Here is a 245,888-nt window from a genome sequence, read left to right on the forward strand (position 1 = left end):
CGGCCCTGAAGCCCCGACCTTGTCGTGCGAGTTGATCCTCTGCATTTGCCAAGATGAGTCGGAACAGAGACATTCAAGTGACGGCACGCTTTATAGGGGGCTTTTTTAATGCAGTTTAGGTAGGCGAGAAGGGTATTTTGACAGCAAGAGAAAACTGAGGTGTAAGCAGGGAAGCATCTGAGTGTCATCTAATCATTTTTATTTTGTCAGAAGGACAAAGTAAAAAGCTGAGATGCCAGACATCCAGGTGTGAACCGCAGACTGAGTTTCAGTGGCTAACATCACGTTTCTCAATTGAAATGCTTCTCTGCAGTGCCTGTCCCCCTTCACAAACGGAGGCGTAAGCAGGGGTCCCAACTCTTGACAGCAAAGCACTAGCCAAGGGCAGGCTGCTCTCAGTTTTCCTTTGTTTTTAACATTTAATAAGGTGATGATGGTGATGATAATTTGGAAGTTTGAACAAGGAAAAACAAAAAAAAGCCCTAACTTTTTCAAGACTTGCCTCAGCCTCTAGCAGAGCGTTGTTGCCAGCTCGTCAGGCTGGTGTCACTGGTGGTGTGTCCATTCAGACCAGTCAGCTGCTTCCAGCCTGTCTCACGTAACACGTTTGTTTGGCGTGATGTAAGCTCACAGCCCGCCTGATGCCCGAGTACTCAGTTCTTCCTCCATCTGTAACTGCTACTTGTATGAACTGCTAAACCCACTGCTCTTACCTGCGGTGAACACTTTCATCCTTTCATTAGAGAATTACTATAGTGGCTTTGCTGAACTAAAAAGTGACATTTGGGCCTTGAGAGATGCAGTTAAATTAAAATGACCACGTATCCTTTGTGTAGAGGAAAGAAGCCCTCCCAGTCCTCCAGCAGTGCTAGCTCTTTTGCCTGGCTCTTTACGATGGTCTGGTTCTTTGGGAGGCTTTTAGGCAATTCTGTTTCTTTCATCTTTTCCATCCATTGTTATTCCTGTTACGTACATCTTTGGTTGAGGCATGCAAATTCCGAAGCACGATGCTGTCAGCAAAAGGCCATCTCTATCCTAAAGAAGGTCAGTTAAAAATGCTCATGTTTTCACCCGTGTTTTGCTACTGTTAGGCAAATTACTTTTAAGTGGGCTGGTACTGGTACCTAAATCTAAGCTCACTATTGTAAAGCATGGCCCTAAAGAGCTGCAGGTTACAGCAGAGTTTCTTGCAGCTTTCACATCTTTTCCTCGGGATTAGAGTTGCTCCGCAAAAACTTTAACCGACGAGCTTTGCAGTCTGTAAACATCTGAGTGCCAAGCTCGCTGTAACGTTAGCACGTTGGGTTTGCTTGTTTTAACTTACTTTGTTCCACAGCGTGCCAGGGAGCCATCATTCTGCGGAGGCAGTGGTTCAGAGTGCACAGTGCTCGTGGGCACGTTGAGACGTCAGGTTACAGAGCGCAGCTCAGCTGAAAGTTCTTTAAGTGCAGCTCGCTTTGTTTTGCAGCACACTCGATGTCTAAATGGAAGTTGCGTGCCATAACGTTTAGAGCCTGGGGGGAGAGGGGAATGGATTGGCTCTGTAGTGTTATTTGCTCGGTACGTGTGCATTGTTAGGGGGTCATTTAATAAGATATATAGCATTTAGATAGTGGCTGCCACACCTGGAAGTGCAAATTCTTGGCGTGACAGTGTCTTAGAGGACATTTATATTCAGGGGGTTTTTTTGTTCTAGCTCATGGGTTGCATTGATTTTAACAGGTCCTCTTGCCACCCCTAGCCCTTTCCTGCATACAAGGGCTTCAAAGCAAAATGTGTTTAACTTAGGACTTTTTTTTTTTTTCCTCTTCTCACTTTGTCTTCTATGAGATGTGCCTCCTGAGGAGTAACAGAGGGACCTGCTTATTTGGCTAATATGCTCAAGGACCTTTTGAGAGGGCAAGACTCTTTGCTATCTGGTACCGTACAGCTGTTGTTGCTACCATGTGTATTAAGGATTAGAAATGCTTAGTGTTGTAAGACCGATTATTTTGGCTCAGATTTTCCCCTTGGCTGTAAGGAGGTCCTAAAACTCACAGGAGGCAGGAGCAGAGCCCCTCTCCGGCAGCTGTGCTGCGCAGCCCGTCCCCGTAGGAACCCCCAGATACCAGCACAGAATTCCCCGTCTACCTTAATGACGATCAGAACAGCAAGGAGTGATGATCTGTAGCTCGTCTCTTCTTCCAAACAGATAGGGCACGGCAGTGTTCCCGTAATGGCACAGCTTCTGGATGAGCTATGGTGTCACAGGATACGGCAGGAGCAGATCTGTGAGGGTGGGATCGAGCTGCCTCAAGGATCTTTGGTTGCCATGTAGCTTCATGCCATGATAATAATTTGCTGAAGTTGTTGCAGTTGAAAACTCTTGAGTCATTTTTCCTGAAGTCCCTTAATACGTCTTTTTGTGTGACAGAGAATGGTTTGGACTTTGGGCTCCTAGAACTGTGATTAAACAGCTCTGTGGAAGAGAGCATTTCTTAAATCAGCTCTTTGCCGGCAGCTTGCTTACCCCAGGCTTTCTCCCTGGAGCTGGCTAAAAACTCCAGAGCCTGTTATGGGAGAACTTAGAAGGTTTTTTAAATGATGGAATGGAGACCTTGATCCTTTTTAATAGCTGCTTATTATAGTGGTAGTCATTGGGTTTTGGAGAACTGTTCCATGTTCCACCAAAACACAGCAGGAACTCAAAAGTTAATTTTCTCTTTATTCATAATCATTAATTCATAGGATTTATTGATGACTGAGCTAGTTAAGAGGTTGCTTCTGTATTACCTAGGTATCCTGTACTTTTCTCAAACTCTCGAAGGTGACAGACTATGGAATAAAAACCATCCATGGGAGTTTCTTTAGACGTTCTGCCATAGTGAGATTTTTGCAGCTGTTTTTAAACCCTTAGTAATATATATGAGACATTGCAGGTCACTTTGGCAGTTTAAAAAGTCAGGTTTTTTATTTTCTAGGACTTAAATTTCCTTGCAGAAATTCTGCAGAATGAGTAAGTGGTTTGAGAAGCAGGATAATTTAATGAGAAAATGTCAGGCTGCCTGACTTTTTGTTTGTTTGTTTCTGGGTTTTGGGGATTGTTTTTGTTAAATTATGTTATTGGTCTTTTAATGGCGTTGGTTCTGGGATTATTTTTTTAATGGGAAAATTAGCGAGAAGCATTGTGTGATTAGGATACACGCCTGCCAGGACCTTTATTTTTTAACATGTGGTAACTTATAGTGAAATCTGATCCAGCTACAAATAAGACACGCTCATTTAAGCAACAGTCCTAATCGTAGCAGCATCTCCCACCATGTTAAGACTCCTGCTTCTGGTCCAAAGATGAGGCTAGCCTAGTTGTTAATGTAGTTCATCCTGCAACGCAGCCAGCAATAAAGGCAGTCTGCTGTTATTTGAGAGCTGAGAGTAATTTAATATTCTACCACTCAACTTAGTTTGTCTCCAACTCACCGAAATGTTACGTGGAAAGCACTGAGCAGTGCAGATGAATCCCTATTGGAAAGGACATGCATCGCTTGCTGTGCATGCAGTCTTTCCAGAAACACTCCAACATGAAGGAGAATGGCGTCTGCTGGAAGCAGGAGCCATTGCCTGGCTTGGAAGACATCCTAGATGTGGCCCTGTGTTTCACAGTCATGCAGCCAAAAAATTTGCAATGCAATCTACTCAGCAATGGGATCACGCTTCAAAAGCACTAGGTGCATTAAAAAAAAAAATAAAAATTTGTCATCAGAATCTGTTCCAGATGCTAATTTAGAAATACAAACAGGAGAGCCCCAGAATAGTACCATTAATGTTGTTGGCCCCAGAAATGGTGTATTTTAGAAATGCAGGCCACTCGATTTCACTTAGTGGGTTCACTCTGAAACCTAAAGATTGCAAGTGAAATCGGTATGCATTTTTACCTTTCTGCTGCTTTCATGCCTCCCATGATTATTTATTTTTAGCTGAAAAAAAAAAAAAAAGAAAAAGGCTTAACTATTCCCTGCTCAGTCTCCAAACCTCCAGCAACCTCTCAGACAAACCTGCATGGTCCAGTTAAGTGTTCCCTTTGCTGATGTCTGCAAAAGTCACTCAATAAATCAACTTCCACTTCCAGGCAGAGATTATGAGAACCTTAGCCTTGATTATAATTACGCATTTTCATTTTAATGCATTAGAAAATGCTCAGTTTAAAAGGTAATTGAGGGCGCTCTAGATTTTCAGTTTGGTGAGCAGCGGGTTACTGGGTTCTGCGACTTTGCAGCAAAATATGGGGTTAGGTTTTCAAGAACATCAGAGCTTTGAGCACAGCATATTTTTGCATTCCTTGCAGTCAGTTGAGAGGTGGCATTGTTTTCATGATTCTTCCAACCTGTAGTTACTTATTTCCCTGTTACCTTGATGTCAAAATGTATTATGTAGGAAATTGCCGTTTAGTTACTTCCTCAGGTATATGTATTCCAGATACAGTATTTCTAAAACCTTCTAACAATGTCGTTTTTCCTGATTGCTAGTCAGATCAGCATTCCGTAAAACACCTAGGTGATCGCAGCTTGTGTATGAAAATCCCAAAAGGCCAAATGTGACAGCTCTGTGTTTTGTGGCACGTCACCTTCCCATCCTTTCGGTCCCGTGGTTTTTGGCTTTCAGAATATCTGCCGTGCATCCAGAGAAGGTTGGGCAGACAAAACTTGCACTGTGGACTGCATCCAGCAGGCAGTCCTCCTGACTTAAGCAACTCCTTTAAATTTTCCTTAAGCTCTCCAGGGCTATTTTGTTTGACCTTTATTTAGTTAGAGTATCCCTTCTAGGAAAGCAATTATTGCCAGCCCCTTGGGTGGTTGCTGTAAACCGGGTTTCACTGTACTGGAGCAGTTGTGGTCAAAAGCTCTGTAGTTAAGCATCAGCTCTAGTTTCTAACCCTTTCTTCTTCATAACCTGAAATAAATGAATTTTACTTGCGAAGTTTCCATAGCTTGTCTCAGTGTAATAGTGACTTAGGTGCTTGTTGTTTGGGCTTTTTTTTTTTTTTTTAAACTATATTGAATTAGGGAGAAAAAATAACTCTATTTTTGTCCATCAATTTTAGTTAAAATATTGTATTATTCCAGTTACATTTGGATCTTGAGGAGTGAAGACTTTCAGGAGCAAATCCTCTTCTTACAAATAGGAGGCAGCATTGAAAAACCTGCCTGTTTTGATGACTCTGGCAGAAATGTAAAAGGAAAATTAATTAGTTGTACTCATGAATCCTTACTCTGATAGCTTCATGAGTAAGTAGTGAGAAGCTTTCCATGAGTTTCTTGAGCATTTCGTTTAAGTGCCCCCACAGAGATACTCGGTCTCACAAGACTGCAGTTTAATCTAGCTCAAGGACTTTACAAACTCCACAAATCAAAGACCTCCTTTTTTTTTTTCTTCTTTTTAAATTTGTACTCTAGAAACATTTAGCAGCATCAGTTAACGCTGGTGTAGTGTTAATACTGAGCTGTGAAGCATTTCAGTGTCAATAAATTTTCAAATTTTCCCATGGAAAAAAATAGCTTGTACTTAATACGTGTATCCTATGTCGCTGTTTCTGTTCCCTTCTTTTTTTACCTGGTTAAATATATGCCTCCATTCAGTTCTATGGCATAGCCTTAAAAAATTGCAGGATGTTCAGCTTGATCAAATAGCACGATGAAGACCACTGTCTCTGGAGTGCTGAATTTCTTAACCTTATGCATCAGTGCCGCATTTTGCTATTTCTGTAAATGAAGAAAACTCCAAAGGCTCAGAATGAAACCAGGCTTTATTTTTTCTTCAGGAATTTCTCTTTAGATTCTCAGGTATTGATTTAAGTGTATGAACAGCCATATTTAACCCTGAAAATTTCCAGGGCGTTGAAGATTTCTGTGCAAGAAAGGCTGGTATTAGGATATAGACATGTGCATGCGCATGTGTTCACAAATTCACTATAATTTGTCCTGTGAATAAGTTGTTTTAGGGTGTACTTTTATTGAGACAGAAAGTGTGACCTTACTAGTGTATGAGATTCAGAGACTTATATAGGAACAAGGTAAAACCACAGGTAGGAATTGCTGAATAATTACCTTTAGACCAACCTGAGCAAGAACCTTCCCAAGAGGGCAAGCTCATTTAATGGTTCCTAAAACTCAATCTTGTGGATGTCAATGGTCATGCTTGATTATTTGCAGCAGTGTTTTATGAAAAAGCAATAAAAATGCATTGGGAGTGTACAGAGGAAAAAGGGAACAACAAATGGGTTTAGTTTTTCAATTGAGTCCCTTCGGTGTGCACAGGTAGAGGCTACGTTTCATGCTGCTGTGCCTTAGCTATTTGAAATGTGCGTATGTGTGTGTATCTACCCAAAACACTGCTGTGCTCTGCTAGCTTATGATCGACAAGAGACCAGCAATGAGAGGAAAAAATTCTTATGTTTGTTTTAGAGGAAAAGCAATTACAGTTACGGTTAAAGGATTAACCTGTTTTCCCAGCTACCTGTATGCTTATCTGCAAGGCGCTTTGGAGAGCCGCACTAACAAGTACAAAGCTTGGCAAGAGGTAGAAAATGTCGTGTCGTACGCTCTAGATTATTCCTGATGTTAATTACACTCTTCCGCTGCTTTCCTTCCCTCTTCTGGGCTCTGAAAAATACCCCACAGCAGCAAATGCTGCAGAAGTGACAACCGAATGGCCCCAAGTATCCGCTGACTGACTTAACCAGAAACATCTGCATGCGTTCGGTACGGGTGTAGGTAACGCAGACGTGCTGTTTTCAAGAACTTGGGGAGTGGGTAGCGCTGCAGAGAGAATAGCTGGCTCTCACGTGATTTGAGGTGTTAAAGGTAGGCTGAGTGTTTTGGTGGATAAAACACTGGCCTTTCGACCTTGGTTCCCGTCCAGCTAGAGATCTGGAAATAAATGAGTTTACTGCTGACACTCCAATCCCAGCAGACAAAACTTCACACCAAAATACCCTCACGTATAATTTGTCACATTTGGCATCTGCTAAGAAAAGAGCAAGAAGCGACCTGGCGCAGAGATGTAATCATCTTTCACCTTCCTGCTGGGGGTGGGAGCATAGCAGGGACAATCCAGAAATGCTTTCAAGTCTGGGCCTCTGAGCCACCTCCAGCCATTGCTTGTCTTCTGCAAACTTGTTACTTGTAGGAAATCGTCTGCCATTAGGTTTGTGCAAGGCTTTTGAAGTAGATTGGCTAGAAAGTCAGAAATGGATTTTTTTTTTTATTTTATTTGGGTTTTTTAGGAACGCTGTGAAAGTAACTTGCCCTTGTAGGACTAAATCTGAACATGTACAATGTTGTAATTTGCTGGTCTCCTTGAAACAGCTCGGTAACCGCAGCACATTTATTCCATGTAATTGCACCTGGCAGCATTTCTGGTGCATCTAAAAACTCAAGTTTGTCTGCAGGAGAAAAAAAAATTTAAAAATCACTATTTGGCCACAAAGTAGAATGCAGCTACTGTATGAAAATATGTGTATTCTTTGAAAGCTTTAGTAAAAGAGAAGCTGGAGTGCATAAAAATTCTTTAATCCTAGAGATTTTTTAGGCTGAAGTGATAGCCAGAAAAGCTTTGTAAAGCACGCACATTATTTATTAGATACTGCCATTTCAGCATCAATGGACAAGTTGCAGAATAGGATTATCTGCCCAGAGGAGATGATCATTTCAAAGACAGGGTGTGCTGGGGAAACCCAGAGGAGAGAGGAACTGAAGTTTGGTTTGCTGGGTTCTGCTAACTTCCCTCTTGTGGCCATAGAGCCATAGGACCATGGCATTTCCTTCTGCACAGGCGTTCACACTGAGGAGAGAGTACTGCAAAATAGCAGTAGCTGTGGGGAATGGGAAAATTTAACCCTTCACAGGGCAGGAGTTAGCAGATGAGAAGAGGGAGTAAAACCTATTTGCACACTTGTGGGGATCCGCTGGGAATACCAGCTTTGTTGCCCACAAAGTGCAGCTGAGCTCGTCTTGGAGCCTGCATGGCTGTGCAGCCTGGCTCTCTTCTGGGGACGTGTCGATGACAGGCTGCCAGCGTTCTGCACCGCGGCGGGCCATCAGGCTGGCCCCTGAAGGAGGAGGTAGGAGGAACACAGGTTTGATCTTAACACATAGCTGGGGGCTTTGCCATTGCCACCTTGAAGGTTTTATGTAGAAAGCTGCATTTGTTGGTTTTCCTGTTGTAGGGAGATAGTGAGATTTCCCTCTCTTCAGAAAGGATGTGATAAAGCTCAGGCTTTCACTTGCTTTGGGAACATATTTCACTCCCAAGAAATTGTTGGGGTAAGACCTCTGAAGGTGTGTAAAGTATGAGGTGCTTTCGGTGTATATTGCCAGTCAAGAACCACTCCCAAATTTCACTGACATAGAGTGTTTCCAAAGAAATAAGCACCTCAGAGCTGTATCTGTTGAATTTGCTTCATGAGTTTGCCCAAGTAAACCTCCAGGCTGGACAGAAAAGGGGGGGAAAGTGACTTGTTCATACTTATTTATGAGTTTGCTGGGCATTATCTGTTTCCTGAGACTCAGTAACATCTCTGCTACTGCTGTGCTTAGTGAGACCAAGCAGATCAGGGGACATTGAGTAACAGGTTTGAGAAGCGTAGGTGAGGATAGTGCTCGGACCTGTAATTCAAGCTCTTATTGCATAGATTGCAAAGGCTTGGTTGACTTCTGGACACGCTGTTAGGTGGTTCACTCTTCCTTTGTTCAGAGGTGTGAAAAAAAAGAAGATACAGCTAGTAATGTTATCACTCCCTTCAAAAGAGGGCTTTTGGAGGGATTGTCTCTGTATTCTCATTCTCAGGTCTTCATTTAGATAATGTGACTTCCCCTAAGTCCATGGAAGTCAATAAGGTTTATACCAGAGCCTTGGCACTCTATAAATTAAATATTAGGAGCCGTGTTTGAAGTTTAAAGCCCTCCCTCCTCCTGCTAGCTCAGATTTTCTGCTGCTGTGCTTTTTTCTTTATGCCTGAGCACCTTGCTGACAAGTGCTAATAACAAAATGCCAAGAGAGGGTCCAGTCGGAGTTACCACACATTAAACATTCTGAACTTGTCCTTTTGCTCATAGATTGTGCATAATTAATAATTAAACGGTTTCAGTTGTAATGGGTTGACCTTCTTGAACTGTTCATTATTCACAAGGCAAAGGCATCACTCAAACTTTTTTCCTATTGCCCTTCTCCATTCTCACTGCGTGTGCACAGCTTGGCTGGTTTTGAGAAATCAGAGGCTGATATTGTCTCCTGCAGCAGATCCCGGTTACGGATATGTTGCTTGGATATTTTGGGAAATAGCCAGGCTTGGGAATAAGCTGCCTGGGGATATAAGAGGCCAATGGTCCACTGACCCTTAAAACCATTCCTGTCCCTACTGCCATGTTAGCAGCATCCCCAATATATAGGTCTTTGTGATATTATAAGATACAACATTTAATGACCATAGAAGAACCATTTCCCAGTTTAAAAGAGTATAATGCTTCCTCACTCCTTTAAAATCCCAGGTTTCTACTTTTTTTGCCTCTGTAGCATGTTTTCATTGTGCGGGTGGGTAAAGTAAGGCAGGTCATCATGATGTGTGGCTGGACTCTGATCCTGATGGTTACATCGGATGTGACTCTATTGCATTATACAGGCAGCGCAGGCTGGGTAGAGACGTGTAGCTTTGCTTTATTTCCCCGTATTCCCATCTCTTTGAGTGTCAGCTGAAGTCTGGGGAACTTGGGGATACAATAGGTGATGTATTTACTTTGTGTAGTTTTGGAAATGTTTGCTGTGTTCCTGATGCAACACCATTGTGATCGCTCAAGTTAGAGAGGCAGCAACAGCAGCACTTTCGCTCTAGAAATAGCTCTGACTACAAAATGCTCTCACTGTTCTACTACTGAAATAGTCTTGCGTAGTATAGTATCAGAAACTGAAATGTTTCAGTCATTGCTTTCCCTGGGCAGACACTGAATGGATGTTTTCTCTTTCGAACCAAGGTAAAATACAGCTTTTGAGGCAGCTCTTTGGTATTCACCTTCAGAAGCAGTTGAGGGTCCTGTACTTTCCTGGTTCAGCTAAAACCAAAACCTGCCACCTCCTCCCCTATCTTACCTATGCTGTAAAGTAGCAATTGGCTCGTATGTACAGGAGTGAGATAAAGTTTTTATCTGCACTGATCTTTTTTCCTTCAAACACACTTGCCAGCAAGTACTTCCTTGAGATTGATGCGCTCTCCCAAAAGGCTTTCAGTTTGTCAGGCAAATAGCCAATAAATTTGTGGGTGCCCAGTCTGAAATCCTTGAGAAGACTGTATTAAAGTCTTCATCAAGTTTTCATACTGAGATCCAGTTTGTGTTCATCTTCACCCACCCACAATCTCTTCCTCACTCCTGAGAGCCAACCAGCCAAGGCAAGGCCGTGACTGACCAGTCCACAGCAGAAGAGAGTAGGCCTGGGTGGGCTTTGAAATGCATTGTACAGAAAAATGTGCCCCAAAAAATAGCATTTAACCTTTCCTTTCATCCAGGTGAAATTTTCTTGCACGCTTACGCAGGAGCAGCTGGTGCCCTGGCTGCGCTGCAGCGGGCAAGGCGTTGTACCGACACTGGAGCAGCTTCTTCCCTGACTGTGCAACCCCCATGCCAGCGCAGCTTGGGAGAGCCAAAGTGAAATGCTGGTGGCTTCAGAGCTGTTCATCAGCTTCTCCTGCCCTCTCATCATGCAGTTTCACTCTATTATGGGTCCGTCATCTCTTTGTGATTGCAGAAATTATCACCTACCAAATGAGTGTGAAGTGCCACGTGCCTGTCGTGTTCCCCAGCATGGGCTGCTCCGAGCTGGCAGCCCCGTTAGAGGGACGTTCCTAACAGGCTCCTCACTTGCATTTTTCTTACAATAAACAGCAGGGATAGATTGCTGGGCAGAGCCAGTTCCCCAGGGAACGGGCTCTGATAGCTTCGCCCTGTGGTTTACAAAATGATCTGTGCTGCGTGCCCAGAGTATCTCCTGCTGTTCTGCTTTGAGTCCGTCCCACCTGGGAAAGTGGCTTTTGCTACTCCCAGCCCAGGAAGGCTCTGCCGGACGAGAAAAAATGGTGGGGAGAGGCAAAGCCTGCTGGGCTCCGCGCCGGTGTAAGCAAGCCTGACATTTTGTTCTGCGTTTTCTGTATTAATATGAATAATTTTCATGCGCGGTTCTTTGAAGTGGAGAAAGTTTAATTGCGCTGCTTATTTCCTTGTCTCCCTTCCGCTCTCAGGTGGAAACCTTCCTATATTGATGTCATTTATAAGTTTAGAAACAATAACCTCTCCCTCACCCGGTCTAAGTTCAAAGAGAATTTGGGCATGTTATATCAAACACTCCTTGTTTTTAATAGAAGTCTTTGAAAATTGTAAAGCAATTTTGGCTTCTCCTTTTACTCTTCAGTTACTTTTGATTTAATTGTATTTTCCAGCAGTTTCCAATTGTTTGAATTGGAAACAAAGCCTTAATAAGAGTTCTAGTTAATTTTCTGTCTTGTAATTACCGATCTCATTTTTCTGATAATTGGCCACAGCAATTATATGTATATTTACTAATCACATAGGAGGCTCTGCAGTTGTGTCTATCTGCCACCATTGATAATGGCACACACATTGCAGAGGTGCTTTTATCATCTTCTTTTTTCCACTACATCAAAGCTATTTCCTCGCATTCTCAATAATGAATACATGCATGCATTTGACACAGTTGTGTGCTAGAGAAATTGTTTGGCTCCCACCAAATGCTGCACGCTCTGAGTTTCTTGCCTGCAGCGCTGGAAGGTTGTATGTAATGATATATTGCTCATCCAAATGGCCAAAGCACTCCAAAGCACAGTGAGATTAAAATAAGTCATTCCTTTGTTAATTTAAATAGGTGCATGTATCATACTTTGCAGGGTACTTTGTGTAGGGATGTCAGGGAGGAAAAAAGATGCCGAAAGGTATTTTTAATAGCAAATGAGAATAGCTGAGAATGGAGTCATTTGCAGCTGCCTGTTTTATGTGGCTCTCTTGTTCCAACTGTAGGTCTAATGAGATGACACTGTTAAAGTACTCTGCAGTGTAATTTCATTACATCCTGAGCTGTTACACTATAAACACAGTGGAGCTCTCTGTCATTCTTGGAAAAACTCCTAAATTCGTAAAGCCCTTCTTTGCAAATGGTGGTGTTGTTTGTTCCCTGTTTGTATTTTTTTTTTTTCTCGTGCTTTAGATTTTTTTTTTTTTCTTCCATAAATACTGGGTGGTTATTTTCTACCACTGGACTGGTAAATCCTGCATTTTTTTCCTCTTAAAAATTCTTTCGCCTTTTAAATCTAGAACAGACAGCATATGAGGACAGCCTCTAAAATGAATAAGTGTAAATAAACATGAGTGTAAATAAATAGCAAATACAGTGAAAGAACAAAGGTCAACGCAAGAATAATTTCACAGCTCTTTGTTAATTACAAGACCATTTGTGTGTTACTTAAATAATCATTAATTTCTCATTTACACTTTCCCTACCTTCCTTTTTACCCTGTGGCTATCATTGTCCTTTTTTCACCTCCCCTCAGTGTCTTTCCACATGTTTTTACCCATTGTGTAATACTCATTAGTTGAAATTCAGTGTTTTATAACACATTCTCAGAAGAATTTGTACCTTTCTCCCTCAAATTCTCTGTGTGAAAAGGGGCCTTTATCACTTCCTTCGTTTTTTCTTTTTTTGGTTTTGTTTTGTTGTCGCTGTTATATTACTATCCTCAAAAAAAAAAAAATTATCTTCTTTCCTTCTGACTCTGCTTCTTCTTTCAATCCAATCCCAGGAATCGCCCGTCCTTCCAGCCGGGGAGTTCTCTGAGCCATTTGTACACTTCATCACTCAATGGTAAGCTCAGTTTGCAAACATGCCATGCCCTCAATGTAAATGATACATGCCATTAACTCTGCAGCTCTGCGAGACCTTATGGCTTTCCTTGCATCCTTTCTGAGAGAAGAGGGACTTGGGGGCCTTGGGCAGATGGGGCAGCAAAGCTAAGCAAACTGTTTAAATTATGTAAACGTTATTTACACAAAGGGTCGTAAAAGTACTTACAAGGGTTTCTCCTGTTTTAATAAACCTGCCCTGAATGTGGGTGCAGTCTTGTGCGCTGAGACTCCTAAGAACTCATCTGGGGATAAAGAGGCTACAAAGACTCATGTGTATAATATTATTCAGGGTTTTTTTAAAATATTACTTATAAAATTGCCTCAATATTTAGAAAGGCAAGCAGCCTTGATTAATTCATTGGCTTTTCAGTAAGTAATTTTTACTGGGAGTCGTATTTTAAAACACACCACTGGGTATATTTTCTTTCCTTAAAACTGAATAGTTCATTGAAAACCTTTTAAATGAAAGGAGAATTGGGGAGAGGAGGAATTTGTAGGATAAAGAATACAGTTCTTGAGTGACTAGAGAATAAAAATCTTGAGGGTAAGCTCTCTTAAAGAAACAAAGTGAAGGGAATTATTTTTTTTTTAACTGTCGCATCTCCCCCATTCCAACCCACCCCCCCAAAAAATGAAAAGGCGAGGGGGCAGCTATTTATGTACAGCAGGAGAAACAAGCTTGAATTCTGTAAAAATACGATGTGTTTGATGGAGAAGCCATTGCTTCTGCAAACACGCGCTTCCAGGGCTGGATGCTCAGCTGTGCTAAATCGGATGGAGCCATCTCAGTGTGTGCCACTGCAAGCTGCAGCCGTGGGGCTGAGAGGGAATCCTGCTCCAGGGATGCGCCCTCCTTGACGCCCTCGGCCCCCCGCAGGTCTATAGGTTGGGCTTCACGGCGTTTTCAGATTCTCTGCTATATGCAAAAAAACAGCACTGCAGCAAGAGTCGCCTGATAAAACTGGATTTTGAATATGCAACACAGGAGAAAGTACCTCTCAGGACTGACATAGCATGTAACAAATAATACAGGCACAAAAAGCGGTCTGATTATCGGTTAATTAAAGTAACTAAATAATTAAAGTTTGTGTAACACAGGCCTCCATTTTCAATAGTTTCAGTTTACAAAGCGCAGTGCTGCTTGGAGGATTCTGCAGCGCAACGAACTGATGTGTGTGGAGGTCTACGCGCTTTATCCTTGCAAAAAAATTGACGACAGACTGTTTTTTAAAAAAAAAAATTCTCATTGAGGCAGAGAGAGGGATAACCTGTGTTAAAATTTCCACAGATGTCAAACTGAAGCATAACTGATGGTGGCTAATAGCCTTGTTTTCCCTCGGGACACAGCTACTTTGGACTGTCAGATTAGAACTGCTACCAACCCACTCGTCAGCCAGCTTGCGTTACTGGCTGATGCCTGCATTATTTGAGGGGCTTGTTGTTATTTGTAGGGAGGGTAAATCGTATTGTTAATACCTCTGATTTACAGCACAGATCATCTAGTATTTTAGAAATAGTGTCAGATTGGCCGTACTTTTTAGTGGGAAGCATTACCATTTAAAAAAAGCAAATGAGAAGAAGCTCTATACTATTTAAGCAATCAATTCCTGATAAGTATTAGAGATGTCAAGTGAACAGCGTATCAGACTTTATGACTTTATGCCAATTACGCCATAAACACTGGCTGTTTGGATGTAATCCAATTAGTAGGCAGCTCCTGATGGTCACCTCTGTGCCATGTTATTGTGTTCCTTCATGCAGCTAAGCACAGCCTTCAATAGCTAATTGCACCTGTTGCACAGAAAACTAGGACTATTTGGATGAGAAACATGATCTTATAAACAGGTTAATGCTGTGTAATGAACTATCACCCTGCAGTGTAATGGAAATAAATGTGAAAAAATTAAGGTGGAAACCCCAGGGTATTGTGCGTTCTCCTGAAGCTGTTTAGTGTTAGAGTTAAATTTCCCACCTGTTTGTATAATACTTTGCGTCGAGCTATGTAATAATCCCTAGCAAAATGAGAATCAACTTACTGTGCCTTCTGAGCTGTCTGGTTTGCAGTCATCTCTGTGTTTTATACACGTTCATGGTTACAAACGGCATAGACCACCGCATCCTGTAAGGGAGGGGTGGAAGGGAAGGAAGAAATCCATTAACGTTTTGGCCACTGTCAGGAACCCTGTCTTCCACTGGCACGTGATAAAGTTAAGAAATACGTTGAAATTCTTCATTCTATGTTAAAAGAGGGTATCTTCAATATTTAAGCAAGTAGAATAAATAAGCAATTGTTTATATATGAACGTTTTTGTTTTATGACACATAGCATGAAAAAACAACCAAAGGAAAGGCCAGCACCTGAAGATTTAATGGTAAGTGAAACTTCAGAGCCCCTCGGTGTGTATTTGTCTATGAATATTTTTTAATTCATGTATATAGAAGTGTATCCATTCTCTTCTGTATTTTTTATTATTTCATGTAATTACATACTGATTTAAATGTAAGCTCTTTCTGGCTTGTGCAGCAGTTACATATTTACAGAGAGCACGCAAACCAAAGGTGGAATTATGACTCCACTGAGGTTGATGGGCATTTTGCTGTTACCTTCACCGTGGCCCAGGCTTCACTGGTGATTTGGGGAGTTAATACAGAACTTTCACAGCCAGTATGAAGTTTCAGTCAAAGCCATTTTGATGCTTAATACACAGTTTTTTTCAGTTCGTATGTCCAGGGATTACAGCTTAATGTAGGTCACTCTTTGTCATCATTTGCCAGTCTTAACCGAGGATATGGTCAAAGTAGTGTATTTTTGATGAAATGCAGGAGCCACTGTTTTCGCTTATGTTCATGTAAAATGAAATTAGATTAGCTACAGAAGATTGAGTTAATACGTAGCTTTGGTCTGTCCGCAGAAGCACGCTCAGTGTTGGAATCTGAGCTCAGAGACCACTTCTTCTGCTTGCAATTGCCATTTTTTCAGGAAGGCAGTAATGGGGTACCTGCTCTCAGGCTGGTCCCCCGTGGCTGTGCATTTAGTGCAGAGTGCCGTTTTGACTGGTTTTAAGCAACTAGAAAAAATTCTATACCAAACAATTACCACAGATATTTACAGTAACTTATATTGTAGATAAGAGTTGTAGGCCCCTCTGACTCACCTCAAATATATTTGCTTTTTAAAGGTTTATTGCTTTTCTTTATATGTTGTGTTTCCTGTAACTCAAGAGGTTTCTGTAGAATCAGAATTTATTTTCTGTGCATTAAATATTTGGGAATAATTTTAACACATTTTAACAAGATCAGGACACATTTGCATCGTTTCATTTCTTGCTTACATGCTGCGAACTGCGAGTAGAATACACAAGTGTTTCTGTTGCAGCTATTCTCTAGTTAAAGGCTAATCTCTGAAGATGCCTTGGGGCAGGTATCTCACAATCCAGACTAGTCTCAATTTAGATCCTGGTTAATAAAGTATTTAACTGTGAATCTAATTTTAAGGATATTAACTTCAATAGATCTACATTTGAAGTTAGGCACCTGCTTAAATACCTTGGTAAAATGAGGCCTTAAAGTTTATCAGAGCCCCTCCACTTTGTGGTGGTGTGTGTCTCGTATGAAAGGCTTACACTGCCTTATTTTGTCTTTTTTATTAACTTTTGATGGTTGGAAAATTCTTGCAGTTAGTCACATCTGAGAAAACTTGGAACAGGTTCTAGAGATGTAGACACATTTACCTTGTGCACTATTATGCTATGGCTGGATAGCTTAGCTATTAAAACAACGGAATAGGGTTTCATAAAACCTGTATCTGTTTGTAAATGTATGTTTCAGTGATGCAATAGGCCTGCCACTTATAAATAAAACATCTGCAGATCGCACATACCCCCATAAGTATATATGTATGTTTGTAAGCAATAACACCACTCCAGGGTGTAGAGTCATAAAAATGAGGCCAAAGGGTGAGTGCCTGCAGTACCAGGGAAGTGCACAGATTTATCTTTACAACTACATGCCCTGGAGTGTGCTAGTCCCCCTTTAAGGATGTATTTTGTAAAATAATTTTAAAATTATAGCGGCTCAGGAAAAAAAAAAAAAGCCTTCCTACTTTTTAAACAAAATCTTTTGTTTAATCCATTTTTCTCCTCATTCTGCTTTCTATTCAATTATAAATGAACTTGCAACAACAAGTACTAAAGCATGAGGTAGACTGCTGCTGAAATAAAGAAGTGACCCAGTCCTTGCCTGCAATGTGGCTGACCCTCATAAGATGCCCTAAATTCCCTCCTCCAGCCTTGATGGGCTCAGAGCACCCTGTGCTTTTCTGTAACAGACTCACTGTTAGCTCAGTAGTTGCTCACCGTCAAGCCCTTTGCATTCTTGCACTTACCCAGTCTTGTCAAGGAGCACTTTATTTATAAAACCCATATGCATATATACATTAGCATCATATGTTGGTATGCACACAGCGTATCTGCACATATATATACATACGTGTCTGGAAATTACCATACTTTGTTGGAAATTGGGGCCAGAACAAAAGCTGTTAAATACCCTCTTTTTTTCTAGATTCTAGTTTTTCTAAATTATAGAATTGCTTACCACAATACCTTTCTAGTTCCACGTCATCCCTTTCTGAAACCTCTGTTGTAATTCTGATGGGTATCTCCCTGTTAACTACCAGAGTGGGTAGAGTGATGCAGGCACTATCGGTGAAATCCTGGACTTGTCAAGGTCAGCTTACCATTGATTGAAATGAGAGCAGGATTTCACCTTGTTCATTGGGTTTTGGGGGTTTGTGTTTTTTTATTTAGAAGCGTACTAGCTAGGATGAAAGGTACAACACACAATCATTGTTACCTTCAGACAAAACCATGGAGTGCAGGCTTTCTCCCCTATGAACATTAACTGTACTGGAAGTCACTATTTTGTAACCAATTAGTATAATTAAAGACTGAAAGCAAAATGAAGGGAGCAGAACATCAATCTTTTTCTGCTCTCCTGATAATCAGTGAATTGTTAAATGCGTTTGAAGAGCCGACTAACAATACCTGGCAACTCCAGTGAAGTCACAGGGCTACATCAGGGATGGATTTACCCCGTCTATCATGTTAGGAAGCCCTTTTTTTATAAAAGTCACTGCACATTTTGTCGGAAAATAGGGCCAGAGCCAAGGCTGTATGCAATTCCCGTGTAAAGTCAGGCATTCTATTACCATAGATATTCTTGCGCAAGTGAATACCAGATTTTCGTAACGGCTGGCATAAATTAGGCGCACGTATTCACGCACGGTCGCTATGCCCTTCCTTCTACATACCCATCCACAAAACAGGATAGAACATCAGTTTCTCTGTGTGTATTTAATCAATAATTTAATTGTTTCAAAATATTTCAAATTAACAGACTTGTTCCACAGAAGTGGGGGGAAAAAAAAAGTAATTTCACCAAAGAGTGAGAAAATTGTCCATTCAGGGAAAGACATAATCTTTATAATTCACCAGTGGTGATTCTGAACCTCGCGCTTACAGTGTCTGCTCTTTTGTCTCCAGTTTGTTCCCTCGTAAGAAGAGAAAGGCAAACAGTCAATTAAATTGAATATACTCCTGTTTCAGCACCAGGGAAGGCCGCACAACATCTTAGCGTATTCCTCTGTCTCTCTTCTCTTCCCTTCCAACAAGGAAAGAAAAATCTCAACAATTCTTCTGTATAAAGATTTATTTTATTCCCCTCCCCCTGCTGTGAGCTTCCGGTTTTCATCTGGAACGTGGAGTTCCCTGGCATGGCAAGCCTGGCTCCCAGGGAAACGCAGGCACGCCTGTGTATTTAGCAGTTGTGATGTGGCGGTGCGGGTAAGCTTTGAACTCCTGCTTGTGCCGAGTGTATGGGTAGGTGTCTGCAGGCTGGTTTGCCTCGGGAAGCTGTAGTTCTGACTGTATTTACGGTATTTTTCAGCAGCTTTCCATTCTAAGCTCTATTTAATGGAATCTATGCATAGTAAGTAATCAGGTCAGAGAGAAGCAGCATCCCCTGTTTGAGATCAATCGCTGGCTAATACTTTATCTAGGCCACTTTATTATCTCATGCTGATTCCATTCCCATTCTCCTCCTCCTTTGTAGCATGCACTTCAGCTGTGGTAAAAGTACGTATCGCATACATATTAAAAACATATACCCATTCTATCTGTATGTAAATGTGTGAGACACAGCTGGATATTGCAGGAGTTTGATTTACTAATAGTTATTATCTGTTCTAGCTGTTCAGAGGCAAAGAGAGTTTCAGAAAACAAGCTAGCGCAGAAATTGCCTTTATGATATCACTATCCTGCTTTGGTAATTGTTTAAAATCTCTTCTTTAGCTGGAAGCTTGGCCTTTTATTTTGCAGATTGTATGCACTTTTCAGAAAGCCAGCAGAATTCTTGAAGTCTCTTGTTGAGTTTTTTTGTTAGTACAGCATTGAACTCTACCATGCTACATATGGCTATTTAAACAAAAGCGATTTACTTAAAGAACTTGTGTTTGAGAACCCAAAGTTAAGTGTGTGGCAGTTATTCCATTGTGCCTTGCCACATAAGGTGCATAAAAGTACAGTCTTCGGGATGCTGCTTGGATTTTTTAAGGAGGGTATTGGGCAAGGAGAGGCAATGCTTTTGGCTAAGGAGATCGGTCACCTTCTGCACTTGATTACTTTTGCACAGGTCTGATAATTTTTGTTCAAGTCTCCAAATTTTAAGCACTACTCCTAGCTTTTCTCCTTTTTCAAATTTTAATTTACTGACACTTTTTATGTTGGTGTTCTGTCAGTTTAGAAGACTGTATGATAAATGGTATATTATCTGTGTCAAAACCACGGACTTGCTGGAAAACATGTTCTTTGTTTTTTCTTATTTTAATGCCTAGTGCAATTTTGAAATTTCCCATTCCTATGCATTCAGCAATTCCTCTCTGTGTTTCAGGAGTGGCATTTAGATCAGGCACCCTGATCTTATTTGCTACAATGGGCATTTTTTCAGATGCATCGTTTGTGTATTTAAGTGTGTTAAGATACGTGTCAAGATATTAGAGACTCTCAAAAACGGATTCTGGCTGGCTGTTCCCCCATCTCCAACAAGTATAGGAAATTAAAAAGGTGAAGCTTTTAAGTATATATTAAGTATATGTAGTATTAATAATGTATTTTAAGTAGCTATATTCCAGAGGATCTGGACAGTAGCACTTCTTACCAGGCAGAGCTAAATTTATTTGGAGCTTGTTGTGTTAAACCATTGTTTGTTGCTCTTAGGAAACACTTTTATGCTTTAAACAAAGAAATGGAGGATCAGCATAATCCTATCTGGATGTTCATATAAACCTTCAGAATAAAGACAATAATATACTACCCACTTACGTTTGTCAATAAAAGGGATTTCCCCAGCGGCTGATTGGGCTTCTGCATTAGAGCAGTGGCATCATTGACTTGAGTAGCTGAGATGGCTGTACGGGTTGGGGTTTTTGATGGTGTTAACTTTTAGGAAAGACCAGAGAGCCGTCTGTGCTTTGCTTTGCTTTTCACAAATACATCCCATAAATCTCATGAAGACAGCTTTACAGATAAATATTTTCTCTCTCTACCTATCTGGGTGTTTATGCCTCATTGCTGGATCACAGTGACCCAAGAATTTTCCCTCTTCAGCTACTTAGAAGCATTAGGGTTGGGGATTTTTTCCTGAGCCAGTTCAGGATCTCCTACCAGTGATGATTTGTCCAGCATAAAATTGTCCATGCTTGGAGCTCTGATGGATAGCTTTGTTTGCAAAAATTTAGACTCTCCTCTGTCACAGTGGTCCCAGTTATTCACCTCATGACAAGGAGAAATTCTGACAGACGCCAAAACACATGCCAGATGTGAAGAAAAGGGCGCTCTCCCGATTTCTCATGGAAAGAAGCACAAAGCCAAGTCTTTTGGCAGTTGTAAATATAGAATCATAGAATTGTTTATGTTGGAAAAGACTTTTTAAGATGGAGTCCAACCATTAAATGTATATGATAAATACAAAACGGTATCTTCAATCTATCAATTCAGACATAGAGTGGACGAGGAGTTCTGGATCAAATCCTGGATAGACTGGAGGCCATGTCAAAATTTATATTGACTTCATTGATGCTAGGATTTTACACTAGGGCTCAGGGTGCTCTTGTCACTGTGTGTTCATTATCTTCCTTGCCCAGGGTAGCTCAAGAGTTGGAGAAAAAAATGTCTTCTTTCAGGTGGCAGCATTGCTCAAGCCATTCCCCACTCAACTGAAATGGGGAAAGGTGGGTTATGGATCTTGTATGGATCTTGCCCCCTCTCTCTTTCCCTCTGTCTTTCAAAAAAAAAAAAAAACAAAAAAAAACAAACAAAAAAAACCCCTCAGCCATCTCTGTCCTTAGGGGTATGGTTTGTTGTTCTTTGTCACTTGGAGAAATCGGCTACTGAAATGGAGAAATACATTCTATCAGCGTCACTAAATCCAGCAATTACAGAAGACTGAGATTGTGACAAGGTTAACGTGTGAGCATTAGAGTTTGAAGGTGTTACGTCCATTCACTGCTTTCTGCAGTCGTATTGCTCATACCACCGCTTACTTTTTACAGAAAATGTGAACAGCTGACTTTCTAACGTGCCCTAAAGCTGCACGATATACTGGCACTTTCCAGTGAAATGTGAAGTGACTGGAGTTGGCTGGAAGAAGAGTTGAAAATCTAAGGAAATTGGACAAAAAAAAAAAAATTGGCAACAGCTTAGAGTGATACAGTTAATATTTTTGGTTACTTGACTCTCCTGGGCTTTGCAGTTTAATTTGAGCAAATGTTTCATTTGGCACTTCTGGTTGTTCTGTAGTTCTGCAGGCACAGAGACAAATATTTACATCTCACTCATTTTGGTAGTGGAATTGCAAGTCTTTCGATGATGATACATTGAGAAGCTGTGCATTTGTCTTGTTGATATTTTTATGTCAGCTGTCTTCCCTACATACTTACTTTAAAAAAAAAAAACAAACCTGTTAACAGTTCCTAAATAGGAGCCATAGCCTTAATTCCCAGAGTATTGTCCTCCTTGTTCATTCCAAATTCATCAAGGAATTTGGTCTAACAGGCAACTGTTGAAATCTCCATACGATATTTATTTGTTTAATGAAACTGGATTTTTAAATCTATTCAAACACTCTGTGTGAATTAAAATTGCTGGCATTTGTGCGGTACGAGCTCCTCGTGGCTCTGCATTCTGCTCAGCACCTCCAGCCGCTCCTGCAGTATTAAATAAGAGCAATAATTGCTTCTGAATAAGCGGGGTATAAAGCAGGAGATACAGATACGGCTTCTTAGTGACCTGTGCACATTATGCCTCAAATCCCTTAATCAGATTTGTGCCGCTTGATTCTTGCATCCGCAGAAATTCAGCAGGAGGATCAGGGCCTAAAGTAGTAAAAAATCAATTAATACTACTTTCTAATTTGTGCGGTTGACAAAAACGCATATAAATAGGGGACATTTTTCTACTTAAGAGGGCCGCACTGAAAGATTTTTAATTGGATTTTCATTGTGATTGACAGCAGTTGATTATGACAGTAACTTTATTTGGCTGGACTGTTATAGCCCTCTTGTTCAGGGCTGCTTTTTTTTTTTTTTTTTTTTTCCCCATCAAAGCTCTTTTTTATCCGCAGAATCCCGGCGGAGCAGCCGTGCCTGTGAAAGAGCCTTTTAGCACCTTTGTTGCCGCCATCCCTGGTGATGATTGGGCCCAGCTGGTAGCAGATAGGAAAATGTGCCTCTCACAAAGAGGTTGCATCTCCCCTCTCCCTTGTTTCAATAATTTTAAGAGCCCCAGAAACCTGTTGAGGATTAGAAGTAGCTTTAGATGTGAAATGAGTGTTAAGTATTAGTAATCGGGAGATTAGGGCCCCGGGGACAATGGGAGATAAACAACTGCAATTAAGGCAAATCTGCCAGAGTAAACAAAATTTAGCAGAAACAGATGCCCTAACCATTTTGGGGGATTGATTGGAGGGCACCGAGGAATCGATTTTTGTCTTGTTTACACTTCCAAACCCCTGTGATAAACTGGGAGGCTAAATATTTCATACAGGCTGATTTTAGTTAATTTTTTTCCAGCTCCTCACAGTAGGCCTGCTCTCTTCTAACAGTGACCAGGCCCGAGTTTATTCAGCATTCACAGGGAGCAGCTAATTGTCTATGAAGGGCCCCTGTGTTTAAATGGGCTTGACAGGAATTTAAATTTTGTTTCAATCAACCTCTGTGCTCACAGCCTGCTCCAGTTTCTAATTTTTAAATTAAACATGATTTTTTTTTTTTTGTAATTTTTTTTTTTGAAGCTGTGGCCTCTCCTCCAGAGCCGGCTGCTTGCGCTCCCACCCGAGGCAGCTGCCGCAGCACGGGAATGCGCAGGTTTATTAAGGCCGTAATAGCAAAAGCACGACGAGCTGCAGCCATGGAAAAGTTCATTGTCCCATAAATGTGCATCTGCCTGTTTGGTTTTAATGGGAGATGCTGGGGTAAGCGCTCGGCTGGTGTAAATCAGGATGGCTCAGCCAGCGACTGCCTGCGCGGCTGGGGAGAAACAGGGTTTCCACTGGGGAAAGGCTCCCGGTAGGGAATGGTGGCATTAAAATACAAGTCTGAGAATGGAAATGGTTTTCTTGGCCTTGGACATCTGTTCAGTGACCTTGTGAGAGATTCAAAGGAATTTATGTTTTTTTCTCCAAGCCAACTAGTGGTGATATATTTTGCGTTCTGTGTTTTCAGCAGGGCTCCGTGCATTTGTTTGGGCGTCATTTCATACCTGAACTTTCTCTGCTCTGGAGACGGGCTGATTTGCCAGTATATTCATGTTCAGTCCTCTAATACTTGCTTTATTTAGTCTCTTTACCAAACCTGGCAAAAATGAGGATGCTGTTTTGCACTGGATGCAGGCGATGTGTAGGCATGTAATGTGATATGATTGTACACTGTACTTTTAAAAACAACTTGTTCATTTGCAGAAACTTCATCACAGAAATGCTAGCGAAGTATGGGCTGTTTCATTCTCCCTTTTTGTTTCCAGCCAGATCATTTTCTGGGGTTTTTTGTTCATCGTTGTTATTAGAGTGTGTGTGTGTGCAGACGTGTGTATGCACGCAGCATTTTTTACTCCAAGGTTTGGTTGAAAAACATTTAGAAGATTGTTTCAGTTTACTCCAGTTTAGTGATTTCCTTTTTTTTTTTTATCTTCCCCGCCATCCCCACCCCCCCGCCCCCCCCCCCCCCACACACACAAACACCCCACCCCCATCAGTAGAAACCAGTTTCTCCAAACTTGGAGAACACAACCAGGTTTTCCACCCTTCTTTGCCGGTGTAGGGGATCACTGAGCCCCTGTTTGAAGGAAATACTGTATCAGCTCTTAATGTCTGACTAGCTGTTTAGTGTCAGCAAGACTGTTCCCGTGCTTGCAGTGAGGCATGAGCTGAAGACGCTTCTGCAGGTGCATCTACATTAACATTAGAGTTCAGGTCAGGTGTGCCTTTTTGGTGTGAATGTCTTGCTCTCTCAGAGCTACCACTCTTTGATTCTCATCACAGTCAGGTCTTGAAGTTCATGAATTGAATCGATTTCAAATGAAACCAAACCAGAAGATGTGCTCCAGGCACACACCTAATGAGCTTCAGCTACTAATGGGTGCTGCATCCACAGACCAGACCCGAGCTGGTCAAAAGTAAAAACTCCTCCATCCCTGAAACACTGCACCAACCGTTTCACTCTGCAGATCTGCTTCTGTTGTCGACAGCTTGCTAATGTTGACATACTCTATCAGCCTTGGGCCACTATCTCTGTTCCTCTTCTACAGCTCTTCTTAACCTGAGCAGCACTTGCAAAAGCACGCTCCGATTATATTTCGGTTGCCTTAGTTTTTTTTAAGAGTCATCACAAAAAAGATACCTTTGCTGGGAGTTCGCTCGTTTTGTTAGCTAAGCACCAAGAGGCATGCCAAGCACAGTTATCGGTTTAACAGCAAATATCAAAAGCAAAACTGCTGTGGAAAGAATGATCTGCAGATGGGCAAATAGACTCCTCTGTGCCACAGCCAAAACCAAAACTCTAGTAAATTTAAGACTAGTATCTGCCACAGAAGGAGAGCAGGAAAAATCAGACCCATGCACACCCTGAGGTCCTGCAGTAGGAGGGGGCTGAGCTGTCTGAAGTCAAGTCCATGCTACAGAAGTCAAAGGAGATGCACTAGTTCCTGCTAATCTGACCTAAAAATAATTCCCTCTCGACCCTGAGCCTGGTGATGAGTTGGCAGCCTGGACACGTGAAGTACACAAGGGGTCTCTGAGGGCTGTTTTTAGGGCCACCAGCACATCATATGGCTATGGCCAATGTCCAAAGCTTCAGAATAAGGTTGAGGAAAGGATTTCCGTCATAATGGAAGGATCTGCGTTGCTGTTTGAAAATGGAAATTCAGGTCTGATGTGTGGACAAGTTCCTCTTCAGGTTAGGGTTTTCAGGCTTAGGTTGTACTGTTCTTCCTCTTGGTCCATCCGTTATGCTTGGGGACCGCTGTTATTTAAAGACAGATTCTGTAAATTGCAGCAGAATTTTGGTGCCTCAACAAAACTACTAAACCAGCCAAATATCACTTGCAATTAAAGTGCTTTGGTAAAAGTTAATCTACAAATAGATAAATAATGCAGGGGGGAATGCAACACAAAAGGAATCCTTCTCAAAAAAAAAAAAAGATAAACAAGTACAGCTTCAAGAGTTCACCGCTTACTAGTGTTATCCATTTATCTTTGTTTGATACATTTTGTATCATCTTTTCACTGTCTTAAATATCATCAGAGGGATAAAATCATTAGTGTGCTAATCTAGATAGCCATAGTTCTAACACTGACCTAGGCTAATCTGCCTTTGCAATTTCAAGAACTACGTTTGACTCCTCTGAAAGTAACCTTAAATTGTAGTCTTGTAAGAATTCCAGAGCTGTATCCTTCACTCCTTCTCCTAATGAGGTTATGACCAAATGCTCATTATAATTGCTTTAGACTCCTTTTAATTTTCAAGCTTATTAATCATAAGAAGAGTTATTTAAAATTGCATAAATTAATCTTAGATTAAAAGCCCATCAAAGCCTCGAAACAATTAAGAATAAGTAGGATTTCCCTGGGGCAGCAAGTTTTATTTTAATAGTGTAGTCAGGTGGATATCAGAACATTGAAGTATGGTAGTGATTAATGTATGCAAAATTTAAATGAGAGTTTTTAAATGGCAAATCTAAATCACATATTGACCTAACTGTAGGCTTTAACTGCATTGTCTGTCATATATTTAAACTGTTTAGTAATCAACATTTTAATTACAGTGTATGTTAGGGAGGCCTTGCAACAAACAAAACTCACCACTTCCCGACACTCTGCGTGGAACTGTTTAGCAGGCTGGGGCTGTGCTGCTAGCTGCGCAGAATAAGGAATGAGGAAAGAGAGCAGAAACTTCAAGGAGACTAATTATACTTGATTTTGCTTATGGATGTGTTCTTGTCCCCGCTTCTTCTCCACCCAGAAAACACCACCAATCGATCCGGCTTTCATTCCCTCTTTGCTACCCTCACTGTTCTCTAGACAAATCGGTCCTTTTCTGCTCCCCGAGCTGGCAGAAGCTACAGGTGATGCCCTCATGAGGGTGGGAAATTCTGTGAAAATGTGACCTTGTGGGTCCTTCTGACTCTAGGAGTCCCTGTGCCACTCGCAGCTTTGCGGGCTCCTGCAGACCTACTGAAGCCCTTTTTCTTTGGCCCCTGCTATGGGTGATTTCGCTCTAGCAGCCAGCTGAGAACAGGCTGTCAGGGATGCTGAATTCCTTACCAAGCACAGCGAGCAGCAGTCCTTGCCCTGAATAGTCTCTGTTCTGAGGACAGGAACTGGGAGAGAGAACTGGGCCAGTAAACACTTGGTCCCAGATCAAACACAGCCATGCAAGCACATAAGAAAAGCTGGTACTTTATGTTTAAACATGCTCTGATTTGACATACACCGTCCTGTCGCTGCAGGTGCCACCGCATGGAGGAGACGACGAGGCTTCGTTTCTGGAGGAGAGTGTCTCTCAAAGCAAGGGTTGACCTTGCCGCAGCTCTGGGACACTGGGGCCATGCTTGCTAGACATGCATGCTCAGCCTCCCAGTCGCTGCTGTTTCAAGCACTTCAGGCACTCGCCCTTTTCTTTAAAGGGTTACCTCCCATGGTCAAAATGCATCCTAAAATTGCAAAAGTAAAACAAGAGATGCAACAGCCACGTAAATAGCATCTTGCAGGGTCTTTTTGCCCATGCGTATGTTCTCTGTCTCCATCTGTCAATGCGAGCATTTGAAGCCTTCACATTTTTTACCCCTCTCAAGCCTTAGAAGAGAGCGATGGAGGGAAGCCTGCTGCATGGAGCAGCCCCTGAGGAGGACTCTGACACCTTCTGTGCCTGTGAATTAACAATGTTTTGGGAGTCGGCAATGGAGTATTGGCCTGAGGATTCCTCGCTGCTATTCCTGGCTGTGGGAGCAGAAATGGGCCTTGTGGATAGCTAGCACAGATAATTAGAACAGCATTTAGTTTGGCTTGTCCTTGGAGGCAGGAGCTCTAGATGTAAAATCCTCCGCTACAGGAGGCAGTGGTGGAGTGATGAAATCTTACACGTGTTGAGGTCACTAGAGGGGGACACAGGCTCAGGCCAGGGCAATTTGGGTTACTCAGCACTTTGTGTTTTCAGGCATCCTGGGAAGATAGCACAGCTCCAGAGCTGAGATCTGTACTTGTCCTTTTGGAGGTCCAACTTGTGTTCCCATTAAACACGTGAATGGGCAAGAATTTCCCCTCGAGTATGTGCCCTCAGTTAATTACAAGAGCTGTAAATAGCATAGACGCATCAGTAGCAATGGGAGAACTAGCTGGGATAACTGCGGTGCACTGTTTTACAGCCAAGTTCTTATTTTCCAGAATTGCAGGGCTTGCGCTCCCTCAGCCAGCTAGGGATGAGTTGTGAGCCAGGCTTTTCTGATTTAACATTTGCATGGTGGCCATCTGATCAAGCTTGCCTTCGAACAAAGAGAGCCCTTGCATTGGAGGAAGGCATGGGACATCCCAGCTGATTCAGGAGCGTAAGTGTCATGATTTGGTCACGTTTTACGCTGACTTACTGCAGACACAGGCTGGAGTTCTGCCAGGTGGCTCTCAGATGTGATGGGGTGGGGTGGAAGTGGGTGCAGATGCAAACAAGCAGGTGGCAGGTGTCCTTCGGGCAGCGATGGAGCTGTGCAGAGCTGGGTCAGAGGATGCTCTTCCTAGGTCTCAACTCCTGCTGCCAGGAAAGCCTTACCAGTGTTGTCAGGGATTAGGGAATGGCAGGGAAGGGGAGCAGGTTTCCAGTTTTCATTTTATTCTTAAAAGGTGCCCCAGTGCTCAGAGGTGCCATGCTTTGTGCAGGCAGAGCTCTGTGCTGATGCATCTGATGCACCACGGAGACATTCGGTGCTGCAAAGCAGTGACGTGCTGTTTCTAATATTGCCTAATAAACTGCTGCATTGTCTTTTCCCTCCCCCCTTTAAAAAATGGCATCAAAATTGCATGTTAAGCAGAGAGTGAGCTTCCTTTAAAGCAGCCTGTAGCCATCAGTAATATTTATTTTCTCTGTTTGTTTTAAGCCTGTGAAGACTGTGGTTTCCTCCATAGTGTCCTGATGGAGCCCTGACCAGCAAGCGTGCAATGCCCCTAGCCCTAATGTGCCATTAATGATAGGTTAATGTACAGTATAATGTTTTTTGGACTATGGGTTCATTACACTTCTGAGTGCAAGGTCCTTCTGCAGAGCACCCAAGGTCCCATTGCATTATATCATGCAATAAAAATACCCTTTTCATATCACACGCTAATAAACTGTATTTGAAATGCTGTCTAAGGGCACTGCCATTGTCTTGATAGTCTGTGCCTGCAACAGTTGGGATCTTTTTATTATGGTTTTTGTTATGCTGAATTCAGATTTTGAAATGAAATGCATAATTTGTCTGTGTTTCTTTGTAATAAATGGAGCAGTCCTTTAACTGCACAGTCTGGGAGGATTCCTGTGAACGAGAACATTAAAAGGATGGCACTGTTGCAACCAGCAGCAACACTGCTTATTTCCTAACATACCTTGTGTAAGCATGAGTTCTCTTGTTGTAATTTCTAATTTGCCAGGTGGTGTGGTTACGTTAGGGTGTCATGTAGTTGTTAACATAAGACCTCGGTCCCTCTAATGGTGTCCCTCCTTCCTCCTCTGTATTCATAGGGTTTACATTAATGCCTGTCTCTGCAGCTTGCTCCTGGCTGCTGGGAAGACAGGCTTTCAGGATGTCGACAGGCAGCCCCCAAGTGTTTGCAGCTGCAGCCATAGCCTGTGCTGGCTCTGCCGGTTCTCCTGCCCGTGGCATCGAGCAGCGGAGGTGCTCCCTCGGACCACGTGAGCAGCGTGGCACGGGGCACCTCGATGGCACAGCTGGTGCTGGCCTTGGCTGTGCTGGACTGAAAGTCAAGTCTCAGCTCTTCTTGCCGTGGAGGAGAAATGAGGGAGGAAGGACAGCACCCCAGGAACTCAGCACTGCTTTTGCTGCCACCAGAGCAGTAGGAGATGCTGTGATGCCATGCGGGTGCCTGGCTGTGAGCCTGGCAGTAAGCGCAGCCCCTCCAGCCTGGCTGCAGCATGGGCAGGAAAGCCACGGCACTGCTCATCTCCCTGTGCAATCTGCTGTTCAGGCCACAGTTACCCCTTAGGTTAAGGGGATGCAGGATGATATACCCAGGTTCCTCCCCTTAACCTTCACATCCTCCTGCAGTGAGCAAGCACTGACCCTGGCATATCCTGCGGGAGAGCTCAGAGCAGGGCGTGCTGCCTTCCCCAACTAACCTCTCACTGCCCTGTGTCAAAAATGTAAGGAGGAGATGGTGTGGGTTAGATCTGGATGCACTGTCAAAAAATTCGGACCATTTGGGATTAAGGTTCCTGTCCATGCCCTCCCCGTTTCCCTCATGTTCTCTGCCCCAGGAAACACCACCCTATTATTTTTGCAGAATTACAAGGAAATTGGTGACTGACCAGTATTTCACATTGGGAATGTACTTTGTGGCCATCCTGGCTAAGGTTGGTAGCTGCCTATTTCACGAACCCTTTAAACCAGTCTCACAATAAATGCCTGCTTGTTTTGTGCCTGGAAAGTCCTGTGAAAATCACAGCAGCATTGCTTAAGGCATGTTTTTTATTGTCTGCCTGTCCTTTGGCAGTGTTCAGGAGCCTCAGCACTGGGGCTAAACCTCCTTGGTGCTATCCAAACACAAGTGTTCTGTAGTCAGTGGCAGAGGAACTTATTTACAGGAGAGACTCTTGTGAAGCTTTGATCTTCCCTGTACTGGTGTGTATGAGAGGCAGTGTAAACTGATACGTTTGCATTAGACTAAATAGCTCAAAGGATTCAGGTAGCCCAGGTTTGGGGCTGTGGGTGGTGCACAGGCTTTGTATTAGGGCTTGTCCCAGGGGAACTTTCATCTTCCCTGGACAGTTCATCCTCGCTCCTACCAGCAGTGCTGGCGAGCAGGTCTGGAGCAGAGCTGCATGTGGGCATTTGGTGCTGGAAAAGGCCCATGGGTCTGCAGTCCTACTGAGAATGTGATGTAAAGGTTGTTGCAGTGAGCTCTGGGTGAGTTATTACCAGAAACAAAGATTTCTCAGGCCGAAGGAGGAGGCTGTGAAAGCAAATTGCTGAATTTTAAGGGTAGGTAAAATTATGGAACTTTTACCCTTGAATAATGGCAATTTAATTGACTGGGCTAAATGATTGATGGTTTGTGAGCAATGAGTTTGAATTACCAGGGCTGTGTGTTCAGGGGGGCACTGCCCTTTTAATTTCATGTCAGATATTTAAATCATTTACATCACCCTCTGCGAGGTGCTCCCCTTTGAAAGAGTTAACCTGTCTGGTGGGACACTGCAACTTGAGAAATGTACCCTTTATCAAGAGAACGAGATGAGACAAGTTCATTTAAAAAGCCTGGTTTGTCATTGTTTATCTAATTTTCGGAGTTGACACAGAAAATTAGGCTGGCTGACACTCACTCTGGAGCTATCCCTGGCCCTGTCCTGCCTGACCTTTTCGACTCCGAGCTGCTGTGTGCTCCCAGCAGCCACTTCCCCCTGGAAATCACTGTGCAGCCGTGCATCCTACCGAGCCAAAGCCCTGGCCAGGGTGGGGCAAGCCAGTACGGGGAAGCTGTTCAGTGGTGGCTTTTCAACCTGTTTTCTGCTGCTTGGGTCTGCTGATACTGATTGCCAGCTATTTTTAAGGCTGAGTATTTAAGAGTTGTCAGGGAGGTGGTTACCTGCTTTGTAATGTACGTGCGTAGAAGTCTGAGCAAATGTGAAATGGGTGGGGATGGGATCAGCTTTGTCATGGAGACATCCCGCGATATCTGCGGGCTGCTCTCATGAGCATCTCTTTCCCTAGGATCATGCTTCTCTCCATGATGGTGCCTGTCAGTGTCGCAGTGAGCTCTTGCACGTTACTGAGACTGAGATGTTGGCTGAACCATCACTGGTAGGGCATGGACAGTCTCCATTGCAGTAATTTTGCTGAGGAAGGTTTAACATCAATCTCTTACTTGCCAATTCACAGTGGATGTAAGTGCCAGTGTAAAAGAGCTGTGCTCTCTGCTGTTAGCGTGCCGGAGAGCCGGGTGCAGCTCAGCACCCCAACTCCGCTGCTGCGCAGGGGGATGTGAGTGCAGGACTGATCTGTGCTGGAAGCCAGCCAACTTCCCACATCAAAAAAAGGTGGATGGATGCTGCAAAAAAAGGTATGCACACCCCACCAAGCAGAATGTAACCCCACCAGGGTGGCGAGAAACTGGCCACTGCAACAGAAAACGCATTTCAAGCTACTGCACATTTAACTTTCTTCAGTGTTACCTTGCAAAGCAAAATAAACTTATAGGGGAATATTGAAGTACAGCAGGTTGCTTGTGTTTGGTTTAGAACATACTGCTCAATGTTGAAGCCAGAGCTGGGACTGCTATTTGTGGCTGAGACACTCAGTGACCAGAGCTTATTAATAGTGTCCAAGCTGTTGTGACTTTCATTTTTTTTTTATTTCTTGAGGTGGCAGTTTATCCCAGCGCCATCCTGCAGCCTGGGCATGCACTAGACCTGGACTTGGTGCAGCTGCATTTCTCCTTCAGCAGTTTTGATTTTTACCTGGGTTTTTTTCCCTTGTTCCTTCCTTCGCTCCCTGTCTAATCTCTCTGCCCCTTCTCTCCACTCTCCCCTCCAAAGATACCTCCAGTGTAAGGTGCTGGTTTCAGAGGTGTGAATGTTTTGGACTGTCGGAGTTAATATTTGCAGTACTCTGGATGCCTGGAAAGGGGGGAATGGGGGACTAGATGCTGAATAGTGGCAAAATGCAGAGAAGTTGAAGGGTACCTTTACAAAGAAGCTGCTAAGAGCAGAAGAGACTGCTGCTGGTGCAACCACGGTAGCTGGAGACTTTGGAGGGAATCTTATGTTTTTCCCTGAGGCATTTCTAGATGGTAAGCCAACCGCAAGTCCCTTTTACGTAGTCTGTACTGCGTTATCACTTCAGGTGTTGCTGTAAACAGAGGCCAAGGGCAAGTTTGATGGACTTTGTTGTGTTCTCCACAATGCTGTATTTGCTCTTTGATAGGTGTTTTTATTGGAGTTGCAGACATGAGTGCAGCAGGCAAGATGCTGCTAAGTGAGATGTGGTCTAGCAAGGTCAGGTATTAGAAGCAGCAAAGTGGTTTTGCTGTAGACTTCAGCACAGGCTGTCTGTGGACATTATACATCCTTGGGCCACTTGTGACCTCCTTGCTTTCGGTGCCTGACCTGAACATGCCACAAGCTGTCCACCAAGGTTTGCAAAGATGGATCCCACTTGACACTGTAGTCTTAGCTTTGGTGGAAATCTCTGTTGTTCTATTCCCAGTTTAAAAACAATCAAACAAAAATCCAAACAAAGGAAAAGAGCCAACCACCAGATTCTGAAAAACAGCTTCTAGTAAAACCATCCCTTCAGCCGGAGAAAAATCCTCACTAGAGCAATATAGTCTAAAAACACAGGAAATGTAAAGTGTAGTTTCAAGTTAAACTTATTCCTAGGGAGAAAAGTGAGTGTGTAAAACCCCAGGCTTCAGTGGAATAACCTCACAAAACAAAGCAAATAGGGTGAACAGCATGGCTAGCTGATGTTTTCAACCTTGCATAGCCTGCAGTTTCCCTTTGCATGTTGTGAGTAGCTTAAATGCAAGGATGTATTGGGTGTGAGATGTCTTCCTCAGCGGGGAGTCTCTCTGTCGTAAAGGAGATTCATGGGAGAAGCGGACTGGCTTTAATAGCTGTTTTTTAATTGCCCCAATGCATCTGCTCTTCCTTGTCTGTGGGCTCTTGATTGTTTTTCCCTAGTTCTCACTAGTGTCCTTGACTGTTGTTTTGTTTAAGAGGCAAAACAGCTACTTCTAGGCTATCTTGCTTATAATAAGCATTTACCTTACTCTTGCACCTTTTGCACCCAAAAATACCAAAGTGCTGGGCAAAATGCGCTTGCAGTGGTTCTCGCAGCACTCTTGTGAGAAAGCAGAATCTTTTATTCCCTTTTTAACCGTGAGGCTGAGGGAAATTAAGAAGCTTTGTGAAGGTCATGCTAGAAAGTATGCAGCAGCTTGGGAGTAAACACCAGGACTCCTGTCTCTGGGTTCCTGATCATGCCCTCTCCTGAATTGTTTTCACAGGTAGGAACCAAGTAAAACCAGGAATATTTCAGATTGCATTTGTTTAGTAAAACAGTGAAACCCAAACGTGAGGGATGTCTGGAGTAGGAGGTTTAAAAACAAGAAGGTGCCGTCTTTCTTTAGTGTTGTTCCTGATGTTAGACATTCAAGACCAAAGCTAAAGATTTTTAGTAGCCAGGTGTTGGAAGGAAAAAGACGTCCATATGCTCAGTGCCGCAAGCATCTGTGTACTTAAATGCATCATTTTAAGATCATCCATCTTCTTTTGGTAGCATTGAACTGTCTGCTGCCATCCTCAAAGCTCTCAAATGGACTCTGGTATCTCTGGATATATTGTTCTTCCTTGGTGGACCATTTTCCAAGCAATGACTGAGTGTGAGCACCCGCACATCTGCCTGGATGGGAAATTCAGAGCTCTCTGACAAATTTAAAGTGGCTGTCTGCAGCTAAGAATGTCTGAAAGGAAGCAATTTGCTTCAAAAAATTGAATATTGGGGGAAAACATCTATTTTTTTAGCAGTTACAAAGAGCAAATTCAGGAAGGTTGATTACAATGGCGGGTACCAGCTGCCCACAATTTCAAAGGCCTGGAGGTAAAACGAAGGGCTTGCAGCTCAAGCCTGGTGGGAAGCACTGGCAAAACTGAGAAGGGGAAAGCAACTTCTTTGAACTGGCTTTGTTTTGGAAACCTGTAATCACACGAGCGTCGTGCTGCGCCCTCCAGTTTGCAGGAGTCGGGTGATCTTGTGTCTGCAGACTTCGGTGTCTCAGTGGTTGTTCTGTGGAATGTGCACATCCGTGCATTTGGATGCAGGAAAAACTCATGAGCTTTCTTCAGACTGCAACAGTGCCGTTTCTGTCATAGCTTCACCCTAGTCACTGTGGTGTCTTTCAGATTCTGTAGACTTTGGCATGGGGTTTTTTTCCCCCCTGTTTCAAATCTGAGTTATTAGACTGAGCAGGCCGAAGCTTTCCCTGGGGGAAAAAGCAGGGCAGCCATGGGGTGAGAGCCTGCAGCACGAATGAAAGGCATTCCCAAAGGCTCTGTATGGTTTGTGCCCAGTAAATAAAGAAATCCAAGAAGGAATGGAGGCCACCAGCCTGACCTGTTTGTGCTGATACTAGAGAGGAAACCCGTGAGTGCAGCTTCTCCCTATCCGGGCTGAAATACCGACTGTTGCTGCGACAGACATCGCAGGGCAATGGCATCTTGCACGCCTGGTACCAGCACGTGCTCTGCCTGTCGTGCAGTTCTTGCACTTCCAGATCGTTACAGTCCTCTGCATCATGGGTTTTGCTCTCATGGTTACGCCATCAGCGGCTGAAATTATTCACATACTCACTGATGATCAGCAGTTTGTTGGGAGGTGACGGGGGTATAGTTGTTGTGAGTTATCTTCTCTCCTCCGACGTCTGGCCATGCTTGTAATGTGGTTCCCAGCATAAACCTGGGCAGTCTTTTACACTCTGATGAATGGACGGGGAAAAGTTTCATTTAAGTAGTTCCAGAGTGAAATCTGTTTCATAGCTGAGAGATTAAGCCACTAAATGTCTTGACTGGTGCAGCTGTGTCTCCTGCCACCTCCCACGGCATTAGCTTACAGGCAAACTTGCTTTTCCTTTTTCCCCACCTCTGGTGTCTCTCCCTCACCTTTTTTTACCCATATCCTTTCCTCTTAATATACCTCTTGTCTCCAGTCTGTGTGCTGTACCACCTCAGATCTCACTAGTTTAATTGTGGGAATTAGTCCTTCCAGCGGAATGGAAATGAGAACCGACTCCCAGGATCTGTCAATGAGTTCATGTTTGCGTGTTTATTAGCTTTGTCTTGCCTCTTACTGTGGTGTTCCTCCATCTACATGGAGAAGGAGCCACATTGGCACATTTTCCCACTGATCAGGGATTGCAATGTGAGAAGAAACAAAGGCCAAGTCACATGCCATCTCTGTGGGCAGCAGGGACCTCTAGCTGCCCGTCCGGGGACCCTGCTGGCATGGAGATTGTGACGTGTTGGTTTTCTTCTCGGAGCTTCAAACACAAGGTGGCAGAGCTCATGGGCACCTCTGCTAATCCAGGCAGCAGAGCAGCAGCATCTTTCCTGCCTCTGGGCCAGGACCCTTTTCAACTGAGGTCTTGGGTGCCAGGAAGCTGCTGAGATGGAGGAAAGATTTGGGCTGAGCTCTGCTCCCTGGGTGGAGGCTCAGGTCACGATGACTCGTGCGTTGCCCCTTCCCTTCCTTGCATTGCCCCTGCCCTGCGCTGCCTTTCCCAAAAGCCTGTTAGAGGTGCAGCCAGTGTCCCACAGATGCACGCACGGAGCGTGAAAGCTGCTGTTGTACCAAGTCCTGGGGTCATGGCAGGTGGGGGGGCCCGTGATGCAAAGAAGCTGAGGCTTTGGCTGTTCAGCAGCTTTCAGGGCACCAAAAGCCAGTGCAGTGAGATAAAAGATTTCTTCTCCTGGTGGACCTCTTGCTCAACTAAGTTGCTCCACCAGAGTATTCCTTCTGTCCTTCCTCAACAAGGTTAACTGGGAAAGCAACTGAGCTGGTCCCAGTAAGGTCTGAAGAAGGTCTGCACATCTCAGACCTTTCTCTGAAAAGTTCTAGCTGAGATTTCCAGCCATCCCAAAGAGTAGAAGCAACAGCATCTCACGCTTCCTCCATAATTCTCATAGATAATGGCATATTTTATTCCTGTGGCTCCTGCGTTTGCTGGCCCTGGCCCGCAGAGTGTTTTATTGCTTGGAGCTGATGCCTTGAGGATTTATTGTGCTCTATTTAGCCCAGTGCTGCTTCATTGCTCTGCTCGGTGCCATCCTAACCCAGCCGACCACCGGGCTTTCCAGGCCCCACGTCAGACCCGTGCTCGCTCTCCCTGCGCCGATTGCTGTCGTTCACCGCTGCGGCTGGCGTCGGGCTGCGCGCGCCGGTAATTCCCACATGTACGTCACCCTCCCCAAAGGCTCCCTGGCACATCTACTCTGATTACTTTCAGGCGTTGTTTGCAAGAGCTATGAAGTTTAGTGTTGCAAAAACTGAGCTGCTTTTGAGTGATTTGGAGTAGAGGTTTTCATCATCTGTGATGGTTTCTCCTGGCGATTGCTTTCTTTCAGTCATTTATGTAATTGCGGTACTTGGTTTCCTGTGGATTTTTATACTTCATTTGAGATTCATCTGAAGATGGCATGTTCCCATCTCTAGGAATGTGGCCAGATTGAGACATGAGCTGCCTAAACTGGCTGCTGAAATTGCAGGCCATATTTTTGTTTCATCCTGAGATGCTGTTCTGATTTTCTGAGGTGTCTAAGACACAGTCTTCCGGTGCCTGCAGTAGCCGTATCATTCATGGCCGAGTATTTTATAGTTATCCCTCTTTCCATCATACTTAATTCCCACAGTAGCTTCTCATGATAACCTGTTACACTTGGGTGATATTTTCATTTCTATATCAACTGATCACTCCAAATGACACGTACTAGCACGTATGTGCGTGAACAAATCCCTCTTCTTACGGAGGCTGCAAGTGCTGCAGAGCCTGGCGCCTGGTCCTGCTGCATCTGCAGGCATGGAGCTCAATGGCCAAGTAACAACAGGAATTTCACACTTGCAGGGATATTGGGGGGGTTTCCAAGGTAATTTGTAGAACCGTACATTTAAAGGATGCCTGTACACAGGGTAAGGCGTAAGGTTTGCACTGATAGAAGTCAAGGACACAGATGTAAGTGAGTGGTGGCATTCGTGCAGCCGCATGTTTCGTTCAGTCTCTGCCCCGCAAATGATGTAGTTCACGTTGCAAACACAGACTGCCCTTAGCTTTCCTTTAGACAAAGGGGAGTGTTATGTCAAAGAGGTGCACAAGGGGGCTATTCAGGAGAGAAACTTTAAAATTAAGAGATCACAGAAAATTAAGAGGTCACTGACCTTTACAAGCAGACTAGCAGATTAGTGTTATTGTCAGGATATCTTTTTTTACCAAAATGTCATTTAGAAGTTCGACAGCCTGGCAGGCCATCCTAGAAAGGAGCTGGTTCACAACAGAATGAGTTAATTGAACATTAAAAAAAAAAATTAAAAATCAGCGTTTTCAAGGAGTGCTAGGCTAAGGCCTCAGTAAAGAGTCTGAGTTCCCCCAGCCCTCCCTTCTCTGTATGAACAGTGTATGTGGATAATATGGATCCAAGAGGAAGGTCACTGGTTTGAATCACTGGTTTATTGCATTTTTATGACTGTAACCACAGAATGTTCCAGTGTATTTTAAAAAAAAAAATTAAAAAAAAAAAAACCAAACAAATCAAAAAACACTTTTTCGGGTTTTCGCAGGAAGGGTTGTGTTTACCTTGGCTAACTCTGCCTATCCCACGTTCCAGGGCCACCCATTCATCGTGCAGTACAACGATGGGAATGCAGAAGTTGTGTCCATGTGGGTGTGCAGGATGCTTGAGGAGCGGCGATCGACCCAGGGACCACAGTGAGCTGGGCTGGCTCACAGTGCAAGACAGCAGCCCATCCTGAACTAGCAGCACCAGCCCTGCGCTTCGGACTCTCAGTCTATCTGGATCATGTTTCACTTAAAATATTTTCTAGAAGCATCAACAGAATCTTTCAGGATATTTGTTGCTGCCTTTCCTTCACCACCACATTAAGGAATTTTCTTCCCACATTTCTTCTGTTGCTGAGCAATTTAATGTCCTCAGATTATCTTCAGTTAAACTGTACACAGCCTTAAAGCAAGTATTTTATATCTATATTTTTTGTTATTGAATGTATTGTACATTTCCTGGCTCCAGACTATTTTTTAACTGTTAAGTCTTTTCCTGTTGTACAAATGACACGCTGAGTGTTCAGAGGATTTCGTAAGGGGTTGTTGGCTGTCTTTGAGTGCAGGCATCCACAAAATGCTGGGTTTAAATGTAAAACAAAAGCAAACAAACTAAAAAAGAAGTATCTGGACTTGGTTATCCTGCAAGGAGGCAAGGGATTGCTCTTCCAGAGTAAAAGGAAGTCAGGTAGATAGATCAGCATCGTACTATCGAGTGACCGGCGGTGCCTCTCTCTGCTCCCAGCGCCTGCTGCTGTGGCTGGGGTTTGCTGGGAGAGCCGAGCAGGGAAGACAACACAGTGCGCCGGTGTGTGCAAAAAGCATCCGTGCACAGGCACTGCAGGCTGATCTGTAAATGCAGAAAGGTTTTGCCGAAGTGGAAAGAGGTGAGTTGAAAGAGGACAGCACTCTCCTGAACAGAGAGTGGGGTTGTAGCTGGGTGAGCACCAGCCCCAGAGCCACGCAGGGCCCAGGTGGGCCGTTGGCTGCAAAGGGAGAGCAGCCCCGGGCACGGGGAGTGTGCGGCCAGCAGCAGCACGAGGGGTGTGAGGTTCTGCCCGTGCCGCACGAGGAGCCTGAGGGCGAGCACGGGCTCGTGCAGCACCCCATGAGCTTGGGGACGGGAACGAGCCTGCACAGGGGGCCCCGGGCTGTGCTGTGCCAGAGAACAGGCTGCGGGGTTTTGCTTATTACCACAGCAGTTCGTGGCTTGCTTGGAAGCATCTTGCCTTTCTCAGCTCTCCCTTGATCGCTTATTTTCTTATATTGGAGTCACTGCACGATGGGTGCAGCTGGGTCAAGCAGAGGCTCCCAGGTTTGCTGTTACTGTAAAGAAAAGAACAATTGCAATGTCTCTGCAGCCTGTTTCTTGCTCCTGCAATTTCTGTGTATGTTTCCACAACAGGCTGACACAGATTTAATAAGTCCTTGTGTTAAGACACTTACTAAAAAAAGCGGGGAAGAGAGGAGGACCATGAAAGGCGGGTTTGGTTTGTGTGACTTGGGTCGGTGAGGAGGTTGGGGCTTTTGTTTGCTTGTCTTTGCATTAGAAATAAACTTTTGCTAAAAAAAAAAAAAAAAAAAAAAGCTCAGGTAGTGTATTATATACCAGCAGCTTAAAAAAAAAAAAAAAAGTGAAAAATTTCTCCTGAACTACTGCAAATCCTAAATGTTAGTGTGGAAGCAGCCTGGAAAAGACTGTTTCCTTCCTTGGAGGGATTGTTTGTCTTCTTTTGAAGTATAGAGGTTGCAGGCATGAACTTATAGACTAAAGTTTGTCTTAATTGCTCTGATGTCACAACCTCCCTGGCAGATAACAGTACAATGAATGAGTCAACAGCCCCCATACCTCCAGGTCCTTTTTCTAAAGTGAGACAAATTTCTTCCCTGTGAGCCAACCAGACTACAGGCAGCTCTTCCATTTATTTATCTCTAACAGTTTGCATTAGCTTTCTCTGGATAAAAACTCTCTCTTCCTAATGCAGTTTAAAAGTTGGTAAAACCAAGGCTTTTCCTCTCGCTTTCCCTGGCAGGGAGGTCGGGAGGGGAAGACGTCACCCTGAAAATCTGTGCAGGATGCCAGCTGATGGAAACGTGAAAAATCTCCTGGCTAACGGGCTGACAGTGTTATAATTCACTGGCATACGTATTAACCTTGCCGTCTTCATCAGTATACTTAATCAATCCAGCAATCACAGAGCAGGTTTGGGGCCTCTCTCATCTTTCCTTCCCCAAGTCCTTGAATTTGATGCAGCTGGGGGGCGGGAGGAGGACAAGCAGCCGGGGCTCTGCTCGGCAGCACCGTTTCTGTGTCGCTGCCAGCGGTGGGTTAACGCCGTCTGGGGGGATTCGGGCTGGATGAGAGAGCTGAGCTGGGAAAACCCAGCTCCTCCTCAGCACGGCCAGCTTTGGTGGTGTCACTCCTGGTGTTGAGCAGCAGCAAGGTCAGGCCCCCCTGAAGTGCCACCTCCTGCCTCAGATACGGTGTCCCTGGGTGGTGGGTCCCCGTGGGAGGTCTGGACCCCACAGCCCAGTCTGTGTTGCTGCACAGGGGCTACTGGGATTGTGTGTGTGTCCCCCCAGCACAGCACCTCGCTCTCCCCTTCCAACCCACGTCCTGGCCCAGCTTTGCACGCGTGTGTGCAAACCCCTGGTGCCCGCAGAGCCCAGTTCAGCTCAATTCTTGCCACCACCCATCCGCACCAAGGGGCACAAGTAAGGGGAAGGCAGGAGGGCAGTAAAACTGGGCAGGATCTGGGCAGGTGTGGCTGCGCCGGGTGCCCCCACCCATGCCGAGCAGCTCCCCAGCACGCCTGCACCCGGCCCGGGCTCCTCTCCCTGCAGCAGCTGGGTGCCAACCCTGCGTCTGTGCCGTGTGGGGCAGCGGGAGCTGGGGTGAGCCTGGAGTGGGGCACGCTGGTGCAGCGTAGGGTCCCCCCCAGACCCAGCTGAAGGGATCCCCTGGGGTGCAGCACTGTGAGCAGCACAACGGAGCGGGGCTGCCGTGCTGCATGCAGGCTAAGGAAATCCTGCCTCGGCGCCGGGGCTGTGTGCGTGCAAAGGTGACTTTGAGATGGCCAGGACATGTGAAACGTGCCCCAGGCTCTGCCACCAGCCTTGCATGTAAGTAACGTCATCCTGGCCCCGAAACCCGCTCCAGGGATGGGGAATGAGCCGGCAGGGAGATGTTCCTGGCTGCCAGACAGGGCTGGAAGGGCCGGGTGCTGCGGGGGGGCTCAGCAGTGCTGCTCTGCAGGCAGGCAGGAGCTGCGCTGGAGCCGGGGCTGCCTGGGGGTGTCGTCCCTCTCCTTCCTGCTGCAACTTTTGGAGTCTGAATCCAAGGCATTCCTTGGCTGACAAGCTTGCAGAAAATGCAGCGATATTGTACCCTACAGCTGAGTCCTGTGCATAGCAAATGTATTAATTCGGCAGCGGATGCTATAGATGCACTGAGTGACCCGCCCCATCCCACCTAGTCCCACCTCTCCTCCCACCAGCTCATTTAGGGACCACCAGCAGCCCCACACAAGTCCCGTGTCTCTGTCGCCGCTCCATGTAACCTCAGCTATAGTGGTACCGATAGACCCAGTCTCCTATGGGAGCACGTATGCAGGAGCTCACAGGCTCTGGGAAAAACTGGGTATGTCCCATCTGTGCCAAAACTTCCAGTGTTTTCCACTTTTCCCTGCCCGTGGTCCTTACCAGGTGAAGCTCACCCTGTGAGATGAGCCTGCGGTAGTTGATAGTTCCGTGCTCTTAAATGCAGCACAGAATTAGAAAATATTTTGTTGCAGCCCATGGCCAAACACATCCTGCTGTCAGCTTTCCAAAGGCAAAGTGTCAGTCTTTGTTTTCCAAGTAACAGCCTGAAAAGCTCTGTGTGTGCGTGTGTGTGTGTGTATCTGGCAAAGAAACCAGAAACATTTTTTTTTGTGGTGGGCTGCAGCTCTGAAGGCTGCGAGGGGTCCCCGACCCGTCCCCCTCCCTGGCCAGCAATATACTGCCGTTAATAACCGAGCAATCACTAGAAATGGCTCTTAGGAGCGTCATTTGATCTTTTTGATATCCGAGAGCGTAAGCAAACTGGAGGATTGGATCTGGGAGCGGTGTATGTGTTTTCCTGCCTCATGGAGCTTTGTGGTCCTGCAGGGAAAGTTTACCTGGATGCATCAACGGAAAAGGGATGGACCACTGGGACCCTCTGCCTACAATGCAGGGAATTTGGGTCTTTGCTGGGGAAAAAATGTCCCTAGTCCTACAGGGAGCAAAATCCACCGGTGGAGAGCAAAGGCTCTGAGAGCCTGTGGCAGAAACCACTGCCTGGTGATGGAGGGACTTCAGCTGCAGGTGGGAGGGGGCGATGCCGCCAGGGCAGGCACATGCTCCACTTGGCTTTCTGGCTCCGGCTGTGCTCCCTGTGCCCAGTGCTGCCTCCGGAGAGGTCAGCCCGGGGGGGCCATCGGCATCCAGCCCCACGGGAGCTGCACCTGAGACCCCCACCCTGGGGAGCCTGCAGCCTTGGCTGGTGAGGAAGAGGAGGGAGGAGGCAGGTCAGGGGGCTGCAAGAGCCAAGACACCCCAAGCTGGGGCTCTGCTCTGAGGGGCTCCCCAGCACAGAGAAGGGAGCTGTCAGTGGCTGCTCTGCTGCTCCCCACAGCGCAGGGATCCAGGGGACACGGAAACTCCCTCGGCCTCTTCGGGCAGTGACTGGGAGCTACAAATCCTCCAGAAAAGCCTTGCAAAGCCTTCGCCAAGGTTTGAAGCCGGCGGCCCCTGCAAAGGACTCAGAGGCTGCTCAGCCTCTCGGGGACAAAGCATCTTTGTGCAGAGGCTCTTCCTCCAGCTCCCATTAAGACGTGCAACCGGCAGAGATAAACACATAAGAGACCTGACAACAGCCCCAAGAGACCCGTTCCTGGCTCAGCTGCTGGGGCCAGCCCACGCAGGCCTTGGCACGCCGACTGGGCTGAGTTAAACACAGCACACGTGAACCCAGCAATTTGAGAGCGGCAGAAGAACCAGCTCTGGCCTCTCAGCTTCTCCAGAGGGTGCTCAGGTGATGCTCTTCAGCCGTGTGAGGTTATCTATGGGTGACTCCTGCCCCGCAGAGCCTAGTCCCTGCCCCACTGCTTTCCTGAGGCTGCTGCCTGCCCTGTGTGGAACGGGACAGGAACCAGCTCGAGCCCCAGATGCTACAGCTCAGTGAGTGGGATGTCCCTGCGGTGGGGGCCAGGGGAGCTGCAGGGTTCTGGGGCAGGAAGGGGGAGCTGGTGCCCATTGCGTGACCGTGGGGTCCTGACCTATAGCAGTTATTTGAAGATAATCCATCTTTAGCCTTCCCTTAGGCTTGGGGGGGGGCTCCAAGGCCCTGTGGGGCAGAAATCTGGAGGGATGGGGGGACCATCTCCTGCTCCCCCAGCTCACCAGGGCTGCCTGGCCTGCTCTGGGAAAGTCTAATAGGGAGAAAAATGATTTAAAATCTCTAACTATATTAAAGTATTTTGGTCACATTGAATAAAAAGAAGGTTGTGCTTTAAGAAGAGAAAAGCTCGGAGGTCTGTGCCTTTCCCAGCGGGAAGCTGCAGCTGGAGCGCTGCGGTGCGGGTGCCGAGGAGCTGCGCTGACCTGGGGCTGCTTTACCTTCAGTAAAGGGTATGGCCATAAACCACAAGTGTGCACTAAGGACAGGATTTATAGATTGAGCCTTACTGGCTGCTGGAGAGGTTGCTGCTTCGCTGGTACCCCACTGCGGCTGCTCCCGCCGCCAAGTCCTGCAGCGAAAGTTCAAGGTTTATAAGTAGCCGGTCAGCTCGGGAGATGTTTAATGGCAAATGGATGTCTGGGGCTTTTACAGGCAGGAGGAGGAAAACTTCTCTGCTGCCGAGACAGAGCTGCCGGCCGGGCCCCACGTGCAGGTGAGTGCAGCGCCGTGCTGAAGGGCTGCGGTGCCCAGCTGTCCCCAGCACCACACGGCCTGGCAGGGCGAAGGCAGAGTTAATTGCTGCCCTCGGCTCATCCCGCTCCATCTCTGCAAAGGATGGTTTAACCTAATCAATAAAGTCGTGTCTATCGATCGTGTTTGTTGCGTTCCTCAGTAGCCCTGCACCCCACAGCCACTGCGGCTGAGGGAAATTAGGCAGATTTAGAGCCAGCAGGGACGGTGCAGACAGGGTTTGGGCAGCCAGAAAGGTGAGGGGCAGCACTGCCATGGGGGGGGCTGGGGGGTCAGGGACAGCACTTCGGGGGGGGTTGGACAGTGGGCAACCTGAAGCGTGTCAAGGGGTGCACATTGGGGAGAGCCAGGGTGTGTGTTGGGGAGACGGAGGGTGCACAGAGCAGGGGCACGGTGGGCATCACACAGCGCACAGAAGGAGCGACATGGTGTGGGAGCCGGGGTGCATGGATAGAGCGGTGCACAGTGGGAGAGCTGGGGTGCGTGGATCCAGGCATGCATGCTGGGAGAGCCGGGGTGCACGGATAGAAGGGTGCACAGTGCGAGAGCCAGGGTGCACGGATCCAGGCATGCGCAGTGGGAGAGTCGGGGTGCTCAGACAAGTGGGAGAGCTGGGGTGCATGGATTGAGGGGTGCACAGTGGGAGAGTCAGGGTGCATGGATCCAGGCATGCATGCTGGGAGAGCCGGGGCGCACAGATGGGGGGCGCACAGAGGGGGTGTCTCAGGGAGAGGGGCATGTGTGCACAGCCAGGGCACTTGGAGGGGGCACCGGGGTGCACCGAGAGGGCCCCACAGGCTCCCCGGGGGTCTCAGGGTGGGATCCCTGGGGGGATCCCGATCCACCCCCACCCCCGGTGGCTGCCTGTCCCTGCCCATCCCTGCCCTCGGCGGGTGCGCAGCAAGCCGGGTCAGGCGGAGTGTGCCCGGCCTGCAGAGAGCCGCCGCCGCTCCCTTTGTCAATGTCCAGTAATTAAAATGTCACCGTTTAATTTTCAGGCCTCTCGGAGCAATCTTTTCCTAATAAAGAGTCTAATCGAAACGCTCCTTCCCCCGCCTCCCCGGGAAGGGCCGCGGAAGAGGCTGTAAAGGCGCAGAGCCGCTGCGGATCGATAGAGAGAAGCCCGGATTGATCGGCCTCTAAAATTAAATTTATTGGGGTCATGGTTTTATATGGTGCTGATACAACTGTTAAATGGGGAACATTCATTTCCAATAGGAGGCGTTTATTAAACTTCCACTGAATTAGACCGCCGTGATTTATGTGGCAATCTCGGCACAGCCCTCCAGGAGAGAGGGGCCCTTCGCGGCCGTCCCCGCGCGATTATTTATTTATACACCCGTGACACGGCTCCCTAAGTTTTAACCTAAATTATCCGCCGGCCTCGCCTGCCAGCGGCACCGGCCCGGGGGCTGGCGGCGGCGGGGGGGTCCCGTCGGGGCGCACGTCCCTGCCCGCCGCCTGCCCGGCCCCGCGCCCCTCCGCGCCCCTCCGCGCCCGCGCACCCCTGGGCGGCAGCGCCCGCGAACGGCCCGGCTCTCGCGTGCGGCGATCGTTGAGCGTTAATTAGAAATTCATTACAATTAAAAGCCGCGCGCACACGCCTTAATTACATCTGATTTTTAATTCCGAATCCGTGTTTACACAGTAAGCGAGACGTACCTCCTGATTATCCCCAATACTCTTTATACTGTACTAATTATGTAAATTAAACCTAATTAACTGACAAAAACTGCAGTCAATTCAACTGTTAAAAGATACGGCGGCTGCGAGGAGCGGGGCGCCGGCGGGGAGCGCGGCCGGGGCGGCGGGGCCGGGGCGGCGGGGCCGGGCGCATCCCCGCCTCGGGGCTCCGCGCTGCCGCTCCACCGTCGGGGCGAGCCCCGGGCCGGCGCCGCCGCTCCGGGCTGCGGAGGCGCTCGCCGGGCAGCGGGGCAGCCGCACGGCCCGGGAAGGGTACGGCGGAGGGGGCCGGGGCGCGGCCGCATCCTCCCGGAGCCCCCCAGCCCCCGACGTGTCGCCGCAGGAGCGGCCCCGGGAACGGGGGTGGGGGGAGGCACCGGCTCGGTCCGCGTCGCCGCCCGCTCGCGGTGCCTCGCAGCCGGTTCCGCAGCCACTGCGGGTATTTAATGCCGTGGGATGACCCTAAACCCGGCCGCGAGAGGGGCAGCGGGGCTTGGGGGCTCGGCCGCGTCTCACCGCGCTTCTGCCTCCGCCTGGCCGGAGGATGCGGGGGGGGGGGGGGGGGGGGGGGGGTGCGATAAATAATTAAAAGGCGAGGAATAATTACCAGCTCGGGTTGCTATCATTGCGGGAAGGCCGCGCCGCAAGGCCCGGCCAGCAGCACCCGGTCCGCGTCCCCCCCGACGGGACGTCCCGGGGGGAGCCGCCGTCGCTTTCCCGCACGGGAGCGCGGCCCGGGGCCGGTCCAGCCGCGGCAGCGCGGGGGAGGCGGGGGGCTCCGCACCTGCGTTCCGCTCCGCGCCGGCTCCGCCGCATCCTCCCGGCGCCGCTGGTGATGGCGGGGAAGGGGGGGGGCACACAAAAGTGATAGCTGGGGGCGATCCGCGCCGTTATTAACTTCTGTTTGATCAGTGTAATTGCGCCGATCGCGGCCGGACGCGATGATTAATTACAGTTTAATTAACGTGGCTGTGACGAGCGCTGCATGCGAGGACCCAACCAGGGCAGGGATGCGGCTATGGGCCCCCGCCACGCCAGCACGGCCGGCGGCCGCCGGAGCGGGGTGTCCCCCCACCCCATGCCGGTAGCCGCGGATCCTGCCGGAGTGGAGCGGGCCCCCGTGGGGAACGAAAAACCACGGGCTCGCCCCCTCCCGCCCTCGCCTCCCCGCGATTTCGTTGCTGCTCCGATGCCCCCCCCCACACACGCCCGGTGCCGCTCCCGCACCCGCGCCCCGCCGGCGAGGCGCGCACCCCGGGGGGGGGCGGGATGCGCGTTAACGGCGCATCCCCGATTTCGATGGGGCCCCTCCGCCACCCCCCCCGGGCCCCTCTTTTCGTTGCCGCCCGCTCCCCACGCAAACTTTCAACGAGCATCGCTCCCCCCGGGGATGCCCGCACAGCCGGGGGCGGAGGGGGAGGGGGCGCGGAGCGGCGCGGAGCCCCGCGCAGGTGCGGCCGGGGGTTGATCCCCGCTCTTACCTCGGGCAGCCCGGGCGGGTCCCCGCTCGGTGGCGGCCCCCCACGCCCCCCCCCCCCCCCCTCCCGTTCCGCCGTGCCTTAAAGCCGCGCTGTGATTGACTGGAGCGCATCGGTGATTGACGGCCGCGGGGTCCCGGAGGCAGTTAATGTAAATATGCTGGTGCTAAGTGGGTGTGTCTTCCCGTTATTTTAGCTGTCACCGGATCAATGTGCAGCGTCTCCAAGTACGGATCCGGATCCTCCCTCGGTGGCGCGGCTGGTCACTCGCTCTTGTTGCATCTCGCCCGGGCGGACGCGGCGGCGGGGCGGGCGGCGGCCCCGAGGCGTCGGTGAAGGGCGCGCCGCTGCCCGCCCGCCCCGCGGCCCGGCGGCTGCCCGCCGTGAAGGGCTCGGTGCGGACGGGGCCCCCCCGGCTGATGGCGGCCCCGGTGCCGGGCTGCGGCCCCTAGCCCCGAGGAGAGCCTGCACGTCCAGCCGCGCTCCGCGCCGCGGTAAGTGGGAGCAGGCGGCGGATGGAGGGGATGGGGGGATGGGGGGGGGTTGGGGCGCGTTTTCGGTGGGCGCTCCCCGTTATTTTGTGTAATTCCCACGGAAGCGGCTTACCCCCGGGAGCCCTCCCCGCTAAGCCAATTTGCCTGGCTCGCTGCTGCCCTTCTGCTGCTACGTGCTGCGGGTCCTGCCCGCCCCGGCCCCTAATCCGCCCGCTCCTAATCGCCTGCCGGAGACACGACAAAGGGGCTCCCGGGCAGCCGCGCCCGCCGCCCCGCTCCGCCCGCCCGCGGGCACCGAGCGGCAAGTTTCGGCCCGGCCGGCCCGGCCCGGGGCTCGGCCCCCCCCGGCCCCGCCGCCCCGGGACGCGCCGCTCGCATCCTCCGGCGCGTTTCGTTGGAGCCCGCCCGGGGCTCGCCGCAACCGGCGGCCCGGCACGGCTCGGCGAGCCGGCACAAAGAGAAGGGACGCGACACCTCCCGGGGACCGGGGCTGGGTCCGGAGGGGGGTTGTTGTCCGTGTTGTCCGTGCCCCCCCCCGGGACGCCCTTGCCCCGGGCGGCCGCTGCCGCTGGGCTCCCCGAGCCGCCTAGCCGCGGGTCTGCGCCCGGCGGCGGCTGCGGCGGGGCTGGGTACCGGGGCTGGGCACCGGCGGGCACGGCGCGGGGGGATGCGCTGCGGTTCCGCCAGCCCTCTCCGGCCGGCCTGTCCGCGGCGGGGGGGCCTGCGGCGGCCAGCGGGGAGCTCCGGGCCGGGGCCGGCGGCGCGGAGCGGAGGGGAGCGGGGAGCAGCTGGGCCGCGGAGCGGGGCTCCGGGAGCGGCGGGCCGGGCGGCGGCGGCGGGGCCCCGGGAGCGCTCCTAACCCGCGCCTTTCCCCGATTTTGTTTTGCAGGGGCGTTTTGGGGGGGAATGGAGGCGATCGCCAGTCAGATGGGAAATGGGAGAGATGCAAGCTCCTCCCCAAATTCAAAGCAAGAGCTGCAGCCGTACCAGGGCTCCAATACCCTCAAGCCCAACCAAGTGGGTGAGACCTCTCTGTACGGCGTGCCCATCGTGTCCCTGGTCATCGACGGGCAGGAGCGGCTGTGCCTGGCGCAGATCTCCAACACGCTGCTCAAGAACTACAGCTACAATGAGATCCACAACCGGCGGGTGGCCCTGGGCATCACCTGCGTGCAGTGCACGCCGGTGCAGCTGGAGATCCTGCGGCGGGCCGGGGCCATGCCCATCTCCTCCCGCCGCTGCGGCATGATCACCAAGCGGGAGGCGGAGCGGCTCTGCAAGTCCTTCCTGGGCGAGCACAAGCCGCCCAAGCTGCCCGAGAACTTCGCCTTCGACGTGGTGCACGAGTGCGCCTGGGGCTCCCGGGGCAGCTTCATCCCGGCCCGCTACAACAGCTCCCGCGCTAAGTGCATCAAGTGCAGCTACTGCAGCATGTACTTCTCCCCCAACAAGTTCATCTTCCACTCCCACCGCACCCCGGACTCCAAGTACACCCAGCCCGACGCCGCCAACTTCAACTCCTGGCGCCGCCACCTCAAGCTCAGCGACAAGACGGCCACGGAGGAGCTGTCGCACGCCTGGGAGGATGTCAAGGCCATGTTCAACGGCGGCACCCGCAAGCGGACCTTCTCCCTGCAAGGGGCGGCAGCCGGCGGGCCCGGTGGCGGCTCCCCGGCCGCCAAGGCCGCTCTGCACCCGCCGCCGCCCGCCGGCCCCGAGCTGGCCCCGGCGCACAAGAGCCTGCGCTGCAGCGGGCAGGAGCCGGCGGGCGAGCGGGCGCTGGGGCTGCCGGCGGCGCACGGCGGGGCGGCGGGCGCGCACGGCGGGGCGGGCGCGGTGCGCAGCTACCCGGTGATCCCGGTGCCCAGCAAGGGCTTCGGCATGCTGCAGAAGCTGCCGCCGCCGCTCTTCCCGCACCCCTACGGCTTCCCCGCCGCCGCCTTCGGACTCTGCCCCAAGAAGCAGGAGGACGCGCTGGGCGGCGCGGGAGGCGGCGAGGCGGGCAAGGGCGGCGCGCTGCCGCCCGGCATGTTCTGGGGACCCCCGCACCCTCACCCGCACCAGCCGGCCCAGCCGCCCCACCAGCCCGGGGCCGCCAAGGACGCCGGTGTCTACCCCTCCTTCCCCGTCTTCTGGCCGGCCGCCGGCAGCCTGCCCGTGCCGCCCTACCCGGCGCAAAGCCAGGCCAAGGCGGCGGCCACGGCCGTGGTGGTGGCGGCCGCGGCGGCCGCGGCGGCGGCGGCGGCCGAGCCGCCGGGCTTGTCGGGCCGGCACGGCGAGCTGGAGGGCTCGGAGCCGTCGGGCAGCGGGCGGAGCAGCGCGACTCCCCAGGAGGGTGCCGGGGCGGAGGGCGAGCGCTGCCCCAGCGCCTTGTCGCGGGCGGCGGGCGAGGAGGAGCGCTCCGGGGACGAGGCGCTGCTCCCCCCGCTGCCCCTGCCCAGGAAGGGCAGCTACCTCTCCGCCTTCCGCCCGGTGGTCAAGGACGCCGAGAGCATCGCCAAGCTCTACGGCACCCGCGAGGCGTACGGCGGCGCGGCCCCCCGCGGCCCCGGCTACCTCTCCCCGGACTTCCTCAGCGAGGGCAGCTCCAGCTACCGCTCGCTCTCCCCGGGGGGCGACACGGCCGAGGAGCCCGAGGTGGACGTGGAGTCCAACCGCTTCCCGGAGGACGAGGAGGAGGACGCCGCCGCCGCCGCCACCGCCGCCCCCCCCGAGGGACGCGAGCCGCCGCCGCCGCGGCTGCTGGCCGGTACCGAGGAGCCGCCGCCCGCCGGGGCCGACGGGCCCGAGGAGAAGGCGGGCGAGCCGGCGGCGCAGGAGGGCGGGCAGCCGCCCGACGGCAGCCCCGAGCGGAGCAGCAGCAGGGGCGGCTACGAGGTGTGGGGCCGGGGGCGGGGGGCGAGCTCTGCCCTCGGGGGGCCCGGCGGGGCCCCCGCCGCCGCCCTGACTCGCTCTTTTGTAGGTGTACGCACCGGACAGGGGGGAGCACCTGCAGCCGCTGAAGACCGCCGCCTCCGTGGGAGCCCCGTACCTCTGCACCCCCGAGGCGAAGGGTAAAGCGGGCCGGGGGGGCGGCCGGGGGTGCGCAGCGAGAGCGCGGCCCCGGGTGTCGCCCCCGCCGGCTGCTCAGCTCCGGGGGGGGCCCTGGGCCGCCGCTTTCGTTTGGGGGCTTTCGGGAGAAAAGCGAACGCAAACGGATTCGGGCGGGGGGCCGGGGCCGGGCCGCCCCGGGGCCGGAGGTGCCGCCGGCGGGGGCGGCCGGTGCGGCGGGGCTGGGCCGGCGGGGCGCACACGGCGCGGCGGGGCCAAGCGCCTGCCAGCAAGCTACTTTCCAATAGCAAAGCGATTAGGATGTCCGCTAAGAAGGTTTTAACGAGGGCTTTGTCCGTAATTATGTAATTAAGGATATATCAGGACCATACTTTCATTGCTTATGGTTGAAAATCGGTTTATTAACTTTAAGAGCAAGATAAAGAAGACAATCACTCCGCGGCAGAGGATTTAGAGACCAGAAAATCCTATCAGGACCAAAGGAATGTCTCGCATCCCAGCCCTGTAAATACCGACAGAGGTAAGCGCCGGCCGCGCTGGGCTCCGGGCCCTCCGCCGGGCCCCCCCGCCGGGCCCCCTCCCCCCCCCCCGGGCCGGGGCTGACGGTGCTGTGCCCCCCGCAGGGGAGGACCTCGCCATGGAGGTGGCCGGGACGCAGCTGGTGGAAAAGGACATCGAGAATTTGGCCCGAGGTGAGCCGGGGGCAGGTCGGGAGGTGGGGGCCTGGGGGGACCCCCCTACCTCTCCCCGCGGCTCGAGGTATTTGTGTTTTCTGCAGGAGTGATTAACTCCTGTGATTAATGTAACGTAATGCGATTAGCGCCGCGCTAAGCCGCCTCCATATGGAAAAGTGCGGGCTCCCCTCAACCCCGCCATGTATTTTTAAATAGATGAGTTGCAAAAATTGGTCCTGGAACAAATGGAGCTGAGGAAAAAGCTGGAGAGGGACTTCCAGAGCCTGAAAGGTACGGGCGACCCCCCCCCCCCCCCCCGCCCTGCCGCGGCTGGGAGCCGTGCTGACCCCCCCTGCCCCCGCAGATAACTTCCAGGACCAGATGAAGCGGGAGCTGGCGTACCGGGAGGAGATGGTGCAGCAGCTGCAGATCGTCCGAGGTAAGGCTGGCCGAGGCCATCCAGCAATTACTACTTTTAAATTTTTATCTCCTATTCCCCCCCTTTCCCCCCTCTTTTTTCCCCTTCCCCCCCCTTTTTTTTTTTCTCCTTTTTTTTTTTTTTTTTTAATCGATAACCACACCGCTTCGTCTCGGGATTTCGAGCCGCCCCGCAAACGGCTGCGAGGCATCGCTACGCGGCAGCGAACGAACCTTCCCTCTTGCAGCAATTTCCACCCCGGGCTAAATTAAAAACCGAGGCGTAAAATGACCTGGGAAGCCATACCCGGCTTCGCGCGTATCGCACCCCCTTGTTCCTCCCCTCCCCACCCGCGCTGCGGACGAGCGCGATGCCCCTGGGCCCGGTGCATCCCCGACGGGGCGGCCGCGCTCTGGTGTCCCCCCGGCGCGCTGTGATGCTCTGCCCCCATCCCAGATACGCTGTGCAACGAGCTGGACCAGGAGAGGAAAGCGCGCTATGCCATCCAGCAGAAGTTGAAAGGTATGGGGGGGAGGGGGGGCACAAGACGTCTAAGGGGGGGCCAACACACCCGTCCGTCCCCCCTGCGTGGGGGGGTCCGGGGGAGCCGGGGCGTGACGGCCCCGTCGCTTTGCAGAGGCCCACGACGCGCTGCATCACTTCTCCTGCAAAATGCTGACCCCGCGGCACTGCACGGGGAACTGCTCCTTCAAACCGCCGCTGCTGCCCCAGTGAGCCCCCCCGGACCCCCCTTCCCCCGAAGCCATGCGGGCAGAGCCCACACAAGCCATTTCCACGAGGAGACACTTGTACATAGAGGACTCGCAGCCCGGCTTTCCTCGGACTGGCAATGCGGCGGGGAGCGGCCCCGGGCCGGCCGGGAGGGGGGGGGAGCCGGGCCCCCCCCCGCGCCCCCCCGCTCCGCCTCTCCCCCTCCCTCCCTGTGTGTCCGCTTCTTCAACCTTTGTCCAGACTGGAAACAAAAGTGGCTATGTGCAATGGATATAAATGTACTGTGATTCTCTTGGTACAGTATTTGTTGGATTTTTATTTATTTATGATGTATATTTATCCCCTCCCCCGGGGCCCCCCTCCTCCCTCCCTCCCTTCCCCCCCCCCTCCCCCCCCCCCCCTTGTAAATTTATGGATGTAACAGCACTTTAACGGGCGGTCCGCGACTCCGGAGGCAGAACAACGCTCGCCCGCTCTGGGGACAGACCCCTCTGTACGTGATTTTGGTTCTTTAATAAAAACCGACTTTAAGAAGCCGCCTCGCGCGTGGGGCTGTCCCGGGGGGCGGGGGTCTCCCCCCGGGCACGCCGCGGGAGGGGCTCGCACGGCCTCGGCGGTCGCCCCGGGGCTCTGCGCTGCCCGACACCGGGTGCCTTAGCCGGGGTTGGGGGGGGAGGGCTGCCCGCTCCCCCTCGAACCTCCCCGTTCCCGTTCCTCCTCCCCCGCGCCGCAGCCGGCAGCTCATTAATGCCCATTTATATGCTCGTTTCACACATGAAAGTATTACATTAATGAGCTCTGAGAGCGGGTGTGGAGGTGCTCGCGCACCTATTAGCCCTAAATAACCTGTTTTCAGCCCAGGATTAACCCTGCGGGGCTAGGACCGGGGTTGCACCGAGGTCCTGGTGCTCTGCGGGGGGCGCACGTCGCACCGGGAGCTGCCGGGGGCGGGGGGGATGCACCTTGCTGCGGGGCCCGGGCCCGGGCAGGAGGGATGCGCAGCGCTGCGAGCCGGAGCGGCGGGTACCGGGAGCATCCCGGGACCGGTGCAGGGAGAGGGGTTGCGCGGTGCCCATCCCAGCGCGGCCCGCGGGGTGGCTGCCGTGTGAAGCGTGCCCGGAGCTCCGCAGCGCGGATCTGTGGTAATTAGTTTCTGGGCCTCCCGTTAGCGGAGCCGCAGCGGTTCCGCGGCCTGGGCTGCCACCGCGTGGGCGCAGCCGGTAGTGCAGCCCCCCCGGCCGCGGGCAGCGATGCGCGATGCTGCGGCCCCGCATACCCCCGGGGCACGGTTAGCGGGCCCGATCCGGCGGCGTCCCGCGGGGCTGCTTTGCAATGGGGACCGGGAGCTTTCGCCGAGGTCTCTTGCAGGGCCGCGTCCTGCCGGCGCAGCGGTGTCCGTGTTGGCCAGCGGCTCTGCTTGCCACCCAGGCAGCCCTGCTCCGAGCTGGGGCCAGGGCGGGGGTCTCCAGAAGTGCCTCCCAGCCTAAATCCCCCTGTAAGGCTCCAAGCAAACCCCGTGGGTTTTGTTAGGCGAGTTCATCGTGACTTTTTCCCTCGGCAGGGACAGGGCTGTGGGTGCCTGACCCCGGGAGCAGCAGCATCAGCATCCCCATCACCTGTGGGTGAGGAAGACCATCGGAGCCAGAGCTGGGGCAGGTGGACATGGTTGGTTGGGCTGAGGGTTATAAAGACCTTGGGGTGGAAATGCAGCTGTTTTCTTTGGGCTCTCCTTGTTACTCAGACCATCGGGCACAACTTCTCGTGGCTTGTTTGAGGACAGGCATCCTTTTGCGCTGTGTGAGCTGCAGAAGGTGTCTACAATACGTGACTCTGTGTGGGATCAGTGTGGCTGGGATTGCTGGTGGCAGCTCTCACACAGGTAAGCCTACAGGAAGGGGGAATCATCTTGCTGGGACATGGAAAGGATGTATAGATCAGGGAGATGATAGCAAAGAGGTGAATAAAAATGTGAGAGTTGAGCTCTGCAAGCTGAGAGGGCGTTGCTTGAGGGAATTAAATAGTTGGGACTCTTCGAGGCTTGCAGGGGAGCAGCTGAGCCTCTTCTTTTGTGAGTTCTCTGGCTGGGTCATCACTGGCACCTCGTGAGCTGGAGGTGGCACAGGGTGACCCTGTGGAGGAACCATGGAGCAGCTTGGCCTGGGTGTCCATCCCTGGCCGCTGGTACTGCTGCGCCTCAGAGGGGCTCTCGCTCCTGACCCAGCCCTGGCCAGGATCCACAGCCGGGCTCTGCTGTGTGACGCCTTTGCAGCTGCCGCTTCCCTCGTGCCGCAACCACTGCCACTCTCCCCGCAGCTCTCCAGCCCCCAAGCTGCTCCGGCCTCCGCCACGCTCACCTGCCTGGGCACACCGTGCGTGGCAGTGCTGCTACCAACGCCGGTGCAAAAATGAACTATTATGTTGTGTTAATATTTTCACACTACTTAGCTCTCATTAAAATGTACTTTGCTGAATTTCATATGCGACTTCAAATGACACAATGTATTAAGTGCTTAATATACTAGAAATTATGAAACTATTATGGTCTAAGTAATATGAAATAATTGGAGTGAATTAAACTTCACCAGTAGAATGACGGAAAGGCTTCAGATTTTTTCTTTTGTTTCTCCCCCACCCGCTCTCTTAAAATAGTTGAATGCAGTAATAGCCCCTGAAAATGAACAACCAGAGTTAGGATTTTTAAATAATTAAAGCAGGAAAAAGCCTGGAGTGTCTGCATTCAAGCCTGTGATGAATTTGGCATTGGGGGAAGCAGAAGGTCTGCTTGCTACTGTAGCTGATGGAGTTGTTCTTTCAGGCCAGTGGCAGGGCAGCTCCAAGGAGCTGATCACCAGACCTGCAGCCTTGCCAAGGCATCTCCCCATATGCTATTTTCCTCTTGTACACAAGGCTGTTTGTTTGGAGGCAAGCAGACACGATGGCTCCCAGTGGCAGAGTGGTGTCTGCTCTGGGTTTCGCTGCCATGCTGCATCTGAGCCGAACGTCCCCTTTGCGGAGCAGCTCCCCTCTTAACAGGGGTGCAAATGCCAGAGACCCCCGTGTTAAAATGGCAGTGGCAGGACGGAGCCTGGCCTCTCGTTCGGAGAAGCGCTCTGAGCAACGGTGCTGAAGTTAGGGCTGAATTGCAAGTGCTGCTCTGGCAGGAAGGCGGTCGCCCTGGGACACGGGTGGGCTCGGGCTGAGGGATGCTCCCCAGAGGGTCCGCAGTAGCGATGCGGAGTGCCCGACCCATCAGCTGCCAGGTTCAGGCAGGATATTTGCACGGGGGTGTGAATGCACGGGACTGCACTGAGCATGGCGGGGACCCGCTCCACCCGCGCCTCGCAGGCCCCAGACCTCGGCTGCCGGCCCTGAGCAGAGCGGGGTCAGCTCGGGTGCGGGTTGCCTCTCCGTTGGCAGCGGGGCCGGGTTCAGAGGAGGCCAGGAGATGGCGTTCCCAGCGCCGCTCTCTGCTGTGCTCCTCGTCTGGTTTTGAATTGAGGTTCTGGGCAACTTCCATGGAAACCACCAAAACTATCTATCCCTGGGGAAAGCAAGGCTGAGCCGGGGGCGGGGGGCGCAGGCAGAGCAGCCCAGCTGGGCAGAGGTGACCATCGCCTCTGGGCGAGATGAAGCTGCCGAGGGGCTCCTGGAGCAGCAGCTTTGGGGCAGGAGAGCCAAGGGAGGAAGAGGCCTTACTGTCCCGCGGGTTTTAGGGCAACGGCTGCTGCTGCCGTGACGTGGGGTGGCGGCCGTCGGTATGTAAAAGCGTGCTGGCACAGAACTCTGCTGGAGGACTTGAGGGGAAGAAAATGAGCAAGGGGTGGATGTCAGTCCCGCCTGCCCAGGGCTGGGGTGCTCTGGTGGCATGGTGCCACGGATAGGGGCGGTCCCGGGAGGCTTGTGTGTCCCTTGCAGGTTCACTGACACCCACAATCCAGGGGAGGGGGGGGGGCGAAAAAGCACCTTTCCCGGGAAATTCTGGAGGAACCCAGGCAGTACAAGGGGTCACGGACCTGATTCTGGGGACTAGACCAGTGGTACTGTTACAGGTCGCTGAGGATGCTTTTCTCTAGTAAATGCATAAGGCTCTTGCCGGATTTATGGAACGGTATCAGAGAAATAGTGCTGTATTCGGATGAACGCTAGGAAGGCTAACACCCAAGTTAAAAGTGAGGAAGATGGTCCTTAATTGGCCTCCTTGAGGATTATTTAGGTTTCACCAACTGTATCATAAAAAGACACGTTTGCTTGGGAAGTCTAATCATTGAATGCAAAGAAATTGCCAGCAAGCATCTAAAAAAAGTGGTTGTGTATGTTTCTGATTTCTTGCTGTTGGTGACAGGGAGGAAAAACAATTGCCTGATCAACCTTTTTGAAAACAAGTTGTCTATCTTGGGCTAGCATGGCATGCTTTATGGAAGATGTGTTTGTAAGATTCACCTGACTTTGAGTGTGGTCTGTAGTGATAAAATAGCAATGAAAGTAAGGATTATCTCAGACTGCGGGCTGGTGAGTACTGTGCAGAGACACAGGGAAAACATGTTCCCTTTTCCAATGGCTGCCCAGGGTGGGTTTGGAAACCAGCAAGTCCCATCCAGGTTGGAAGGGACCTGTGGAAGGCTCCAGTCCAACCCCTGCTCAAAGCAGGGCCACCAACATCAGGTTGCTCAGGGCTTTGTTCAGCTGAGACTTGAATATCTGAAAGGGCTCCAGGATTTCTCTCCACTTCCAGTGCTTGGCCTCCCTCATAATAAAATAAAAAGTTTTTTCCTATCATGTGCTCGGAATGGCTCATGTTGCCCGTTGCCTCTCAGTGTGCTCCTCTGAGATAAGCCTGACTGTCTTCTCTGCACCATCCCACCTGGGACCTGCAGACAGCAGTGAGACCTCCGCTTTGCCTCTGCCTCTCCAGGCCAGACAAATGCCGCTCCCTCCCCATCTCCCTGTACATCGTGTATTCCAGCCCCAAATGTCTTGGCTTATTGGGACCCCCAAGTCCCCTCCTGCAAAGCTGCTCTCCATCTGGTCACCCTTGCTTTGCGCTGGCAGGTGGGCTCATCCCAGCCCAGGGGTAGGACGTGGCATTTGCTTTCACAAGATCCATGTCCTTTCCGCAGCCTGCCCCCACCTCTCTGAACAGCAGATCTGTCCTCCCCAGCACTAGCTGTGCCTCCCAGTTTGGTGCCAACACTCTGTCCCCTCACCCAGGTGGCTAATAAGGACAACATTGATCCTGAGGGGCGGCACTGCTCGCTGGCTGCCAGTTGGACTTTGTACCCTGAACGCAGCATTTGAGCCTGGCGGTCTGGCCAGTTTTCCTGCTAGTCCACTTATCCCGTTTGTATCTCACCAGTTTGGCTATGAGGATGCTACGGGAAGCCATGCCAAAGGCCTTGCTGAAGTCAAGGTACACAACCCCCCTTGCTTTCCCTTCGTCCACAGAGCCAGCCCTTCATCACAGCGGGTGCCCAGGAATGATTTGTGCCTGCGCAACCTCTGCTGGCTGTTCCCAGTTGCCACCATTTAAGCCTCTCTGAAATGCTTTCTAGCAGGATTTGCTCCACCACCTTCCTGGGGTGATGCTGGTGAGGGCAACAGTTCTGCACCACTCCGGATCTTCCTCCTTGCCCAGACCAAAGCTGGGTGTCATATTTGCTTTTTCTCAGCCATCAGCATTGCCATGACCTCTCGGAGATGACCCAGGGTGGCCTCACAGTGATGCTGGCTGCTCCCTTGGGTGCTGCCTACCTGACACCACAAGCGTCTGTTTGTCCAGGTGGCTGAAGTGGACCTGAAAAGTGCAGTTGTGACCAAAATGTGCCATGAGCTGCTGGCTGCCTCGGCCTCACCTCGGCAAACTGAAAAAAGCTCTTTCTTAGGGGAAAAGTCCTGGCTATTTCGGGATCTGGCTGGCTGCAAGGGGCTGGGGACAAGGTGTGTGTCTAGCCCGCGCCTGGCTGGAGGTTCCTCTTGCCTTCATCTTAACTGTTCTGTGTACATCAGTTTAATTTCCACTGTGAAGTGTACGGCTGGTGTCCTTTGGGTTCATTTCAGTATGTTAGGGACAGGTGTGGACAGGACAGCAGGGAGCTGATGTAAATGGGCTGGCATGTCCACATGCAAGGAGGTATGGGTTTAATTAAATCGATGGAGGTTTGGGTGCAAACAAGACTTTCTGCACTGCGTGGATGAGAGAAGGGCGTACGACAGGGTAGCTCTGCCTTGCTTACAAAATCATTTATTTTCATGTAACAAAGTGAACTCTGTGGTTTTCTTGGAAACTTAAAACATTTTTTCCTTTTCTTTTTTTTTTTAAGCTGAAAATTCTTTCCTTTGATCTCCTTTCTGACTCTTAATGAAGTTGTGGGATCTGACTTCCCACATCGCGCCTGTTGTTTTCGCTTTGCTTTGCTGCCTGACCGTGGCGGAGTGGGGTGAGCTCGCCTCTCCCGAGTATTTCACACCTCCTAACACCAGCCCAGCTTCAAAGCACGCTACAAACACGAAAGGCCCATGTCTGCCTGCGTGAAGCCCAGGCTTTCACTGAAGTCCGTAAAAGCTGAGCATGCACATCCAAAGGTATAATTTGACACTAACAAATTAATTCTCACCATTTTCCCATGTAGGAATGAAGCTGCTGTTGCCACAGTGCAGGCGGATTAACTGGGGAGGGGGTGGGTGGGGGAACGGGTGCCTGTGCTGGAGAAAGGACGTTTTCCAGTCCTTCATGTATTGGAGGCAGTGATGGGATGATGGGTCCCTGAGAACCTCACCCTGGCAGTCTGACTGCCCAGAGCCACTTCTCTTGTGTTGCAAGTAAATGGATTGGTAGCCTAGGAAGGGAGCGGTGAGCAGGATGCATTGCCCAGCGCTGGCACGCAGAGCTGCAGGGGTGCTGGTCCCGCTCGGCTCGTTGCCAGTCAAAGCGCCCCAGGGAGGGTCTTGAAGTCCCTGAGGGCCGCTTGCCCCTGTCCTTGGCATGCCTTGCTGGGGGGTTCCTCATCCCAAACCTGTCCCAAACTGCCGCTGGTGAGCTCCAAACGATTGTACCAGCTGGGAGGACACGGGCAGGCAGTGCGGCAGAAGTTCTCACCCCTAAAGCAAAGCCCTTTTGGGAGAGGGTGGGAGCACCTTCTTGGGAAGCCTTTGCTGCTCCTGCTCGTGCTACCCCAGCTCTGGAAGAAAGAGCAGCCTTCAGCTGCTAAGGCAGTTAATGTCACCTTTCACAAGTACTATGCTTGCAAAGGAACCTGCCAAGTATAGCACATTTTAATTTGCTCTTTTCCCATGCATTCCTGGATTTACGGCTAAGTTCAGTCTGGTTACTGCTTGCTGTATAGATGTAAAGCTCTCTCCAGAGGGTCACTCCACGCCATCACCTTTGTGGGCTCCCTCGAGGAAAGTGATGTGCTATTCCCTGAAAAGCATCCACCTAAAGAGGGGGGGGGGGTTGTATTTGAGTTTGCAGAAATCCAAGCTTTGAAAGCTGGCAAGGAGATTTGTCTATCCAGTGATTACATCAAACAGGCTTCTGTCTGAACACAGATATGTTACTCCATTCTCTGCGTGCCTTTAAATGCTTAGTTGTTTTTTAGGTAGTCTGGATTTGGGAACAGATTAATTGTGTAAAAATGAAGGGGGGGGGAGGGGAAGAGGGAGAGGAGGGAAAAAAAGAGCAAGTTGGAGAAAACGCATTTTCAGTGATGCCTGCACCAGGTTGAGAAGTACATTTGCAGTTGCTTGCCATCTGTAGCAACTTGTCCAAAGGAAACATTACCAGTCAGTCCAGGTTTGGCTGCATAATTGCCATAAACCATTGCAAGGGCATCCAGAATAGCACAGCCCTGGAACTACTTCTAGGATTAGGTCCTACTCCCTTGAAAAATAAACCTTGGCAAGAGCTCAGTTCTCCCTAATAAAAATTCCGTTTTCACAGCTCTAATCAAGTTTTCCAGAGCTGTGGTCCAAATTAGAAACTGCATGCAGAATATCTAACCCAGGAGAACATAGATGGAGTTTTTCATTTAAAGCAGTGCCAGGCTGGAAATTTCCAAAGTTCTCAGTGGTTCACCTATGGCAAAACTAATAATGTGTCCTAATAAACCTGTCCCTTCCACAGCAAAGCACTGCCAGACCCCAACGCCCGGTCCCTGCGCACAGGTGGAAGAGTCTCCTTCGGAGGATTCTTCCAGAAATGGCATGTCCCTTTACAGACTTGCAGATATTTCTGGATTGATTTCATGGCCAATAATTTTATTTTTTTTTTTTCTAAACTGGGGAGGGTGCTGGGGAAAAAGGGCGATGGAGCTGAAGCCACCTTGCAGAGTGGGCATCCAGAGTGGTGGTAGGCTCCATGCTGAGCCCTGCCTGCCAGGATGGCACCCCATGCCTGCAAACTTCTTTGAGGTCCTCCAGAATTGTTCCACAAGTGGTCTTTGCAGAAAATGCTGTGGTTCCCCTAGGATCCCTCCTTGTTTGTTATTCACCTGCACTGCTCGCCGGCAGCCAGAGGCGTCAGGACATTGTTGGGGTGTGATCAGAGACCGCCATGCAGGCTTGGTCCCACTTTCCAACCCTGTCCCCCCTAACTATACAGTGTATTCCTGCATTTGCAGGAGGGACACTTCAGAAATACGGGGCTGTCCCCAGGAGGATTTTGAGGAGTGATGGCTGGGTTGGTTTGTACAAGTCACCTGGAGTTCAGCGCTAAGTGTTAGGAGAGCTGCTTGTCAAGTGAACAGCAAAAGCAGCTTTATGTTTAATCACTTAAATCGTTTTCTACCATTGTTTTTCCAGCCTTAGATCCAACTGTCTATCAGTAGCTTTCAGTGCAAATGTATTTTTCTTTTCATGTGATTGAATGCTCATCTTGCAATATTTGGAAAACAATGGACCTATTAGTGTCTTGAAGAGAGATGAGCCAGTTACATGTAACCACAGGATAAATCTCTGCCTGTTCTGTTACACAGTGCACAGGATTCAAGCAATATATGTTTATTTTTAAAATGCAAACGCAGCCGTGAACCATGCAGCATGGATCACAGACAAACTTGGCCATCAGTAAATGACAGCAGAGTCTGTAGGAGAAAGGAGGAAACGGCAGTCACAGGTCATCTTTGTATCTCAGGCTGGCCAGGCTAAAAGATGTACAGAAACAGAAAAACCCTGGGCAAGATCGTTGCTTAAATGCTCACGTGGGCTCCTAATTGTGGAAACATGTTGAATTATGTGATACAATGCGGTTATATAACACCTTTTATGAAACTCTTGGCATGAAAACAATGCATAAAAATAACAGATGTGGCAAATCATAACCATGTTCTGAAATCTTTCTGTAGTTCAGTGTAGTGAAAACAATGGACTTGATTTACATTGGGTTTTTTTTTTACCACCCCCCAAAAAAAATGTCCACAGGCAAAGTAATATTTGAAGAACAGTAAAAGACTAAAAGCACAAACAGGGTTTCTCCTAAAGAGATCTGCAAGCGGCTGTTAACTCCAGGGCAGTGCAGCGAAGGGTGCGGGAGGGGATGGAGGGTCAAGCCCTGCTTGTGCAACTCCCGCTGCCTTCAGCAAGACTTTTCCTGCAAGCCAGGCGAGCAAAACATGGTCCTGACACGTGTCCCAAGGGAATGACGATAAACCAGCATCCCAGTTAACAACAGAGCATGCAATTGTCTTTCTAGGACCATCACTTCAGCAAAAGGGATGCCCGAGATGAACTGTAAATTCACAAGGACCCCTGCAAGGGAATAACTAGCTGGGTGCCTGGCTGTACCCTCCAGCCTTTCACCATTTCCAGAGTTTTCCAGGATATCAGCACAGAGATGGGTTTTCAGCGCTCCACAAGAGGTGTCTGAGGCATCGGGAATGTGGCTTTTCCCATGCTTTCATGAAGCTGCGCTGCTGATAAGAGCCCTTGTTGCTCAGAGCCTGTAATCAGAGCAGAGTCTGCGCACCGGCAAATGCTCTGTAACTCCATTAACTGATAAAGAGGAAGAGGCACCAATTAAACACCAACAATTTACTCCTGTTTGTTGTGGGACACGGTGTCCTGAATACAGGCAATCCGCAGCTCGGAGTGCCTAAAATCAGCCCCAGAGCTTTAAACCGTGCAGCAATGCCGTGCTGCTGCTGTGCATGGGGGAAGAAACTGGGTATTGCTGGGCCTTGTGTGTTTTGTTGCTTGTGGTTGGTTTTGTGTGTTGTTTTATTTTTTTAAACCCTTTCTGGCTATTAGCCTTTTATACAGTTGATTTCCATGTTGGCTCAAGCCCTGGCTGTGGTTGGCATAGGGAACCATCCTTGGTACGGTAGCTCCGTAATAACCATGCTTCCCAGAACTGAATTTGGCCTCAAATCTGCTCCATAATGTCCCATTAATTCATTATTCATTGTTCAAGAGAGCCCAAATGTGAGCACAGGGCTGACTGCTCAGCCATTTCTGAGCAATTTGGCTAAGAGATGCCAATTATTTCTTGGTGGTATTTTAAAGAATTTTTGGTTCCCGGATGGAAGAAAACGGCAGGACATCTTCAATGAAAAAGGGAAAAGTAGTATTAATATCCTATTTATATTAGCTGAGAAAAGAAAGATCTTTCAGTTAAAGGCTTCCAACTTAAAAAAAAAAAAAAAAAAAGGGAAATTTCAGCTGAAAGAGGGAACTTACTGTTTTGAAAGAGTTTGCTGGGTGGAGACGTCAAACTGAAAGGATCTTGTGCAACTCTGCTTTTTAGGTCTAATACTAAATTCACCCATTTATTCCTTTGCTTTACCACGGGAAAATTGCCGAGAAACGTTAAGGAAAAGACTCATTTTTGGACAAGCTGAAGCATGTAGCATCTTCCAGGATCAAACCTGGACATTTCTGTCTAATTTTTCTCCAGAGAGCTGATATTTCTGTAGCTTTTCCCATCCTCCAGGTCCTCTCTAAGTGTTAAGTATTTTTGCATCCAGCAAATGGAACAATAACGGAGGGCTTAGTTTTCCCATCTGTCAACTAGTCCTGAACAACTTGTATGTCTTTCTCTTTGGACAGAAATCTTAGCTAAATTAAAAGCTTTAGTGTTCGTTTTCGTGTAACACAGGTTCTGAAAGAAATTCTGTCATCACATTTCTGGTTGATTTATTGTTGTTGTTTTTTTTTTAACATACTACAAATCATGGAAGACTTGTTTTTGTAACTTGGGAGACGGTGGCTCTATCTTTGGCCCACGCTGCCCCAAAGTAATGCATGTCACAACAACGAAGCCAGAATTTTGGGGGAGCTGATGCTGTACGTTAAAGGCAGTTAGCAGTGTTGGTAAGGGAAAACTGCAACCCAGGGGCTTTGGAGAGATTGCTCTGCTGGTGCAAAGCTTGAGGGCCACGAGTGTGTGGCGATGCTGAGGACGGCTGAGCACAGGCTGGCCTTTGTTGTTTCCCAGCCTGCCAGACAGCGTATGGTATAATGCTGTTTGTCTTGGGCTTGACCCTCCGAGGCTGTAGTTCAGCAAATAGTGCTACTGACTTCGGCTGGTCTCTGTGTGGGGGGGTGCTGACACGTCATTTAAAAACGTGTTGGTGGGCTTTTGCACTTGCAGGACTTGGTGTTGACTCTGCGCAGGCGATGGCAGCTCTAGGCCATGTAGTGCTGCTCTCTACCCCCCCTCAGCCCTGGGTCTAGAGCAGTTTATAACATAAAAGGTGCTTCTGGGTGCAGGTTTCCCCCTTTTCTGCCGTGCATGTAAGCTTTGTGCCTGCTTCCCAGTAAATGTTGCCTGTCCTCCCCCTTGCTGCTGGTGTGACCCAGCTGGCAGGCTCAGATAAGGGCTGAATGGGGAGATAAGAAGCTCTTTTCCTTCTCCTCCCACATCTGAAGCACCAGAAAACGGTGAGGCTCTGCTTTTGAAATCCCACAAGCTCTGTTAAATACGTGGGAAAGTGGCTCCCACATGAAATGGGTCACACCCCCCTCCCTGGTCCTTGGAAGACAGATTCATAAAATATAAATCTTTGGTGAGAGAAGTGAAACGAGAAAAAGAACAACAGTTAGAACCAGGTTGCCCTTCTCCTCAGCACCCCACCACATCTCTTAAGAGGCCACCCTTGAAGCTCCAGGATAGTTTTACCTTGAGCAAACCCATATAATGTGATGTGGCAAAGACACACCCTGAAAGACACAGGTAGGAATTTGGCTCTGGCGCTATTTCTACTGGAAAACAAAAGGGTTTCTGTGATAGTCCAGAACAAGTGCCAGTTAAAGGGTTATGAACTCTTTTCATACCATGTTAATTGCAGACTATGACTACCAAGGTTCACACAAGTCATCAGTCACTTTTTCCACCCTTCTTAATTAGGCAGGCTGAGTGCTACGTGGTGATGTAGTCCAGCAAATTGAGAAAACAGGGCAAATAAATAGCTTTTTCTTGTGGTCTGTTGGCTTCTTCCTCAGCAATGCATTTTTAGAGTGACATCCATGGATGCAGCAACGCGTCTGTAACGGGACCTTAAATAACAGAGCACAAGGCAACTGTGGCAGGGCTCTGCCAGGGTTCCTCTGGGCTTCACGGCCAGTGCGATTTCTGCTGCAACATGTGCTGCCTTAGAAAGGAGGTGTGATAGCTTCATCACACCAGTGATAATGAAGTAGAAAAGGACACAAAGAGGCAGCTATTGACTGGCTCGGGTCTTCCCTGCTCTGAGCCTCGGCGTCAGAAACTGCCACTGCTGCGATTCCAGCGTCGGTATCCATAGCATGAGCTTTAGAGCAGATCAGGTTCAAGTATTTTTGCTGGGTTGTGCTGTCTACTCGCTAGCTCGTGCTGCCAGTGGAGCTGCAGCGGGGATAAATTATGATGTCAAAACAGAGAGATGTTGTCATACAACCATCTCCCCTTCTGGGGTCAAGGTTCTGCTTTATAGCTTGGAAACCCATTAGTCCATTTGAAAGCATATGGCCAAGAACGGACAAAAAAAAAAAAAAAAAAGTCTTGTGTGTTTGGGTCAGAGCTACAGACAAAAGGCTCTTTGTGCTAAGAGCTGACAATGACAAATAAAGAGGAACCTGTTGATCTAGGAGAGAAATGGAGGATTATGAAAAGATCACATGGTAAGAAAAAGACCTTGGCTGTTTGTCTGGATGTCAGTCTCGCCTGTCATTAAAATGCTTTCTGCAGCTATGGCATATTTGTTAATAGAAATACTCTCCCCTGCTCACACGGGTTTTTTTTCCAGCCAACAAAAAGCTACCTGTGCCTAAATGTGCCACCCTCATGAGACCACATCAGAGAGGTGATATGCTTTTAACTGGATCCTCGCCATGTGTTAGGCGTTATGCAGAATAATTAATGTTTGCAAATCTCTCTGATAGCGCTGGGAGCACTAGAAACAGTCAGTGCTAAAAAATAGTGTCTCTCCAACCACGATACATAAATACAGGACACAAAGAATACCCAATGACAAAACCCCTATAATTCAACAAAATTATTGGAAGCAAACCAAAAGCTATGTCTAATGCTAATAATAAGCATATTTCCCAAAGGTAACATTTGATTTCTATCCAAAACCAAACATATTTGAAGCTCTGCCTGAATGTCATTGTATAGCAGATTAACTGGGACAGTTTAATCTGTGAATAACTTTGTAAAGCCTTCAGCCAACTCTGAAGAAACAGCAACAGTCTTGACAAGACTGGGCTACAAAACACTTTGCAGATAATGTGTTTTTTTTTCACAGTAAGTCTGGAGAAAACAGAGAACGGCTTTGGTTTTGTGGTATGCGCATCTGGCAAGTACATATTTCTGATTGGTGCACAGAGAACACGCTGAACAGAAATATTTATATTGAACATTGGGCTGCCTAAAATGACCTCCAGAGCCTATGAAGTGCACCATAGATATTTTAAAAAATCTATTATAGCCCATTATGTTCTGGAATGTATCAAAGTCTGTCATTGTAGAGAGTGCCAGCAGCTCTGCATTTGCTGTAGTGAAGGAGACCCATGGAAACATAAATAAAGGGTGGGGGTGTGCATGTGGGGGGAAATAATAACAGAATGCTTCTTCTCTGGTTTTATTTATCTTTATAGCTGAAGAGACTGGGATGGGGAAGGTGACTAGAAAAAGAAACGTGGAGGGGAAAGGTCCCTTGCTGTTCTTTAAGCACTGGTTTGAAATCAATGCAGATCAAGCACTTGGAAGGAATGTCTCATTTACTGGTTTTCAGTAAATTGCTGGGCTGTGCTTCCTAGAGATAATGCGATAGTCATGCCCATGCCAGTAGGAACATACTTTAACAAAAAGAAAAAAAAAAAAGGTGTGCAATTCTTTGCAAGCAGCGTGCGGGTAGTTTAGTCTGGGATGCCCTGAATTCTATACATTGACCGAGAAATATCTAGGGCTGCTGCATATCTCTCTTGGTTGTACAGTGCATTTCTCAGTTCTCCATAGCTTATTTCAAAGACAACACAAACTGTATTTAAACCCAGTATCCTCATGCAGAGGGAAATGCTGTCTCCTGCTCACTGCAGCCTGGTACAGCCTCTCTGGCAAAGCTGAGGTATTTCCTAACCACTGCTCTTCCTTCTTCCTCTGCCGTCTTGATTCTTCGCCCCTGGTAGTTGGTGATGCACGCTCAGTAACTTCAGTGCTGCTGGATTAGACTTAAGGTCCAATTATCCTCATTAAAACTATAAACTAATAATTCATAGTTCAAAGTAGGTTTGCTATGGACAGCACCACTAGGGATTTAGTGCATGATACTGGAATTGGTACTTAGGTTTTCTTTTAATAATATTTTTTAACTGGAGGCAGATCTATTTATATATGCTTTGGGAGAATAATTTTATGGGTAAATAGAGTCTTTATTAATATTTTCTTTGTTAATTCATTGATGTTAGTAAAGAGCTTTGAAGATGAAAGTGCTGTATGCAATAAATATTAACATTATTCCAACTTATTTTAATGTTGCCAGCATTCCAGCTCCATCATCTTTCATCCAAGAATCTCAAAGTGCTTTCCAAATGTTAATTAATTTCCTCTCAACAGTCCAGGGAAATACCTATTATTATCATCCCCGTTTCACAAAGGAGACATTCTGAGTGCATTTTACCCCATGACTTGGTCAAAATCAGGTAATGTGCCAGGAGTCTATTTGGGACTGATCCAAAAATTCATGACTCCCATTCTCCCGTCCTTGCTGCTAGACAGCATTCCCGTCTTGGGAGTGGGCTGTGACACTCGCCTGTGTGGCGCTGGCCTGCAGTCACCAGCTGCTTTTATTGGTTGCTTTTAAAAAAATAGACAATGATAGCATGCCACACCCAGGACAGGTGAGGAAACAAAACTCTTCAAAACCAGAATTATGGAGGTTATTAATGATACTGAGTGGGCTAGAGTGCATTTTCAGTATCTTTTAACTGGCTGCTGTTGGAGAGTCTTATTGTAGAGTCAGAATCTCATAATCCATACCCCGACAACTATCAAAATAGAAACATTTTCTCCAGTGCAGCAGAGGTGAGGGTATCTTGTGGTGGAGAGTGCAAGCGAGCACAAAAGATCTGAGCTGAGCAGCACATGCTGCAGCTGAAACGTCTTCTAAAGCACTCTCCCCAAACCAGAGGTGAAGTTAATGATGAGTTGAGACCATGCAGAGACAGCATGACTCCAGCAATCCATGAGAACAATGCAAAGTTCAAAAATAGCAGTATTGACTGGCAGAAAAACAACATACATATAATTTTCAGGTAATTACTACAGTATAATTAGCTCTGTTGTTTTCATATGAGCCATCTGAAATTAACTCTACTTGCTACTGGAACTCAGCTTTATTTACAGTGTTCCCATGACTAAAGCGATTCTTTAGAAATAGTGATTAAGAAATAAAGATGCGAGTACTTCATACCAGATACTGCCTCTGTGCCAGTGGCATAGCCTACCCACTGGCATTTTATTCAGCATTTTACTCACCTCTACTCTGAACCACTTTAGGCAAGATGAGAGCTAAAGAACTGGAGGAGACAAGCATAATCTGCTCCTATACTGCCTACGTTACTTCCATGTGTAATAATCTACTCCTACAACATCTACGTTACTTCCACATCTGGTCCATAATGGAAATTGTAGGACAGGGAGGAGGAAAGAGGCTCAGATTGTAGCAGGCCTCTGTCTTTTTCTGTGTCACTGTATGTGGCTGATGCTACATGCAAAATTGTTATAAATTAGGATTGTATAAAAATGTCAGCATTTGACACATGCTTTGTGAGTGGAGGAAGCAGGGGAGTAACATGTAGCATCGTAACAAGGACTTAATCAAAGTTCTGGAAAATTTAGCACCTTGAGGAGTATTTTTTTTTCTGCAGAAATCTCCATTTTGGGAATTATTTAGTATCTGTAGAAAGTAACTTCTTAAGCACTGGGACCTTGCAGTCTTACATAAAATCATTTCTAATTGGAATGAAAGAGTATGTCACAGTTAAAACCTGGTTTTGTTGATACTGTAAGTCTGTACAGCTTAATTAAAAGTCTGCCTCGCCTCTCTGAAGATATTTTGAATATAGGTATAGCTTTCTATAGTTTTCTGTCCTCTTGTTTGAATAGTTCTTGGCCAATTTAAAGCTTTTGAAGCATTGGATGCTCTAGGTATTACTTGGCTTTGATATGGCACTGCATGCTTCACAGCTTGCTATGGATCGGTGATGGCCTGTTGCAGTTTCTTTTTACTTTTTCTTCTTGTACTGCATCCACACATTATGAAAATGGGTGCTAATGACAAAAAATCCCAATTGTGATTCAGCGAAGTGGAATTTTGTTGACAAAAAATCTGGGTTCAACTCAGCCAAAGGAAATGCTTTTACAAGTGCAGATGAATATCTTAGGAATGACCATTTCTTCTCAGAGCAAAACCTATTCTAGATATAATTTAAAAAAACAAACAAACAAACCCCCCAAAACAGAGAAAAGGATAAATAGTCAAATAATAGCCCAGAGAAAAGTGAACAAAGGTACATATAGAAGTAGATCCATTTATCAGCAGCAGTTTTCTTGGGGTATAAGTTGCAGAAGTTAATTTTAGGTAAACTAAATGCTGCAAGGCCAGTGGGATGCTGTTGCCCTCCCAGCTCAGGCTGCCTGTAACCCCTATGCCTGGTTTCAATGCAGAGAGCATTCCCCTACAACATAAAAATCCTCCAGTGTAAATGAGTTTTGCTGTTGAGACGGCCATCGTTACGTATAAAATTAAACAAGGCACTTTGCATGATACCCCCGCGGCTGGTTCGGCAGTAATCCAGGCACTTTTCTTTTCCTGCACCTGCACCCCGTAACAGTGCAGAGCATGGAAGGCGCGGGGCAGAAGGCAAACGACGGCCGTGGTCTGTAGGCTGTGTGCGGTGTGCTCGGGGCAGCCGCTGCAGGCTGACCCCCAGGAGCAACAAGCGGGAAGACCTCGTTCTGTTCGTCCTCACCTGAAAATACGGTCTCCATTTGACACGGCTAACACTTCATTTGATTCAGTCCAAATATAAATAGCTTAATTCTGAAGGGCAGGCCTTAAAGAATGTTAGCGGAGTGCTACGAGCAAGCACATGTCATCCATTGATACTGGAGCGGAAAAGGCTAAGCAAATAGTTTTAAAGAATGGCCTAATTGTTGTGCCTATTACTATTGTCTCGCAGCTGCAAGGCTTTGTATAACAGTAAAGTACACAGGGAGCTCAGCTTGACTTGGAATGTGCAATATACAGGGCATTCAAATATCAAGGAGTGTAATTAAAATTTTTAAATATTTGCAAAAATTGCAATGGGGAAAGAGTTTGTCCATGGCCACGGTAGGCTTTGAGTACCTGGTGTCGCAAACCGCACTTGTATGTGTAGAGCAGTAAGGCAAGTTGGTATTTAAGAACCCAAAAAACAGGAAATACACAAATGAAGCTGGGATGTGTCACGCTGTAACGCTGCATAAGTAATTAAAGATTATAGTAACTCATTTACATATGCTTTCCATATTGCAATACCATTGTTATACCAGGAGATCTAAGGATATAAACCAGGTGACATTAGCAAAATGGTCCAGTATCTTTCCCTAATTTGGGATCTTAGGTGATTGACTCCCCTTCTGTAAATTTTAATAACACAGGCAGCAAAGATGTCACGAATCCTCCTTTTCTAAGTAAGTAGCAGCCCTTGTTTGGGGCCAAATTGGAGAGATGATGGCAACATCATATGGTATAATGTAATTTAATAAAATACTGCACTTGGATGTGAATTTAGGGAGAGATGTGTGTCCCAGCCAAGTCTCAGTCACTCAGCATTGTTGAACTTACTGTACAGCATATTGAGCAATGCCACGTGTATTGCTTATACAGAATGAAATGAACTTATTTTATCTGATATACTGGCTACACCATTTTCTACACATACAGCCAAGTAATTTTCATGAAAATGTACTTCTCTGGCTTTTTTTTCTCCCTAGAAAAGGCTATTTCAGTGACAGATCTGAACGTTTTTTATGCCTCCAACAGTCTTAGGAATAACAGATGTTTTTAGTGGCATGGTCACATTTCTCTATCAAGAAATAGTGTCATTGAGAATCTATCATTAAATAAATTATATTTGGGATCAAAAATGTGCTGCCCCCCCCCCCCCCCCCGCCCCCAGTTTGGAGCAGAAAGTTTGTACTATTAGACAAAGAGGGAAAAGTCTTGGAGGCTTGGACTAATTAAAACAACATGTTAGAAGAAAAAACACATTATCTGTTTTAAAAATGTTATTATGTCTGATCATGATTTTTAGAATGTGATTTGTGTGACTACATTTTTGGGTAGGTTACACAACAGGAAAATAGAAATGGGAGTGGAAGGTAGATTCTGGAAGTAATTTATTTTACTGCAATATAGCAAAAAGGGGGAAACGGACTTTTGAAAGTTGAGAATTGAAAATATAAAAACTTTGAATGGTTGAGGAAAACCCTGCGCGCTCTGTTTTTCTCTCCCTGTGTCCCCACCCCCTGCCAAGGTTAAAAGAAAAAAATTTGTAGTTTTAGCTCAGAAACAGAGGTGACAAGACAACTGGAAGTCTATTTTGGAGGTGTTCTTATCTGCTCCAATTGTACCCCACCTGCACTACTTGATGGGCATATAATTTTGAAATGAAGACAGAATTGTGACAGATCTGAGTGTTGCCATCACTCACAGAGCTGCAGCAGAGCTGGAGCAACTAAGAGCACCTTTGAAAATGACTGTGTGTTGACAAAGTCTTTTCTTGGCAAAGAAACCATCGTCTAAGTCTCAGGAGTAGAGAGGAACAAAATTTCACTACATGTAAATAATTGTCCAAAAATAGAAGCACAGATTGCTTTGCACATTAAGTTCCTTCTTCATACTAAAGCATATACCATTTTAAAAAAGTGACTATCAGAAGTCCAAACTGAAAAATAAAGGGCCTGTATTAGCTTTGTCTGTAAAGCCACATAATTTAGGGTGAACCATTTTGAATGGAGTATTCTGTATCCTCTCTTTTAGTTTGCTTCCTTATTTTAATATATCTGAAGACATTCTCAGCCTGTTTTATTTAAAGCAAGTTTTGAAAGAGGGCACTGTGGTTTATGGCCATGTGTCAGGTTTGATAGTGTTATGCCATGATTTAGCAAAGCACTTAAGCACACGTCCACATCCCACTGAATTTGGTAGGAAGTGAAGAAGCAGAAGAAAAACTGTTTGCTGTGCTGCAAGCCTCTTTCAGGGGGAGGAAAAAGAAAAGAAAGCAATTGAAAAAAAGGATTTGTCTTTACACAATTACAGATCATTTTGCCAAGTTCTTTAAACTAGACACAAACTCACGGATCATATTAGATCATGATTATTAAACATATTCAATCAATCAAAATGAAGTATTCTAAACTGGGCTGGTTCAGACCACTGAAATAGATCAGCTAATTATGGTACACGTGGGTGTACTGGGTAGTCATCTGACTTTTATTTTTTTAGATATCTTGCCTAGCGCCCTGCCCCCTCTCCAAACCAGCATTTTAGACACTATGATGTCTTCATTACATGCAGTATTAAGCTAGCATATCGGAGTATTACTTATCAGCCTTTTTTAATTGCTCCTCATTTTCTGAATGCTTCATTTGATATGCCGATGTTGAGGACTGTAAAAGAAACCCACGAGAGCAGTGGATGCTTTGCTTATCTGCAACAGAAATGGGATGTATGCATGACCTACAGAAGAAAGAGGGGTACCAGTGAGGAGTCACAAAAGATGCACCTTGGTTTTCTGTCAGTCTGGTCTTGAGACCAAGCTGGGGAATGTTTCTGGGTGAAATGCTTTGAAATGAAATGTTTGGGAAGAGATGTGGGTTGTTTTCCTTCATTCAGAGAATCGGGATCTTCATATATATTCTTACCAATAAACAAGATGCTATCAAAAAGCTACTTTTCTAGTAAGATATTTGATACCACTATCACATTCTTCTCTCAATGGAAACTACATAACTTGAAATTGTGGCTAACTAGTCAGGTCATATGGGAGACATAAATTATAATTCAGTAAAATAATCATGAGTGGTAATCTTTTTACTGCTGATTCCCTGTGTGGCCTCAAGCATGCTTTCTTTAATCTCCAGACTGGAGACATTAATGCATTTTTTGTCTTGCAATGCAGATAATGTAAGTGCGTTCTGAATGGACAATGGTGAATTTTATAGCAGTTATGGAAAAATAGCAAATTTTGTATCTCATTTAAAAGTGTACAATATAGGCCATGTTCAGCAATTTTTTTCCATCCTATGCACTAAGGTAACGGCCAAGTGGAAAAAATGTCATGGCAACCCATACATACAGAGCAACACACAGGTAAAGAGGAAGCTGAATCAAGCTCAGGTGTGTGACTGAAATTCTAGAATTTAAGCCGACCAACTTCACAACTGAGGCAGTCGTCTTGCTGGGTAGGATTTCTGGTATGTATCTTTCCCCTCTGCACTATCTGGTCTGCTGTTGAAGAACCCCATTTTATTTGAAAATGGTATGACACAGGCAGGGTCTACAAGCTCTGCTCTGACCCCGCAGGCCCTCCTGGGAACATTTGTATTGCTTTTCCTAAGAAAGAGGAAAACCCGGGCAAGCTTACGTCGATTCCCTGAACTTCTTCTGCAGTAGCTCTGGGAAATAAAACTTATTATATCCCGCTTGGTGCTGCGGTTCGTACCACCGAGGAGCTGGAGGCCGGCTGCTGGCAGGACACGCTCGGGCCGAACTGCCGGAGCCCTGCAGCCCGCCTCGCCCCACCGGCAGAGCCGGGTACGGGACCCCCGCCTAGTCCCGGGCTGCTGCTTCCCTCCTGAACCTGCGGATTAAGCAGCAGGAAGCCGAGTTGCAAATCCCGATTTTAATCAACTAATTACTACAGGAATTGTGTATCCACCTCTTCCCGCTAGTGATCCCAGCCCCGAGGGCCCCCGGCGCCCCGAGGGGCCCCCGGCGCCCCGAGGGCTCTGCCCGGCGCGGCTGAGGAGAGCCGGGCCGCGCTCCCCTCAGCGCCCCGTTGCCCTCACGGCGTGAGCAGCGGGGAAGGCGGAACCCAGGGGAGCCGCGCTGTCACGGGGGGAAACTTTCCAGGCGGGGCAGCGGCGGCGGCAGCCTGCCCGCGGGGCGGTTCGGAGACACCCCGCTGAAGGCCCGGGGCTCCCCGCAGCCCTGGGGAGGGGTCCCGCGAACCGCTACCCGCCGGAGACCCCCTGCCCAGCGCAGCGCAGAGGAGGGACAAAATGGCGCCGCGATTCAAACGCTGCGCGCTGCGTGCCGGCGGGGGGGGCGGCGGGGGGGCGGTGTCCCGGCGGGGTTCACTGCGCCTGCGCCCGGAGTTGCAAGATGGCGGACAGTGCGGAACTAAAGGTAAAGCGCAGCTTCAATTCCCTTCGCGATGCCTCTCGCTGCCGCGCTCGGGGCCGCCGCGGCTGTGCTCCCCCCGGCGCCGGGGACGAGCCGAGCCGCTGCCGGAGCCCCGCGGTGCCCCTCGGTGCTGCCTCGCTGGGGTGGCTGCGGCGGCGCCCCGCCGGCAGCGGGGGCTGAGGGACGGAGCGGGGCGGGGAGCGGAGCTGTCCTCCCCTCGCCTCCCGCCCGACCCAGCTCCGCCGGGCAGCCCCGCCGGGCCGGGGTGTGCGGGCGGGGAGGGCTTCCCTCAGCCCCACGGAGGCGGTGGTTGGGCTCGGGCCGGGCCGTCGCGGAGGGTGAGGGCGGCGGCGACGACGGCCGGGGGAGCCCCCGGGAGTTGCCGGCGCTGGGCAGCGGGGCTCGGCCGTAGCCGAGACGGGGGATGGTTCCCCGGGCTCCCCGCAAAGTTTCCAGGGGACTCCGGCAGCGGCGCCGCGCGGGGAGGGAGCCCCGAGGAGCGGCTCCGCCAGCCGTTGACAGGCGGCCGGCTCCTAGCGAGCGCCCTCGCCGCCGGGGGTGAGGGGGGGGACCGCCGGGGGAGCCCCGCTTGCCTTGCCCCGCTCCTGCCCGCCGGTGAATAAGGGGCCGCACAGGCAGATGTTGAGGAGTTCTGCAGTGTCCAGCTGGCGGCTCTGCCTGTCATCCTGCGAACCGCACGGAATCCCGGTGCTCTAAAGCACCATCGAGCGAAGTTACAGCCCCCCGAGGGGGTGAAGCTGGGCGGGGGGCTCAGGTGGGGCTCAGCCGGGGTGGAGGGGAGGCAACGACTCTGCACAGCGCGTCCCGTCAGGTATTTTGAGGAATAGTAGTGGTGGAATAGTGGGTGGTGAGGTATCACCACTGTGCACCCCCCCCCCCCCAAAAAAAACCCAAAACAACAACACACCAACAAAAAACCAAAAAAAAACCCCCAAAAAACAAACCAACAAGAAACTAACCAAAACCAAGAGACACCGAACTAACAAATAACACCCCAGGAAACTTCCCAGTCGCTTTAGCAGGGTGTGTGTGTGGGTTCACTCTGCCTTGCACACCCGTCAGTGTATTTAAAAGTTTGAGAATCTCATTGCAGTTGTCATAGGGTCGTTATTCATCAGGAGGGCTTCGGTCTCCTACTTTAAAGTTAATACAGTGGAAGACACAAATCAGAAGTATATTAAATGTGTAACATAAACTACAGAATATGTTAAGTATGACTAGGGAAATATTTTGTCTTTCCCAAGAGTTTCAGTAGGTCTCAGTTTTCTGTGTATCAGTAGTTTCTTGTGCTTTCCTTTCTAGATGCTTATAGAGCTGTCAGGATGTAAAGTATAAAGTCTTGTACGTGTTCCAGCTTTTGGGGATTTCTGTTTGCCAGGTCGGGACAAATAGATCCTCCTTTAAATCCCTCTCTGTCCTTTGTTTTTGTGGGTATCTTAAAGAAGATATTGGTTGAGCTGTGTTATCCCTGAGCCTTTTTTTTTTTTTTTTTTTTTCCCCCTTCAAATTGTGGTTCCCACATGATGAGCTAAAGAGTTGAGATGTCATTCCAGTGTTAAGCTTTGGTTAATTTTTGTGTGGCAGATAGTGTGTTTTGGTAACGGACTCTTAAGAGTTTCTGGTGCACAGTAGCCAGCGTGGGTTTATGTGATGCCTTTATAAGCAAGGCTGACTCAAATAGAGTTAAAAGAGACGAGAGCTAGGGAATAAAGTTCGGGGTTTTATGTTTTGGGTTTTTTTTTGATGTTTGTTAAGATGGCAGGATGGTGGTCAAGGGACAGTGCTGGAAGGCATGATTTTGCTATGAGAATTGACAATTTATTGATCTTAGGAGCTTTGAAACCTGAAGCCTCTCCTCTTGTCCATCGCAGAGCCTCCAGGCTGTGCGTACATACACACGTGTTGGAGTGCTGTTGGTCTGTGCGAGTGTAGAGTAGAGGCCTGTCCTTTTCTCTTTCTCTGCAGCTTTACAGGTGGAGCTTTCACAGAAGTGTATTTGTGTCTGCTTGTCATCCTGGACTTCTTTATTGATCCCTTTCTGAAACCTGCTTCTTGAGAACTGGTAGAGGGAAATTATGTTGGTTTTTTTTTTTTAAAGTACTGTTGCTACCTCAGGGATCTGAAGAGTAAATGCCAAACTGAATAGTTTATTTTCAATTTCACTTTGCTGCTCAGGATATGTAGTGGTACTCACAAGCTGCGACTGTAGGATGCGTAGCACTGTATTCTGCAAAAAGTTGTTGTTGGGGTTTCTTTTTTGGTAGCTGTGGGGGCTTGGCAGTTTACATAATATAAAAATAGCTACTTCGTGAATTCATACTTTGAAGACTTCAATAGGTTGGGGTTTGGTTGTTTTTTTTTTTTCTGTAGACAAAGAGGTGTGTGGGTGTGTCCTCCTCTGTCAGGAAGGCAAGTGAAAGACAAGAGGGCATGAAATTTCTGCTTAGGGCTGTAGCTGTCACATACAGGTTTTCCAGAGGTAGTACAGCTCAGTTGTTAGGTACTGGATGAGGTGAGTGCCCCTTGGAAGAATGTGGCTAATGGAAAACTGTTACATCGTAGTTGGGTGCAGTGGGTATTTTTAAGCAGGAGGACATCCCCAGAAAAGATGCCTTTAAATGCTTTCTTTTTTTCAAAGTTGAGAGGTAACTAAGGGAAGCTCTGTGATTAAGACCCTATTTGAAGAATGAACAGCAAATTCCTTTAATTATTTAAATTTTCTTAGGTAAAATCTTTCCATATTACTTCTCTGATCAATTAGCAAATGGCATTGATTTCAAATGCAGTGACCTTTAAAAACTAAAATCAAATGTAATAGTTGCGCATAACTATCGTGCCTTGCCAGCTGAAGTTTGTCAGAAAAACTTTTAAGTCAAGCTCCTAAAACTTTCTTGCCTGCCCGTGTAAAGGACTGTGGGGTTACATGTAGGTAGTGTACACACATGTAAATTGGGGAATGTGATATGCCGGGTGGTCTTGCTAAATGCATAAAGTAAAATTAAAGTTCTTGCTTCCTCCAGTAAAACAGTGGTCATTCTTACTTGCCATAATTTTTCGTAGAGTTCTAAATCATGGAAACAGTGTTTCCTGTAATGTATTTTCTTACCACGATCAAGAGTATTTCAGTTTCTTGCCCCATTTAAGAATGTTTGTCCTATTGGGGGAAAAAAAATAATCAGATAAGATCAAACATACTTTGCAGATCCCAGACTTGTAAAGTTACTGAATTCTTTGGTACTCTCAAAGGTTTGGATAAATTGAACCAGTATGTTTTCATTTCTATCGATGAAACAAGGTAGCTGAAAATTCTGTTCTGTGGATTACCTCCCTAACTCTATAGGCTGAGGCATATGTGAATTTTCCTGATCTTAATTACTATTCCTGTATAATTGCATACAGAATCTAATTTATCTCAAGGTAAGCTATTTAAAGCTCTTTCTAATTGGAAGGAGTATACTTGAGTGATTAAATCTTTCCTTCAATATTTCTTACATCTCTTTAAATTGGTTATTAGATTGTTGTGATCTTTGCCTTCTACTCAAGTCTTTTGGAAATCATTACACAGTTTGCAATAATCAATTCAATTATACATGGATCAAAGAATGAAAAAGAAAAGCTTATGTTCTAGTATTGTCATTCTTGATACTGTCCTAAGAAGCTGGTTTGGAAAGCACATGCTGGGAGGTTTTCTCCTTTGTTCTCTCTCCTTTTAAGAAAGTGCCTTTGGGGATTGAAGGGATCCCTGGTGTGTTTCTTGTTAGACACAATTTATACTTTAAAAAAAAAAAAGTGAGCCAAGAGTTTGAATGAAAATTCATAATAGCATTTCCACACAATGGTGATGAAAACAAACCATTTAAAAATATTCAGTTGGGGAATACCCCTCCCCTAAATACAGGGAAGCAGTTTTTGTGGGGGAGAGGCTAGTAGCACAGCTTTCAGGTGGTGGTGATAATAGTGACAAATGGGTCTCTGGTATGGAAATGCAGTGTGTTAAATTGCATCGTCAATGCCAATAAGTGTAAGCTACCTATTTCAGTGTTCAATTAGAATTATACTCCTCTGTATTATGAGCTATTTTTGCTTAATCCTTTTATAAGTTGCTGGGGTTGCGTGTTTCTGTGATTAAAGTCAATATAATCCACTTTTCTTTGTTATTTGAGTCCACAGATTACGTTATTTTCATGCCTGTAATTTGGTATATGTCAGTTATAATGGTATTCTTAACTGTATTTTAGTCTAGGTACCTTTTTTGAGCTTTTGATCTTCAACACTGGAATTGCAGATAACAGATGAATAAAATTGGCAGCTGTGCATCACTGCTTAACTGTCAAAGCCCCAATCCATAACACTTCTTTATTGCCAATAAAAACCAGATTGCATATTGTGTACATGTAAATATAGTATCAGTACAATTCTAGTATAAACCCCTCCCATGCTTTAGGGGCCATCCTGGAAGTATTTGTAGGCCTGTGCAAGTGAAATTCTTACTCATTGTCACTTGTGTGAAGGAAGGTGTAAGAACCAATAGTCCATAGCAGTTATGTTTAATGGGTTTACAGTTCATTTCTCCTTTAGTTATAAAGGTATTTAGAAATTGCAGTTAAAAGGCTTAGAAATGAAAAAGCGGGTAGTAGATGCATCTTACTTGGCTTTATTCCGTGAGAGTAAGAGAAGAGTGTTACCCTAGGGAGGGGAAGGGCTCGGGGCTGCTTGGCCATTGGTAAGAATGGTTGTGGATGAGACACAAGGCAAATATTTAAAAGCATCCCATGAAAAGCAGGGTGTAGAGAGTTAAGATATCTTCAGATACTGAAGTTATTTATAGGGATGTAGATGACTGGTATGTTTTATACTCTGACCTGCATTCATATAGAGCACAAAGATAAGTGCAGGCTTGTCACTAATGTGTTTGGCACAGTGGATTTTAGTTCCTGTAATCCATTCTTGTAGAAGTCAACATCTGATCATTTTTCTCTTTAGTGCCATTATAGTGAAAAACAAAACAGAACTTCCAAACACTTGAGACTCGAGTGCTCCCTGTAATTGTTCTGAGATACCCCCAGCCCTCTCTGATCCTCTGAGTGCCTAGCTGCTGTGTTTCTCTGAAGCATCTCTTGTAGTCCCTGTTGATTGTAGTAATGTTTATGAGTGAGTTTGGAGCTGAACCCCAGGGTTAGTTGGCTGGTGGATGCCATCAGCCTGGGGTTCACTGGTCTCTGCTGAAACTAGTGGAGTAATAGCACATTTCTGGCTGTGAATCAACATTTTGAAAGGGTTACTTTGTGGGGTCTCGTGATCACCCAGTGGCTAGGAAAGGTGTTGGATCTGTTGCAGCTTTTCTCTTACTTTATGGTATTGGTGTTTGGCCCTTTGGCTCCACAAGGAAAGAATTCTACCTACAAACATTGTCTCAGAAATGTCTGTTTACTTTTGCTGCTGTGCTTCTACTTTAGAAACTTTTGCCTTGAAAGATATTACAGGTGCCCTTCTAATGGAAGACTGCTTTATCGCCCTCCATAAATAGTAGTAAAAACCTTCTGAAAGCCATGATTTCAGTGAAGAATGCAAATGTGGTTTTCATGTTTAAAAAACTGTTGGTATATAGCCTGTGTCTCTTCTGCAGCCCAACTGCCTCAGCTTGTGCTGTCCCCTGTAAGCAGGAGCTTCACCTCTGGTTTGCACACAAATGTGCCTGTGAGAATCACAGAGAAACATTTTGTCCTGTTCTTAAGGGAAGGGGGAGAAAAGGGGAAATATATTCTTTGGGTGACTGCTGTGACACGTGCTTGGGCAGCTGATTTTTGGAATCCTCTTGATCAAGCTCAGGTATTGATTGTCTCATTGCTCTGTTACTATTCCAGCTCTGTGTAGGCCAATAAATGCTAGAAGTGTTGGTTTGTGCTTTTTGAAATGAAGATGATTGGATCTTATGATGCAAAAATTGCATGTAGTACCTTCAATGGTAGTCTGTTCATGAAAATAAATGCCTTTCTTAAAAGTAGATTCTTTTGCTAGTTAAGGGGAAGGGGGTGAGGAGAAGAAAGGAGCTCCAGTAGCTTACAAAAGGGTGCTTATTTCTGTAATTTTACTCCATGCTATCAAAGCCATTTTTAACAACTAGTCACAGCCATAAAATGTGGTTATTTCAGAGTAAATTAGAAACTTTGGGGCTGCAACAAAAAGTAGATGACATTAACCTTTGAAAATAGGAATATGTGCTGTTGAGGATGGGGACGGGAGATGTTACTTATCTAGCCTTGTTCTGATCTTTCAAATTTTCAATAGCAGCCAAAACCAAAAACCAGGTAACATCATATCATTGTTCTCTTCGTGCTGTGGTACAGACCTTTCTATTGTAATTTCTTTTCTTATTGTTTTGTCAAGACTTCTGTGTGTGTTGCAGCTGTATTGATCCAGGAGTTTGTCAGCAATTTGCTTAATCTTATTCTCCTGTTGGGATTAGGGATGGCTATAGAGGTACTGCCACATCTCTGCTGTTGTGTTCTGTCCCTTAGTGTATACTGGAGGGATACCAGAGTGCTCTGTAAGCAAGCATTGTATTCCAAGGGTAGGGGAGTAGAAATTAGCAGAAGGTGGGTATTATGTGGCTTGTCTAGAATATGTGAAACAAAGAAATGAAAAGCTAGTATACAATTAGACCAAAGGTCAACGTAAGATTGACCTTTATGTCTATAGGAGGTGATACACAAGAGATTTATATAGGAAGTGGCATGATAATTGATGGCGAAGGAAAAGGAGCCTTTAAAAGCCATTGCTTGGTAAGGATAGAGTCCTAGGCTCTGCAGCAGAGTAAAAACTCTGGGTATGTTAAGGTTTATTTAGCACAGAGGACAGAAAGATAAGTGTTATTCACTTTATGTGCATCACTGAAGATTGCTCAGTAGTGAACTTGCCTTGTTTTGTTTAGGAAATGGTAATGAGCTTTCTGGATACATGCTAATAAACATGTATGAGTTCTGCCTCCTCTCTGCTTCTGCCAGGACTGCATGGGCTGTAGGTAATGCTTCAGTTGCCAATTTCCATCCTGGAAGTACGTCTAACAGCAGGAGAGAGTAAGAAAGGGAGAATTTCAATCTCTGCCCTGCCTTGGGGCTGGTACACAGCCAACAACTTTTCCAGAATAGTAAGTTGTGAAGTGTCCCTTTATCTCTGTAGGTGTGTTCTTCCCTATTCCTTGCATGTTTATAGCGTGTACCAAGAGTGCTTTTTCCCCAGTTTGCAGCCCAGATACGATTTGTTGTGCTAAATTCCTCAAACCAAGAGTTCAGTAGGACTCTCCTGTTAGCTTTTCTTGGTGTTATTTTCAGTATGACCACCTAGTTGCTCTCTTGATCCTGACCATAGATTATTTGGTGATTTTTGGTTGGAAGGGACCTTGGGAAATCTCCAGTCCAACCTCCTACTTGAAGCAGGGTCAGCTATGAGGTCAGAATAGGTTACTTGGGACTTTATGCAGTCTGGTCTTTCAAACCTCCAAGGATGGAGACTGTACAGCCTCTGTGGGCAGCCTTTTCCACTGCTTGACTGTTGTCATGGTAGAAACATTTTTTTTTAGTATCCATCCTGAACCTCTTATTTCAGCTGTGCCTATTGTCTCTAATCCTTCTGCCGTGTACCCCTGTGAAGATCATGGCTGTTTTATTGATGACCTCCTTTACATGCTGGAAGGTTGTGATTAGGCTCCTCAAAAACCTTCTCTTCACCAGACTGGAAAAAGTCCTTTTCCCCCAGCCGCTTGCCACATCATCTTGCTGTACTTCACATTTTTGACAATATGATACTAGCAGCTTGTTTGGAGGTGGGATTTGGGCAGGTGATTCCATGCCATGGATGTAGTTCTTGAGGAGTTTTTATTTCTGTGGATTTCTGTTAGTGGAGATGTATTACCAAATCCTTAACACCCTCCAAAATGTGCAAAAGTAGCTCCTGAAGCTGTCCACTGGTATCACTGGAAAAGGTGGAGGTTGCTTCAAAAAATTAGATTTCAAAAGTAGTGAGCCTTCTGAGGGGAGATGATGACAGGCAGTAGGTAGGCATCTCTTCACCAGGAGGCTCCACAGGATTCTTGTCCATATTGAAAATGAGTATACCAAGCTCTCCCACTCTTTCCTCCCCTCCCATTAAATACACGACTATAAAGCAGATATAAGACTGAGCTCAGTCCCCTTACTGCTTGGTTGCAGCATTGCCTTCACTTCCTGAAGATACATCTTTTGTGGCCACAGCCATTCGAGTGTGCAAACATACGTGATAGATATTCTCAGAAGTGTATGTTGCGTGGGAGTTAAGTCACAATCTTTGGGCAGAGTGGAGAATAGAGGCCTGTTTTTCTAAGGTAGGTTTATACTAGGAAAAAGCAGTTCTCTTCCAAAGAGATGACGGAAGTATAAAACTACAGAGTGCTTTAGGTGCACTAGAATTTTATGTTGAAGCTGTAGGGGTTTGTATTCACAGTGGTTCTTCCACTGGGCATCTACTCAAGCTGCCAGCCAGAATTGTGGCTTTACCTTTCCGTACTGTACAACTCATTGTTGAACAGCTGTAGTGTCCATCATCTGCAGCATTTTCAGGGGGTGCGGTTTGCAACAAGGTGCCTTAGAAGTCCGTCAGATTTCAGCCTTGGCCTTCTTGACCGTGCATTTGCTTGGTGCTGCTACTCTGTTCTTGAGGCTCACAAAGGGGAGCAGAGTGGCAGCTGAGCCAAAACGCAGAGTTTAGCAGAATAATTTATCCTGTGCTGCTTCTGGGATTAAAATTGGCTCTATGTATCTCTGTAGAGCAACTGGTACTCTTGAGAGTCACTTTACTGGTCTGGTCTAATCTTGGTCCTTCTGCATATTGGTGTAGCAGTGTCTGTGAGGTTCCTCCAGCTTTGTTTCGCCTGTGACGGTGCCAGAGCTTCGCTCCTGAGAAAGTGTGTCATTCTTCTTAAGAAGAGCATCTCAGCTTGTTCGCTGTGTAAGCAGACAGCTTGCTTTGGCTCTCCAGCCACATGAAGAAATTTACTGTCCCTTAAAGTGGGACAGTCAGGTGAGAATCACTCAGAGCTGAAACTTCTTGCTTACCTTCATTTATAGTCTTCTGCAAGATGTGCCTCCCTGCCCTCTTTGTAGAGCAGGGTCCAGACTTAATAAGGCCTCAGTTCAGCTTTTCAACTGAAAACATGATTAGTTAGCATGCAAAATAGAATATAGAATGGAAAGAGCAGTGAACCTAGTTTAACTTGGCAATTTAGCGTGGGTGCAGCTCACATTTATTTTTTTTTTAAATCAGAGGCCAAATACAATAGCGATAATGTGTTTGCTTCAGGTAGAGCCTGTAATATGAGCTGCAGGAGTGTGTTGTAAAAAGTTGTGTGGATGAGAATGTTTTCTGATACATTCATTCCTCATATTGTTTCTTGAGACTCCCTTGACAAAATGATCTCACTTTTGTGCAGATGTTGTATCTTGTTTCCCTGGTGCAACGTAAGAGTCTTTGAAACAGTCCAAGTATTTGTGTAGATTTTCAGCTTATTGAAAAATCTGTTAGAGACAGCTCTGCACAAGCTATCGATGGAGCTGTTAGTGCACCTATAAATGTAGTGCACCAAAACGAAAAATGTAGAAACTTCAGTAGTGGTACAGAAACAAAGCCCTCTTTTTCGTAGGTTCTGTGTTGACTTAGCAGTATCTCGTCAGTGAATCTGCTGAGGCCACTTGATGGCAGGGCTTCAAACTTTTTTAATCAAGTGTCAGGACTGTTGTTGGTTTGAAAAAAGTGTTTTAGATAATATTTTTCTAAAGGGTGTATGCCAGGTTTTGATAAAGTTAATTCCACTTCTACCTCTTTGGTGTTAAAACTTGACTCTTTCAGTTGAGAAGTAACCTTTTTATTAAAGGCTCTTGTGACAAGGTCACTTGGGTTTCTGAGGAAGTGGCTAAACATAAACACGCCTTATAAACTGAACCTTAAGAATGTAAAAGTAGCTGTACTGGTTCAGACCAAGGGTCCATCTGGCCCGGTATTGTCTCTTGCACCTTCCAGAAGTGAGTGTGTAGGGAAAGGTGAAAACTGGACAAAGTATGAGAAATAACTGTCACCTCCCTGCAGTGCTCCCGGTCTTCAGGTATTTTAAGCTCTGTCCTCTGAACCCAATGGGGACTACTAGCTGGACAAACCATAATAAATCTATTTTCCAAGTGTCTGTCCAGATTCTTATTGAAACTATATAAACTACTTTTGTTCACAGTATTTTGGTAGGGATTTCTGTTGTTCTGCCTGCTGTGTGAGGACCCTTCTTCTTTTGTTTTGAGCCTGGTTCCAGCCAGCTTCATCCACCAGTCTCTATATTGTGTAATGAAAGAGACTGAACAGCTGGTCCCTGTCCACTCTCCTTGTGCTGTTTGTAGTTTTCTAGATTGCTGTTGTATCTGTCCCCATGTTCTCTGTTGTTTAGCTTGAAAAGTCTTAGCTTTTGCTGTTTCTTAATTAGGGAAGTCATGCTGGACTTCTGTCATCTTCTGTGAACATTTCCATTTCTAATGTATCTTCTTTTTTTTTAAGATGAGACCACCAAAACCACCTGCACTTTGAGATCTGGGTGAACGAGGGGGTTATATAGTGTATAATGGTTTCTTGTTTGCTCTCTGTTCCTTTTCTAACGATTTCTAACAATGATTTGCATGTTTGACTGCTACTGTGCTGATGGTTTTGTATGTCTGTTTATCTTGGGCCCAGGAGCTTGCTCTAGTGGGGTAGAGGTCATCCCAGAGTCCATCACTTTAGATATAAAGCTAGGCCTCTGTGGTCTGCTTTTCCCCATAGGCATCACTTTACATTTATGTACATTGAATTGCTCTGTCACTGAGGTCTTCCAGTGATTCTTCAGTTTGCCTTCATCCTTACAACCATGTCATATCATCTACAGCTCTGTCACCCCACTGATGACTTAGTTTTCTAGGTCATTAGCGAAAAGGTTAAGCTACTTGTGCCAATGTAGCAGAACGCCACGCATGACCTTCCTCTATTGTTTGGTCTTGGAACAACTCAGGCACATAGGTAATAGAAGAACTTTGAATAGTAAGCTAAGGATCTGTGGCCTGTTTTGTTTTTTTTTAGGGGGGGTTATTAGTGTTTGGATTTTTGTTGTGTTTTTGGTGTTGTTTTTTTTTAATATTATTAATGCTGTAAGAATACCCAGCTTGTGTGTGTGGACTGGATTTTCATAGTTTCCTTTGACCTGTACTGTTCTGTTGTTTTTAAACATGTGTAGAACTCTGAGGTGGTGCCAAGCTGTTTTAAGGGGAAGCAGAGATGTGTTGAAACTTGTTTCCTATGTTCAGTTAACTAGAAAAGTTTTTTAAATATGTGCCTTTGTTTTTCAGAGTACATTCACATAGCTTAGTACAGGGCTTGAGCTAAATATTAATTGATTAAATGCATAGACTCCTTCATTCCTTGGGCCTGAGCATGACTCACATCTTGATGCCTTTTTATGTTTTCCCCAATGCTGGACTGTCCTTTGCTTTTGACGTAAATGTTGAGCAAGGTGATGAAGTAATACAACATTAACAGTATCCTTACCTGGGAGAAACAGCTGTGTGTTACCTAGTGAGTGTATCAGGAGGCAGAAGGGTAAAGTCACTTCATACTAAAACGCTAGGCTGAAACCCAGAAAATGGTTTGTTTTGTCATGAGATTGTAAATAATCTTCCCTTACCACGCCGTGACTTTGGCCCGTGTATGTAAAAAGGGACAGGCAGAATATAAATTCATGAATGTGTGAGAGCCATTCAGATTACATTAATAAGCTTCAAAAAGCTTGTATATATGCAAATTCCTATTCAGAGTGGGATTTGGATGAGTGCAGTTAATGAGGTGGGGCAATAGTTTGGTCAGTAAAGATGAAAAGGAGCAGTGACCGGAGCAGCATCCTCCCTCTGCCCCACGAGCGGGGTGGGAGTTCGGGGGGGGGGAGGCAGGTCACTGCAGGGTAGGAAGAAAGAGTAAGGGAGCATTTGTATCTGCAGTCAGTACTGCAGAAACATTGCACGTTTTCTGTTTTTACTGGGTCAGGATTTCCATGGAAGTTTGAATTTTGATAGCAAAGTTTTCTTAGGCAGCTCTTTCAGTTTTGGTTGTTCTTGTGGCTGAAGCCAAGTTAAATGCAGTATCGTTTTTGGAGTTTACTTGCAATAGTTTTCATGTATTTTAAATCATAGGTGTGGCTGAAACTTGGCTTATAAAAAAACCCCAAAACTTCATTCCATCAAGCAGTTTGTTTCCATGCAGGGCAGGGGTTATTGTGTGAATAGATTAAATGAATTCCGTCTTACTTTGACTATAAGAAAATACAGTGCTTGAAGTATGAAGTGGTGGGGAGGGGGACAGTGTGTCAGATGGATGGCACTGGGAAATGAAATATCCTTCTTCCCTCTGAGCAGGCATCCTTAGTATCTCTCCTTAGCATGCGCCAGTGTGACCGTGAAAAAAATGTTTCTATAGGCCTTGTCTGTGCTATATGTGGGCCAGGAAAATATTGCATAGAGAATGTATTCTTAGCTTTCTGACGCACTGTTGGATGTTTTGTATTGGGATTAATTGTTGTGAGCTAATGGGTTCTTAAGCACACCGTGCTTGTCTTCGAGCCTCTAGGTAACAGGGTGCAGCTAATACGTGTAAAAATTACAATTTTCTGTTGTGGGCAGTGCTGGAAGCCCAAATTTGGAGGGGTGAAGTAGGAATGTGGGGTTAGGATCAGCTTTGTCAGGAGTCTAGGCCTTGCCTAAGATGCATCTTCTCAGTCTGTCTCTGGCTGCATGTTGTTGTTTGGAACTGTTTTCTTTATCCGCTTTTGAATGCTGAAGAAAAGCAGGAAGGTCTGCTTCCTCTTCTATTATTCTGTCATCTTTTTGCATTTTTACATAGTGGGAAGAAACCAGTTGTTGCGGGTGATATGAAAAACTGAGCTTCCTGCTTTCCCTTTCTTTGTCCCCATGCCTCTTTTAGATGTCTTCCCCAGGATATGCATTCAGTGTTTGGCACCGCTGCTGCCCTGTTGCTCTCTTTCCAAGCTGTGCTGGTACTTGGAATGAAATCAGTGTGATTCTTGACAGTCTTACTGATGCTTTAGTGTCGTGAGTAGCAGCCAAAGAAGTCATCCATGTCTCATTAACTTGACTGACCTAGGATCCTGAATCTGCTTTGGTGGGAACTAGGTTGAGTGCTGACATAGTTAAGATCTTTGAAATGGGAGATGAACTTCTGACTGCCAGTATTTTCACCTGGGTTTGGACAAGTGACATAAAAAAAGTTTTTTCATCCAGCTACTGATTTTTTTCTATAGCAATGCATGTATTTTGGCACTTTAAAATTGATCTATTTCAATATGTGATATAAATGTTAATTCTTCATCATATTGTTGCATGCAGTAAATAAATAATTCCATTTTTAAATGCATGTACAGTTAGGAATAAATTAGACTTTAGTGTACATTTAAGTGCTCTATAAATAGTCAGACCTATAATTTGTGTTCCCTATTGTGCCATGACAAACAATAGCTCTTCAGAGTTTTGAAAAACTGACTTTTCTTGAATTACTGGGTGGCCTCATGTGTTCACACGGTTTTCTTGCTAGCAATTTGCTGTTACGTGGCTACTCTCTGTTCTAGATACCTCGTTGAGAAAGTGAGCTAGGATATGTAAGAGTGATTTTACTAGGTGGTGGTCTGATCTGGCTGCATAGCCCTCTGTGTTCCTAGGGTAGTCATGGGTAGTCATATTCCACTGATGAACCATTCCCACTGATGCCCTCTTGTCCTGTCCCCCTCTGCCCATGTTTCTGAGGCTTAGAGTACGTATTCTGAAATTCTTTGCCTTTTTGGAATGACTGTGGGACCAGGTGTGTCGTACACGTCATTTGTAGTTCTTGATTCTCTTCTGTGACTTCTCCTTCAGTTGTGAAAAATACTTCTTATCCACAGAACCTGAGGTTGGAAGGGACCTGCCAAGGCTGTCTAGTCTACTAGTTCCCTGCAAATATGCTTATTGTAGCTGCATGAAGAGCTGTCTGCAGCAGTGCACAAGTTCCTCTCCTGAATCGTCAGCTGTGTAATGAGAAAAACACATGAGATATTTAGATTTTTCTCCAATTTTGACTATTTTATGTTTAATAACTTTGAATTTTGTATGCAGTTGTCTCTTAACTTGATGAAAGTAGTCGTGGACAGGAAGAGGCATGTGAACATGTGAATGCTATTTCTTGGTCTTGGCTTTAGGCTGATGCCTAAAAGCCTGAACCTGTTGATTCACAGGTAGACGCTTCTATGAAATATAAAGGGCTATTAATTCTTTTTAGACCAACTGATACAGTTGAAAAACATTTAAAATGTGCAAATTCTTTCCCTAAATATAATAAAAAGTATTACTTTCCATCAAGCCTTGCCTTTTGTTATACTTTTGTTTACGGCCACTGCAATATTGATAGATAAGATACAGGAAGCAGAGAAGTTGGCTCCCAGATAAATGATGATGCTTAAGTAAGAAAATACTCAATAGCTAAGGAACAGAGAAAGGACTGTTAGTCCTGTTTTGGTCTCCAGCAAACATCTAGGACAATCTTCTTCTAGGAAGGACTAGGGCTAAACAAGCAAAGCGAAAGGAACTTGAAACTCCTCCTCTGCTTTGTAATAGTGGCTTTGTTTCAGAAATAAGTAGAGGAAAGGTAAGAGAATGTGTGTCTCCTCGTGAGGGAGGAGGAAGACTTGAGCAGAGAAAATGCTTCTCTGGCCTGCACTGTATGAAGACTTAGAAAAACTGCACTAAAGGAATGATTTTGAAGAGCTTCACTAGAACGTACTTGGAATCAATACTGACCAAACTAGAGGCCAACTTAGATAATCTGTGCTCTGAGAATGTTGACATATGAAACTTGGGGCTTCCCTTGGTGTCATGCTGTGTTAGGCAGAACTGGTGAGCAGATACTTATTCATGTGGTGCATCTTACCTGATACTCTGAGGAACTGTAATGTAAAAGAAAAATTCCTTAGTATTGTTCAGGCTTTTAATTAATCTTGAAGACTTACTGTTATATGACTGCTTAAAAAGAAGTGTGTGCTTTGGCTTTGTTTATGTAATTTCTACACATGACTTTGAAGACCTTATGAAATAAATCATGTGCAGAATACAGAATAACTTTTTCTCTTTTTACTTTTTTTTTTTTTTGAAGAGAAGACTATACAGATGCAGTATAATTGCTTGATGAAATATTTGTTTTCAGCTTATTGACACAGTGGGAACTTGTGGCTCCATTGCTTATTTCTGCAGTAAAAAATTAAGACTAATTGTTAGTAATAATAAATTCTTATTCTTGGTGGACCAGTATTAGAAGGGAGTAAGGTATTTGGCCAGTGTGTTTCATGGGTATTTGTTGTCAGCAGATTTATTTCATTTGTGTTCTGTTTCTTCCTTTGGAAAGGGAAATCTTTTGATGATAAATTATTAAGTATTTCCCATACCTGATGTTTTATCTCATCACTTTATTTTCCTGTTCTTCTCTCTTCATTCCACCTTTCCTTCCTCCCCAGTTTTTGTTCTAGAAGTTATTAACTATTGTTGCACTCTTTTGTGTATTCTCATGGTTCCAGATAAAAGCACTACCAAACATTCTTGTCCATTCTGTGAGATGGTGTATGAGCAAGGTGATACTGGTATGTGGTACGCAGTGCCGAGGCTGATGGCAGCTCTGCCCTGTCGAAGTTATGGCTGTTGCTGTCCTTAATTATGTGGACACATTTGGCCTGTGTGATGGAGCTTGGTGTCTCAGAATCACTCTTTCTAGTTGTAATTCACAAAGGCTTGAAATAAATTTCTCAGAATATAATTTTGTGAGAAAGGTTGTTTCAACATCTAAAAGAAAACAGCAGTTTTATCACGTGCCATTTAGGCTTTAAACATATTTTTATTAAAGTGAGAATTGTGAATAGATAACTCCAGTTTCCTAGTTTTCCTTCTTCTGGGGCGTTAACATAGCAGTTGTTTACTTTAAGGGAAATGAGATTCAATTATAGACTGGCTTCAGCATGCTGCTTAGTACTTTGCAAGTCAGTATCCAAATTTAATATAATTGTTAACTAAAACTTTTTGAGATACCAGAATAATAGTTAGTGATGATGTAGTCTATCTCCTGTGCTGAATCCTAGAAAATGGGACAGATGGGGGGGGGGGGGGGAGGGGAATTGATGGTTTGTCTGGAAGTGTTTTGGGTATATTTGACTATATAATCTCATATTCTGAAGTGTTATCTCATTGGAAGCTAATTAAATAGCAAACGTTTGTTTATAGTGGACAATTAACTTCAGCACTGGGTGATAACTTACAGCATGTGGAGAGTAGATCACTGCAGTTATGTAAGGTACAGAAATAAAAAGATGTTTTTAAAAAATCTTGGAGGAAAATGTATATCTATTGGGGCAATAATTTATTTTAATCAAGTGATGCTTAAGTTGGCTAACACAAAGAAATAGTGTTTGTTTAAGTTGTTACAAGTGAACGTCAAACATAATGTAAGAATGTAGGTCTTGAAATTGCTGGATGTCTTGCTGTTAAGAGGTTCTGTAAGCTGCTCGTGGAAGCTGCCTCTTTATCCATGTTGCAGTGTGAGTACATTCATTGAATTCCAGGTACATTCTTCTCCAGCTTTCCTTCAAAATTGACTTCCAAAAGCTACATTGTGCTTCGTGCAGGTATTTTAGATATTTAGAGAGCAACTAGAGCTTCATTCTTTAGTGCTCTGCTGAAAAAGAATGGCTGAAAGGCTTCTCATTTAGTAGACTCCCTTCCTGTAAATTCCAAATCAGTCAAGTTGTGTATATCACCATTGCTTTTGTTTTAATTGTATATTTTAAAATGTATGTTTTCCTTTTTAAAGTCACTGAAGGAGGGGAAATCAATTTGTGTGTTTGTGACCTCCTGTGTGGCACCCAGAAGCTGAGGCTTCTTGGTCCTAATTTTTTTGCTTTTTTTATACAAAGAGACAATCTTTCAGACTGTTATTTAATGCTGTATAAGTTGTTATGTTTTGATTGTAAAGATGTAGACCTTTTGTGTTATTTGTTAGACAAATTATAATAGGACATACTGTGTTAGCAAGCTCTTTGGACAGCTGTGTCTGCGGCTGGCTTGGGCTCCACTGAAGCTTATTGCATAGGAATTAGCTCTTCTGTCAGCCAGTTGAAAGGCTTAGTTAAGGATAAGAACGTTCTTAATAAAAAGTAAATTTGTCTGGCAATGACCCTCTCCCAAATAGCTGAAAATAATTGTCTTCGTTATTAGCCTTAGGTATAAGCTGTTTGTCTTTAGAGAGGCACATTGTTTTGTATCCAGAGATTGTCTAAGCTAGTATTTCTGCAATTACTTGTCATGAAAATCATGCTTAGCGCATAGCTCTGTAAAAATAATTCCCATCTGCAAAGATAAATACACTAGGGACAATTAAGTTTGAGTGTCGCTGGAAAAAACCTTGAGTCTCCAAGAACTGAAATGAAGATTATTACTATGTCAGCAACCTTATTTAATACCAAAAGTAATAATATAGTTCACCTAGTGAATAAAATCTCTTGAGAACAGTAAAACTTTTGTTACGGATTAAGATAAAATGTGACTTACTTTAAATCAAGTACAATTCAGACATGACTAAAGCCTTGGCAGACTTTCTCCAACAAATCTAGCTTTTGCAGTTTGAGCAAGTTACTGGCCCAGCTGCCCACCCCACTTCTCTGCTATGGCAGTGTGAACGGGCAGCCAGGGAGGCAGGGCAGGGCAGGACACAATGTGGTTTGCAAGCCATCATATTAAAAAAAAACCAAACAAACAACAAAACAAACACCCCCACCCCTACCCCCCCAATTTAAGTATTCAAGCACAGAAATGGCATTTTGGGTATGTGGGCACACGGTCTGTTCTGTTGAATCACTCATCCAGAGGAAATAGCCTCTAGGAAATGGGGTGGACTGGAGGTCTAGGAGGGCGGTTGCCTACACTGATTTGCTACTTTATGTGTATCAGGGCTTTTAGAAGATATTTCACATATATGATAGCATAGCAAAATACCACAGGCATCTGCAGAAAACATAAGACAGCTTTTAACACATGGGGATTATATTAAAAATTCCAAACTCTGCCTGTGTGTTGTTACTAGCAGCCAGTTCAGTGGAGCTAGAGCTGTCTTACTGTTTTCTTTTGCAATATCCTTTCACTCTTGAGCAAATTTTGTTACTTTTATCACTGTGGGTTTTCTTGTCGACAAGACAGACATCTCTAAGGACCTTGGTAGTGTTGCTGGTGCAGGATTAGATGGAGGCCTCTGAACTGTGGGCTGGAAGGAGAGTTTAGATTTATTAGTGTTAATGTATGAAGCAGCATTGCTCTGACCTTGCTAAAACTTATGAAATTTAAGGGTAGTCAGGTTTTACCAGCGCGACAGATACAAGCAAGCAGTGTTTTTCAAGAGCGGGTAAGAAAAATGTACCTTCTACTAGCTGATACGTGGAATGAAGAGTTAAGTGGTTGTGGTATAACTTGGGTAAGTTGTGAAATGAACTGAATGCAGAAGGATGGCAGTAGGAAATTGCAGGGCTACCTGTCTAGAAGCCCTTTAGACTGACTGCTACAGTATTTAGATAATCTCTTCACTGCCAGAGGTTCCTAGTGTTAGGCACCTGAATCGAAGCTTCATCATTCGGGTGGGTTGGTTCAAGGGTTGTAACATTTATACTAACAGATATGCAACCATATCATTCGCAAGGAAATATATCGTTTGTGAGTGTGCTAAAGTAAGTAACACCTGATAACTTGAGCTTTATAGTGTACTTGTTCTGCTAGCATGGGAAGAAATATGTTACCTGGTGAAGATCATGAACATGGTGTTTGACCTTAAGGAAGCTATCTATGGAGATACCAACGGTAGGTCAGTCCAGGCTATTTTTGACATTTACAATATATGTACATCATTTTGTTGACACATTTTAGATGGCTTAAAATCCATTTTTATTGCTAGCTAGACAGATACGTAGATTTGGTTATACAATTGTGATGTGTTCTTTATGAGCACTGATACACTGTGTAAATACAGGGTTTCTTTCATTAAGAAATGCTCTTATCTCCTTGCATGTGTTACAAAAGGCAAATATTATTTGTACCTGCCATTGGTTTGTACCTGTTCTTTTAGTGCTGCTCTGCTTGCCAAAACATTGTACAAACCACTCTAGGAGACAGATGAATTTTTCATTATGAAAACCAATAGCCTCCTTAAAGGTTGTAGTATGTTGCATATTTATGACTGTTCTTCTGTGCTTGTTGCCTCCCCTTAATTTTGAATTACGGTGACTTCAACCTTTGAGTGTTTTGGTTGCATTAGACAAACGCAGGAAGTTACAGCCTGTCATCGAGGCGCTTGAGCTTCCATGAATTGGTTGTTTCACTCCCTCTTGCAGATTTTCGGTAGACTGATTTCAATTTTTATAGTTTAGCCTTGATAGCTTCCTCGTGTGAGTCTTGCAGATAGAATTTAGGACTAAGGAATGTGCCTTTATAAAAGATGGGAATATTTTTTACTTTTGTGATTTTTCCATTTTCACAAATCTTAAATGTCTAAGAACCAAGAGTTTAGTCTGTGTAATTCAGGTATAGCTTTCTTCTCCAGAAGATTTATATCGGGGCTTAAAGAGGCTGTTCGTAGCATGCAAGAGCTCTCCTGTATTTTTACAGCTGGGTGTTGGAGGTATGGTGAGATGAACTCAAAACCATTTCCATACTAATCTAATGCTTCCTAGGTGCTTTTGTTAGAAAAAAGAACAATTTTGATTAGATTTTTTAAAAAAACTTTTGGAAGTGCATTGTGGAATTCCTTGAATAGTAGTTTTCTTGTTTGTTAAGGGGGAAATTTCCATTTGTGTTGTCCTTGAAGACAGCATTAGAGCTTTGCCAGCGTGAATGTGTCCACACTGTTAATGCGGACTGCAGCTGGAGCTGATCCCTCTGGATACTGGGGCTGAAGGCGCTGTGCGGGGTGTCAACGTGGAGGCTCCTTTAGCAGAGTGTTCAAAAAAGTACAGGGGTGTAGTCAGAAGGGTTTTCTGCCTTACGCCTTGGCTTTGAAGTGAGTTGTTGCAGCGCTTGCCCTCTTCTGTAATAATGATTCTTAATCTCAGAGACTGTTAGTAAACTACTGCTAATCGCTAGGTTTCTAATAACAGAAGAAATTTACTGTCATGGTCTTAAATTGCTGATTATAAATGGGTGACCTCCCATTCAGTATCTGTTTTTTTGTTTTTTTCTCTCTCTTTTTACTTCTCTCTTCTTCCGTTTGTTGACTAGTGTTTGAGGTGATTTTATTTTCTCCCCCCCCCCCCCCTTTAACTTTCATGTTAATGGTTAGAGAATTGTGGAGGACCTGTTATATAGCTTTAGGCACAAAATGTGGTGTGGTACCTAGCCAAATGCTTCTTGTTGTGCTGGCAAATCTTTTTAATGTGTTTTGGAGCTTATTCACAGCTTCCAGTTATCATAAACATCCGGAAATAACTTTTTGAATTCTCCAGCTAGATCCCAGAGCTGATTACTGGAGATGTAGAAATACCCTTTCTAGAAAGCATTCATCACATTCATCATATTGATGCTGCTGCTGATGGATGAGTATGCTGCTTTAAAGACAGTGTCTTGTGGTGCTGGTATTTGCGGTGAAATTATCGGTATTGTCCATCACGCTTTCCTATGGACACTGCTCAATTTATTTTAAAAAAATATTACTGCCTGCTGCCTGCTTTTTACCTCTCAGGCAAGTCCCTCCCTTCAAAAAACGAGAAAAAAAAGGTGAAGGCTCACCATCTGTGGTGTTGGATCTCAGCAGATAACCTGTATCTGATCCTTTCTTGAGCAGCGGGACTTAGAGCTCCTCTTCTTGCATTTCAAAACAGTGTTTTAGCTCCTGTGTATTTTCCAGTCTAAAATGATGTTCTCTGCCTGAATCCACTTGTCATTTTAGTTGCACTTCTCTGAATCATGTGCCAGTGAGACAAGCCACACAGAGCTATCAAAGGAATTTCTTATCCAGAGGCACTAAGACTTAGATTTTATTTATTTTTAAACTTAATTCCCAACCTTCATAGATCAGTGAGATAAGGTCCAGTTCTTCCATTTTCTCTGGCGTGACCTGTTAACCTGTGCTAATGATTTGACTTCTGTAGCCAAGAAGCTGCCTGGGCTGGGCATCTTTCCTTGATTCGTGGAATGACTGGGATTGTGTGGAAGACCATTCTTTAAAAATAAATCCTTATCTCTGCTATTCTCTTTGCAGAGAGAAATCAAAGTTAAGTGACTCTTAACGTTGGCTGCTCTGTTAGAAGTTAAGGTTCCTGGTATTTACTCTGAATGCCTAAACAGCATTCACAAAGCAAAATGGCCCTGTTGTGTGGCATAGACACGTTTCTCCAACCAGACATACTTGTTTATTGAGAGAACTTGGTGAGTCAGGAGCTATGAAACATTCATTGATGTTGCAGCCTGATACTTCTTATTTAATAGTCCTTTTGTGGATGTCTTGGGAGAAAACGTGTGTTCCTCCTCACCTCGTAAGTGTCTACATGCAATTTTTGGTTTGGGACACTTAAGCAATTTTCATATCTGTTAGTTTTAAAAAAGTGTACCAACGTTTTTGAAAGAGACCTGTAGATAGAGCATCCTTTCCTGTTCACAGTCACAGGAGAGAAGTAGGTGAATGACATAGGATGCCACCCATGGATTGCTTTTGCATCCTTAAGCTATTTTCTTCTAAACCTTACTGGTTATCTGAAGTAGTTGTGGAGCAGGATTGTCTCCAGATGAGTTGCTTGAGAATGTTTCCTCAACATGCAGAAATAGGGGGATGCATCTGCTCATGCGACTGCAGCATGAACTGCATCAGATGGTTGGGTTCACACAATCTGGCAGGAGAAAAGTGGCACAGATTTGGTGACAGGCAACAGGGAGGTGGGAAAATAAACTGGCCTCTTTGCTTCCTTGGACCTCCTGCCTGACACATACAATTAGATGACTTGTCTTAAGACAGTGAAATGCCCTGATGGCTTTTTGGGAAGGATGGGCTGTGGTCACAAGCTATGGGTGGGGGGATGTGGGCTGAAGGGGGAGTGTATATAAGGAGCCACGCAGTCCCCGTGACTAATGCAGCTTTTGCGGAGGAACAAATGTTTGTGTTGTCGAGCAGGAAATGTCAGATGTGTGTTTATAGATTAGAGTTACCTTCTAAACTCTGTGAAGGTCTTCACAGTGAGTCAAAATAGAATTACTCTGCTGAGATAAGTCAAGTTTCTGTAAAGCTTGTTCATACTCTTTTACACTTTTCTACTGTTCTTGCCCTCTCTTTGAATTTTAAATATTGTCTGTGTATGACAGGTAACAAAATGCACATCATCAGAACACCACCTCGTGTGTTTGGTACTGGGATTTGTTGTATCTGAAACTGGTTTGCAGTCAGCTTGCTGCATTTCTCATGCAGGAGGCAGGCAGGTGGCAAGTAGCTCAACCTTTTTGTAGCTAAATAGCATCAATTTCTTGTGTACTAGTGCGATGTTTGTCGGAACATGTATTTACTTGTTTATGAACACATAACTAAACACCTAGTTATCTGTAATTGCAGTTTGCAAGCTATCCTTGAAGTTTGCAAGCTATCCTTCAGTCTGTCCTTGGTAGGTAGCTGTGTATTTCCTTTTGGTTTTGTTTGTTTTGGGATCCTTGTTGTTGTTGGGTTTTTGTTAGTTACTTTTGTGTTAGGAAAGAAAAAAACATTTCGCCAATTCTGATAAACAGCCAGAGGTAGGGGCAGTTACTTGCATTGTGGATATTTGCTGTTGTTGGGAGATAGGCTCTTTGTGGTGGGTTTTGTAGCGCTGCAGCTGTACTGCTGTGAGTGATCTTTTTACCACTCTACTTCAGGCAACAGGAAAAAAACCCCAAGATTTCCTGAAGCAAAACGCTTTGTGTCTTTGCCCTTCAGCTTTTCTCATGTAGCTAAGCAAGCAAAGGGTTTGAATTGTGATGAGGTGAGATGTGACAGGAAAAAAAATAATAAGTTGTAGCTTTTTTATGTATTTACTCTGTGTGTTTGACAGCACTTGGTTTGTTTCCCTGCTATAATTATCCTGCGTGTTCTAAGATTAGGGTACCAGTGTGACATGGGCCAAGGGCTTGTAGCCTGGATAGTGCTTGTACAGGCAGTGGCACTTCTGCTGGTGGAGCTGGGTTGTGTCCTCAAATAAAACACAACTGTGTTGGAGGAGGGGAGAGGAATTTTCATGTTCATACTGCAGCAACGTGAGAGACTTTTGCCAGCACGGCTCTCTGTTGAGCTCTGCTTCCCTGTGCCACTGATTGACACGATCCACTGGCAAAACCCCATGGATATGTGTGTGTGTGTGGGTGTTGTTTTAAAGCATTACCTCTTTTTATTTGTGGAACAAAGGTTTACCAATGAAGTATGAAACTGTAATAAAACCACAAGCCTTTATTGCTGTTTTTTTCGTGACTGCATTTTTAATTGATGTATCTGTTCGTGCCTTTAACATTGCAAATAAAATTGTTCTTGTCCTCCTTTGTAAGGAATGTACCAGGGTGGGGAAGATCTGGGGAATGTTATTTGTTTTGGTTTGAGTGGCTACACAATGGGTCCTGCTTTCTGTATACTTATTTCTAACTTGCCTATACCTTAAAAAATGGAAAACATCCAACATGTAGCAGGAACTTCTCTGTTCGCTCAATTATTTCTTGATCCTCTGTGTTTTTTGTAGGCTTGGCCTATGAGTTTTTACAAAACAAGAGTAGAGTGAAGCTCTGAGAGGTTCTGGATGTTCAGGAAGTGACTTTTAATGGTGATGGCAGCAGGCATTAAACGCTTCAGCTGTAACTACTTCTGTTAAAGAAATGTTTGTAAAGCATTAGAAATAGTGTTTTTTCGATGTTTCAAATCTATTTGTTTCACTTTCCTTTCAGCTGTCAACACTTCAGATTGTAACTGAAATGTCTTATTCTTTTAAGACATCTCCATTTCATACAAACTACCTGGTCTGTTCTCATTAGTAACTCCCTGACAGTCCCATAGTTAAAAGTGTGAAGTAGGTTCTCAGGGTATTCAGAGAAAAAAAATACCAGCAAACCCCTGTTATATCCGAAGTGTTTGCGGTAGTCTGTGGCAAGGTTTATCTGAGATTTGCAGCAAGGTTATTCAGTTCTGTTGGTGTGTTTCAACAGAGCAGAAATTTAGTTAAATCTCTCTGGGTGCAGACCTCATTAAATACATGAATCATCTAATTTAGGGCTTTTAAATAACATGACCTATTTCAGTGTAGGAAAATACCTCTTGTGGACACCTGTGCATTGAAGATCTCTTGCAGGTGCTGGAGGTTTGAGGAATTGGTAGAAGTTTCGGGCTGGTTTTGCTACATCTAAGGATAGTGTACTTTCTCATATTAGCACTTTAGGTTTAAGAATTAATGTGAAAATAACTTGAGTAATGCATGTGTCTGAATACTTTGTACAGTTTGAAGAACTGGAGAGGATGGGAGCATTTGTACTCTCTCAAAGATTGCAAATGCAAGTGCTGGTCTGGTTATTCAGCCTTCAGTGGCTGGGAAGTTGCAGAACCCTGATATGCTGAATTAGCTGTTTTAGTCCCAAATATATGCTTCAAGTATTATTTTGAATTTGATCTTTTGGAATTGACTACAAAATATTCAGGGTATTTTAACGGTTTCATACAAAAGATCCACATAGTGAGTTGTGGTGATGGATTCTAGGCATTTAACTTTCTTGTGATTTCTTGGGAATCCAGAATTCTGCAGGAATATTATTTCAGCTGCTGTCACAGGCCTTGTGATGGCCAACAAGCCACTGCCAAGCACTGAGAGAATTTTTAAAATAGAAGCTAAGGCTCATAAGTTGATTTTCTGGCTCCCGCTTGACCAGCGGGGAGGTCCTTAGCATGCACAGACGACTGCTGGTTTCATACTTTGTGTGGTGTTTTTCTTGGTTCCTGAAGAACTGAAACAGTTTACAAGTCTTACCAGTCTGATTCATTAGACTTATTGGGAGGCAGTAAAAGGCTGTGTAAATGAAGATGCTAATTAATAGAAGGTAAAGCCCAACTCCCCCATCCAAACCAGAACATTCAGCTCTGATATGAGAAGTAAGGAAATGGAATCGGAAAAAGTTTCCTGTAATTCGGTAGTTATCATGTGGGGTTGCACACAAATCTGATTATAATTTTTTTCTCTCTCGCTTTTGAACATCAGTGATTTATCTCCTTTCCTTTGAACCTGTGTGGATTAGTTATGCTGCATGGCAGAAAGTGAGGGAGGGACTTGTAAGTGGTGTTTCAGAGCTAAGGACTGGCACAGCTTTTAAGTGCAACTGCTGGGGATTTGGATATTGTCAATGTATGAGGTTTTATTCATCTGGCTGGATGTTAAAAAAATCGTTAACATTAGCGATGCTAGCAGAAGAGTGATTAGAAAATAATTACATTTATTTTATATTGGCAACTTGTCCTTTTCTCATTTTTTTTTCCTTCAGCACTGCTGTCCTCAATTGTGTATGGCAAATAGAAATCCCTTGAAAAATTGCTCATTACAGACTTTCTAAGTAGATACATCTGTCTCTGAACAAGTACTGTTTTGCATTATATTTCAGATAATCGGTGGGGGAAGAGCAGTGGTGGTGTGCCTTTAGAAACTGTATACTTAATGGGATTAAGCCACATTCTGATGTTAGTGTTTAAGATGATGTAACTTGAATACTAATTTTTTTGTTTTGTTTCTTTTAAGCAAATGGTTATGAGCCTTAGAGTTTCTGAACTGCAAGTACTTCTGGGTTACGCGGGGAGGAACAAGCACGGACGAAAACACGAACTTCTCACAAAAGCACTGCATTTGTTAAAGGCTGGCTGCAGTCCTGCTGTACAAATGAAAATCAAAGAACTCTATAGGCGAAGGTTCCCTCAGAAAATCATGACACCTGCAGACTTATCTATCCCCAGTGTGCACTCGAGCTCCATGCCAGCAACTTTGTCTCCGTCTACCATTCCACAGCTCAGTTACGATGGCCACCCTGCCACATCACCATTGCTTCCTGTTTCGCTTCTGGGACCTAAACATGAACTGGAACTCCCCCATCTCACATCTGCGCTCCACCCTGTCCACCCCGACATAAAACTTCAGAAATTACCTTTTTATGACTTGTTGGATGAGCTGATAAAACCTACCAGCCTAGGTAAGGTTGCACATGTTGTAATAACATTTGAAGTATTTTTTTTTCTTCTTGTTTTTTTTTAATAGTAATGGATGAATTCAGCTGCTAATGCAGTAACTGGTTAAATATTGCATCACAACAGTATTTAGAGAATTGCTATTTTTGGTAACTTTTGGAACAGATTGTTCTACATGGAGAGACATCTTACGTAACACTCATTAGTTGCTTTAGCTGAGCCACTAAATATGGTTCAAAGATCCCTTATATTTAAGGGGTGAGTTTGGCAGGAAACAAACCAAACCTGAAAAAAATGAAAAAATCTGACTGCTTTCAGTAGTTCTTCTAAACCATAGAGTTTAATTACTTAAAAAGCAAAACAAAACAAAAATACCCCTGAATCCGTCAAGCCCACAAAATCTTCTCATCTGTGCTGGGAAAGAATGCCAGACTAGATATTTGCTGTGATCCGTTACAGCCTGGACATCTGAGTTGAGGAAGACTTGTGGTTCTTTTGCAGTTGTGGCTACTTTTCTTTAAACTGTCTTTTGTGTTAAGGTATAAATCACCTGTGTAGCTTCTGAGAATAATCTGGTGCTTACAGAGCATTATATAACAATGTAATTTTTCTGGCTCTGACTGCACGTAGCACTTAATGGCACGGTTAACTTTTAGTACTCTTAAATACTGCTTAAATACAATAGTCCGGTTGATTTCTGGAGGGGCTGCTTGCACGTTGGAACCTTCTGCTGCCTTGAAACCCTGGAAAAGATTGACTAAGAATATCTGGTAAGAGGAGGAGATATGTGAAAGTAGATATGGGGAGATGGTGGGTGAGTGGAAAAAAAAAAAAGCATTTGTGGAAGAGATCCCTTGTAAACAGAAATGAGCAGGTACTTTACATTAACAGTCTGAACATCTTCAGGAATGTAGGAGGCCTGATATGTGAGTGGTTATGGTGGTCTGCGGGTTTCTGAAGTATGTTGCACAGTTGTTTGTGTATTTTTTTGTTTTAACTGTTATAACAGGCATTGAGGGGAAAAAGCAGATAGCTTTTTATAATCTGCTTCAGGTATTCTTTGAAGAGGTATACTACATCTGTTTAGCTTTAATCTAAAACCTAATTGATTAATAAGCATTCAAGGCAATGGTGGTGGTACAGGATAATTAGGTACTCAGTATGTGTCTCATCACTTTTACATTATAAATACTTAAAAATAATGATATAATTTCAATAAGACATTCCAGTGCAGGAATTATGGTATGCATTTATTCCCAGATGTGGTAAGAACACTTTGCTGTCAGCTCTGTGTCTGACAAACCGGCCCCAAATGAAGAGATCGTAATTCACGCTCTGTCATGTCTTACTGCTTGAGGAGTTTATATACAATAGTTGTAGACTCTTGAGTGTCAGGGTAAGAAAATGGAAGTGGGTATAATTCCAACCAGGTACCTTTCTAAGCAATCTTTGTCCTTTCAGTTAACTTAGGGTATGTTTGGTATTTTTGTTTTACATGTGAATCCTGTCTGCAGATGTCTTTCTGCTTGTCTGAAGTAATACTATTAAAAAGCTTTTTTTTTCTTGTGCTTTTGGAGGAAGGGAGAGCTTCAATATCCATGCATATCGTAGAATGGTTTGGGTTGGAAAGGATCTTAAAGATCATGTAGTTCCAACCCACCTGCCATGGGCAGGGACACAGTCCACTAGCCCAGGTTGCTCCAAGCCCCGTCCAACCTGGCCTTGGACACCTCCAGGGATGGGGCAGCCACAGCTTCTGTGGGCAATCTGTGCTAGTGCTGTGGCACCCTCACGGTGAAGAATTTCTTCCTTATAGCTAATCTAAGTCTACCCTCTTGCAGTTGAAAGCCATTCGCCCTTGTCCTGTCACTACAGGCCCTTGTAAAAAGCCCCTCTCCAGCTTTCCTGTTGGCTCTGTTAGGTACTAGAAGGTGCTGTAAGGTCTCCCTGGAGCCTTCGCTTCTCTGGGCTGAACAACCCCAACTCTCTCAGCCTGTCCTCACAGCAGAGGTACCCCAGCCCTCTGATCATCTCTGTGGCCTCCTCTGGGCTTGCTCCAACAGGTCCATGTCCTTATGTTGGGGGCCCCCAGAGCTGGATACAGCGCTGCAGGTGGGGTCTCAGGATAGCAGAGTGGAGAGGGAGAATCAGCCTCCCTTGAACTGCTGACCACGCTTCTTGTGATGCAGCCAGGATACAGTTGGCTTTCTGGGCTGCAGGTGCATGTTGCTGGGTCATGTTGAGTTTCTCGTCCGCCAGCACCCCCAAGTCCTTCTCCTCAGAGCTGCTCTCAACCCATTCTTTGCCCAGCCTGTATTTGTGCTGGGAAATGCCCTGACCCATGTGCAGGACCTTGCACTTGGCCTTGTTGAATGATTGGTTGTTTCCTTTTGTAGTGGAAAGTAATGTTGCTACAGATTGTAAAATCGCTGACTATAAATGTCACGAAGGTATTTTAGAGTAATAAATATGTATATGTTAATGAACAAAACCTGTTGGATTAATAACCTGTGATATGCAGCTTTATACACTTTCAAAACAACTTGAGTCAATTGTGCATCGAACTTAGCAGTTTTAAATGCAGGTGTGGAGCAGACTTGTATTAATTTTCTCCATCTATACAGTTGCTGATACTCTAAAAAGTCTTAAATTATTTGTTGAGTTTTTGCCCCAGATGGTTTGAGCATCTTTCTCAAGGCTGCAAACAGTGTGGGTTTCATCAAATGTCAAATTTCTAAGTTCCCTGGGTTTGTTTTCAAATGGCAGGTACTTGTCATAAACACTCAGAACTTCTCCCTGGCATTTGGCCAGCATTTCAACATCTCCTGCTTGGTTTTTCTCATCAGATTCCTCATGGGGTAGGGATAAGAAACTTGAATTCACTCCGTTTCCATCCACCACAGGAAGAATCGATGACCTGATTGGGGGTTTTGAATAATTATCTGCCTGCTTAAAATGGAACTTAACCAGAATAGAGAAAAAGTGTGCGTGAGACACAGAATGAGTGTGATCTCTGCTGATTTGAAGATCTTTAAATTCTTCTGAAATTATAGTTGTTAGGTAAAAGTTGGCCAAAGCACATCTTTGGATGTCTTTCTCCCTTGTCTTTCCCAAGTCAAGGTGGAATTGCTTGGAAGGTTTGCTACAGTAGTTTTCTGTCCTATAAAGTAAGTGATTATTAATTTGAAAAACAACAATTTGACAAAGCCTCAGGGAAGGGAGTTGCACAGCAGGGCACTTGAACATGCATTCTGTACCCAAATATTTTACGTAGGTGGGTAGTACACAAGCTAATGTGAATAACAGATAAGGAAATTAAATTTGCAAACTATTATTTTTAATGTCAAGAACAAAAGCAGGAAATGGATGTTACCTTCTTACACTTGCTTCCTCAAAATGTAGCTCTTGAACTGTGATTAAAATCGACGTGCTTACTGCTTGCTGGGCTGGATTCATGGCAAGGGGAAAATGCTGTACTTCGTCCATCTGTACCCTTCTCAACAACAGCTATTGAGAATCTACTTGTGCATGGCTGGCTGAAGCATATGTGAAAAGCTAAGGTTAGAAGGCTGTTGGCTAACATTTTCTAACCTTCTCTGGCTTGCAGCAGCCCATACAACTTGTAGCAGTGAGTAGGATGCCTGCAGAAGAGCAGACTTGCCTATCTAGTTGAACTCGTAAATTTAGCCTGTGCTACCTCAACTTGTTCTTGTTTGAAGAACTGAAAATAACAGCTAGGCCTCACTAACGGTGGGACTCTTCTCCTGCTGTTACTCTGCTCGGATTGCTCCTCTCTGAGTGTTTCAAGTGCATGACTCCTGTGTAGCTCTTTCAGAGCTGTGTGGCTAATACTGACAGTTATGGTTAATGCTGGCTGTGCTGTCAGGGGATGACACCATTTTCTTTACTCCCAAGAAGACTGTCAGTGGGCTTGTTTATCTGAAACTAAGAGATTATCTGGCCATGTTTAGTGGAGCTGTTGAATTTGAGCCATATTTTACTAGTCATCCTCATTGCAAAACTGAGGAAGCATCTATACTGGATGATTTTGTGTACAAGTCAACTAGGAAAGCTCGATATTCTGAAAATGTATGTTGGTGGATGAGTCTTTTCGCTGAGCTTTTGCAGCACTGGTGAGAAGTCTGAGCCCTCTGCCCCATGGTTAACCACAGTTCGATATAATTGTATGACTTTTTTTTTTTTTTTTTTTTTTGGTGGGGTAGGAGGAAAAGCTATCCAATTTGGGCTCGATGGAATGTATGAAAGTTGCCTTATTATTTTGACTTCTCTGTTTTCATTTGAGTAGGGACTCCTTTAAATAGTAAAAATTTGGTTTTACTTGCTCAAGTGAAGCTGCAGCTTTCATTTAATTTTTACCTATTCTCAGCCCTCAGTGCACAGACACTGTTAATGGGTTGATTTTAAGCATAAGGCAAATTTTCTAAAAGTAATTTTGAACATACAGATAAGATCTCTTTTGTGTGGTGAAATGTGTTTACTATGAGATGAATAATCAGTACCAAAATTTTGCCAGATTACTATGGAAGGGACATTAGATAGTTAACTAACATCTTAAAAATACTTCTTGTTACAGCATATGCCATTCCTAATTGATTTAGCTGTGTAGTTGTTCCAAAAAACATTTTAACCTGTAAGGGGAAATTAAGTTTTTAGTTTCTATTTAAAGAGGCTGTAGTCTATGCTACTCTTTTAAAAGCTGTCTGAATGGCATACAGATGATCGTCCTGCAATTTATTTGCTGTGCTTCAGGTTTAAGTGATATGGAACACAACAATGAAACTCAAATCTGAGCCATGGAAATTGGGATTTTTGCCTACAGGTCTCAGCTTCCTGGAAGGAGGAGAGAAACGTTGGGCTTTTTGGGGAGTCAGAGTATCACTTACAGAAAGGGTGCTGTCAGACTCCAGGTACTGGCTTCATCGGGTGAAAGAAGCTTCCAGTGGCTCTGCTGAGGCTTGTCTTGATTTGGTTAGGTCTTAGTTTAACTTCTTAATCTGTGGTCTCTTAATAACAGGATTTCTCCAATAAGCAGAATTTCACCCCTGGTGCCTGCCCTCAGGAATTATGTACTTACTAACTAGTGTTCATGCTTTCGACTTGGATTTACCTTGAAATTTTCTTTTTGACTGTGATTGATCGTGGTTACTTGGATATGCTGCATTCTTAAAGACAGATCTGCAACTGATCTGACTAAAATCTTCAGGGTGACTGTAGTTCAAGGTACCACTATTAAACAATTAAGTGCTTAGAAATCTAGGGTGGGTACTATAAAAGTTTTGTTTGGCAAGTATTTCTCCCTTCCATATATCAGCAAGCTGATCTGTTGCTCTGTGCAATGGTTTATATGAAAGTCACGCTTTTACTGTCTTCTGTGTTTATTATTTTTTTTAATGTTCTTTGTGGGAGGAAGTTCAACAAAACACTATATTCTCAGCTCGGGCTTCAGCTTTCTGACTTCCGGCTCTACAGCTTTTAATTGTGCAAGAATAAGCTGAAATATTAGCTCTCTTGTTCATGGGCTGTAGCTGAACTAGAATTACAGTGCACTGAAGTTTCTTTTTTTGACTTCAACATGTATTTGCAGGTGGTACGTATAGAGAATCTTTCCATAGTCTAGACTCCGTTTAAGTACGAGACTGCTTTAACCGACCGGGCAGCTCTTGTGCTACAAGAAAAGGACTATAATTTGTAACTGCTCACTTCAGCTGATTGCTCAATCTCCTCATGCGTATAGAGCTGAGATCGCCCAAATTCCAGGACCTCACAGGATATGCGCTGATGTGACTGGATCTAGGAAGCCACTTTGCTTTCCAAGATCAAATTAGGATATCTTTTTGATAATTGATAATTTGATAAGGAGTTGGGTTTGATGATTCTCATGGGTCCCTTCCAACTCAGGATATTCTATGGTTCTAATAAAAGCTTTTAGTAGAAGGAATTACAGCAAACCACGTGGTTGACTCAAAAGCATGTGAGTAATCCGTTAATAATCAGTGAACCAATCTGAGCTTGGAGTGGTCTTTCAAGTGTTTGGAGAGCTTGAGGCCTAGCAGCGGTGCTCACACAGCATGAGAGAGGAAGCTGTGCTATTGCAATATGTACTTTTAAAGATTTCCTTTTGCAACCGAGATGTTGAGATCATTTAGTAGTTATTGGAAATGCTGCCAGGACTTGGAAGTCTTCAGTAACTTGGAGTCTTTTAGAGATACTTTTATCTCCCTTTATGATGGCTGTTAGAAGATGATGGTATGGGTTATGCTAATCCTGGTAGAGAGTTTACTAGGGACTCTTGTTATCGAATTGTGAACTTAATTTTTTGCCTTATAAAACTCGCAACTTTCCTGTTGAGAGTAAAAATATGCTGGAAGCAGGATACCCTGTGTAGGGATTTGGCAGTGCTAGCTTTTTAGTACTGCTCATTTGAAGTGCTTCACTGCTGTCGGTGCTCTTAGGAACAGAGGCTAAAATGTTCCAGCCTGAATGGCAGCAGTTGAGTTCTGGGACATACATTTAGGTGTCTAAAGAAATCAAGTGACTTAACTTGAGTATGGAGGATCCAGTGATGTTCCTTCCCTCTGGCAAAATGATGGCACAGATAAGCAGAGAAGATCTGTGGGCCCACGAAGGGCAGTGGTGAGCGGAGAGCTGGGGTAGCTGTGTATTTACTCCACAGAGGTTGGCTGAGAGGGCGGAGGGTTCTGGCATGGAAGGTTGTCATGAAATTATCCCTTAATACTTAGTGTAGGTCTTTAGAAATCCTCATTGCTCAGAAATGCTCTAATGCATGACTGATTTAAAAAAAAAAATCAAACATAAATATCTGCCCAATTGCACAGAGTTTCCAGCTGATCTATTCTGTTTATACAATGTATCATAGAGAGTTATAAAATACGTAATATTTATGAATTAATTGTAGCCCTTGGAGTACTTCCAGGCTATTTTCATACATACATTTAGGCACTATTTCAAATAAGCTCCTTCGTTGCTCTACTCCCTGCCCTTCCCACCCCCACTGTAGCTCTGCCTGTTCCTTCAGAGTATTAACCGTTGAAAGCTCAGGTTGAACAGAAAATAAAAATCATCTTAAGTGATAAATGCAGCAGACTGACCAGAATCCAAGTTCAGTTTTTCATCTGTTTTAAGCTGAAGAATGTGGCATTGTCACTTTACAGTAATGCAGTGGATTTGCAAGTGTAGGGCAGCTGTAACTCGTGGAAGTGGGTTAAGAGCTAGTCACTGCTGTCAAGGAAAGAATGATTTATATATATATATATATATATATATATATATATATGATTTACATGTTTACTAAAATGCTTCCCTTCGAGTAGTTTTGAAGTGTTTTGAAACGTTAAGATTACACAACATCCATTGTGATAAGTGATTAAAATGGCCAAGATGTCACAGTGAGCGAGTGACAAAACAGAAATGGGGATCTGGAATTTCTCTTGGTTCCTGTTGGTGTGGCCGAGCTCCTGAAGCCCGCAGCCTGCGCAGGGCATGCTGGCTCTGCACAGCCCTCGGCCCTGCTCTGAGATGCTGGTATGCAGCTGGTCCGGCGTAGAGGCCAGCTTTAGCCTGGGCTGGCATGGCTCTAGGCACTAACAAGAGACGTTTCCTGCCTTCCCGGGAAAGGGTGGCTCCCGGGAGGAGTGTAGCTGGGACTGACCCAATACTGCACACTACAAATGCATTTCACCAGGTAACAGGAAATTCAAGGTATGGTGGGCAGCAGCTTAAAAGGTACTGCTGCTTGATTCCAGAAGACGGCAGGAGCTTGGTGCTAAGAGGTTGTGGTTAATAGAGAGGAAGTGTTTATGTATAAACACTTGTGTTACCCAGGAACTTCGTAAATGGTGGTGGTTTTTAAAGGGCTAATGATGCATCCTGAGATGTAGATCCCCCATTAAGGTGTGTCATGGCACTGTTTCTCTCCCATATAGCTGCTTGGTGTCTGCTTATATACAGTTATTACAGTGTACTGTACATAGGCATTTGATCTTGCTTCCAGAAGCAGTTTTATAAATGAACCCTTGTCAGGGCTGATAAAAGAGGTTTTGGACAAACTACATTATGATGAGATAGTGTGTGTGTGTGTATATATATGTATATGTACATATATGTGTATATATGCACACTTATACTATGTATACGCAGTATTGTGTTCTGGATTTCCTGGCTTTTGGTGCGATTAAACATAATTCAAAGCCTGTCTGAATTTTACCTCTTTAAAAGGTATAAGTTTTCTGTGCCTTAATCTAAATGCAGTAATTTTGGTCTAGCTTGGAGGCAGTATACTAAATTTTTAGCAGTGATACTTGAAAGAGAATTGAACATGAATTGATACAATGCCTTCTGTTGTTAAAAAAAATAAGCAAAATGCCTGTGCTGCAACAAAATTAAGTGTCTTGCCTGTCTGGGGAAGGTAAGCAAGAATTACGTACGTGTTGGGTTGGTAGCTTCTACAGTGTTTAGGTTTTTCTCTAATATCTTGACAAATTTAGCTGATCAAAAGTATGTACTGTATTAGGTTAGTGAATAACCAACTAGGCATGTCTTGTTTATCTTACAGCATGTAGCAAAAAATTGCTATAGTCCAGAGACTCTTACTTAACATAACTATTTTTACCTTTGCAAATAAACATGCTATTATTGGAAATCATTGGTAATAGGCCAATTCAATGATAGCTTTTCTCATGGCCTGAACTTAGGTAATTACTACGTTGTAAAGTGCAAGTTTAATTTTAGTCCAAGTATCTTTCTGCATTAGAAGGTAATATGTTCCCTTCACTATTTAATAAGCCGCACTTGGTCACGATAGACGGAAAAGATTAACCTTAGTATATTGGCACAGTGATGGTCAGCTGCAGTTGTGTTAGGACGCATCACCACCTCAACAATGTGATAACATAAGGTTCATTAAAAATTTTAAGGTATCTGTTCTTGAATGGAAATTAGAGACTGGCTTTTTCTCAAGACAGCAAGAGGTATTTTACTGCAGGAGGATTGTGTGGCTATTTTTAGCTGTGGGTACTGGTGAGGTGGAATAGAATATTTTTAGAGCTGTAGAAAATGCAGCCACTCAAGCTGGGTTCTTTTTTTTTTTCACGCTAGTGCTATAGAGTTTTTCCAAAATAAACAATAAAATTGGTAGGATCTGTTTTTTATGTATCATTATTATTACTGATATAAATAAAATACTAATTGTCTCTCTCTCTCTCTCTAGAGAGACATAATGTATCTACACATTCATATAGAATTTTGAGTGGTTTGGTCCTGTGAATGATCCTGTCATGTATTAAAACAGTTTTTGCTCAGATTTTGAAAACTCACTGCTCATACGAAATGCTTTAATGAAATACACAACCAAGGCATCAACGTGTCACTCTCACTTAATGTATACCAATTCCATATGCTGTTTGGATCATTACTTGAATGAGGTAAGCATGAAATAATTCAGGAAACTGTGGTGATAGTGAATTGGTAAAAATAATAGATTTGACAAAGAAACTCTGCTCTGTAATGTTTTTGCAATGTTTTAGGCATTTTAGAGTGTGTTGTACTAATGGTGGGGACCTGCAGAGGCAACGGACCTGAGCTTGCGCTGCTGGTTCTTAATAACAGTATGTATGGTTTACAAGCAAATGTAGGTTTTGTTCGTTGCCTTGCCTGGGTTTAAGCTGGATGAATGAAGTAGTAGTAAATACTCTCCTCCACCCGCCCTGCTTCAGCACCCCCTCAAAAATGGTGAGATTCTGGTAAGATGAGAAATGGATTTTATGCGGCTTGTCTGAAGCTGTTCTTGTTGACACCCGTTTAATTACATAAGTCTGCTTGAAAAGCTTTTTATTATACTTTCAAAACCTGCCCTTTCATATTTCTGAATTATTCAGGAAATTTTTTAGCAGCAAGGTAAAGCGATGCTCGTGATTCATTGTTTTGTGGGTTGTTGTTTGTGGTTTTTTTACATTACTGTGCCTTTGTTTCTCATACGTAAATTAAAAAAAATAAAATAAAGTCCATTAGACATTTGTGCATTGTACCTCCTTTCTGAGATTGCAAAGGAGACATGGCCTATAAACCACTCTTGACTAATCCTCCAAGCTCTGTACCATTTGGAGGGTGCTAAAGAAATGGTTATAAAATTTAATAATTCATAGTTATGAGAAGAAAGCCAAACCCCCAAAAACCATTCCTGGCAAGTTTTTAAAGAATGTTCATATTAACTCTGTTGTCCTGGCTAGATTCCAGCTTTATTAGATTATAAATTCTATTTTAATCCACTCGGTTTTCAATTGGAGATCTATTTTTGCCTTTCTTTGTGAAATAATAATAGTTGTTTGCGGTGCATGGTTGCATGTTTCTAGCCATCAAAATTATTTTCTTGTATAAAACTATATATTTGCATATTTCTGGTTTTAATCATACTCCAGAACTTCAGAAGTAAATGATGTGCTTGACTTGCCAGGATCTGTTTGGTGTTCTTAAACACAGCAGATACACCAGATGAATTAATAGAAATCTGTTAGCTTTTCTGCACTCTTTAAATTCCAGATTTCCAATGTCTCTTCCTTGAGAAATCTGAAGGGTTTAGAAACAGAGGAGTTTGTATAGTCATAGATAAGCTTGGGAACCTAATATTTAATGCTAAAGCTGTTAAATTAGCTCTGTTTAATGTGTTTTGTTGAAATTTTCATGCATCGTTTGTAGGGCAAGTAGATCTAGAAAGAATAGATATGGGTATAAAGAGATTGAGTGAGAACGAATGAGAGAAGATTAGAGAAAACCACAAAGAAAAAACATTTCATTTCCCTTCTAGAGGAATCTTTTGGTTTTGTTTGCTGCATTTGTTCTTCCTCCTAGGCAAGCCCCAGACAGGCAAACAGGGTCCTTCTCCCTAACCTGCCCCTTCTGCGTCCCCCATCTCCCCTAAGACAAGCCTTCTCACAGCCTTGGTTTGCAATAGCTTGTGAGGCAGCAAAATAAACAGGCAGTTGGTTTTCAAGTGTGGTAAACAGTGTCTTTATAAAGCTGTTGACTTTTCCTTGCTGTATTTAACTGACCTCTGCTTGAATGAACTTCCCATGATTTTGCAGCTGGCGGTTGTATTTTGCCCTACCTTCCTTGCTGCAGCCTGGCTGCAAACACTGTTACTGCACGGGGAGGCGTGGGTGGGTGGGGGGTTGGCCGCGTGTGTTGGTGTTAGAGTGGCAATTGCGGGATCTTAACTGAAAGCTAGAAAATGGAAGTAATGCTTTTAACCACCACTGCCCTTGTAAAACTTAACTATGCTTTCAAATGTGATAGTCTAGTTTTCAGTGTTGTTCCTGCCTCTTTTACAAGTTGTTTTGTGTCTCTGTTAAACTGATCATGTTTGTTCTTTGCTTAGTTTGTTCTTGCCATTTCTCAATATTGTGCTGAACGTGAAGATTAACATTTTGTCTTTATAATTGGCTGAAATGTGTCTTCCTAAAAGTTAGATTTACATACGGTAGCACACACTGAACTGGGCAATCGGTGATTAAGTTTGCTCTTTTCCTGGTTGATAGTTACACATCCAAGGAGTGGAGCTGTATCCTATTCCTAGTTGAAGAGCCTGACCGTAACTGTCTTTTAGTGTAGAGTAGCGTAGCTTCTCGTCTGTCTGTAGTGCTCAATTTGTCAAAAGTTTTGAAATCTTTTGATTGGCTTTTGGATCATCTTTGCTTAATTAACAAGTTGTATCTTCCTTCTTTGCAATTTGGCCCTGCTCCCGTGATAATCACAATGATTGCTTGTACACAAAAGCAATGTATTGAAAACATGGCATGTGTATATTAATGCTGTTTTACAGCTAAGAAAACATCAAGCAGCATGTGATGAAGTACTTCTCCAATCACTGGGGACCATTGATCTATCAGCTCATAGACTTTTGCTTACAGTTATTAAGACGAGTGCATATGCATAGCCAGCATAAGAAGAAATGTTGGAGGTCTTTTTGTTCTTAGTCTAAACTGGCAGCGTTAAAACCAACCAACCAAGCAGCCTCCCCCCAACCCCAAAGCCTCCCTCCTTGCCTTTTTCATTTTCGGTGGATTCTGGTTAAGAGTAAATTCATTAACTGCAATGTGCACAACACAGTTATTGGTAATGCTGAACGTTTCTTTGGTATTTTAATGGTTATGAGTTTGAAGTGGCTATTTCTTTTGCAAAAATGTTTGATTCAAGCAGAAGCTATTTACTGTCTCATAAATGTGCTAGAGCTATAGTTCATGAAGAAAATAGAATTATGAAAGCTCCCATGTCAGCACTGAAGACCGTACTTCTTAATTTTCTGCCATTTTAATGTGTAATGCTTTAATTTGGCCAATGCAAGAGCATGATGAAACTGAATATAGAAGTTAGAAACGCACTTCTCAAGATCACATATCAATGTTTAGCAAAAATGTCTTGCATTAATACCAGCCAGTAATGAACATGGAAAAAGGATTGAATTTTGGAACCTTTGGTGTTTTGCTAACAGTTATGTTGCTCCTCCCTTCTTTCTAACGCAAAAATCATAGAATCATTTAGGCTGGAAAAGACCCTGAAGATGATTGAATCCAACCATTAGCCCAGCACTGCCAAGTCCACCACTAAACCATGTCCCGAAGCACCACATCTACACATCTTTCAAATACCCCCAGGGATGGTGACTCCACCCCTTCCCTGGGCAGCCTGTTCCAGCGCTTGACAACCCTGTCAGTGAAGATGTTTTTCCTAATATCCAATCTGAACCTCCCCTGGTGCAACTTGAAGATGTTTCCTCTTGTCCTATCACTTGCTACTTGGGAGAAGAGACCGACCCCCACCTGCCTACAAGCTCCTTTCAGGTAGTTGTAGAGACTAATGTCTGCCCTGAGCCTCCTTTTCTCCAGGCTAAACAACCCTGGTTCCCTCAGCTGCTCCTCATGAGACTTGTGCTCCAGACCCTTCACCAGCTTCATTGCCCTCCTCTGGACACGCTTCAGCACCTCTTGGAGTGAGGAGCTCGAAACCAAACACAGTGTTCCAGGTGTGGCCTCACCAGTGCACAGTACAGGGCGATGATCACCGCCCTGGTCCTGCTGGCCACACCATTTCTGATACAAGCCAGGATGCTGTTGGCCTTTTTGGACCCCTGGGCATACTACTGGCTCATGTTCAGCTGGCGGCTGACCAACACCCCCAGGTCCTCTTCTGCCGGGCAATTTTCCAGCTGCTCTTCCCCAAGCCTGTAATATTGTGTGGGGTTGTTATGACCCCAGTGCAGGACCCGCCACTGAGCCTTGTTGAACCTCATACAGTTGGCCTTGGCCCATCTATCCAGCCTGTCCAGATCCCTCTGCAGAGCCTTCTTGCCTTCAAGTAGATCAACACTACCACCCAGCTTGGTGTTGTCTGCAAACTTCCTGGGGGTGCACTCAATCCCCATGCCCAGATTAGTAATAAAGATAGTAAACAAACCTGACCCCAACACTGAGCACCGGGGAACACCACTTGTGATTAGCTGCCAGCTAGATTTAACTCCATTCACCACCCTTTGGGCTCAGCCATCCAGCCAGTTTACCCAGCAAACAGTGCACCCATCCAAGCCATGAGCAGCCAGGTTCACCAGGAGAATGCTCTGGGAAATGGTGTCAAAGGCATTGCTCAAGTCTAGGTAGACAACATCCTCATCCACTAAGTGGGTCACCTTGTCACAGAAGGAGGTCAGGTTAGTAAAGCAGGACCTGTGTTTCATAAATTTACGCTGACTGGGCCTGATCGCCTGGTTATCCTGTACATGCTGTGTCACATCACTCAAGATGATCTGCTTCATAACCTTCCCTGGCACCAAGGTCAGGCTGACAGGCCTGTAGTTCCTTGGATCCTCTTCCCAGCCCTTCTTGTAGACGAGTATCACATTTGCTAACCACCAGTCAACTGAGGACCCCCCCACAGTTAGCCAGAATGAGTGATAAATGATGAAAAGTGGCGCAGTGAGCACTTCTGCTGGCTCCCTTGGTGCCTGTGGGTGGCTCCCATCCAGCACCATAGACTTGAGTGTGTCTAAGTGATGTAGCAGGTCGCTGACCATTGCCCATCGGATTATATGGGCTTCATTCTGCTCCCTGTCTCCCAGCTCAGGGGGCTGGGTACTCGGAGAACAACTGGGCTTACTGTTGAAGACTGAAGCAAAGGTGGCATTAAGTACCTCAGCCTTTTCCTCCTCCTTTAGCATGGTTTCCCCCTGCATCCACTAAAGGATGGAGATTCTCTTTAGCCCTCCTTTTGTTGCTGATGTGTTTATAGAAACATTTTTTATTGTCTTTTACAGCAGTAGCCAGATTAAGTTCTAGTTGGGCTTTGGCCCTTCTAATTTTCTCCCAGCATAACCTCTCCACATCCTTGTAGTCCTCCTGAGTGCCCTGGCCCTTCTTCCAAAGGTTATAAACTCTCCTTTTTTCCCCCTGAGTTCCAGCCAAAGCTCTCTGTTCAGCCAGGCCAGTTGTCTTCCCCTCCTGCTTGCCTTTCAGCACATGGGGATGGCCTGCTCCTGCGCCTTTAAGGTTTCCTTCTTGAAGAATATCCAGCCTTCCTGGACCCCTTGGCCCTCCAGTACTGCTTACTAAGGGACTCTGCCAGCCAGGCTGCTAAACAGGCCAAAACCTGCCCTCCAGGAGTCCAAGGGAACAGTTTTGCTGACTATCCTTACTTCTCTGGGAGTTGAAAACTCTACCATTTCACAGTTGCTGTGCCCAAGACAGCCTCCAGCCATCTCATCACCCACAAGTCCATCTGTGTTTGCAAGCAACAGGTCCTGCAGGGTGCCTTCCCTCGCTGGGTCCCTCACCAGCTGTGTCAGGAAGGGCTTTTCCACACCCTCCAGGAACGTCCTGCACTGTTTCCTCTCTGCTGGATTGTATTTCTAGCAGACATCTGGTAAGTTCAAGTCCCCCAGGAGACCAAGGGCTAGCGATTGTGAGACTTCTCCTAGCTGCTTATAGAATATTTCGACTGTTTGGGTGGTCTGTAACACTCCCACCACAATGCCTACCTTGCTGGCCTTCCTCCTGATACTTACCCTTAAACACCCAACCTGATGATCACCATCGTCAAGCTCTAGACAGCCAAACCACTCCCAAGCAGACAGGGCTACCACTGCCTCTCCTTCCTTGCCTGTCCCCCCTCAAGAGTTTATAGCCATCGATGGCAGCACTCCAGTTGTGCGATCATCCCACTGGGGTCTGTGATGGCAGCTATGGCACAGTTTTCCTGCTGTGCAGTGACTTCCAGCTCCTTCTGTTTGTTGCCCATTTTACCTGCTTGATTCTTTAAATTGGGGATTCTGCAAAACCCAAACAAGAAGATGAGCTGTTGAAAGGGAAAAAGATTGCTTGGAAAAATTGAGTTTAGGCTTCTTCTTTCGGTAATTGCTCTTTAACTTCTTTGGGTAATTAAGTTTTAAATGAAAGTAGCATTAGCTAAATGTTCAGCAGTTCAGTTAAAGGTGCCGGAGTTCATAACAAAAGTTTGCAAAGACCTTCCAGAACTTTTCTAATAAAGCCAAAGCTGACAATTTCTAGGGTAAAGCAAATAATGCATGGCAGGAAAATAAAACCAACAGATTAAGGCCATATTTAACATGTAAAAATATGAAATAATAACTGGAATTCATTCAGTCCTCTGGTCTGCAGTGCATTAACTTTGCTAAGTCATCTTTTGCTGATTACAATATACAATTCTGATCTTTCCATTTATAACTAAAAATATAGAATTATATTGAAGACCAAATATTATAACAGATTTCCGTTGTTAATTGCATACGTTGTGTTTATATTTCTTGCACATTCTTCCATTGTGATAATATGACTGGCTGTCATCTGAAGCCCTACGTGTTTCTCATTTGAAGAAATATAATTGAAAATGTATTAAAATAAAAATAGTGGGTGGATACTGTAGGCACAAGCATCTAACTAAACAATAACTTGAGGCTACATGCTGCACCTTACCCCAGATGGTGCTTTTGGACATTACAGTAGAACTTGTCATTGGGGGGGGAAAAAACCCCAAACATACATACGCATATAGAAATAGAAAAACTTATTTATATAACAGTGCTTTTAAAAAGTTTTACTATTGCTGGTATTTTCACAAAAGTTGCTTTTTGGTATATTTTACCTGTTCTTGCCCATCTGGCTTTAGAGTAACTGATAAAGAACTGCATGTGGTTGTTTCATATAATGTAATAAAATGTACAGATCCTGTAGCGTTGTCATACAAGAAAGTTATAAATGTAATTTTGTGAGATTGCTGCTGTTAATATTTATACTAAGTCACTGTCTATTCTTTTGTTGGTTCCAACCTACCACATGCTGTTTTTAACAAAATATCTGAGTATCACCCTGAAGTATTCACTCATCTGTCACTCAAGGATGAGTCAGGAAGTATATTATAGTAAAACAAAAAATGGTAAATTTATAGAGTGTTTAATACACAATATAGTTATTCATAACCTTATAAAATCATTTAGAACAATGAAATTGAATGGAAAGCTTCTTGCATCTTTCACTTCGATACATGTGTTGATGAGCATATTGAACAGCTCTCTGAGGAGATGCTTCTCTCTCTCTTTTTTTTTTTTTTTTTTTTTAAATATTTTAAATGCCATTTTGTGTGGTTCTGTACTGCAGTGGTGCCTGTAGCCCTAGTCAAGGGATGTGTTTTAGATATAAGCACTGTTTTGGAGATGCTTAACATTACTTTGTTTTTCAGCAGGTGCGTTAATTTTAAGTCGTGTTTGTTTTGTTATGGAGCACTATGGCACAGAGCTGAAGGACTTCCAAACCAGATTTCGTACTTAACATATCTGATGAGTTGTTTGCACGTTACATATTTGGTGCATTTAACTCCATGAAATATCTTACTGAAATGTGAGAAGTTATATGTGTTGTACTTCTCAGTTGCTCTGTATACTTTCACAGGCTAATCCGTGATCTTGTATGTTACAAAGGAAATAAAAAAGTGACTGATAAATCACTTGAAGATGATTGGAGATTATTTTTTTTAATTTAAAGTCAAAGAACATTTAGTGTTAAGTTACCATGACTGATAGAAAGTCTTAAGCTGATTTGTGCCAGCTTTGCTGTTATCTGTATCACTTTTTTTAATGTATACATTATAAGCATATAAAGTTTGTTTATTGTATTTTTATTTACAGGAGGGTTTAAATGGCAACTTTCTTGTTGGCTCTAAAATTGTTTACAGAAACAGATGTGTGTTGTACTATTGGGCTTGCTATAAAAATGTGTGTATATATATATACACTTTAATGAAAGGAGATTGTTCTGTTAATTATTCTCTATTTGCTGTTTTTAAAGTGATGATCTCTTGTTTTCTTCTAGCATCAGATAATAGTCAGCGATTTCGAGAAACCTGCTTTGCATTTGCACTGACGCCACAACAAGTGCAGCAAATCAGCAGTTCAATGTGAGTTCGATCAGTAATACAGTGTTTAAATAAAAATAAATTAAAAAAAAGGAACTAGCTTACCGTAGCTTTCATTTTGAAATGTGATCTTAAAAAACACAGGTGTGTGTGTTTTGTCTCAGAGGGTACTCTTCTGGGGAATTCTTTTCTCCTTTGTTTGTAAGCTGATGAAGAGCAAAAGGGTGAGGAAAAGAGAATTAAATACCACCACTGTCCAGTGAGTATTGGGCAGGTTTCTCTTGTACTCGGTACCGTACTAATGCGTAACTCTCCTTCCTGCACCGCTGTCTTGCCATTAGTTAGATCCTTTGTCAAGTTCTGTGTTTATTCATTGTAAGGATGGTACTTCATAGTGACCCATCAGAATTTTCTTTATGGTATGGGGGGGGGGAATAAATAAAGGTAAAGATCAGATGAGAATGGCATTGATTTATTTACCTTGAAAAATAAGAAGTGTAACCTTTAGAGTGCCTTGAGAGAGTGGTGGTTTGACTGACTGGAAGAAGGAAGGTGGGGCATACACTATATGTACCAGAAAGTGTGGCAGACATACATTGAACTTACAGCAAACTTGAGAAAATATTGATGAATCTGTTCTGTGAACAGTATGTTTTCACTTGTGTTCTGTTGTTTCTAGGGATATTTCTGGGACCAAATGTGACTTCACAGTACAGGTCCAGCTAAGGTATGTATTTGTATCACCTGTTCTTGATGCTGTTGTTTCTTAAAATGCATTGGATACATGCTACCGAGCAGGCCAGGCTTTCCTTTATGGAGAAGAATCTCATCCTGTTGTTTTCTTGAGAAAAGTTTGCTGTTGACTGCTTTGAAAAGGGCAGACTTAACTGCTTGTCCTTGTTATATGCAGCTTTACTGAAGTTGCCGGTAGCCTGATATCTGGCATGTCAGAATACTGCATGTACTTAGCTATAGCCAGCTGATTTTCTTCAATTAGTTGTTTTAGATTGTGTGTATGCGCCTTCCTTTAACTCCACGTCTGTCAGATCCCAGGTTGCGGGGCCTTCAAAATCTGCATGCAGGGAAGGTTGTTTTTCCTAGCAGGGATGTCAAACACAGTATTTCCTGGGCATGGCAACCCATATCGGCTTTTCTTTAGGCAATGGGAGGCAAGACTTTGGGAATCACCAGACTGGGTCTTAACCTGTTGGTTATTTTAGAGGTTACGATGAATGTATCCTAAGTTCATCAAAGCCTATGTATCCCTGGATTTCTGCAGGCGGCGGTGAGCAGAGCTGACTTCAGAGCTTGCTCCTGTCAGAAATGGCTGTCTTGCGTTTCACCCCCCTGGTCACGTCTGCGTAGTGAGCTGTTCACTCACCAGACAGAAAACAACTGCTTTTAGGTCTTGCTTGTTATCCCCCTTCTGCTGATCAGCAAGTCGAGTTGGCTTTGTGTGGGGTCAGATGGACAAAGGGACGAGGAGGGCATAAGGGAAAACGGGGACAGAAGGTAGCTCCTCTTTTTGAGAGCAGCAGCCCGTTAAGCACATCTGCATTGAACAGCTTACCCTGATGTGATGGTATATCTGTGTGTCCAGGCAGGTCCCCTGGAAGAGATCCAGTGGAGTCGAGAGGCTCTTTTTGGTCCTTTGAATGCCTATTGTGCGCGATCTTGGCCTACACACACTTCATAGGAGAAGGAAGGGTGTGTCTTATTTTGGTTCCAGCAGCAAATAAGCCTGTCTGAACTTAAGTAAATAAATAAAACTGCAATGAAGAAAGAGGCTGGACATAGGTGTGAGGATAGCGTTTGATGCTGTGGCTGAACAGCTGTCTAGTTTACTGAAGTTGGAGGAAGGACAAAGACTGTATTTTTTCCTTTGTGAAACCTTGGTCTTGTACCAAGAGGTCAGGCTGGAGAAATGGTAGGAAAGAAATTTGGATGATCCGTCTTTTGTAACAGGCACGTGTATATCTGAATGAGTCAGAGTCAGTCTGAGGAATTAAGAAATCTGAGGAAGAACGTACAGCCATCTTGATCCAAACCTGTCATCTGGGAGGGCTTTCCTGCTTAATGATCTGTACAGCCAGTTTGAGGACTGTGTTTAGCAATTTTGTCATGTTTTCATAACTCAGTAGGAAAAAAAATCCTCCTAGGAAGAGATGATCTTTAAATGACTTTAGAAGTGAAAGATGATGGAAGCTTTTTGCTTTTAGGTTTTGTTTATCAGAAACCAGTTGTCCACAAGAAGATCACTTCCCACCCAATCTCTGTGTGAAAGTAAATGGGAAACCATGCAGCCTTCCAGTAAGTAAGATGTTACTTTGATATACATATTTGGATAGCATTATTAAGAACTGTCTGTCAGAAATTAGCCTGAGAATTTATCCTAAGCTTTGTCTTCACATTTTGGAGCATTTGAATGAAGATGGATAGATGAATGGAAAAGATAGCTAAGGAAATTGTTTCTCAGGAGACTGACCAGTAGATCCAGAATACTAATTTTCAAAAAATGCGGCAGTAAATTTTTATGTTTGACAAACATCCAGTGAGTCTGGCTGAAATTGGACTGTGTTTTGGAGGTCATTTGTGCAGGGAATAGACCATCACTGAGCAACAGGAGTAAAGAGAAAAACGTCAACTTGCGGTACTGGGGCAGCACACAGGTTTACAGTGGGCGATGTTAGCCAGGCAGGTTGAATAGCAGTACTGAGAAAGGAGAGGTGGCAAATGTGTCTTTTAATGTTTTGTGGGCAGGGTTAGAATTTGGAAACCGTGAGGCTCTCTAAGTAAAACGTGTGATACTTTATTGTCTGATCTCTCTTTCTCTCTCTCTGTTCAAACTGAAGAGGGAGCCTGGTTCAGGCAAGACACAGACTTCATTGGGGCAGGGTTGTGGTGAGACGGGAAGAAAGCAAAAGCAGTATTTTTTAATTATTATTATTATTTTTTGCTGAGGAGAAAAATACTTTGATTTCTAGGGCTATCTTCCACCAACCAAAAATGGTGTTGAACCAAAGCGACCTAGCCGACCAATCAACATTACCTCACTCGTCAGATTATCGACGACGGTACCAAACACAATCGTCGTTTCATGGACTGCAGAAATTGGAAGAGTAAGTACCTTTGGTAGATAATGCTGTCTAAAGCTTACTAGTTTCTGCTCTGGCATCTGTTTGAAAGATTTGAAAGATAAGCAAGTGTAATTGTGCAGAAAATACTTCATGGGTTAGTAGTAGGCTGTTCCTTCTTTTTGATTGTGTTACTTTATGCTAGGCAGATACAACATGCTCTGTTAGATCACTTGCCCTCAACTTTTTTGGTGTGATCTCTCCCTTTTCACACACAGACACGCACCCTGTCATGGTGACTCACTGAAGGCCCAGTTAGTAAGATCAGGACATCCTATAAAACTTTGTTTGTCTTACCTCCTGACTTCAAATTTCCTGATTTTAGGGGCTTGAGAAACCTTATCTTGTCTTCAACTTGTAACTAGCATGTGGCACTCAGTACAGAGTGGTCTTTTGTAACTGTAAATGTGCACACAAAGCATAGCAACTTAGCATGGCCCAGGAGATTTAATTTGCCTTTTCTACATTTCTTTTCTCACAACTGGTGTCCTTATACTTAATATTTAAAAAATAATGGTTTTGTAACTTTTTTGTGGCTGGGGGGGCGGGGAATGTTACAATTGGTATTAAAAAATTGCTGATGTTCCACTGGTCTAATTAAATCTGGAACATGCAGCAAAAAGTTACTTCAATAATTGAGTCCGTTAATTAGTGCACTGCTTTCACTGACGGCAAAAATCCTGCAAGATATGCATTACAGAGTCAAGAGGCACTTGAAAAACAGTGGCTTTGCCATTGTAGCCATCCTGTTTTCAGAAGTCCCGAGAACTGTCCTGAGGTGAAGAATTTGTCAGTGCACAAAGCCCAGGATTCCTGAACCAGTGTGGAAAAATGCTTACAGCCCAATCATGCACAATAGCCAGTTATAAAACATCACGATGGTATTTCATGGTGGATTTCTTGTGGAGCGTAAAACAGTCTCCATTCAGATTATGGAGTAAATGATGGCTGAATGATTTTTTTCCCTTCCTTTTTTTTTTTTTTTTAAAAACAACCTTCTTTTATCTAATGAGAACTGCAGGTATCAGAAATAAGCGTTTAAAAATAAACCTGACGTGGTCTACATTGTAGAAGTGCCTGCACACAAGCTGATGAATCTTGGTTATTGCTCTGAATAGTGCACTGCGCTTTTGCTTGAGGCTATTAATGAGGATTTAGGGAAAAGAGATGTTACTAAACTGTGTGGACTCTAAGCTAGGCTCTTGTGAACTAGCTAGTCTTTTGTGACCTGGCTAGTTTCTCAGGCTTCATAGATATGTCATTTATAAACCCCATATTGGTTGACTTCTAGCTTACAGTACAAAACTGAAGAGAGTGGCAAATTCTTAGTGTGTTTCATGAGAATTAGATGCCAATCAGAACTTCCCCACCGATGAAATGTAATGCTTCCCCAAGTGACTGTTTGAGACCTTGATAGTTAAATGTGAAGAATTATTTTATATTTGGATGTGCCTGCATAGTGCAGAATTTGAATTCCCCTCCTCCTCTTCCCTTAAGAGTCAGTTGCATGTCTCAACTGGTGTACTCTACCTTTCCTGAAGTCATAATTGTGATTTTTATACAATCTGTTTCAAGAGCCTTCTGTACAAGAAGCCTTGGGCAAGTTCCTAGCTTTGTAGATTCAAGCTGTCGGTAAATAATTTCACAATGTTAATTAGCATTTTTCTAACTTCTATACTAATTGAGGCATTAAACAAACAAGTTAGAGCAGTAGTGGTTTTTAACGATGTGAGAAGCATTCATTGTAAGAATAAAATATTTAAAATGTGGTGTTTCTGATGCTATTTCAATTTGTGTAATTTTATGGTAAGATATATTATTGAAATCCTGTCTTCGGATTCTGGTGGTGTCCTAAATAAAGGATGGTAGATGTCACAATTGTTTGGATGTTTTTGTTTTGTTAGTGGAAGCATACGTGGCAGTTGCTGGGGGAAGACTTTCATTTTTCAATTTAAAGTATATGAGTGCAGTTACAGGGTTAGCAGATACTGCTTGTATGAAAAAGTAATTGATGTACCCTAATGTTGAGAACACAATTTTTGTCCTTTCCATTTTGGGGGTGTGGGGAAAGAGAGGGGTGTTGCTGATGAATGCATAGCATAATACCACATTTTTTTAAAAGACAGTTTTTACCAGCTGTTGTTAGTAGCTTACAATAAAAATGAGAGCTCAGACGTCTCAGATTGTGGTTTGAAATCAGTTAGTGATGCCAGGAAGAGCACTCTGCCACTCCTGCTCTTCCCTTCAGGGGAGGTTTACCCTGCTTACAGGGGAGCTGGCAGAGTTGATATTCGGTCTGCATCTGACCTGCTTGTATGCCAAATTATTTTCTGTAGTGGCAGAAGTGAGCATCCACGGCTTTTCGCTGACAACGATAAGGCACATTTGCATGGTCTGTTCTGTTGAGACTTGTGGGGGGGAAATGACCGTAACCTCTTCCATGCAGTTGGGAGTGGTGACTTCTTGCCTGCTCGGGCTAGATTCACTAGGGTATATCTTGGCCCCCCTGTACTCTGGAACTGTTTAACTCCCTTAATTCTGTTAAGCTCTGACAGTGAAGTTAGCATTTCGTAGACAGTAAGCACAGGAAGATAAGAAAAAGAAAGTTGAATAGTGCTTCTAGACTGAGTAGGAAATATTGCGGGTGATAAATCTTTTTCTGTGTTGCTTTTCAAGAGGCATCAAGGCTGATTTTCCTATTTTGAAAACAAAATAAGCTTTTATCCAAAAAAAACCCAAGAAAACAAAACCAAAAAAACCTTTGATAATACCTGGCCTGACAGCTTCCCGTAAATGTATTAACACAATTGCAGTACTTAACATTGTTGATGTAAAATTACCCTTCTTAAATGGACTGCAGACTGCATGTCCCGAGTTAGATGTAAAACTTCCAGAAGTGTCCTAAATGCTGTTTCAGTAGTTTGGTCTGCAGCTAAATCTAATCTCAGTGAAGCATGAAGTCACTTTTGTTGCATCTCTAAAACTCCAGCCCTGTGAACTTTCTGGAGCATGATGGGTTTTCTCTAGTATGAAAACTTTGCCATCTGAAGTCTTGTAACTGCTTTAGAAACACAGTGCCCTGTAATCACATAATAAATTGCATAAGCATTGTGTAAAATACAAGCTGTCTTTTGATTAAAACAGTTTTCACTTTGATCTTTTGTTCTGTTTTCTAGAACTATTCCATGGCAGTCTATCTTGTAAAGCAGCTGTCCTCTACGGTGTTACTGCAGAGGTTGCGAGCAAAAGGAATACGGAACCCTGATCATTCTAGAGCACTAAGTATGTCTGATGTACAACTTGTTTAAAAAGGAGAAATAGCTTTTGTAAAAGGAGATTTGAAATAGGAGTGTACTAACTGAGGTTTGGACTTCCTACAGTTCTCTGGGTTTTGAGAATCTGATAGTGGTGTTCTTTGTATTCAGTTCCAATTCAAAGACTCAGAGGCCTTTGTTTGTACTAGGAGCCAGTCCAGGAACCCTGTTGACACTGTGAAGGGAAAAATGCAAGAGAATCGCTTTCAGTTCAGCCTTACTGGCTTTGTTTCTTCAGAATAGAACAACTGTATCTATATAGTTAACTGGTAATTCAGTACCTCAGGCAAGCTGAACTAAATGCTCATTACTGAACCTTGATGCTGGAGGAAAGTGTCCATCAACACAGTTTTTGTTCCTTTGGCACAGTTTTGTGGAGTGAGCTCCTGGAGAAAGTGTCTAGCACAGTGCTCCTCCTGACCCCCTTCCAAATTTAAGGTTTGCTGCTTTATTGTTTCCTCGGACAAATACACGTTGGTATAAGTGCAATATAAATGCAATCAAAACCCGCTGTATGTTTCTGTTTCAGGGAGAGGGTGAAAATACCAACACCTGACAGCTGTTGGTCATACTCTTTAATGCTCAGATCATGCGCGTTGTACACAGCATAGACCTTCTCCAAAAGCGAAGAAATTAAACCCCCAGTAAATGCTACAAAGCCAGTGGTATATAGTGCTGGGCATTAGCTTGTGTTAATGCAGTGTGATCACTGAAATGCACAAAAATCGATAGAGTTTCCAGGTGGCTGCTGCTCTGTGTATACAAGGTGAGAATGAGGGTGTAGGTCCAGTTCATAGAGCAGGAAGAACATGCAACTGACTTGTTCATTTAACCAACGACTGTTTATAAAACAGTCCTTGTAGGGAAAAATAGAGGATGATTAGAGATGAAATACTTCTGTAGTGCTAATATTTCACTGCAGTTATTTAAAACTCAAATTTTGTCAGGATACTTCTGATGTCCTATTTCTCAATTTCCTTTTCAATTTTAAGTCAGAGGATTCCTTTATGAGTATTTCAGAGGTTTACAGTGATGCTTGTCCATGTGAGTTAGTGACATTTTTTAATGTGCTTGAAGTTAACAGTCAAGTCAATGTGGCTCATCTTGTTGGTAGATTTTAATAACTGTCAAGTACAAAGTTGCATGTATGTGAAAAGAGACATCTCTGTATAAATACATTTTCTAGGGATCTTGCTTTAAGGTGAGCTTTTCTGCTTTTCACTTTTCTTAAATCTTGTTTATGATCTTTCTAGAGAGTAAAGACTGCTTACGTTACCTGTTTACTGTGTGAGTCTGAAACAATAGTCACTGCTGCTTGCTTCCAGTACATACAGCAAACTGAAAGTTTAGCACGTGGTTTCAGACTTGTTTTATTTCTCTATTATCCAGTTTGTGTTTTAAATCAACTGTAAAATAAACTTTTTCTTCTTTCAAATAACAGTTAAAGAGAAACTGACTGCTGATCCAGACAGTGAAATAGCAACAACAAGCTTAAGAGTTTCTCTTCTTTGTCCAGTAAGTTCGGGGTTTTTTTATTCATTCAAAACTGATTCTGATCAAAATGTGGCTGTTCTGGGACACGTATTTGGTAGAGGTTAGCTTGTGTTTACCTGTGTGTTAACTTCGTGGGGATCAGATCCAGTGCTGAAGTTACCTGTCACCATGCTTAAGCATGTGATATACCCCTGAGAAAATGAGTATTCCATTAACTGGAAAACACTATTCAAAATTATATGTAAGCACGCATTTAAATCTGTCACTAGATCATCTGAGTGTGCAGTTTGGGTCCTTGATAAAAGCCATTTCAGTGGTAAGATAGTTGAATGTGCCTGTTAAAACTAGCTCTTCAGTCATTGTCTGCAGTCAGAGAATTGAGCGTCTTTTAACTGAAGTTGATTGTATGCATGTGTACACTCTGAGTATTTAATAATCTTAGATTAAAAATGAAGCAGTGTCCTAGAGGTGGTTCAAAGAAAATTTGTTTTAAATTGGAAGTGGGAGAATACAGGTCCAACGAATGTGGAAGTGGCAGTACTTACTGTATCTTGACCTGCTAATTCTTTTTAACCAAGTAGATGCAGAGATAAGTGGTAGTTTATAGCTGGGTTTATGTTATCATTGCTACGCTGCACAATATTAATATTATGTGCACTTTATTTAATCTTTGGGACTTAATGCTCTTGTTTCAGGTATACATGTGCCTTCAGAATAGTTGCTCTCTGTGTTGATTGACACAGTATCTTTATTGCAGTATAACTTTTTAACCTCTTTTCAAGATTAAGGATACATCTGTTTCCTGATTTGGTTCAATCTGCTCAAGCTTGACACAAAATTTTCAGTTCTGAATTCTAAAGGCCTTTATGCTTGCAAAATTGAAGCTTATTTCTCAAGTTATTTAATATGTTCTTAAACTCTACCAATGTGAAAATAAGCTTTCAGGTATATAAGCTTTGCTTTGTAAAAAGCACAGTTGACATCGTGGTTACTTGTTACATGTGTATTAGGTTACTGTAAACCCTTAAAAGTGGTATTTTTATGATCCATGATCTTAAGACTTTCTCCATACTAACATTGATGCTAGCTAAATAATAACATTTTTAAGGAAGGTAAAACTGATCTGTAAGAAAGCTACAGGGACTGGAATTACGAAATAAAATACTGATCTGTAAACTTAGAACCCCCATAACCTGTAATCATGTAAACGTGGAAATCTGTGTCACATCAAAACTGCTGCAGATTTGAAATGCTGAAGTATTTTGGGTCCACACCTGGCAGCTTATTTTGTTGAGTTCTTACAGTTGAATTTTTGTTGTGTTGTTAGTACTTTGTTATTCTATAAAGCACAATGATAGTCCTGTTGTTTTTTATTTTGTCATTCTTTAGGCACAGTATTCTTACCACTTAGGATTAGTTTCCAATACAGACAAGAATAATAATTCATTAGTAGAAATTAAATGACTGTAAAGAGTTTAGAAGTGCTTACGTATTCATTCATTATCTTAAATTAAACTTCATGCATCTTCTGGAATTATGGTTTTTTACTTCTGTTGTACTTGATTTGTCAGAACTACTACTTCAGGCAGTTATGTTGTGTTATAGATCATTCCATGGGGGTTTTCTGACATGCTTCTGTTTGTCCTGATTGCCTCCATTACTGATAAAAGTTCTGCAGTGTGTTTAGATGCATTTTTTTTCTGGATGACTGCAGTTCAGATGAGTTGGTATTAGAGCAGGAATATCCTCTACAACATTGCTTCTAGGACTGCAAGTTTGCTAATACTAATGAAGATATCAAGTCCTGTTTTGCTTCCTCAGAGTTCTGCCAGGGGTAAAACCAAACCAGCAATCAGACATTGGGATGTAACTCTTCAGAAGTCCTACCTTTATCAGCATTTAATTTCCTCTTCAAAATTTACTACTTTTCTGGTAGACATACAAAACAAAGTCTATAGCAGGTTATTTTGAGCATATTTGTGTCATTTTAATAATGTTTACAAACCACACTTTTTTCCCCAGTATGTTCCTAATTCAGTGCTGTCTGATTTCACTGTAGCTCTTGGAATAATCCATCATTGCACAGGCTCGTTGGGACAGACTGCGCCTTTCAACTTGTCCTATGAATAGAAAGGTTATTAGCATGATTCAGACTGTCCTCGGGTCTGAATGTAATTTTATTATAGCCTCCATGTTTTTAATTGCTAATTTGTAAACATTTGGCTCAGGGAGATTTTTTTTGTAAATATTTTGTGCTTACTTTCTAATGCTTGAATGGACAGTGTATGCTTTGAAACTACACATTGAAAATGCTGATTTGCTCTCCAAGAGCAGAACGAAAAACTAAAGAACGATGCATCTTCAGCTGTGGTAATGTTAGGGTGCTGTTCTCCCATCTCATTTGTTACGGGTGTGATTCTCTTGTGTGTGTACTTCAATAAAATAAATGGAATTTCGTATCTGAATGGGAGTGGCAGGTTTAGACTTTATAACCCTTATTTTGCCCTCAAGAAAGTACAGAGTGAGGCAGCTTCCTCTGAATTTGTTTTGGATTGCTGCTGAGCTTTTTTTAGCACAGGGGCCTGCTCTCCCTCTGAGACTGTGGAGTACAGAGAAAAAGCTGTCCTTAACTGTTGGCTGAATCTATCCAAGGTACAGCAGACAAATGGGCTGAACTGAGCCTGTATTTCAGGAAGACACTTGAATTCATGTTCTTTTTTTCCCTTGAAATAAAAATAAATAAATCCACAGGCTCTGCAACTGGCCCAAATATTTAACTGAACAAAAATTCCAAACCTAGCATTTTACTGTAGGTTTTGCAGCTTTGTTTACAAATCTGTAATTTCTGTTTTGGGTGCATTTTTTAGCATGAAAAGATAGCAGTGTTTTGTACAGTCGTAAAATAAATGAAAGCAGTGTTTGTTTGGCTGCCGACAGGCAGGAATCAAAACTGTAACAGTGTTGGAAAACACAGTTTTTCAAAAGTTGGGATGCATCCCTTCTCTTATGACCTTTTGTTTTGTCAGTTCTGACACAGCTTGGCCAGTATGGCATAGCTGATCCAGGAAGTTCAATGCCAAAAATGGGAAAGAAGACATCAGTGCTCAGTACACTGATTCTATCTGCATGCGTATGGCTTTGGTTAAATCCAACTATGGCTTAGACATTGGAAGCACAGTTTTTATACCAAAAGCTTGTGAAAAGGTGTCTGTTTTAAATCGGCTTTTTTACTCAGGAGACAGGTATTTATGTTCTTCCTGCAGCATTTGTCTTCAGCCTTCCTATTTTTATTTTGCATCATGTAGAAGCATCCAGGTTTTATCTCCGGTATCCTTACTCTTGCTCCTCACTGAGCTAGGAGACTCTTATTGTGCCCAAAAGACAAATGAGCCGTTGACCTACCATCTGGGAGATAAGAATTCCTAACAGACATGGATCAGGGGGCCTTGCTTTGTTGGGAGTTGATTATGTGATAGAAATAATGTGCTTGGTCATGGATTTTGGGGGAGGGGGTGCCAAACACAAGGCACATACAGCACCTCCTGCCGCCTGGGCTCTCCAGCACCATTACTGCAGGCTCCCCAGGGAATTCTTTGCTCCCCTCCCATCTGGTGGTGAGTGAGAGCCGGAGGGAAGAAAAATAAGCAAGATCCTGCAATCTAGCTGAATTTGCTGGGAATGGGGTGGAGGATTTCTGCTTAGGGGGAGATGCAAAAAAAAAAAAAAAAAGCATCATGGAGGAAGTAGTGGACTGTGAGTAGAGCCTTTGTTCTTGATATTGTTTTTAGTTTCCTGATATTCTGAGATTGAGTGCCATCCTGTGGCACCCATCTTGTATTGCTCAGAATCAGTATGCATGACCACGGTGCTTGCTTAAGCCGTACTAAAACCAGTTCCTCCTGCTATCCACTGCTAGAATTGGCTGAAGATTTTAAAATGAAGTAATTCTGTATGTTCTAGTAAAATACATATAACTTCAAAGTATTCAGTATAAATAGTTCTTAATAAATAATCGTTTTGTTGTTTTTTAATGTGGAAAAAGTCTTGTTTAGACATTCTTACTTTTTACCTTTAGTGTGGTCAGTTGAAGCTCCTTCTAAACTGCAGCATAAGCACTTTGCCAGAAAACAACTGCTTGGGTTTTGTTGTTTTTTTTTTTAAGGCGTCTCCTCTCTTTTATTTCAGATTAATATGACATCCCTTTCACTGTCTAATCATTTTTGCATTCAACGTGATCATATGTTAATGTTTTATGGTCTAGGTTAGCGTTGATTTGTCTAATCCAAACTAAGATATTCCTGTTCCACAATTTAGCCTAAACACTTTCTGTGTCTAGTACTCCTATGTTATCTGCTCAGTTTAAGCACTCAGCTGTGCTTTTTGTATTAAACTTGTGGAAGCTTTGTGCTGACCTGCAAAACGTTGCTGTCCTGGCCTTTTCACAACTTGAAGGAAACGATGGTCCCCAACTGAAAGCATACTTTAGAACTCATTTTCTTCTGTTCATCTTCCGTTAACGTTTGCAGACCCTGTGTAGCATTGAAAAGGTATGATGGTATTATAGAGGATAGTGAGCTATTTGTATTTTACATGAGAAAAATTTCAGCAGCGAAATTTCAGATTAGCTCAAAGCTGTATACATAGCAGTGGTGTTTATCACAGCAGGAGGAGTATAAGATTGTTTCTGAATAGTTAACAGGTGTGATTTATTTTGTGAGTAGTCTGTTTCTGACAGTTTTCTGGAGAAAGTAGTGAAAATGCTGGAGCTAGAGAAATACATCAGGAAATGATCCGTAATCCTGCAAATGCATTTTCTATATGCTTGCTTCTGTGACTGTAAAGTTAAACAAGTAGTTCTGATAGTGCCCTGATGACTGAGATGTGGACAGCAGCTTGGATACACACTTGAACTGTGAGTAAGTAGGAGAGGACTGACCCATATTCATCAGCTTTCAAATTTCTAATGAAGGAGAATTCTTGTTTTGTGGTTGTACAGGACACTGCTATGTTGCAGGTGCTCAGTGGACTCTGTATTTTGTTACAAGAACATATCAGGATGTAGTCTTCAGTTTCCTTGATCAAATGCAGTTTAAAATGTGATTTTTAGTAACTTGTGTGTGATAATCAAACCTCTCAGAAGGAGGGAATGGTGTATGTGGCATGTATGTAATTAAAACTCAGATTCGTGAGAGTTCTTTCTGGAGTAAAACTCAGCCTGTCTCTGGTCTCATACAGAAGAGCCTTGTTTGTTAGTGTAATACCAAGATGATGTAATCTTGTTGTTTGGTTTGTTTTTTTTTTTCTCTTAAAGCTTGGTAAAATGCGGCTAACTATACCATGTAGGGCCCTGACTTGTTCACACCTGCAGTGTTTTGATGCCACTCTGTATATTCAAATGAATGAGAAGAAGCCAACCTGGGTTTGCCCTGTCTGTGACAAGAAGGCTCCCTATGAACATCTCATTATCGATGGGTAAGTAAAACTTGAATCAAAATGAAGACTGTACCTTACACACTGTGCTTACTGTTCTTGTGCTGCACGGAATACAGTGTGCTGAAATCTGGGTGATCTGGCTGGGACCTGTTTTAAGTTACCATGTCATTTAATTTCCCTGCTGTTGGTAAAGAATTACTAACCAAGTACCTTGTCATTCAGTATTCTGGAAGAATTGTGGTCATCAAACTGTTACAGTGAATAATAATGAAAGGTATTCCTTCGGATCCTAGGTAAAATTTTGAGCTATTCTGCCTAAAATTCTTGTAGGTTGGGTTGTTGGGGTTTTTTTCCTCAGTATTGCACAGTGCTGGATCCGTAGGTGAGAACAGCACATGTTGTCTTTTAATGAAGCAGCTGCACAAATCTGGCGTAGTTGATAGCAGACATTCATGTTAGATCAAATAAATACTGCCCCCCCCCCTCCCCAAACGCATCGACAATTCCATGTACAATTTCACACTTGGGGAGTTGCCATGTATCTAGAAAGTGAGATAGAAATTGATTCCCTGGCACTGCCTGCCTGCAAAACATGAAAAAAACCTACCTAGTACTGGTCTTCGCGAAGCAATGCTAAGTATGTATTCCTGGGCTGGCATTTTAATTCCTTAGATAGGAATCTTCTTTCCAAAGTGTGATAAAAGAAGAGAACAAATGAAGTCTTCTGAGAACACTCAGAATGGTTTATTAAAAAAAAAAACCCAACAAACAACACACAACACCCAAACAAACAAAAATGCTAAAACAAACAAACAAAACCCCAAAAAGCAAAACTAAAAATGCTGAAACAAATAGAACCCCAGAAACCACCTCAAGAACGACTGAGTCTTTTTTAGTGAATATGTGCTTCTATTTTGGTGACCTGCCAGTGAAGCATAAGGTTGCTTGGGATCCCCTTTAAGGCCTCACAAAAAACTCTTCAAGAGACATTCAGGACCTGCACAGGCTGCTTTGGATTCATGGCCTCTGAGATTTACAGGTCCTGTGCTTTAGATCAAAGAGCTGTGGGTTTCCTTGTTCTAGTTTTCAGCCTAAAATAGTAAAGACTAAGAGTAGTAATAATTAAAACAACGCGTTTTCCTTATTTCTTTTTGTGTTGCCAGGTGCAGATGTTGGAGATTAGGTGACGTAATTATAGCATCCCAAAGAGAAGGTTATTTCTAGAAAATATTTCTATCTGGGAAAGAGTGAATTTTCCCACTAATTAAAGCTCTTTCCTGCAGAACCACATGAATAGTCTTGGTCAAATGTTGGAATTCCCACTGGGAGTGATGTGGAGCCAGGATCCTGAAAGTTTTAGGAGACACAGCTAAGGAGAAGTTTAGATTCCCATGCTCAGCCTTTGTTAGGGAGTTGTTGCTTATATAGAGGTTTCAGGAAAATACTAGTCCTTAAATACTCAGCTATATGGACTCCTTTAAGATGTGGGCTTCCTCAGCTAAATATTGTCAAAAATAAATATGAGTAAGAAGGAGATTATTTTGTTTAATGCTAGTTCGCATTCTTTCTGTGTTTTCGGAAACAGAGTTCTGTGTCATGAGCTCTGCAGGATTCCACTGTTCTTTTAAGTAAAAGTGCAGGTTTTTATTTTAGATTTTTTATTTTATTTATATTTTAATAAATTAATAAAAATTAAATAAATAATTTATTTATTTTTCAATAACACCTTTTATTAAGGAAGCAGATGAGAGAAGGCTAGAACAATGAAAGCTTTTGACGCTTTTAGAACACATACTCACACTTACACTGACTAATAACTGCTTTTTTTCCTCCAATATCTCTAAGCTTTTTTGAGGACTGATATTATATATTTTTGATTGACAGGCTGTTCATGGAAATCCTGAAGTATTGTACAGATTGTGATGAAATTCAGTTTAAGGAGGATGGATCATGGGCTCCTATGAGATCAAAGAAGGAAGTGCAGGAGGTAACTGCATCTTACAATGGAGTTGATGGTAAGTTGAGTTCTGGTGCGTATGGACTGAATGTCATAGTGTTGAGCTGTTAAGTATTGATGTTTCTTTAACTTTTCAAAATGCTCACTTTTGCATGTATGTTTGTAGCTTTTAATGATCACTTGTGAGAAAGATTACTTGACTAATACCTCGTTGGGACTGATGGTACTTTTAAGTTATCAATGTTACGTAATTTTGTTGTCTTTTATTCTAAATTGTAAGCTTTATTAATGATGGCATATAATAAGCTGTGATTTTATGATGACTGTAGTGTTGTTGTAAGCTACAGCTTATAATGTTGATTTACTTTGTATAGGATGTATAAGCTCTTCCTTGGAACATCAGGTGTCTTCTCACCAGCAGTCAAATAAAAATAAGAAGGTAGAGGTGATTGATTTAACCATTGATAGCTCATCAGATGAAGAGGAAGAAGAGCCATCTGCGAAGAGAAGCTGTCCTTCCATATCTCCGGCATCACCATTAAATAATAAGGGGTAAGAATAAAATATACAGGCCAATGCAGAGAGAATATACTTACGATGGAATGTAGTAACAATTTTGAAAGAAATTGCATCTAGAAAGTTTTGTATTTGGATTATATCCTGATTTAGTAGCTTATAGCAAATGGTTTTGCTCTCAGGTCACAAGGCCTAATAAGACTGGAATAACAACTTTGTGTTGTTAAGTGTAACATGATGCAGTTTTTCAGTTGTATTTGTGAAAATGAGCATGAAATGGTGCAAAAGGTTGTGGCTTAGAAGTATGTTTTGCAAATCTGGAAATGTTTTTTTCTCCCATAGAGAAATATAAAAGCAGCACATACCGGGGGTGGGCTGGGGGGAGGGGGGGGGGGGGGGAAGAGAGAGCGCAGTGAGAAGCATGGGTGTGTGGTATGGGAGTGTGTGGGTTTTGCTGGTGATTACTGCCAGTAGCATAGTAATAAAGAAGACCAGAATAACTTGATTACTCCTGAGTAGCCAAGCTGTTAATAGCACCCTGTTTACATAACCATGTAGGGGTGAAAACTGAGGCTAAACCAAAGGGATCCTGTTATTGAAGTGATCGCTACTCTAGTAATGTAAATGGCTCATTGATCACTTAAAACTCCTCAAGAGCTCTTTGGCTGTCTTCCATTGCTAATTACCATGTAGAGTATAAATGTTGTGCTGTTATACAGATTTGTATGGTTTTGGGGGTTCAATACGGTTTTAGGATCATCTTGTCCTGGCTTAGGAGTATTTATAACATATTTATAGCAGAGATCCCAATACCATTTATAGTGAGAGTCGTCCGTTTCTGTTGTCTGAGACTGAACTTTCTGTTGCTTTTAATTTTGCTAAACTTCAGCTGTCTCGAACTGAATTAAATTTTCTGATTAAAATGTCATTGTGAGAAGAAAGCTTAGGGAATGTGGGGTGCTCATGTCTCTTCCAAGACTCGTTGAGATGCTGTAGCATTGTGATGCTTTTTAGTGAAGCTTTGAATCTTAGTAGGCGGCGTTGTTGTTGTGCACCCATCACAAAGCTCATAACACATATTGAGACGTTGACTTTGTGTTAAATTTAAAAATAGGCATACCCTGCAGGGAACAGCAATAGAAATCTTCATTTCTTCTTTAGCATTAAAGCCAAGACTATATTTTACAATTGTAACAAGCCTTTGTTTCTTCCAGCATTTTAAATCTACCCCATCAAGCATCTCCTGTGTCAAGAACACCCAGCCTTCCTGCAGTTGACACCAGCTACATCAATACATCACTTATCCAAGACTACAGGCATCCATTCCATATGACACCTATGCCTTATGACTTGCAAGGTGAGCTTCTGACTGTTCGTAGCTGTAAGTACAGCTCTTCAAGCAATAATAACTATTGTAAAAGGGTTAAAACATGCGGTTGTTTGACAGTCCAGTAGTTCAAAGTACTATTTTCCATCCACAGAGGAAGAGATGGTATTTAAAAAAAAAAAGAGAGAATTTCTGTTACTATCTTAAGGTTTTAAAAGGTTCATGTTTTGCAAGCTCTGGTAATGAAGAGAATCTGAAGTGCCATCAGTATTGTGCTGGTTTTATTTCAAAATAAATGGTGGGAAAATGGGGAGGTGCTTTTTTGTTTTGAGAAGCTTAATTTCTTTCTTTGGCTCCTTACAGGTTTAGATTTCTTCCCTTTCCTGTCAGGAGACAATCAGGTGAGTCAAGGAAAATCAAGTCATATAGCAGATACTCTTTTCTGAGAAGGACTTGCTGGCATGGATGTATAGGCAAGGAAGGAGCAGATGTATGATGTAGGTGTAAATGCAGGGAAGCTGCAGCTTTATTTTATACACACGAAAACCATGACCAAATGTAAGAATTGTCTAATTACAGGTGTAGGATAAGGCAAAACAAAAGCTAAACATTTCAGCTTCCAAGGGTTAAACTCAGTCAGCCACTGTTGTACTGTGGAATGGCCCTTGGCCACGGCTGAAGATCCACCAGCCACCTCCACAGTTTTTCAGACCTGAGGTCTGACTTTGGCCATCTGAAAGTGCTGGGCCTCACCACTGGGACCCTTTACACAATTTGGAGAGTCGGGTAGCTCTTGTTTTTTCGGAGGCTGTGTACCTGTTTATACCATGTAAATGCTTACTAAGATTACATTGGTGCTGGCTCCTATAGTTCCAGGAACTAAGCAGGTCATTCTCAAAAGTAGTCTGGATTGGCAGGTCCTCCGACTTGACCATTTTCCTCCCGTGCCTCCAAGAAAAGCCAAGGGACTGGGGTGGGCCACCTGCCTTTTGTCCCTTCAAGTCTGTTCTGCAATCTGAAGTAGGAGAATTGCACGAAATGTAGAGAAGTACTTTCATATCGTAAGTAAGACCAGAGCCTGCACTGCGGAATTTTGACTCAGAAAAAGCTATCTTGATATTCAGTAAAACTTAGATAGGAGAGTTATTCTGAAACAAGTAGTGCGCGAGTCTGATGCTGCACTGATATGGCATAATTATAACCATGCATAAATGCTGGGGAACAAGGCTGAATAGCCTGGATGGATGTTTTATCATAGCGGAAAGAAACATCAAGAGCAAAATTAAATACAAGTAAGATTGTATTTAAAATTGGATTCTTGATAGCTAAAGTTCTTGCCTTTCAGGGCCTGCCCAGCAGGGAGTGTAACTTGGGACAGCCCTTGTTGCCATTGAATGGGACTAAGCGTGTGATTTCTAAATGCATTTTTCACAGAAGTATGCTTTCCTCCACCAGCAGTGATTAGCACATAGTTTCACCAGCTGTGATTGGTCTGTGACTTTTGAGCGGAGGAGAGGGATGGCAAAATGTTTCTTTGAATTTTGGGGAATTTTTCCACCAAGGAATTTTTTTGAAGAGGTAAAAGAGTGCTGCTGCTTACAGTTTCTTACTGGTTTGGGTGTCTTGTGATATTGTTACCTTTCTAGCGTTTGCTTTTACTAATAACTAGTGTTTCCAGTTTCTTTTGGCTTCAGAAATCAAGGGCTGCAGAAATAAAAGTTCAGTGCATTGGTCCATTTACCTTACAGAAAGGTTGAGTAGACGAGCTGGTGTGAAATCCAGAAGCTGTCAGAGCTTTAGCTTATAAATACCTTCTTTTGTGCTGGTCTGAATCAAACCTGTGGTGTCTGAAATGTAACTTGAAAATGTTGTTTTTCCCCCCAGCATTACAACACATCCCTTCTTGCCGCTGCAGCTGCGGCGGTTTCCGCATCAGATGATCAAGAACTCTTACACTCTCGTTTTTTCCCATACACTTCATCTCAGATGTTTCTCGATCAGCTAAATGCAGGAGGAAGCAGTTCTCTGCCAGCCACAAATGGTAGCAATAGTGGCAGTAACAGCAGTCTTGTTTCCTCCAACAGCCTGCGAGAGAGTCATGGTCATCCAGTTGCAAGTAGGAGCAGCACGGACACGGCGTCTATCTTTGGTATCATACCAGACATTATTTCGTTGGACTGATTTTTGGAGTAAACGAACTCGTCAGAGGAAATCTTTGTGCTTGGTTTTACTTTATGTTAGAAACATAGACAAGTTTTTTTTCCTTTTTTAGGGAAAAAAATTTATGTGTACAGAGAACAAAAGTATATTTTCAGTTTTACTTTTGTATATAAACCTAAGATGGCCTCACTGGTAAAAATAAGAAAAAAAAACCACAAAACAAAAAAAAATGAACAAAAACAAGGAGCTTCAGTTAATTTTTATGGATGCTGAAGATTTTACACCTGTGCATTTGTCATGTGAGTTACTTTTTTTTCCCCCATAGTTTGGACACAGATGGCATTACTTTCTTCACAGTAACATAAACAGGAAAAGAGCTGAACTTTCAAAGTTCAAACTTGTGAGAGGTTTTTTTTTCTCCTCTTGGAGACATTTACCTTCGGTGGTGGAATCTAATTCCTCCATCCCATATTTAGTGCAGATTTTGTTATGCTTAAAGTGGAATAAACCCTACCCAAACTGTTCCACAGCATCCCCTCTGTTTGCAGGACAGAGCCTTTCAGGAGTGGGTTTGGTTTTTTTGGATTTTTTTTATTTTGGTCATTTCTGGTTCTGTGTGACCCTCTATTCAGATTTTTTTTTTTTTAATTCCATGCTTTAGTCAAGCATGTTGCAAGCTCATTAGTGCACCAATTATTCTTGAGGGCCAGACTCAATAAAATCTCAGGCTGAGGAATTACTTGGCTGTGCTTACGTGGGACAAGACAGAGAATTTTTATAGAATCTAGCCCCAAATAAAAGCATTGACACATTGGGCTGTAGGATTTTTTTTCTAAGAACTTACTATGAAATCCTTTTAAAGGAACTTTAAGATCCTAATCAGCAAAATATTAAGCATGTGTCGATTTTGAATTTGTGGAACTGCTTGTGCTTTAAAGTTATCCATGCGTGTATAAATGGCCTGTTGAACTGAGGCCTGTCTGTCTGGGGAAACCTACTTTTAGCTGCAGTAGATCAAATTTCTGCTTAAAAGTGAACTTGTCAACAAAATGAAGAAAATACAAATACCAACACACTTTTGCATGGTTTGTGCAGCTGACAATGGTCTTGGTACACCGTCTTCTGAGTTCACATTCATCAGAATTAATATTAAATGTTTGGTGTGAGTCTCTTAAACCAAAAACCAACCCAATAAAAAAGCCCCACCCTGTCCCATGTACTCAGACGTATTGCTATCTATTGAAGTCTCTTAGGGTAGCGGGTTTCAAAATTCAGTTTTCTCTTTTTGGCCTTGTAATTATTTTTATTTCCCTAATTTTTCAGTACACTTGTGTTGAACTTTGAGCCATACTTACTTCCTGATTTCTTTTCTCTTTCTCTCTCTTTTTTCTTTTTTTTTTTCTTTTTTTTTTTTTTTTTAAGTTGTGCATGACATAGGAAATTTTTTTTTTTAGAACTGATGGGTCATTTGGGCTGATTCGTTCTTACTAAAGAGTGAAATGTGTAAATAGCTGGAATGCAGTTTTTCAGGAGATTCTTTAAAGTAAGAGAAGGGGGAGGGAAGGGAGTGTTTCTCTTGTGTCCCAAAGTCCATGTCAGAGAGTAAATATTTCCTCTGGTGTGAAAAATATTTTTATAACTGGTTGAAAGTACAGGTAACAAGTTTATCAGGAAAGAGAGTTAAGGAGTACTAAAATCAGAAGATTCTTGTCTGAATTTTTAATGTCCAAAACTGTTGATTGCAGCTAGTTGCTTTGAGCATTGACAAGGGCCACCTTTTGCCTATGAAGTTCTCTCAAAATCTTGCATTGAATAAAAAAAGAAAAAAAAAAGGAAAAAAAGGGAAAAAAGAAAAAAAAATCTTTACTCCAAGTAGCATTAGGTATTGCTGTATGATCAGTCGTATGGTTATTTGAAAGGTTCACATTATGTGGCATCAAAATTGTTTTTAGTGTTTTTACATCATCCCTCTGCCACTAAATAGTTGACTTGAATTTTGAAAACAAATGTTTGTGTTTATATGTATATGTGTGTGTATATATGTATTTATAGATCTGTGTGTGTGAGTTAAAAGTGAGTTAAATAGTTTTTCCCATGCATGTGTATTTCATACATATCTGGCTGATATATATATTTCACCATACACCAATTTTATAATTTATTAAATGTCAGTTAAAAAATAAATAAAAGGATAGAAAATGGGAAATACTTATTTTTTAAATTCAGTCTGATTTTGAAGTGATTAAACCTACACTAGGAATATATCTCATACATTTTAGTCATGAATACTAACCTGGTAACTTCAGAGCATATGCTTTGCTATAATACCGTTTGTAAATCTGGAGTACAACGGCCATTAGTGTAACTGGGAGCATGCGTGTCCCCAGCTTCTGGAACACCTAAGAGAAATTCGGGAGAGCTTGTGACTGTTTTGCCGATGATTGTGGCATTGTTTCCATTGACTGTATTGTTAAAGATGGCCTGAAGAGCAGATTATGTCACTTTTGACAATGGTATTAAAATCTTGTTAATTCACGTATAAAATTAAATGTGGCGAGTGTGTGGTTACGCAGAATCCGGCATCTTTTATGCCTGTCTTAGCTTTTGGAAAGTGAGGTCAGCTGCTGACGTCTTCCGTTTCCTCACACGTTACCCTGAAGGGGAGGAAGGCTGTTCAGTTCCCCGTTGTCATTGTTTAACTTCATTGCTCTACAAAGAAGGGACAGAAACATTCTGAAGTCCTCCTTTGTGGTATTAATCCCATATGCTTTGTGAGTATTCCTGTTTCATGCTAGGATGTTCTTTATAGCTGATAATTCTCTGTGCCTCTGACCACAGTTAACATTGCTTGGTAGAAGTCTCAGTCTGAGTTCCGGACGAGCTCCCTGCAGATGTCACTCCCAAACTCAATCTGCGTTAGTTCACGTATTATCAGAGACGCAGTAAAGCAGCCCAGGGCGGCCTGGCTTGCGGTACTGCTCCGTTCGCTGCAGATTGCGGAGTTCCTGTGATCCTTACGCTAGTGCTCTCTTGTCCTCCGATTCTGCTAGAGGTGTGGGGCATGCACCCCTGTGCACGCATGCCTGTGTTTACGTATAGTGCTCTGTGTGTATGTATGTACGCACACGGGTGTGAGTATGTAGCTGTTCGAGTAGCAGGGTGGAAGTGGCTTTGAATTGCTCTTGAGGGCATTACTGATGCATCCTTTAGAAGATGAAAAGCCACGCTAAGCTATAACCTATGCCATGTGTTAAAACCTTTGTAGCGCTTCCATAATGATAGATGTGACGGCACTTCCAGGCTTGCCCCTTCCTCTCCATGGCAAGGATTCAATAAGCCTTTCAAGGACGGGATGACGGATGGATTTTCATTGGACTCTCTTGGACCTGCCTCCCAGTGCAGAGCTAGGGACTGTGAGGAGAACGTTTTGAAAATTAATTCTTCGTTGCAGTTTAACGTTTCAGGGTTTTAAGCACACTTTAAATAGAAAGGGTTTTGTTTTGTTGGTGTAACTTTTTTTTTTTTTTTTTTTTTTTTAAACAGAGCTTAGATTTCTAACAAGGGAAAATTGCTGGTGGTCCCCGAAAGTGCTGCTGTTAATTGTTTTAATTAACAAAGGGAAAAATGTATATAAGCAGAATATTAAAATTGCCATTAATTCCATGAATTTAAATCTGTCATTCATTGCCTTAAAACTTTCTCTTAGTTTCCATACGGCATGCCAAACCAGTAAATGGCTTTTAAAAATGTATAGTAGACTAATGTCAGTTTGTATAAAAGTACCAAGTGAAAATATTTATTATATGCATTGGAAAAAAAATGGTTTACCTATTGAATGTTACCTGTTTATGTAGAAATCTTTAGATGTAATAAAAAGCATTCAGTTACGTTGTGTTTCCTGGGGGGGGAAGGGTGGGGGTGGGGGTGGGGAGGGTGTTTGCTGTGAACTCAAGAGTTGCAAAGGTCCCTTTTCAACAGGAATGCTTTGCTTCTGAATGTTTTGTGGCACGGAGTGTCTCACACTTGTCTCTCCAAGCTCTAACAATGCTGCTTTGTTTTGCGAGTGCGGGTGAAGTGCAGCTCCTTTTTTGCTGGCTTTTATTTGGGTAATGTTTACCCACCCAGAGAGGGTGGTAACCGCCTGTTATGATACAGATGCATTCTGGAGTAATCCAAAGTGATTTTGAGCTGATCAATCCCCATGACATACAAGCTTTTATATTGTCTGCAGTTGAAAGGATTTGTTAATCAACTGTTCTGGTCAATAGGGAAGAATTAAGCTGTGTATTGGATCATTTGTAATTTGGCTATTGATGCATATTCGAAACAAATGCTTCTAAATGAACTCCTTGTTTCATAAGCTAATTACGCTCGCGCTCAGAGCAGCCGAGGTTTTTGCTTGCTGGTGGTTGTGTAGCGAAGGTCTGGAGCATCTCTGGTGGGCAGACACCGAACTCCACGCTGTGGGCAGACCTCCAAAAGGCTCTAGTGCGGAAGGGCTCGGTGTTAAGGTAGGTGAGAGGTTTTACCCAAACATTCAGATTAACTGTGAACAGTAAGAAGAGAGTTACAAAGGAAATCCTATCTTCTGCTGTTAGTTGGAACCTGGGTTTTTGTTTTTCCAGTGAATTTACCTTTATTTCACTGTATGCTGGTTTTTTTTGGAGTGTTACCTGAGTGCTGAGCTGCTTGTAACTTTTAATTTTCAGAGAAACAAGGTTTTTCTGTTTTATTTTCTATCCTTACAGTAGGAAGAGCTAATGTAAGAGTTGAGGGATACAGCAGACAGGCATGACAAGGTTTATCAGTTTCACATGGGGCAAAGTTCATTTTCCCCTGAAGCATGATCTTTTGCTGTTCAGAGGGCCTTTGATTAGTATCTTGGCATGTGAGGATCCGAGTCCAGGCTTACTGGGTTAGTCTGGGACTGCAGTCTTGCAAGAAGTGCAGGCACCGCAGCTTGGCTCCGAGTCAAGGCTGGGCACAGAAGTGCCGTTTGTGTTAAATACAGGACTGAGAGAGACATCCTGGATCTGCTTCCACTTCTTTTCTGGCCTTCAGCATGCTGTTTAATCTTCTGTGCTTTTTCTCCCCCACTATGTAATATTCCATGAGAATAATCCTTGCCTTACCCTTATAGAGGGTATCTGTACTGAGTTGGAAGGGTTTAGATTTGCTCATACTTGGGGGTTGGTTGTTTTTTTTTTTACAGTATCTAACGAAGTTTGTGGTAGTTGCAGTCCAGGTTGATTGTGTGTTGCAGCTGCGTGATGGTGTGGGCAGGGTTGAGGCTGTGCTGGGTGCCTCAGCAGGGGATAAATGCGTTGTATCTGCTATGGCTGTTGTGATTTAATTGCTGATTATTTCACAGATAGAGCAAAGAGGGAGTTGGTTGCTTCAGCAATAAAGATTCAGAATTGAAAAAAGGAAGGAGGGGAAGGGGACTCCCGTGGGTGGAAGCCACAGCAGACCCACGGGAACATGTGCTCTTCCAGCGTATTTTGCAGGTTGCTGCTTCTGCTGCAGCTGTGCGGAGATGATCTCTCTGCAAATTTCCAACTGATTGCAGAGAGTCTGCTGTATGTTGTTCTAAAATTGTACACCAGACTGTAGTCTTTAACTAAGGCTGCCAAGAAACAGGTGGAATAAGGTCAGTAATAGCTGCTGTGGGTCAAAAGTGGGTTTAATCGGTCTGAAGAGAGATGGGAGGTGTTTTTCCTGTTGTAGAGAAGCTGAATTTTCATGGGCTCCGTTTTTCCCTGCCAGGCTGTCTCTAGGAGTATGTTCTCGGCAGCTAGCCCAGTTGTGACAGATACATTTACCAAGCACGGCGTTTTCAGTGTGTTGCCTCAAAATGCAGGGGCAGCTTAACTGCAGAGAGACTTGACGTGGCAAGATAACCGCACCTTAATAAATAATGGGACAGAAGTCCAACGATACAGAGATCTTGTATGGATTGATCTTGTATGTCGGGGGAGTGGAAGATGAGGGGGAATGAGACGGCGATCAGGGATCGTTCTTGTGCTGGGAGACTGGGAGTTGTCCTCTGCAGCTGGTGGGCATCACTAACTGGGGGAGCTGGAGAACTGCTGGCTGCTTGTCTGCTGTCACTGGGGATAGTCAACAGGGACGCGGCCACCCCACAAGCGGGGCTGTTAACTTGACAGCTTCGTGACAGGGGAACATCTGCTTGGGATCATACCCATGGATCTGAGGAATACCAGGGAGCTGTGCATCGTTATGCTAAATTTACCACTGTCGGGACATAACGAGCTTCCCAGGGAATCTGTTTCTGCACAAAGGACTGTGTCTGGGCTGGGTGTGTGGAAGCAGCAAATAGTTATGGTTGGTGCTGACTTCTTGGAACACAGTCACCATTAAAACCTTAACTACAAGTTATCATTTATGCTGTAATCTGTGGATTTAAATGCGTTTTTAAAATAAGAATTATTTTTGTTAAGCATGACACGTTACACAACAGAATGTTACGTTCAGTTTATTTAAATAACAGCTCACATTTTGTGACAGCATTTCTCCAGAAATGGGGTGGAAACCTGTGTAAGTATAAGCACTGTCATGAAGGCAAAATACGTTTTTTTTTTTTAAAGGCAAATGATGGTTCCTGAGTCCCAATAGTAATTAGGAAAAATTGAAGTCAAAAAAGTTCCAGGTCCTGCTCTTAACAAATCTCTTGTTTTGAATTTTAGTAGTCGACTGTAGGAAGACACATGATGTGGACAAATTCTTCATATTTTATTCTTCCATTTGGTCCAACTTTAGCTTCTTTTAGCAGGTCATCAACTGAAAGAACGAGTAAAAGAAAAATATAAGTTTGAGTGGCATATATTAGGGATGTTGTGATCTTCAAAAGAGAGCAACGTAGGATTTGGGGGTTTAAATCATTTTTGTTAGAAGTAATAAGTTCTGGGATCAGTTGGAGGCGCCATCCAGATTGTGGTTTTAAATGAGCATCAGTTTAAATTTTGATTTTTATTTCCATGTCTTTACTTTCTGGAGCAGAGATGGCCATCTCTTTGAGTTCCCACATGGAAAAGATTCACAAATTTAGTCCAAATCAGCTTTTAATTGCTCCTGGTAGGAGTGGCTTATTTGGCTTGAATAGCAAACCCGCCCCTATTCAATTTAGACAAAACAAAATGCTCATGCAGATTATCTGCCCAACTTTAAGTAGATTTGTGTGAGGCTTGTTAATATCAGCAGGCCTTTAGTGCTTGAAAGAGAAGAATACCTTCTCAGCTGGGGCTCTCAGGCTTTTGCTGAAAATACTTGTAAAGAAGTGGTAACCGTGCAGTTGGCACCTGATGCTTTTCATTCCAGCTTTGGGAATGCCTTGGCAGTGACAGCCGTTATCTAACTTAAAATGCTGCCTTTTGTACGGGCTAAACCATTACAAGGTATTTTTCCTGTCAAATAGTGTCAGTAAAATAGAAGCACGTAAGAAATGAGACACAGAAAAGTGATGTTGCCGAATGAGACTGCTACTGGGAATTCGATGGCGTCTTCCTTCGGGTGGCGGGGAGGAGGCGAATTCCCTTGCTTCTTCACATGACCCGTGACATGCGGTGGGTGGGTGCAAAAACAAGCAGCAGAGAATTCCAGCAGCTTTTATTTGATAATGTTTTGGGCAGCGGTTTCCTTCGATAAGGTATCTAATACAGTCCAGAAGAGGCTTTGGCTTGCGTGCTTGCTGCAGCGCGTGAGCAGGAGCGCGGCCAGATGCTGCGCAGAGGGATGGGGCAGGCGGTTTGCTGGGGAGGAAGCTGTTGGGTTGTGGACCGGCATTTATCGTTGGATATTTCATTAGTGGGACACCTGCTAGGTGTTTAGAGCCCATTGAAACAGAGAGATCGTTAATGGTGACGTGCTGATTACCAGCCCTCCGTAATGTCGTGCCTGTGCGGGCTGGAGGCACCTAGCCAGGGCAGCGCTGCGGTGCTCTCCCCTTCTGGAATAGGTGCGGGCAGGTTGGCGGAGGCTGGCCTGCATTTTTACTTGAGCTACATGGCTGGGGTTACCAGGCTGAACAAGCTGTGCTTGTTTAAATAAGACTCGGAGTATCGTACTGGAGCACAGAATAATAGCTTTGCAGTCACCAGTTGTGAAATCCAGGGGGAGGGTCATGGGCTGGGAGGGGAGGTTTAAAGGGAAAAAAGCTGGTTTTCTGTGAATAGTTGTGGAAGGTGTCTGTGAGCAGCATAACCCGTTTCCTCGCTCTGCTGTTGGCGTGGGTGCTGGGTGAGATGCTGTTTCCCCCTCTGTTTGCATAGAGGGGTGGGCGCAGCCCCCGTGGACGCGGCTGCTGGGAGGGTTTGGTGTCAGCCTGGGGTAAATGGGGCTGTTGTGAGAGCTGCTGTTACCGTAAGGTAGGTAACAACTTTTTTCCAAGAGATCTAATCCTCCTTTCAAAAAGAAAACCCTGGTGGTAATCAAATGCTTCTAAGGACGTAAATTCAAAAAAATAATTAATTCTTTCCAGAACATTTAAAAATAACGCAGAAGAAAAAGGTGTCGGTTCTCATTTGGTAAAAGTACGTTAAATTAAAATGAAGTGAAGGCTTTTCTGGAGCTGCTGTGAATGAAGGTATGTGCCAGTAGTTAGTGAGCAATTGCAGATGCTAATGAAATTGAGTCTGTTCCAGTATCAAATATTTATAGCAGCTTAGCAGGCTGGAGTTCAGTGTGTCAAGATAAAGGGGGAATTTCTTGTTGAGAAGAAGCATCGCTTCCTATGTTAGGATCTATAGTGCCTCGCTGCAAGTTGTGAGTAGATGCAGAGCCTATATGCCAAAGTAACGGGAAATCCCTCTGCACCTCCCCTATCTTTTTTTAATATAATAACAGTTCTTGCTAGGATGCCTTTAATTAGAGGTAATGTCTCCGTGTCTTCACTGTTTGTTCAGCTCTCTTAATAGCTCTGAAAGCATTTTCAGATGTAAATAGCTGCACGAACTATTATTGCAGTTAAACAATTGAAAACAGTTGGAAGACATGCCTCCTTGGTGTGTCACTGGGGAAGCTGGTGACTACCACTGGACTGACCGACTTTGCTCTGATTAAATCGGAATTGTACTTTGAGCACTAGAAAGGACAGTGCTTACACCCCCAAGGAGCCTGTACAAACACCGTAACCCTGGTAAAACTCATTCCTTGCCTCTACCGGAGTCACGATGGGTTTTTCTGATGCTGTTTGCGGCAGAGGCTGAACAATTTGAAAGCTCCAGAGCCTGCCCCCTGCAGCGGGGTTGGAGGCGCAGGAGCTCTGCAAGAGCTGGAGAAGCCAAAGGTGATGTGGTTTGGAGCAAGGAGGGTCCAGGACACCCTGTCCCAGGGGTGAGGGGCAGAGGGATGTGCAGGGTGCTACCCTGCCTTCCCACAGGCCTGGCCCCCCTCCTGCAGCCTGTGAAAGCTAGCGAAGCAGGGCATGCACTTAGAAAGTTCATACACGTACATAAAATGCCTGGGGCAAAATCAGCTCTCTAAAAGGTCTACATCATTTTCACCTTCCTAGAAATTCCCCCCTATTGTGCGCCTTGGAGGCAATTTTCTGATAAATGGAGCAGCCTTTTTTTTTTTTTTTTTTTTTTTTTTTAAGATTTTTAAATATAAAGTCCTCCTCTCTCTTCCAAATTGCCCTGGCTTCAGAGCTCACCACAGCAGCCCTCTTGGGAGCCTGCCAGCGCACTGTGTGCTCCTCAGAGCATCCCTGCAGCAGGGGGGATGGATGCTGGCTTTATAAACACAGCAAAGCATCTCGGGGTGAAAAAACATCTTTCAGGGAACAACTCGAGAAAGGGAAAAGGTCTCTTGGCTAGCAGGCAGCTGGCTTACCTCTTCGGCAAGGCACAGGATCTCTGCTGAGCCATCGTGGTGTGGGTAAAGGGAGACGACAACGAGGAGACTTCACCAGCACGTGAGTGTAATTAGTTGCCGCGAGCTGACATGGCTAACGGCTCTGCTGGGCTCTGGGAGCGCCCCCCGCTCGCTCGCCCTGTCGGGGCTCCACTGGGAGCTCTGCTTTATGTGGGCAAAGTGGTTTCGATGAAGGCACAAGCTCATCGTATGGCCGCGGCAGGGAAGAGGCTGGTGCCAGCGGGGTGGACCTGGGGGCACGACAAGGCGCGATGCCCTGGTGCACTGCGTGTCTGAGGCGTGATGGGGGGACATCATGCACCCCCCCAGTCTCCTGCTGGCACAGGTCCTTCTGGCTTCCCAGCTGGAAGCACCTGATCCCGGATTTGACTACAGAGGAAAACCAGGGAGGAATGAAGAAGATGGGGACCATTCGATACAGCTTTGAATTGCAAAATACCTTCTTCCTCGGAAAGCTTCTCTCCTAGTCTTGTAAGTTTGGCTCTCAGCTCTGAGACGGTAATAACGCCTGTCTTCTGCCTGTCTATCATGGACAAGGCCGTGAGGATTTCCTTCTCGGGTTCCTCTTGCTTCATTTGCCTGTACATGATATTCAGGAAAGTGGAGAAATCCAACTCTGCATTCCTGTCTGGAAAAATAAGAGCAGGTTCTTCAGGAATGGTTCAGTTTTGTAGTCTGGGTCCAGACCTAAGCATCCCCCTCCTTTTCCCCCCAGTTCCCCTTCCTGGGGCACCTTTTCCCTTTTGCCTGGCTCTGGTTGAGGAGCGGGTGGATGACTGCTGGGGGCATTCTTCTGGCCTGAAAACCCATTTGTAGCTTTGCTGGACTTGTGCTCTGAAACCTTTGTATCCAGAATTTTTAATCCAGCCCACTTTATTTCATGATTCTTCTTTGGTCTTTGTGCTGTGCTTTGAATTCATTTGTACATATCTGCAGATGAATATCTTGCTGTGCTTTTCTACTGATGCTGGTTGGACTGGACAGTTTCCCAGCCTCAAAATCCATAAGCAATATGTATGCTTCCCGCTGCTTTTGAAGCTTTTTTTTGTTTGTTTGGTTTTTTCGTTTGTTTTTTTTTAATGGCACTCCTAATCTGTGTGCTGGATTGACTTTGTTCCCCATCCAGCCCATCAGACTAGGTTTTGGTGACTGCTCTTGGTTATGCTGCATTGCCTGGGCAGTTTTACCTGAGTGTGACATAGCTGCTGGGCTCCAGGCAGCCTCCTGGTCTTTCCATGTAGCCTCCTGACCACAGAGAAATTGAATTTCTGCAACTGTAATCCGGTGTGTTTTATTCATGTGCTATACCGCTGTGCTTTGCTTACCGATCTTGTGCAAGTGCAGGTGTCTCTGCACCTCTCCTGGCGTCGGGCTGGCTCCCAGGCACCGCATCACTGCCATCAGGTCAGAGGCTTTTATCTTGCCTTTTTGTTTCTTGTCGTACAGGGAAAAACATTCCTTGAACTCTAATTAAAAACCAAAACTCTGTTATGCCATGTAAGATTACATTGATCTACCAGTGACGTTTCTTCTCCCGTTGCCCGGCCAGGCGGCGTTGGTAGCGTTCCAGCGGGGATATTGTTTGGTTCAGAGTGTCTCGTTTCAAGGAAGATGATGGACAGTGGGGGAGGACCCTGGGTAAAGTGCCAAGGGCAATTAAAACCCAGGCTTGTGAATAGCTGAGCTAATTGGGGTCCTTCAGCCTAATGAAGCAAGTCTGAAAGTGGGACCAGGCTTCCAAATAAGTAGCCTACGGTTAAAAGGTACTTGTCACTGCCTTCATGGGGGGTGGGAGAGGATGCTAAAGGGAGCGGTGGAGAATGCTGGTTTGGTCCGCGCCATGGTCTGTGCAGGGTCTGCCACTTGCCCCTGTCCTGGTTTGCCACTGGCTGGATTTTAATAAAAGACAAAAGAACCGATACCGTCGCATTTGACAGCCTGAGCGCTGCCAGCGGTGCGAGCCGAGTGGAGGAGAGCCACCGCCTGCCCTGCCGCCATCCCAGCGCAGCATCTCCCCTCCCTCGCTTCTCCCCGCGGGCCTCGCCTGCCTCTCGCCCTCTCCCCTTCCCCCTCCAACGCTGGCTTCTCAGCTTTCAAATAAATAAGGGTTGCCGCTGACCTAGATAAGGCTGCTAAATCATATCCTCCCTTCCCATCCCGCTCCCAGCGCAGTGGCAGGCTCCGCTCCTCGTCATGCTCAGCGCTAATGGGCAAGTTGTGCTGCACGGGGACGGTCCTGTCTGTAGAGCAGCCAGGGAAAGAAAAATCAGCCTATTCTGGTGCAATCACCCTCCACCTCCCTCCTCAGCCTCTCTGTCCCTAGACCTTATTGCAGGCATGAGCGTGGGATGCTGTGGGTGCTGTGGTGGGTGCCATGCATGTTCTGTGGCCTCCCCCTGCCCCAGCCGCCTCCCCCCCCCCCCCCCCCCCCCGCCCCGCCCAGCAGCAATCTGGCAGAGCTGCTGAGCCCAAGGGTGCTGCAGATTAACAGATTTGCAATAACAGTCCTATTTCAGCTTTCTTCTGCCATTCGAGTGGCAAACCCCTCCTTGTTGCAGTCCAAGGCAGGGGTCCGCGTGGCCAGGGAGAGCCCCGGTGCCTCGCGGTGAGAATTCATGCGTCCTGTGCCCTCTCCTTCCTCCTCATCCTCCTTCACCTTCACTCCCACCATATGTGAAACCCCCAGTACTGCAAACGGTCACCTGAACCTTCTCCTGCCCCTGCTAGCTTGGCCAGGGCTGATGCGTTGGTGGGGCTGGGAGTTGCTGGTTCACCTCTGCTGGTCTTGGTGCCATCCAGCGTGTGGGTCTGCGGGGGGGGGGGGGGGTGTTTCAGCTCCCTGCCTGCGCCCAGCGCCGTCTTAACAAAATCAGGGAGATTTCTCTGGTTTCAGAGCAAGCAGATGCCTTCGAAAGCTGAGAGGAGGGCAAGTGAGAGAGCACAAGCCCAGACTGAGACACTTTTGGGGCGAGATACCATTTATATAGATATAAAAATATAAATTCATTAAGCTGATCTTGCTAATAAAACCCCCCAACAAAACCGGAACAAAACTGTACGTACCATGAATTTGATCCTGGGACAGAAATTTTGCCTGTAGCACGGAGGGGGGGAAGGAAAAGGAGAGAAGAAAACCACAACTTTACAATCTGCATGGGGGGAGCAGTTTCTATCCACCGAAACGCTTCACTCACCATTATTTTGAGGGCCCTCCTTGTGTTTTACGCTGCCTGTCGGGATCGGCGGCGTCTGGTGCTACTTTTCTATTTGATTAAGGGCTAAAGTCCGCCGGCCGGGGTGGAGTGTGGCCAGGCTGTAATAAATACCCCGCTGCTATGGCTACGAGACCTGATCCCCGCCGGGGCTGGATCCTGCGCACAGACCCTGGGAGAAGGGCTCTCCCCAGCCTGCCCCCAGCCTCGGGATGCTGGATGGGACCCTGGGCAGCGATGCTGTCAGGAGGAGTGGGGCAAAAGCTTCCCTTGGTCGGGGGCTGTTTGGGGTCGGGCTGGGTGGAGATGAGCTGGTTGAACGTAAAAGGTTTGATAATCTCAAATAGCTGCACACCTTGCACTAAGCTTAGCTGCTGGGAGACAAATCCAGCCTTGTTGATATCTGCTGAGGCCTCTGGGGAAGGGTACGGGGGCGGGGGGATTTACAGCTTTGCAGCTGCCTGCTGGAAGGGTTTTGCTGGTGGGCAGGAGGAGGCGGCGGGCTGAGCTGGGCACTGGGCATTGCTGGGCATTGCTGGCAATGTCACTGTGCCCTGCCCAGTGGGTTTGCAGGGCCAGGGGGGTTTAGACGTGCCCCTGCACACACGGCAGAGCTGGGACACTGCAGCTGGACTGAGAGAAGGTATTTTTGAGATGGTTTCAAAAGCTGCCTATTGTCTGAGTTTTTATTTATTAGCATTTCTTTAGCTCACCTACTCGGGAGCAGATGGCCTCCAGCGCTGCCAAGTCTCATTGTAGCCCTCGGAAGGGGGATGCCGAGGAGATGATGGTGAGCAGTGGGGAGATGAGCTGGGGAGCTTCTGGGGTTTGAACCTGGGTGCATGAGGGAGGCTGAGCCCCCAGCTGCTGTGGACTAGCCCGAAGAGCCATGTTTGCTCACGTCTTCTGGTCCCTTCCAGCGCTATGCCACTGCCACTCAGTTGGCATTCAAACCATTTGAAAAGCAAGCATTAACACATGAATCTGTGATTTCGTCCCACCCTGTTCCCTACAAAAAGAAGCAAGCCAGCCAGCTGGGTGCACCTGTGTGTGGGATGGGCGATGCTCTGCCTCTCTGGATCCGCCAGTGCTTGAAATACCCCCAAAAGATGCCCAGCAGCTGCGCAGCAGGGCCAGCACCTCTGCGGGGGGATGCAGTGCCTGATGCCAGGCTGTGGGGGAGATCCAGACCCAAGAACAAAATACCTGGTGCCTGTAGTGACCAATATGGCATGGACTGGCGTCTTCCCAGGGTGGACCCTGCTCTGTACAGTGATGTATTCAGGGTCCTTCAACCTCATGGGATTAATATTCTCCCTTCAAAGAGCAGAGCTGCTTCAGGAAGCAACGTGAATCACTCGGATTTTACCACGTTTTTATTCAATGTGTTTCACTAATAGCTTTTTTCTTCTACTGCTTGGATTCTGTCAGACAGGGCACTGGTACAGAAATGTTTATAGACATAAACCATCGCAGGGATGCAGCTGGAGCTGCAGGGGCTCAGCTCCGTCACCCAAGGCTGGAGACCTGGTGAGTGGGAGCAGAAGCTGCCAGCAGCGCAGACCCCCCGCGAGCAGGGCTGGCACTGGAACTCGCCCCCTGCCCGATGCTCTTTTTGGGCTGTGTTGGTGGGGAATTGGCCCTTCTGCCTCTGCTGCCAGCCCATCCCCTCCTACACCGTGCCAGTGGGGGCTTCACCCGGGGGGGGGCTCGCTGGGGAAGTGTGGCCAACGGAGCTGCCGCGCAGATCCGAGATGGGGCAGCTCAGCCCCTTCCCAGCACGCTTACTCAGCTGGGAGCAGCGTGGGAGGAGGGGATACATCTGTGCCAAGGTACCGGGAGGGTGAGAGCGCTCTGACTTCCCGGGAAACTGCTCCTGCTAAAGGCCAGGATGCTCTCCCGGCCAGGATGCTCTCCGGGCTGGCGATGGGGGGTGTGGGCTCACCAGCAGAGTGGAGCACTCTGTGCTCCTGCTCTGATACAGGAGGGATTTGGTGCTGTCCTGTAAGCACCTAAAAAAGTGCAGCGTGGAACTGTGTTGTGCCATCGTGAGGGCTGGCCGGGGCAAAGCCAGGGGAGACACCCCTGCCACGACCCTGGCTTTAAAGCACTACGTTGCAAAGACTATTCTTCCCTTTTGCTCAAACATTCCCCCCCCCAGCTAGATCTAGTACAACACGTCTTGCAGCCAGTGTTGGTCAGGAATTTATTTGAAATACATCTACATTAGAAAAACTAGATATTTTTTTTCTTCAAATCACTCTAAAATATCAAAACTTATAAACTTTCCTTTGCTGCATGTAGGTTGTTCATGTGCAGTGTGTAAAATGCCCACGGCTCGGGGATGTAGATCACACCAGGGTACTTCTTCCTGAGAATTTTGTCATTCCACAGCCAAACCACCCAAAGAGCAATGAGGACCAGTGTTATGATGAAGGAGTAGAAGAGAAAAAGCCCATTGCTGTCCAGGACAAGTCCTTTGCGTTTCTGGTGCATCACTAAAGCCATCATGGCAAAGAAAGTGAAAATGTAGAGGATGAAGATCTGACCCTCCGTCACGAGGTACCTACAAAGCAAAACCACCCGTCAGTGCCCCCTGGGAGAAAGCACTGAGCCACAGCAGCCCCCAGCACCTCCAGCTTCACCTGGGGTCGGTGTCTCCCCCTTCTCCCTGCTCTGCATCCAGACAAACGAAGCTGTGCTGCTTTCTACTGCCAGCTTTTAAGCTGTGATTTGTTTTCACATTTTTTACCAGCAATTTAACAACTGAGCTACGGGCTTCTTGAAGAGAACAGGTAAAGAAATGCGTGCCTAGTATGGGATTTGAAAGATGCTGGGCTCAGTTTGTGGGTGGGATGCTGAACGACAGAACCAAAGCCAGACTCTGGCTCTGACCCACGGATGTTGTGCTCATTTAGTCTGAAAATCCACTGCTGCCCTTGTGCTGCATCTGGCAGTGGCCGGTCCTGAATGGGTGCTGGCAGGGGGAAGGAGGAATTGCACTCCCTGGTTCCTAATTGCTAGCACGTGAACTGCAAACTGCAGAGATTCACGCTGATCTATTTAAAGGAAGTGCAATGGGATAACTGGGAACTGACCAAATCATCTTGATGATTTTGACTATCAAAAATTAATTTACTGTATAAAAACAATCTCAGCAGGGGGCAAAGCCATGGGCAAGAGAGAACACCATCTCTGAAGATGAATGAGAAGTTGTTTGGCTGCCATCAGGGAAACCGTTCGGGAAGATGAGGCTAATGAAAATGGGAAATAAATAAGACCTCTCTCAAAAGGCTATTTGGACCCGCAGGGCGAGCTGAGCGTCTGAGCATCATGCAGGCGGCCTGGGCTCTGTGTAAAGTGCCTGGACAACTGGCAAGAGCATCGCCGTTGCCACCACCAAGCCGAGACCAGGCAGATGCACCGCAGGCACCAGGTGACCACTCCAAAATCAGCCAGGAACTGCCCAACAACACAGCGAACGGCAGCCTTTGAAGGGGGTAGACAGCAAGCACCGCGGAGGCTGGAAGCTGGAGCTCCAGCAATAACATGACCCGCTGTGGTTGAAGAAACACCCCAGGCAGGGGCAGGAGTGCTGATGGGTGACCCTGAAATTGTCCCAGCTTGCAAAGGCTAGAGCGGCTGCAAATTTTAACACGATTTGATTTGACCTTCCAGACTTGCAGAGCAGATGCTGCAGCAAGTTCTGCCCTGGGGAATGGAGAAGCCCTGCCTGCATGCTGCAGGGCTGCCTGCGGCACTCCCTCGTCATCCCTCGCCCATCCAGAGCGGGCAGGAGCCACTCACCAGTAATAAAGGCTGCTGGGCCCCATCAGAAGCAAGGCAGCCACTGGCATCCTGCTCTCCTCTTCAACAGGGGTGAAGCAGCCGGTGAAATATATAAACAGTATCAGGAAAAAAGGGATATACCTGCAAAGCGAAACAACTCCAGTCAGTGGGGTGACCCTGGAAAGTGTTTAACCTCCCCACCCCCCACATCCAAACCACGCACGCAGGCAACTTCTGTGCTTAAACCTGTAAATTAATTTGGTGAAGGAGCAGCAGCAGAGGCCGCCCAGCCTGCTGCGGCCATGTGTGCTCAGGCAGGTGAAGCAGCAGGTCACTGGGGTGCAGGGTGCCGCTCCACGGGGTCCCGCAGTGCCAGTCAGGGCCGTCACCTCTCTGCCAGCATCACAGCTCTTGCTACGAGGTTACCACTGCATCCATACAACCGACAAAGGGCTGGCGGTGCCTGGTGCAGGGCTATTGTATGTCCTGCTGCACCGAGTGCTCCCGCAGATAATGAGACTTCTGGGGCTCTCGCAGGAAAAGCTCAAGTTTGCTGATTAGGTCAAACGCTGGGGCTCAAGTGCTCTGTTGAACAATTGCATTTGTTACATGCCTGGGCTGTCAGAGGCCGTGTCAGAGCGCTGTGTTGTGTTAAAAGCTGAACTGCAGGAAAGCAGGGTGTGGACCAGGGTTTCAACAACCTAACAGAGCCCTTTTTTTAGTTAAAAGAATGAGATTTGCTTGCTTCACAGCGCTCCAGGACCATCAAATAAACCAGGAAAGCCTGATGGGGAAGAGATTCCCCTCCACTTGGAGCAATTTCAGGATTATCTGGCAGCAGCTAAAGGGCCAGACAGTCCTTTCTGGGGTCTTTGGTGCAGGCAGAGCAGCGGGACCAGCTCACGCTGGCAGGAGGGTGCTGCTGGGACCTGCCAGAGCCCACAGGCACCACCAGCATCACCTGCCCCTGGGTCAGCAAGCGCAGCCTCACTGATGAAGCACACTGTCTGGCTGCAACAAGTGTTTCTAGGGTTGGCTTCAGGTAACAGCGCTGAAATCAGACCCTAACTGAGCTCCCTAGGTTACCATGGGCAAACGGTCTCTGTTACTGGGAGGCACTGGTCTGGCCATGCACGCAGCCCTTCCCTCTCACTGGACGGTCACTAAACAGATGCAGGGTAAAGGAGATGGGCGAGCAAAGGGCTAGAGAGCCCGGGCACAGTTGGTTTGTTTTGGGGTTAACCTCCAGAAGAGCAAAAAGGTGGGTGGTGACAGCCAAGGAGCCTGTGGAGCCCTCAGACCTGCACGGTAACCTGTCTCTTCACCTGGCTGTCCCGTGGAAATGGTCGAGGGACGAGACCAGATGAGCTGTCAAACAACTGCCACATCCTAGAAACATCACTGAGACAGAGACAAAACCAGGGGGAACGGGCAGTTTTCCAAGGGAGGGATCTACTGTAATCACACTGGCTATGACGACGCTATCCCCAGCCAGCTCTTATCAGCTGCATTTTATTTTTTTTTTACATAGCAAACTATGATCAGATCAGACCTGCCCTTCCTTGTATTAGGTTCTGAGACCACTAGACAGACTGTAAATTGCTTACCACATCGAGTGACCTAAATACTCATCGTAGTAGTACAGCAGCTCAAAGGAATCAATCTGCAATGCAACGAAAAGAGATTTAAAAGGGCAGAGGGAACAGGATGCGATTAAATAAGAGCAAGCAATATTTTTTCAGTGCTTATATAAAACACAGCCTCTTTACCAGTGTCTCTGGCTTCAGGTTCTTGATGATGGGATTCTCTCTTACAGATAGATGGTGCTGGTAGCCACTGAAAATCAAGCGATGGTTTACGGAGTCCCCGACCAAGTGGATGCTGGCTCCCATGACAAACATGATGATGCTGACATAGACCATTGATCTCGGTAAGGTCTTGGGGGATCTCTCAATGAGCTAAAAACACAGAGATGTCTTGAGCAGTGAGGAGGTACGAGCAGAGACACGCAACAAATTCTGCCCCCGCTGACTTCAAGGTGCTTTGCAAAAAATCATAAACAAGCAGGAGGCCTGCAGAAAGCTGCAGGTTGTGTGGCCGTATGGGCGCGAGCTGCTGCCTGCGATGGCCGGCACCCTGCCAGGGAAAACACAGTCGTTCCCCTGGGGACAGTGGTGTAACTGCACCGGACCGAGCTTCCCTGATTGCAGCTACTTTCCCTGAACACATCTCAGATGCGTTTCCACCAGCCTATGTGGCTTTCAGGTTTGAGCCCACACGTTATCCCTGGTTGCAAAATCAAACCCCATTTTTTTCCCCTCCTTAAACCTTTCTGCAAAGCAGCACCCTTAACCTGAGCCAAATCAGTGATGCAGTATGCAGCTTGGACCAAATCAGTGATGCAGTACTTTCTGAGAGAGTACTCAAAGCAATTTCAGCAGATGTGATCAAAAGCAATAAATAAGGAACAGAAAGGCAGCCGCTTCCTCGAGTTCCTTGGCCGGGCGGATCTGCAGGGCTGGCTGTGCCCTCCAGCGGCAGGGAGAGCCTCCAGCAGCGTCCAGCCCAGCCCAGGCGCTTCCCTCCCCGGGCTCAGAGACACTTACTTGCTCCTTCCTAATTCCCTGCTGGATGATTTTTCAAAGGACTTTTGTTGAACTGTTTGGTTTAGATGGTTTTCCACCCCCACCCCCCCTCCTTTCTTCCTAACGGACTCGGACTCACCTCTCTGTATTTGCTTCTAAAGAGGATGCTGCATTTAAACCTGTACCTAGAAATACCTAATTGCCAGCAAAACCAGTTGAGGCAACCTTTTGAAGACCAGCTTTAGTGATGAGCTCTCCCTGTACCATCTCGTGGTCTGTGGAGGCAGGAACGTGAGGCTGGCGGGGAGCCCTGTGCTACTCAGAGCCTGGGGCGAGCCCCTTGCAAGCCTGCCTGGGGACGCGCAGCAGGAGCATCTCTCCAGAAAGGAGCTCCCCACTCAGCTTGCAAAGCGGGGAAGACCTCAAAAGACTTAAATCCCAGCTCAGGCTTTGGAGGGGATGCCAAGCCCGCCTCGGGAACCACAGGTCAGGGGGGATGCATCAGCCCAGCCCAAGGATCAGCTGGGGCCACCTTCACCTCCCATCTCCCTGCTGCCAAATCAGCTTTGCAGCCTTCCATAAACAGTGAAAAGCTCCTTATTTGTATTTAATTTTGAAGCTTAACTTTCCCTTTCTCTGTAACTGCTGTATGAATGTCAGAGGACTCAGAGAGGATGAGGACAGCAAAAGGTTCAGCAGAGCTCTTGTCTGATGGAAAAGGACAGTGGGACACGTCCTTCGAGGGGACACTGGGCAAAAGCAACGCACCCTGAAAAACAAATGTTTTTGTGTTCTGTGGACCAACCCTTCCTTCTGTGCTGCCAGGGGAGTCCAAGATAGCAAACTTTAAACTGAAGGAGAATCCAGCCTGCAGAAATCAGCTGTGCCAGACTGTGACGGGTCAGACTGAGGTTCGGAGCTTTCACATCCCCCAAAGGACTGGATCCTGAAAATTCCTTTTTGGCCACGCTGGCATTTAGAATCTCCCAGACTGACTCAGGAGGGAGAGGATCATTTACATCTTAGGACATAATTCAATTTCTAGCTAATGAAGGTTAAAATATATTTATAATTGCTTTCTCATATCTTCTGGCTGCTAAGTATTTAATATAAGAAGATTTCTAATGATATGACAGTCTTTAACCTCATAAATGGTTCACACGATCCAGTGGCTGGCAGCTGAAGCAAGATAAATTCAAGCTAAAGATACAATTCTAATGTCGAAGAGCAAGTGTAATTAAGCCCTGAACAATTCAGAAAATCTACTGTAGTTCCAGCTGTCTCATAAGGTCTTTTAAGTCATGGATGGATGTTGTCTTAAAAATACACTTTGGCTCAGCCAGGGAGAAGGGCTCTAACTCCTGAATCCGGAGTTCCAGGGACAAGCGATTTACTTTGCATATGCAGGAAATTGAGCTGTATTGAGATGGTCACTGCCTTGCTTTTTAAAAGGTGGCATCACAAACTTTCTGGAGTTGCAAACCTCCAACGTACAGCATGGCCAGCTCACTTGCAGGAGTTTGTGAATAACCGACATTTGTTCAACAAGTTCCTAACAAACTCAGTCTTTACAAAACTGTATTGTTTGCCCTGTTTTCACAACCGGCAATATTAAAAAAAACTAAGACCTGCACCTCGAGGTTTACCTTTAGCAGAAGAAACGGTGTGATAACATTGTAAGCCATGTGGAAATAATCGCCGGCGCTTGGTTTGTTTAGAGGAAACCACTCCAAAGGTAGGATTATCTGAGGATGGGGAGAAAGAAAGCACATCAGTGTATCCTCACCACCCAGTTTGCAATTACAGCCCCATCGCTGACAGAAAGACAGGGAGAGAAAAATCTTTGCTTTGCACGGCTGCTGCTTGCTAATTGTCAGCTTGACTTCACGTAGCTGTCGGTAACGAAGTTGGGCAGCTCTTCTTGCAGAAGCACAAGACTCCTACATTATTTACCTTTGTGTGTAACCACAAGCGTCCCTAAAAGTGCAATCTGGAAGCGGGTGCTAAAGGCGCTGCGTATTTACATCTCAGCCGTTTGCTCCTGCAGTGCTGCCCAAAGCCGATGCCATGAAGTTGTGTGGCCAAGCGAGCGAGCAAGGCATTTGGAAGTACTGCAGCAGCGGTTCTCCATCAACCCTCTGCCACATGCAGATGCCAGCAATACACATATTTGAGGGTAATGGCCACTTCTGCCCTGCACTACGTGGAGAGCAGCAGTCCCAAGCTCCAGAGATAGAGGTGAGGTATGGGGAAGAGCAGCAGGAACCTCTCCAGGTAACTTTTGTTATGAAAACATAAAGTTGTGGGGTGGATGACATGAAAAAAAATTCCTAGATAGCTTCCCTAGAAGCAACTAGAGCAACACACGTGGTACCAGTTACACCAGTACATTGCAGCAGTCCTCAAGGACAGCTCCTCAAGGGTGTCGAAAACAGTTCATGGGGTCTGCAGGGGACCACCACGGCTCTGCCCCCCTGTCCTCCACCCAAAGTAAGGTGATGGCAAGCAAAGCAGCAGGCCTGCCTCTGCCACACTCACCATCGCGATGGGACGCCCGAAGTCCAGCACCCAGTTCTGCAGAGTGAAGTAGAACCACAGGTCAAAGTGAAACGGGGAGGTCTTGAAGGTGTCCTCGTTCTTGACCGCTCCATGTCTACAGATGACAGAAGTGACAGCGTCAGCCTTAAGTCATAGAACAGGCTTCCAAGGAGGCAGGGAGCAGACCCCAGGTCTGCATCCCCACCCGAAACCTGTGCTTCCCTGGCTGCCACCATGTCTCTGAGCTTTGGGATCGGTGGAATAACAACAAAGTTGAGAGGCCAAGGAGAGGGGGAGGTAGTACAGAAAGGCAAAATTTCGTTCATGAAATCTGCTACATCCCCATAAGAAGGCTCCTCCTGGCTGAGGAGCGAGCACAAAAGCAGGGTGAAAAGCTTAAGTGCTGAATTAAGTGCAACTATTTTTAACTTTTGCATGACAAAGCAAAATTCAACTCCCATAGCACTTCTGTGGAATGCTAAAACTGCGTTGATGCCCGGTGGTACTCAAGCACAGGGATGCTCTGGATGTGCCATCACCTTCATCTTCCACTCTCAAGATCCTCTGCCTCTGCAAAGCAAGGCCGGATCCAGCCAAGCTGAAGTCTTTCCATCAAATAACCCTCCAACACCATCGGACCGTCACCTCCCCCGGGGGAGAAGAGGATCAACTCCTCTCCCGTGGTGCCGAGACCACCACGGTGTCAGCTGTGAGCTTGTGCTACCTGAGCCCACGGTCCAAACCCAATGGATGGAGGAAGAGGATGGTGGTACCCGGGACAAGCCGGGTGCCCTGGAGAGCAGCGGCTCCGGGAAGAGGCTGTCAGACCCTGGACCAGCTGGGGTAACCCAGGTAAGCCAGGACGAGGATGCCCGGGACAAGGCTGCAGCGGCTGGTGCCGTGGCCGAGCGGGGGGACCCTACACGGGGCCTGGGGACCCCGACCCTCCGGGACAGCCCGGACAACCGCAGCACCCGGGATGGTGGGGGCAGCACCCGGGATGGTGGGGGCAGCACCCGGGATGGGGCTGGGGAAGCCCGGGGCAGGGCGAGCCGGGGGGCGGGATGGGCTGGGGACCCCCGGGGAACGGGGGGAGAGGGGGTTCCCGTTCCCGTGCCCCCCCGCCGCCGCCCCCGGCCCCGCCGCTCACCTGCCCGGGTAGAGCGGCCCGGCGGGCTGGGGGGAGCCCGGGGCCGCCACCGGGAAGGGCCGCCGCCGCGCCGTGCCCTGCATGTGCCCGCCCGGCCCGGCCCGGCCCGGCTCGGCTCGGCACCGCGCGGCTCCGCCAGGGCCCCGCCTCGGCGCCGGGGGACGAGCAGCGGCTGCGCGACCAGTGGCCTGGGGACCGCCCCGGCCGGGGCGGGGAGCGCGGGGCGGGGGCAGCCCGGCTCGGCACAGCCCATCCACCGCGGCACGGCTCGGCCCGGCCCGGCCCGGCCCGGCCCAGCTCGGTTCGGCCCTGCTCAGCCCGGCCTGGGCTCAGCCCAGCTCAACCAAGCCCGGCTTGGCCCAGTTCAGCCCTGGCTGGTTCGGCCCAGTTCAGCCCAGCCTAGCTCAACCCAGCCCACCCAGTTCAGCCCAGCCCAGTCCAGCCTGGCCCAGCCCAGCCCGGTCCAGTTCAGTCTGGCCCGGTTCAGCGCAGCCTGGCTCAGCCAAGCCCAGCCTCCCCTCCCCATGCCAAATCCAAGCGGCTCGTTTTGCCTCCCTGCCCCCCCCAGCAGGAGCCACCATCCTTGCTGTTTCACACGGGGAGGCAAAGGAGCAGGACCACATTTAACTCCAGGACGTATTTAACTCCAGGATGTATTTAACTTCCTAATTGCTCTGTAGCTGACGAGCCTTTGGCCCCCACGTGCAGCCAGCACCACATCCCCACCTGGCCAGGAACAGGGGATCGGCGGCGGGCAGAGCGTGGCAGGGGGCAGGGAGCACCCATCCTGCGCTCGCTGTGCCCTTTGAAGCCCGAGGGTCTGTGGAAACGAAGCGTCGGGCGCAGCTCTGCCTCCCCGCCACGGGCAGACTGCTCCGTGCGGCTCCACGTGGCGGGTCACACCCCCGCTACCCTGCGACGAGACCACCTGCCTTCGGCGCCGCGTGGCCAAGCACGCAGGCATTGTCACTGCGGGAAGCCAGGAGGCACGGATGCCATGCCCTGTTCCCTCTCCCCCATGTTGCCCAGATAAACACCCTTGGGTCGGGATGACTCACGGGCAGTAGGAGTGTGAGGCAGGGAAGGATTTGCACCCACGGGTCTTAATTTGCACCCCTGGCAGCGGTAGTTTGGGATCTAAATCGGGAGATGCACCTGCATGTGAAACAGGCGGCGCGCCCCACGGGGTGAAACATGCGCCGTGGCCAGGGGAAGCAGGTGTCCCATGGACTCATGAAACCCCTCGGCCTCTGCCCCTGCTCCTGGGGGGCTGCTGTGGGCACCGGGGGGGGGCTCAGGGTTCGCAGGTGCTCAGGGACCCTCAGGATCAGCTACTGGGAGCTCTGCAGTAACTACACCACCACGTTTGTGTCTCTCCTTCCTCGGCTGTGCGCAGCCATGTCCTTGAGATGGTCACCGGGGATAATCACGTAGAGCTGCGCCACAGCTCTCCACCGGGGAAGCATGGTCCACGCCACGGTGAGCCAGACCCACCAAAGCTGCCGAGGCTCCGAGAAGCTGCAGAACGGAGACCTCGGTGGTGCTGCCAGGAGGGATGGTGGCAACGCTGGTAAGTCCCTCAAGGGACCCTCCCTGCGCTGTTCATGCTAATCCACGAGGGAACACGAGCGACACCCAGGCAGTGCTCATTGAAAAAAAAATAAATCCTTGAAGAGTGGAGGAGATTGTTGAGGTAATGGAGACAGGTTCCACTTAAACTTACCATGAACCCTGCATGTCATGCTGTACCTTACACGCGTATGTGGCTGCTAAAAGCTGATCCTCCTTGACTGGACACTGCAGTGCTGACCGCAGCCTGATTCGCTTCCTCCTCGCCTCTCCCGAGCTCCTTTCGGCAACGCCGGCCACGCAGCCAGGCCGCTGCTCCCATACATAATGCACGGCCCGGCCCGCACAGAAGTTTCCACAAAGAGCTGCAGCTCCAGTTGCATGATTTTAAATTAACTATTAATACGGCTGATACTGGATCCCCTTGAAAGCAGCGGCACACAACAGAGAGCGGCACAGGCTGTGTATCATCTTACTCACTGCAGCCTTTATTGGTCTCATGTAACTGGTCACGGCGTGGGGCACCTCCTGAAGGTCTCTGGGAGATGATCTGTGCTGCGGAAAGGAGAGGCGGCCAAGCAGGTGGGTGGCAATTAGCTCTTTGTTAAGCTGATATGCCAAGAGGCTGCTAATGGTGTCCCTGAAACTAGGATGAAGCTCCTGCACGTGCTGTGACTGGGCATGGCAGGCTTGTTGGGGTGGAGTCATGGCTGAGGTGATGAAAGCTGCTGGTGCCTTCTTTAAAAAAAAAAAAACAGCAAACTGAACCAAACAAAACCCAACCCAAGCCAACCCAACCTAACCCAACCCAATCCAACCCACCCAATCCAACTGAACCAGACCTGCCCCAACCCAATCCAACCTAATCCAACCAACCCATCCTTGCTGAACCCAGCCCAACCCAACCCAATCCAACCAACCCCATCCAATTGACCCAGACCCACCCCAACCAAACCTAACCCAGCCCAATCGAACCCACCCAATCCAACTGACCCAAACCTGCCCCAATCCAAGCCAACTGAACCCAACCCAACCGAACCAACCAACCCATCCTTGCAGAATCCAACTGAATCCAACCAACCCATCCTCACTGAACCCAATCCAACCAACCCTCCTTGCTGAACACAGCCCAATGCAACCCAACCCAACCAACCCATCCTTGCTGAATCCAAGCAAATCCAACCAACCCATCCTTGCTGAACCCAAGCAAATCCAACCAACCCATCCTTGCTGAACCCACCCCAATCCAACCAACCCTCCTTGCTGTACCCAGCCCACCCCAGTCCAACCCACCCAGCCTTGCCGTACCCAGCCCACCCCAATCCAACCAACCCTCCTTGCCGTACCCAGCCCACCCCAGTCCAACCCACCCAGCCTTGCCGTACCCAGCCCACCCCAACCCAACCCACCCAGCCTTGCCGTACCCAGCCCACCCCAGTCCAACCCACCCAGCCTTGCCGTACCCAGCCCACCCCAGTCCAACCCACCCAGCCTTGCCGTACCCAGCCCACCCCAACCCAACCCACCCATCCTTGCCGTACCCAGCCCACCCCAATCCAACCAACCCTCCTTGCCGTACCCAGCCCACCCCAGTCCAACCCACCCAGCCTTGCCGTACCCAGCCCACCCCAACCCAACCCACCCATCCTTGCCGTACCCAGCCCACCCCAACCCAACCCACCCATCCTTGCCGTACCCAGCCCACCCCAACCCAACCCACCCATCCTTGCCGTACCCAGCCCACCCCAGTCCAACCCACCCAGCCTTGCCGTACCCAGCCCACCCCAACCCAACCCACCCAGCCTTGCCGTACCCAGCCCACCCCAGTCCAACCCACCCAGCCTTGCCGTACCCAGCCCACCCCAACCCAACCCACCCATCCTTGCCGTACCCAGCCCACCCCACCCCAACCCACCCAGCCTTGCCGTACCCAGCCCACCCCAGTCCAACCCACCCAGCCTTGCCGTACCCAGCCCACCCCAACCCAACCCACCCAGCCTTGCCGTACCCAGCCCACCCCAGTCCAACCCACCCAGCCTTGCCGTACCCAGCCCACCCCAACCCAACCCACCCAGCCTTGCCGTACCCAGCCCACCCCAGTCCAACCCACCCAGCCTTGCCGTACCCAGCCCACCCCAACCCAACCCACCCATCCTTGCCGTACCCAGCCCACCCCAGTCCAACCCACCCATCCTTGCCGTACCCAGCCCACCCCAGTCCAACCCACCCAGCCTTGCCGTACCCAGCCCACCCCAGTCCAACCCACCCAGCCTTGCCGTACCCAGCCCACCCCAACCCAACCCACCCATCCTTGCCGTACCCAGCCCACCCCAGTCCAACCCACCCATCCTTGCCGTACCCAGCCCACCCCAACCCAACCCACCCAGCCTTGCCGTACCCAGCCCACCCCAGTCCAACCCACCCATCCTTGCCGTACCCAGCCCAGCCCAACCGACCCTTGCTGAGCCAGACCCAACAGCCCGGCTGGACCCAGCCAAGCGGCAGCAGAGCGCGGGGGGCCGGGCCCAGCGCAGCCACCCGAGGAGCGCCCTGTGCCGCCCGCAGCCCGGAACGTCCGTGCGCTGCCGCCGGTTGCCGGGGGGGAGCGGGGAAAGGGCGCGGCGCTTCCGCTTTCGCTTCCGGAGCGGGCGGCGGGGGCGGAGCGGCGGCGGGCGGCCGTGCCCGCCAGCTCCCGGCAGGGCCCTTCCCGCGGCCCGTAGCGGTGCCCCGCGGCCGGCGCGGCCCTCTGCGGCCGGCGGAGCAGCGCCGGGACCCGCTCCCTGCCTGGCCGCTCTCCGCGGCTCTCCGTGGGGCGGGGCCGGGGGCCGCGCCGCGGGTTCGCGTCCCCGCCGCGGCGGCGCCCGGGGATGGGCCGCGGGCCCGGGGCGGGCGGCGGGGGCGGGTGAGGCGGCGGCGGGCGCTGGGGCTGCCTCGTCTCGCCGCTGGCCCGCGGGGGCTGGCCCGGGCCGGGGGGCGGCTGGCCCCGCGGGGGCCGCATGTGCCCCACGCCGGGCACCGAGGCAGGACGGAGGAGGAGGCGGAGGGAGAGGCCGCCCCGGCGGCGGGGCAGGCCGGTAGGCCCGAGCAGGGCCGGCCCGGTCGTCGGGGCCGCAGCCGGGAGGAAGAGGAGGCAGCGATGGAGGGCCTGGCCGGGTACGTGTACAAGGCGGCGAGCGAGGGGCGAGTGCTGACCCTGGCCGCGCTGCTCCTCAACCGCTCCGAGAGCGACATCAAGTACCTGCTGGGCTACGTCAGCCAGCACGGCGGGCAGCGATCCACGCCGCTCATCATCGCCGCCCGCAACGGCCACACCAAGGTGGTCCGCCTGCTCCTGGAGCACTACCGCGTGCAGACCCAGCAGACCGGCACGGTCCGCTTCGACGGGTATGTAGAGCTCCCTGCTGCCCGCCGCCATCTCGCCGAGAAATGGGTGTCGGTACCAGCACGGCGCAGGGGCTCGGCACCACGCCGCTACCTCAGCCGCTGCTGGGAACGTTGCTTTATTGGCTATAAAAATGCCTTTGCTGTTTGGGATCCCCCACCAGATGCTTTATGAGTCGTAAATGCCTTTGCCCTTCCGAGATCCCCCACCTAAAACTGCGGATAGAACAGCATTTGCTGCAACCTCCAGAGCTCCTTGTCGAGTGTCCACCTGGTGAGCAGGTCACCCCCTGTCCTCCTGCGGTGCCCAGAATGGCCTTTTCTGTGACATCGCTCACTGCCAGGGGTGACCGCAGGCAGTGGTCAGGGTAGGGTGGTACCTGCACTCCAGGAGTCCGGCCTTTGTGTACTCAAACTGAGGGTTTGTCAGTGTCCAGCCCAGATATCCTGAGGAAAATCCCTTCCTCGCTGCTGGAGGCCAACGTATGGGATGGGCGGGAGTGAAATGTGACATTTTAGGATGGTAAGGGAGGGAGGAGGGTGCCAGGCCCTCAGCTGGGGCCATGGTGCTGGTGCTGCAATTTGGGGAGAAGCCTGGCGGTGATGTCCAGGTCCCTGGGCAGCATGCTGCCGTGGCAGAATGAAGGAGGAATGTTGTTTTTAAAATCTCCTATAGTGCTCATTGAGTTCTTGCCTGTATGTCAATCTTAAACGTAAGGCTGACTAATCCTGAAGGTAGATTGGTCTTCTCAACAACTTCAGGTTTTGCAGGTAGCTTGCACAGGAGGAGAACTCACATCAGATACTGAGTGAGAGGGATCGTAATGGGTCCCCGCTGATATCTTTCATCTGTCTCCTACTTGATGAGTTGGCGTTATGCCTGTGCAGCTCTACCTGGCCCAGGGAAAGACTGGCTTGGTTCTTACATGCTGAATGAGGGGGAGGAACTGACTTCATTGTGCTTTCGGTTTTTGTCTTTCTTCCTCTTCTCTTCCAGCCCTTTTTTTTTTTTACAAACAAAAAACTGGTTGAGAATGCCTAGGGTGAGGTCTGTCCCAAATTCACTTAAAGGCAAGGCCTCTGTTGACAGAAAGCCATGGGAAGGGCTGTCAGTCCCTCTCTGCTGCTGCTGAATTTTCTCATTTCTCATGCTGAGCCTTGATGGGATGGGATCTGCTTGCCAGAGCCTCTGCCTGGTACAGATTAAAGGAGATGTTGTCTGAGACACAATGGGCACAGTGGGAGTCACGGCCTGCTGAGGAGAGAGGAAAGCATGTGATCCCTGCATTATTGTCATTCTTCTTGAGATAAGGTGGCACACAGCAACTCTTCTTTGGCCTCCAGGCTTTTGCCTTGTAAATATATACTTGTAGTGCACCAATAAATTATCTCGTGTTCCTGAACAAATCCTCTGCCCTGACTTTCCTTCTGTTTTAATATAAAAGGATTTTAATGCGACTATTTAGAAATTGAGGATCTTCTTACTGTGAATAGAGGTGTAATCATCCCTGTGCGCCAGAGCGCTTGAGCAGCCTCTGAAGTGTTGTCTAGAGGTGTTGGATTTACAAACGGCCACACAACTGTTCCTGTTGAGCTATGTGAGAGCTTCACAAAAGGGTAAAAATCACTGTTAAAATTAAGTTGGTGCCTTACGCTATCTTAACTTTGGGAAATGTTTTGGACATACAGAAGTAAGGTATTTGCCCCTCCTCTGTGATTGAGTGTGCTTTGAGCGCGTATTAACTGTGGTGCGAATGCCGCCTCTTTCTACATTTAAGTGCTACTTCAGAAATTGGGGAAATGGAGAGGACATCAGCCTTTATCTTTGTAGTTACACAATGTGCTGAATTTGGAAATGAAAACAGCTTAAGAAACTGTGACGCTTTGCTAAAGTTAACTGTCCCCTCATTTACGCGTGCCAGCAGGCTGTCTACAAAGCCATGATGTAAAACAGATCTCTGAAACAGTCCGGGGCAGAACAACTTCTGCTTTTTAAAATTTTATTTTATTCCTGGAGTTCCATCTGTGTAACTAGACTGCTGGTCTGGTTTACGGTGTGGTCTCTCGAATACAAAATATTGGTGCAGCGGAAGCGGCGGCAATTTTGCAGCTTGGGGGAGAGAGAACAAGTGAAGTGGTAGGAAATTCTTAAGCTAGCTTTGCCGCCGGGGTCGGTGTATTGCATAGCTATGCTGTTATTCATGTCAGAGTTTGTTGGTTTTCTTTTTGTATCAATATGTCAATTTTTAAGTTTTCTCTCTTCCTTTAATGTGCCGGTTTCTGCACAGCAGAAACAAAGCAGCAGTAATTCTCCTAACTGTTCTTCCTGAGACCCCTGTAGGCTGAGGGCTGGAGCCTGCAGGTAGGATTTTCAAAGCAGCCCAGGCAGTACTAGTGCAAAATCTGGCTAAATCCCCAGGCTGCTTTGAAGTTTCAACTTCCAACACTTCTTCCTTTGGGAGGTCTGTGTGCTTGATAAGTCTGTCATTCTTTTACCTTGCCTATCCTGGTAAGTTCCTTCAAGTACAAAAATAGGATGGCTATAAAATAGCTTTTAATGGCTGGGTATGTATGTGCCTGTTGCATACTGCTGGGCCGACTGTAAAAGACGCTTTTCAAAAGGCGTCAGTCTAACCACTTCTTTTTGTCTTTACTTTTTCAGCTTTGTCATTGATGGAGCCACAGCTCTCTGGTGTGCAGCAGGAGCCGGCCACTTTGAAGTAGTCAAATTGCTGGTGAGTCACGGCGCCAACGTGAATCACACGACAGTCACCAATTCGACTCCCCTGAGGGCTGCGTGTTTCGATGGCAGACTGGACATTGTGAAATACCTGGTAGAAAACAATGCCAACATCAGCATCGCCAACAAGTACGACAACACTTGCCTTATGATTGCAGCTTACAAAGGCCACACAGACGTGGTGAGGTACCTACTCGAGCAGCATGCGGATCCCAACGCCAAAGCCCACTGTGGTGCCACGGCGTTGCACTTCGCGGCCGAAGCCGGTCACTTGGAAATAGTGAGGGAGCTGGTTAAGTGGAAGGCGGCGATGATGGTCAACGGCCATGGGATGACTCCGCTGAAAGTCGCTGCTGAGAGCTGCAAAGCTGACGTTGTAGAGCTGCTGCTTGCTCACGCCGACTGTGATAGGAGAAGCCGGATTGAAGCTCTGGAACTTCTGGGTGCCTCATTTGCAAATGACAGAGAAAACTATGATATAATGAAGACTTACCACTATTTATATTTAGCGATGCTGGAGAGGTACCGAGACAGCGAGAATATAATTGAAAAAGAAGTTCTTCCACAAATTGAAGCTTATGGAAACAGGACTGAATGCAGGACTCCTCAGGAATTAGAGTCTATTAGGCAGGACAGAGATGCCCTTCACATGGAAGGCCTCATTGTGCGGGAAAGAATTCTGGGCTCGGACAACATTGATGTTTCTCACCCCATTATTTACCGTGGGGCTGTATATGCAGATAACATGGAGTTTGAGCAGTGTATCAAGCTATGGCTGCATGCGTTGCATCTAAGGCAAAAAGGCAACAGGAACACTCATAAGGACCTCCTAAGGTTTGCTCAAGTCTTTTCTCAGATGATACACCTAAACGAGCCTGTTAAAGCCAAGGACATCGAGAGCGTTCTGAGGTGCAGTGTCTTGGAAATAGAACAAGGCATGTCCCGGATCAAAACCACCCAAGACTCTGACATCCACACAGCCATGGACAACTACGAATGCAACATTTTTACCTTTCTCTACTTAGTCTGCATCTCTACCAAGACCCAGTGCAGTGAAGAGGATCAGTCGCGAATCAACAAACAGATTTATAACTTGATTCACCTCGATCCCAGAACTCGGGACGGCTCTAGTTTGCTGCATCATGCTGTCAATTCCAGCACACCAGTTGATGACTTCCACACGAATGATGTCTGCAGCTTTCCAAACGCACTTGTCACAAAACTTTTGCTAGATTGTGGTGCTGACGTGAACGCTGTGGACAACGAAGGGAATAGTCCGCTCCACATCATTGTCCAATACCACAGGCCCATCAGTGACTTCTTGACATTGCATTCCATCATCATTAGCCTGGTGGAGGCTGGTGCTCATACAGACATGACGAATAAGCAGAAGAAGACCCCTCTTGATAAAAGTACAACAGGGGTGTCTGAAATACTCCTTAAAACTCAAATGAAGCTGAGTCTCAAGTGCCTGGCTGCCCGAGCAGTACGGATCTATAACATCAGCTACCAAAACCAGATCCCCAGAACTCTGGAAGAATTTGTGAAGTTTCACTAGGCTACATAAAGTCTTTCGTTGGTGGTGCTATCATGGGATGACATCAGTTGCAGACAGCAGAATACATATGTATACATGAAGTTGGTTTTCTCTATTCTTTTGTGTTTGGGTTCCTCTGGATTCAGTCTGCAGCCTCAGTTCTCGTGCAGCTCTTGGGGTGGGGCGAGGTGGGGGTGGGGGGCCGGGAAAAAGCCACTTAATTTTCCTGTAGTAAAGTCTGATGTTTGAGATTTTGGTCATTTATTTTAATTAAAAGAATTACTTCTTTATCTCTTGGTTTTTGTAAACAAAGTGAGAAGAATCCCGATGGAACTTGTGCAGAATGTTTTGTTTCCAGTACGCATCTCCACTTTTTAGGTAGTTATTTAAAGGCACCTCTGAAAAGCCATGTCACTGTGCTACTGAGGTGGTAGCTTTGCCAATTTTAAAACTTCTTGGAGCGAGGTAAGAACAGTTGGAAATCAATGCGGTAGCTGGTTAAAAGTGAAGTCTCGACATACAGAGCAATCCATTGCTCTCATACCTCACCATCTTTTTATGCCTTTCAGTTAATGCTGAAGATGTTGGTAACGTTAAAAATTTTATTTTTTTTTTAATTAAATTTTGAGCAGCAGTTACAAACAGCTACAGATGTATGGAATGCTCTGTTAGGAAATACAGGTTTAAATTCAGTATGATACGTTCATCTAATAGTAGTCGAAATATCAAGCTCTTCATTTACACTACTACAGTAAGTATTGAATAACTTTTGAAAAAGGAACTTGCACCTTGACTGAAATGAACTGGAGTCATGGTTTCTTTTTATGTAGCTAAGTTGCTCATATATAAAGATCATGCATGGATACCTAGAAAATTTATAGGGTATTTGTGTTTGTGTGTGTCCCAACATTTCAAAATGCTTTTAACTTGTTTTTTGTTGTTTCAATGATCAACATGCACCTTTTTGACTCAAAAGTATGTAAAACTGCACTCTTGGATTCCAAATGCTGTATCTTCCTAATGGAGTACTCTGTCGCCAAAGAGAGTCTTCCTTGAAACTGCTTGAAACTGGCTTTTCCAATAAGCGTGGAGTCTGTGCCTCCCTGAATTGGACTTGAGGATTTTTCGTGATTTTTACTCCTTTCATGATGAAAATCTCTATTAAAACTGATTTTTAAAAAATTGTCCTACCAGAAGATCTTTTATGATAAGCAACTGATTGTACACTAACGCTGTTGCTTGAGAAAGTACTTCTCCTTGGTAGAAGTTGCAGATACTCCGACAGTAAAATGTCACTTGTTTTGACAGGCTACTGAAAACTGTTTATTTGAAATGCAGCTTTTTAACTGTCAGGTGATGAAAGAATGTTCTGTAGGTTTTTTTTAAACAATCTGGGTAGAACTTTTAAGGCGAGATTTGGGCACACGTTTCTATTTGTATTACGAATAAATAAACATTGAATGTGGAATGAGCTTGTAACTCTTAATTTTTGCCTGGTGCCAAGCAGAATAGTGCTGCTTAGATTGTGTGGTACTGTAAGTGCTGGCTGTTGTGTCTCCTTCAAGGGAAAAGCTTTAGAAATACTGTGTCTTCTAAGCTGCAGACTTTGCTAGGAATTAGCTCCTAAAATGAAAAATGTGTCTGTCACTCGTATCTCGGGTGGGTTGGACTGCTGCTCCTAAAAAACATGACTTGCAGTCAGGCAAAGTGGCAAAGCCAAATGCAGCCTCTTGGGGCCTTAATGCAACAAGTGGATGCTATCGAACGGTTGGGAAGGTGTTTGTGCTTCTGTTAGTTGTTACCCTAAATGTCTTCCTCCTGTGTGCTGAGATGTGTTCATCTGAAGTCATCAGGAAAGCTGCAGTTTTGTATTTTGCTGAGAGTTTACAGTTTTTAGCCTGGCTGTTGAAAATGCAAAAAAGTGTTTTAAAGTTGCTGTGGCTCATTGTAAGAACTGGGGATGCTTTTAGTCTCCCACTTTGGGATTGTGTCCGTTACTGCTAAAGCTTTGAACTCAAAACTCGAACAACTTGAGACCATGTATCAGATGATTGTTACTTACCTGGTAAAGTTGCTGGTAGCTGACTTGGTTAAAGCGAACCAGTATATGAATCGGTGCATATGTGTTTCAGAAAACAAGTTTTCTGTTATACTGTGCTGTGTGCTTCAAACAGAGCTCTGATGCCTTGCTGTTCCTTTTTACACTTGCACATTTGTAATCTGTGATGTGCCTGTAGCTAGAAATGAGTCAGGGGTCCCTGAGCCTGTTTGACTTGGGTGAGTGGGGGAAGGAGAGGAGAGGGCTGACCGCTTGCAGCGACTTGCACTGCTCGCTGTGTAACAAAGTGTTCTGGATCGGAAATCATGGTGAGTTGTGGTGTCATTGACTGAGACGGTATTTCCTTGCACTGTGTGGTTTTTGTTTGTGTTTTTTTTTCCTCAGGACCTGTTTCTGACATGGAGTAATCTTAACGTGTTGTGTTCTTGTGAAATACCTGTATAAAACTGTTCCTGGAACTAGTGCACATGCTTGAAATATCTGTAGGTAATAATAAGGTGAAGGAAGCTGCTCCTCCCACAATTCTGCTTTTTTAATAAGAAAAAAATGTTACACCAAGTGCTCTTGTGGAAAAGCTGCTGCTTCATCCCTTCCTGTAGCTTTGTTCTGATCCTTTCCCACTTTTGGTTCCGTTGCAGGGTATTTGCTGAGGGTCTGCTTTGTTCATGCTGTTCCTGGGATGATTTCAATATGTGAAGACCTGAAGAGAGAGGATGCTGTTACCCAGAAGCAGCAATAAAACTCCATGTCAGTAGCTTGCAAAGCGCTTTAGAACGAGGGGGAAGATCTGTGCTATGGAAGGAGCAGCTGATGCTAAAGCCGCTCCTCTCTCAGGTGTGGTCCCTGGTCTTTGTCCCGGTGTCTGATGAAGACGGGTTCCTGCTTGTCTGCAGCCCAGGAAGGTGGCGTCATGGATGTGCTGTTCTGCCGCCCTCGCTATGGCAGTGAAAGGGTAGGAAAAAACGGTGGGTGCCTGTTTCTGCACGCCTGCGGATGCGGCAAAGTCTGTCACAGCTCTTGGCATCCTGGGACCTTCCCTTTCTTTAGTCTGGAAATCCTTTTTCAAGCATGAAAAGCGGAAAGAGTGCGCTTGCTCTCTTTGTGGGAGTTATTTAAAGCTCTTGATAAAAATCCTTACAAATCCCACAGGTGCTCCTTTTGCTGGGAAAAAGGAGCAGTGTGACGTCCCCTGTGCCAGGGACGAGGCATGTATGTGCCCGTAGGTGGTGGTCTGCTATTTATAGAGCTGGCTCAGCACAGGGAGCTGCTGTTGGAGTGCAGATCAGCTTTTAAAAATATACCTTGCTGAGGCCAGCCCACACTTGGTGGGATGCTGAGCAAACCTTCCCCTTGCCCGTGTCTTGGTCCCTCTGTCCAGAGGGATGCAGAAGGGCAGTGCCACCGTGCACGGAGGGAGCTGCAGCAGGCATTTGACATGCTCCTATCTTTGGGTCAGCTACGCTTAAACCATGGTCCTTAGACAGCGATGAGAGCCCTAGGTGGTGCTGGCATCATGCAGCTGTGTGAAAATCTGAGTTTTTCACTTATTTATTCCATAGGTTTCTGCATCTCTGTGGAGGCAAACACTGCTCAGCTCTACCCTAGAGCATCAGCAAGCAGGGGAAAGCACTTGGCCTAACAGAGAGAGCCCTTTTCTGAAAACAAGTCACTTAGGTTTTTCCAGCAACTGCACTCAAATTTTGTGTCTGGTGGGGATTGCATACCAGCCCTGTTGCTGCTGCACAGTGCCCCGTGCCAGCTGGGTGCGGGAACGGTGGCCGTGCAGCCGTGGCTCTGCGGGGACCCCCTGTCCCCCGTGGCAGCAGCGCCTGCTTGCTCCGATCCCAGCTGTGCTTGCAGCAGGGTTTGCCGGGTCAGGCCCTGCCTGAGGCTGTGCCACCTCTGTTTGGGATGTGTCAAGGTGCAGAATTATTAGCTTTGATGATAGCGAGAGCTCCTTCCTGTTGATGGGGTCAGATGGGGCAGGTTTGGAAAGCTCGGTTTGCCCAGGCTTCCCCCAGGCACAAGCGTAAAGTTGTGAACTGAAGGAACTATGTGGAGCAGCTCGACTGCTTTGCCTGTGCTGTTTTGCGTTAAATTGATAAAAGCTGTCATTGTAAGTAGCTTTACCCAAGGTCTCAAACCCTCTTTATGTTTTCAGGGAAGTGCTGATGCTTTGATGCTCAGTTTAGGTACGGAGCAGCCTGTGGCTTGCGTCCCACAGGGCGGGTGTCCTCCCTGCGCTGCAGAGAGAAACTGGGATTGTGTTCCTGGAGTGTTTTGGCTGAATGGCGATGGAAGTGCAGCTTTCCCTCCTGCGAGGGCAGAGAGGCTGTCGCTCGCCAGCTGTCCGTCTGCGGCAGAGGGACAGCCCCATGCCTTGGCAGGGGACAGCAGCACGTACCAGTGGGCAGCAGCCACTGCTCTGGGAGGCTGCTGGGTGGGAGGTGTGTGTACATGGACAGTATAGAATATGTATTTGTATATATGTACACACATACACATGCACACGTGTATATATATGCCTATATGTATATACAGGCACTTTTTTATATACACACACATACATATATGTATATACACACACATGCACAGAGGTTCTAGCTGGTGCACGGTGCCCCATGACCAAGCTTCTCAAAGCTGGAGGCGCTCTCTAAAACACACACACACACTTAGATACATATACCACACGTATATATACATACGTGTATATGTAGATACACATTCACGCACAAACAGATCAAACACACATACACCCCCCCAAGCTGGTGCACCATCTTGCCTGTGAGCCTGGCTTCCCGAAGCTGAGGGATATATACACACAGAGACATATATAGATAGTCTACATTAAAAATATATACACACACATATACGTGTATGCACTTATACGTGGCTCTGGAGCTGGACGGCAGCGGGAGATCATCCATCGCCACCCACGTCCCTGGGGATGCCCCGCCAGAGGATCCTGCCCAGCTCTTACTGACCTTCAGGTACTTTCCTTGCAACCAGTGCTGTGGGTTATTAAAGCCTGGGGAGGGAGCGTGTGGGGGCTCGGGTGGGGGGACACAAGCAGTCACCCTCTTCATAGCACCCAGGGCTGAGATGCTTTTGGGTAAAGCCTTGGAAAGCAGTTAGTTATTTTTTTCCTAGCAATAAAAGGTTGGAAAGATGCCATCAGTAGTCCTCCTGCAGCCTGCCTATGTGCTTTCAGCAGCGCTCAGGAAAATTGGTTGAGCATGAAGAAAGAGAAAAAAATAAATCTGTGAAATGTGGTCTCTGAGGCCATGGGGAGTGCTGGTGGTGGTGGGATTGCCCTGGACTCGGGGAGCTCCACGCACCCACCCTGGTACATGCGCTGGGATTTTGGCTCTCCGGGGTAGCCCTGCACCCCAGCCGGGCCCCCTGGGGTAGCTGAAACCTGAATCAGCCAGAAACTCTGACATGAGCAGTTCCCTTTCAAGGTGAGGATGCCAGCAATGAAAAATCAGATTTCCCCCCCCAGCCCCCCTTTTTCTACAATGCATGGGACTGATTCTGCAGCACGCCTCCCTCCAGGCTCCCAAAGGCTGCATGCCGAGCCGCTCATCCCCCCTGCCATCATCCCTTTAAAAACAGGCTGCAAAAACCTTGCATCCCACAGTAAATAAGTGGAGGAAAAAGTTTGAGCCCTGTCCTCATCTGCTGCCTCCTGCGCCCCCCACCGAGCCATGGAAGGGGAGTAGAGGCTCTTAATTTTTAAAATACTGTATTTTTAATCCTTAAAAAATACTAGGACAGTATTTAACAAACTTCATTACACATCCAGCAGACATATGCTTTCTTTTCATCCATAAAATTAATATTAGCATAAATAATTCTGTTATGCAAAAAGAAAGATTTTTGTCAAACAGCACCGATCATCCGGTTTCGTGTGACACCGAGTATGTACAATTATAATACACGTGCGGACCCTTGTTGGACACAAGCTCTTTGAAACTGCTCAGTTTGTAGAAAACACTCCAAACTGGGTTTTGATTTTTTTTTTCCTAAATTTTTCGAATTTTTTTTTTCTCCTTTGCTTAAACAGGTACATATTTTTAGAATAAGTATGTACAGCCAGACACTGGAGATTTGCATTAAGGTGCTTTAATTTGCTATCGTTTGTATTCAGTGCATTAAGAAGAAGGCAAATTAAAATCTCCACCCAATTGCTCCGGTTAATGAATGAATGCAGTTTGAGAGCCGTGGCCAGCAAAGCCTGGGGGTTTGCTACAGCCCAGCCATAGGAATGAGCAGTCCTCATTTTTTTAAGGATATTACTTTTTAAAGATTTTTTTCTTCTTTTTTTGCAGCCCCATGGTTTGCCCCAAGTTATAGGGCTCGGTCCCCACACCAGTGCCACCTCGTTGCAAACCCAGTGTGAAGCTCCTCTCGCTGTGGCACAGGGCCATGAGTAGGTGTTGGGTGGTTTTCTTTTGGTTTTTTGGTTTTTTTGGCTTTTGGACCTGTTTAGGTGATTTCACACAAAGGGGTATACTCATCTCGATGCAAACCCAAGTTCAGCACCCAAATCCCTTGGCATCGAGGTGAACCTCTGCTCCGTAACTGGTGAGGGGCTGGGAGGGGGCACGGGGTGGGGAAGCCGGCGGCCCCGGCAGCATCACTCCAGCCCCTGGGCACTCCGCTCCCGCTCCGCCGCTCGCCTGCGGCTCCCGCTTTTAAAAAATCCAAGCTGTAAGGATTAAAGAGAAACACAAGAAAACCCCACCATTACTTCAGCTGATTGCTGGGAAGCGTCTGTCTTTTTAATGGGATATTGCCAGGAGGTTTAGACCCTGAATATAAATAATAAGGAAGCAGAAAGAGGTTGGAGGAGCTTTTTGCGATGCTGAGGGGCTAGTGGGGCTGTGGATGCCGAACTGTGGGGCCAGGGGGTCCCTCCACACATGGGGGTCTCCACCAAGCCCCCAACACGTGCAGCTTAAGGGCCGCTCACCTTCCAGAGTGCGAGGACGAGCAGGGCCAGGAGCAGGAGACCTCCTAAGGTGCTTCCCAGGATGATCCAGATGGGGATCTGCGACTCCTCCGGCTTGGAGATTTCAAATGTTATCTGCAAGGAAAGAACATCAAAATACGCTGCTGCTGCTGGATGTGAGAGCTGGGCAGGCAGGAATGGAGAGGCTGGGGGCAGGATGGCATGATGGTGGGGATGCTGAGCATCCCCTCCTTTGGGAGGATGCTGGAGCTGCTGGGAGATGATGCCCCCCCCACCACCACGCACAAGTGCTTTGGCTCAGGTTTATCCCTGCTGAATCCAGTGCTGCCGGGACCGGAGCTGCTTGGCTCTGGCCACAGCTGCACCAAGGTGCTCCGGGCTCTGCAGAGCTGGGTGCCTGCTGTGGGTCGCTCCAGCCCTTCTGCTGGCCGCAGGGTTTTCCAGCATCCTCAAAGCTGCCCAGGTCCTTGTGGGACAGTCATGCCTGGAGGCTCACCTGGCGACTGGGGTCCTCCTCACGGAAGATGAAGGGGCTCCCGAAGCGTCGCTGGAGAGCAGCGTTCATGGTGAGCTTCAGTGACTTGAACTTCAGCTGCATGAAGAGATGCTGGACGTGAGCATCAGACATGAAAGAAGACCCTGCACCCCGGCTGGGTGCCCCCACCCTGGGTTTACTCCCTCCCGCTTCAGATTTGCATTCGTGGCACAGACGCTGCAGCTGTGGGGGAGGACAATGCAGAACAAGTCAGGAGTGTGGCTAAATTGCAGCAAAAAGGACTGCTTGGGATTAAATTCCTCACGATGCGGTGCTGTGTGGGATGTTGGGTGCACACACCAATAAAATAAGTTGGCTTTGAAAACAAAAATCACCCCACAGCTGTCCGGGCTTCCTGGGAGGAAAGGCAATTGCAGGAGAGGAAAAACAAAACAAAACATAACACATTTTTGTGGCGTGAGGGCTCCTTTGGGGAATTTTGCTTCAAAAGCTGCATGTCTACTTTGGAAGGACTTACTGCTTTCAGAGACTTCATCCACAGATTGCCACGCAAGTGCAAGTTCATCTCCTCGTTGGGGGCTAATTTCACATTGCAGTCGATGGAAATGATGTCGGAGTTGCTGTGGTTCTGCAAGGGGAGAAGTTTGTGGTGTGGGACCCCTGAAAAGGGGATAAAAACCCTCTGGGCTTCTCCTCCGGCACACACCGAGGGGAGCGAGAGCCACATCCCATCAGAGGGGCCATGCCCCAGCCTTCCCCCGTGGCCACGGGGCATCCCCGTCCCGAGGGCTTTCTCCCTGGTCTGGCAGCTGCCTGGGGCCAGGATCAGGCCCACGGAGGTGCGTACCAGGAGGGTGGTGCGGGAGAGGTCCTCCGCAGTGGGCGTCCTCCGGTAGTCAGTGGTGTTTCCCCAGATGTTGCAGGTCGTGTTCTCCTGTGGGAAAGGTCGATGGGCTCTGAGCATGGGGACAGGAACCACGGCGGCCACGTCCCCCCATCCTGCCCTGTCCACAGCACTCATCCTGGTGGAAGCAGGGGGACCCTGGCACCCCCCCAGGCTTTGGTGAGTCTAGGGACTGAGCTGGGGTTACTGTGGGATGCTGCTGCTACTGCTGCATCGCAGGGCTGGAGGAGGTCCCAGCCCAGAAGGAGCCCAGCATCCTACTTTAATTAATTGTGCCTCTTCCTAGCAAAAATCAGCCTGGCAGAGAGCCTGGTGCAGGGTGCCAGCCACGTGCTGGGGTGTCACAGGTGACACGGGGACTTTGTCAGAGCTGTAATACAAAACGCTTCCACTGAAGCCAAAACCATCCGTAAACACACCACCTCCTGTGCCGGGCTCTTTCCATCGCCAGCACGTGCGTCCTGCCCGGCTGCAGGGGCAGCGGGGGGCTCGGGATGCCCTGGGGTCTGCTGCCAGCCCTCTCACCACTTTTATGGTTGCTTAAACCTGCAGTTCACCCCAGGCACAGCTAATGCTTTCAAGATCCTTGAGAGTTCATGGTGCACTGGAGAGGGCTCTAGCTGGGAGAAGTATTTGGACCAAACCCTTTGGCTGCTACCATTTTCCGTGTTTCCAGTCAAGCAAATGCAAAAGGGAGAAGCCTGGGGATAAGCCAAGGCTGTCCGTGCAGGTGTGAGCAGGGGGGGTGGGGGGGTGCAGAAGGATGGGGTGACCTGCCCTGGGGTGTCTCCAGCCCCATCCCTAGTGCAGAAGGGACCCATATGTGCTTAATTGGGATGAAACCCCCTCCTACCTGGTCCACCACGAATTCAGTCAGGAGCAGGAGGCGGTTGCCTGTCCGAGTGGCCACGGGGATGGTGAGCTTGATGGTCACCCCCTCCACAGGGAAGAAGCCCAGGTTCTGCAGCTGTGGGGGCAGAGGACAGGGATGTGCCGGGGGTGCTGGCATCCTACGGGATGGGGACGAGCAGGGTGACCATGGCACATCCCACCTCAAAGGTGGCACTTGGGGCATCCCTCAGCAGGTTTGAAACCCCCTCCTTACCTTGAAGGTGCAATGAAAAGGGGGGCCAATGCTGTCGTATCTCTCCAGGGAGCTGTTCGACCTGATTTCATAGTAGTCCAAGCTCGACGCTCTGTCATGACAAGAGGACGACAAGTCACGATTTGGTTTCAGAGCAAACAGAGCATGAAGCAGCCTGTGCCCAGCTGCCCCAGCTGGGCAGCCCCAGCCCCTCCACAGGCAGAATTCCCCAAGGAGAGGACTCTTGTGGGCTGTCTGTCCCTGTTTTGGGTGGAAACCATTGCCTGCCTCCACCTTGTGCAAAAAGAAGGTGGGGGATTTTCCTGCTGTTCTGCTTCTGCAGTATTTTCCCTTTCTTTGTAGAATTTTTCTTGCCTTTTTAATATAACAGAGACATCCAAGACCCTGGCTGGAGGTTTGAGTGTCCTGTGTAAATCAGAGGAGGTAAATCATGTCTCTGTTTCGCAGCTGGAGAGGAGGGGAAGGAGCCAGGAGCTTCGGTGGGTGCCCATGGGAGCCCGTGCGATGGGATGCGTTCTTGCTGGTCCCATGACACAGGGCACATGGCCCAAACCCCCCAAAACTCTTTGAAATAATTTCCCCCTTTTTTCCCCCCAAGGTGCCCAAATTTGAATTTTTTTTTAAAATTACTTTTTCTCCAAGTTCTCCCTTCTCCCTTAAGGGTGATTCTAGTATTTGTTAAATTCAGAATCCCCTTGCTCCCCGTAAATTGTGAGCTTTAAAGTGGTTTTATCTTCAGTGCCCCACTGCCTCTAGTGTAAAAAAATAAATAAAATGACGGAAGGTCTCAAAAATCTGCTAAGAATTACAGCCAGCGTTGCTGGGGAATGTGCTTCTGGGATTCGCGTTTTTTCTTATAATCAGCTTAATAAATTGTCACCTGCACCTTAGCTCCCTGCTCTCCTTGGACCGAGGATGCTCTCTGCTTTTGTTACTGTTGCTGCCCAAACCCTTCCACACACATCCCTCAGTGAGCTTCTGGTGAGAGGATTTTTAGTGGGATGGCTGCCGGCCCAGGCACTGGCTACTAACACATTATGAGCATTTTTACCTACAGTAAGTACTTTTTCCCCTTAAAAAAAAATAATTGCCCTCACACCTATTTAATAACACTTGTGCATTTAAAGATTATGAAAGCACAACACCTCATTGCTCCTTGCTGTTGATTTTTATAAGGACCCACTGAGCCATATGCCCCTGATTTTATGGCTCCTTCAGTCCCTTTTCTAAACAAATTCCCCAAATTTAAGGCCAGTTTGCACTGGGCTCTGTTTGAATGCAGCTCCCATGGGGCTGGCAGTGCTTTACCCTGCAAGCTGTGTCTCTGCCATGAGCTGCATCCCCTTCCAAAACACGCACCTGGTGAAGAGCAGGTCAGCTTCGTACTTCAGCTGAAAATTCAGGTGGGCAAAGTTGTCCTCCTTGGTGCTCTCCTTCTCCTCGCTGTCACTGAAATAGCAGTGGGGCAAGCGGGGGATGAGGCAGGAGCTGGCTCCCCTCTGGGTTTTATTGAGGGGGGGTGTTGTAGGAAGCAGGTGGGGAAGGGCTGAACTTTTGCTTTTGGCCCAAGTGTAAAGAGAAGCAATTTTATTCTGTAACTTTTCTTAGCCCGAGGCCGTAAAAGTAGATAATTTGGAGAGGTTTCATGCCCAGCAGCCTTAAAGCAGTGCAGTAGCGCCAGCAGAGCGAATCCTTGTCTGCCCTGATAGTTGATGGAAATAATAATAATAAAAAAAGCCTAATGAGAGTTCACTTGGCTGTCAGAAAATTTTACCTGAGCAGGGCAAGTGAGCGAGGAGAATTTTGCAAAGCTGTTAGGAGATATTTTTGCGGGGGGTATTTGCAGCTGTGAAGGTGGGTGAGAAAGCAGCAGTGGCTGGAGACCCTCCCTGCTCAGCGCAGAGCCTGCCGGAGACTGCACAGCCTCCAATATACAGAAAAATGATGGATTTAAATATACAGATAATTAAGACTAGCTTGGTCTGTGACTACAGGGCCACACACTCTGTAATAACCCATGGCAATCAGGTTTCCCTGTGGTTGTTCCCTGAGCAAAGCCTCCAGCATCACCTCTGGCTATGGAAGAAGGAAAGCAGCGCAAGCAGGCAGCATCCCACTGACCTGACAAACACATGCAAGGGAGAAAGCAACCAGTAACCTGTTGGCGATCAAGTAGATCTCCATGCTTGGAAGGAAAATTGACTTGCTGAATTCAAAATCCAGGCGAAAAGCTACCTGCGGTGGTTGGAAACAGGTTGGAGAAAATGTTAGGGGGAAAAAAACCCACCCAACCCCAAGTGCCAGCCAGGAGCCAGTGTGGGGGCTGTGCAGGTGAGAGCACCCCCCTTATCCCGCTGGGAGATGCTGCCGGGCTTTGGGCAGAGCCTCGGCTTTCCAGGGAGAGAAGAGGCCGCACTGGGGATTTGCAGGATTTGCTCTACCTCAGGGGGATTTGCAGGATTTGCTCTCCCTCAGCCCTGCACGCTGCATTTTTTTTGCTCCGAGATTGGAGAAGCCAGCAGCCCCCCTTTGGAAGAGAACCCCCCCAGGGGACCTGCAGCGAGAGGCCACCCGCTCCCCTCTGCAGCACGGGGTCGGCTGGCAGGGGAAGGCAGCCGGAGAGAGGCCAACAACAATAAAATGTGATAAATGTCACATCTGCAGGAGCTGTGGCAATGACCTCAAACTGTCTGGGACTGCACAGCTGAGTATAATATTAAAACTCCTGCTGCTCTTGGGCCAAATTTCCATTTCCAGCTTGTCTTTGTTTTGGCAGGACCTGGACTACCTGATGCCACGCAGATGCATTCTCAGCCCCCGTAGGTCATGGGGAGTCGGGCTGCTGCGCTCTTTGTACAGCCACAGGCATCCGAGAGGGCTTTTTTTGGGAGCTTTAAAGCCTAGCGAGGTGCTTGGAGCTCATCCATCATTATCAAGCTTCTGACAAGGAAAGGCTTCAGACAGATACAGGGGTTGGAAAGATTTTATCTTTAGATGCCACTTGTACCAGCCCCTTTTCCCACATGGGTGCAGGACAGGCAGGTGGGATCTCACACGGAGCCCCAGTGACCGCAGAGAGCAGCATCTCCTCGCTTTGTCTTCCCCACCTTAATGCTGTGTGTAACATTTGCAAAGGGTTTGATGGCACATAAAAAATGATGCTCGCTGGACCTGGGCTTACCCCAAGTGCTGTGAACTGCAGTTCAGAGAATGCTGCCAACTCAAGGGGGCTTGGGCAGGCTCAGAGGAGGATCTGGAGGGACCCTGGGTGTTCACAGCAAGGAAAACCTCTCAGATAGGGAAATGCACCTCATCCTCTGAGGAAGGAGCTTGAGGGAGTTCCTATCAGTGGTTTGAAGCCAACAGTAAATTGCTCCAAAGGACTGGAATCAAATTCTTTGACTCGGAGGAGCTGGGTTTGATTTTGGTGCTCTCCTAGCATCAAGGCAGCATCCTACCCATCCTGACTCCCCTAACACACGTTTCAAACCACAGCAATGGACAGAGAAAGGGAAGAAATGTTTATCTTTAAAAATCCCTTCCAACCCACCCAGCCTGGAGACCGATGGATGCAGCCCCCTGGCCATGCTGCGGGCAGAGGGCTCCTGCCCCGTGGGTGAAGCCTCACTTGGGCAGGAGGGAACCGCTTTACCTTGGCCTTGGCTCGGAAGAACGGGTAGCTCACGTTGCACACTCTCTTGTTGGGGTGCTTGTCTTCAGTCATGCAGTCGATGTTGATGTCCGTGTCATCCTAAAGTGGGACGTGAAGTATCCATGACACTGGGCACGAGCCCTGTGACCCGGCTCTTTGTGAAAGCAGCAAACACACCCGTGGGGCTCAAAACAGGCTTTAACTCTTGGAAAAAAACACCAACCCACCCCTCTTGCTGCAGGCTGGGAATCCTTCCCACGCAGCTGAATTTCTAGGGTCATTCCCGAAAAGGGGCATTTCTAGCAAGCATCTTCCAGCTTTCTGATTTAAATCCTCTTTAGAATTCTAACTAAAGCAGTGAATGAATGAACCTGACTACTCTTGGCACTATAATTGGGAAGAAGAATATTTTCCTGTGATGAGGAGTCACAGGGAAACATCAAGAGATAACATGAGCTATTATTCTGCACAGCCACCAGCTAAGCCGCACTATTAATCTCCTTGTCTCAACAAATACGTTCCTGCTGCTTGAAGACTTTCCAGCTCACCAGCCAGGCTGGGGAAGCTCCTGCCCATCACAGGAGTGATGTCCAAGCACAGGCTGGGGTGGGATGGGACACAAACCCTGCTCCGCCTCCTCCACTGCCAAGCTGTAGCAACCCTACAAGAGGTTGTAGCCTGGTTGTATGCAGGCTATGTATGTATCCATCCCCACCGTGAGACGATGAGCTATTCTGATTTTTGGCCCTGTGTTAGACCCCACAAATGTCTCGGTTCAAGCTGCTGCCGTCAGACAAATCCTACCCAGGAGCTGAGACATCTCAGCACCAGTGGCAAGCAAAAATGCCCTGACAGCCATCAGCAACAGCCCGGAGCTTTCTCCCACTCATCTGCTCAGATTATGGACTTTCTGGGGCCACGGTTGCTTTTTATTTGGGTCTCTGTAAAGCCTCTGACACAAACATCCATCCCCTCCGGCTGGCAATTTGCTTATTTATAAGAAGCAACAGCTAGGACCCCCTCAGCAGTGATGCTTCTATAACCAGCTACAAAAATTTCCTGCAGCCATTGTTGCGTGGTGCGTTCTTGCTACCTAGCACCTTAGGGTTTTACCCCTTCACTTAATTTGGCGTAATCTCTCAGAAAACACATTTTTTAAAATTTTGTGGGCAACATGCCCCACAATTTTCCCTTGGCATGGCTTATAGAAAAACAAATGCAGGACATGGGATCTGCGGGCGGGTATGAAGTCAGTGGGGGGGTGAGGGAGGGCTCAGCAACATCAGCATATTTCCCAAACCTCACTGGGAAAAGGGAGAAGCCATACTGAGACTGAGCGAGTGGTAGGGGGGAAATATTGGGGAGGGTGGGAGTGGAAGGGGCACGACAGCCTCATCCAGGGGACAGCTGTAGGAAGTAGCATCACCTGGCTGGATGCTGAGCTGCGGCAGTGTTCCCGTTATCAGCCCTGACTTCCAGGAGTTGTATCTCAGCTGCAAAAATTCATCCCTGACGGAAACTTGGCAATGTGAAACAAGTATTTTTAAACTATTGGAGTAGAAAAATAAAGAGGGAAACAATTTCATCTGCATTTGACCTTCTTAGAGGCTCTTAAAATTCAAACATTTTTATACTTCCAAAATAAAGAGCTGAAAGGGCTGTAAAGTGCTTAGAAACTGAGCCCATAAACATGTCTGATTTATGAGGGATGGAGACATTTTTGGGCTCTGGTTTAGGACACAGCTTTCTGATCCAGCCAGGATTAGCAGTGCCTTTGGGAAGCCCTGGATCTGCCCCGGCAGCCTCACCTTGGGGATCAAGCTGGCGAACTGGAGGTTTCTGGAGAAGGAGATGTTGAGGACCGTGCTGTAAGCGTTCTCGCCTCGGTTCTCCAGCACCGCCTCCACGGCCACCCTCCTCCTGCTGCTCTCGATGACAAAGACGGAGGCGTCGAAGGAGAGGGTGAAGGCGGAGCAGTCGGGCACTGCCCTCCGCAGACCCCGCCGGCAGTAGTCCCTGCAAAGAGGAGGGAGCGGTGCAGGCAAGCGCCGCCTGCAGCACTGCACCAAGACCCAGCCCAGGAGTTTTACGTGCACGGTGCACAGGGTAGTGCATGGAAATCCCTGCTCGCCCTCCGTTGCGCTGCGCTGCTATGGAAAGAGGAGTCACAAATTCCTCCTGTGAGCCATCATTTTGCTTGTGAGCTAATGGTACCAAGCTTGCTCAAACCCAGTTAGGAGCTTTTACTACAGCTGGGATGTAAGGAAAAGCCAGATCCCATCCTGTTAGCAAAGGTTTTAGTTTCAGCCTGGGTAAGATCTCACTGCCGGCAAGTTTACCAGCAGACTCTGCAATGGCAGCAGCATCTGCTTTTGCAGACTTGATGGGTGTTCATTTGTTTTCTTTATGAAAAATAAGAAAGGAAAGGAAAATGTAGGATGGTGCCACATCCAGAACCACCTTCTGCCTCTAACGGCAGGGCAACCAGGGTGCCAGTTGAAAGGAATAGCTCTATTCCAACAAATCACCTCAAAAGTGGCAGAAAAATGGCACATTTCTCAGCAGAAATCACCTCTGTATCAGCTGCTCTTTCAGGGCACAATCCAGTTCCCACCAATGCTGTTGGGAAAGCTCCACAGGCTTCAGGAGGAACAAAATTAGAGGTCTGACGCCCCAGTAGACCACAGCATCTGCCCATGGGTATGTGTAGGACTCTAGCCCATAAGATCCATACATAATCCCTACCCTACAGCTCACTTCCAGCTCCCGCAACGCAGCCCTGGGGGTCCCAGACCCCATCTTGGTCGAGCCCCGGGTCACAGCCTCAAGACCAAGAGCTTTACAGGAGACAGAGAAATAAATGCTGAATTATGGGATACAAGTAATCCCCAGGTAGCAGCACGGGCCATCAGCTTGGTCCAGGGCCCACTGCTGTTGATGGAGGTTCAGGCTCCCGTGCTCCTGGATAACCTTTAAAAGCTCTTTAGGCAATGAGATGTAGCATACAATTATTTCTGCTGTGTGAGTCAAGCCTGTAGTCGCCAAGTGGGCAATGCCAGCCTTGCATTTATTCCCCCACCCTCCTGTTATTTACTGATTTGTCTCCCTGGACATCATCGCTATGGCATGAAATATTAGTTGTTTTGTGGATTCCCTGAAAAACACTGGTGTGTTCCAGGCAGGGAGCAGGCAGAGGCTCGGAGACCCACTGTGAGCAGGGGGGCTGAGGAGCACCTCTTGGTGGTGTTGGATGAAGGACCATGCCAAAATCTATGGAGCATGGGTTGGGGCTGGGTTTCAAACCCTCCCTAGTTCGTGATAGTGGTTGGGAGGACGCTCTGAGTGACCTACTCACATGGCACTGGGCACATCGCTTTTGGCATCCAGGACAAGATCAGGGACACAGTGCTCATCCTCATTGCACCCATTCCAGAAAGGGACCTGAGGGAGACAACAAGAGCCACCTGGTGATGATTTGTGCCCCAGGTTGTACTCCAAGGAGAAGGGACACAGGTGGTGATCCCAGGCTGCAGCAAGTGCCAAACACATTGTGATCATGGGAGGGATCAGTGTTTACAGCCCCGAGATAAAGCAGCAAATGATACATCCAGAGATTAATCTGCTGACCAAGTGCCTGATAAAAGGCACCCTGGGATGTTGGTGCTGCTACCTACCGAGACCTTGAGTGAGGTGGGCCAGCCATCATCCAGCATGGGGCCGTTCTCCGGGTGCTCCAGCTCATAGTCGATGGAGAACGTCACTGGTTTAATGTAGTCAGCTGTGTCCTGCGGCAGACAGAAAGCATCGTTGAGAAGGACAAGGCTCCTGCTTTGGAGAGGCACCATCAGAGAGCAAGGTAAGGCAGTTACAGGCACGTGTGATTATTGAATATATGAAATAAATTATTGAATATGTGAAATAAAAGCTTTGCAATCTGGGACATTGTGTGTAATCGCCCTGTCTCACCAGCTAACCCTCACTTAGGGACAGGGACGACCCAAGCTCATCGGTGCTGCTCAACACCTGTCCACAGGTACATGTCTGCTGATGCTAGAACTGTTTCATCCTGGAGATGCTGGCTCTGAAAGGTGGATGCTCCAGGGAGGGCTGTCCCCAGTAGGGACAGAGCTGTCCTGCAACCCTTACCCAGGGCTTGAACGGCTGGTGATGAACCTGCACCTTTCCTGCAGCTCCGTGGGCTCTTGCCGTGCGCTGCCCCAGCTGCACAGGGTGCAGTCAGATGCTCTGAAGTGAGATGCTTCTTGGGCTAAATCACAAGCTCTGTCTCTAGCTCCAGACTGGAATTTCCCAGAAGTTCACGGCGGTTCAGGCTGGGGCTTGGGGCTGGGCCAGTCTGGCAGCTTGGCCCTCCCTGGCCTCAGCAATATTCTCATCATTCACTGGGAATGTTTGATTTTGGCCAGGTTCGTGCATCAGCTGTTCCCTGCAAGTGATGCAGAGAGTTTCACCGGCTCCTGCACCCAAGGAGAGGGACCCTGATGATTAGAGGGGTGCAGAGGGTGAGAGCACTGGGGACTGGCATGGAAGCATTTGGTTCCAAATGGAAAAAAAAGAGTTTTTACCAATTTTGGAGCAGGAGGACCAGCCTGACTCAGGAGTGCACGCCCTTCCCGAGGGCATGGTTAGCGGCTCGTGGAAAGGAACACAGCGCAAGCTGGGGCTGCAGTGAAATCAGCACTTGGGGACCCAGCAGCTGCCGTGTGCCAGCAGCTCCATCCCTGACCACATCAAACCCAGCGTGAAGAAATGCAGGCGGGGGGGTGAGGCCCGTTTCCAGACCTGTGAAGCCACCGAGGCTCCTCCGACCGCATCCCGGTGCATCGTTGTTTTGCACAAGGTGGAGACCATCTTCGCTTGGGCAGCTGGCTGACCCCCGGGGCTGGCAGAGGAGGAGACCCCAGCCTTCTCCTCCTGCACACTCACCAAGACGTGGAACTGGAGCCTGTCGCAGTGCTCCTGCCTGGAAAGCAGCACCAGCCCCTTCTGTGTGTGCCGCTCTCCGCTCTCGTCCAGGTGAGCCCGCGGCGTGTACCTGCGCTCGTCGATGGTGGCATTGTACCGCAGCGCTGGAAGGAGAGGGGTGCCATCACACCGGGTCAAAGAACAGGCTTTTGTGCACTCAAACCCCTATGGCCCTGCGAGGAGCAGCGCGGCAGGGAGCATGCTAAGGGAAAATTGGGAAAATCAGGTTCTAGTTAGCATTGCCTGTTTCTAACAGACATTTCTGTTGAGCAAAGAATCTACTCTCCAGGTCAAACAGGGAACTTTAAAATTGCACTATTACAAGACACCACATAAAACCTGAGAGGGATATATAACTATTCGCCCCATATATTCACATGCTGGTCTGTACCAATTCTGGAGGCATCGTACCCTGGAGCACCCACCTCTCCTACGGGCTTTACTGGAGATTGTTTGCTTCCTGCAGCACTGTCAAAAAAACCCCAAAGGTCCCCAGCCTAGCCCCAAACAGGGTGGGATTTGCACCCCCTACACCAGTGTGATGCAAAACATGCATAAGCCAAGAGCAAACATCAGACCCCCTCATACAGCATCCATGAGGTGGCTCTTCTGGGTAGAAATAAGTGTAAAATTAAATAAATATAGGAAGCCGCACTCAGTTTTTATCCTGCAAGCTCCGCAAAGACAGCAGTTAAGAGGAAGACACTGGATTCAATAGTACAAACCCCAAATTCTTGCTCTAGGGGATGGGAGCTTTTCCTTTGGCTTTGCTCAGGACCCAGTTTTCCTTTGACAGTGTTTGCTGCCGGGTTGCAGAGGGCTGAGCCTCTGTTGTTTCCCCCCACTCCAGCTGAGTCACGGGCATCTGCCCAGTAGACTTGAGGTCACAGCAACATGCAAGGGTTTAATAGCAGAGCTGGCCAGTAACTTCACAGAGGTTCCCTGGGATGTTAGGGAAACATATGGTTGGCAGATGTGTCCTGCTGCTGCAGCGGGGAGGATGGACAAGCTCTGCGGGATGTGGTCCGAGCACATCCTCTCCTGTCCTGCTGGCTGGCGAGGTAGTGGTGACATCCTTGTCACACGTGCCATGGCAAGGCAAGCTGTGGGAGGGCCCAGACCCAGGGTGTAGGTGAGAGAAGGGGTTAAAGATGGGTAAGGTTGTATCCTTGGGATATTTCCTGGCACCGTTTAACCGTCCCTGCTCTATCAGCCATGACAGGGACAAATTTGTGGGTAAAAAGGGATGTGGCAGATGGCAATGTGCACTCCTCCAGACATGCCACGCTCCTGGATGGTTTTCCTTGGCAGAAGCTGGGTGCTCCCTCGGGGCTGGAGACCTAAACAACGCACGAATTGGGCTTTTTGTCACGCGAGCAGCCATGTCACTTACCGACGCTGGCTGTCTGGAAGTGAGCTGAGAGGAAGACGGCAGTGAAGCAGATGAAGGCTGACATGCAGGTGGCATCCTTCCCGTTCCGCTTGCAGTCCTTGGTGAAGATGTTGATTTTGGAGGGCTCGAAGCGGATGCTGGCATTGATCTGGACCACGCTGCGGGACCTGCGGGGCAAGCAAGGGTCAAGAGATGTGCTGCGGTGCAGGATGCCCACACACATCTGCAGCATCCTGCAAAAGTCTTCCACACCTCCAGATCCGCCCTTTCCACATCTTTTTCACACTTTTTCTCAACATCAAGAAGGTGCTGAGGAAAACCAAAGGCCACCACAACATGCTGCTCTACTCTCATCTCATCTATGTAGCATTTGAAAATCAAATCTCTTGCACTTATTTGCCTCCTGCTTATGCCAGTGAAGTAGCTCAGCACCAAGAGCAAGATTTGGCCCTTTGCATGTGTGTAGCACTCTCCAAGGCAGACCCCAGGGTGGCCTACCTCTGCTGGGTGCAGCTACCCTCCATTCTAACAGCTTCAAGGGACTTTCCAAACATTAATCGATATTTGAAAATACCAAACTGTTCTTGTTAAATAAGACCAAAGGGAGCCTGGGCAAATCACCACAAATCACTTAGCTGGTTTGAAACTCCTGGGGAATTTATGATGAAATTAAACACAAAACCAACTCTGACATCCTTCTAGGGCCCAACAGCACTGAAATCCCACTGCCTTGCCGGACAGAGGGTTGTCGTTGTGGAAAGATGGTTCAGGTTGTGGGGAGATCAGTTTTCCCTCGAAAAATGTCAGCATGTTGCAATGAGGTTCAGGCAGAGGAGAGTGCCAAGTGAGATACAGCTAACCACAACAGCACGGCGTTCCCCAGGGAGCCGACGGCCAAGTCTATGAGCCCGTCTTCGTTCAGGTCCAGTTGTCCGTGGATGCTGCATCCGAAATACATCAAGCCTGGTGCAAGGTCCGCAGCTGCTATCCGCTAGAAAGGAAAGAAGAAAAATCCAAGCTGGTTTCCATCAGGAGCATCCCTGCCTGCAGAGGAGGGGTTTGCCATGCTGAGCTCCAGCACGCTACTGGAGATGCCCCTTTCCAAGCGATTGCACCAAACAATTTTCCAGGGAATGAGAGCAGTTTCTCTTCAGAGCCACCACCCAGACATTTCTGCTGAGTTTACTCCACATATCTACTATTTCTCACAAGTGAGAGAAATATTTTATCTATAGCAATCCATTGCACCGAACGCTAAGCATTGCCCCTAATTTCAAGGATGTTTTCTGTACCTTATGTTTGCTTTGTCTTGGACCCCTCACAATAGAAAACATCTGGCAATAATAATTAACAATGCAATGGTGTGTGTGAATTTATTGTGCTCTATCAGTCCTTAAAATGAGCACACGTGTTATTTATTCTGATGAAGGATGAGGACAACCAGAGCCATACCTGCTTGTACTTCTTCACGACAGTCTCTTTGAAGCCGAGGAAGATGTATATCGCTCCTTGGTGCTCATCCTCCAAAGGTGCCCCAACAACGAGGTCATTGTAGGAGTCCTGGTTGAGGTCAGGCACGGCGGCGATGCAGGAGCCAAAGCGGGAGTTCTGGTAGCTCTGCAGATCGACGAGGGCACCGCTGGAAACAAAGCGGTTCTGCCAGCCCAGCCAAAGAGAGAAGGCAAAAAACAAACAAACAAACAAACAAACAAAAAAAACAAACAACAAACCCCAAAACCATCAACAGCAAGCCTGGCAAGAGGAGAAAACCCTCAGAGGCAAGCCAAGATGTGGAAATTGCTCACACATCACTGCAAGAAAGGAAGAGAGAGCCCTCCTGGGGCTGCAGAACTTTCTGCACGTCCTTGGGGAGGGATGAGCCCTGCAGCAGCCCTACCCCTGCTCTGCCTTCCTTTCATAGCAGCCTACATAAATAATTGCATATAAAAGTTGTGCTTTAGATATAGGGACTCCTGCGGCTCCGGGTGGGCTCTGCAGCCAAGGATATAGAGCATGACCTGCTCGCTGCCCTGCACGCCTCTGGAGCGTGGTGGATTTGGCTCAGAAACTGCATTTTGAGCGAGATTTGAGGGCAGAAGGAAAGCTGGCCCTGCCCCAGTGCACTGCTGGGTTACGGGGAAGGGGACATGGTCAGCACATGTCCCCTCTGTGCCCTGAAGCAAGGGTGGAGGGACTGACCTCCCTGCTCCCCAGAACCCCACGCCTGGCCCAGCCTCTGCGCAGGAGTGCCCTTGGAGGGAATGGGTTTGGGGAAGGCAAAGGGGATGGAGACTGGTTCTCCGGAGAGACACCCAAGTTGCAAAGGCCCCACCTTGTACCCTGTGTCACCTCCTTGGGGCTGGGAGCAGCAGGACCTCACCTTGCACCCCGAGCATCACCTCCTCAGGGCTGGGAAGCTAGTGCAGCTGGGAGCAGCAAAGCCTCAAGACGAGGTGGCTCTGCTCCAGCACAGGCTGGACTCCCTTTGCTGGCAGCAAGCAACCCCCCTGGGATTGTTTGTAAACAAGGAAAAACAGACAAATCCTCCTCGAGTCTTGCAGCAGCCACAACAGTGAGGTTGCCTTTGGACTGGGCTGCCATACCCTGTGGTGACTGATGGGAGCTGGTGGGTGCGCACAGCCCGGAGCCACCCCGGGGAGGTGACACAAGGGGACACGGTTTCTGTGCTAGCACCCAAATGCCCCGACCCCTTTGGTGTCCCCAGCTGGCTCCGCGGTGCTGCCACGTACCTCTCGCAGGGTGTAGACATAGACCTTCCCCCTCTCCCTGCCCTCGCTGAAGTACATGGGGGCTCCCACCAGCAAGACATCTGTGACGCCGTCGCCATTGACGTCGAGGGAGTTGATCTCACTGCCATAGTAGGAGCCGATCTGGAGGAGACAGAGGAGGGGATGGAAGCAATGCTCCTGGCATGCAGTGGCACTGCCACCCTCCCCAGTGGGGACCACAGGGACATTGCAAGCCCTGTCCCTGCTACAGCCACATGGTTGGGAGCTACAGGTGCAGCGGCAGCCGAGGCATCCCTAGCTGCCCATGGATGTGCTACACTGTGGAGGCATTTAAATGGAACAATTTGCAAAATGAAGGGGGAGGACTGATGGAGGAGCATACATGCCACATGGAAAAGTCAGTGCAGCATCCTTGGCAGCATGTGCCCCGGCATTACCTGCTCTCCCTTCAGTGCCTGGTGGATGGTGAGGTTTCGGTTGTTGTGCATGCTGAAGATGATGACTTTCCCTGTGTGGTTGAATCTGGGTGCTCCCGCGACGTAAATACGCTCATGCTTGGTGGATATGACGGAGGAGACAGTGTAACCTGGAAGGGGTGATGGGTGCAGGGTGAGCACAGCTGAGCGGCTCCCTGCCTGCTCCCAGCCGCTGCCTGCTGATCTGTTTTCCATTAGCCCCCAGCTGCTGACACAACTCTGGCCACCTCCCAGATTGGGAAGCTAAACCCCACAGATTCCTTCAAAGATAAAGTCATTCAAATAAACCCCAGTGCCCTGACCCTGGGCTTTGAGTCTCCTGCTCAGGTCCTACCTAGACCCTGGGAACTGTAGCTGTGCCAAGAGATTTGGCACTGCTGAATGCAGCCGGCAAGCCCTGTGGAAAATCCTTCTTTCATTGAAGGCAAGTCTGATTGCCGGCCTGATAAGTGCTTTACGTCATGGCTCACACCCAGTTACACAAATGCTAGCAAGGTGCGTGCACGCCGCGAGGCTGTGGCACCCGCTGCACTGCTCCTTCCAGACCCCGGCAACACCGCATCCCAAACCCAGCGTGAAAGCCTTTGCTGATGCTCGAAGTTAACATTCACAGTCCAGTAAAAGCCCTGAATCCATCGAGACCATTGCTCAGGTGTCCTTATGGATATAACCCTGCCTGAACAAATGACCCTGAGCAATCCCTCTTTCCTGCCTAGCCAGGTGATTTTCTGCGCTGGCATCACCAACACCACGCATCGCACGCTGGGCTGAGGCACTTGCCCATGATTGCAGATGGGCTTATGTAGGAATATAATGCTGGGGTTGCAAAATCCTGTTTTTCAAACCCAGCTCCAGGTTCCTGCATGTTCACAGTCTAAAATGTTACTTTAATTATTAGAAACTCAAACCACAGCCAACCCTGAAGCTGGATCAGATCGCCTGGGGTCACATGCAGTTGAATTTTGAGTACCTCCAGGGATTACTGGGGTTTATGGACCCCTTCCCCTGGGCATTGGCCTTACCTGGGGTCTCGGTTTCCTTAAATGTTCCCCTCCTGGAGGGGTATCCCTACGCCGAGCATCAGTCTCAAAACCCCAGGTCCCGGTGCTGAGCTGGGCTGCTCTGCAGCAGGGTGCACCAGCATTTCCTTAATATTTCTGGATTTCTTACTCCAGGCAACGGGACAGAGCGCAGCTGAACTCCCACATACTGTCACGGGTGCCCCTTGCACAGCCACAGCTGTCCCCTTGCCATGCACTCACAGTGAGCCTGGGGGACTTTCTACTGTTATCCGGTGGAGATGATCCACATGTCCAGGGGCTGTTACGTCCCCAGCGAGAGGAGAGCCCTGGCACGCTAGCAGGCGACCCCACAGCATCCCACCCCGCTCCCTGCCACAGGGCAGCTCAGCCTGACACGCACATCTCTGGAGAGAGGCTCTATTTTGAAAACCAGGCTGATATTTTTGCTCCAGAGCTTCAACAGCCACACATGGAACAGATTAACCCAGCAGGTATTTCCTCCCTAGGCATGAAATTTCATCACTGCTTTTCAAACCATTCCAGTAAGCGCTGCAGATGACTCGGGCTGGCCGGTGCCTGAGCTACTTCTGCATTTCAATCACTTTTGTGCTGCACACCGCGGTCAACACAACCTCATCCTGGATGAGGATGCTCACGTGTGCTGTATACCTGAGCAAGGGAAAATACAGATCTGGTGCTGCGGGAGCTTGCAAACAGCCGGGCACGGTACCGCCTACACTGGGAGTGCTGGATGCTGTTAGTCATTCGAGAAATATGTTGTGCTTCCTATTATTCAGGATAAAATCATGAATTCAGCCCTGGCAGAAGAGCATCATTTGGCTTTCTTACCTAAATACGCTCCATGATTTTTCAGCTCCTCCGGGAACTCCTGAAGATAAGATTCCCGCAAGGGAATGACCTTCCCACTGCTGGTTTCCTTCAGAACAGCTCCGTTCCAGTCGTAGGCACCCACTGCCCCCAGCAAGATCCCATCCTGTGGGAGAGCAGGAGTAGTTTGAGGGTATTTCTTGCCAAGTGGAGGCAATTCTCCTCCACACTGCCCAGCAGGCAAAGTTGATTGATGCTGAAGTGGACGAGGGGACCCGATGGGCTGGGTTTGTGTCAGAACACATATTGGGATCCCTAAAAGCCCAGCCCCTAGACTATGTACTTATTGGAGGCTGCAGAGTGCAGAAGAGAAAACCAGCAAATGGTCCCAGAAACTGTGCATTTTACAGAAAAGGGGAGGAATCTCACAAGTGGAAAAGAAAATGAAAAGAAAAAAACCCCAAGCAAACCATTCTCCAAAGCACACCTGGAAAGAGGGAGATTTTAAAGTGTGCTGGAATGACATTTCTTCCCCATTCCTCTCTTTTTAGCCTGCTTTTCCTCCCCAGGAACACTCTGAGCAGAAATCCCTGCTGGCTTTTTGCTCGGACCTGCCAGCTCACAGGCTGAAGGGGACTGACCATCTTCTGCACCCCATCACCGACAAGTGCCTTCCTCCATGGCACATCCCGGCACGTCCTTTCCAAGAGGTTGTGGCATCAGGAGGAGCTGCTGCAGGCTGGTCCTAAGGAAGGCACCAGTCTCCCAGCAGTTCCCTTCCCATGGGATACAACAACAGCAGCAGCAGCATTTCCTTCCTTATGCTCACATTAGCAATCTAGCTTCATGATTAATAATTTGCCCAAAATACCCATCTCCCACCTGCAGTGGCTGGTGATGATAAAAAGCACAGGGTGCCTGCTTGCACAGGCAGGAGCAAAAAAAACCCAAACCCACATTTACTCTCTTACTTCCACAACATGCGATGAAAACCCAGTCTGCGACATTTCCAGTCCAAAGGAGATTTCATTCTTGTTGGTTCCTTAAAGAAAAAAAAAAAAAAAAAAGAATTTGTATTTAATGCAGAGCTTTGCTTTTCTCGGTGGATCAGGTGGGATGAGCGTCCACCCCACCCCACCTGAGCACAAAGGAGCTCAGGTGTCACAAATCAGCCTTTTTCAACCTAAATCACTGCAGGTACACAAACTTGTGCTGCTACCAGGTACTGGGAGCTCTGCTGCAGAGTGCTCCTCTCCTCTCCTTTCCTAGCTGCAAGATCATACAAAAAAGTGGATTTAGAGGATTTTGCTTTATAATTGCAACTGGGTGAAGCTTCTCACCTAGGGAAACTTTCTTCCACAGAGAAGTGTGGGGCTGGCTGGACCGAGGTAACTGACAAACTAAGGGGAATTTGTGAGCTGGCTTGACCAAAATTCCCCCAGTCCCCAAGATATTTAATTTTCAGTGAAAGCTTTCCATCTTCTGTTTCAATTGTGCATTCCAGGACATGCTTTCCCTATGAAATTTAGATAAATTTAGTTTTGGAGACTGACAAACTTGTCACAAGGCAGACAGAAGCACTGTCATTTAGAACAAAAATATTGCCTGAAATTTAATTTCAGCCAATAATCCTTAAAACCCCACATTATCCCCATAACCCCACAATGCCTGCCACCCCAGGAACAACCTGGCAGTCAGTGTGTGTGTTTTGCCTGTTTATAACCCAGCTGGGTTTGATGGATGAGGAAGGTGCTGACACCCAGCTGACCCCTATACCAAATTTCAAAGGTTTGTTATAAATGACAGAGCCACCAGAGCTCTGCAAATACCAGTGGCTGGAATGGGGCGGCCTTTGGAGGAGAAGGGATCTGTGCTTCTGATGCTTGAGGGATGCAAACTGCTCAAAATAAAGACAACTCCTTATATATGAAGATATTCAAAGTATGATTTTAGGTTCTGTATCAAACAGATATTAGGGAAACCCTCGATGTGACCTGTTCAAATTCAGGAAACAGAGGACTGACAGCACATCTGAAGCAGCCTGGCTGGCTGGGACGTGTCAGGGAGGAGCATCACTCACCTTCCAAGCTAAATATCCTTTCCCCCAGTGCATCTACAATGTCTTTGAGCGCTGCTTCATCTGTGACATTAAAGAAATGCTTGTCATCTGGGTCGCTCGCTATAAATTTTATCTCGTTCAAAAAAGCTTCAGGATTGATTCCTCTTCTGTTATAATAACCCAATACCTAGGTTTGAGATGGAAATGCAAGACTCAGAGGGTTTCATATGGTGGACAGAGCCATCCCAAAGCACCTGAGGGGTGTCCATACGGAAGGAGCCTGACACCTTTGGCATCTGACACCCCACTGTGGGAGCAAACTGAGGAGCAAGGAGCTGCTGTAATTCCTGCAGGCAGCCAATGCTGGGCACCCCTCCTGCAATTCAGGTGCCCAGCAAACGCAGGGAGCTGCCTGTCCCCAGCCTCAGCACCTGCTCCAGCAGCCAAATCCAAGCCGAGCATCCCCCTGCCTCCTGCAAAAGCAGAGCAGGACCAGCAACAAGGACCCTGCAAATATGCCAGGAGTGGGGGAGGTGGGCTGCACTGCCAGCCCTGTTGCATTGGGGTGCACGCGGTACTGCCGAGCTCTGCACTTGCTGCCAAAAGGGTGCCCCCCACTTACCGCCACCGCGTATCTGGTGACATTGTCCTTCTCACTGTCCTCAATCACCTTCTCCAGGTCTGGGCTGTCGTGCGACTCTCCATCTGTGATTACAATCATTACTCTCTTTGCCCCTTTCCGGCCACCTTTCTGAAACGCTTCCGAGCTGCAATTGAAGAGATGCCCTGGGCTGCTCAGCCTCGCCAGGCGGGTCACGGCTCCCACCCCGCGCGCTCGCCAAACCCGCCGTGGCTCCGCGCCCTGTGCCCCATCACCTGCACCGTAAAGCACTGAGCAGTGTTTGGTGGGCTGCTAGCCCCTGGGGAGGCGCAGTCTGGTGCAGGACTCTTAGGAAACATTTTAGGACTTTAAAGGGAGATTTATTTTTTTTCACTGATGGAGCTGGTTTCTCGCAGGAGGGGAGCCTTTAATTTGGCAAAATGCCCTAATTCTGCAGCAGAAAAGCACAGGAGCGAGCACTTGCCCCAGATAATGGAGGAGATGGGGCTGTGCTGAGCTCCTCGGTGCTCTCTGGGGGTCTGCAGAAGAGCTACAGTGCCTGGGGCAGACATGGGGTTGTGTTTGGGGGCTGAAAGCTCTTGTAGAAAGAGGATTCTGGTCCAGCTGCCACTGAGGATGAAGCAGTTTTGCAAAGCATCATTTGTAAAGCATTAATTGAGGACTGAGCCTTTTTGCAAAAGCATTTCTAGCCTGGTGGTATCCCCTGCTTTCTAAGCAGCAAGGAAAAGCAAAGGGGGAGAGAGGGAAGAAAAATAAATGGTGATTTTAAACTTGTTATCAGAATGAACAGGAAGGTGAGCGATTTTTACCGAGCAAACTCTATCCCATAGGCAGTCCTGGTTTCTGTACCTCCTCTTTGCTCTATGTGACTGGCAGCCGCTACCACATCTTTTACAGACCTGTAGTCATTTAAATGAAACTCATGGACAACATCTTCTCCATACTGAACAACTCCGACCTAAGGATTAAAGGAATATCACGAAGGACGCCAACAACCCGCGAGGGCTGGCGACACAACAAGCACGCTTTGTCAACCACGCAAAATAACAGCCACTGTTAAAAACCAGTTGCTCTGTCCCCATTTGCTCCAGTTTCCCCTCTATGGGACCACTACGAATGCTCATTTTTTTTTCTGTTCTCTGCCAGCTCTCACCCATGTGCAGCCACCCCTGCCCTGCTGTAAGGGTTTGGGGTGACACAGACGTGCTGGACCCACAGCATTTCTAGATGGGCCCCAACAGGGGGGTTATTTGTGCAAATTGTTGAGGATGTCCCTGCATAAATCCCTGCCCAATTCAGCCCACGATTAGGAAGAGGATGGAGTGCTTTACAGCTGCATCAAGCTACCTTAGCACAGGGCAATACTTCTATATTTCCACACAATTTCATCCTCCCCATGCCCTGGTGGGATGTGGGGTGCTACTCTCTCCATAGCTCATTCAGGGACATTAATGTGAGCGTTATTTCCATGGGCCCGGCTTTAAAATCTGTACATTAGAAAGCTTATTTTGAAAAAGCGCTGTGCCAAATCACAACTTCTTGGCAGAAAAGGGACACTGAAGAGGAGGGCCCCTGGCGCATGGCTGGGGGAGTCTGCATGACACGGGGGGACACACAAGTTGTACAGGGGCTTACTTGTATCTGGCCGGGGCCAATATAAAATTTTTTCAAGATGTTTATCAGGAAGTGTTGAACTTCAACCCAAGGATATATGCTGTTTGATCCATCCAGAACTATGATTATGTCCATGTACGTCTGGCATCCTGTGAAAAATAGGCAGTGTGTTATTGAAAGACCTTGGCAATGCTTGCAAAAAGGAGATTTATGACTTCATTCCTCACAGTCAGGTACTTGCTCTTACGATTTGTTTGAAAAAAAATATATCTTATTTCAATCATTCATAAAGACCTTTGAGCTTCAGCAAGGTAGAGAGAAGCCACAAGCATCCTCTCTGCCGAGAAAAGACCGGATAACTTTCTAAGAATAACACTCAGCAGTGTCTTTTCTGATTCAGATTTGGACCTTTATCCGGTCTAATAGAGTCATATACTTCAAAGAGTGGCCTGCTGCAGGCAGGATCCGGCTTCCATTCCTCCCGCAGAGCAATGCTTTACCCCTGAGTCACTCTTCAGTCCTGCCTGTACTCGCCATATAACGCAAGCCAAGCATTTCCTCCCCTTCCCATTAAATCCTCAGCAACGAGGCAGCCAAAAACCCCAGCGAGGACCCCAAGGCTCGGCTCTGCAGTATGAGCCGTGAAGGATTTAGGCAGATGACTGGTTTTCAGCAGGGAAAATTGCTCAGCGTCATCTCTCTGTCTTGCTTATATTTTATAACATTAAATTGAAAAGTTGCAGAAAACCAGAGGATGCTGAACATTGCAGTTATTTATCGGCTGTCCTTTTCACCTGCTGTAGGCATTTATGGGTTAGCAGATCCATGATCTGAGTCACACATGGGTCACTCCATCACTGTGGTCCTCAGCTGCGTGCCACCATCACGATCCCCTTCTCACTCCAGGAGAGGAGCCGACCCTCTGCATCCCACTCCCTAAATAACACTGCACTCATTAACCGCCTTCCCTCTAAAATAACAATTACCCTTTGCAGCGAGGGCTAAAAGCATCTCCTGGCCATAAAGAGGGAAGTGACACCGAGAATTTGGTGGTGGGCTCTGCTTTTACTGCCTCTGCCACCCAAAAGTCCTATTTCCCCATGCCCTGCTCTGTGCCGTGAGAATTAATAGACACTAAATGGGTGATGGAGCTGAGGCAACGCATCCCCTGCCCAGCTGGGGCAAGGAGCTGCTGGGAGCCCTGATGGTGCAGAGCAGGCTGCTGCAATTTCTTACTGCCTAGAAGAAAGCCAGGAAGCTTATTTAATACTTCAAAATAAAATCACGTATCCGAATCTACAAATTTGGGCCAAAATACTTTGCCTTCAGTCAATGAGTGCTTTGTTTTGGGTGGCCAAGGTCTGAATTCTTTCCCTATTTTGCCTTCCTAGCTGTGCTGATAAAATATTCTGGATACTTTTATTTCTGGCTTTGGAAGAATAAGGTATTTTTTGTCTTCTCCGGGTGTCAGTCAAAAGGAAAATGTTTACCAGATGTCTGTGTAGCACCCCCCTTTGAATCACTTCCCTGCAACCATTTCCTCTGCTCTCTTGCCTTCGCTTAAACACTGACATCGCTTTGTTTTCTCAATGGGACTGAAGTGATTAGAGAACAGAAATTCCCTCTGACTTCAAAGGCGGGGTTAGAGCTGCAGGGCAGATTGTTTCTCATACTCTGCAGAGCCGGAGCCACTGTCTTGGAGAACCTGAAGTTGGAGTTGACCCGGGAGCACATGCCCGTGGTGTAGTAGGAGCTCCCGCACTCGTGGGACCAGAGCGGGCTGCAGGCCTGGGGGGAAAAACAGCGTCAGGGACCGGGTTAACATTGCCACTTTCAAACTGCTGTTTTGCAAAGCTGTCCTCTCCTTTGGCATCTTTTTTCCCCATGGAAGGTGAGGTTTCTGAGCCCTGTGATGCACACAGCATATATATAAACACAAGGAGAAGTGTATTTGCATGCCTGTACGTGCTTATGTACATGCATCTGGTTTTGCATGCCTGTATACGCTGATGTACATGCATCCTGCAGCAACCTCCCCGCGCCAGGGGACCAGGCTGTGCCAAGGCCCCCGTTCCTCACCAGAAAGCTGTTGTCCTTAGGGTTGGTGGCCAGGCTGAGGCCGAGGCGCATGTTGTCCTTCCGCTCAGAGACGTTGGAGAGTGTTACCCGTCCTTCAGAGAGAGGATGAGGTTAGGGACCGCTGCCGGGCAGGGATGCTGGGCACCCAGCCCACGTCCCTGTGGTGCATCTCCGGAGCAAGGGCGAACCCAGCTGAATGCTGGAGGAGAGCTATCTCTGCCTGCTTACACTGCAGACTATGTGATTTTGGGGAAGCTGTTGTCAAGATAAGTATCGGATTTTTTTTCTTAGATGCCACAACCAAGAAACAGAAAAGCCTTCTAGGGAATGAAGCTGTGAGTCAGAGATGGCATCTCTTACATAGTCAGTCTTTAGGAAGAAACCCCTCTGAGTGGCTCTAGCATCTCATCTGTTATTGCCAGGCCAGCAGGCATTTAGTAGCTGATTTATCTTTGTGCATTTCTTTCATTTCCCATGTCACAGCCCAGAAACTGAGAATAGACCTCAGGGCAGCCTTGTCTTTCCGTTAACGCCAATATCATTTAGCTGTGACACGAATGCTGCCTAACCCAGCCATTCCTCCACTTCGGGGGCTCTGGGCAATGCAGCTCCCTGCAATCCAGGGCTCCCCCTTTGCTGTTTTGCCTGAGAAACAACGGAGAAGGAGAAAATCGGGCAATTAATGGTAAAACTGGGGGGTTGGTTTCCTTGCCTGTGGACTTTGGAAGTTTCTTGCTGAAGTTTAAATTGAGGGGAGGCTCAGAAACTGAGTTCCACAACCCAGAGCTCAAAGGAGCTCAGCTCAACACTGAGCAGCTTCCAACAGCCCCTCACTTCTCCCCTGCGGACCAGCCGGCTGCAGCTCCGGCTCTGAGCTTGCTTCAACCCACTGTCCGCATGCACGCTGCAGCAAAGCCAGAGAAAAAGGGGGTTCAGCCCACATAAATCCTCTGGGAGCCTGGCTGCAGATGCTGACACCGCGCTGTCCTGCTCTGGTACCTGGCTATGCTACAGCCTGTGACCGCAGCTCTGCGGTGGGGAGCAGGATGCTCCTGCATCTGCTGCCCGCTTGGTGTGGGCAGGGCAGGGGCAGACCCCCGGTCCCACGGTAGCTCCTGCTTTTCCCCACTACTGTCATCTCTGCTGCAGGCTCGCTGTCAGCTTGGCATCCTCCCCCTCCACCACCAGGCAGCTGGTTTTACTCAAATGGCCTCGGTGGATTGTGCTAACTAGATAAGTTAATTGGGAAAAAAAATAAATAGGATGTGCTCATGGAACTGATCTTTTCATTTGAAACTTGCTTCCAATGGAAAAAAGATTGCTTTTTACACATTTACGCGCACAAGAGATTTATTTCCTTGAAGAATCTTGGTGTTCTCATAGCAAATAACAACAACAACAAAAAAACAACCCAAAAAAAGGAGAAAAGAAAGCAATGTTTTAAAAAATAAAAGATTTGGAGCCAATCAATCAAATATTGCATATGATCCAAAGTTCCTTCTCTCTTATCAGCTCTGGTAGAAACCCAGGATACTTCAGATTAATAATGATGAAAAATAAAGTGAGAACAGCTGCTCCAATGTTAAAAACTCCCAGACCTTGCCCCCAAACCCCAGCAGTGCTCCTCAAGACCATGAGAAAGTCCCCAATTCTCACGTTCCTCACTGAGACACAGACATGCCCATCGGGTGTCCGGCTTTGGGCAGCAAAGGGGCCTTGTCCTCCTCACGCCTACACTGCCCCAATTCAGGGAGGGCATGTCCTGATACCGCGACATTGTGCTGTCAGCATGGTTGGTGCTGGACCAGCTTAGAACCCCCAAGAAAAGGCTTGCTCTCTCCATGCAGGGATGTCTGTGGGACTGGAGCAAACCCCTGGGGTCTCTCCTCCCGTGATGACAGTGATGGGGCTGGGGGGTGGTGGCACTGGGGGATAATTCCCCAAATACCAAAGCCGTGGGGCAGGCTGGATGCTGGGAATGAAACTTGCCTGTGCCCAGGGAAGCTGCTGCTGTGGGCATATTGCCCGAGCATCCCCTGGAGAGGGAGCACAGACACTGCCACGTGCAGTCAGCTGTTTGCTAGTGGGAACATTACCCATCGATAAGTTTATCCTGGTCATTTAAAAAAACAGTTTAAGCTATATTAAATAAATTATTCCCATTTGCTTGATTTTACCCTAACGTTGCTTAAAGCTCACTAACAAACACCTGAAATAATCCCTCATCTAAAAATCCTGCTAAAACGTGCAGCCTTCACACTTCTGGGGACAATCTGGGCAACACAAGGGAGTGCATCTTTCCAGACCAAAGCAATGATAAAAAGCACCATGTTAAGAACACCCAGTGCCCCTCGCTGCCCCGTGGTGTGTGGTACCTAGGTTGAGTTTGGTGCAGTTGCTGTGGGTATCGCTGGTCACTGGGCACTTGTAGACATCTCCTGTCTTCTGCTGGCCATTGGTTTCGTAGGGAGCTCCCACCACCAGCCTGTGGGAAAGAGTGGTCCGTCAGTGCCCAGAGGTTGGATGGGAGGTGAGGGAACAAACCCACAGCCACCACCAGAGGGGACCTCGCCCCCAGGCCAAATGAATCCCCAGCTCATGGTTTGGGAGGTGACAGGAGAGGCTCCCTTGCTGGGGGGATGCTGTTGTTCCCCCGACCTGAGTCGGTGCAAGCAACAAAAGCACTGCTCCGACTTGCCCTTCCCACAACGGCAGGCAGCCATAAGCCAGGAATGGTGACCTCTTTGAGGGATACCGAGCCCTGGGACAGGCTGCCCAGGGAAGCTGTGCAGTCTCTTTTTCTGGAGAAATTCCACACCTGCCCAGACACGACCCAGTGCAGCCTGCTGTAGGAGAGCCTGCTGCAGCCGGGGCTGGACTGGGTGATCTCCCCAGGGCCCTTCCAACCCTGACCAGGCTGTGATGCTGGGACCCTGTGACTCACTGCTGCCTGGAAGTAATGCCCATCAGATGCAGCAGGGGTGAACAAAAGCCTGGCAGTGAGTGTAGTCTGCAAAATCGTCTGACAGTGCGGGGAGGAGCGGGGAACCCCATCACCACCTCAGCTCATGGCTGACACCAGCACGGCACCGAAACCCTCAGCATCCTTCTGAGATCCCCACAGTGGGCATGGCTGGCCCTGAGAAGGGGGGACGGAGGTGGCCCTTCTCACTGCTACTTCAGGTAGGAAATTTTTCATGCCCAAAGCATCTTCAGGACATGGATGTGTATGAAGGGCTCCTGCCTAGCAACACCTGAAGGAACAGCAAGGAGCTGGTATAGCAGTGTCAGCAACTCACACCGGGATCCACCAGGAATTTTCTCCACTAAAAAGCTGAAAAAGTGAATTTGCTTCAACCTGGAGTTGTTCACTTACGAGCAGTCTGGAGCTGTATGTTTGGACTCAGCGGCAGGCAAGGACGTTGGGCATCTATCTGTTCTTTAAAGTAAGAGGAGCTGATAAAACCACATGCACCCACCAAGGGTGCAGGCCACTAGTCAGGAAGTATTTGGGACATCGCAAGCATTTTCTCACTTTTTCACGGGGACTTGACCAGAATAGTACAAAACAGCAAACCGAAGGAGGAGGAGAGCAGGACCTGAGGAATTTGACCATTCCTTCCAGGCTAGTTCAAAAATACTCTGAACCACAAGTTATTGGCACCTTCTGCTCCCAATGTGTTAGCCCAAAATAAATCTGCTCCATTGCTTTTTTTGCTTTCAAAATCCTATCGCTAGATGCAACCATCCAAGTCTGGATCCCAATATGTTAGCCCAAAATAAATCTGCTCCATTGCTTTTTTTTGCTTTCAAAATCCTATCACTAGATGCAACCATCCAAGTCTGGATCACCAGATAAACAGGACCTCTTTTGTTCTGCGCCACCCTACCCGGCAGCTGCAAAGTGACCGTCCCCGGCACAGATGTTCCCTGTTAAACCAGAAATGGTCATTTTTTTAGAATGCTACTTCTACAAAGACACTAAATACTCATCCTTTTATTCCATTGCTATAAAATGGAATTGCTCACCAAATTAAAAGCTCCAAAATCTAAGCAGCATTTAGGATTCTCATGGAAATACTTCCTGTCTTACAGCTTCATTGCTAATTAGAAGATTAATTAGGAGAAAATAATAACCATCTGGAGCTATCCTCAGTAGCATCCAGCAGCTTGGGAAGTCTGGTACCTTCTCCCTGACCTGTACAAGGAGTTTGCTCGTGTCCCTCTGCCACACTGTCGATGCCCGTTCGCTCACAGTCGGGGATGGGGGAAAGGTGGAAGATGTGAAATGTAGTGAAAGGATGTGGGAGGCAGGGGAGAAAAAGACTTTGAAGAAGGAAAGAAATAAACATTAGGATACCTCAGAAGATGGTGTTCTCAGTTTTGAATTCTTAATTCCCCAAGAAGAATTTAACATTAATGGGCTTTAATGTGAATTCTCAGAGCAGTTCCACCTTGATGTGCAATCCTATACAGGACTCTCCCATTAATTAATATTCACATATTAATATTATCACACTACCCATTAATAAATATTCCTGAGCAGCAGTGGTTATTGGGTTGAAGCATCTCTTTCAAATGCAAGATGATGCCGAGGGCAAACCACCCGTTCCCCCAGTTCCTCAGCCCCACATCAGGGCTGGAAGCTCAAAGAAAGCCCAAATATTTACAGACACTGCCATGAATGCCAAGGGGTTGTGAAGCTCATGAAACCAGATTTTTTGTCTTCCAAAGACAATGGCATTGTTTTCCCTTTTTGGTTAAATTTAAATGATTAATTAGCTGAAGCTGTCAAATTCTCATGGAAACTTGGCAGTTTGGGAAAAGGCTTTTCCAGCTGTTCGAAAGGTGCGGATTGCAGGGATGCTGTAAGTGTTCCCCGAAGCCAGCTGTCAGAGACACCGCTCACAGATCGCTTACAAACCTCTTCCTTCACTCCGTGGTTTGTAAACCTGTGCTCTAATATTTTTTTTTTCTTTAAAAAAAGTGTAATAAAAGTCCCATCCCAAATGACCCAAATCCACTTAGAGCAGCCTGCCGCAGCAGGGAGCCAGCCCATGGTCCATTCCAGCTCTCCCCCTCCCTACAACCCTTGGGTCACCCCAAATCTCCCCCCTCGTGCTCCCTGGAGGGTCGCAATCCCCCCCTGCCTCAAGCCACGGCCTGATGCTGAACAAGCAAAGCCCTCTGCAAAGAGCAAAGCGGCAGGCCCTTGCATCTTGGCTTGGTTAATAAATGAAGCTTTAAAAGAAAATAAGAACCAAACAAGCCCGCCCTCATCCTCCTCTTCATGCACTCCTTATGGGGAAAACAAAAGCAAAAAAAAAAAAAAAGGATTAAATGTGAGAAGCGCAGACTGCTCAGAGCAACATGTCTGAGGACATATTTTTAACTTTCATCCTGGGGGAAAAAAAAAACAAAGAAGGAAAACCAGGCTGTTGGTGGAAATACTCGAGGAGCCTCTGCTCTGCCTGTGCAGCGAGGGCAGTGGAAACCCATTTTCTGCTTTGCAGGCAAAGCATGGTGCTGGGTCCTGCTTCCCGATGTCCTGCCCGGGCTGGGGACAGGATGGCTGCGTCTGTCACTGCAGGCTGGGCAAATCTCACAGCAAACATCAAAATGATGTGTCAAGCTCAGTTTGCTTTTTTTTTTTTTTTTTTTCCCCACTGTTTTAAATGACTGACTTACACATGCCCACGAGCAGCATGCACAGCACGACAAGGCAACATAAAACGCAAAACGCTGCCGTGGTTCAGTGTCTAAAACAATTAGAGTCACAGCTGCTCGGTACTGATTGAATTATTGGGGGTTTTTTTCCCTCTTAGTCAAAACATTATCTGGTGAAATTCCTTCTGTCACAGACATTAATTCATGCCAGTTATCTTGGTACTGAACCCAATAAATTATGGTTGGCTGGAGCACATCTCCTGGAGAAACATCCGTCCCTGATTTGAAGGCATCAGGCGACAGAGAAGTCAGTGTTTCCCTGGGAAATTTGTCACAGAGTTTGTCACTTAAAAATTCATGACTGTTTGGATGTACCTGCAGGCCCTGAGCCAAAGGGATATGCCTGTCCCCAGCATCCCCTCCCAGAGGAGTGGACCACCACCATCAAACCGCCTCCGACAGCCCTGGGTCTGGTTCTGCTTCTTTATTTAGCCTCTATTTATCTTCATTTCTTATTCTCCATTGCATAATGTTTGAATTTCTGCCTATTGCCCCAAAAGTGCTGTTGGCTTTTCCCTGCACTTTCTCCTGCCAGAGCTGTATTAACCGGCATCTTTGCCCCTCACCCCATACTCACGATGATCCCACACCCCGACCTAAGGGTCCCCCAGAGACCCCTCAGCCTTTTCGCATCTAGCAAATTCCTGACTTTTTAAGGGAATAACCCCTCCCGGCACAGCAGGCTCCCTGGGTGCATTGCGGAGAGGTTGCAAAGCTCATTTTGAGCCTTGAGGTATTTTGATTAAATGGAAAGAAATCAGGAGAGGAAGGTATGTCTAGCTGGTGATCCGGGAATGCAGGGATTAGGGAGGAACGGAGAAGCAACTATGCTTTTCACAGGATTTTTCAATCAATGGGACACTTAATCTCCTGCAAGGCAAATTCACTTGCAGTTAATTTATTCAAGATGGAACTGGATGAAGAAGCGATTAAGGAGGTTCAGGAAAGGGAGAGTTCTGTGGAAAACTTTAAATGGGATCGGAGCTCCTTGGAGGGAATGTGACAGAGGAACGGACTTTGAAATGTTTTTCTCCACATTGGCAACAGTGGAAAAAAATACCTAGTGGGAATCTAAGGACAGCCAGAAACTGAGGAGAAGTCAACGAGATGGTGGCACAGGGGGATGCGGTACCTGAAAATGCATCCTTGGTCTGACAGCAGCTTTCGGTGCAGCTTCTAGCAAATCTTTTTATCAGCCTCTGGTCATTTTTTTTCATCTTTAGATATGAGACAGCTGCACTGAAGAGCAGAGGCGATGTAGGATGGCTCAGCTAATGGTGAGGGTCCCATCACCTTGCATGAGCAGCAACGAGCAGACTGCTGCTCTGGCCACTGCTGCTCACTGTGAGCAGAGGAAACTCATGTGTTGGTGACCAAGGGCCACCACAAAACGTACCTGGGACAAACAGCTGTGGCCAAGCACCAGGTGACCCCCAACACCGACTCACAGAAGGACTTTGAGTTGATGGCTATTGCACTATTAAGCCCAGATCCATCCCTTAAGCAGTGCCCAAAGCCTGGGGAGGTGCAGCAGAACTATCAGAAGATGATAAACTGATTATTTTGGTCTGTTTATGGAATGGCCCCATGGGCCAGGGGCAGCCAGGAAGGGAGCTTGGGGCATCTGGGAGAGGAGCGCAGGCTGGCAACGGGAAGAGGCGTTGGGTCTGGGAGCACCAAAAAACCACCCTGCTGTGTGCTGGATTAACAGTGTGTTAAATAATACCAATTAAATAAACCAAATTCAGCAAGCAGTTTTGAAAAAGCACGGCGCACAAAGCCAGGAGCGAGGCAAAGCTTTGCTTTCCCACCAGGCAGCAGCAAGATGCTTGACTCAGGCCAGGAGCTGAGGCCGGGATGTGCGGCAGGGGAGGAGGAGGAAGAGGATGGTTACAGCAGGGAAGTATTTGCACCATCTGTATTAAGTTTCCATTACCCTCAGCAAGGGACAATGTCCCCTGGTGCTGTCACCCAGGAGAGGATGCTCCTCTCGGCTGTGGCTGTTTCACCCCCATCCTTCCCTGCTGCCTGTAACATCGTCGGGTCCCGATCTGCTCCTGATCACCTCCAGCCCTAGCACTGCTCCTGGGCCACCGTCCGTCACACAGCTCCGGAGGGCTCTTCTCCAGCAGCCAGCTTTGGCTGATTCACGACCAACGAGCCATTTGGGCTCGTTATTTAGCAGTGGTTGCAGGGGAATATTTCACCTTTTGTAAGACTGTTTTGCCCTCTGAATACCAGATAAATCATCCCTTGGCAGAAGCATTCCCGGTGGAGGCATTAAAGCCTACTGCTCACTCCCGAGTCTCCATATGCTCCCCATATTACCCCAATTAAAAGACAACCTACTAACGACAGAGCAGTTGCAGTACTCCATCTACATATTGGGAGTTTTAGGGAATTTCCCTCCTAAGATGTAGCTTTGAGGTTTGGGTCCCACTGACTTTGCAATGCCCAGCACAGACAACCAGACCTGCTCCGGGACACGAGCTTTGTCCCCATCCCTGTCCCCTCTTGCTCCCGCGCGGGACTGCCTGCAGGAGGCTGTCCATCTGCCACTGACACACACGAGCACCTTCGGTGGTTATTTTTTTTGAAGGTTGATCAATGTTTTCTCTGCTTTATAACAAACCCTCTCATCGCAAAAGCAAAACATAAACACGACTGTAATTTCCCCAGCTGTTCCGTGCGCCGGGGTGAGCTGGGAATGGATGCTCCTAATTACACAGCCCGTCTGCAAACCCCTCCCGTGGCTGGGCAGCACCCGGCGGGACATGCTCCCCCCACGCTGAGCAGCCACGTCACGGGAACAGCCCCGAGGGGAGCCGGCACCAGGACATGGATGCACAGCAGGGTCCGAGCCCCATGAGCTGCTGCAGCAATTACGCAGCCGTGGCAGTAAGCAAAATCACCAGCGCTCTCCTTAAAATAGCGATGACGGGCATGTTGCAAAACATGTCTGAGGAACTCGCAGAATATTGTGGTCAGCAGTAATGATACTTTCTTATTTTCCCTCGTGTAATTTTTTCCCTTTTGCTCAGGGATATTGTAATAAAGAGGTGTTCACGGGCGAGGCCCATCAGTGATTCTTGGCCCAGCCGTGGGTTTCCACTGAGGCGTTTGGCGTTGCTGGTCAGTGCTCCCCATAGACTGCACGTGTCCGTCAGGACTCGTGCGATCTCTGGTTTTCTTCTGGAGGTTTCCAAAGCAAACACTAATCTGTGACTCCAGGTCTTGCCAGGTGCCTCTTGCTTTCCCCAGTCACCCATTATCACCAGTTAACAGTGTATGGGGGGGTTCCCCCACCCATGCATTTCTGCGTTGGAGGCACCGGTAGCTCACCAGCTCCAATATCACAGCTCCATCCAACCGCCCTTCGGTGCTCTGAGACCAGGGCACCAAGCCCCCAGCCCTAGATAATGAAGGTGCGATTGTAAAGTTCTTGTAATGGCTGAATAATATGGGGTGGGAAGGGATCTCATTGATGAAGATCTCTATGGGTCTTGCCCCTTCCCTCCATAGAGATCTTCATCAATGAGGCTATAGATACTTTGCAGCACACGTGTATTGTGGTGGCACAGGCAGGACTTGGTGTCCACCCACCTCCAGCATCCCCTGGTCTCACCATGGCAGAGGCATTGGGATCTTAGAGCTGTGCCTGGATGCTCATGCTATAGTGCAACGACGATGCTTTTAAAAATACCAAGGAGACAATTTTCCTCTGTGCACCAAGGGTCTGGCTACTGAAGCTTGTGCTCCTCCAGCTCTTTCTAAATATCCCAGTGCACCTCAGAGGGGGAAGCCCAGCCATGCTCTTGCTGCAGCAGTTTGGAAAGCCTGAGCAAAGCCACAGGGTTGGGGCATAGGAAATTTTCAGGCTCTTGAGGTGAGGAAGGCACGATGGAGATGCTGAGATGCCCGGGAGCCCCGAAGCTGCGAGGCAGCTGCTCTCCACTGGCTGGGTTTGGCGTGTAGCCCAAATCCCCATTTCTGCATGTGCTTCCCGTTGGGTCCCTTGCTCAAAAAAACAATGAGCACAGTTCTGTTTTGTTGCTGGACAGGGTGGCAAACCTTTTCCTTCCTCTTCTTGGTTGGTAGAAAGCTTAAGGAGTGTCACTGGAGCGTAGCCTGGGTTTGTCTGCAAGGGGACATCCTCCTGCGAGCCCCTCTCTTCTGCAAGCCCTACAGCGAGTAACACGAGACCTCATCTGTTTTTCCAATTAGACTAAATGTTTTCTTAAAAAAACAACAACAAAACAAACCCCAAAATGAAAGGGTCTAACCTTGCAGCTGATGCAAACCAACCCCAGAGTCTGTGATAGCCACACTGCTTTATGGCAAGGAAGATCTGCCCCAGGGATGTCAGATGTCCCATGTTCTCCAAGGCACCCAGGGAAGGTGTCAGGCAAGGATGGATCAACCTGTGGAGCATCCCCAAAAACCCAGCAACACTAATAACAGAGTCTACAGGATTTTCTGGAAGAAAAGACCATACTGTGCCAAAAAATGGACAACCCCCTAACACAGGAGATGGGGTGGGTGGCTATAGCAAGCATCTCACACACTGCTGCCAGCCTGTTGCCTGCAGCCCCGGCGTGGTGGGAGGGAGAGCTGGGAGCAGACATTATCCCCGCGATGGAGGAATGCTTTACAGTTATGTACCCTTTCACCAAAATAATCCAAGCACTCGGGTACCGGCCAAACCACAGGAGAATTACAGCCAAGAAAGCCTCTCGCAGTAGTAGGGAAATAGCAAACCCTTTAACTGTTTTTCCAGATCAGCACAATTATAACTTTAAATCCACCGAGCAGATTTTTCTCTCTCCTGCCTCCTCCTTTTCCCTTTGGCTGTGCTCAGGCTGGAAACATCACGTCTGTGCCTGGAGCGGCCACGGGGAGGGGGGCTCAGGGCTGCCCCCCACCAGACACCCTTCAAAGTGGGGGTCAACCCTGGGGTGCTTGCAAGGATGGGCTCCTGCTGAGGGCCGTGGGGAGCTGTGCACAGGGTGGGCTCAAGGGGGCCAGACCCTGCACTGAGGCTTCACAGCACCCCTTTGCTGCAAAGTGGGGTTGCGGCAGCGTGAGATACAAGCTCAGGAGGGAGAGAGCAGCCAGAGAGCACCCAGCATCCCAAACGCCAGACCCTCAGCCCTTGAAGCCCATCCAGCTAGACCTACTAGACCCACTCCACAGCCATGCCACCTTGCCAGCAGCATCAGCAAAGCCCTGGCCTCAGTCAGCTCGGGAATGCTGTATTTATTATTTTTATGGCTTCTGAAGGCTAATGGATGTTTATTCCCAGGGCTTTCCTTCCACAGCCAGTTCTTCTCAAGCTTCATTTTTTGCATAGCTGGAAGCTTTCAATCCACAGACACAAGCTGGCGTGGGGCAGCAGTCCCAGCACATGCTGCGTGGAGCATCACGGCTGCTGCTGCCTGTGCTGCAGAGGCACAACTCACCTCCCAGGGCCCTTTCCCTCTCCTGCTTCTGTACTGGGGTGTCTGGTGGCAATGGAAAGCAGAGGGTGGTTGGCATGTCCTCCAATACGCGTATGGGAGGGGGGGAATGGGTGCTGCTGTCCTTCCTTAAGGAGTGACACAGCTCCTGCTCCTGGGATGATGGGGAGCAATCAGGAAATGCAGTTGGGAGAGGGGAGACAAAAGATGAAGGGAACTTTTTTCCCTTTCCCCCTCATCTTGGGCCTCTAAGAACTTTTTTTCCCCTCAAACTCAATGTGATTACAGTTTGTGTTTGCCACAAACATCCATGTGCAGCATGAGAAGAGCGTGCATGGAATGGGAGCTTCCACATTTGAGGGATATACATCCCACGTGCATTTGTGGAAACTCTGATGTTTGAACACCCTTATTTCACCCAAATAAATCCATCCACAGCAATAAACCTGCCTGGATCATGAGTCACACCTTAAATATCCCCAAAATGGCACAAACCAAAGTGTCACTTGGGACAGAGGAGCACCTCTAAGCCAACTCACCACTTCATGTCAACACCATAATCATCTTTGTCCTTACAGTAACTCCCTGTCCTTCTACCAAAACTCCTGCCAGGTCACTTTGCCCCAAGCACAGCAGCATGGGGAAGGTCCCATTTCCCCCATGTTTCCCCCAAGATGCCAAGCCCTGGGGATGCTCAGACCCCATAACTCCAAGTATCGCCCTGGGAGCATTCCAGAGCAGCCGGTACACAGCCCCATTGCACGTCAGGATGAGTTTCACTAGCCTGTTGTCATTTTTTCCATTCTTATACCTGGAGAAGGCACTTGGGTTGCACCTCCAGATTAATGAAAAAGGGAGAGAAAGTGTTTGAGAAAGAAGCCTGAAAGCCACTTGCTGCTCTGGAAGACAGCGAGCGGAGAAGAGCCACCCCACAGATCGATGAGCTTTTCAAGCAGTATATATCTCCAAGTGTTTTTTCCTCTGGAGTTTAATAAATTGAATTCTTTCCTTCCAGATTTTCCACTATCAGGGTTGCAGATACAGACCCCATGTGCAAATGGTCTGGCTTCTTCCTCAAAAGGTTAGAAAAAAGGAAACAGTTGCAACTAAAAATATACCTAGAGAATATAATATATGTTTGTATACACTCAAATATGCCTTTACACACACACATATATATGAAAGCTGCTTTGAAACTCTTTTAAAACCATCCGCACTGGCCAAAAGCAGCATTAAAAGTCTCAGACTGAAGGATAGGTGCCAAAATCCTCAGATTCCACGTTTGGTATTTGGCAGCCGGGTCTCTGCATGTTGTTAGAGCCATCACTCCTATATGAACCACACTTCTGAGATAACTATTTAGTTTCTCTGAACTCTTCTGCATTTTGGTGGGTTTTGTTCAACTCCACCGGGATGGCATTGAAGGATGGCTCATCTGGCTTCTGCCTTACCAGCAACTGGGGTTTCATCTCAGCATCTCCATTTCTTCTGCCTCCTGCCAGCTCCTGGGGTTGCCTGAGGCTCGGCACAATTATCATCCTGCTCCCTTTCTGTACATCCTTGGTTTATGCTATAGATGTTTTGTTTGTTCAGTCATTTATCCTTTAACCAGAGTGAGTCATGGTGGCTTCATTTTTTAACTGTGTACACATATTTAATAGACATTCTGTACTACATAATTGCATATTGAAATAGATGCTGTACTTATGTGTATACATACACTCGTTCTGTGCAGAGAACATCCATTTTTTTCATGCAGAAGAACCAAAAGAAGAGAAAACTAAGCTGCGTCCTGCCCAATGCTGGCAGGAGAGGTATGAGAAGGGCCAAAGTGAGCCAGAGCTGGTCTTTTCTCCAGTGTCCTGCTGAGAAAAGGGGGGAAAAAAAATCTTCCCAATGGATGGGACACCAGCTACCTCCGTACCCTGCAACCCCTGCCCAGGGGTGGGCGAGGACAGTCCTTTCCAGAGCAAGGCTCGGCTGCAGTTCCCCAAGGGTTTCCCACCAATGGCACCGATGGATGTCGTTTTGTCACTTGGGGAGCATGGTGGCACACAAGCACCTTGGAGCAGGGCGCCTATGTGCCGTTTACATCCAGTTATGCTGCTCTCCTCCAAGCAGAGACTGTTGGCATGTTTAGGATGAAATGAGATATGCAAAAGGGATCTACTCCAAAAGCAGGGAGGAATGCGGTGGCAAAGACACTCAGTTCCTGCTACTTATCTGCTTTGGAGAACCATGATCTCCAAACAGCCTTTCCTGGGCTTAGCCCTGACCTGGTAGACACCTTTGCAGAGCCAAAGTCTCTTGCGGGAGCCAGCACAAATACCACCAAATTTTTGGTGTTTTGGATCTATTCCTGATAGAAAATATTTCACAGGAGAGGTATGTGCAAATGAAGAGCTCACATGCTCTGAGACATCAGATCAATGGCCCTGGAGAGCACGGTCCCCGTCCCACCATCTCACAGACACCTGCCCAGGAGCAGGTGAGGGATGGAGACACCAGGCTGGGCTGAGATTCCCTTAGAAACAAAACACACTGCTCTGCCCAGATGTGCTCCAGCATTGCATGGAGGGAGGTGAGGATGGAAGACTTCATGCCAAGCAGAGCAACATCATCCATTAACATCAGCCATCCCTACCCAGGTCTCAAGCAGGGGACTTCACAGGAATTTGCTTTATTTACTGGAACTACTTGACAGCCACGTTTATGCTGTGTTCCAGTGGCTCTGGCCATGAGCAGTTGTGCTGTCAGACTGCCCAAAATTCTTTACCCCCCTCCCCCAAAAAACATTTATTCGGGTAATTATCCATGTTCTTAAGTAAAGAAAGGGTGGAGGGCTGTCCCCTGTGCCAGATGTTTCTGGCTTGTTAAATATAAGCTGGCCAGTTGGGAAACAGTTCCATAATGCAGGTTCATGGACAGCAACGATGAAAAGGACCATCTAGTTCCTGACATGGCCCCGGGCAGGGTCAGATCTAGGAGAAAGCTCCCTGACTGCTGCTCATGGACCACAGGGATGTCCCACTGCAAGGATGCTCTGGTACCTGGCATGGTCACACTTCTGGGGACACTCAGCCAGCTGTGAGCAGTCCTGCACTTGGTCTTGAGCTGAAGCAGTGGAAAAGCTCATCACCACCGTGCAGATGTGAATCTCTGAACTTCAGAGGGAATGCTGGTTGCTAAAATGCCCCATTGCAGAGATGGGTCCTGAGCAGGTAGAGGCAGCTTCATGGGCTGCACCCCAGGCAACCCCCTCCGTTCCCAGCCCATCCCAGAGCAAACACTCCTGGCAGAAAGCTGAACCTTATCCCACCATTTGAGGTTTATGAATATCAACTCAGTTCTGTGCTGGACAGTGGAAGGAAATGGTGACCTGGAGAGTGGAAGCATTAACACGGATTTAATTGCAGACAGGTCCCCGGGATGCAGCTGGCATCATTGGAGCCTGGACGGCCCTCATACAGCACAGGGGCCAGAGCATCACCATCACCCCATTAACTGGCTGCATGGTACCATTTGGGAAAAGCACGCAATCCTTGTGGGAAACCGGGGCTCGGAGCCAGCAGAAAGGCTCACCGCAGCGTGCCTGGGCAGCTGGCCCCAGCCTTCCATTAACCAGAAGGGAACGGCGTGCGGGCACGTTCAGGCCATGCTGATGGCAGCTGCAGAGACCAAGGTTAAAGCCAAACCTCCCTACTGCTCCTTGCAGTGAAATACCAGCTCTGCCTGAGGACACAGGACAGGGTCCAGCCCTGCATCCCCCGCCAGTGCCAGCAAAGGTCACGCAAAGGCAGCACAGGTCTGGTTTTTAGATCTTGGGGTATCCATCTGCATTAATTACATGTTTGCTTGCTGCCTTAAGCCTGGCTGTCATCCACCATTGGGGCAGATCCTTCAGCTCCTCAGTAATTGAGTTACAGGGAATTTCACAAGCTTTTGAGCTGCCCTCGTCACTGCAGCATTCAGATGTGCTCCTGGAGAGCACCAAGGGTCTCTGCCAACATCTGTGCAGGACCCCTGCATGAGGATCAACCCTAGCAAGGAGCAAAACCTGCCAGGAAACCCAAAACCTGAGCAAAGCCCAGCTGAGTCTCATCTTGCACTACTGATGGATGCAGGCAGGTCTGAGCATTTCTGCAGACCATGGCTCTTTGGTGGAAACTATATAAAATGGGATGGCTTCAACCCAAAACTGAGATGGGTTTCCAGCAAGCATTAGAGGCCAAGGGGCCCTGGGGAACCATGAACCTGCCTGGAGCAAAGCCCTGAGCTCAGCACCTGCTGAGGCACTGAGGCAGCTGGGCAGGAGCCAGAGCATGGTACCCTCCATACACATGCAGCTATCAAACCCAAAATACACCATTACCCCCCTGCCACCAAACCCCTCATTTTAAAGGAAAAGAATTTCTGTTGTCTACTTTGCCCAGGCTGGCTTGCTACCAGCATCACCAAGTGCAAACCTCACTTTCTGCCCACCCCAAACAGCACCGGTCAGATGGAGCAGGAGATATTTAGCATTTTGGGTAAGTTGCTTTAGATGCCAGCGCAGAGCTCACTTACCATTTCTTCCCCTCAATGTCATGCTGCTGCACTGTGTAGCCAAAAAACGCTTCCTTAGAGCCAGCTATGATTTTGGGCCTCCTGGTGTCAATGTTGAAGGTGTCACTGAACCCTGGGGAGAGACAAGAAGGATCCTGTCAGCCAAGGTGCTGAGATGGTAGGAGAAAACACTTTTTTGCTGTGGTCAGAGACTGAGCAGGTCACCCCAAAAGGCTGTGCAGTGCCTACCCATGGAGATATCCAAACCCCAACCAGACACAGCCCTGGACAACCTTCTCCAGCTGACTCTGCCTGAGCAGGAGTTGGACTAGATGACCTTCAGAGGAGCCTCCAACCTCAACAATCCTGGTAATGCTGCTGCTCCCCGAAGTTGTATAATATGCCCCAGGAGGATCCTACATGAAACAGGGTTGATTTTGCCCCATCACAGCATCTCTGTAGCACAGCACTCCCACAGCCAGCCATGATGCAGACGAGGCTTTAAGCTCCAAAGCACACCAATCCCACTTCACCTGCAGCCACTCAGCACTCCTGTCCCCAGCAACGAGCCCCCAGGGAGCAGCCAGCCCCAGGGCTGCAGCTTTAAGCAGGTCATTTAGGGTTTAGAGGCCACAGCTGTGCAAGCCCTGGAGGACAGCCCCTTCCCCAGCTCAACTGCAAAGGGGCTTCACCTCAGCTGGCACCAATGTGCTCCTAGGGGCTGCCGAGCTGCTGCCCACTGCTGATACCAAAGCAAAAGTGTGTTTCTGGTTTATAATAAAGGAAAAAATGTTTTTCTTCTAGGCTGCTATAAAATCAGCTGAAGCCAGGGCTGCCAGGATGGGCATGGGTAGGAGAAAGGAGAGCACACTCCTCCCCTCTGACATCTGCCCAAGCCCCCTGAGGTGGGTGATGCTGCCCTGCTTTGCTTCCCCAGCTGTGGAGCAGCAGCTGCTCGCAGTGGAGATGGCCACCACCACGTCCCCACATGGCCCAGTGGGGGCCACGTGCTGCGGGTACATACAAAATGTGTGGCCATGCCAAGTGTGCCTGGTCCGGAGCCCATCACCCAGCCCGGCTGTCCCCGTGGGCCACATCCTGCTGTCCCCAAGGGCTTTGCAGTACCAAAGAGCCAAAGCTGGGGCTCACTTTTCCTGTGCAAGCAAAAGCCGGTGTTGCTGAGGGTTTGCTACAGAAAGGCAGCTCTGGGGGGCAATATCCCTCAGGATGGATGCTTAGAACTGGTAATTTTTGGGCTTAGTCCTCTCCCCAAGGCTGCTCTGGAGGATGCCCCTTCCTGCAGGACAGCAGGAGCAGTTTCCCTGGCCGTGGCATCCCTGCTCACAGCCCACATGCGTCAACCTTGAAGAGCAATTTGCTTGCCAGGGAGCAAATCCTGGGGGATTGGTCTGGCAGCCCAGGAGCCAGACCCTGCAGCAGGGTGTGCAGGTGGGGCATCAAGTCAATCTCCCCAGAACTGGGGTGTGTTTGGGCTGCTGGAGATGCCCCTTTGCATATCCATGGGTGCAGGAGCTGCTTCGAGTTGTGCCCGCAGACCCCATGGGTGCATTCAACGGAGAAATTGGCTGGAGGTGAAGACCAGCCCTGGGCAGTGGGGGAAGGGCACTGTCTGTGCCAAGGAGCTCTGGCCTTGTGCTGCCTCTGTTACTGGGGGCTGCAGAATGCTGCAGCTGTCCGTGTCCCACAGCCAGCAGGCATCAGCCCACGATATCCCAGTGCACATCTTTATCCCCAAACACACACACATTGGCTCAGGCCAGCAGCATGCTCAAACCTTCCATGGTTTGCATGGAGGGTGCATAGGTGCAAATGCTTCATGGATTCTAAAAGGAGGTATTTTTTTTCTTAATAATAGTATTATCCCCGTGGATTTGCTTAAGCATAGAGGAGCATGGCCCAGGTTCCAGCAAGGAGTGATCGTGTGGGACGGATACTGATAGCCAGGATATCATGGCTCTCTGTTTGCCTTCAGGCAGAAAGTAGCTGCTGGATGGTCCGTGCAAATAAAAGATCTTGGCATCCTTATTAAGAACAGCTTTAAAAGCAGCAGAAGGATCACGTTTGGTATTTATAGGGGTATAGAGGGGTTGTCAACAGGAGAGGTTGGGAATGCTGCTTCCCAGGCAGAAAAATTCAGGATGGAAAGTGTTTTAATAGGTAGGAATGTTAGGGATAAACCTGATTTTTTTGCAGTCATAGGAACAAATCTGCAACATTGGCTCCTTAAGCAGAGAACTGCAGTCTCGCCAAGGAAAGCTGAGGTAAGGAGCTTTAAAATCCCTCAAAAAGAAATTCTAGAAAGCAGGGGGGGAAAAAGGGAGATGCGAGTGGGATGAGAGCCAGCATATTTTGTGGTAGATTGACCTTATTTAACACTACAAAACAAATTAAAACCTCGTCTGAGTTAGCTATTACCCAGTGGAGAAACAGAGACCAGGGCTGGCCATTGAGAGAAGTGATGGGCAAGGGGAGGGGGGTAGGTTGTGGGGAGCACCCTGGGGTGTCACACTGCCACCACCAGCGAGATGTGGTGACACCCTGGATCTGGCTGGAAGATGGGGATCTTGTGGGGAGCGGGTTTTGTATGTTAAGCAAGGTTCAATTCCAGGTAATGCAGAAGCATCTTCACTTGGGTGCAGAGCCAATGTCAGAGAGGATGTGATGGGGTTTCTTCTGATTTTTTTTTCATTCAGCAGTTTCTCTGATGTTGCACTGCAGAGCTCCAGGCAGAGGTTTTTGGGGAGTGGGAACACTGGGACAGGTTGGGGACCCCCATCCCATGGCTCCTTGCATCATTGTGCAGCTGTAGCCTCCTGCAAAAGGCAGCCAGACTGGTCATGAAAAGCAACATAAACTCCCAAATAAATAGCAGGAATGCTTCATTAAGCGCAAAGGGCTCTGAACCAGGGGGGAGCAGGGAGAAGTGGTGCAAGGGGCTCATGCCCTGTGCCGGATCATCCCACTCGCAGCAGGTAACGGAGAGCAGGGAAGGCGATGGGGCTGGAAAAACAAAATGATCTAGAAGCAAATTTCCAGGCAATGGATGGCAAAGAGAAGGAATTTCAGAAAGCCAACAGATGTGGGTGCATTCGAGGCAGAAAGAAAAAAACCCATATAATCAGAGAATATTTAAACTGGCTTCAACTAATGGGAGATTTTTGAGGGGTTGTCAAGGAGATTTAGCAACCCGAAGAACCGAGTCTCATTTTCTTGTCAGGAGTGACATCACTGTCATAAATAAGTGACCAAAAGCCACATGTTTTGCTTGTGAGTCTGCCAAGGCAGGAAGCCTCAAATACCTCCTTTCCGAACTGGAGCTTCTGTTGAGTCCAAACTTTTGATTCTTGTCAGGTCAAATATTGAGAAGAAAAAAAATAAAACACATTTGAAAAACAATACTGGGAATAAAAGCCACCTTTCCTGCCAAAAAGAATAAAAATGAGTCCTCCTTGTAAGGGAAACCTCCGGGAGGGGGATGCTCTCAGGGTCTCAGCACCATCCTCCTGCCCATACCTCTGCCTGCATCCTTTGGGCAGGCAATGGCCCTCACTGCGTGAGGATGCTGTAACGCAGGCTGGCAGTGTTTGCTGTGATGCCCTAACCCTGCTTCTGCTGCCTTGAGGGGTTTGGGGTTTTAGCTCGTTCCCTTTGCTCCAAACCTTTACAGTTTAAGGAGATGTGAGCCAGGCAGTGGATTTCCTGCTTTTTTTTTTTTGACTGTGAGGAAAATGCAGTCAATATTTTTGACTGCATCGTGCAACTCCAGACAGAGTTTCTGGAGAGAAGCCGAGCCAACACGGGACAGTGACACAGCAAGGAAAAGCATCTCAAAGGCTGCGGCTGAGTCTGGCCCATGGGAACCTACGTCCGGATCTGCACCAGCTTTTCTGCTGAATTTCCCAGGGCAAAGGCAACTGGCCCACTGCTGGGCTGCTGCGGGTCCCCAGGGACAGCCCTGGAGGAGATATGGGATGTGGAGACACTACAGGTGACCCAAGGAAAAGGTTATGTGTGGGACACAAGAACAGCACGTGCCACACCAGGCTCTTGCTTTCTTGCAGGGACAAGCAAGCTGCTCGCTGGAGGAGCCTGAGAGTGTGTGGTGGGGGGAAAGCTTACATCTGCCAAAAACCTGGAGCGTGCCGGATTCAAGCAGCTCAGTCTGGCACTTTAAACTCTTTTTGCTGTTCTTGCTCCTTGCTTCTTCTCTCATTGCTCAAACCCATACAGGAGAGGTGCCCTCTGTGATGGAGCAGTGGGTCCATGGACCCCAGCATCGCCGCTGTGACCCCTGTATTCTCAGCATCCCTGGGGATGCCACTGGGCACCCAGTGCTGGGCTGGGCTCCTGTGACCCCATCCCCACCACCACATGGGCTTTGGTGGCATCGGATGCTCCTCTGCAACCCATCTGCCATGTGCTTTATTTTCTTTTCTTAGGACTGAAATATTTAGTGTAACTGGAAAAACCTTTAATCTTGATACAGGGTATTTGGGCAAAAGCTAGCAGGTCACGAGATGGAGCAGGGTGGGCCACATGTCCTCACACTTCCCTCTAGCTCTAATCCCCATGAAGCACTCTTTGCCAAATGAGATGCTGAAAGCACCCAGTTCCTCTCCAGGTTGCTATCTCAAAGCCAGCATTTGTCATCAGCTATTAGGAAACAACCCAGGGTTTGGTGGCTGCGGCAGCAGTGGATGGTGAGCCAGGGAATACTGAGGATGAACAGAGGATCAGTCATCGCGGGCTTGTGTGTTGTAACATTCCTGGTTACCCACAAAATCTTTGACAAACAGCCCTGGGGCATTAGATACACAAGTACCTTGTGCTTCCATAATTCCAGCTTTCTGGCCCCCCCAAAAGCCGGGGAGGAGCTGCCTGATAGCCACATTTTGCAGCGCTAAGGAACATGCTGATTATGCATCTGCAGCGCATTCATTAGTGATAATGCAAGCAGCATCAGGAATAACTAGCGGCAGGTCTCTGATCGCCCCTTTTCCAGGCAGCTGCCAGGAAAGCGATAGGCTGGGGGGGTTGGGGTCGGGGCATGGGAGCTCCATGCACCTCGTGGGGTGGTGTGTTTATTAGATTTTCCCTGGCCAAACCTTGGTCAGTGGGTGGATGTGGATAACTGGCTAGCTGAAAAGGGTCACATAGACATAGTCCAGCTGGCTGGACAAAAATGCACATCGCTCTCAGCTTATCTGAAGTAAAGCAAAATACACTGTCTTTGGCTGTTCTTGTTACACAGTAACAGGAAGATTTCGGTGGGAAAAGAATGTTGCAGGTGGGAACAGATAACTACAGAAGAGAAACTAGGGGCGGGCTTGGTATTTAGGCAACTAACCAATAATGAGCTTAACTTTTGTAATATGTATGAGCTAATTATAAGAAGGCATAAAAGGTGACTGTAAGAGACAATAAAGGAAGTCTGCTGATCACTCATATTGAGCGACTGTGTCTTCCCTCCGTCGCAACAGGTGGACAACTGGTAGGTGGGCAGGGGGTCCCACTCAACCCTACTGTGGGGGCTGTGCAACCCCCCAAAATTAAGTACCCACCATCAAAGCTTGGACTGGAGGCTCCCTTAGGAACCCACCTGGATAATCCCCAACATGCCCCATGGAGCAAACATGATGATACTGTTTGGTGACCCTTTAGAGAGGGAATGAGCTGACTGCTCTGGACAAGGAAACCAGTGAGGGCAAACAGATGCATGGTCTGATACAAGGGGAGTTATGGCATCTCAGCACATCTGCCCTGGATCCTTCTGGAAGTCACAGCTTCCCTGCCAGCAAACAGTGTCAACAAGCAACGGGGTCATCTGCTGCCACCGAAGGTGTTGATTTTAACAAGCCATGGCTCGACACCCCTCAGCCGGGCTCTCCCGCTTTTAGCCCAGAACTGTGCCCTGCTTGCACTGAAGCCTCAGGGAAGAGGAGCTGGCATGATCTGACATTTAGGGACTCCTTGGGTTGTCCCCCAGGGTGGGCTGTGCATGGAAACATAGCGCTGGGGTCCCCAACCCTGCACAGTGCTTGCTGGAAGGGGACCAGCTGCTGGCATCACCTGCCTCCTCCCTTGGCACTGAGTAGTCACCGGGCAATTGCCGGGGGTGCCACTGTGTCTCTGGGGACTCCCAGCCCGTGGGATGGTGCAAGAGCAAGGACAGAGCCCATGTGCAGGAGGTTTCCCCCAGGACCATCAGAGAGAGCTGGGGTGGTGGTGGGGTTCTCTCACGCAAAACACCCCAGGGTTTGTGCCAGGACAGGCAGCGCTGCCTGTGCAGCGAAGGGACCATCCCAAGGATGCACATCCCAGCCCAGCACCCTCGGCTCAGCCCAGGGTCTTGGGAGAGGTCCCACACAGCAAAAGTTACTTTTAGTCAGATGGGAAAACATCAGCATTAATCCTCGGGAAAATATATTGACCGGTAGCCACAACACATCCTGGTCTGGAGACCACCACAGAGCACTGGAAGAATTAACCCTTGTCGCCGGCACACAGCTCATGCTCGCTGCAGCAGGGCTGCCACTGCCGCCCACCCCTGGCATGGGCAGAAACCCCCGTGGGCAGAAACCCCCGTGGGCAAAACCCCCGTGGGCAGAAACACTCACGTGGAGGATTTCTGCTCAGCTCAAGGTGGAGTTGCCGATTTACCACATCCCGCAACTACGCTTTGCAGTAACCATCCTATATCTACCAGCAGCCCGTCTTTAAGGAGATTTCACTCCACGGGCTCAGTTGCCCACGTAAGCACGGCTGGGGCCGTGCCGCCATCTCTGTGCCGGAGCCATCGGCCGGCAGCTCCACGCAGGCAGCCCCGCGCCCCGCCAGGCTCGCCGCCGCCATGCAAGGCACACACACATGTTCCCTATTAAGCAAAGAAAGGCAGCTCCGCTGCGGCTTGCTTTAAAGGCTCAAGCAACTGTGCAATTAGAAAGGGGAAAAAATTAAAAGAAGTAAAAAAAAAAAACCAAACCAACCAACCACCCTGGTGTGCTTTTCCGTCAGGGTGTTTAGAAATGTTCGCAGTGGCAGAAGCGCTGCAGGCTGGCAGGGAGGCGTGAGCCTGTGGCAGTGCTCCTGGGACCGGGAAAAAGCTCTTTTTCCCCCCTTTGCAGCACCGAGCTGTCCCAGTCTGGCTGCTCTGAGCCTGGGCTGCGTGCAGGGGGATGCCAGATGTAATTGCAGCAAAAATGACTACTTCTGGGGAGCCTCCTTCTGCAAGAAGAGAGCCTGAGCACACCAGCGAGGGGCCAGCAAGAAGCATAAACCCCCCCTCCCGCCCCAGCCCCCGCAGGTCTCGTCCCACACACACCGAGCTGTATGGGAGAAGCTGCGGGGTCGCCTCCTGAAACCAAATGCTTGCCTGAAACCTCTCTCAACTTACTTAACCCCGAGCAACTTTCCCTTGCGTGTGCGATGGGACAAACCACCTGTGGGTCACAAAAGTTAACTCCAGGTAAAAGGGTCTCGCTTTATTTTGGAGGGCTTTCCCCAACCCCACCCCCCCCCCCCACCCCCCACCATCTGATGCTCCAGAAAACCACTCACTAATCCTGCTCCAACAGCAGCCCAGCCGAGGAGGGGGACTGGGAGGACACCACGCTGCCCACCCACCTACCCAGTCATTCCTGGGGAGCCCATCAAAGATCTCCATCCCTTTCAACTCCCCTTCGCCCGCTTCAAAGGCGCCCACCTCGCTCTTTCCATCCTGTTCCTGAAAAGACTTTTCCAACAGCCTTATTAACCTTGGGCTTTCTCCAGCACCTTTCCCAAATAAGCAAAAGTTACTCCCGGTTGCTTTCCCCTTGCCTGGGGAATTGGTGTGGGCGCAGGAGGGGGATCAGGCACTTACCCGGCAGGAGGCAGAGGGAGCAGGCGAGGAGCATCCCGCTGGGGAGGTCCATGGGAGCACCGGCTGCCCTGCTCCCCGGCCCCGAGCATCCGCGGGAGGCAGCCAGCTAGACTGGTAGCCTCACTCGGAGAGCCTTTCCTTATCCCCAGCCTTTCCCGGCTCCCTGACAGAAGGCGAGCATTGGGAGGGAGTGGGAGGGACGAGTGAAACTTGTAGGAGGTACAGCAGAAGAGGACGGCAGAGGGGACAGCCTTCACACGGCCACGGCACCCTTTAGGGATTGGCTTCCCAGCAGGGCCATCCAGCTAGGAACTTCAACCCACTGCAGCACCCTGGTTTTCTCCCTGTGGCACCCCACTGGGGTCCCCTGGGGACCCCCTCATCCTGATGAGGGCTTGGTGATGGAAGGTCTGCACGGGGTCACCTCTGCTGGGTGCCACCACCATTCAGGTGCCACTTTGGCATGGATGCCACCTCTGCTTGAATGTCACCTCTGCTTGAGTGCCACCTCTGCTCAGGCAGATGCCACCTAAGCTTGGTTGCTACATCTGCCCAGATGCCACCTCCAGCTGGGTACCACCTCCGTTTAGGTGCCACCTCCACACAGATGCCACCTCCAGGGTAGAAGAGAATGGGGCCAGAGCCCGTGGCACCAAGGAAGCTCTGTGATGCACCACGTAGCTCTGGGGCAGCTGGTCACAGCACCTACCCAGGCACGAGCACGTGTCTGCTGGCACAGGCACTCAGGAGAGCCTGGCTGGGAAGCAAACAGCAAAGGAACAGGAGGAAAATTGCTAATGGGCATTTTCTTCCCCTCTGCCATGGCCATCCTTGGGCACAATGGGGTGCTCCTGCTGCACACAGCTCTTGGGCTGGTATCCCCAGTGCCCCTGTACCAGGCGCTGCTGTCATTTAGGGCTCCATCACTCTGTGCTTGGCTAAGCAGCCCAAAACACGTGAAGTACATCAGCATCCCCAAGGCGGGACTTTCTCCATCCATCCTCTTCCTCCCTGGGCTGGGGACACCCCTTGGGGGAGAGGCCTGGGAGGCAGCTCCAGCAGGAGCTCAGCTCCAACCATGGCAAGGCTTTAGGGCTGGGACACCATTGACTTGCTTCCACTTCTTCCATATAGAAAAGATAAATCCAGTCTTTGGTTTATAGAGTAGATGTGACCCAGGAGGTCCTTCCCCACCTGCCCTCCAACCCAAGCCCTGGTTGCGGATGGGAGTATCTCCACCTGCAGCTGCTACCTGCAGCAAGCAAGCTTGGCGAGGCCGACCTCACAGCCAGGAGAAGAGCAAAGCCAGAACACTCTGCCTGCTGCAACCACTGCCGTGGTGCCAGCTCCTCTCCCCTTGAAGCAGAAAAGCAAGTCAAGGTCCCTGATGGGACTTTTGTCCCTCTTCCCACCCAGCAGAGAATGAAAATCTTTTGAGATGGGTCCAAACGCCAACGTCTCTGTCTACCGAGCGTCTGTCAGACAGTCTGGGGTCTGTGGGAGGGAGGGAAGCTCTGCTCGAGACACTCCTAGATGAAACAGTGTCTGGGAGATCCAGTTTCTTTTCATTCTCCCCATTTCCCTCCTGAAAATATACGTTTGGGGTCTGCAGGCGGGAGAGGACACATGTCTGGAACGGAGATCAAAGCAGCAGTAGGATCCAAAACCGGCACAGAGATGTGGATGCTCTTTAGCTTGTTTGTACAGTGCTCTTTCCACCAGCAAAATGCGGCTTGACAGATATTTTCAGTTCCTAACTACATTTTCCAGCTGTTTTTCTCGTATATAACTCTGGAGTAAAAAGCAGCATTTCAGGGGACAGCAGCAACTGAAAGGAACAAAACGCATTTCTGGTTTGGTGAAAGTTAAAAAGGATTTTTTTAGGGAATAAAGGGAAATATTAAAAAGCTTGGGTGGGAAGCTCAGATGAGGTTTAAAATAGAGTAACCAGAGCACAGAGGGAGGGACCCCTGAGAAGTGGATGCTCCAAGCAGGAGTCACAGCCTCGCTGCTCCTGCTCCTAGCCCTGGGCTGCTGACAGGGCATGCAAGGGGAAATCCCTTGCTGGGAGCTAAAGTCTCCCAGGCAGTTGGAGCCAAGCCAGTTTTTCATGGAAAAAAAAAGAAAAATAAATTACAAAAGGCCTGTATCATCTTGAAATTTGCATCTCGCTTCAGTTTTCGGAGAGGTTGTTTGGAAGCAAGTCACTGGAACCACCCGGCTTGAAGGGTTTTGGGAAATAGCACCAGAGAAAGGGTCCTGGGTCCCGTGTTAACCCTCCCGCCCCAAACAGAGCAAGCAGGGTCTCAAGCACCACATTTCAGAAGTTAAAACTCTCCATGGAAAACCAAACAGCAGCAGCTGCCTCCTGCCTTGAACTCCCCAACCTGGAAACCAGAGGAAAGTCGGATTTACAGGGATCCACTTCTCCACTCCTGCCAGGGGACTGGCCCGAGAGTTTCTCTGCACCCACCACAGTTCCCGTGAAGCAAAACAATGGGAGACACCCCCCCACCAGCTGCGTGGGGCCCACCAGCGGCCCCCCCCAGACCCCTTCTGCTGTCTCTCCTTGCTAGTTGTCTGCGAGCAGCCTGCAGGTCCCTGGGGGTTTCTCATTAGTCTAGATTGGACCCGACTGGGGTAGCAGGGGAGCGGGGTCTTACTTGACTCATCTTCCGCGAGACTCTTTTTAACTAGACGGTCACCCACGTGGCTGCAGACCCCTCCTCTGCCAAGTTCTCAGTGCTCGCCCTCAGACATCTTAATAAAACCGAGAGAGAAATGCCAAGAGTTCAAAGGAGAAGAGCTGTGCTGTGATGATATTGATGTAATACTTCCAAAATGTAAACAGCTGTCAGTGGAAGCGATGGATGGGAAAACAAACCCCAAGGAAATAATGGTATTTATAAGTATTGCATCCTTAATATCTAAAAAGCCTACGGAACATAATTTTCATTTATTAATCATATGATATTAATCCAGTAAAAAGCAAAAAAGCTGGGCACATATTAAGAGCTGCCTTCCCACTTCATTTTTGGATCCTGCTCCGATTTCAGTGCTGTTTCATCCAGCCCAGGCAATGCTTTCCAAAAAAATCTTTGCCTGCAGTGGCACGGAGCCGGGGGCAGCCAAGGAAACCCACACGTGCTGCCACAGGGTGAAACAAACTCAGGCAGCTGAAGGAGGGTTATTTTATTTATTTATCCACCCCTACTCCCACCCTCCCCATCTCCCAGCTGCTGACTGCACTGAATGCAGCAGCAAGGGGAGCAGTTTCACACATGAGCATCACGGGGGATGAGGACTGGCCGGCAGCATCGCTTCCTCGTGGGGCGAGCACACGCCAACCATCTCCAATAGAGACCGGCGTGGCTGCAAACAAACAGCCGGTCCCTGCGCAGGCGCTTGGAAGGGCGGTAGGAAAAGATTTGCTGCGAGCTCTTCCTGGCTGTCAGCAAGCCCTTGGGATTTTTTGCTTTATGTTGGGTTTTGCTGGGGGATGTAGGGGTAAGGGGTGCTCAGAACCAGGATGCTGCGCTTTGCAGGTGTTTGCAGGATCCACCCCACCTGTTTAATCAGGCATCCCACCATGCTGCAAAACAACCTGATGAGAGCAGCATCAAGCCCTCAGGGATCTCAGGCAGCCAGGAATAAATTGGTGGAGAAAGTGAGAAACAAAACAATTTTCTCCTGAAAACAGAACAAAGCAACAGCTTTTGGTGGGGAATGGCAGTCCTCAGCTTCCAACCCTGAAAAAGTCTGGATCATGAGGAAAGTTTCTTCTTATGGCTCAGATGTCTGAAGTCTGTGACCAAAAACCCCTCATATTTTCTCTGCCAGCCTGACAGTTTCCAAGTGTCAAGGTGCAAACTAAGGCTTGGGCACATCAGAGATCATCCATGCTCTGCAGCCGGACATCACTGGGCTTAAATCACACACCCCCCTTCTGCAGAAGCAAAACCCAGGAGCTGAGCTCTGCACCTGAGCCCCTGGCAGTCTGTACCTTCCCGACCATCAGGACTTTCTGCAGATGCCTGCACGAGTCAGTCAAAAGCAAGGAGAGAGCAGGCAGGGACAGTTTCAACCCAGGCAGCAAGTTCATCTGGCTGCAGATCTGGTCAGGGAATTACACAAGCCATTCCTGAGCCATTCCCAAAGGGAAGATCTTATGTCTTCCCCAAATTAACATCCTTGGATGGCCTTCTTATAAAATCTGGAGAAGTAACACACTGCACTGACCATGCCCTTGCAGCTCGTGTGAGGATGACCCCAGTCTGCACAGCTGAACCAGGAGATCCTTCGTGCACCACTTAATAGCAAAGCCTACAAGTAACTATAAATTCCATCCATGCATCCCAGTCCCAGCTCCAGCTCTCACCCCGATGCCTCCAAACCCTACACAAGCTTGTGCTACTGCCTCACTGGCTGCCTGACCTTCCTCCTCTGCATTTTGAAGTCGTCCCAGCAGTTCACTGTAGGTTTTCCCAGGTGTGATCATTTTTTTCCAAACTTCAGCCTTTCCCTGCGGCAGATGCCCCCTTGAGCCTGACCTTTCGGAGGGTGTCATGTATTGGATGCTATTGCTTCTGGAGTTTTGGAAGAATTAAACTAGGATACAAGGAATGTAAACAGAGGCCAGGAATGAAAACAAAATCCTGAATTCACAAATATAAATGGAGGAAGGGCTGATGGCGTCATGTGGGGATTTAATTGCCAGCTGCCCCAGGGTGATGGTGCTGCAGAGGGTCTGGGATGTGCCCGGTGCTCACAGGGGTGCTTCTCCCACAGTTGCAGGGGAAAGGATGGGTGCAGGCTGGATGCTCACGTTAAACACATCCCCCAGCTCAGGAACACCAAACGCTGCTCAGGACCTGGGTCTGCGTTCAGGATTACACCCACAAACAGCTTTGGCATGGCAGGAAGGGAAAAGGCAGCATGAAGCCAGACTGCCAGCAGCTCCCTGGGGGTCTCTGCGTGCTCGGACCCCTGGGTGGGCACAGTCAGGTGCAAGCAGATTTGTGACAGGTTTGTCACCCTTGGGTGGTGGGGAGCAGCTCAGAGCCGTCTGCCGAGGGCGAGCGTGGGCCAGCACAGCACGTGGCGCCGTCACGCCTGGCCATCATCAGGCAGCCCTGCTGAGCTCAGGGCTCTGGAGACGTGGTTGTCCAAAACAAAAGCTGATGTAAACAGAAAGCCAGCCTCTCCCAGAGACTGTCAGCTTCGTGTGAAGCCAGGAAACCTTACATCTCTACAGAGCACAAGACTAGGAAGCCAAGAGCCTCCCCTGCCCTGCCAGCACAGTGCCCGGCGGGAGTGACCCAGAAGTTTCGCACTTTGGGATGCTCCAGGATTATTTCTGTGCCCTGGGGTTCTCTCCATCACTCGCACTATCCCAAGGACAAGAGCAACATGCCAGCTGGGATTGCCCCGGGTAGAGCCAGGGGAGCAGAGGGAGACCAGAGCCTGGGAAAGGAAGGGAAGATGCTGAGCCAGGACCCAGGGCATCCACGGGGGTGTTGCCTGTGGGAGCCAGAAAATCCCAAGTTATGCCACACGACTGATGTTCAACATCTGCCTCCTTGCTGGCACAGTTCAGGGTGCCTGCTCACAGCATCCCACACCAGCTGCGGGATCCCTCCACCTGCACTGGCCATCCCAGGCCAGGCCAGACAGACCCAGACAACCTAATCCATCCATTTGTCCAGGGAAGCTGAGGAGGCGGCAGCCACGAGCAACACCCAACTCTAGAAGCAACAGTGGGGGACAAAATATACACTAACCCAAGAGAAATTCCTTCAGTGAAATGGTGCCGCAGAGACCAATTGGCTTTTTATTTTTTTTAGTCTTTCTAAAAGGAGGAAAGTAATTTAACCTCCGGAAAGTAGAGACTTGGCACCTGTGCCATGTTTAGAAGAACTTTGGCCCTCAGCTTCCAGCACTCAATTAGCATAAGCTGTATTTATTAGACCTAGCCAAAATGCTTCTTTCCTTTTCTTCCGTGCCACCAAGCTCGTGCCAGGGCCAAATGCTTTTGTAGCTGGACCAGGGCTCACAGGGGCTCAGGGGTGCCAGGCTGAGGTAGGCAGCAAAGCCCTCGCAAACAATATTTTTGCAAAAATATACACAAAATTCAATAGCCGAGACGCAACTTGTCAGGTATTTCTTGCCGTCTTGGCAATTGGCGCCCAGCTGTAAACATCCACCTCCGAACAGATGGCTTTACACTCCGAAAGCCGCTTTCTGAAGTGGGCGAGAACCCTGCTAACAGAGTCACTGGAGTCCCAGGACCCGGCGGCAGGGAGCTGGGGGAGCCGCAGCCTCTCCAGGGGGGACTGCGAGGCTGCAGGGGGGGGAGGAAGCAGCTGTGGGGGTGGGGTCCCCCCTATATTTAAGGTCACTCCTCTCCCAGCTGGACCCCAGACCCGAGGCTCCCCAGGTGTCTGGCACTGCTGTGGTGACTTCACGATTCAAGCAGCTTTCCCAATGCCGTATTTACAAACCACCAACGGTAAAAGCAGTGTTTGCTACCGAGGAATTTCTTTGTTTACTTAGCTAGCATAATTTTTTTTTTCTTCTATTTATTTAGTCTCTCCCTGTTTATTTCGTACTGTGAATGAACAAACATCTACTCTGCCTGGATAATGAATTGTGAGGAAGAATTCCCTGGGGCAGAGCTTGTGCTAAGTAACTGTGGTCCAAATTCCCCGCCTGGCCCATGGCACACGCTGTCTAGACGAGTTCCCAGGTACGGCAGCTTGGATCCTGCTCGGATCTCTTCCACACATATGGTGCACACACACACACAAAAAAATCACACAGTTGGGTTTTTCCCCCCGTTATAAGAAGCATCCAGGCTGGATAGATCCCAGTGCATCACCCCAGAGGGGCCCTGGGAAAGCCCTAGCATCCCAAGCACTTAACCCGTTCTCAAAACAAGAGAGATTAAATACAATCAAAACAAACTTCCCCCTGGGAAATTTTCCGTTGCAGAAAAAACCTTACGTAACTATTCCCAGCTATCTATTATGAATATTACTTTATGTCCAGCTCCACAGCAGTGCTATTCGCAGCCGCAGGTTTCTGCTACCTCCATTTGCCTGCACGTAGCAATTTCTCCCTGTCTGGAGGCAACGGCTGTGCAATATGAATTCTAGTTTGGTGGGATGTTCCAGTTTAATTCTACTGAAATGACACACAGAGCTAAGCCTGAAACACAAATGGTAAAGCTATTTAAACCTTGATTTGTCAGGGAAGATGCCAAACTGTCTGTGTGCAGTTGGCAGTCTATAAAAATCACAACATCAGAGGAGAGCTTGATTAATACGCTGCTGAACCTCCTGGACAGGAAAATATGCAATGGTAAAAGTTACTCTGGGCACAAAATCGTTTGCAAAGGAGGGAGAAAAAAAAAGCTTTTTAGACCTGCTTTCCTCCCTGTTGTGCGAAAAAGGGAGGCACAGCCAAGAGAAGAGTGGTGCATCCATCTCCTGCACACCATCCATCTCTCGTGCACCATCTATCTCCACACACCACCCACTCGGACCCCCCACATTCCCTGGGGATTAAACAAGGGATATTGCTTGCACCCGCACAGCTTCATGCTTCGTGGTGAAAATAAAAAATTACCAAGGGGGAAATTGTGTCAATTCAGACAGAGTGGGAGAAAAAATCCACCCACATGATGGACTCCGCATAGGGAAGGTGCCCTGGCAGCATCGCCCAGCCAGCCCCTGCAGAGCTCAGTGGTTTTGCTGAAGGTGCTTAAGGAAAGGCAGGCAAAGTTTTACACTGAGTCCAAAATATGGGGTTTCCTTCTTAAAGGAAAGCAGTCTAATAGCCTCTCTTAGCTCAAGCTTTGAGGGGATTCAAAACTTTCAGAAAAGGGAAATACAAATTTGACCTGAAATTTGGTGGAGGCTCGAGACTGTCATGGCACAAGTCCCACCAGTTCCTCCCCACTGCTTGCCTCCACGCCAGCTTCCAACACTCCCTCCAGACCAGCAGCATTGAAAGGGTAAGACCAGCCCTCACATCACTTTATTGGGAATTATTGCTCCTCGATGCAGGTTAGGAACTGAATATTTTGGTCATTTCTCCAGAACAGTCCACTACAGAAAATAAGCATGTTACCCACTCCAAGACACAACTAGGTTAGTATAACAAGCCTTCATGCTTTTGCAAAATACCTCCTTCAAGCAGCTCAAATGCCTTTCCAAACCAGAAATGCCACTGGGCAGCAAAATCTGATCCTCAGCTCCCCATTCACCTGACTCCAAGAGCACTCAGTGCTGGCATTTTCTAGACAGCCCTCTCTAAAAAAGGGAAGGATGAGCCATTTTTAGACTCTGGAGACAGATTTAACACATTCCAGGCACCTGAAGAGCGCTCTGCTTTGCTGTCCATGCTCTGGTAAGGCCATTACTGGCTGAGTGCTCCTGCAGAGGATGAGTGCTGCGGTCCCCTGCCTTGCCGATGCTGATGCCCAGCAGCCAGGACCCAGCCATGTCACAGGATATTGCCTCTGCTGTAATGTTTGCAGACTGATAGCAGATCCCTGCTGCCCTGTGGTTCAGCACCCACATTAACTTAAGCATCCTCTGACGGAGGGTTCACTCCCAGCAGGGTGGCTGGCAGCAGCTGCCCTGCAATGAAGCACGTGGAGAGGGCTTTGGCTCTTGCAAGAGCATCCCGCTGTGCTTCACATCCCCAGCACACGCTCTCCCACAAGGCAAGCTGCTCTGCTCTTCCCTCCCCATTGCCAGTATGACAGAGCAGATACCTTCGCGTACAGGATCATGTAGGTTGGCAAAGAACTTTGAGGTCATCAAGTCCAACCATTAACATGGTCCTTTAAGGCTTTTAAAATGCCCCCCCTCTTTGCTTTCCATTTTTGAGTCTGCTTGCATACCCATTCAGTTTGTCAAACATCAAAGCTTTCCTACTCCCCAAGTTTCAAGCACAGAGGTGTGAATTCAGCTGCGTTTAGTGCCCCTTTGGCCACCATCTCCAAAGCCGATGGACATTGCCAGGAACCACGTTGAGCCTCCAATTTCCAAAAGATTCTCTTGCACATTGCAGTCTCACAAGCTCTGCCCATGTATTGAGAACGCCGATGTTTAACAATGATTTAAAAAAAATGCTTTTAAGCGATTTTTACAAAGTGCTTAAAAAAAACAACCAAGCCTCCCTGGCTGTGGCTCCTGTGATAGGAGAAGGGATGCACGCTGACCTCGGACATGACAGCCCAGCCATGGCCATGCCGTGCAGACTGGCACCTGGCTAGGTGTCAGGGATAGCTGAGCAAGGCAAACAAAAAGCATCATCCTCAAGGCATCGTCTCTCTCAGTCTGCACTGCTTTAAGTTTCATACTAGAGTTAGTGCAAAATTTCCTGCTTCTGCTAAAGAAGAATTTGAAAGTTGGTTTTTTTAAGTAAAGATCAGCCAAAGGAAGGTGCTTTCTTTGTTAATGAATTCAGGTTTTGCTTCAAAGCTGAGTGCCAGCACATTCTCAGATTTATTTATTTTTTTTTTCTGGAAGAAAAAGTTGAAGACATTATAACGAAAGCCAGTTCTTCACAGAGAACGCTGACCCTACTTTTTACCCTTCCCTGGCTGCCTGTGCTGGCCGGAGCACTGGCAGCTCTGCCATGCAGCATTGTCTGCAGAGCAGGAAACGCCATCTGAAGGCATCCTGCTAAAGGAACCAAGAGAAATGGAAAAAAAAAAGGAAAATGTGAAAGCATTTAGGGCCACAGCTGTCAGACCGGCTCTCACCAAAACACATTCTCAATGTCTAAGTAAATACCTCACAGATTCTGGAGATCCACACAAGAAATATTTCAGGCTAAGGAACTTATTACCTCAACGAGCAGGTGGTTTCTTTTCCTCTCTCCAGTCCATAAAACCCACCCAGAGATGTCCCAGGGACAAGATTGCTTTGAAACCACACTAGCACCACAGCGGCTCGCTCCTGTTTCTGGCTGGGAATTCACTGAAGGTTTAACTCCACTGCTAGCTTAAAATCATATAACAGCATTGTTAAACTTTCTCCTTGTCTATTTCTTGGATTTTGGCTCCCTCCATGGCTTTTGCCATGGAACGGGATGGAGGAAGAGCCACCCCTTCGCTGTAGCAGCTTCAGGGGAGAAATCTACCAGCCGCAGGCGTCTGTACTCATACTCCCTATTATTTTTTTTCCCCCTAGTTCAAGCTTCCAAACTACAGTTCTCTCTGGCTTCTCACACCTCTTCCCACATGTTATTTTAATATTATTATTATTTCCCAAGTCACGGCACATGCAGAAGCCCTGCCTACAATGGCTAGCGTGGCTTACAAATGCCTCGCTGCCTGGTGGTCCTGTAGCTGCTCTCCACTTGCCCGTTTTGGGGAGCAGACCCCGGGACCACCCCCAGCTGGTGCTGCCAAGGCTAGGCAGAGGGGTGGTTAAGCAACTATTTCAGCAAGTGATGAGTCAGTGTCACAGAAATGCCAGCTTCGAGGGAAGGATGCAGCATCAGCAAGAAACCTGCCTTGGCTTGTAACAGGAAAAAGATGTTTTGCTGCCCAAACCGGCCCAGGGCCTGGGACAGATTAGGAACAGAGAAAACTCCCTGCCAGCATGCACCAGGGATGTGCCAGCGGCTGCAGTGGGCTGGCACCCACTCGGGAGGACAGAGCAGGGATTAGTTAATCCCCAGGGCTGCCTGCCTTCCTGGCCATTCACCGGTTTTAAACCAAATTCCAGCATCTCCTCCAACAGGCTGAGCTGTGCATCACCCTCAGCCTGCATCACTCAACCTCTTCCTGCAGCCAGGACCTCCCTGGGCAGCTGAGTCCTGCTGCTGCTGGTCCTTTTCAAGCCTGTCCCAAAGCAGGGACATCCCCTGACCCGGTCCAGGGATGTTACGGGGGGACCTGGCCTCCAAGCAGCCCGGGCAGAGAGTGCAGCCACCTGTAATGCTCTTCGCCACTGATAAAATCCTTTTCTAAAGAGATTCATGCATCAGAATGAAATAAAGTGAAGAAAACAGGCTATTTTGTATTTTGCTAGTTATGAGAAATGAGAAGTTATTCCATCCATGGAAGATATTTATACCAAATGCAGCACTGTAATAAATAAGCACCTTTGTAAACCAAATAAATCTGTCAAGAAGCAGGTTCTAAGATCTTTAAGATCTTTCAGTGTACAAGCGATTTTTCCTATACCATCTGCATGCCATATTTGTGTTGGAGTCAAGTATTATGTATAAAGGCACCTCTTCCAGTGTCAGGATGCTGTTGGGATGGAATAAAACCTGGTGTGAAGCTCAGCTGAGCACCACACACTGCTCGTCCCATGTGGGTTGACATTGGTGTCTCATATGAAAATGACTCTGGTTTCAGATCAAAAAGGCAGCTTTATAATTTAACAGCTACTTCAGCAAATCTCATTTTCCAGAGCCTTCAAAACCCAAGGAGTCAGCACCCGCTTCCACTTCTGTCAGTGCTCCCGTTGCAAAGTGGCACCGACTGCTTACGGCTCATCCCAGCTCTCTCCCTTCCACTGCAGCTGCTTCTTGGGAAAACGCTGCATTTTTCTTAAGCTCTCAACATCTTTTGGTAGTTACAGATTTTAAAAAGCTTAAAATAATCTTATAAACCTGGAGTTTAATTATTCCCACGTCGTTCGCTTTTAAAACCAGCCTTTTCCAGCGGGATGGGCTGACGCACACCAGGGAGGGCTCCACGGGAGGGACCCTCGGCTCAGCCGCCAAGCTCAGCTGAACGTGAGAATTCACAAGTATCCTTTTTGCTTCCTTTTTAATGAAGCACGTAATAAGGAAAGACAAGTTTCAACGGCCCACAAGCACTACCCATATTAAAGCAGACTTTCTCCTGCTCCTCCACGGCTGCCACCAGCGTTGCAGCACATCTACTCTGCTCCCTCCTACCACCCAGCCGGCAGAAGCAGTCCCACTCCTGACTCGAGGAAGCTATATTTAACATTTTAGGAAAAAAAAAAACCTAACAACAAACAATTTTGCAAACTGTAACTGGAAAAATATGTCATTTTTCAGATATTTTCCTCCAGGCCAGACTGCTGGGAAAACATGTGTTTCATTAGATGCAGTAAGTCGTGCAGGTGGTCAGGGCGAGGGAAACCAGCCCCGTGGCAAATGTGCTTGTTTATTGTTTGAGGAAGGGGAAAAAAAGCCTCACATGATGTCATGAAACCTCCGGACACTGCAGTCCCCTGCTCTAGAAACAAGGATGGACTTGCCAAACCCTTTAAAGGTGCTTTTCCCCCCCAGCTCCATCAGAACTGTATCAGGAATGTTAGACAGATACTGGCTGGAGACTGCAGGGAATCAAGGAGCCTGGCTGCAAGCTTAGCCTAACTTTGTAAATCACAGCTTACCTGGGAAACCTGCAGCCCCAAGGGAGCCGGTCCTCGTAGGTCAGTTCTGTATTAGAAACACAGCAAGAGCTGGTTCCTGCTCCAAAGGCTGAACAGCCTTCATGCACCAGCATCCCCACGACAGAGGGAGCCGAGGCAACATCCTGCAGCCCCTGCACAGCAAGCCAGGGAGGGCTGCAGCCAGGGACCTTTCCTCCAGCAACCACCTTTCACTGGGACCAGTCAGGTCCTTGCTGGAGACTGTACTGTGCACCCACCAGCTCTAGGCTCCACCAGACCTCAGAGACAGAGGGTGCCCAGGCAGGGGCTGCAGTGACATTTCACCCTGTTCCACAGTGATCCCAGCACAGAACAACCCGGCAGCAGCACCTGGACCACACCGAAATGGCACAGCTGTTATCCATCAGATGCTGCTGATACCTGAGCATCCTAGATCCAGACCCAGTCTGGATCTCTCCAGTCCAGAAACCCTGCTATAACCATCACTACAGGACCTTTCAACTGTAAAATTACTACTTCAACTTTTTTTTTCCATACTCCTATCACATAAAAAAAAAATAAAAATCTTCGTTTATGTAGCCAAGTCTCTATTACTTCTAAGTATGATGTATTGTTAATACATTTATGGAGGCAAAGCCATTCCTTTCATTTAGTGTTATAGCCCATGTTATGCTACCTACTCACACCTGAAAACCATTTAGGGGAGCTCTAAATTATTGTTCTGCTGCTGTGCTCGCCTAGGTCTGTTAGAAAAATCAAACCAGAGCGGGTGGATTGGTTTCTCCTCTGCAGCACTTGGCAGCCTGTCCCAGGCCCCCATTTCAGCTGCTGGGATTTACAGAAGAAGAATCTTTTTACAGTATTTTTCACTTCACACACATGCACACAGCCCCTTTTCGTCACCTTTTGAAGTGTTAAGCGGGTCCGGACCAAACGCCAATGCCTTTGATCCAGCCCCACAGTTACCCGGGCTGTTTTGCAGCCAGACCCCTGCATCCACCACCAGGCTGGGCAAATATAAAGCAAAACTGGAACACCCTATAAAGAAATTTTGCAGATATTTCTGGCATTTTGGGGGCTGCTCTAGACACTCCAGCACCAAAAGTGAACTTGCCATAGCCTAGCAGCAGGGGTTTCTCACGCTTGAGGTGCTTTGATTTCTCATGCAAAGCTCATCTAGCTCAGGGCTGGGGAAGGATATGCCAAGGTGACAGTGGTCAGCACTTCAGAGAACCAGCCTTTGCTTGATCCCCCCCTGCAAAGGATGGCACAGGTTTGAAAATAAAAGTCCATTTTTCATTCCTGAGAATGAAATCCACTCTTTGTGCGGGGCAGGCAGACTGAGCCCTACACCTCCTTCTACTTTACTGCACCACGGGGGAGGACAAAGCTGTTTAAGATTCAAGATTCACATCCCCAGGCCAGGACCCTCAGCAGCTACAGGGACAACCACCCAGTTACCAGCACAGCTGGCCCCAAAGCACTTGAGGAGGTCCCCGAGCCCCAAATTTCCATGTTTTGTCATTTCAGCTCCCTCCGCTCTCTTCCTCCTACATGCATGCACGTTCACAGACAGATACAAACAACATTGCTATTAAAGCTCCCGAGTTTATTCGCAGAAAAGCACGTAATATGTAAAAAATGAGCGTGCTGGGCCCCCCTGCTGCCTGCAGGCAGCTCTCCCCTGCCTGCTCCTCCACAGCGGACACCGCACCGGCTGGCTCTTGCTCACTGGAAGGGAAATCATGGGAAGTCACCCTGTACCAGCAGCTGGGTAGCACACATTGTCGTCCCACCCCAAAGCCCTCTGGAGATGATCCCAGCTAAAAGAAGGGGGATATCCCACCTCCTGGGGCTGCTCAGTGTCCCCAGCCCCACACTGTGCCCAGCCACGGAGCAAGCATGTGGCCACGGCGTGTAACAGCACGTCCCGTTTGGGGTGCAGCAGCCCCTGCCGAAGCTTGCCATGCTTATGGGCACCGCAGGGGCACACATGCCAGCCAGGGTGGCACTGGGTGTTTTGCTCAGCAGGTAGCATTTGAGCTGGGAAAACAGAGGTATATGCTAATTCAGAGCAAGTCAAGAAAAGAGATTAAGGCATGTCTTTCTACATAAGAGGGACTTCCTATTTGAGAGGTGAAACGGGCATTTCCAGCAAGCAGCTGAGATGTTTGACAGCAGAGGGGTTGTGTTGACCTGGCTTCATCAGAGGGGGAATAAAGAGCCCCCTTCCAGCCTGCACAGAGCCAGAGAGGAGCCTGCATGGACACTCAGGGCTCCTTTCACTCACACAGGGGTACATTTACATGGCACATCAGGAACAAGCCCACAGCCATGCGGCTTCATGCCCGCATAAGCAGCATCCTCCAGAGCTGAGCCCCAGAGCAAGAGCTAGCGGCTTGCACCAGCCTTCTCCCACACCCCTTAGAGCAGCAGGACCATGAAGCGTTGCTCAGAGGAGAAGCCACCTCTGCAGAGCCCATCAGCAGAGCCATGCAGACAACCAACACCAGGGCCAGACTGGACCTCCAGAAGCCCAGCAGTAAAGTGCTCTGAGCCACCTGGCACCTCTGGGTGCTGCAGCAGTAGGGTCCAGCAGGCTAGAGACAGAGCTGAGCTTTGCTGACATCCACAGACCAACGAGGAAAGCACCTCCCATGCTCAAGCAACCCCAGTACTCACCCCAGGCAGGGCCAATTCACTCACTGTCACAGCCACATGAGTCACCTCTCCTGGAAGATGCACACAGCAGCAGGTGCCACCAATGGGACAAGTCTCAGGAGCAGACGGAGGTTCACTACGCACCATCCACAGCCAGAGCAAGGGCAGGTTCCTCCAGCACAACCTCACACCATCCTTCACGCAGAGGCACAGAGCCAACCTGGGAAGATGCTTACTCTGGGTGCAAAGCTGGGCAGAAAGGCTTTGGTGTCCCTGCAGGACAGACTCCCACACCAAGGAACCTGCAGGACACCACAGCTCCTCGCAGCACCAACAAAATACTTCCCTTGGTCCAGCTCCAACCCTTTTAAGCAAATGCTGCTCATTAGCACTTGCAGCCTAATGAGTTCATTTATCTTTGAACTCACAGCTGACAGCCCACTCCTGCTGCAGCCCCGAAACGGAGCAGCAAGGTGCTGGGGTGCTCAGGAGGGACATGGGGGACAGAGGGAGGTGAGGCAGCCCAGGGTGCCGGGGGGAAGGACCCTGCCTGGTGTATCCCCTGGGAGAGGGCAGGATTTGGGGTCAGCTGTGGCTCCGGCAGCTGCTGCACTGGATCAGACCCAGGTGGCTCCAGCCCAGCCGGGGCCGAGCACACGGATGGCCAGAGCTCGTGACATGCACCCACGCTTTGGCAAAGCTGACCGAAACCTCCCTGTTTGAGCTCACCGATGGGCTTTCTCCTACCAGCAACCACAGAAAATGATGAAAATAAGCAGGGAAGGAGAATCAGACAAAACTGGTATGAAGCAGCAGGGAGAGACCTTTTCGCAGCAGTAGTTGGCCAAGGTGCACTGCACACGGCTGTGCTTCCAGCGTGAGTCATCCCGCGGAAGCGGGCTCCATCGCCAGCCCCAAACCCACGTTTCCAACAGGACCCTGCTGACATTTGCCAAAAAATTAACCCGGAGCTGTGTGAAACGTGTGCAGCATGTGTGGGTGGGCCGGGAGCGCTTCTGGCACCGTAGGAGGGTCGAACAGCCTCTTAAAAACTGCCAGGAGAGGCAAGAGCTGATGCACTTTCTCCATGTGTTATGCACAAAGGGTCGCTTTCCCTCGCTCCCTGGCTCGGCCACGGAGCTGCAGGCAGTAGGACCAAACATCACCCCTCCTAGGCAGAAAAAGCCTGTATTTAAATGGGCGTTTAGAAAAATAAACGTCACTGCTAGCAATGATGCTCAGAAATTTTTATTCTGGGGGTGTGACGTACTGTCCGGCCAACACGGCCAGGGTGCTGCAGAAACCCTGTGCCTGCCTGCGGTCGGTGCTTGGAAAGTAGCAGCTTCCATGCTCTGTCTGGGTAAACTGAGGCACGGGAGCGCAGGTGGCCAAGCAGCCCAGTGGCCTCCATCGCCGTGAGTCTTGGGGCCAGCGATTACCACGTGTAAAATACAACTGAGCTCTGGCAGAGCTGGTGAAGCTGCCAGTCACTGGAACTGCGCCCCACTGGGCCCAGCTCCTCGGTCATGCTTTGTGGCTTTCCCAGGCAGCGCTTTGTTTGCTTTTATTTATTTTGCTTCAAAATATTTGTAAAACGATTGGGGAATGTAAATAGTTCCATAGCCACTGTGCCAGGCACATGGCTCCGGTCGGTGTCACGGTGCATCGCTGCCGGGCTCTGCCTGGTGTGCGCTGTACATTGTGTGCTGTCCTGTCCCATCCCGTCACAGCCATGTGGCCATGCTGGCATGCTGTTGGGGTGCTTGTCCCCTGCGAAGGCTGAGCACCCCATCCGGTTAACACACGGGCAGTTAGCCTTGGTGCTGCAAGCCCTGGCCTCCCGCGCTAAAAGGGGTGTCAGGGGAGAGCACTATGCATTTGGCTAAAATACACAATTATTTCATGGCTCTGGTGGGAATGGCAGCGGCTTTGTGCACCTTCTCTCACGCCCGGTCCCGCACAGAGTCGTTGCTGTTGGGTTTGGCACCGCCAGCTCAGCACCGTGCTGCGGCTGGCACCGGCACAGGCTGGGGCTGACGTGCTGTGCCTGGGCCCGGGTGGGATTCCTGCTGGCCGAGGTGGGGGGCACCGCGGGGAGACCCCGGCAGGGGGGATGCAGCAAGCCCTCCCCAGGGTACCGGGGGCAGAGGGGAGCCGGGGGCCTGGCGGTGCGCCGCTGGCTGGGCCCCCCGCCGCACCGGGGCAGGATGCGGCCGCTGCGCAGGGACGCGGTCGGCGCTAGGGGGCAAGCGCGGCCGGCGCTGCTGGTGCTGCTGGTGCCGCACGTCCTGGCGCTGCTGCCCCTGCTGCCCGTGCTGCCGGTACTGCCGGTACCGCCCGTGCCGCCCGTGCCTCCCGTGCTCCCGGTACTGCCCGTGCTCCCGGTACTGCCCGTGCCGCCGGTGCCGCCCGTGCTCCCGGTGCCGCCCGTGCTCCCGGTACTGCCCGTGCTCACGGTACTGCCCGTGCTCCCGGTACTGCCCGTGCCGCCGGTGCCGCCCGTGCTCCCGGTACCGCCCGTGCCGCCGGTACCGCCCGTGCTCCCGGTGCCGCCCGTGCTCCCGGTACTGCCCGTGCTCCCGGTACCGCCCGTGCCGCCGGTACCGCCCGTGCTCCCGGTGCCGCCCGTGCTCCCGGTGCCGCCCGTGCCGCCGGTGCCGCCCGTGCCGCCGGTGCCGCCCGTGCTCCCGGTACTGCCCGTGCCGCCGGTACCGCCCGTGCCGCCGGTGCCGCCCGTGCTCCCGGTGCCGCCCGTGCTCCCGGTACTGCCCGTGCCGCCGGTACTGCCCGTGCTCCCGGTACTGCCCGTGCCGCCGGTACTGCCCGTGCCGCCGGTGCCGCCCGTGCTCCCGGTACTGCCCGTGCCGCCGGTACTGCCCGTGCTCCCGGTGCCGCCCGTGCTCCCGGTACTGCCCGTGCCGCCGGTGCCGCCCGTGCTCCCGGTGCCGCCCGTGCTCCCGGTACTGCCCGTGCTCACGGTACTGCCCGTGCTCCCGGTGCTGCCCGTGCCGCCGGTGCTGCCCGTGCCGCCGGTGCCGCCCGTGCTCCCGGTACTGCCCGTGCCGCCGGTACTGCCCGTGCTCCCGGTGCCGCCCGTGCTCCCGGTACTGCCCGTGCCGCCGGTGCCGCCCGTGCCGCCGGTACTGCCCGTGCTCACGGTACTGCCCGTGCCGCCGGTGCTGCCGGTACTGCCCGTGCTCCCGGTACTGCCCGTGCCGCTGGTGCGACGGGCTCAGCCCTAAAACGCTGCAGTGTGCCTTGGGATCAGCACCCTCAAATGTTGGGGTGCATCCCGGGCTCAGCCCCCCAAAATGCTGGGGTACATCCTGGGCTCACTCCCCACCCCCGAGCCCCAAATGCAATGGTGTGCCTTGGGTTTAGCCCCCCAGACGCTGCGGTGCACCCTGGGCTCAGCTCCTCAAAATGCTGGGGTGCACCCTGGCCTCAGCCCCCCAGAACGGTGCAGTGTGCCTTTGGTTCAGCCCCTCAAAATGCTGCTGTGCATCCTGGGCTCAGCCCCACAAATACTGCAGTGCACCCTGCACTTGGCCTCCCAAAAGGCTGCAATGGATCCTGGGCTCAGCCACCCCAAAATGCAATGGTATGCCTTGGGATCTCCCCCCTCCAAATGCCGTGCTGCACCCTGGGTTTCAGCCCCCCCAAAATGCTGCGCTGTGCCTCAGATTGAACCATTGAAAGACATTGCTGTGCATCTTGGACTGAGGCCTCCAAAACGCTGCAGTGCCCCTGGCTTAGCCCCCCCAAAAAGCTGTGGCACCCCAGCTTCAGCCCCCTAAAAATGCTGCAGTGCACCCTGAGCCCCGTGCCTGAAGGGTGCTGCAGAGCCCCAGGCTGGGAACCCAGAAATGCTATGGCGTGCTTCAGGCTCAGCCCCCTGAAAGTGCTGCAGTGCCCCAGGCTTGGACCCCAAAAATGCAGCGCTGTGCCCAGGCTCAGCACCCAAACTGAAGGGCCATAGGAAGGCCACAAGACCCACTTGGAGAAGTGTTTGACTTGGGGCTCATTTCTCAGCACTTTTCTTTCCCAGCTTGTCCAGGCGAACCAGGAGGGAATGGCGGACAGGGGCTGGGGGGCACAAAGGCTGGGGGTACTGGGAGGAGTGAGGAGTTTCTCTGGGCTCCCATCAGCTGCTGCTTCCCCAGGCCCTTTCCCAAGGACTGTGTGGGGTCTTCCAGCTGGGGAGCAGATCCCATTACTGGTGATGTGATCATTGTGGGGATCCTTGGCAGGTTGCCCACATGGGTCAGTGGGAGTGACTGAGGGGACCTGGTCACTCTGTCCACCCTGACAGTGTCAAACCCCCCCCCCCTCACCACCACCACCCCTTGGTGGATGCTCAGGCTAAGAGGGGAAAAAGAGCAAGTGGGCCAGGCGTTTCAGGTTTGCCTTTAAAATGCATGTTGGAGGCAACTGCCAAACACATTCACCAAACAACAGACTCAGGCTATGGAAAACCCTTCTTAAATGGCCTGGGCTGGCTTCCCACAGCCCAGGATGCTTGCCAGGATGCTCTGCTTAAAATGGAGTCCCGTTTCCATGCCCTCCATGCTGCAAGGAGAGCTCCCAAGTCTGGCCACTTTCCGATCTGCCACCGTATCGTCCATGTTTCCAGATTCAGTGTATGCTTTTCCCCAGCTGGAGATGTGACTTAGAGCAGCCTTAAATCTGGACTCCATTTAAGTAGAAATCCGTATCAGGCATTTGCCTGTCTGAGCAGCAGCGGTTCAGCCAGGCAGACCCACGCTAATGAGGGTTAGGAAATTAGCTCCCTGTATGGTTCAGGGGGCTCAATTCGGGTGCCCACTGGGAGACTTTGCACTGCACTCCCTTGGCCTTTCTGCCGCTCTTCCCCGTGTCCACCCAGCACCTCTCTCTATAGGTTACAATATTAAGACACTTGGAACCTCTTGAGATTAAGCCACAGCTCGTGGGGCCCATGGTACCCAAACACTGCTGGGCTGGGAACTCCTGTAGGAGATAGCTGAGAGGCTGAGGCTGGACCTTGGTGCATGGTTTTAACCCGATATTGTCCCTCTGGTCTCTTGTGCTTTAGCCGCCGGCACTGGAAGCGAGAGGAGCTTTGCAAGAGAAGTGCAGGGGGCTACCATAACACACAGCCCATGGTGGGAGCCACAGTTCGGAGCTGGAGGGTGGGGGAAGTGTGTCGGGAGTGTGTTGGCTTTGTGGGACAGCAATGGAGAAGAGTCACCTGTGCAAGGAGGGCTTTCATCTCAGTCAGGCTGGTGGGAAAGCTGCTTTCCACAGGATTTTTGTAATCACCTTGAGTTTTCCCACTTATCACTCATTTAAATTTCTCCTGCCTGGGTTTAGGGTTAGAGCTGCTCTGGAATCCCACAGGTGTATCTTCATCAAGCTGAGAGCAACGGAAAAGCTCCAGCAGACCCCAGCTTCTCTTCTGCACCATCTGCTGCTCTTCCCTTTGGTTTCCCAACAAGAATTCTGTATGGGCAAAAAATAAGGAAGCTGGGAAGTATTTTCAAAAAGGAGGGCTAGGTCCTGGTTTGCATGAGGCACAGGACAGACCTTTTATAAAAAAATTAGTCTGGAGAGCAGTGAAAGCTTGGTTCACAGTGCTGCCTCTGATCCATGCCAGTCCTTCTGCACCTGCCAGGGCAAATCCACACGTCCCCAGGGAGCCCAGCCATGCTGGCTGGGGACCAGAAGCACCAGAAGCACCCCCATAAAGAGGAGAAGAGGGGCAATGACATTGCTGTGCCTCACAAAGAAGATGGAGGCTTCACACCTCCTTTGGGCAGCAGCGTTTCACCCAAGCTCAGGAGCCAGCACCCATCTGTGGGTACCCAAATGAGCTGTCTGATTTCAGAGCTCCTTGTGGCACACGTTGGGTTAGGGAGGCTGAGTCAGAAGAGCTGCTTTTACCAAAAGCCCTCTCCTTTCAGAGGGTCAGAAAACCTCCCTGGGTGGGCAGCTCAAGGGGGAGCCACCGTCTCCTGTGCCGTGACAGAGCTATCAACACGGAGAGTGATGCTGCATGGGAAAAGATGCAAATCTGTCCATAAGCTGCATGTCCAAGAGGTCACTGGAAATATCCTTGCTGGGACACAAGCCATCAAAACCACAACGCGCCCAGCTCATGAAAAGATAGCGAATACTTTCAAAGGGCTTATTTTTAAAAGTAATTGTAAAGTCCTTTGCGCCCCCAGCCCAAGCCCTTGGATTAGCAGCGAGAGCCCGGCTGCCTCCTGAAAAGCCCTGGAAAAACCCACTGATCT

The 245,888-nt window shown here is 47.7% G+C and overlaps 7 protein-coding genes across 16 annotated transcripts in view; 4 read left to right on the forward strand and 3 right to left on the reverse strand.

Annotated features, from left to right (window-relative positions):
- Positions 1 to 38,527, forward strand: part of MAP2K5 (mitogen-activated protein kinase kinase 5) — a 140,839-nt gene extending 102,312 nt beyond the window's left edge. For all 4 annotated transcript variants that reach the window (XM_013297336.3, XM_027783355.2, XM_027783356.2 and 1 more), the window contains 3 exons: positions 12,833 to 12,894; positions 15,262 to 15,307; positions 38,122 to 38,527. In XM_013297336.3, the coding sequence (XP_013152790.2) occupies positions 12,833 to 12,894; positions 15,262 to 15,307; positions 38,122 to 38,226 (213 nt within the window). In that variant the 3' untranslated portion in view covers positions 38,227 to 38,527. The remainder of the gene's footprint in view (positions 1 to 12,832; positions 12,895 to 15,261; positions 15,308 to 38,121) is intronic.
- A 9,397-nt stretch (positions 38,528 to 47,924) lies between these two features.
- Positions 47,925 to 52,896, forward strand: SKOR1 (SKI family transcriptional corepressor 1). Its single transcript, XM_055811386.1, has 8 exons — positions 47,925 to 50,557; positions 50,643 to 50,733; positions 51,144 to 51,251; positions 51,355 to 51,423; positions 51,622 to 51,696; positions 51,770 to 51,844; positions 52,280 to 52,345; positions 52,461 to 52,896. The coding sequence occupies exons 1-8, from the start codon at positions 48,587 to 48,589 to the stop codon at positions 52,556 to 52,558; spliced, it is 2,553 nt and encodes an 850-aa protein (XP_055667361.1). The 5' UTR covers positions 47,925 to 48,586; the 3' UTR covers positions 52,559 to 52,896.
- Positions 52,897 to 74,321: 21,425 nt separating this feature from the next.
- Positions 74,322 to 141,422, forward strand: PIAS1 (protein inhibitor of activated STAT 1). 4 transcript variants are annotated; one of them, XM_055816332.1, is made up of 14 exons: positions 74,322 to 74,421; positions 100,313 to 100,757; positions 118,158 to 118,242; positions 118,880 to 118,927; positions 120,420 to 120,510; positions 121,185 to 121,319; positions 124,511 to 124,616; positions 126,090 to 126,163; positions 131,454 to 131,614; positions 133,460 to 133,590; positions 133,907 to 134,084; positions 135,263 to 135,405; positions 135,739 to 135,776; positions 137,260 to 141,422. In XM_055816332.1, exons 1-14 carry the CDS (start codon positions 74,398 to 74,400, stop codon positions 137,554 to 137,556), a joined length of 1,956 nt encoding a protein of 651 aa, XP_055672307.1. In that variant the 5' UTR covers positions 74,322 to 74,397; the 3' UTR covers positions 137,557 to 141,422. The 4 variants fall into 4 exon arrangements, with proteins under 4 accessions (XP_055672307.1, XP_055672299.1, XP_055672322.1 ...); XM_055816324.1 differs by lacking the exon at positions 74,322 to 74,421 and adding an exon at positions 92,813 to 92,955; XM_055816347.1 differs by lacking the exon at positions 74,322 to 74,421 and adding an exon at positions 92,814 to 92,955 and having other exon boundaries at positions 136,834 to 141,422.
- Positions 141,423 to 144,015: 2,593 nt separating this feature from the next.
- On the reverse strand, positions 144,016 to 150,906 carry CALML4 (calmodulin like 4). 3 transcript variants are annotated; one of them, XM_027783386.2, is made up of 6 exons: positions 150,621 to 150,906; positions 150,490 to 150,520; positions 150,129 to 150,341; positions 148,752 to 148,892; positions 147,866 to 148,054; positions 144,016 to 144,336 (listed from the first exon to the last, which is right to left on the reverse strand). In XM_027783386.2, exons 4-6 carry the CDS (start codon positions 148,825 to 148,827, stop codon positions 144,239 to 144,241), a joined length of 363 nt encoding a protein of 120 aa, XP_027639187.2. In that variant the 5' UTR covers positions 148,828 to 148,892; positions 150,129 to 150,341; positions 150,490 to 150,520; positions 150,621 to 150,906; the 3' UTR covers positions 144,016 to 144,238. The 3 variants fall into 3 exon arrangements, with proteins under 3 accessions (XP_027639187.2, XP_027639186.2, XP_027639188.2); XM_027783385.2 differs by lacking the exon at positions 150,129 to 150,341 and having other exon boundaries at positions 150,621 to 150,904; XM_027783387.2 differs by lacking the exons at positions 150,129 to 150,341; positions 150,490 to 150,520.
- A 1,921-nt stretch (positions 150,907 to 152,827) lies between these two features.
- Positions 152,828 to 160,874, reverse strand: CLN6 (CLN6 transmembrane ER protein). The gene is made up of 7 exons (XM_055816379.1): positions 160,701 to 160,874; positions 159,551 to 159,665; positions 158,659 to 158,757; positions 156,197 to 156,385; positions 156,035 to 156,090; positions 154,446 to 154,568; positions 152,828 to 153,204 (listed from the first exon to the last, which is right to left on the reverse strand). Exons 1-7 carry the CDS (start codon positions 160,781 to 160,783, stop codon positions 152,916 to 152,918), a joined length of 954 nt encoding a protein of 317 aa, XP_055672354.1. The 5' UTR covers positions 160,784 to 160,874; the 3' UTR covers positions 152,828 to 152,915.
- A 4,236-nt stretch (positions 160,875 to 165,110) lies between these two features.
- On the forward strand, positions 165,111 to 171,395 carry FEM1B (fem-1 homolog B). Its single transcript, XM_027783369.2, has 2 exons — positions 165,111 to 165,653; positions 168,313 to 171,395. The coding sequence occupies exons 1-2, from the start codon at positions 165,406 to 165,408 to the stop codon at positions 169,946 to 169,948; spliced, it is 1,884 nt and encodes a 627-aa protein (XP_027639170.2). The 5' UTR covers positions 165,111 to 165,405; the 3' UTR covers positions 169,949 to 171,395.
- A 90-nt stretch (positions 171,396 to 171,485) lies between these two features.
- Positions 171,486 to 224,724, reverse strand: ITGA11 (integrin subunit alpha 11). 2 transcript variants are annotated; one of them, XM_055816365.1, is made up of 30 exons: positions 224,555 to 224,724; positions 216,694 to 216,805; positions 203,320 to 203,429; positions 200,945 to 201,036; positions 200,539 to 200,653; positions 198,887 to 199,014; positions 198,061 to 198,209; positions 197,252 to 197,396; positions 196,651 to 196,816; positions 195,542 to 195,612; positions 194,592 to 194,736; positions 192,682 to 192,830; positions 192,245 to 192,385; positions 190,947 to 191,150; positions 190,355 to 190,485; positions 189,495 to 189,661; positions 188,063 to 188,205; positions 186,793 to 186,903; positions 186,474 to 186,559; positions 184,927 to 185,134; positions 183,119 to 183,217; positions 181,625 to 181,701; positions 180,826 to 180,915; positions 179,467 to 179,557; positions 179,215 to 179,328; positions 178,305 to 178,391; positions 177,975 to 178,085; positions 177,458 to 177,553; positions 176,962 to 177,075; positions 171,486 to 172,686 (listed from the first exon to the last, which is right to left on the reverse strand). In XM_055816365.1, the coding sequence occupies exons 1-30, from the start codon at positions 224,604 to 224,606 to the stop codon at positions 172,672 to 172,674; spliced, it is 3,519 nt and encodes a 1,172-aa protein (XP_055672340.1). In that variant the 5' UTR covers positions 224,607 to 224,724; the 3' UTR covers positions 171,486 to 172,671. The 2 variants fall into 2 exon arrangements, with proteins under 2 accessions (XP_055672340.1, XP_055672333.1); XM_055816358.1 differs by lacking the exon at positions 171,486 to 172,686 and adding an exon at positions 175,715 to 176,697.
- Between the last annotated feature and the right edge of the window lie 21,164 nt (positions 224,725 to 245,888).

This window comes from Falco peregrinus, chromosome 1 (assembly GCF_023634155.1).
Source record: "Falco peregrinus isolate bFalPer1 chromosome 1, bFalPer1.pri, whole genome shotgun sequence".
Classification (NCBI taxonomy): domain Eukaryota; kingdom Metazoa; phylum Chordata; class Aves; order Falconiformes; family Falconidae; genus Falco; species Falco peregrinus.

Coding starts and splice junctions, on each gene's coding strand:
- SKOR1 (XM_055811386.1), top strand. CDS start 48,587: ATGGAGGCGATCGCCAGTCAGATGGGAAATGGGAGAGATGCAAGCTCC. Junction 51,252..51,354: donor CCCTGTAAATACCGACAGAG/GTAAGCGCCGGC, acceptor TGCCCCCCGCAG/GGGAGGACCTCGCCATGGAG. Junction 51,845..52,279: donor GCAGCTGCAGATCGTCCGAG/GTAAGGCTGGCC, acceptor CCCCCATCCCAG/ATACGCTGTGCAACGAGCTG.
- PIAS1 (XM_055816324.1), top strand. CDS start 92,887: ATGAAATTTAAGGGTAGTCAGGTTTTACCAGCGCGACAGATACAAGCA. Junction 133,591..133,906: donor ATCTTACAATGGAGTTGATG/GTAAGTTGAGTT, acceptor TACTTTGTATAG/GATGTATAAGCTCTTCCTTG. Junction 135,406..135,738: donor TATGCCTTATGACTTGCAAG/GTGAGCTTCTGA, acceptor GGCTCCTTACAG/GTTTAGATTTCTTCCCTTTC.
- CALML4 (XM_027783385.2), bottom strand. Junction 148,893..150,489: donor GTCCCAGGATCAAATTCATG/GTACGTACAGTT, acceptor GTTTTTAATTAG/AGTTCAAGGAATGTTTTTCC. Junction 144,337..147,865: donor GAAGCTTTCCGAGGAAGAAG/GTATTTTGCAAT, acceptor TCGTTCTTTCAG/TTGATGACCTGCTAAAAGAA.
- CLN6 (XM_055816379.1), bottom strand. CDS start 160,783: ATGCAGGGCACGGCGCGGCGGCGGCCCTTCCCGGTGGCGGCCCCGGGC. Junction 158,758..159,550: donor TCGGGCGTCCCATCGCGATG/GTGAGTGTGGCA, acceptor CCCCATCCTCAG/ATAATCCTACCTTTGGAGTG. Junction 153,205..154,445: donor CCCAGCAGCCTTTATTACTG/GTGAGTGGCTCC, acceptor TTTGCTTTGTAG/GTACCTCGTGACGGAGGGTC.
- FEM1B (XM_027783369.2), top strand. CDS start 165,406: ATGGAGGGCCTGGCCGGGTACGTGTACAAGGCGGCGAGCGAGGGGCGA. Junction 165,654..168,312: donor GGCACGGTCCGCTTCGACGG/GTATGTAGAGCT, acceptor TTACTTTTTCAG/CTTTGTCATTGATGGAGCCA.
- ITGA11 (XM_055816358.1), bottom strand. CDS start 224,606: ATGGACCTCCCCAGCGGGATGCTCCTCGCCTGCTCCCTCTGCCTCCTG. Junction 201,037..203,319: donor CTGCACCAAACTCAACCTAG/GTACCACACACC, acceptor CTCTCTCTGAAG/GACGGGTAACACTCTCCAAC. Junction 189,662..190,354: donor GGGAACGCCGTGCTGTTGTG/GTTAGCTGTATC, acceptor CTTGCCCCGCAG/GTCCCGCAGCGTGGTCCAGA.